This window comes from Sus scrofa, chromosome 1, assembly GCF_054392235.1.
Source record: "Sus scrofa isolate SSC_HxYL_T2T_F1_AM1 chromosome 1, Sscrofa_HxYL_maternal_Yorkshire_Landrace_v2.0, whole genome shotgun sequence".
NCBI lineage: Eukaryota > Metazoa > Chordata > Mammalia > Artiodactyla > Suidae > Sus > Sus scrofa.
In genome coordinates, this window is record NC_139383.1 from 286,298,352 (window position 1) to 286,535,581 (window position 237,230).

Sequence of the window (237,230 nt, forward strand, 5' to 3'; positions counted from 1 at the left end):
GATCGAACCCATATCCTCAGGGATACTAGCTGGGATTGTTACCGTTGAGCCAGGATTATCTTAAACAGATGTCTTTCTAATACATTTAAAATGACAGACATTTATGGCTCAGGGGGCTAAGTCTCTGGCATTGTCACCGAAGTGGCTTGGGTCACTGCTGTCCGCTGGTTTGATTACTGGCCTGGGGGACTTCTACATGCCATGGGAGCGGGAAAAAAAAAGGGAAAAATAAAAGAAAAAAAACTATAGTCATTTTGGCCTTGCTGTTATTACCCTCCCACCTTGACCCTGCTATTACGGCTCAGCTGATTTACCACTCAAAATGTTTTGATTTATGCCTAATAAAATACTGAAATCAGAATTATATTATTACTGCTTTTTTTTTTTTTTAAGGGCTGCATCTATGACATACGGAAGTTCCTGGGCTAGGAATTGAATCAGAGCAGCAGCTACTGGCCTACACCACAGCTTGGGGCAATGCCAAATCCCTAACCCACTGAGCAAGGCCAGGGAGCGAACCTACATCCGCATGGAGACTATGTTGGGTTCTTAACCTGCTGAGCCGCAGTGGGAACTCCGGTACAGCAAACTTTTTATGGCAAAAATTTTTTAGAGCAAACTTCAATAAGATGGTTTAATTTTTTTTTTTTTGTCTTTTTGGGGTCTTTTTCCAGTGCTGCACCTGCGGCATATGGAGGTTCCCAGGATAGGAGTCTAACTGGAGCTGTAGCCACTGGTCTATACCAGAGCCACAGCAAGGCGGGATCTGAGCTGCATCTGTGACCTACACCACAGCTCATGGCAACACCAGATCCTTAACCCACTGAGCAAGGCCAGGGATCGAACCTGCCACCTCATAGTTCCTAGTCGGATTCGTTAACCACTGAGCCACGACAGGAACTCCAAGACAGATTAATTTTTTTTTTTTGTCTTTTGTCTTTTTGTTGTTGTTGCTATTTCTTGGGCTGCTCCCGTGGCATATGGAGGTTCCCAGGCTAGGGGTCGAATCGGAGCTGTAGCCACCGGCCTACACCAGAGCCACAGCAACACGGGATCCGAGCTGCATCTGCAACCTACACCACAGCTCACGGCAACGCCGGATCTTTAACCCACTGAGCAAGGGCAGGGACCGAACCCGCAACCTCATGGTTCCTAGTCGGATTCGTTAACCACTGCGCCACAACAGGAACTCCCAGGTTAATTTTTGATCTACCCATAGTTCCCTCTCCTCTTCTAGAGTTTCCTTTAGGGAAAGAGCAGGGGTCATGGCCACACAGGTTTCATTCTTCCCTTTTTAAAAGAATAGAGTCTCCATTCTATTCAGGGAAGCAATTCACTGAACTGAAAGGCTGTATTTCCTGACCTCTCTCGCAGGGAAGCTCAGGACAATTATATGTGTCATGTGGGCCTTCAGGAGGCTGCTCACCGTGAGCTGAAACAACATGAAGACCTTTTTGCCTTTTTTTTTCTTTCCTCCTTCCTGTCCTCTGAAATGCATATGGTCAAAGGTCCTTGCTGGCGCTCCTGCAGCCATTCTGGGCCACGAGACATCTCTGAGGATGGACACACCCACCAAGACGTTGGGCATAAAGACAGATAATGGCCAACTGCCCTGATGGGATCTCTCGTTAGGTTGGGTTTTCTGCTATAAGTAGGAATTTATCCTAATCAGGGTACTAGCTTTACCACGAATCACTGTGTGAGGGGGACAAGATCCGCCCCCCCCCCTTTTCTGGGACTTGGCCCCATCTGCACAGTGTTGGGAAAAGGGGGGATTAGTAGGAGTCTGAAGACCACTGCTTTTCCTGACCACATCCATGTCCCGTTCTACGGCTAACGGTGCCTCCAGGTCGCTTTGAGGGACCCCCCCCCCATGCTCAGTCCTTATGGAGCAGCGGGATGGACACCACTTCCTGGCTGCAGCAGGCAGGGGACACGTGGCGCTGGCCTCACCTGGACCCCTTGATGTTTTGTGAGGGTGTCTGGTCAGGGTCAGTGGACATGCCATGGGAATGCTGGCTCAGAATGGCCACCGTTGATTTTAAAGGGATCGTAATCCAGGAATTTCTGGGGCAGCTCCAAAGTTTGAACGCACCGTGTGAGCTGAAATAAATAACTTCAGCAATTTGGCCCGTGGTCTCCAGTTTACCGCCTTTGACATCCAGCTTCCCGGGTTGGGGACCTACCATCCCTGTGAGGATGTCAAGTCTGAAGGCTTGTTACCTGCTCAGGTGGGAGAGAGGTCCAGACCCCTCATCTGCGTGGACTGGGGGGTGGGGAGGGATCCCCCCCAAGAGACATGGAGGCACTGTTAGCAGTGGACTAGGATCTGGATCTATTTTGTCCCCACACCCGGTCCTCTCTGGGTATAGACCTCAGCGGCTACATCTTTTTTTTTTTTTTTTGTATTTTTAGGGCCACACCCGCGGCATATGGAGGTTCCCAGGCTTGGGGTCTAATCAGAGATGTAGCCGCTGGCCTACACCACAGCCACAGCAACGTGGGATCCAAGCCACATCTGTGACCTACACCACAGCTCCTGGCAATGCCAGATCCTTAACCTACTAAGCGAGGACAGGGATCGAACCTGTGTCCTCGTGGATGCTAGTCGGGTTCATTAACCACTGAGCTATGACGTGACCTCATCAGTGGTTACATTCCTTTTTGGCCGTGACTGCAGTATGCAGAAATTACCAGGGATTGAACGCATGCCACAGCAGTCACAACACCAGATCCTTAACCCACTGAGCCACTAGGGAACTCCAACAATGGCTACTTGACAAGAGACTCTCTCTGGGCCGTCCAGGCAGCTTGCCCAGCCGTGGGAGGAGGCGAACGACAGCCATGGCCCCTACCATACTCAGCTGGAAACTGAGGCAGCCTCCCCACCCCTGGCTGGACCCTAAGAAAATGTGTTTGGGTGCCATGTGCACTCTGACCATTCTTGGGTCTACCTGCTGTGGCTCCAGGACAGCTCCTCCGTGTCCTCAACAACCTGCAGGGAACCAACCCCCAACTCTTTGCCCCACACTCCTTGCCCTGTGCTCTGTGGTCCAGACGCCCTCCCCAGTGGGCACCCCTGGCCCCCGCCTCCTGCCTCCCTAGAGCCTGCCTCCCCCAGGGACCCCACCAAGCCCTTCTCCCCTCAGAGCCGCCCCTCCTCCCGCCACCTGCAGTGGGCCCCCACAGCCCCCCAGCCACAAGGGGTCATCTCCAAAGCTGGACTCAGAGGCCCCCTGCTTGGGCTCCTGGGCAAGCACAGCCTTTGGGGTCAGAATAACCTGGATTCAAACCCACAGCAGGACCATGTCACAGCCCTGTGACGGGCAAGTTCGTGTGGTGACTCAGAGCCTCAGTTGCCTCCACTGGAAATGGGATCAGAGATTAATGCAGGGAGAGGAAGGAGCCCAACGTGCTGGACTCAGGGGGTCACCTGGCATTGATGTAAGAACAATGACTCTGAGCGCCCCGTTCACGGCCGGACTTGGTTACTTAGAACTCAGTGACCTTGAACTCTGCGGCCATTGCTCGTCCATAAAGTGAGATTAAAACACGGAGCTCCCAGGCAGCTCCCTAAGAGTAAGGACTACCGGCCGCCAGCGGCTCCACCGTGCGGGGCGGGGTTAGTGCTGCGCCTGCGCGCTGTGGGGCAAGGCCCCGTGCAGGTGTTGTCTGGGGTTCTGCGTGGGCGCCACATCCTGGGCCCTAGGCTGGACTGCGCTGAAGGAAGGAGGCCAGTGTGGCCCTACTACACCCGTCAGTGGGGAGAGCCGGTCCGTGCAGAGTTGGGCGATGCAGTTCTGTGCCCAGCTTCTGGGGCCCGAGGAGGCAGGGTCTGCCGGGGCCTAGGAGGTGCGCAGAGTCCAGAGCCGCAGGAAGGGTTCCGCCTCCCCGACCAGCCTTAGTGTCCGTCCCATGGGGTTTGCTCTCACGCGGATGGGAGCCCCTCAGATCCTGGAGGACGTCTGCCCACCCCCTCCCACGTGGGCCCCATTCCTCTGGGCATCTCCACAGTGCACAGGTGCGGGTGCACAAACACACACACACACACGCACACACACTCTCTCTCTGATTCTCTGACTCCTCTGCTGGGGGTCAGAGAGGAGAGCATGAGGCAGCACAGGGAGTGAGAAGGAGGAGGTTGGGGGCAGCTCTGCCATGTGGCAGAGGCATCCCGTATCCTAGCAACGTGTCTTTGCCCAGGGCATGGGGAGGGGGAAATGCCAGGCTGATGACCGGGTCCCCAGGCCAGGGCCACCCCTAGAGCGGGGCTGGAGAAGGCAGGGTCTGGGCTCCTGTGTCCACCACTCAGGCTCCCGGAACTGGGATGAGACCCCATAGTGCGGAGGGGCTACAGGAGCGGAGGCCTCAACTTACTCCTCTGTAAACTGGGGGCCTAGACAGGGGGACCCCAGGATCCCACAGGCTTGCCGAGGGTCTGTTGGCCTTGGTTCTCCATCCATGACCCGCTCTGCTCTCAGTCCTTGGAAAAGGCTTTCTATGCTCTGAGATCCCTCTAAGCAAGGAGCAGCCTGGGGACTTGGTGGCAGAGACTGGACCGTTTGTCCCGGAGAAGGAACCAGACCCTCCTTGTTGATGCCTGGGGGTCCTCATTCGGAAGTGGGTGGAGTCATTGCCCTGGTTGGTGCGAGGAGGGCTCCCGCGCGGACACCAGGACAGTGGGAGGGAAGAGGGGAGAGAGGCCCCGAGGTTCCTCTCATCCCCTAGGAGGGAACAGGTCCTCCTCCTTTGTCCCCTGGGCCTCTGTGGAACGAACCACTGCCTTGAAGACCTCAAACAAAGGTACCTGAAGAGTTTTCCAGTTTCTTGCGGGAGGCTGCAGTTCTGTGTTGTACCACCAGGGGGCAGACTGAGCCCGCTCTGCTCAATTGAGCTGCTGGGCAAAGGGACCCAGGGGTCCTGTGGGGCGTCCCTCAGTCTCTGATTGAATATGTACCTCTTATTAGCCTCCAGGCTCACAACGGGAGCTTCTCGGAGCCGGGGGGGGGGCGGGCTCTGAGACCCTCTATTGGTCATTCAGCTGCTGTGTCCTGGGCATCTACCTTGAGCCAGGGTGGGGTTGATTGCGGGACCCCCACTGCTGGGGACCTCAGTCCAGAAACACTTTCACAGAACGCGTGTGGAGAAGGGCTAGTCTTTGGAAACGTTCTTTACCCCAAATAGTTATTCTCTGTCCCCTGGAGCCTCCCCCACTGCATATATAGACTGGTTTCCAGTGAGACCCTCTGCTGCTCTTCTTTGCACAGCTTCCTCTTCTCTGGTTCCACACTCAACTCACTCTCATCATTACAGATGTACCAGAGTCCAGGCTTGTCTCCCACACTTGGCGTGACTGCCCTGCTCTGCCTGGGTTCCCTGCTCTGTCCCGCGGGGCTGGATGTAGATGATTCACAGATGCAGGGATCGCATTGCCTGCGTCCCTCCCAGGGACAGCCTTGCGCTCTCTCTTGGCCAATGTCTCAAAACTGTAGTTTCACATATTTTGACCCGTTTTCTATTTGTTTGTGGTGGGTATGTAAGTCCACACTGAAGCCTACCGCATCACTCCCTGAGGGCTGAGGAGACCTCACTGCCCTGTCCCCAACCTGGATTGTAGCAGGATCTTTCTGACGGATTTCTCTGCCTTTCCTCCAGCCTGTCCTCAATGCAGCAACTGAGCGACCCTTTAAATCCATAAGTGGTTCACTGGCTTTGTAAAAATCTCTCCAGGGGTCTCCATTTCTTGGAGTAGAAGGTAAAATCCTCACGGCAGCCTGCACGCCTGACAGCAGAGGTCCTTTCGGAAGCACCTGTGGCCAGTGTTCCCTCTGTCATTTGTTCCAGTCCTGCTGCCTCCTTTGTGTCCCTGGAACACACCCCACCCTCTCCCACCTGAAGACTTACACCGAATGTTCTTTCCACCTGGAAGCCTCTTTCACCTCATGATTTCATGGCCCATTTCCTCCAGTATCTTTCTTCTGTGTTCACAGGTCACCTTGATGAGGCTGTCGCAGACCAGCCACTTAGAACATAAACTACCCCTTGTCCTGACACTTCCTTCTCCCCTTCTTCCCCTTTGACTTAGCACCTTTTATAATAATATATAATTATATGAACCCTTCTTCCATCAGGAAACAGAAGCCATACAGCAGATCGAAGAGAGAGAGTCTGTAGAATGAAAAATTAAGTACAAAAAAAAAAAAATGAAGAAGAGCTCAGGCTCACCGTAGAATAGCTAAGGAAGAATCAAATCTGGGAGGAGACCCCTCGCCAAGGCTGGTTTCAGACCTTGTTGGAGAAGGTGAGCCTGCAGCCAAAGTGAGTTGCCCTGGTCCAAAGCTGGTCTGTGGTCAGAGCAAAGGCCAGCAGGTGGCAAATGCAGGCTGAGACTGGCACACAGGAAACTCCCCTCCCAAGGGCAGGTGGGCTGAGGCTTGGACGCCTACAGGACTCACTGGGAATCCACTTGTGGGGGGTGCCATGGTATCTCCAGAGAACCCATCTGTGGGGATGCTCTGTGCTCAGTGTGGTGAGTGGCTGGGGACATCCTCTATTGGTGCCACCATGAGTCATATAGCCACAGAAAGGAAGAGAATAAATGGAAGGACCCGGGTACCAGGAAGGAGGACCCTTCATTCTATGCCTTCTGCCAACAAAAAGCTCACGCTGGATGCAAAAGAGGATCCCCTGTTGGGACCAGCTCCGTTAGAACAGGCAAGGAAGGACCGACATATATTGATGCTAAATTACAGAGGCAATCTATTGATAGCTGGCTCCACCAGCACTTATTTATCTTATTTATTTTTTGATGTTTTTACTTCCAACATGTCTCTTTTGTTACATTTGAAGTAAGTTTTATGAAGACGGTGTGTAGTCCCATCATGGTTTTCGTCACTCTGTCAATCCCTGTTTTCTACTTTATATATTTAGTCCATTTACATTTGATGTAATCATTAATATCTTAGGACTTGTGTTAGTTTCGTAACACAAAGTACCACAAACCGTGTGCCGTAAAACACAGAAATTCATTCTCTCCCAGGTCTAGAAGCCAGAAGTCTGAGGCCAAGTGAGATGGGGAGATAGGAAGTCTAATTCCGGGTGTTTTAACGAGATGGCCCCCCTTGTGGGCTCCTGGGACTCAGGCCTCCTGAGTGATGGTGCGGCCACGTCGGATTGTCCCACTGGGGAGTGAGGAGCCCAGGATGTGAAGCCCCTGAGTTCCCATCTGTTTGGACCGGGTGTGTTAGTTCACCTGCTCGTCTGCTTTCACCCATGGGGTCAGGGCAGGCACAGAAGAAAGGATGCAGGCAGTCGAGGCAGGAAGCTGGGGTCCTGTCTGAGTGTAGGATCCATGCACTGCTGCTGCAGGAGGGGCGGGGGCAAAAGCACTGTCCCCCAGTCCACCCCTCACCGTGCTCTGAGGCGCGCATGCTCCATAGTGAATCCATGCTGGCCAGTCCTGGAGCTGAGGCTGCAGGGTGGGGCTGGCCATGATTGCTAAGATAACGTGAAGAGACAGTTTTGGGACAAGCTGCAGTCCCCCCTGGCCAGGTGTTTGGGACCTTAGAGGCATCCCTCGTCGTCCCCCCCACTTCTACACGCCCCTCAGGCTCAGCCGGTGAGCCCTCTGGTCTTAGGGTTTGCTGGTGGTGTCATCCAAACCTCTGACACCCAAATGCTAAGGAAAGCAAGAACCTGTCCATGCCAGAGAGACCCTTGGAGGTGGCAGCACCCAGGAGCTGTAAGCACCCTGAGATTCCACGGCGGGACCTTGAGAGACTCACCAGAAGTGGGGCCAGGGCTATGGACCGGGAAGCCCTGCAGGATCCACCCTCCTAAAGGGAGCAGTAGCCAGAGGAAGCCTCACGTCCCGGGGCACTGGGCACAGGGGTGGTTCTCCCCTCCTGCCCACTACCTCCCCGTGGTGTCCACACCCAGCTGAGCATGTCCAGGATCCAGAAAACACACAGCTGGACAACTGGGCAGGGGGCAGCCCGCTGGGGCCCAGGGCATGGGGGTGGAGTGGGGGAGGCATGGGGAGCTCGATCACACCAAGCAGAGGGTTTTGCGGGGGGCCACCCCTGTTCTGTCAGTAAGACCTGCATGCTGTTCCACTGCTTTCTCCAGGATGGAGTTAAATTTGTCCCTTTCATAGACGCTTAGATCAGCGACGCCCATGGAATAACTTACACCTGTGTTCTCTGGGTACAGCCCAGGGGAACAGGGAACAGGAAAAGCCCTCCACGGACATGGAGGTGCCAGCCTGCTTACTAACCCGGTCCTAACGGGCACGGCCCCGCCCCTGCCCACTCCCAGGGAAGGGGCTTTCTGTTCCCGGCACCTTCCAAGCTGCAGTAATTACTGGGTGGTGCCAGCACCTTTTGTACCTCCCCCAGGGGTTAAAGAGAGGGCTAATTATTATTATTTAGCCGGTACTTGGGGTGGGCAGCTGACAGCAGTGTCCAATCTGGGGCCAACGAAGCACAAAGGCTCCACTGTATGACCCCAGCCTGAGCCCTCAGGCCCTGGGTCAGCTGTGGTCTCGGGGAGGACGAGTGAGGCCCAGGAATACGGGGGCCTGAAGAAAGACGCCCAGCCCCTCGCGCATCCTCCAGCCTCACGGGGACCCAGAGCCACAGAGCTGCGTGTCCCCCATCAGCTCTGAGGCCCCAGAGATCACGTCACTGGTTTACTCCTTTAGCAACAAATACCCAGGGACCACCTACCCCCTGGCCGGAGCTCCCCCAAAGCCCCACCCAACAGTGACCCCCGGGAATCAAGCCCCTGCTTAGGGAACTTCAGCTGCAACAGGAGATTCGGGCAGTGAACACGCATGTGCGGAAAAGAGCAGGGCCGGGAGTTCCATGGTGGTCCAGCGGGTGGGACTCAGCACTTTCACTGCTGCAGCCCAGGTTCAATCCCTGGTCCGGGAACTGAGATCCCACATCCAGCCGCTGCTCACTGCAGCCAAAAGCAACAACACCAGAAATGAGCAGGCGCCTCCGGAGGGTAATAACTGTGCTCCTGGAAACAGCCTGCCCTCGGGGTCTGGAATGAGGGGCTGGGGAGTCCGATCCCTCTGCCCGGGGCCTGGGGAGACCCCTCTGAACAGGCGGTATGGAGGCTGATCCCAGGTCGTAATCCGGGGCCCCACCCTCAGGAGGACCCCGGGGTTGGCATCCCAGGCCAGGACCAGCAAGTGCCAGGCAGCTTGGCAGGTGAGACATGGGCTCCAGGGACCCTGGGGACTTGGCCAATCCTACATCTGTGACCCTGCAGTTCTAAAGCTCCGTCCCTTTTGCCTCAGCAGGTGAGCCTGCTGGTCCCCAGAGAACTGGCAGAAGCCCCCAGCCCTGGGCTCTGGGAGGGCGGGGGCGGGGGTGGGGCGAGCAGCCTTGGCCTTGGCTCTGGGGCTCAGAGGGCAGGCTCCCCACCGCCCCCAGGCTGATGCCGCCTCCTCCAGGTGGCTTACCTATGAGCAAGCATCCTGGGGTGGCAAACATGGCCCAGCATTACGTTCTTTATTCCGGGTGGCCTTTGATTGTCACTCATCAGATTTCACATGAACCACATCCCCCTCCCCCTCCAGGCGGAACTGGCCGAGATGCCGGGGGTGGGGTGTGATCTGTGCCAGGTGCTCAGGGGCCAGGAGCCCAGGTGGGTATAAACAGCAGCTGGGAGTTGCAGGCACAGCCACATCGAGACCCCAGGTGACCCGCCGGCAGCTGTGAGCTGAGCCCCGAGATGAAGGTCCTGTTTCTGACCATCGCGCTCGGCCTGGTCTCCGCCCTGCGGGCCCAGGACCCCCTTTTCTTCCCCGTGGAGACCCCAGATGTGAGCCTGGGAGGGCGGGAAGGGCAGGTGGGGTAGGTGGTGACAGTCTGGAGGGGGCGGGGCCAGGGGGCTGTCTTAGGGCTGTGCTCTAAGGTGGGTTCGACCCTGCGCTCCCCCAGGAAGGGGTCCGAGGCGGCCGAGGGCTGTGCTCTGCCCTCAGTCAGGGCCCCTCCTCGGGCCCAGGGGCTGGAGGGGGCGCAGGGCCTGGTGACCTGACTCCCCGGGCCCCAAGGCACCGCTGCGTCATCTCGAGAGAAGATTCGTCCGGTGCTGGGCCTGGTCCGTGCAGGGGACAGACTCCTGGGGTCACAGATACCCCTGCCTCCGGGGCTGGGAGCCCTGAATGCTGGGTTTGGTTTGACCAAGCTTGAGGGTGTGCGGGTGTGGGGATCCCAGCCTGCCTTTTAGGGGCTGCAGCCTGTGTGCAGGGGGAGGTGGCGGTGGGTGAGGAGGAGAGTCAGCCCCCCACCCCCGGTGGTGGGCTCACGGCCCTGCCCTGCTCAGATCACAGGGACTTTGTATGTGAAAGCCACGGTGACAGACAAGGACCTGCCTAAGGAGTGGAGGCCCAGCAAGGTGTCCCCCGTAACAGTGACTGCCCTGGACGGTGGGGACCTGGAGGTCACATTCACCTTCGTGTGGGTATCGCCCCCCTGGGCCCCAGGGGGTCACCTGGGAGCAGCCCCTCCTGACGCACCCTCATATCGCAGCTCGGGGTGTTGTTAAAATGCACATGCCCTTGGCCATGACAGGAAAAGTCCCGGGCCGTGGGAGTGACAATGCAATCCGGGGGACCCAGGTGGGCACAGGTGTGTTGCTGAGAGTGGCTCCCCTGCTCCCCCCATGTCCAGGAAGAAAGGTCAGTGCCATGAGAAGGGGACTGTGATACAGCCAACGGAGGAGCCTGGCAAATACAGTGCCTGTGAGTCCCGGCCCAGCCCTGCCAGAGCCCAGGCCTCCCCCTGCCTAGGGCGGCCGTGAAGCCTGGGGTCCCACCGTGTCCCCTCTCAGAGATGCTCAGCTCCCCGCTCCCAGGGTCTTGCCCTGACCACAGACACCAGAAGGGACAGGTTTGTCCACAGCAGGAGGAGGGGCCCAACCCTCCCTCTGGGGGGTCCTGGCTGGTGCCAGCCCCAGCCTCCAAGCATCCAGCCTCTCTTGACTCCATAGCTCCTCCCCAGGGTCAAGGTCATGGTTGGGCAGCAGCAGGTCCTGGACACAGGTCCGTGGGGCCCCTGGAAGATGGGGAGCTCCGTTCAGCTCGGGGGGGGTGGGGGAAGCTGGACGCTCCAGAATGTTCCTTAATGTGTCTTGTGTATCTTCTCTAGGGATTGAGACGGTCAAGATTCATTTTTCTGTCTGTCTGCAGATGGGGGCAAGCGTCACGTGTACATCCTGGAGCTGCCAGTGAAGGACCACTACGTCTTTTACTGCGAGGGCCACGTCCACGGGAAACAGCTCCACGTGGGAAAGCTCATGGGTAAAGGGGCGGCCATCCTGCACCCTCGGAGACCCCACCTCCTGACCCAGCCCCGCAGTCACTGCTTCCAGAAGCCCGTGGAGCCCGCGTCAGCCACACCCTGGTTCCAGAATAGGAACCGCGTGGTGGCCCTGGTGTGCCCGGCAGTGTACAGCCTGGGGAGGGGCAGCCACACCTCCCCCCGTGACCTGACCACTCCCAGGGGGGATTCTGGCCACTGCAGCAGCAAAGTCCTGCTTCCTGAGGTCAGCGTGGGGGAGGGAGGGGTCGCTGATGGAGGCCTTGTCCAGGCAAGGTCCCTCTCGGGAAGGGTGAAGTCCAAGAATTCGCTGGTCAGAGGGCAGCACAGGGCCTCAGGGCCAGGCCTTCCTTCCAGCTCAGGGCTGTGACCCTGCAGGTAGCTTTGGGAGCCAGCCCGGGTCCCCAGGAGCCCTCAGTGACTCATGTCCCCATGGCTACCCCCTTCTCGGGAGCCTGTCACCTGGGTGGGAGCCTGTCTCCTCTGGACCTGTCACGTCCACTCCCCCTGCCCTTGGCCTCTCTCCACATGCTGGAGCCCCCCCACCCCCACCCCAGCCCTGCCCCCTGAGACCTGGGCTCACCTGGGGCCTCACCTGCAGGTAGGAATCCGGAGGTGAACCCGGAGGCCCTGGAAGCTTTTAAGAGATTTGCGCAGCGCAAGGGGTTGTCGGAGGATGACATCTCCATACCTACGCAGACAGGTGAGGGGCCGGCCCTCTGTGTCCCCAGGTCCAGTCCGCGTCCCTCCCTGTGTCCACTCCTCCTCCACGTCACCCCCCCAGGCCCTCCTGTCCCTCCCCAGACCCCCCATGGGGAGATGTCAGCGCTGTGTTGGGTCACAGGGCCACCAGGGTCCCTGCCCCGGGTCACAGGGATGTGTCCGAGCTGCGGGCAGTGAGGGGTCTGGCCTGGTCCGGGGCACCTGCTCATCCCTGGGTTTGTTTCGGTCTCTACAGAAGGCTGCCGTCCGGAGAACAATTAGGGTGAGTGGCCCTGGAAGCCAACAATGTCCTGGGTTCAGTGGGACATCAGGAGCCACTGAAGGCCCCCAAGCTGCAGGCAGGAGGGACCCCCCCCAACCCCGTGGGCCAGGAGAGCCTTCTCTGCTCTGGGACAGGCCCCTCCCTTCAGTGTCTGTCCCACATTGAGGCTTCCCTCTGTTCTCTAAATGTCCCCTGGGGTCACCATTGCGCCCTCGGGGCCATGGAGCCTGGGTCTGGCCCACCCACCCAGGGAACCGGTGGAAGGTGGATTCTGCCCCTCCAGCTGCGGCCCTGAGACCCCGCATCTGCCCCTCCCCTGCCCCCTCCTGGTCCCGCTGACCCTCCCTTTCCTTTCCAGGGCGGGGCACCAAGGCTCCACGCAGCCCCAGGTTGGCACCACCAGGACCCACCATCCTGCAGGACATGGAAGGAGCCCCAGCCCCTGGGGCCTGGTCGCCCCCTTTTGTCCCCCCCAGCGCCCCCCCCTCCTGGTTCCACATAAAGAGCTTCAGCATCCCCGGTGACTCTGCCTGTCTGTGGGGTCCCGCGGGTGGGCTGGGACAGGACAGGGTGTAGAAGCTGGGATGGGACGGCGGGAGGAGCCTCTGAGGTCCTGAGTGTCCGTGGTGTCTCGGGCCAAGGGGCGTGAGAGTGGAGGAGGGCTGGGTGCCACAGCCCTACCCTGTGTCCCCGGGGGTTTCTGCAGGTCTGAGGCATGGGATTGGGGGACGGCAGTGTGAGGATGGCAAGGTCAGCTCCAGCCTACAGGACCTGCAGGGGATTGGTCACAGAGTAGTTGTCAGGAGTTGGGACACAGGGGACCTGCCACGTGGGGAGCCATTGGTGTTGCGCATGCGCGCTTCGGGGCATGGTCACCTGCACGTGGTCTCTGCTGTCCGGTGCGCGCCTGGCTTGAACTCAAGGCCGGGCAGCCTCATGTGAGGAAGACTAGTATGACCCTGAACTCGCCGCGTCCTTGTGGAGCTGAGCTGATGCAGGGCCACTTCCAATCCGCCTTGAGGCCGGACGAGGCAGGGTCTCCCCGGGCCCAGGAGGTGGGCGGAGTCCAGAGGGGCCGAGAGGGTTCCCGCCTCCCCCGCCAGCCCCAGCCTCCCATGAGGTTTGCTCTCGTGGGAACTGGAGCCCCTCAGATCCAGGAAGACCCCCCCCCCACATGGGACCCATTCCTCTGGGCACCTCCACAGCGCACATGCGGATCCTAGCAACGTGTCCTTGCCCGGGGCATAGGGAAGGGGGCAGGCCAGGATCCAAGCCTCGTCTGCAACCTACACGACAGCTCACAGCAATGCTGGCTCCTTAACCCACTGAGCGAGGCCCCCATGATGTTAGTTACATTTGTTTCTGCTGAGCCACGATGGCAACTCCTCCTCAGCATCATTTTAAATTGAACAATTGATGAGCGCATAGTACATTCACGATGCCGCGCAGCCTTCCCCGTGTCCCGTGTCCCATGTCCCGTGCAGACTATGTCACTCTCCAGGAGGAAACGCTGCTGGAAGCGCTCACTCGCCACCGCCCCCCCAGCCCCCGGCAGCCCCTCTTCTGCTGTCTGTCTCTGTGTCTTCACCTGTTCTGGATATTTCCCATAAATGGAATCCCACAGTAAGTGGCTTTCTGTGTAGCCTGCATATTTTAACTGGGGACAGGTTCTTTTGGGGGGTTCGTTTTTATTTGAAATGACATTTTTATTACTTGAAATGCAAACCCCAGACAGATGAAAGAGGAGATGTACAAAATGAAGCCCTTTGAGTCACTGTGTGCGTCTGGGCAGTGTCCCCTGTTCTGAGTGTGACATCAGAGCCAGAAGACATACGGGAAACTCCGGGCTCTTCCTGTGGCCAAAACAGGAACAATAAACATGTAGAAAGTGAGAAAGACAACCCACAAACTGGAAGAGCCTCCTCCCAGCCCAGGGCCAGGGCAACGTGTGACATCCTGTGGTCCCCCTAATCTTGAAAGTCAATTTTTTAAAAAGGGACAGGAGTTCCCATTCTGGCACAGGGGGTTAAGAATCCAATTGCAGCAACTCAGGTTGCTGCAGAGGTATGGGTTCAATCCCTGGCCCAGGGCACTGGGTTAAAGATCCAGCGTAGCCAGTTGCCATCAGATTCAATCCCTGGCCCAGGAACTTCTATGTGCCATGAGTGTAGGCATTAAAAAAAAAAAAAAAAAAAAAAAAAGAGGAATATGAAAAATTTTTGTAAATTTAAAAGATAGAGAGGGACAGGAGTTCCCATCATGGCACAGCGGAAATGAATCTGACTAGTATCCATGAGGACGTTGGTTCGATCCCTGGCCTCGCTCAGTGGGTCAGGGATCCGGTGTTGCCATGAGCTGTGGTGTAGGTCCCAGATGCATCTCAGATCCCGAGTTGCTGTGGCTGTGGTGTAGGCCGGCCACTGTAGCTCTGATTCGACCCCTAGCCTGGGAACCTCCCTATGCTGCTGGTGTGGCTCTAAAGAAGCAAAAAAAAAAAAAAAAAAAAAAGAGAGAGAGAGAGAGAGAAAGGGACAAAGAACAACCATCCAATTCCAGAGAAAGGCAACACAACACACAGTCAGTATAGGTCAGCAATGCTTGACAAGGACACACACGTGTGAACACTGTGGCGGCAGCATGGTCACCGCCCCACGGGAAGGTCTCTCGTCTGGTGACCAGTAGCTCTGGGGACAACGTGAGGAAGCAGAGACTCAGCAGATGCCCTCGGGGGATGTGAGGAAGGATGCTGCTCTCTGGGAGAAGCGTGTGCAGGACCAGAAGTGCACAGGTGGGGCCCCTCCCCTGCAGAGCCCATCCCGGGACCCCGGCCACAGGGATCCCTGCGCAGTGTCTCCAAGATGTATTTTCAAGAGGGTCCGGCATGGCACAGGCTGGAATATCAGGGACTGGAAATGCCAGTGTCCGTGGAGAGGGGATGGGACGCATTGGTCCTGGTTCACGTGGACCAGTGAGCGCTGGGCAGCTGCTAATGTGGGTGTGGGGTCCCTATGTGCCGAAAAGTCTCTGCTGTGTGCTGAGCAGAGTGGCTTCCTCAGTGAGTGGGACCCATGTGGCTCCTGCCCTAGTGGAGCTTGTGTCCATGGATGCTGTGATGGGGGACAGTCCATGGGATGATCAGGGGTGGCGAGCTCCAGAAATCTGCTCCTGAAAATAGGCGCCAGAGCTGGAAAGAAATAACAGAGAAGGGGTTCTTGTTCTAGCTTAGTGGGTGTAGAACCCAGCTAGTATCCATGAGGATGGAGGTCCATCCCTGCCTCGCTCAGTGGGTTAAAGATCCTGTGTTGCCATGAGCTGTGGTGTAAGCCAGCAGCCATCGCTCTAATTCAACCCCTAGCCTGGGAACTTCGATATGCCATGGGTGCAGCCCTAAAAAGACAAACAAATAAAATGGAAATTAAATAAAAGATAAAATTAAATATGGTACAAATGTACCTACATGCAAGACAGAAACAGACTCACAGTCATAGAGAACAGACTTGTGGTTGCCGAGGGTGGGGTGGGGGGGCGGGAGAATTGGGATGGACTAGGAGTTTGGGGTTGATAGATGCAAACTATTGCATTTAGAATGGATGAGCAATGAGGTCCTATTGTACAGCGCAAAAAACTATATCCAGGCCTTGGGATAGACCGTGATGGAAGACAACATGAGAAGAAGAATGGATGTATACGTGTATGACTGAGTAACTATCCTGTAGAGCAGAAATTAGCTCAACAGTGTAAATCAACTCTACCCTAATCAAAATAAATTGAATAATAATAACAAATCATGATGGGGAAGGGGTGGCTGGACACACAGAGAGTGGAGCGAGGAATGGAGTAAATCCTCTTGCCAGACAATGATGATAACACCGGACAAACCATCTTAAAACAAGGTGTTCAGGACTCTGGGAAGAGCCCAGAGGCTTGTGGCCAATAGAGGGGCGTTGAACCCTCAGATAAGAGCAGTGAGAGTCTGTGGTGTGTCCCTGGGCAGCTCTCATCCCCCAGACCCTCAGGATGAGACTCTGCTGGAGGTGGGTGTGCACCCCTGAGAGGTGGGCAGCATCACTGTTAGGGATTTCCAACTTGGTCTTTGCACAGGTGGGACAACCCCAGCCCCTAAGGATGAATGGCAGCTGATGTGGAAAGTCAACTCTAGCAGACTGACTTTGCATTGAGCAATAGGCTGGCACACCAGCCAGAAATGTAAGAGGGAGTATCAGGTGCTGAGGCAGAAATTGTTGGCCTTGACACTCTCCCACACATCCCTGGGGGGTCTAGAAGGTCATGTGTGTGTGCAGACCTGTGCCCCCTTGGGAGAGACTAGAGAGCACACTGCCATCTACTCACTCCTGCTCAGGGTGAGGCCTTGCACATGTGCAGAGGAGATAGAGGGCTCAACAGTCTATCTGAAATGGTAGAAGAAGGCATCAGAAGACTTTGAAGATAAATCAATAGAAATAATCCAATACAAAAAACTGGAGAACAAGGAGCACAGGACACAATCAATATTGACATGGGAGTCTGAACAGAGGGGAGGAGGAGAGGCAGCAAAAAATACTTGAGCAAGTATCTGCTCAACACAAAAGAAGGAGTCAAAGGAAGAACAGTGGAAAGAAAGACATGAGACCTATAGAAAATAAATGACAAAAGGGCAGATGTAAACCCAAGCAGATCAGTAATTCCATTAAACGTAAATGGGTTAAAACACTTCAATCAAAAGACAGATGCCACCAAACAGAATAGAAAACTCCACTGCCTCTATGTCACCTGCAAGAAAAATGCTTCAGGTTCAAGGCAAGGGAGGTTGAAATAAAATAATGGAAAAAGCGATACCATGCAAACATTAACCATGAGAGCTAGAGGAGTTCTATTAACATCAGACAAAATAGGCTTTATGACAAAAGAAATACTATTAGAGAGAAAGAGGGGCTTTTCATAATAGATGAAGGCTCAATTCTTTTTTTTTTTTTTGTCTTTTTGCCATTTCTTTGGCTGATCTCATGGCATATGGAGGTTCCCAGGCTAGGGGTCAAATCAGAGCTGTAGCCACCGGCCTATGCCAGAGCCACAGCAACGCAGGATCCAAGCCGCATCTGCAACCTACACCACAGCTCACGGCAACGCCGGATCGTTAACCCACTGAGCAAGGCCAGGGACCGAACCCGCAACCTCATGGTTCCTAGTCAGATTCGTTAACCACTGCGCCACGACGGGAACTCCTCAATTCTTCAGGAAGATAATTATAAATGTTGAAGCATTTAACAATCGAGTTCCCCACATATGTGAGGGTCTAGCTTGTACCCTCAAGCTAGAGGCATATGGCATAAAAAAGCATCAAATCCAGAAACGAGCAGAGAAAGCATCAAATCCAGACATGAGCAAAGAACAAGATTAAAGCTCCCAGTTGGAAAGGAAGATGGGAAAGGTCGTTATTCACACACAGCATCATTTTCTGTGTAGAAACTCTTAGGGAATCGACGAGAAGACACTACGAAAACTACCAAAGAAGTCTGTGCAATCTTAGGATACAAGATCAATACACACAAGCCAATCCTATTTCTATCTACCAGCAATTAACTGTCTGTAAATGAAAGCAAGAAAACAATTCCAATCACAATATCCTCCAACGGAATGACATATTTAGGAATAAATTTAACAACATTAATATTTAGCAAGACCTGCACTGACCTGTAAAGTGAGCTGAGAGCTCAAGGGGCTGTAATAAATGCAGAGAGAGACCACACGCGGGGCTCGGAAGACTCAGCACCTTCAAGGTGGCAGCTCTCCCCAAATCAACGCATGGATTCAATTCAGTCACTGACAAAATCCTGGTGGCGTTTTGTGGGGTTTCTTTAAACACTTATAAGGCGATCTTAAAATTCATATGAAATTGCAAGGGACTCAAAGACCCAAAACAATCTTGAAAAAGAACAAAGTTGGAGAACTTGCACTTTTCATTTCAACACTTACTATAAAGCTCCAGCAAGCGAGACACTGTGATATTGCCATTTAGGGATAGACATATGGCTCAGTGAAATAAAATCAGAGAATCAGGGAATAAACCCTTACATTTATGGTTAATTGATTTGGGGGAGGCGGGCCCACAATCTCAGCATGCAGAAGTTCCAAGGTCAGGGATTGAACTGCAACCTGAGCCACAGTAGTGACAATGCCGGATCCTTAACCCACTGAGCCAGCATGGAATTCCAATGGTTAATTGATTTTGACAAGGTGCCAAGGCAATTCAATAGTAAAAGAGAAATGCTTTCAACTAATTCTGCTGGGATAATTGTATATCCACTTGGGAAAAGATTTAATTAGGCCTGCACCTCACAGCATACTAAAAACTTAATTCAAGAGAGTTCACTCGGGCGTTCCCGTCGTGGCGCAGTGGTTAACGAATCTGACTTAGGAACCATGAGGTTGAGGGTTTGATCCCTGGCCTTGCTCAGTGGGTTAGGGATCCAGTGTTGCAGGCTCAGATCTGATGTTGCCGTGGCTGTGGTGTCGGCCGGCAGCTACAGCTCTGATTGTACCCCTAGCCTGGGAATCTCCATATGCTGCGGGTATGGCCCTAAAAGGCAAAAACAAAACAAAACAAACAAACAAAAGACTGTTCACAGACCTAAACATATCAGTTAAAACTACAAAACTTCTGAGAGTTCCCTAGTGGTCTTATGGTTAGGAATCAGTGCTGTCACTGCTGAGGCCCAGGTTCAATACATGGTCTGGGAACTGAGATTCCCACCTCAAGCCTCAGCATGCTGTGGGGAAAAAAGTCTACTAAAACTTCTAGAAGAAAATATAGGAGAAAATCGTCATGATCTTGGGTTAGCTGGATTTCTTAGACACATCACCAAAAGAATGATCCAACAACAACAAAAAAATAAAAAGATAAATTCAACCTTGTCAAAATTAAAAACGTTTGTGATTCAAAAAACGCCGTCATAAAAGTGAAAGGAGAAGCCACAGACTGGGAGAGAATATGCATAAATCACATGTCTGATGAGGAACTTGTATTCCTAGTATATAAATTACTCTTAAGCCATAATAACAATAATAGTAAGTCATTAAAATGAGCAACTCAACTAAAAAGCAGGTAAAAGGTTTGACTTTGCATTTCACCCGGAAGATCTACGAATGGCCGGTAGCGAAGCGATTCACCGTCATTAGTCACTAGGGAGACGGAAACCAAAGTGACGAAGACCTGCCACTCACACCCTCGGGAGTGGCATCAGCTAGGAAAGTGGACAACAGGTGTTGTCAAGGACGCGGAGCAACTGAGACCCTCCTACGGTGCTGAAGGGAGCACGACCATCAGGGGAAACAGGTTGGCAGTTTTCCAAATGGTTCAACAGAGGGACCACATGACCAAGCAATTCCATGCCCAGGTGTCTGCCCAAGAGAACTGAAACCGCACATCCACACAAGACTGTGGACCTGAGTGCTCGCGGCAGCCTCATTCATGATAGCCAAAAAGGGTGAGCAAGCCACATGGCCACCCACTGAAGAATGGGGTACAGAATGGGTCCACCCACACCAAGGAAGGGTATTCGGCCAGAAGGAGGGAAGCACTGGCACACGCTGCCATGCGGATGGACCTCAAACTTGTGATCCCGAGCAAGGGAGGCCAGACACGCTGACCATGGGCTGCGTGAGGCACTTCATTTTTATTTTTATTTATTTATTTTTTGTCTTTTCAGGGCCACACCCATGGCACGTGGAAGTTCCCAGGCTAGGGGGTGAGTCAGAGCTGCAGCTGCCAGCCTACACCACAGCCACAGCAACACTGGATCTAAGCCGCATCTGCGCCCCAAACCACAGCTCATGGCAACGCCAGATCCTTAACCCACTGAGCGAGGCCGGGGGTAGAACCTGCGTCCTCATGGATACCTGTAGGGTTTGTTAGCACTGAGCCACACCAGGAACTCCTGTGTGCGTCCCTTTATATGCAGGGTCCAGAAGAGAGAAATCTATGGTGCTGGAAAGCAGATTCGTGGTTTCCAGGGACAGGGGTGGGACTGAGGATTGGTGTTTGGTGGGCATGAGGGAGCTTTTTGGGGTAAGAGGACTGTTCCAAAACTTGATTTTGCTGCAGGCTGCAGGGCATTGCACCTGTGCCAAAAATCATTGGATGGCACACTTGCCATGGATGAATATTGTGGGAAGTGAAGCATGTGCCAACCAAGTCGTTAAAAGAAAGCTAAAATCAGGAGTTCCCGTCGTGGCGCAGTGGTTAACGAATCCGACTGGGAACCATGAGGTTGCGGGTTCAGTCCCTGGCCTTGCTCAGTGGGTTAACGATCCGGCGTTGCCGTGAGCTGTGGTGTAGGTTGCAGACGCGGCTCGGATCCCGCGTTGCTGCGGCTCGGATCCCGCGTTGCTGTGGCTCTGGCGTAGGCTGGTGGTACAGCTCCGATTCAACCCCTAGCCTGGAAACCTCCATGTGCCGCAGGAGTGGCCCAAGAAATAGCAACAACAACAACAAAAGACAAAAGACAAAAAAAAAAAAGCTAAAATCAGAGATGATTTTAAAATCACCTCTGTTAAAATCGGAGATGATCTAGACGCAGTTCCACCCCCTGAGGCAAAAGAAAGAGAGAATTTAGGAACATTCCCAGAGCTGAACCGGCAGGATTGACAAGACCGATCCGAGGGCTGGCTGCCGGAGCAGAGTTCAAGGTGGGGTGTGTTACCTGACCTCGCCCATCTGGCTCTGGGACGTTTGATACCACAACCTAGGCTTCTCCCTTCCCCAAGACAAAGCAAGCAGGTGGAACCCTGAGAATCGAGGGTGAAAGGAAAGCTCTTGTTCTCTTAGGCTTACAGCAAGGCAATGGTTGGCGAACGGACACTTGGAAATTACTGGTCTGCCTGGCGCTGCTGTCAGGTGGTCAATGCCCGGGGCTCCAAGCCAGAGATCTGCTTCCCTTCCCAAGAAAGGGCCCAGCCAGCTGAAGCCGGCTTGCACACGGACGTGGGCGCTGCCTCTGCGTGGGTGTGGAGAACTGCATAATCGTTGGCGTGAGTGGCGATGGGCATGGTCCACCTTTGGCGCTTTAAAGGTCACTCCACATCCTGTTGCTTTGTCCTGGTGCCTCCTCCTTGTGGCTGGAAATCAGCAGTGGGTTCTTTGACGGCAGCCTATGCAGAGCCCTGCCCCCGACCCCCCGAGCCCTTGGTACCTCCCCCTTGCTGCTCACACTGTCACCTGCCACACCGCCCTTCCCGCCCCCATCCCAGCACAGCTTCCCCAAACCCTCCCGGCGTCCAGGCCACGCATCGTGCTCCTCTCGCCCTGCACCTGGCCGGGCACTGGCTCGCAGGGCTGGAGCTGAAGCTTTGGGCAGCCCCCTGTGATGCCACCGAGGACCTGGGTGCTTTTCCCGCCGCTATTCGTGGGAATAATCACCCATCACAGGGATGGGTGAACATTAGATGGGTCAGAGTTACCCTGGAGCAGGGACGGTGGTCAGCCTCCCCGGGGCGCCACTCTGGGAGTGGGGGAGGGGGAAGGGTACCAAGTCTGCCACCAACAGGGCCACCATCGGCCTCCCTGCCCTAACATCACTACCCCATCCCATGCACAGCAGCCCAGCACATTGTCAGGCCATGTCACTTACTGGTCACTAAAGTGCCCTGGAAACTCCCCCTAACATGCTTGACGCCTACAAAGAAATGACCGCCTACGCCGAGGATTTGCTCGTCCCCAGATCAATCATGTACTTGAAGGCAGCCTCAGCAAACTCTCGGGGATGGGGGCTGAGATGATAGGCAATTACCATTTTTTTCTTAAAAATAGATAACTATGGTGCAAATAACCTTTTTTGACTCAGATTGTATGAAAATCAGAAAATGCTGGGCATGCAAAAGCTGGAGGCGAAGTTCCTCCTTTGTTCAGCCCCCCAGCCCTCCGCCCCAGAGGGCAGCCTCTCTGTTGGCCCTTGGTCTACGGTGGAATCATTACTCCTCAGGCCATGACAACCAAGGCCTCGCAAGACCGAAAAAGGAAAGAAATGAGAGTGAGAGAGAGAATCCCTGGTCACCCCAGGGGGACCCCCTTGGGGGGAACCTGGGACAGAGGGAGCCCCCATCATTCTCACCTGCTAAAAGTGCCACCATGGCCACACTGGCGGCAGTGTGGGGTGGGGGTGGGGGGAACCCAGGGTGGAAGGGGAGCAGCGGCTTACCCACCTCCCAGCCCCGCCTCTGCCTCCCTCGGCTGTGAGAGGGGACAGGGGGACAGGTCCTTGTAGGGGCAAGGCCAACTGGCCCCTCGCTGGCAGCAGCAGAGGGCCTGGGGCAGGGCTTCCTTAGAACTCTTTCAACATTTAACTCACCCGCCGTCGGGTCCAGAAATTCCAACTGGGGCAATTTAACGAGGTTCACTCTGTTGTGTCAAACCTTGTGGTCAAAGGAGTTCCCCGTCTGTGAGTTAGGGCTGGTGTGTTTTCAAGCAGAACAGGTCCCACTCGCGGTAGAACAGAGGGCTTTTAGAGCATGGAGCCCGGGGGAGACAGAAAGTTCTGGAGGGCGTCAGCAGTGGTTAGAGGGTCACGTGCGGAGGGTGATGGTTCTGGGAACTTTGCTGCCTCCTCCATGTGCTTCTGAACGTGTGTCTGTGGGCAAAGGAGAGCAGAGCACGTACAATCAAAATGGTACATCTGGAGCTCCCGTCGCGGCTCATCGGTAACGAACCTGACAAGTATCCATGAAGATGAGGGTTGGATCCCTGGCCTCGCTCAGTGGGTTGAGGATCCAGTGTTGCTGTGAGCTGTGGTGTCTGTCACAGACGCGGCTCGGATCCTGCGTTGCTGTGGCTCTGGTGTAGGCTGGGAGCTGCAGCTTCAATTGGGCCCCTAGCCTGGGAACCTCCACATGCCGCAAGTGTGGCCCTAAAAAGACCAAACAACAACAACAAAAAAAGTGCATCTATCCTCACATGTCTTCAATATTGAAAATGATTTTTTTTCAAAATTGATAAACCACAGCAAAAGATCGCCCAAGAATGCCTTCAAATCTGGTCCCTAAGGATACCTTGTGATTTTTTTTTATCCATTTCCCCATCTCAGGCATTAGATCTTTTTTTAATTTCTGCAATTATATATACGGCTGGCCTACAAAGCTTCCCTCCTGTGTCTTTATCTACATCTCTGAGCCTTTCCCCAAAAAGAACTTCCTGAATCACAAATGTTTGCATCAAGCCAGGCCCCAGAGAGAGGCTTCCTGAGGCAGGGGCTCAGCTAGCAGGACAGGGGATGGAGCCTCCCTCACAGGGCCTGGTCTCGGGGCCTCACCTGGGCATCTCCAGCCTCCACTGGGCACCTGGGCGGGGGCACTGAGCTGCTTGCTGGGGGCCGGGAGGCCTGGCTCTGCCTGGCTGGACCAGGGCTTCCAGGAGCTGCATCTGGGTGGTTTCAGGCTGCTCCCTTCTCAGGGGCTCCTGGCTTCTCTTAGTCAACTCCTGGGGTCCTCAGAGAAAGGTCACGGATGTCATCGTACAGGACAGTTTGGGGACGGTTCTTGGGCTGGCCCTCCCGTCCCTGGCTCAGGCCCGTCCCACCGCAGAGGGGACCAGGCCCCTAGGAACAAGTCTCGCCAGGAGCTTGTGGCGTTTCCAGTGAGGCCCCTCCACCCCCGCTGATGGCCAAGGTCGTCCAGCCGGGACCCCTGTGCTGACCGCATCAGGGAGCCCCATGTGGCTCCGAGGCACCAACGCCTGGGAGAGGCCTGCCTTCGGGAGCCCCGTCCCCGGGAATCCACTGTGGGATGGGGTGTGAGGAGCCTGTGGGGAGCATGAGGGAAAGCCACCTGCACTGGCGCTGACCTGGCAGCGGAGACTGGAGGACACCAATCTAGGTGGCCTCCAGGCACATTCTTGCCTATGTATGACATTGACCATGACCTGCGGGGAGCCGAGAAAATACAAGAAGCCGAGGAAGGGAGCTTGCCTGAACGGTGCAATTCCAAGGGCAAGCTCATAGTCAGGAAAGGGGGCCTGTCTGAACGGTGCAATTCTGAGGGCAGCTTCCTAAACAAGAGGATGCCTGCCTGGACGGCACAATTCCGAGGACAGGCCCCAGAAGACAATAAGGCTCGCCTGCCGACATAGGTGGAAAACTAAACTTCCCAGAAAATAATTTCCATTTTGTGTTGCTGAGTGGGGATTGTTCCATGGATGACTCAGTCTTTTCTGTTTTTCACTTGCTACTCAGTTTTCCTCAGTCTTTCCTGATTATTTGCTTATTATTTCTATTTCCCACTCTTATTTTCCTGCGGTGATTTGTGATTTCACAAAATCGCAACAATCACATAATAAGCATTTCATCCTGAAGGACTTTCCCCTATTCAAATCCAACTGAGTTAAAACAGTGTTTATCTACAAACTAGTTATACAGTAAACTTTAGAGTTAGGATTTTACTGAGGTCTATGGAGGTTAGACATATATTATTCTTGATCAAAAGAAACTCAGCTGTGAGTCTTGTCCTTGATTTTAGAAACTTGTAGTGGTAGCTGGCTAAGTTGATTTGTATTTTCTCACACTGTCTCCCTGCCAAGGACGCTTTAAAGATAGACACTAGTCTAAAGACAGGATTTTGGAGTTCCCGTCGTGGCGCAGTGGTTAACGAATCCGACTAGGAACCATGAGGTTGCGGGTTCGGTCCCTGCCCTTGCTCAGTGGGTTAACGATCCGGCGTTGCCGTGACCTGTGGTGTAGGTTGCAGACGCGGCTCGGATCCTGCGTTGCTGTGGCTCTGGCATAGGCTGGCGGCCACAGCTCCTATTAGACCCCTAGCCTGGGAACCTCCATGTGCCGCGGGAGCGGCCCAAGAAATAGCAAAAAAAAAAAAAAAAAAAAAAAAAAGACAGGATTTTTTGTGTTTGTGCCTTCTTCAGCTTGTGGGAATTGGCTGCCCATGAGATGGTTTGTGCTGGGCCTCCTCTTTCCCACATGATATGCTGCACCTGTTTGTCCTTGAATTGTACTCATTGAATTTAGTGAAGCTGAAGATTTTAGAATGTCATGTATTGCTACTGTACCATGTGATCAAAAAACAAAGCCTAACAGTTAACCAAAGTACTTTTAACACCATGATGTAATCTGTAGTGAAAAACTGGCTATATAATCAACCACTTATGCTAATAAAGTTGGAGCAGTCCAGCGCCCTGAAAGAAGGGACGAAGAGGCTGTCTCCATAATTGTACATTCGCCGACGCCGCATCTCTCTCCTATCGGGAGAAAGCGGACGCTCCCTGGCCGCCAGAGCGGGCCTCCCGAAACAACCGTGACTCAGAGCACGGTAGCACACAAAGCCAGCCTGTGTTCAGATAAGCCCGGGGCCTTGCAGGAACTCCAGGAGGAGAAAGAGCCGGAACACAAACATGACGTGACCTTTTCCGGACGCCGCCCTGGGCACACGGCTCTTGGCTTCGCTGCTGCCCCCGGGGCCCCAAAGCCCAGTGCAGATCAGCCCGGACGTGGTTCAGCTGGGTGTCATTGAGGGGCCTTGTGAGCCCAGGTCGGGGAGGCCGGGACTCGAACCCGGGGTGACAGAGACATCACACATCAGCTGCACAGCGGGTTCCCGCAGGAGGGGGAGGGGGTGTGAGAACGAGCCCAAACTTCAATGGGGGGGGGTCAACTCCTGGGGCCCTCTGGGGAGGCCCAACAGGGACGGATGGATGCACTGGGCAGAGAGCCAAAAATAATAAAAATTGCTAATCTAGATTAGACTTTGGAAATAAATACTCATTGGAAGTGAGGAGGAAAAACCCCACAAAATCACCCCATTCAAAAAGCTGATAAGTGCCACCCTTCAGCCGAGAAAAGCCGCAGAATGTGGTTAGTTCCCACCCACACATCTAAAACTTCCTTTTCCTGTCCCAACCGATGCTCTGGGTAAGGGCTTCCCATGAAAGAGACTCGTTGCTTATTATGGTTCTGCTGTGGGTTTGGGATGCAAAGAGGCTTAAAACAACTTTTGTTGTTGTTGTTGTTATAGTTGATTTAAAGTTCTGTCCATTTCTGTTGTGCAGTAAAGTGACCCAGTTAGACGCATACATACCTTCTGTTTCTGACATGACTCTCCATCATGTTCCATCACAAGCGACTGGATACAGCTGCCTGTGTTTTAGTTCCCGTTGTGGCTCAGTGGTATCGAACCCAACCAGTGTCCATGCAAAGAGGAGTTCTGATCTGCTCTACTCGGTGAGGGCCCCCTCAAAACAGCATAAAAATGTACAGTGCGTGTACATGTCCCACCATGAAGAGATTTTGTACAGAGAGGGCCGGCGTTTAGATGGGGCTTCAGTGGGGACCGTCTACACTGAGAGCGTGGACCATTTGACCCCAGGCTCACTCCGGCTTCACGCAGAACAAAACTCACTTCTCCTTCCCTCACTGCCTGCTCACCTTCACGCGTTGTGCCCCTGGCCAGCATCCCGGGCCGGGACGCAGGTGCTCTGGCTGGGGGCGGGGCCAGCAGAGCTCCGCTTGGGACTGAGGGGGTCTTGATCCTTAACACATCCACTGAGCCCACACCCTCCACGTGTCCCCTCCACCCCCAGCACGAGGAGAGAGACAGCTTTGGTAAATACACGCACTCCTATGACCCTAGCGCCCTGCTTGTGTGTGAAAGGGCCACGTGGAGTGTTCAGGGGCTGTCAAGGCCTGGGATGTGTAGGGTGGCGCTGGCATGTGGTCACGGTCATGGGGGGGGATCTCTGGGCACCTGTCCTGGCAAGGGAAAGGCTTCCTGTCTCAGGCTGAGACCCTGTCTCCTTTCTTTTTTTTTTTTTTTTTTTTTTTTTTTTTTTTTTTTTTTAGGACCACACCTGCAGCATAGAGAGGTTGCCAGTCCTGGGGTACAACCAGAGCTGCAGCTGCCGGCCTACACCACAACCACAGCAATGCCAGATCCGAGCTATGTTGCGACCTACACCACAGCTCACGGCAACGCTGGATCCTTAACCCACTGAGCGAGGACAGGGATCGAACCCGCAACCTCACAGATCCTAGTCGGGTTCGTTTCCACTGCGCCATGAAGGGAACTCCCCAGTCTCCTTTCTGTTTCAGACTTTTCACCCCCTTTCTACCATCCCGTTTCCTCTTCCGTTGGCCGCATTTCAGACTCTTTGCCATGTTCTGTCCAGTTGATTGTCTTTTTCTAGCTTGTTTGTAGGACTCCGCAGAATCTGTGGGTGGCTACTTTGCAGTAAACACGTGGCAAGCCTTCTCTCCAGGAGACTGAGCCCCCTCTGTCCTCATCTTTCCTCCTGGGGGAGCTTCCTCTACAGCACAGAGGCATTGCCCTCAGTTTCTTTCAAGGGTTTTTGCATTTTTGCTTTTCCTATTTAAGCCTTCTAATCCACCAGGAAGTAACTGTGTGTGGTGTGAGGTAGGGAGCTAAATTTGTGTATCTTCTCTGTAAGGATACCAAGTTTCACTTATTCAACATTTTCCCCACAAATCCTGTTGCCACCTGGGCTTGACCAACCTCTGTTTGCCAATTCTACCAGTTCTGTCCGAGCTGTCTCTTCTGTTCTCTTGATCTATTGGCTCAGCACGATGACAACACTTCATCTCTCTCACTCTCTTCTTATCCTATAGCTTATTTATTTTATACATAATAGTTTGTACCTCTTAATCCCCTTCCCTTCTTTCCCTCTCCTCCTCCTCTCTCCCCACTGGTAACTGCTAGTTCGTGCTCTGTCTCTGTGACTGTCTCTGTTTTGTTAGATTCACTAGATGGTTTTCTTTTTTAGATTCCACATATAAGAGATATACAGTATTTGTCTTTCTCTATCTGACTTATTTCACTAAGCATAATACCCTCCAAGTCCATCCATGTGGTTGCAAAATGGAGAATTTCATCCTTTTTATGGCTGAGTAGTATTCCAGCATGTATATATCACATCTTTGTCCTTTCATCTATTGATGGACACTTGGGTTGCTTCCACATCTTGGCAATTGTAAATAATGCTGCTAGGATCACTGGGGCACACGCACCTTTTTGAGTTAGGTATTATTTTTCTCAAATCGATGCCCTGTAGTCATCTCCTCACCTCTTTTTTTTTTTTTTTTTTTTTTTGTCTTTTGTCTTTTTTTTGTTGTTGTTGTTGTTGTTGTTGCTATTTCTTGGGCCGCTCCCGCGGCATATGGAGGTTCCCAGGCTAGGGGTCTAATCGGAGCTGTAGCCACCAGCCTACGCCAGAGCCACAGCAACGCGGGATCCGAGCCGCGTCTGCAACCTACACCACAGCTCACGGCAACGCCGGATCGTTAACCCACTGAGCAAGGCCAGGGACCGAACCTGCAACCTCATGGTTCCTAGTCGGATTCGTTAACCACTGCGCCACGACGGGAACTCCTCTCCTCACCTCTTAAAGGCCCTGGCACTTCTGAGAATGCTGGGATCTGCCAAGGCATGCCCTCCACCGCTCACCTTCAAAACACCTTGAGCTTTCCTTTTATCTCTATCTGTAGTTTACATCTTCTCATCATCCCTAATACCAATTAATGATTTTCTAATTTTTTTCATAAGTCTTGGTAGAAGTTTATCTATTTTAATGCATTTTCCGCCCAAAGCCAGCTTCGCTTTGGTTGGTTCTCTCCATTTTTCTCTCTATTTTAGTTCAATGGTTCCCAGTCCTTATTTTTTTTTTATCTTCAAATTTCTTTAGGGGATTTTTCATTGTTTCTTTTTTCTTTTTTTTATTTTTTTGGTCTATTTTTCATTGTTTCTTGATTTGAATACTTAATTCATTTATTTTCATTTTTCTTGTTTAATAAATGCATATCCTCAGGTGATGTATGCTTTTTTCTCTGCATTTCTTGAGCTGTATTGTCGTAGTCCATTGGGTCGACCATAGGAGGATATCACAGACTGTCCAGTTTAGCAACAACTCTCATTTCTCCCAGTTCTGGGGGCTGGCCATCCGCCGTCATGGTGCAGGTGGATTCAGTGTCTGGGGAGGACCTGCTCCCTCACTGATGGTCATCTCTCCCTGTGTCCTCACTTGAGGGAACTCTTTGGGGCCCTTTCATAAGAGCACAAGTCCCATTTGTGGGGGCTCCACACTCTGGACCTCATCACTGCGCAAGTCCCCACCTCTGAACATCACCACATTAAGGAGGAGGATCTGGGGAGAACACAAACATTCTGACCGCAGTGTGTACCTTTCCTTTTTTTTTTTTTCTTCCTTTTTTTGGTCTTTTTAGGGCTGCACCCATGGCATATGGAAGTTCCCAGGCTAGGGGTTGAATCGGAGCTGCAGCTGGCGTCCTACACCACAGCCACAGCAACACAGGATCTGAGCTGCCTCTGCAACCCATGCTGCAGCCTATGACAACCCCAGATCCTTAACCCACCAAGCGAGGCCAAGATCACATCCGCATCTTCATAGGTACACCATCGGGTTCTTAATCCACTAAGCCACTGCAGGAATGGCTGTATCTTTACTTTTATTATCTAACATGTTTACAGTTTTTTGTTCTAAATATTCTGTACTTCTCATTGTGCTTCCCTCTTTCACCCACGCATTGTTTAGGAACATCTTTTCAGTTTAGATTTATCTTTATGTACCACTCTATTCATGGTGGATGCTAATTTCATTGCTTTGCAGCCAAACAGAGCAGGCTCTCTTGCATTTGTCCAGTGAAATGTCCCATGTTATCTGGTATGGGGAAAATTTTTATAACTATTGCATGTGCATTTTATTTATTATTTATGTATTATTTATTTATTTATTTTTAGGGCTGCACTGGCCGCATATGGAAGTTGCTAGGCTAGGGGTCAAATCGGAGCTGTAGCTGCCAGCCTACACCACAGCCACAGCAACTCAGGATCCAAGCTGCATCTGTAACCTACACCACAGCTCACAGCAACACCAGATCCTTAACCCGCTGAGCGAGGCCAAGGATGGAACCCTCATTCTCATGGATACTAGTAGGGTGTGTTAACTGCTGATCCATGATGGGAACTCCTGAGTGTGCATTTTAAAAGAATATATTTCTTTCCGTGTTGAGGGCAGGGTCTTTGTAGATATAAATTTTGTTGTTTTGGGTCTAGAAGATTCCACGTTGGTATGACTTTTAACTCTGCAGACCTCCACTTCTAGTGGAGAAGTACTAACATCTCCTGCTCTGACTGTGGGTTTGTCAAGAGCCCTTTCTTCTTCTGTCTGTTTTGGGGTTTTTTTGTATTTTGGTGTACTGTGTCTTCAAGTTCACAATATCCTATATGTTCTAGGTAGGTTACTTCTTTAATTGTTCTTATGTTGGTTCCCTTCTCATCCCAATTGATGTGTTTTGCCTCAAATTGTGTTTTGTTCCATTGGTATATTATTTTAACTAATTAATTTATTTTTCTTTTTAGGGCCACACCTGAGGCACATGGAAGTTCCCAGGCTAGTGGTCGAATTGGAGCTGCAGCCTACACCACAGCCACAGCAACATGGGGTCTGAGCCGTGTCTGTGACCTATAACACAGCTAAGGATACTCCTCCGCTGTCTTTGGAGTTGGGTTGAGTTGTCCACTGGATCTGGTAGTTTTCACTTTTTCCTGTTTACCCTTGCTGTTCTGCAGTTCTCCCTAATATTCTTGGAGGAGATTTCTCTATTTTGCTCATGACCTCGTGTGTCATTTCAATCTGGGATCTCATGTCATTTCAGTTCTGGGGAATTCTGAGCTGCTGTGTTGCCTTTTGCCATTTTTTCGATGCTTTTCTTTCTAACTCCTTTTTCATATGTATTCTCATGTTTACTACCTTCTCTTCATGTGTGTGTGTGTGTGTTCATGTGTGCTAATGTATGTATGTGTTTCTTCTTGTTTTTTGTGTGTACAGGTTACATGTGCACACTTATATGTATGTGTGGTTCTTATTTTTAAGAGCTGCTGCCCTCTAGGTGGTCTCCTCAATACCATTTGTCACCAGGTGTGTTCTGAAGACATAGCCTACTCTAATATCTCACCTTCTCTTTCGCAGTTTTCTGTTTCCATTGATTTCATTGGTACTGTCTTCCAATGTACAAATTCTCTTTTCTACTATGTCAAGTTCTTTTTTTAATTGAAATACAGTTGATTTACAATGGTGTGCCAGTTTCTGCTGTACAGCAAAGTGATCTAGTCATACTTATATATACATTCTTTTTCTCACATTATCTTCCACCACAGTCTATCCCAAGAGACTGGATTGAGTTCCCTGTGCTGTACAGCAGGACCTCATGGCTCATCCATTCTAAATGTCATAGTTTGCCTCTACTAACCCCGAACTCCCCGTCCATCCCTCTCCCTCCTCCTTCCCTGTGGCAACCACAAGTCTGTTCTCTATGTCGTGAGTCTGTGTCTGTCCTGTAGATGGGTTCCTTTGTGCCATATTTTAGATTCCTCATGTAAGTGATAGCATATGGTATTTGTCTTTCTCTTTCTGTACTGTGTCAGGTTCTGGGTTTATCTACTGAGTTTTGTGTTTACAGCATTATTCACCTTCAATATTTATAATGATTTCTACTTCCTATCTCCATGTTGTTTCTTTTCTGGCCAGTTCTAATTTTATAATTTCTAGTGCATTTTCATATTTAGGCATCTTTATCACACTACCATGCTTTTAAAGCATTTTTCATGCTAACAATGAAATATTAGAAAAGGAATACAAAGATACAATACCTTTTAAAATCACACCCCAAAAAATTAAATTCCAGGGAATAAACCTGACCAAGGAGGTGTAAGAGTTATATGCTGAGAACTATAAAACATAAATCAAGGAAATTAAAGAAGATTCAGAGAAACAGAAAGATATTCCATGTTCCTCAGTAGGAAAAATTAATATAATAAAAATGGCCATACTACCCAAAGCAATCTACAAATCAATGCAATCCCTATCAAATTACCCATGACATTTTCAACAGAACTATCACAAACAATCCAAAAATTTATATGGAATCACAAAAGACCCAGAATTGCCAAAGCAATTTGTCCTGAGGGACAAAAACCAAGCAGGAGGCATAACTCTCCCAGACTTCAGACAATATTACAAAGCCACAGTAATCAAGACAGTGTGGTACTGGTACCAAAACAGACATACAGACCAATGGAACAGAATAGAGAACACAGAAATAAACCCAGACACCTATGGTCAATTAATCTTTGACTAAGGAAGCAAGAACATAAAATGGGAAAAAGACAATCTTTTCAGCAGGTGGTGCTGGGAAACCTGGACAGCTGCCTGTAAATCAATGAAAGTGGAACACCCCCTCACACCATGCACAAAAATAAACTCAAAATGGCTTAAAGACTTAAACATGATAAGACACCATCAAACTCCGAGAAGAGAACAGAGGCAAAACATTCTCTGACATCAACCTTACAAATGTTTTCTTAGGTCAGTCTCCCAAGGCAATGGAAATAAAAGCAAAACTAAACAAATAGGACCTAATCAACTGACAACTGACAAGCTTTTGCATAGCAAAGGAAACCATAAACACACACACACACACACACACACACACACACACACACACACACACACAAAGACAACTTACAGAATGGGAGAAAATAGTTTCAAACGATGTAACTGACAAGGGCTTAATCTCTAAAATATGTAAGCAACTTATACAACTCAACAGCAAAAAAGCCAACAACCCAATGGAAAAATGGGCAAAGACCTGAATAAATAGACATTTAAGATATACAGATGGCCAACAGCACATGAAAAAATGCTCAACATCCCTGATTATTAGAGAAATGCAAATCAAAACTACTATGAGATACCACCTCGCACCAGTCAGAATGGCCATCATTAATAAGTCCATAAATAACAAATGCTGGAGAGAGTGTGGAGAAAAGGGAAGCTTTCTACATTTTTGGTGGGAATGTAAGTTGGTACAACCACTATGGAAAACAGTATGGAGGTACCTCAGAAAACTAAATATAGAACTACCATATGACCCAGCAATCCCACTCTTGGGCATATATCCAGACAAAACTTTCCTTGAAAAAGACACATGCACCTGCATGTTCACTGCAGCACTATTCACAATAGCCAAGACGTGGAAACAACCTAAATGTCCGTTGACAGATGAATGGATTAAGAAGATGTGGTACATATACACAATGGAATACTACTCAGTCATCAAAAGGAAAAAAATAGGAGTTCCTGTCGTGGTGCAGTGGTTAACAAATCTGACTAGGAACCATGAGGTTGCAGGTTCGATCCCTGGCCTCGCTCAGTGGGTTAAGGATCCAGCATTGCCATGAGCTGTGATGTAGGTCGCAGACGCGGCTCAGATCCTACATTGCTGTGGCTCTGGTGTAGGCCGGCGGCTACAGCTCTGTTTAGACCCCTAGCCTGGGAACCTCCATATGCCATGGGAGTGGCCTTAGAAAAGACACACACACACACAAAAAAGGAACAAAATAATGCCATTTGCAGCAACATGGATGGAACTAGGGATTTTCACACTAAGTGAAATAAGTCAGAAAGAGAAAGACAAATACCACATGATATCACTTCTATGTGAAATCTAATATACGGCACAAAAGAACCTTTCCACAGAAAAGGAAACTCATGGACAAGAATAGACTTGTGGCTGCCAAGGGGGAGGGGGCGGGAGTGGGATGGACTGGAAAATTGGGGTTAATAGATGCAGACTATTGCCTTTGGAATGGATAAGCAGTGAGATCCTGCTGTATAGCACTGGGAACTGTATCTAGTCACGTATGATGGAGCATGATGGAGGATAATGTGAGAAAAAGCGTGTGTATATGTATGTGTGACTGGGTCACCTTGCTGTACAGTAGAAAATTGACACAACACTGTAAACTGGCTATAATGGAAAAAATAAACATTTAAAATTAAAAAAAGCAAATGACGTTGCTGTGGCTGTGGCGTAGGCTGGCAGCTATGGCTCCGATTCAACCCCTAGCCTGGGAACTTTCATATGCCGCGGGAACGGCCCAAGAAATGTCAAAAAAGACCAAAAAAAAAAAAAAAAAGCAAATGATATGCATCATAAAACATCCTTCAAAAAATTAAAAAATAAAGTGTTTGTCACACTCTTCGTTATTTGGAATATGTTCCTGGGCTGATTGTTCTCTTTTTTTTTTGCTTTTTAGGACGGCACCTGTAGCATATGGAAATTTCCAGGCTAGGGGTCAAATTGGAGCTGGGGTCAAATTGGAGCTGTAGTTGCTGGTCTACACCACAGCCACAGCAACGCCAGATCCCCGGCCCACTGAGCGAGGCCAGGGATCGAACCCACATCCTCATGGATACTAGTGGGATTCGTCTCCGCTGCGCCGCGGCGGGAACTCCTGATTGTTCACTTAAATCTGCTTTTGTTTACCTGATATTCTGAGGGCCATTTGTCTCATCTCAAGGTGAAGATGATGAATCGGTCCTCCTTCTCTGTCACCTGTTGTCACCACCCTCTGCCAAGCAGTCTTGTCGTAGCCCCTGCCCCCCACCCCGGCCCACGCTTCTGCTCTGCTGGTGCAGAGGGAGGCACGGTTACCCCTCCAGCTCAGAGGCGAGCTTGGGGCTGCGTGTCTGTCCACTCACCTTCCTGGGCCCAGGCTTCAGCTCCAATCGCCTGTCTGTGCTTCTCTTCCATCCTGATTTCGTGCATGTGTGTGCATGTGTGTGTGTGTCTGAACACGTGTGTGTGTGTGTCTGAACACGTGTGTGTGTGTGTCTGAGTGTGCGTGGGTCTGTATATGTGTATAAGTGTGTGTATGTTCTGAGTGTGTGTCTGAGCCTGAATGAGCGTGTATCTGAGGGTGTATGTGTCTGTGTCTGGATGTGTGCCTGAGCGTATCTGGGTAGGTGTGTGTGTCTGGTGTGTCTGAGTGTGTGTGTGTCTGAGCGTTCCTATCTGAGTAACGTGTGTTTGTGTGTCTGAGCGAGTGTGTGTGTGTGCGTGTGCGCGAGGTGCATGTTGGGCACACACGTGTGTACATATACGTATATTCTGTACCCGCTGTCTCGTTCTTCCCCTACATCCGTGTGTGGAGCAGGGTGTATGTTGCGGTGCCTACTTGCTGCACACTTGGGAGGAGTATAGGCCTCCCCTTACATACATGGTCACGTGCACACGGTAGGTCTCTTTTCCAGTCCTGAAGCTGAGGCTAAGCAGCCGCCCAGGGAACCCTCTCTGATCCAAGCCTCGTCCTGCCTGGCAGCGAGCACCTCGGCCCGGCCCCGGCACCGTGTGGCTCCCTCCCAGACCCTCTTCGAGGAAAGGTGCCGCCTGCGAAGATGCCGCCTGCGAACCCCTCCCTCTAGACGGGCAGCGCCGGGATGTGGCCCTCAGGGCTGAATGAGTGTCGTTTAGCCGCATCTGACAACGCTGACCTTTAAGCAGAATTAGCCAGTCTGTGACCAGGAAGGGATTGGCCGATGCCCTGTGCCAAGTTCCGTGGGGACCCAGGGCCCAGGGCTATAAAGGGCGGCCGTGGGAGGGCCAGCCCAGCGATCCGGAGCCCGGGAGCGGCCTGTCCTGTGGTTGTGAGCCCAGACCCCGGATGATGAGGGCCCTGCTCCTGGCCATTGGCCTCGGCCTCGTTGCTGCCCTGCAGGCCCAGGAGTTCCCGGCCGTGGGGCAGCCGCTGCAGGATGTGAGGCTCAGAGGGGGCGATGGGGCAGGGGGGCGGCAGGGAGAGGCACGAAGCCCACCCCGGAGGCAGTGGTCAAATGGAGCCACAGGGGCCTGAGCCAGACCGGGCCAGGGTGCCACTCTGGGTGGGTCTGGCCAGGGTGCTGGGCGTTGGCGGGGGGAATGGTGGCTGGGAAACACAGCCCGAGCTCCAGCCCCCACGGGGTGGGGCAGAGTCTGGGGCTGCAGAGTCGGGGTAGGGGATCAGCCGGAGCCTGATGGGAGGGCCTTTCTCCAGCTGTTGGGGAGATGGTATCTGAAGGCCATGACCTCGGACCCGGAGATTCCCGGGAAGAAGCCCGAGTCGGTGACCCCCCTGATTCTCAAGGCCCTGGAGGGGGGCGACCTGGAAGCCCAGATAACCTTTCTGTGAGTGTCGCCTCCCGCCTTCCCCTCCCCGCACCAGGAGGGCGGGGGTCTCTGGGGTGTCCTTCTCAGCCCCTTGTGTGACACTTAGCCCTGGACAGCTCTGGGGGGAACCGTCCTAGAGGGGACAGACCCCGGATGAGACCCTGTGGGTGGGAGGGCCAGTGCTGGGAGACCCAGGCAACTGCCACATGCCAGCTGATGCCTGGCCTGGAGGTGGCTGACACGCCATCGTCCCTCCCCCCTCCCCCCCGGGCTACCACGGACCCCAGGCTGCCTGTGGCTGCTGGGCCAGGGGGACCGGAGCCGGGGCTGGGCCGGGTCTCCAAGGTGGGTGACCCCCAGGCAGCATCACACGTGGCTTCTGTGTTCCAGGATTGACGGTCAGTGCCAGGACGTGACACTGGTCCTAAAGAAAACCAACCAGCCCTTCACGTTCACGGCCTGTGAGTCTCGGGGCCCTGGCCGGGGGCAGGGGTGGGGGCGGCCAGCGAGTTTCTGGGACGGTCTTGCAGCCTGAGGAGCCCTACTGCTTTCTGACCCTATTAAATGCCACCCTCTCCTCCCACTGGTCCATTTGCCTTGATGATATGAACCCCCGACGCCAGGCGTGACGGATTTGCCCTCGGGGGGACTGGTTTGTCCCGAGCTCCAGCTGGGGGTCATAGCTGTGCCAGGTCAGGCCCAGGAGCAGAGCCTCTTTGAGCCCCCCTCCCCCGCTGTCACCGCCGGTTGGGGTGTGACCACCTCTCCAGTGTGGGCTCTCCCGGGACGTGGGGGCCCCACAGCCTGGGGGGTCGGCTGGGGTGGAAGCCCGGGGCACGTGCCCCGGGAGGGTCCTGGGCTTGACCGGGACCGTGGCCCGTCCTCCGCAGATGACGGCAAGCGCGTGGTGTACATCTTACCGTCCAAGGTGAAGGACCACTACATTCTCTACTGCGAGGGTGAGCTGGACGGGCAGGAGGTCCGCATGGCGAAGCTCGTGGGTGAGCATCCTGCATCCCCGCCCCCGCAAACCCCTGCCTCCTCCCCGTGCTTCCTGCTCTCAGGAGAAGCCCCTGGAGGAAGCCCTCATCCCCACCCCCCACCCCCCAGGCTCAGTCTCAGCACGGAACACCGGAAGTGCTGTGAGCACGGGGACCCCACGTCACAGTGTCACGGGCGGCCCACATGCTCACAGGGCAACTCGCAGCGTCACCCACAGCCCTGTTCCTTTTGGGGGTCTCCCTGGGGGAGCCTGCCCTGGGAGGAAATCCCAGCTCCTGGGGCTTAATTCCAGGGAGGAGCCTCAAGGAGGCATCAGAGAGACAGGACTGTCCCTGATGGCAGACTAGAGGCGCCGAGCAGGTCACCTGAGCGCCTGTGGTGGCCAAGAGCCATGTCAACGTCGGTCCAAGGGGGACTGCATGGACCTGGGGGGCCTGGAGGGAGATGCGCCCCCTCTGAGGCTGGGCAGGTCCTTACACCCAGGGAGAAGTCCAGGTGTGTCCACTCCTGGCTCAGCGGCCCTGAGGTCCAGAGGCTCCTGGGCCTACCTCTCCAGCCAGCTCTCCTCCCAACCAAGGGCCCTCGGGGTCCAGCCCCACCCTGGCACCATCACTCCCCAGGCTGGATGGAGACGCCTGAGCCTCCCCCTTCCCCCCTCCCCCTCCATCTCTTGGTTTCATCAACAGGAAGAGACCCAGAGAACAACCCAGAGGCTTTGGAGGAGTTCAAGGAGGTGGCAAGAGCCAAAGGGCTAAACCTGGACATCGTCAGGCCCCAGCAAAGCGGTAGGAAGGACACCTGTGCCTGGTTTTGCCTGGTCCCCCTCAGTGGACCCATCAGGGCCACTTGGCTGGGCCATGTGCCTTTGATGGGGCTTTGTCCTTCCTGGGGTCGTGGGAAATGTTGGCTGATGGGGGCGGGGGGCCGGACCGAAGGATTCCCTGAACCACGTTTCCCTTTTCTACAGAAACCTGCTCTCCAGGAGGGAACTAGGGTAAGTGAACAGCTATAGAGGACGCTCGAGGAAATCAAAGCCTTGGGGACCATGGGACCTGCAGAGGCCACATGGTTGATCCCCCTCCCTGCTCCCACCTGGGCAGGAGACCCCACCTGGGCCAGGCAGGTGGCGTGTTTGCTCCTGGGCTCATCCTTGCACCTGGGCATCACTGTCAGACTCCGTCTCACAGTGTAAGTCCTGGGTGGTTGGAAAATGCTTCCTTTTTCTTTCTTTCTTTTTTTTTTTTGGTCTCTTTGGGGGCCATACCCACAGCGTATGGAAGTTCCCAGGCAGGGTAGGGGTCCAATTGGAGCTGCAGCTGCCGGCCTATGCCACAGCCACAGCAATGCCAGATCCGAGCCACATCTGCAACCTACACCACAGCTCACGGCAATGCCAGATCCTTAACCCATTGAGCGAGGCCAGGGATCGAACCCACGTCCTCCTGGATACTGGTTGAGTTTATTGCCACTGAGCCTCAATGGGAACTCCTGGAAATGCTTTTTGAGTGAGCTGTCCATGGGTTGGGTGCAGGTGGGAAGACATCTGCCTCCCAGAACGTCCCCCAGGTGCTTGCCGGCAGGTGTGAAACCCCTCCTCAGCCCTAAAGAGTCACCATGACTCTGTTTACCCGATGAGCTGCTTAAAAGATCCCGAGCTAAGGCTCCTCGCATGCGATACTTCTGACTTCCGGGTCCCTTACCGGCTGCACATCCTGTTGGGATCTGGAGCTTCAGCAACTTGCCCAAGGTTACCTGCCCAGGTGTGGGCAGAGCCTGAGTCCAGAGCCGGGTCGTGTTCTTCCTTTGCCCTGTCAGCCTGGAGCCCCATCACAGGTGGCCTTGGGGCGTCGGGGCTGCCTGCAGGAAGGTCCCCTTTTGCTCAGAGCCAAAGGACAGAGCCTGAGAGAGCCCTGCCCTGCCCCTGCTCCCTCCCGGCCCCACTGACCCTCCCTCCTTTCCAGGGCGGGGCACCAAGGCTCCACGCAGCCCTGGGGGCACCACCAGGACCCTCCATCCTGCAGGACGTGGAAGGAGTTCCAGCCTCAGGCCTGGCCGCCCCCTCCTGCCCCCCCCAGCCTCCTTCCCCCCTCCTGGTTCCACATAAAGAGCTTCAGCACCCCCAGTGACTCTGCCTGTCTGTGGGGTCCTGCAGGTGGGCTGGGACAGGGAGGGGTGTGGAAGCCAGGGTGGGACCGCGGGAGGAGCCACTGATGTCTTCAGGCTCCTGAGGTGAGCGTGGGGCAGGCGCAGGGCTGCGGCTCTGCCCGCTGTCCCTGGGGGTCTCCGCAGGCCTGCGGCTGGAGGAGCTCACGGCCTGGTGGCTGTGTGGGCAGGGCGCGGAGCTGCAAAAGCAAGACCTGTCCCTCTCAGAACAAGGTGAGCCCTGGTCCATGTCTGCACAGGCTGGACAGGTGACAGGGAGGGGGACATCAGCTCCGAGCAGGGGTGCGGCTGGGTTGAGCCGGGGCATTGAAACTCCTGCCTCTGGGTGCCTCCTCCCCAGGTCCGCGCCTGGGCAGGTGTGGGAGGGTGAGTTACCGCCCTGGGGGCCCATCCCTGCAAGCGAATTTCTTTGGACACCTTCCTGGGGATTCTCCGTGTTTTACACGATTGAAAGGGTCCCTGCTGGGGCGACATGGCCCAGCGACTCTCAGAGATGAGATGCCGAGCTGCACCGTTCACAACGCTGAGCACAGGGGCCTGCCAGGCAGGGCCACACAGGGGCTATGTGACACAGGGGCAGGGTGACCAGGGGCAGGGTGACACACGGGGACGGCTCATGTTTGCCCCACCGGCTCCCTGTGGACTAGCCACGGCGAGGACTCCAGGAGCTCTGGGGCACAGAGGCTGCCCTGCCCACTGCAAAGTCTCTGCAGGAGCAGGTTCGGCACAGCATCCGGGGAATACCTAGTGCGCAGGGAGGTGGCGGCACAGACCCGGAGCACAGAAACCTCTCCCTGCGGCCTGGACCTGCCTCCTGTCTCCTGAAAGGGTGCTGGGCCTGCCCCTTTCCTGCCCCGGGGAGGGCAGCTCAGAGCATCTTCTTGATAATCACGGGATCAAGCTGACACCGCCCGGTCGGTCCCCAGTGGGTGGGAGAGTGCATGGGGGAGGCACACCCTGGCCCAGACAGGCACAAAGACGCCTCTGTGAGGCCCCAGTGTCCACCCGTGGCTCTGGCCTCTGGCTGGGGTCAGCCCTGGGCCCCAGAAAGGCGCACCAAGCTTAGGTCCTGCTCTGTGGCCGGAAAGAGAAGGGGGCTCCTTGTTCAGAGAGAGCAGAGCTGTGGCCCCAGGAAAGTCCGCAGTGAGCGCCTCTTCTGATGTGACAGCTGTTGGGTTAGGTCTCACCCCAGACTCCTCTGGCCATTTGCCTGGAGGCACCCAAAGGTGACGGAGGAGATCCAGGCCAGGTCAGGCCCCTCTGGGATCCCACCCAGCAGCCCTGGGTCCCCTCCCCCTGGGTGTGGGAGGATTGATGTCAGGAGGGCCTGCAGTGACATCAGGTGAGCAGGCCAGTGAGAGGCCAGAAGCCTGGTGGGCTGACCATGTTCACCCCCAGGTCAAGGTGGCTGGACGGGGCGTGGAGAGCGGGGGCAGTGCCCATCTGCCCGAGGTTTATCCCAGGTCCTGGAGATGGGTCTCACTGCAGCCCTGGGCCTGATCTGGGAGTGGAAGGGTCAGTGGGCAGCAAAGCATCCCCTGACTCCACAGGAGACCAGCAAAGAGCTGGTTGACGGGGACACACACCATTTTTTGGAGAGAAGGCCTGAGAGGCCAGCACAGGCTGCGTGTGGGGGCCTGGAAGTGGCCTGGGAAGGCCACTCGCCCCAGCTCCTGCAGGACACCCCGAGGCAGCTCAGAACCCACCAGCCCTGAGAAGAGACTCATCACCTGGACGGACTCCTCCGGGAGACCTAGAGGCAAGTCAGGACCCCCCAGCCCTGCAGCAAGAGCCATCACCTGCACTTGCACCTGCACCAGCTCCTCCGGGAGGCCCAGGGCAGCTCAGGCCCCGCCAGCCCTGCAGGGGGAGCCCGCGGGCACCACGCTCAGGGCCGGCTCCCCAGCCACACTGTCAACCCCCAGTCCCCCACCAGAACTTTCTGTCCCCTTCCCTGTTATTGTTTGGGGTCTTCCCCCCCTAATTTCTGTTTTTCATTATACAATTTATATAGTGTCTTTTTTTGAGGTTTTAGATTGAAAAGAAGAAAATGAAGGCTTCTACTGAAACTATGGGCGTCGGGTGTACCCACCGCGCTGCGTAACCTCCGCGCCGTCAAGATGCAGAGCATTTGACTCCGAAAGGAAACCCGGCCAAGAGCACTCACTCCCTGCTCCTCCCTTCCTCGGATCCTGGCTGGCTTCTCTCTGTTCCTTTCCCTGTTCTGGATGTTTCCTATACACAGAACCATGCAATAGCTAGCTTTTTGCGAAGCCCACACATTTTAAGAGGGATTATTCATTTTCTTCTTTTTTTTCCCCTTTTCTTGGTTTTTTCAGGGCCGCACCTGCGGCATATGGAGGTGCCCGGGCTAGGGGTTGAATTGGAGCTGTAGCTGCTGGCCTACACCGCAGCCCACATGGGATCCAAGCCGCATCTGTGACCTACACCACAGCTCAGGGCAATGCTAGATCCTTAACCCACTGAGCAAGGCCAGGGATCGAACCTGTGTCCTCATGGATGCTAGTCAGATTCATTTCTGCTGAGCCACAATGGGAACCCCTGTGCTTTTTTTAAAAGAGCATCTTTCTTACTTGAAAGGAAATGTCAGATGAATTGGAGATGTACAAAATGAAGCCATTTCAGTAAATATGATCTCAGGGGAGAGACGCTGTTCTAAATGTGTCACCAAGATGACTTTTTTTTTTTGTCTTTTTGTCATTTCTTGGGCCACTCCCACTACATATGGAGGTTCCCAGGCTAGGGGTCGAATCGGAGCTGTAGCTGCCAGCCTTCAGAGCCACAGCAACGCAGGATCCAAGCTGCATCTGCAACCTACACCACAGCTCACGGCAATGCCGGATCCTTAACCCACTGAGCAAGGCCAGGGATCGAACCCGCAACTTCATGGTTTCTAGTTGGATTCGTTAACTACTGCGCCACGACGGGAACTCCTTAAAGGTATCTCTTGATAAAAAGTTTTCAATTTTAATCATCTCCAATTTGTCATGATTTTTAATTTATTTTTTGTTTGTTTGTTTTTGTCTTGTTAGGGCCATACCTATGGCATATGGAGGTTCCCGGGCCAGGAGGTGAATCAGAGCTACAGCTGCTGGCCTACACCACAGCTCATGGCAACGCCAGATCCTTAACCCACTGAGGGAGGCCAGGGATCAAACCTGTAACCTCACAGATCCTAATCGGATTTGTTTCCACTGCACCACTATGGGAACTCCTCTCATGATTTTTTAAAATAGTCAGTATATGTTGTTTAAGAAAAGGTTGCCTGTCCAAGATCCTGGGAATATTTTCCTAAGGTATATATTACTATTGTTTGAAATTTTCACACTTATATCTCAAATCCACCTGGTAGTGGTTTCTATTTGGGGTGTGATATAAGAACAAAGATGAATTTTTCCCTATGGATGCAGGTGGATAAGAAGGGGACCCTGGGAAATTTACTCAGAGGTACAATCCCCCAGTGCTCTGAAAACCTCTGACACAAAATGCCCACATGAGTGAGTCTGTGCTGGACTTTAAGTGGAATCAAATATCATGTACTCTTTTTTATTGTGACAAAAATCATAACACTTAATTTACCATTTTAACGATTTTAATTGTACAGTTCAATATGCCACAGCCACAGCAACGCCAGATCCCAGCCACATCTGGGACCTACACCATAGCTCACGGCAACGCCAGATCCTTAACCCACTGAGTGAGGCCAGGGATTGAACCTGCGTCCTCATGGATGCCAGTCAGATTCGTTTCCGCTGCACCACGATGGGAACTGACAGTTCCATAGTTTTATGTGTATTTACATTGTTGTAAAACAAATCTCCAGAGTACTGAATCTTGCAAACCTGAAGCTCGGTACCCTAAGCATCAGGCCACCTTTACTCCTGCCCCCAGCCTGCCAGGAACCACCGCTCTAGCGCCCATTTCCAAAAGCAAGACTACTTTCCACGCAACCTGGAACTGAAGTCACACCCTGTCTTCAAGGCATGGGCTTATTTCATTTAGCAAAATGCCCCCATGGGTGCATCTGTCAGGATTTCCTTCCTTTTTATGGGTCAATAATACCACGTTTTGTCTACCCACTCAACATGGTGGACATTGCGTTGCTTCCACCAGCTCCGGCGTTAAAGCGAGCTCCAGCTTGAACCCCACAGCTAAGACCATTTCTGCCACCAGCTCTGGCATCATTCCCAGAGTTAGAGCCAGCCCCAGTATTAGAGCCAATTCTACAAGCAGCTCCGGCACGACTGCGAAAGGCTGTGCTCTTTTCCTGTTTCAGGCAAGTCACATGGAAGGGCAGGTTGGCGAGATTTCCCGCTCCTGTTGAGTCAGTACCACGTCAAGATCTAGCGCTCATCCGGCTCCAGCACTAGGCTAGTACAATTCTGCAGACACAGCTACGGAACTGAAAGCAGCCCTGGGGCTAGAGCATGTCTAACATTGGCTGTAGTGCCACCTTCAGCTGCAGCCCCAGAGCTGGCGCCTACTACACAAGCAGTTAGAGCAGCAACCTGGAGACATAGCCAGCTTCTGTACCTGGTCCAGGAGGAGAGCTAGAACCATCACAGGATTCCCTGCCATCTATGTAACTAGAGCAAAGCTAGAGTTACTCTGACCTACAAAGCCAGAGCCACCAAAAGCACCACAGTTTGCACCAACTGTGGATGAAAGTCAGGTCTGGCATCAACTACAGAACTAAAGCCCCCCGCCACCAGACACCTGGACCAGCTCCACCGTGAAAGCCTTTACAGTTGCTGGTTCTTGCACCAAATCTGGAAACAATGCCAGAGAATTAGAGTCAGCCTGAGAACGAGAGCCAATTCGAGGACCAGCTCTAGCACTACTCCCTGCGACAGAGCTAGTGGCAGCCCTAGCTCAGGCACAGCTCCTGGGCCAGTGCCAAGGCCAGAACCGACAGCATCTCCAGCCCCAGCCAGGGCATCAGCACCCTTGCTGGCACCACCTCCTGCATTGCCCTCAGCACCAGCGACCGAGCTCCAGCCAACACCAGCTCCAGGACCAGAGCTGCCTTTCACTTCACCCTTACTTTTCTCTCTTATATGACCTTTCGGTTGTCATATTTTGTGTTAAACTTCAGAGTCAATAAATCAGAGCCTTGTAATTATTTTAAATGGTACAATTCGGTGGCATTACCGACCTTCTCTACGCTGTGCACCTCACCCCCCAGTTCCAGACCTTTCCGCCACTCCAGGGGAAACCCGTCTCCATTAAGCGGTCGTGCCCCACTCCCACCCCCTCAAGGCCTGACAACCTCTAATCTGTTTCCTGTCTATGCATTCCCCTGTCCTTGCCCCGGGGCCCCCTCACGATTTCAGCTGACTCTCGCCTGTCCCTCCCTACAGAGGGAAGACCCGTGAAAATGCCAACATGTTCTAAGCTATGACCTCTGTCACTGACTGCGACTGTGTCCTGACAAAGATGACCTTCAGCGAAGGGGTGAAGGTCGGGCATGGAGCCAACTCTGCTCCCACCCCCCGCCCCGAAGCAGAAGGGACTCAAGATTGCCAAGGGCATCTTAGCACTGGCCAGTCGCATGGCTGCCCTCCCCAGCATCTCTCAGGCTAGGTCATTAAGCATTCATACACCGGAGTGACCAAGGTCAGGTGGGCACCTTCCCCCCAACCTGCCAGCCCAGGTCACCACCAGGCCCAGTTTCACTCTGAACCTCTCCTGCTGCTGGCTTGACGCCCGCCAGTCAACAGGCTGACCTGACCTCCCAGTGCCTTCTGACCTCTGGGATCCAAAGGACTAGCTGACTTTGCCAAGGAGAAGTGCCCATGGGCACGATGCCTTGTGCTCCTCCCAGGCACTGCCCTCTGTGCACTTTCCTCACAAGTTCCGAGGGCCACTCAGACACCCACTCACCCTGTGCATTCAACCACCGCAAAAGCAGCCCTTCCCCCAGTCACCAGGGCCCCAGCACACAGGTCAGGACCAGGGACAGCTCCCGCCCCAACCTCTGGGACCAGCTCAGGTGAGGCCAGACCTCTGCCCACGTGCGCTCACTGTGCGCTCCGCCGGCTCCTCAGCTTCAAAGAGGAGGAAACGGTATGAGCTTTGGCGCAGAGTCTCCTGATGTCCAGCAAAGCAAGGTGACTGCACCACCCCTTCTCCTTGGCAGCCCTGCCCAGACCCTCTGCTCCTGGTACCAGACACACCCACAAAAGGAGGCAGGACGCCCCAGGGCCTGAACAGAGCTTCTAGAAGCCCATGAGCTGGGCACCAGCCTGGGGGGGCCTGCAGGGTCCAGAGATTCTGCAGACTGGGCTGCTCCCCACAGTTACAGAAACTGACCTCCTCTTTGTGTGGTCCTCAAAGATCCGGCATCGGCTCGGCCCCGAGCATCACCTCCCCTCTTCTGCCTCAGCCACGCATCCACAAACTCTCTGTCTCAGGGGTCTGCCAGTCCAGCTCCTCGCTGCAGCTCTGCACCCAGCACGTGGGCAACACTGCTCCCTCGCATCAGCCGGGACACGCACAATAGCAACATGTGCTACAGCGTCCTCGTGACCTCGGCAGGCCGGGTGTCCTCTTGGTCCCCTCTCTCAGACCTCTCTGGACACAGACCTCTTTTGAACGGCTGCTTTGACAATGAGCTCAGCAGGGCCTTCCTAGCAGCATGCCCATCTCTGAGAGGGGCTGCCATAGGCCCCCACTGTACACAGGAGGAAACCAAGACAGGTCTCACCTAGAACCAGGACCAGCGCCAACAGCAACTGTAGAGTTCGAGGCAATGCCAGGTTCAGAGGACAGCCTGGCTGCCCCACTGGCTCTAGCATGAATTCCTATGTTAGGCCCCCTGACAGCACCTGCTCTGGCACCAGCTCCAGGGGTAGAAACAGCTCCACCATCAGCTCCAGCACCAAAACTAGAAGTAGGAACATCTCTAGTACCAGTCCGAACATGAACTATAGAGACAGAGGCAGATTTACTGCCAACTTCTGTGAAAACTCCAGTGATAGTTCTAGCACCAGACCTAGAATTAAAACCAGCTCTAACACTAGCTCCGCAACAGAGCCTGTGCAAGCCCAGAACCAACGTCAGCTGCCACAAGAGCTCTACCTCCAACACCAACGGTAGAAGCAGCTCAAGCACCACCACCGCCAGCATCCAGAGACAGGGACGGCTCTATAACCAACTCTGCTGTCAGCGCCTATCGCCAGCTCTAGAGCCAGGAGCTGCTCCAACACCAACTCCAGAGAAAGAACCAGAGTAAGTCTCAGAACCAGAATCAACTCCAGCTAGAATCTAGGCTCACCCCACCTCTTGCCCTGGAGCCAGCTCTGGAACCCGCTGCGGAGCTAGCTGATGCAGGCTACAGAGCAGGCATCAACACGAGCACCAGCTCTCGAGCTTCAGCCTGTTAGTTACCATCAGCACTGACAAGAAGCTCTGAACCCACCTCCAGCAGCTGCTCGTGAAACACCGCTATAGCAGCTCCAGAACCAGTCTTCCCATCCTCACCTGTGAAGGCATCCTTTTCCTGTTTTTCTGGGGTTTTTTTTTTTTTCATATATTTTATGGTTGCCTCTATTTTATGGGTTAACTTTGATGCAAAATAAAGTTTATCTCTTTAAACATATTTAACTATACAATCAGTGGCATAAACTACCTTTATTGTGCTGTGCACCACCACCACCATCTAGTTCCAGGGCATCTTCATCACTCCCAAAAGAAACCCCACACCCATTAAGCATTCACTTTCCATTCTCCACTCCCCCTACCCCCAATCTGGCACCTATCACTCTTCATGTCCCTATTGCTATAACCCTACGGTATGGGGCACCTTTTGTGTCTGGCTTCTTCCACTTAGGATAATGTTTTAGAGATCCAGGGGGTTGAACTTGTGCCACCTAGAAGACAACGCCATATCATCAACGCATTGTGCCACAGCAGGAACTTCTGCAGACAAAATCTATAAATATTTTATACCATTCTCTGGGTCTTCTTCATACACTCTTGAGATTGTTCCTTCATTCACAAACGTGTTTCAATTTGATGACGTCCAACTTATCTTTTTGTCTCGTGTACAATTGTGTCATATTAAATATACTCTTGCCAAATATGAGCGTATGAGGCTTAGCCCTGTATTTTCTTCCAGGATATGCTAAATTTGGGGTCTTAAGTTTAGCTCACTGCTCCATCTGGAGCTAATTTTATGTGGTGGGAGGTAAGGTTCCATCCTCACCCTGTCGCATGTGGGCATCCACTTCTCAGCATCATTTGTTGAAGAGACCGTTCTCTTATTAAATGACCTTGACATCCAAGTTCAAAAATCAATCGCTTGCTTTTACTTCTTGATTCTCAATTCTTTTTTTTTTTTTTTTTTTTTTTTTGGTCTTTTCTAGGGCCACACCCATGGCATATGGAGGTTCCCAGGCTAGGGGTCTAATCGGAGCTGTAGCCACTGGCCTATGTCACAGCCACAGCAATGCCAGATCCAAGCCACATCTTTGGCCTACACCACAGCTCAGAGCAATGCTGGCTCCTTAACTCACTGAGCGAGGCCAGGGATTGAACCCGAAACCTCATGGTTCCTAGTCGGATTCATTTCCACTGCACCACGACGGGAACTCCTTGATTCTTAATTCTGCTGATCTGTCATATCTAACTGCTCTTGCCAAACTTCTTTATGACATTGAAACCAAGAGGCAAAAGTGGGCATCACTGACTTGTTCCTGTTCTTCGGGAGAAAACTGCAGTCTTTCTCCACTGTGATGTACCTATGAGTTCTTCTTACAAACACCCATTGTTACGTGGAGGAAATGCTCTTCCATTTTATGGAGAACACGTACTATGAACAGGCTTGGTTTCTTCAAGTGCTTAAATGCATTCTTTGCATCAGTTGAGACGACCGTGTGTTTGTTATCATGCAGTGTATGACAATGATTAATTACATTCAACAGCCGTTTATTCCTGGGATAAATCATACGTGGTCCTGATGTAGACTCCTTTCAATGTGAGGCTAGATTTTGCCTGTCAGTGTTTTACAAAGGATTCCTGCATCTCCATTCCTAATGGATTTTGGCTCATAGACGTCTTTTCTTGTGAGGTCCCTGGAGTCAGGTTAATGTCAACATCACAAAATGAGTTAAAAAGTGTTCCCTCCTCTGGTACTTTTTGAAGAGTCTGGGAAGGATCAATCTTATGTCTTAAATGCTTGAGACAAGACACCAGTGAGGGCATCAGGTTCTGGGTTTTTCTTTGTTGGGAAGTTCTTATTACTGCTTCGGTTTATTTACTTATTACAGGTCTACTTAGGTTTTCCATTTCTTCTTCAGTCAGTTTCAGGAGTTTGTGTTTCTAGGAATTTATCCATTTCATCTATGTTAAGCAACTTATCGGCATCAAGCGGCCCCACATTTGTCAATTTTTTGTAAATTTTTTAAAAGAAAGAACTGTTGGTTTCATTGATCTTCTCCAGTGCTCCCCTGTTCCATTTATCTCTGCTCTAATTTTCATTATTTCCTTTGTTCTGCTAACTCTTTGGTTTACTTTGTTCTTCTTGGTCTAGCTAATCAAGGGTATCTTCTCACAGCCCCAAACAATAGTCAGCCACAGGGCCAGTCTCCCCATGACCAGGTTGTTGGACAGATAAGCAACTACAGACTGGCGTGGACCTGCTACCAGGGCACCCCCAGAATACAGCTTCACCTGAACCTCTCCTGCCCCCAGGCTTTGATGCCTGCCCATCAACAGGCTGACCTGGCCTCTCACAGACCCTTGCTGAATTCTGCAAGGGAGCACTGCCCATGGGCATGGAGCCCTACCCACCACCACCAGGCACTGCCTCTGTGTACTTCCCTCACACCTGTCCAAGTTTGGGTCACTGGTCCCTATGTCCACGGGCACCCAAGAGCATCCACCACCCAGCAGATCTGACAACAGCAAAGCCTGCCCTTCCGTCCAGCCACCAGTCCCGCATCTTGGAGCCCAAGACCATCGGAAGCTCCATTTCCAAGTTCGGAGACAGCAGTGAAGGGGAAACCCTGAACTCGGCAGTTGGGAAACTGCCCACACGCTCAGTGTGCACTCCAGCCCCAAGGTGGAAAGGATGGACTTGAGCTTGTCCACGAGTCCCCTGATGGCCAGAGAAGGATGACGACTGCCCCACCCCTTCTCCCTGACAGCCCTTCCCAGTTCCAGGGCATCTCACTCCATACCCAAAGGGCACCAAGGAGCCCCAGTTTCTAGATGCCCTGGAAGTCGGATGCCAGCACCCGGTGCCCTGCAGGGTTTGGGCTCTGCTGCTCTTCCACTCCTCAGGTCCCGGGAGGCGACATCCTCATCATCTCCAGAGACGCCAGGCATCAGCTGGACCTCAGCTCGGCCTCCAGCAGCACCTCCTCCTCTTCAGCCTCCACCATGTCCATGGAGCATCGGGCACACGAGGGATGTGTCTCGGGGTCTGCCTCACAGCCCCTCACCATCACTCTCCACCCAGCAGGTGGACGGCGTTGCATCATCTGTGCAGCCTGGACATGAGAACAGCAACGTGTACAGGGGCTTCCTGCTGACCTGGGCGGGCGGGTGTCCCCTTGGTCCCCTCACTCACATCTCTCTGGGTACAGACCTCACCCCGACAGCTACTTTGACAAGGAACCCTGTCTGGACCCTCCAGGCAGCATGCCATGCCTGAAAGGAGGCAGATGCCACCACAGCCCCCGTTATGCACGGGTGGAAACCAAACCATCATCCGGTTTGGTTTTGGGGAACCCTTACGTGGTGGTGACCCTTATGCTCCCTCCAAATCCAGGAGGCTATGGATCTGATAAGAAAACCCATGTCCTGTCCCCGATCCCCTTCTAACCAACAGTGACCCTGACTCTGCCTGGCACTCAGAGCCCTGTGCTGGGTGGTCCAGAGTCCTCCCCCCGGTGCACCCTTCACCCCCCCCCCCACCAGCCTCCCTAGGACTTTTATTCCTCAGAGAGCCTGCCAAGCCCTTGCTCCCTCAGAGCCCCCTGCCTGCAGTGCCCCCACAGCCCCCCACCAGGACAGACTCACCTCCAAGCCTGGGCTCAGAGGCCACCTTCTCTGGCTCCTGTGCAGGCCCAGCCTTTGGGGTCAGATTGATCTGAGGTAAAAACCACAGGGGCCAGGTCACAGCCCTGTGACAGGCAAGCCCATGTGGTGACTCTCAGAGCCTCAGTTTCCTCCCTTGAGAATGGGGTCGTCGACTCTGACCCCAGAGGGCTTTGGGGGGACTAAGGTTGGGAGAGGAACGCACCCAAAGTGATGGATTCAGGGGGTTGCCTGGCTGGGGGCGCCCAACACAGAAAAGGCCCCTGGAAGTCAGCGCGGGGCCCAGTGAAGGTGAACAGCGATGACTCTGAGTCCCCCGTTCCCAGCCAGATTCAGTCACTTAGGGCTGAGCAACCCTGGGGGCTGGGGCCACTGTTCATGCACAAAGTGGGGTGAAATCACTGGAGGCCAGAGGGCTGGCCAGTAACAGTAACCGCCCCCAACCCTCGCCCTCAGGGCTGGGGGGGCCCCTCCTCCTGTGGCTGCCTCCGAGGCTCTTATGCTGCCCGGGGGCTGCAGGGACAGGCCCATCCCCCAGTCCCCCCAGGAAGACAAGGAAAAGGGACGCAGAGGAGAAGGGGACAGAGCAGTCTGTCCTTTCGTCTGGAGTAGATTCCAGCCATGCACCGAGCCGGACCCAGGGCCGAGTCTGGGGTCCAGGACAGCAGGGCGGGGGTATATTCGATGACTTTCCTGTCTTCAGATGGCAACCCACCTGGCCAGCACCCTGCAGCCTGCCTGCATGGGTGGCGGGTGATCTGGGCCTCAGGGGATGTGGGGGGGGGGTCGCGGAACAGTTGGACGGGGCCGCTCCACAGGACCAGCCGCGCGGAGAGCCGTTGGGTGTGCCGCGCGTGCGCTGCAAGACCGGGTCACGTGCACGCGCCAGCGCAGGACCCGCGTGATCCGCAGCCTTGGACTCAGGCCGGGATCCTCCGAGCGAAGGCCCGAGGGCTTGCGGGAGGCAGGAAAGTGCACCCCGGAGCGGATATCTGCACTGCCCAACCAGGATGGAGCCCCTGGACCACGTCCATGCTGAGCTAGAATGAAGCAGCTCCCTGCCAACCGCTCACGGCACAGTTGGGAAACTCATGAGAACTCGGGTTTGATCGCTGGCCTCACTCAGTGGGTTAAGGATCCAGCCTTGCCGGTGAGCTGCGGGGTAGGTTGCAGTCGCGGTTGGGATCCTGCATTGCCGTGGCTGTGCTGTAGGCCTGCAGCTGCAGCTCCGATTTGACCCCTAGCCTGGGGCCTTCCATAGGCCTTGGGTTCAGTCCTAAAAGGACAAAAAAGGAAAAAAAAAAAAGAAAAAGAAAAAAAGAAAGAAAAGAAAATCCCTGCTCTTGAGCTGCGATTATGTACCTGACACTATGCTAGATTTTTGGCACAACTTCTCATCTATGAGAAAGATACTGTTGTCACCCCCACCTTACAAATGAGGAAACTGAGGCCCCCAAAGGAAAGCAGCATGCCCAGGGCCCAGATCTGGCTGACTCCCCTTGTCCCTTCCCTACCCAGGTCCCAGGGCTGTTTTCCCACGAATGCAAACAGCAAGGCAATAGGGAACAGAGAATTTGAAGACAGCTACGGTTCAGTGCACTACCAGAGGGTTTTATGTCAATTCTTTTAAAGTCATAATTTTTTTTTCACCAGGGATTGTGGATGGACCGTGAATTATGAATCCAGGACCATGAGATTTCTGACTGTGTGTGGCGGGGAGTGGCCAGACATCAAACCTCCGAAGTCATCACCTAGGCAAGACTCTTCCAGAAAACACCATGCATCACCACCAGCAACACCACCTTGTGGCTGATGGTGCAGGTGGAAGATGGATGCTGTCTGTTGGATGAGAGGACAGAAGGGGTGGGGCCGGGGTGACAAGGCATCTCCTTTGTCACCTTGGGCTGGAGGGAGCCCTATCATTGGGCGCCCCAACATTCGTTCACCACTAATGTCAATGTGATCAGTGACCTAGAAATTTCAAGAGACTCAATTCGAAAAAAAGCCCGCGCAGACGTACAAAAGAGTTTAATAATATAACCAGACGCATGATACGTAGCAGGGAACAGCACACCGCGGCCCGCGGGCCAAACCCATCCCACTGCCTGCTTTTAGAAATGAATTTTAATGTGAACGCAGCTGCACCCAATTGTAGAGGTACGGCTGATGGCTGCCTTTGCTCTCTAGCGGCAGAGGCAACTAGTTAGGACAACTAGTTAAGGTTGGGAGAGGAACGCACCCAGAGTGCGTTCTGACCCATAGTCCCCAAACAGTCACTCTTTGGCCCTTTGCAGGAAAAAAAAAAAAATTTGCTGACCCCGGCAATAGGAATAAAACAGACATTCGCAATAGCCGTAAAAACCATTACATGCCTAGAGATGAACTCACTAACCACAGGCAGTGCGGCTAAAAGAAAATCAGGGAGTTCCCGTCGTGGCGCAGTGGTTAACGAATCTGACTAGGAACCATGAGGTTGCGGGTTCAGTCCCTGCCCTTGCTCAGTGGGTCAAGGTTCCGGCGTTGCCATGAGCTGTGGTGTAGGTCACAGACGCGGCTCGGATCCTGTGTTGCTGTGGCTCTGGCGTAGGCTGGCAGCTACAGCTCCGATTCGACCCCTAGCCCGGGAACCTCCATATGCCGCAGGAGCGGCCCAAGAAATGGCAAAAAGACAAAAATAAATAAATAAATAAATAAATAAATAAATAAATAAATAAAAGAAAAGAAAATCAGGAGTTTCTGCTTTTAGTACTTTGAGTTCGGAGCTGACCCAGCCTCCTCCGTGATAACTGTACACTTTGGTCCAAATGTACCTTTACTCCCAAATCACCTGCAGGCTCAAGAAAGTGACCAGAGGTGAAGATTTGGAAGGAAACCTTCACCAGGAAAACAAGATGAGCACTAGGAGAGATTCCTTTTCTTTTCAGCTGTTAGCCTGAGGCCCGGCAACCGCAGGCAGCTGAAACTCAGTTAAAAAAAAAAAATTCACAGAGTTCCCTGGTGGCTCTGTGGGTTAAAGATCCGGCATTGTCACTGCTGTGGCTCTGGTTACAGCTGGGGCACGGCCTTGATCCCTGGCCTGGAAACTTCTACATGCCATGGGCATGCACAAAAAAAATATTCACAGTTTAGTGATTTGAAGAACAAGGAGGAGACAAGTTTGGGGTAATCACGGTGGCTGGAGACTGCAGGGGGAACTAGCAGAAGTGAAGCAGCAGAGAGAAGCAGCGCTGGATTCTGTGTACATCTTCAGCCCGTGTCTTTGGCCGGCTAGTGACCCACTCAGTGTGTGGGGCAGACTTCAAGCCACCAAGCTGATGCCAAGGGGATAACAGAATTTAGCTGCAGCCCACCACAGAGGAGACAGAGCTTGAAATGCGAAGCCAGCCAAGTTACGGCCTCCTAAAACAAGAGAATTAAGCTTTTCCTAAAGAATATAACAGAATCTGTCTCCACAGTGAAGCATCACAATGTCTAGAAGACAGTGCAGAATGAGCAGACAGAGGAGGAACAGGAAGTATGCCTTCCTGAGTCGGATGTGGGGAGGCAGGAGTAGGAGATGAATGACTTATCGGCATACGAGGCACATTGCAAAGGGTTCGCGGTGGAATCTCTGTGATAGGTATGTGACTATGCCCTGTACCGTTCCTGAGACGTTTTGCATGTTTCAAAGTTTTCAAAATAAAATGTTGAGGAAAAACAGATTGTAAAAATCTTTAAGTCCTGAAGGATTTGTAAATCTTTAAAAAAGATACGCAGAGTTCCCATCATGGCTCAGTGGTTAACGAATCTGACTAGCATCCATGAGGATGCAGGTTCCATCCCTGACTCAGTGGATTAAGGATCTGGTGTTGCCGTGAGCTGTGGTGTAGGTCACAGGTGTGACTTGGGTCCTGTGTGGCTGTGACTGTGGCGTAGGCCAGCACTACAGCGCCGATTTGACTCCGAGCCTGGGAACCTCCACAGGGGTGGCCCTAAAAAGCAAAAAAAAAAAAAAAACTGCAAGACTTTTATGGGGAAAAATGGTAAAGTTCTATTGAAAGACATTGAAGAAGGCCTAAATAAGTTTGTTATTGTTTGGGATATCCAGTATTGGACAGATATCACATAACGTAACACAAGATTCTTTTTTTTTTTTTTTTTTTTTTTTACCATTTCTAGGGCCACTCCCGTGGCATATGGAGGTTCCCAGGCTAGGGGTCTAATTGGAGCTGCAGCCACCGGCCTACGCCAGAGCCACAGCAACACAGGATCCAAGCTGTGTCTGCAACCTACACCACAGCTCACCGCAAGGCCGGATGCTTAACCCACTGAGCGAGGCCAGGGATCGAACCTGCAACCTCATGGTTCCTAGTCGGATTCATAAACCACTGAGCCACAACGGGAACTCCCACAAAATTCTGATTTAAAAGAAAAATCCAAAAAACCAGGCTCTTTTGTGCAATTTGACTAAAGAGTTTAAAAGTTAGATGGAAATGTAACAGGCCAAGAGCAGTCAAGATACTCTTGATAAACCAGGGAGAGGACTTGCCCAATCAGATACCATGATTTCTTTATAAATCCAGAGTAATAAAGATGAAGTGTTATTGCCACAAGGATAGACAAATAGACCATTGGCACACAGACTAGAGAGCCCAAAATCTGCCCAGGCACACGGGGACACTTGATACTAAGCAGCAGGTGATACTGCAAATCAGGAGGGGAAAGACTTTTCTTTTTTTCTTTTTATGGCCACACCTGTGGCATGTGGAAGTTCCCAGACTAGGGGTTGAATCGAAGTTGCAGCTGCCAGCTGATGCCTACGCTGGATCTGAGCTGCTTCTGTGACCTACTCCACCACTTGCGGCAACACCGGATCCTTAGCCCACTGAATGAGGCCAGGGACCGAACCCACATCCTCGTGGACACTGTGTCAGGTTTGTTTTTGTTTTTGTTTTTGTTTGTCTTTTTGCTATTTCTTGGGCTGCTCCCGTGGCATATGGAGGTTCCCAGGCTAGGGGACTAATCGGAGCTGTAGTCTCCGGCCTACACCAGAGCCACAGCAATGCGGGATCCAAGCCAACCTACACCACAGCTCACGGCAACGCCGGATCATTAACCCACTGAGCAAGGGCAGGGACCGAACCCGCAACCTCATGGTTCCTAGTCGGATTCGTTAACCACTGCGCCACGACGGGAACTCCAGTGTGTCAGGTTCTTAACCCACTGAGCCACAACGAGAACTCCGGGAAAGACTTTTCAATAAGCTTTCAAACACATTTTCAATAAGTGGTGCTCAGATAGCAGTTATTCCAGAGGAAGAAAAGTCAAACTGGGCCCTGTCATTAAAACTACACACAAGTCAATTCAAGTTGATTGAAGACTCAAGTGTGAGACAAAAACATAAAGCTTTGGAGGATAGCAGAGGAGGCTGTCTTCATGATTTCAAAGCAGGGGATGGTTTCCTGAATTTACGCACATTAAAAAAGTTAAGATCTGGCATTGCCGCATATGCAACGTAGGTCACAGCTGCAGCTCAGCTCTGATCCCTGGCCTAGGAACTCCATGTGGGGTGGCCGAAAAGGAAAAAAAAAAAGTTAAAATCCAACATAAAATCTGGAAGAAGGAGTTCCCCTTGTGGCTCAGTGGAAAAGAATCTGACTAGTATCCATGATGATATGGGTTCGATCCCTGGCCTTGCTCAGTGGGCTGAGGATCTGGCGTTGCCAAGAGCTGTGGTGTAGGTTGCAGATGCAGATCAGATCCTGTGTTGCTGTGGCTGTGGCATAGGCCGGCCTCATAGCTCTGATTTGACACCTAGCCTGGGAACTTCCATATGCCGCAGGTGTGGCCATAAAAATGACGATAACTAACTAATTAATAAAATTGAAAGGAAGCCTCTGCCTCCAGGAGAGAGAGGGAGAGTGGTAACAGAAACGAACAGCAGCACAGGGGTAGACTTAGGCAAAAGCAGTGTATAAAGCCTTAGCCAAAAATAAAAACAAAGAAAACCTTAGTTATGCCTTGAGGATATTATGCTGGCTGAAATAAGCTGACCACAGAAAGTCAAGTGCCATGTGATTCTACTTATCTGAGGTCCCCAGAATAGGCAAACTCATAGGGACAGAAAGTGGAAGGAGGGGGGTGCCAGAGACGTGAGTGGGCATGGGGAGTTAGTGTTTTGTGGGCACGGAGCTTCGGTTTTGCAAGATGAGCGCGGTTCTGGAGAGGGTTAGTGGTGATGGTCACCAACAACGTAAATACATAACACGACTGACCCGTACCCTTAAAAATCGTGGTGACCATGAAGTTTATGCTATGTGCATTTTACCGTAATTAAAATCAAAACTAAAAACTAAAAACCAAAGCCACACTCCTAGCTAAAGACGATGGACTCTGACTGGATAGAAGGAAGGATTCAGATTGCTTGGTGTTGAGCAGCTATCCTCTACCATAAGGTATTTTAATAATCCACGAGGCCAACAAAAACTCAAAGGATAGACAGTATCCAAATGATGCAGATCCCCCAGCTCAGGACCCTCCAATGGCTTCTCATCGTGTCTTTAATTGAGGGATAGTCGACGTACAATGCGATGCTACTTTCTGGTGCTCAATACGGTCATGCAAAATGTTTACAGAGTACGCACCACCGAAAGTTACTGTAAAAGACTGGCTATATTCCCTGCGGTGTATAACATAAATAAAACCAATGAGGAGTTCACTCATGGCGTGGTGGGTTAGGGGTCTGGCAGTGTTCCTGCAGAGGCTTGGGTTGCTGCTGTGGTGCCAGTTCGATCCCTGGCCTCGTAACTTCCACATGCCATGGGTGCAGCAAGAAAAGAAAGAAAGAAAGAAAGAAAGAAAGAAAGAAAGAAAGAAAGAAAGAAAGAAAGAAAGAAAGAAAGAAAGAAAGAAAGGAGGGAGGGAGGGAGGGAGGGAGGGAGGAAGGAAACAGAAACAAACTTAGAGAGCACAAACTAGTGGTTTCCAGTGGGGAGACTGGTGGAGGGAGGGGCAGGATCGGGTTAGGGGCTACAAGGTACAAACAGCTATGTTCAAAACAAAAGGCTTCTGGGAGTTCCCACTGTGGCTCAGTGGAAACAAACCCAACTAGTATCCATGAGGATGCAGGTTCGACCCCCCAGCCTCCCTCAGTGGGTGAAGGATCCAACATTGCTGTGAGCTGTGGTGTAGGCTGGCAGCTGTGGCTCTGATTCAACCCCTAGCCTGGGAAGGGCCATATGTTGCAGATGCAGCCCTAAAGGGCAAAAAAAAAAAAAAAAGTTGAACTTGAAAAGGGCTACACCAAGACACACTATAATTAAATTATCAAACGTCAAAGACAAAGAGAGGATTTTGAAGGCAGCCAGAGAAAAGTGAGTCATCACATACCAGGGAACCTCCATGAGACTATGGACAGATTTCTTAAAAGAAGTTTGCAGGCCAGGAGAGAATGGGATAATATATTCAAAAGTTGAAAGAAAAGACTGTCAGCCAAGAACACCACACCCAGAAAAATTCTCCTTTAGGAAAAGAGAGATCAAGACCCTCCCAAACAAACAAAAGTGAAGAGAGTTAATCACCATGAGACCTGCCTTACAAGGAATGGTAAAGGGCATTCCATTCTTCAAGCAGAAAGAAAAGGATATTAATTGATGCCATAAAAACATACTAATACAGGTATAAAATTCACAGATAATAGTAAACATATAATGTCAGATTCTCTAATAGTGTAGTAGAGGTGTGTAAGTCACTTACAATCCTAGTTTAAAAGTTGAAAACCAGGAGTTCCCACTGTGGCTGAGGTTTAGGACCAACTAGTATCCATGAGGATAAGGGTTCAATCCCAGGCCTCGCTCAGTGGGTTAAAGGATCCAGAAGTTCCCTCAGCTGCAGTGTAAACTGCAGACTTGGCTCGGATCTGGCATTGCTGTGGCCGTTACCATGGTTGTTGTGCAGGCCAGCAGCTGCAGCTTCACTTCGACCCCTAGCCCAGGAACTTCCATTCGCTACAGGTGTGGCCCTAAAAAGAAAGAAACAAGTTGAAAAACAAACATATTAGAAATAACCATAACTACCATAATTCTAAATGTATATATAAAAATGTGTAAATTGTAACATCAGTAACTTAAAATGTGAGAGGGAGAGAATTAAAAATATGTAAAGTGTATGTATGCTACCAAATTTGAGTTGTTATCAGCTTAAAATATGTTGTTATAAATATAAAATATTTTATGTGAGCCTCATAGTAATGACAAAGGAAAAATCTATAGTAGATATACAAAATATGATAAAGCAGTCAAACACAACTACAAAAAATGTATTGTCACAAAAGAAGAGAGCAAGATAAAAGGCAAGGGACAAAGGATCTGCAAAACAATTAACAAAATGACAAAAGGAAGTCCTTACCTATCAATAATTACTTTAAATTATTTTTAAAATAAAAAGATTAAACTGTCCAGTCAAAAGACATAGAATAGCCAAATGGCTTAAAATTAAAAAAAAAAAAAAGGATCCAACAATATGCTGCCTATAAGAGATTCATTTTGGCTTTAAAGACACACATAGACCAAGAGTGAAGAGATGGAAAAAGATATTTCAAGCAAATGGTAAAAGAACAGGTAGTATAATTATGTCAGACAAAACAGATTTTGAGCTAAAAATGATCAAATGAGACATGGAAGGTCACCATATAATGATAAACGTGTCAATCCATCAAGAAGCTATAACAATTATGAGTATTCACTCACACAACATTGGAGTACCTAAACATATAAAACAAAGCTAACAGAGCTAAAAAGAGAAATAAGCAACAATATAGTATTAGTTGACTTCAACATCTCACTTTCAAAACTGGATAGATTATATATAGAAACATACAGACTATCCCATCCAACAGCAGCAGAATATATTCTTCTCAGTGCATTTGGAACATTTTCTAGGATAGATCATATGTTAGGCCACAAAACAAGTCTGAGCAAACTTAAAAATATCAAAATCATGCTCAACATCTTTTCTGATCACATGATATCAAATTAGAAGTCAATAATGGAGAAAACTGAAAATTTCACAAATACATGAAAATTAAACAACACACTCCTGAACAACAGATCAAAGGAGATATCAAAAGGGAAATGAAAAAATACCTTGAGACAAGTGGAAAATGAAATGACAACATACCAAATCTTATATGATGCAGCCAAAGCATTTTAGTGACAAATAAACATTTGAAGTTAAGTGAAATTTATAGTGACAAATGAATATTTTTTAAAAGGAAAGGTCTCAAATACAAACCAAAGTTTACACCTCAAGGAACAAGAAAAAGAAGAACCAACTAAGCCTAAAGTAGCAGAAGGAAAGCTAATAAAGGTTAAGGCGGAAACAAATAAAATTGAGAACAGGAAGACAATAAAAAGAAACTAAGAACTGGTTCTCTGAAACAAACAAACAAAAATGGAAAAATTTTAGCTAGACTAACCAGGAAAAAATAAGAGGACTCAAATAAATAAAATTATAAAGAAGAAATATTACCACTGAAACCACAGAAATACAAAGGATTATAAGGGACAACTATGAAAAATGACATGCCAACAAATTTGACAACCTAGAAGAAGTGGGTCAATTCCTAGAAATATACAACCTACCAAGACTGAAGCATGAGAGTTCCCGTCGTGGCACAGTGGTTAACGAATCCGACTAGGAACCATGAGGTTGCAGGTTCGATCCCTGCCCTTGCTCAGTGGGTTAACAATCCGGCGTTGCCGTGAGCTGTGGTGTAGGTCGCAGATGCGGCTCGGGTCCCACGTTGCTGTGACTGTGACATAGGCCAGTGGCTACAGCTACGATTCGACCCCTAGCCTGGGAACCTCCATATGCCACGGGAGTGGCCCAAGAAATGGCAAAAAGACAAAAAAAAAAAAAAAAAAAAAAAAAAAGACTGAAGCATGAAGACACAGAAAATCTGAACAGACCAATAACATAAAGGAGACTGACCCAGTAATCATGAATCTCCCATAAAAGAAAACTCTAGGACCAGATGGTTTCACTGGTGAAGTTTTACCAAATATTTAGAGAATTAATGCCAATATTTCTCAAACTCTTCCAAAAAACTGAAGAGAAGGGGACCCTTCTGAACTCATTTTACCAGGCCAGCATAAGGACATTAAAGCCAGATAAGGACACCACAAGAAAAGAAAACTACAGGCCAATATATTTGGTAAATACAGATGCAAAAATTCTCAACAAAATACTAGCAAATCAAATTCAAAGGGACATTATGAGGATGATATATCATGAGCAGGTAGGATTATCCATGGGATACAAAGATGGCTCAACATACATAAACCAATAAACTCGCATGTGGGCTCTGGTGGGAGTAAGCTCCCGGCACAGGGCCGTGGTGGGCATTAGCAGCCATCTCTGGAAGGTCAACACAGTGACCACGGGAGCAGGTGACACTCAGGCGTGGGGCTGCTGCTTGGAGCAGGGGTCTGCCCAGCGATCCTCCTGCAGGACCCACCCATTCACCTACACCCAAAGTCAGTGATGCCTCCGCACCCCCCACCCGCCCTGTGAGCTGAGCACCTTGTCCTGCAAGAGACAGGACTGCCCATTGCAGCTCAGGTTTCCTGGTTTGCCCTGGGTGAGCATCCCTCGCTTACTTTTTGATGGCAAACACGGTCAGGCCAATGGTGGTGTTTCTGAACTGTGCATCCAGGACAGCAGAATCAAAGGTCCCATCCCAGATGATGGGAGCAAACCAGGGAGTCATGACCAGCACGTCCACTCTCCTGGGGAGACGAGTCACAGCGTGTTAGAGCCGGGCACAGTGTTGTGGGCCACAGAGGGCAAGCGTTTGTCCAAAGTTGCACAGCCCGTGAGCAGCAGAGCTAGAAAGAGACAGGACTCCAGACTCCCAGCCCAGAGCTCTTTGCACCCTAAGCTCAGCACCCAAGACTCAACACTCCCATCCCCTCACTGCCCTAAGTTGGAGTGTCCCTGAGTACCAGCCCGGTGCTGGCCCCACGAGACACTTCCGTGAGGCCTCGCAACCCTGTTTCCAGGAGGAGGAGTCTCGGCGAGGGAGGACAAGCACCACGCCCTCTCTCAGCACACGGGGACTTTGCCATGATAAGAAATACATTTGGGGGAGTTCCCTTGTGGCGCAGCAGGTTAAGGATCTGGCTGGCTTTGTCACTCCAGAGGCTCGGGTGGCTGCTGTGGCATGGGTAACTTACCCTAGCTGGGTAACTTCCACACGCTACAGGCACAACCAAAACACAAAACGAAACAAAACAACACAAAACTTTATGTGGTCTCTGCCACTCCTCTCCCCTTACCTGACACAGGCCCTTGGAATTGCTAGGGCCCTTGGAATTTCCTGGGTCGCGGGAGCATCTCGGTTCTAATGAGGTGACTCTGGGTGGGCTCCTGGGTAGCTCGGGATGGGGCTGGTCACCAGGAAGACCAAGCCAGGATTAGAAACTCGGACCTTTCAGCCCCATATCCCAGCCTCCCGAGAGGAGAGGGGGCTGGAGATTGAGTTAATAACCAATCATGCCAAAGAGATGAAGCCTCCATAAAAATCCCCAGACTACAGGGTATTGAGGGCTTCTGGGTGGGCGGACATGTGGAGGTGCGGGGGGGAGGCGTCCCTGGGGGAGAGCGTGGAAGCTCCGCCCCCTCCCCATTCCCTTCTCGGTACACCTGTCCCCCCCAACTGTCCCTGAGCTGCAGCCTTTATAAGGAGACAAGAATCCAGTAAGTAAACTGCTTTCTTGAGTTCTGTGAGCATTCCAGCAAATGATCAAACCCAAGGAAGGAGCGGTGGGAAATGATTTACAGCGAGTCGGTCAGGAGCACAGGTGACAGCCAGGAACTCGGGACTGGTGTCTGAAGTGGGGGCAGGGCTGCGGGGCTGAGCCCTCCACCTGCAGAGTCTGTGCGAATTGCGGGCAGTGTCAGAATCGCTTGGTGTGGAAAACCCACACATGTGCTCTGGGTAGAGGAAACAAGAGCTTCCTTTTAGGGACAAAGCTTCGAGAGGGGAGGGGGCTCCTCCTGTCCCGCGTTCTTTGCCACTGCTGCATTCTCCAGCGGGCACAGACACCTCTCACATCTCCCTCCACTCACTCTCATTCATCAGGACAAAAGAATCCACCAAAAAACTCATGCCAACGTGTCCCTCCAGATCTGCGCTGTCCCACAGAAACAGAGGTAACTAAAAATCCTCAAGCGCCACAGAAAAGTCAAAGGAAGCAGGAGAAACTGCCATTAATTTGGTATTTTTTTGTTTTACCCCATATATCCAAAACATCATCATTTCGATTGGTAACCAATCGTTTCTCTTGGAGGACAGTTAATTTACAATCTTGTGTCAGTTTCAAGTGTACAGGAAAGCGTCCTTTCTTTTATAGGTTACTATGCGATACGGAGCGTAGTTCCCTGTGTGTACAGTGGGTCCTTGTTGTGTGACTATTTTATATACAGTAGGGTGTGTGTGTGAATCCCACACCCCCGGCACATTTTTCGTGTATGTTTAAGTGCATCTCTTGGGTACCAAGTGTTTGAAACCCAGTTTGCGTTTCACCATCAATGGCACATCCCATTCCAGAGCAGTCCCGTTTCGGGAGCTCGTGGCCACGTGTGGCTGGCCTGGCAGCTCTAGAAATTCAAGGAGGCGTGGGCATGGGTTTCAGAGTGACAGCGAGCATTTCCAGCTCTCCTGGAAGGGAGGTGGCACAACATCACAGAAGCTACAGGGCTTGCATACCGTCCTGCCCCTCACCAGCTGTAGGGCCTCAGGCAGCTGCTTTTACTTCTCCAAGCCTCCGTTTCCCTGCTCATGACTGGGGGCTGATCTAAGTGACTCTGGGTGACCTTCCTGCCCCAAAGCTCCCGCGTCTAGTGCTTCAGTGATGGGCTGCCAGCGCTCTCTCAGATAGACATGGCAGGAGGTGTGGGCAACAGGCTAAGGAAGCCCAGATTTGGGGACAGGCATTTACATGGAACCATTGTCCCTCTGACATTTGCACCTGGGGAAAGCCCTCGGGGATAACCCAGCCCTGACCCCCGTCATCCTTCCCCAAGAAGAAGCAAGAGAAGGTTCCGTGCCTGGTGTGGCTCTCCAGCAGCACCTAATGCCCAGGAATTAGAGGCCTCTTCCACTGTGCCCTCAATCTGTACCAATCCACTGAAAATTAACCCTGCCGCCTATAGTGCGGAAAGAAAAGGAAAAAAGCAAAAGCAAGACTGGCACCAGGAGAGTTCCCATCGTGGCTCAGTGGTTAACGAATCTGACTAGGAACCATGAGGTTGCAGTTCGATCCCTGGCCTTGCGCAGTCGGTTAAGGATCTGGCGTTGCTGAGAGCTGTGGTGTAGGTCGCAGATGCGGCTCGGATCCCGTGTTGCTGTGCCTCTGGCGTAGGCCGGCGCCTACAGCTCCGATTCGACCCCTAGCCTGGGAAACTCCATATGCCGTGGGAGCTGTCCTAGAAAAAAAACAAGACCAAAAAAAAAAAAAAAAAAAAAAAAAAGAAGACTGGCGCCAGGGAGAGGAGTGAGAGAAAGGAAAACTGTAAGGACACAGTAACAGGACCCACCGGCCTTGCTGGGAGCTCGCCTACTTACGTGGGTTTGAGGACCTGGGCCTTGGGGTAAATCAACCTGTGGACAGACACGTGTTGGTGACAAAGCACTCGCATCACATCTGCCACCACCACCCCCACCCCGTTCAGTCTGCCAGCTTGCCAGGAGGTGGCACTCAACTGCGGGGACTTCCCTCCGTCATTCATTCCGCCTGGGGCCACCACGCCCCCCACCCCACTCCCTCAGTGCTGCCTCCTTTGTCCTCCAGGCCCTCCCTGGCCACAGGGCCATTTTTCAACAGAGCTGAGGGCTGAGAAGCTGGGGCTGAGTCTACCCCAGGTAAGACTGCTGGGCTGGGGCAGCCTGGAAGCCCAAGGTCAACTGGATTCCACCTGTGACCTCCATCATCTGATGCCTCCTCCTCACTACCCTCCTCCTGGTCCTCCTCTCTTGTTTCTTTGATTGACGAGGGTGGGATGGGTGGGGGGAGAGACGGGAAAACAGGCAGCAAAATAGCCCAAAGATGCGGTTTCCAATACCTGGGTACTTCGGGTATCCTGCAGGTGTCCAGGTGGCAGTCACATTCACTGAGGAGAGAAAACAAGAGTTTATAGCAAGGGGGGTGGGGTGGTCCTGGGAGAAGCATTGCAGTGCCAGATCCGCCAGGACCCCCCAAGAGCCATCACACCACAGGCCCTACTGAGGAAAGCTCCCCAGGGCTGCCAAGCTTGGGCCATGTGGCCTGGTGAGGGGACCAGGGGCGGGAAGCAGGGCAAAGAAAACCCCAACATGCTCCCATATCTGGGAGCTTGGCCCCAGCTCTGCCCAGAGGGATTCCACAAACCAGCCTGGGGAGAGTCCTGCTCTGGGGGAGCTGGGGGATGGAGGACGGGGGCTGAGGGTGGGAGCAGGAGCCATGGCCACCCAGTTTGGCCCTGGTGTAGGTCGCTGACGCAGCTGGGACCCCAGCTTGCTGCGGCTATGGCGTAGGCCTGCAGCTACAGTTCCAATTCAACCCCTAGCTTGGGAACCTCCAAGTGCAGTGGGTGCGGCCCCCCAAAAACAAACAAACAACAACCAAGAAAGGAAATGTAGGGAGTTCCCTTCGTGGCTCAGCGGTTAACGAACCCGACTAGGATTCATGAAGATGCGGGTTTGAAAACCGGTCTCACTCAGTGGGTTAAGGATCCCGGTTTGCCATGAGCTGTGGTTAGGCCGGCAGCTGTAGCTCTGATTTGACCCCTAGCCTGGGAGCTTCCATATGCCGCAGGTACGGCCCTAAAAAAGAAAAAAAGTTTTTTAAAAAAGGAAATAAAATAGCTTCTTGCCAACCAAGTGCCCTCTCAAGGGGGAGGGGGCTCGTCAGGCAAAGGCCCCCAGCCCCCTCCTCTGCCCCCGCAGGCCCCGCCCTCTGCCCCCGCCAGCCCCGCCCTCCCCACCAGCCTTGTCCCCTTCGCCAGCTCTGCTTGCAGCTTAGTGGGACTGCCCGATTTCTGAAGACCAAGCAAAAGCTCCGGCTGAAGAGGCTCAGGAATGCCGACTTTGGTGGGTGAAAAGGAGGTGAAAGTCATTACCTCAAGGGCAGGCTCTCTGGTTGGAGAGAGCTCTCCTGCAGCTGCTGGGCCTCGGGGCTGCAGAGAGAGACGTCGGTCAGCTTAGCCCGTTCATCCACCCTTCTGTCCAGAAGCATTTACTGGGCCCCCGAGGGCTGAGCAGAGGAGGGAGCCGGACGGGATTTGCCCCCGAGGCCCGGTCCTGCAGGCTCCTGACCAGCACAGCTTCAGAGCTCGCAGCTTATCTGTGCTGGGCCCGCCAGCGTGAGGGTCCCCGAAGGAATTAGCTCTGAGAGGAAAAATGAGCCCCTCCTGTCTGGGTGCTAAGGGGGTCAGAGGGCGCCGCATCGCAGGTCGGCCCAGAGGGAGTGACTTTACAGGCAGTCAACACCCGTTACTCTTTTGTCCCTGCAGGCGTCCTCTCCACCAGCAACCGGAATTCTGTTTTTGTTCTTTTTTAGGGCTTGCGAAAGCATGGTGGAGAGAGGAACGTGGAATCAGCTGGGGACCGAGTGCCTCTGACTGTAATGACCTCCAGTCTCCTACCTACTCGTGTTTGTATTTCTGGTCTAGATCTTTCCAGAAGGAACCACCTTGACGCCAGAGACCCGCCCATTACCTTTGAGACTCTTTGCTCTGCCACCTGGGAGTCAGGCTGAAAACATTGCTGCGGGAGGAAGAAAGAGTGTGGGGGTGAGTCCTCACTCCCTGGCGGCGGACCGGCTCTGCTTCTGAGGCTGCGGCTTCAGACACCCGTGCTGACCCTTGTGGTCTCTGGCTCCCGAGAACACGACGTGGGGGCGGAGCAGAGCAGAGCCCGTGGGAGGGGGAATGGGGAGGACAAGCAGACCGCCCCCCTCCCCAGCCAATGGCACCCTGCTGCCCCCCCACTCCCCTATTTTAACCATACATTACCATATCATTACCATAACTAATAGCTTATAAGTATTTGTGACCTTCCTCTGTAGATCAGGGGCCCTGCAGCAGGATCATCCGAGGAGATGTTTTTATTTTTTATATTTTTATTTTGGCTTTTTAGGGCCGCACCCACGGCATACGGAGGTTCCCAGGCTCGAGGTCCAATCGGAGCTGCAGCTGCCAGTCCATATACCACAGCTACAGCAATGCAGGATCTGAGCCACGTCTGCAACCTACACCACAGCTCATGGCAACGGTGGATCCTTAACTCACTGATGGAGGCCAGGGATCGAACCCGCAACCTGATGGTTCCTAGTCAGATTTGTTTCTGCTGTGTCACGACGGGAATTCCCAAGAAGCTGTTTTTAGATGCAATTCCAGACTCCCTGAATCCAGCTCTGAGCAGTTGGGTGCTTGGGGAGGGTGGCCTGTGTAGAAATCTCTATTTTTATCAGGTTCTGTTTTGCAACAACCCTGCCACACAGAGCACTAGAAGCCAAATGCAGGGGGCCCAGAGGGCCCTTGAGGCTCATGGGATCAGTGGCTCCCCAGTTAAGCCAGAGCAGGGAGGGAACCTCAGCCTCTCCTGTGCTCCCCCTGCCGCTGAGGCAGGAAATAAGCGGGTCTCAGGCTAAGCAACTAGCTTTATCCCCTGTGGACAGATACTTCAAGATAACGAATCTGCTAGGAAACAGGAGGAGCTGCATCCTGCTTGGATGAAAGACAGAGTCTACATATTACTCCTTCTTGAGGTCAAGGAGACTTTCCCAAACTGCACAGGCGCAGAAAGCTTCCTGGGGATCAGAGGAGGGAGGGCGCCAGCCCTATAACACATCCTCTCGACTTTCCAGAGACCCTTACGCTGTCATCCATCTTGGCAAAAGATGCTCCTGCACCTGCAGGGGAGGCCCTGAGCCAGATAAAGCAAGATGATGGGCGGGAGGAGGCCCGGAAGGGCGGTCCCATCCAAGGGATATAAACCACCCCCGAAGCCCTCTTTGTCTGTCGTCTCCACACACACACACACACACCCTCACCCCAGGCTTTCTCTGCACGTATCTTCTCCCTTAATAAACACTTTCTTTGCCTCACTACCCTCAGTCTCTTTGCCAAGTTTTTTCTCCAAAGGAACCAGGATTGGGGACCTCCATTGAGTAAGTGGTTGTAGGGTTCAGTGCTCTCACCGCACAGCCACTCAGGAACATGCCACTGAGCTGGGCTGAGAAAAGAGCTCTGGGACACCCACACCCCATCCGTGGGACACAGTGGGGTCATGGGATGTCAGGCTGGACTCCCACCCTCCGCCTGGCTGCCTCTCCTGCCCTCCCCTCTCTGCGCCGAGTCTCTCATCCAAAGGCTGCTGGTCCCAGAAGGTGCAGCCTCTCCTCCAGGAAGCTGCTCTGTGTCGACTAGAAAAAAAAACCAAAAACCTGAAAGGTGAGAGTTATGGTTTATTTGGTGGACAAAACCGAGGACTTAAGCCCGGGATGTGACCCCCTCAGATAACTCAGAGAGATAGCTCCAAAGAGGCAAAGAGTGGGAGCCAGGACACCTAGGAGGGTTGGGTTTGGTTTTTGTTTTTGTTTTTGTCTTTTTAGGGCCACACCCGTGGCATGTGGAGGGTCCCAGGCAAGGGGTCCAATTGAAGCTGCAGCTCCCAGCCTACACCACAGCCACAGCAACACCAGATCCGAGCACGTCTGTAACCTACACCACAGCTCACGGCAACGCCAGATCCTTAACCCACTGAGTGAGGCCAGGGATCAAACCCGCGTCCTTATGGATACTAGTCAGATTCATTTCCACTGAGCCACGATGGGAACTCCCCCATCTAGGAGTTTTTGCAAAAAAAGACCAGGTAGTCAGAACATCACCTTGGTTTTGTTGTTGTTGTTGTTATTTTTGGTCATTTTGCTATTTCTTTGGCCGCTCCCCCGGCATATGGAGGCTCCCAGGCTAGGGGTCGAATCGGAGCTGTAGCCACCGGCCTACGCCAGAGCCACAGCAACGCGGGATCCGAGCCAAATCTGCAACCAACACCACAGCTCACGGCAACGCCGGATCGTTAACCCACTGAGCAAGGCCAGGGACCGAACGTGAAACCTCATGGTTCCTGGTCAGATTCGTTAACCACTGAGCCACGAAGAGAACTCCAAGAATTTTTTTTTAAAGCATCAAAATATCTTTAAATCGCTCTTCAAACATTGAGATCATCTTTACATTTTTTAAATGTTCATTTGAAGAAAGAACTCTTATCAGGAGCTTTTGAAACTTGCTGGAAGGGGTTCCTGTATGCATATTCAAATCAGGATTGGGTTTTTAAATTATGTACAAGAAAAAAGGGGAAAAAATCTAGGAGTTCCTGCTGTGGGCTAAAGGAGCTCGCATCGCTGCAGCTGCAGATGTAGGTCGAAGCTGTGGCTCACATTCAATCCCTGGCCCAGGAACTTCCGCAGACAACAGGTGTAGCCATTAAAAAAAATGATAAAAGGTCTAAAAAAGTCTACATCCGTTAAAAAAAGAGAAAGATACGAAGTGAAGCCCATTTTTTAAAAAAAATCTGCTCTAAATGAAAACTTACTTCAGAAAACAGATGAGTCTTTTGGATACCAAAGATTTATCTTTTTTTTTTTTTTTTGTCTTTTTGCCATTTCTTGGGCCGCTCCCGTGGCATATGGAGTTTCCCAGGCTAGGGGTTGAATCAGAGCTGTAGCCACTGGCCTACACCAGAGCCACAGCAACACGGGATCCGAGCCGCATCTGCAACCTATACCACAGCTCATGGCAACGCCGGATCCTTAACCCACTGAGCAAGGCCAGGGACCGAACCCGAAACCTCCTGGTTCCTAGTCGGATTCGTTAACCACTGCACCACGAGTGGAACTCCAATCATTTTTTTTTCTTTTTAAAGACAAGCCAAGGAGTGTCAAAGAACGAGAGAGATGGCGTTTTCTTATGGCGCAGTGGGTTAAGAATCCCAGTGTCGTCAGCGCAGTGGCTTGGGTTGCTGCTGCAGTGCAGGTTCGAGCCCTAGCGCTGAAACTTCCACACGACACAGGCATGGCCAAACAACAACAACAACAAAAAAAAAATAAAGGGGGGAGGAACGAAGATAAAGCCGGATCTAAACAATCTAAACAAAAGAATATACAGAAGAGGAGGGTGCTAGATGAAAAAAAAAAAAAATCCCAAAGCAGGAGTTCCTGCTGTGGCTCAGCCGGTTAAGAATCTGACTAGGATCCATGAGGATGAGGGTTCCATCCCTGGCCTCAGTCACTGGGTTAAGGATCCAGCACTGCAGCAAGCTGTGGTGTAGGTCACAGATGAGGCTCAGATCCCAAGTTGCTATGGCTCTGGCCAAGGCTGGCAGCTCCAATAGGACCCCTAGCCTGGGAAATACCACAGGCTGAGGCCCTAAAAAGAAAAGAAAGAAGAATCCAAGAGTACTATAGCATCTAGACCAAGAAGAGAGGTCAAAGCCCAGACGCAAAGGGCTGCCAGGACCAGGCACCTCAGCGGGGTCCAGAGGGGGTGCAGGGTTTCAGAACTGAGCAGGAAGTGGCAGGGCACTGCCACAGGTGTCCCCGATCTCTTGAAGGCACAGCTCCTGAAGGCACCACATGCTCTCAGGGCTCCCTTGGGGTCCTTATGTTACAAAGAAGAGTGTTTGTGAAATTTGAGCACGTGTCTAAGAATCAGATATGAGGACAGCCTGCTTTCACAGAGCCGAGCATTGCTGCTCTGCAAAGTTCAGCTGCGGACTTGACCACCTGCCAGACCTGCTGTGGAACCAGCGCAGCCCTGAGACCTCAGTCCAACAGAGGCGGCTCTGAGATGGAGACGGGCCCCTGGGAGGGCGCTGCACAATTCCAGAGGTGCCCTCTGCAAGTCAACAGCCCCAGCACAATGAGTGTCACACCCTCCTTGTCCCTGGACCAGATGCGCTTCCACTTACTGCTTAGTCCAGATCTGCTCCAGGAAGCGCAGGCAAGTCCAACTGGCAGACCCCGGGGTGGGGGGTGGAGGGTGGAGGGGTGGGGGGGTGGAAGGCGGGGGTCTTCCCCCCAGGAGCACCAGGAAACCCTGTACCCACTCACGTGACACCCTATCCTAACCCTAACCCTAACTGCCTGTCACCTGTAACTGCCTGTCACCTGTCTCCTCCCACGAACAGACCCAACATCCTTCAGGACAGGGAGCTGTCCCATCCACAGGGACATCCCCACCAGGCTCAAAGCCAGGCCTTGGTAAACCCTCACCGAGGGCAGGGTGCAGACGTGTCCCACCGCGCATGCGCTCCGCTTTCCAACAGCGGCATTGGCGGGACCAGCAGTCCTGAGACCACGGATGCCTAAGCCAAAGCGGACGTGGGTCAGAGAGGACGTTTCCCTAGGGACCTGGGAACCTGGGCTGGGAGTTAGATGGAGGGGCTTACATCCTGGCCTTGCCACTTCCGACCTTGTAACCTTGGTCTCCTTCCTTAACCACTGGCGCCTCAGTTTCCTGGGGTATAACATGGGGATAAAAAGGCATATTTTACAGGTTGTGGAGACAGGGTCCAGGAACGCCCATCGGGCATTCCCTTCGGCGTCTAGCACCGAATGAATGGAAAGCTCTTTCTACCAAGTTTCTTTGCAAAGGTCATCCGTGAAAATGCGCATGTGGCTCTAAAAGCTAAAAACTGAAGAAATATGCCTTGTGTGCCCTGAAGTGTGAACACTCGGCTCCCATTGCAAGGTTGACCTTAGGAGCAATTTCACCCTCCCGAGGAATAGGAACTAGGGTACTGAAAAGCTATCCACTAGATTCTATTTTTAAGGGGATGAAATTTATAGCTACCACGTTTGTTTTATTTATTTATTTTATTTATTTATTACCTTTTTTCAGGCCACACTGGCAGCATATGGCAGTTCCCAGGCTAGGGATGGAGTTGGAGCTGTATCTGCTGGCCTACATCACAGCCACAGCAACGCCAGATCTGAGCCACGTCTGCGACCTATGCCGCAGCTCACAGCAACACTGGATCCTTAACCCACTGAGCGAGGCCAGGGACCGAAGCCACGTCCTCATGGATGCTAGTCAGGTGGTTACCACGAAGCCATGGCGGGCGCTTCCCAAGTTTGTTTTATTTATTATTTTTTAAATTTTTTTATTTTTTGTCTTTTGTCCTTTTTTGTTGTTGTTGTTGTTGCTATTTCTTGGGCCGCTCCCGCGGCATATGGAGGTTCCCAGGCCAGGGGTTGAATCGGAGCTGTAGCCACAGGCCTATGCCAGAGCCACAGCAACGCAGGATCCGAGCCGCGTCTGCAACCTACACCACAGCTCACGGCAACGCCGGATCTTTAACCCACTGAGCAAGGGGCAGGGACCGAACCCGCAACCTCATGGTTCCTAGTCGGATTCGTTAACCACTGCGCCACGACGGGAACTCCCCAAGTTTGTTTTAAAACATAAACTAATAATAAAATGCAATCAAACGGTGCTGTCTGTTCTCCATAAGCATATTTAAAGTATGATGTGAACTCCATATTTTGAGGTAATTGATGTTTCTACAGGCTCTTGAACAGCCTTCTAAAGCCCCCCGACCTGCAGTCTGGTGGATGATCACCCCCAGGTGAACCTGTCACCTGTAAGGGCCTGTCAATCACCTAGGAGCAGAGCTAAGTGCTGGCTGGGACCAGCATCTCGGGTCCGCCGTGTCAAACACTGTGATCTGAGGCTGGTGGTATCCTTACCTGCAACGTGGGAAAATCACAGCTTCTCTGCGATCACGGGTGTGGACCAAAACACCTAGGGTCTTCTTCATTAAAGTCAAGTAAGTCATAAATTCCACCTGCCACGGGGCGCTCAGGGCTGTTCCCATCCTCCTTACCTGTAGAAGCCAAGACAGGCAACAAAGAGCAGAATGGGGCACAGCCAGAGCTTGGCACTCTTTCCCCAGAAATCTGTGGAGAAGAAGCTGGGGTTACTCAGGGTTGGGTACCTGGTCCCTGAATCACCTTGTTGAGTGAGGCCCCGTCGACTAAAAAATATATGCACGGAGTTCCCATGGTGGGCCAGCAGGTTAAGAACCCAACAGTGTCTATGAGGATGTGGTTTCCACCCCTGGCCTCCTTCAGTGGGTTAAGGATCCTGCATTGGCTCGAGCTGTGGTTTAGGTGGCAGATACGGCTCTGATCTGGTGCTGCTGTGGTTGTGTAGGCCAGCAGCTGCGGCTCCAATCCGACCCCTAGCCTGGGAACTTCCATCTGTCGTAGGTGCAGCCATTAAAAATACACACACACTGGCACACCCTTAAAAACACAGAAAAAAGCCTTAAAGTTGAGAGTTATGTTTTATTCGGTGGACAAAGCTGACTTAAGCCCATAGTGTCTCAAGTGACCCGGAGAAGACCACTCCGAGAGACGAGGGGAGCTAGGATATGCAGGAGTTTTGCAATGAAGGCCACAGCTAACAGGGAGCAAGAGCAAAGCCCAGGCATCTCAAGTCAAGGGATGTAGCGCTTTTCTGGGTTCGGGATGATGCAAGGTTGGGCTCCCTGAAATCCTCGGGGATGGGCACCTCAGCTGTCTGGGGCCAGTAGTCTGTGTTTTCACATCCTGAGCTCCCTCAGGGTCACCGGCTCACCTTTGGAGGTGGCTGCAGTCACTGATGGCTGGGGCATCCCTTGTTTACTTGTCTATGGCAGGTACTATTTTATTTCTCAGACCCAAACTGGGCACCGGCCAGGGATGGTCGCCTCCAGCTCAAAGCCCACAGAGAAGGTAGCTGTACCTTTTCTAGAGGCACGAGCCCATGGGGCCTCAGCCTGCAGCCCTGGTCACCTGCCTGGGTGCCCCTGCCTGTTGACAGGTCCCTGGGGGCTGGAACGACTCAGACTCCAAAGGAACAGGGCGGGTGGACCATGGCCGTGAGCACAGCAGTATAACGTGGGTGATGAGGGGCAGAAGGACTGTGAGAGACAAAGGGGCATAAAGCCAGGTCAGCAAGGGGAATGATTCCAAGCCCCCTGAACACCCGAAGCCCTCGTGCCTTAGGAACTCACACCAGACTTAACACACAACCAAACCCGAGATCCAAGAGCGCCACACTTCCAGGGAGTGTGCGTGTTGGAAGGAAGTTGTGATGTACGCACTGGTAAAAGCTTCGCTGAAGACTGTGGGTTTAGCAAGCCCCACCCCTGATAATGAACCTCCCAGGAGTGCCCTGGTGGCCTGCAAGTTAAGGATTCGGCATTGTCACTGCTGTGGTGCAGGTTTGATCCCTGGCCCCAGAACTTCCACGTGCCCCGGGCATGGCCAGAAAAAAAAAAAAAAAAAAACAACCCTCCCATCCCACAGCAACTGCACAGCTGGGTCTCAGAGGTCCAAGTCTGATGTCCCAGCAGCCAGAACCTTGTTGATCACAAATTTGTGGACATCCTGAATGTTGGACTAAGAAAACTACGTATGGGAGTTCCTGTCCGGGCTCAGTGGAAACGAATCTGACTAGCATCCATGAGGACGCAGGTTCAATCCCTGGCCTCGCTCAGTGAGCCGAGGATCTGGTGTTGCCGTGAGCTGTGGTGTAGGTTGCAGACGCTGGTCAGATCTGGTGTTGCTGTGGCTGTGACATAGGCCAGGGGCTATAGCTCCGATTCGACCCCTAGCCTGGGAAATTCCATATGCTGCAGGTGCATCCCTAAAAAGAAAAAGCAAACTATGCATGGGGGAGGGGAACGGAGTGGGCTGGACTGGGAGTTTGAGGTCAGCAACTGCAAACTATTAACAATTAGAATGAATAAGAAATGAAGTCCTGTTGTGTGGCACAGGGAACTCTACCCAGACTCACAGAATAGACCATGATGAAAGACCATACGCTACCTTGCAATATATATAAATGTCTGGGTCACTGCCGTACAGTAGGAATTGGCACAACATTGCAAATCAACTATACTTTAATAAAGAAAAGAAGAAAAACTCTGTATATCTGGGTGTGGCCCAGAACCATTTGCCAAAGAATTTCATTTGCTCTAGCATGGATGCTTCTGTTTTCCTTGCCTGGGTATGAAAATGTAAAAATCCAGGGATGTGATTATTAGAGACATGCAAATCAAAACTACTATGAGATACCACCTCACACCAGTCAGAATGGCCATCACTCATAAGTCCACACGTAACAAATGCTGGAGAGGGTGTGGAGAAAAGGGAACCCTCCTGCACTGTTGGTGGGAATGGAAGCTGGCACAACCCCTATGGGGAACAGTATGGAGGTACCTTAGGAAAAATATATAGAACTACCTTATGACCCTGCAACCCCACTCTTGGGCATATATCCAGACAAAACTTTCCTTAAAAAAAGACACATGCACCCACATGTTCACTGCAGCACTATTCACAATAGCCAAGATATGGAAACAACCCAAATGTCCATCGATAGATGATTGGATTAGGAAGATGTGGTATATATACACAATGGAATACTACTCAGCAATAAAAAAGAACGACATAATGCCATTTGCAGCAACATGGATGGAACTAGAGACTCTCATACTGAGTGAAGCATGTCAGAAAGAGAAAGACAAATACCATATGACATCACTTATGTTTGGAATCTAATATAGGGCACAAATGAACCTTTCCAAAACCTTCATTCTTTATATTAAAAAAGAAAATCATGGACTTGGAGAAGAGACTTGTGGTTGCCAAGGGGGAGGGGGAGGGAGTGGAGGTGGATTGGGGAGCTCGGGGTTAATAGATGCTAACTGTTGCCTTTGGAATGGATTAGCAATGAGATCCTACTGTGTAGCCCTGGGAACTATGTCTAGTCACTTATGATGGAGCATGATAATGGGAGAAAAAAGAATGTGTACATGTATGTGTAACTGGGTCACCCTGCTGTACAGGAGAAAAAAAAATTGTATTGGGGAAATAACAATTTAAAAAACATTTAAAAATAAAAGCAAAGGAGTTCCCTTCGTGGCTCAGTGGTTAACGAATCCGACTAGGAACCATGAGGTTGCAGGTTCGGTCCCTGCCCTTGCTCAGTGGGTTAACGATCCAGTGTTGCCGTGAGCTGTGGTGTAGGTTACAGACGCGGCTCGGATCCTGCGTTGCTGTGGCTCTGGTGTAGGCCGGCGGCTACAGCTCCGATTTGACCCCTAGCCTGGGAGCCTCCATATGCCGCGGGAGCGGCCCAAGAAATGGCAAAAAGACAAAAAAAAAAAAAAAAAAAAAAAAGAATGGGGTCGTTGTTAGGACACATGGGTCATGTTTCAAGCCAAATATGGAACAGGAACTGCGCAAGTAATATCCTACTTGTCGTGAGAAAAGGATATAAAACAGCATTCAGTAATATTTACATTTTTTAAAAATCTAAAAACCAAAAAATGGGGAGGCGCATTCCCCTTGTGGCTCAGCAGTAACCAACCTGACTAGTATCTGTGAGGACGTGGGTTTGATCCCTGACCTCAGTGGGTTAAGGAGCCAGCGTTGCTGTGAGCTGTGACACAGGTCACAGACGTGGCTCGGATCTAGCGTTGCTGTGGCTGTGGTGTAGGCTGGTGGCTACGGCTCTGATTGGACCCCTAGCCTGGGAACCTCCATATGCTGCGGGTGTGGCCATAAAAAGCAAAAAGAGAAAAAAAAAAAAAAAACCTGAAAGGTGGCACAAGAAATGAATTAAAATGGTTATCTCTAAAGAGCAGGGAGCTGGGAGAGGTGGTGGCAGAGCCCAGGTGGAAGTGACACTTCTCAGTGCATATCGTTTCTTTTGGCTACCCCGGTGGCATGCGGAAGTCCCCCAGCCAGGGATCAAACCCTCGCCACAGCAGCAACTGGAGCCAGTGCAGTGACAATGCCAAATCTTAACCCACCGAGCCACCGGGAACTCCTCTCAGTGTATATATATATATTTTTTTCTTTTTGTGGACACACCTGTGACATATAAAAGTTCCCAGGCTAGGTATCGAATTGGAGCTATAGCTGCAGGCCTATGCCTCAGCCATGGTAACACCGGATCTGAGCTGCATCTGCGACCTACACCACAGCTTGCAGCAACGCCGGATCCTTAACCCACTGAGCAAGTCAAGGGGTCGAACCTGCATCCTCATGAACACTGTGTTGGGTTCTTAACCCACTGAGCCGCAATAGGAACTCCTCAGTGTCTATCTGTTAATGTTGTCGATTTATAATGTCCTGTCAACTTCTGCTGTACAGCAAAGCAACCCAGTCATATATATATATACACACACATTCTTTTCCCTATATTATCTTCCGTCATGTCCTGTCATAAATGATTGGATATAGTTCCCTGTGCTACACAACAGTCAGTTTTATTTTTGAACCATGTAAATGTACTACCTTTACGAGATAATAAAATTAAGTAAAAATATAGATACCAGAATAACATATAACAATATTACTTTTTAAATCTTGGCGGGGGGGGGAACCTTTTGAATTGTGACCAAAGATTTTTTTTTCTTTTTTTGGAGAGGGCAAGCCCACAGCATGTGTAAGTTCCTGGCCCAGGGATCAAACCCGTCCCACAGCAGCAGTCCAAGCTGCAACAGTGACAAAGCCAGATCCATAACCCACTGCTCCACAAGAGAACTCCCAAAAGATTGTTTTTTAATAGCCCCAAACAAAGACAAATAAATATGACCCAATGAAAATGAAAGTCTTATTATGCATTGGTTTTTTAAAACAGCCACAATGGAAATCAAAAGAAACAAATTCAGGGGGAAAAAAATGTTTGCAACTCATATCACAAAAGCCCTAATTCCCTTAATAATAAAAATACCTTCTATGATTTAATAAATAAGAGGAAGAGTTGAATTTTTTAAAAGGCAAAGGATACGAGGTAAAGACTGAAATTCAAAGGCATTCAACCTCACTGCAGGTCGAGCACAGCAAATAAAGATTATACCAAGACTCTAGTTTTCACCCCTGGGTGAACAATGGGATGCTGGCCACAGCCTAACCAGGTAAGGTGCCTGCTGGACCAGGGAAGCGAGAAGAAATGGCCACGACCAGAGAAGCACCAATGTGATACGGCGGAACGTGACGTCTGGACATCACTCATATTTTCCTGTGACGTTTCCGCCTTTCCAGTTCTCAGGAGCTTCCCTTTAGAGAAGAACTTGGAAAAGGACCCTCCACCCCTTCTCCTTCATCCTCAGTAACCAGCCTCTTACCCCAGTCGCCCCGCTGAGCAAGGAATCCAGTGTCTCTCCTCCATCCGCCTCTGAAAGCCACAGCTGAACACCGCCCAGCTCCCCGACTCTCTCCCTCCTGCACCACAATTGTTGGAGGCTCCAGGTATGGCCCCAGGCTCCCTTCTGTACCCATGCTTACCCAGCAGGGGTTCCTCCTTGTACCGGATGAAACATCACATCCACACTGCGGAACCCCTAGTCCTGTCTGCAGCCTTCACTTCTCTGTGCGCCTCTGGACTAGGAAACCTGACTTCCCACTCATGGCCATCCCTGCTGAAGACTGAGACCTTATCACGGCCAAATAGGGCTCTGGGTCCCCATCACCCCACCCCCGGGGGGCGCCCTTCCTGTCTCATCACAGGACATCGCCGGGCACCCAAAGCCCAGAGGCATGTTCACTATTTCCTGTCCCTCCCGCCTCGGATCCAGTTGCCATGTCAGCTCCACCTTCCAAATGTACGCCCGGGGCAGGTGATGAGGGGAAAAAAAAGGATGGCAGTTCCTGACACATTTAAACAGAATTCCCATCCGATCCAGCCATTCCATTTATGGGTCTAGATGCAGAAGAGATAAAAGCAGAGACTCCAACAAATATTTGGCCACAATTCAGGTCAAAAGCAGCAAATTCGAGGAAAGAATGTTTGCAGCTCATATCATGAAGAGCCTGATTCCTTTGATAATAAAACGCGTCCTACAATTTAATCCATAAGAGCACGTTCATGGCAGCGTCATTCACAAGAGCCAAAGGAGGAGGACATCCATGTCCATGGACGGTGGCAGATAAAGAGAATGTGGCGTGTCCCATCATGGCACGTGATTCAGCCTGAAGGAGACTTGTCATGAGCTACAACCAGGATGGACTGCAAGGACATTATGCCAAGGGAGGCAAGCCCACCACAAAGAGATAAATCCTGGAGGACTCGGCTCATCTGAGGGCCCCAGAGGAGTCAAATCCATAAAGATGGAAAGTGGATGGTGGGGCCAGGGGCTAGTCCGGGTGGGGGCGGATGGCAGTTAGGGTCTGAAAGGACAGTTTCCATTTGGGAGCACGGATGAGTTCTGGAGAGGACGGTGGGGAAGGCTGCACCCTGAACTTGTCTTTTGTCTTTTTAGGGCCACCCCCGCAGCAGATGGAGGTTCCCAGGCTAGGGGTCCAATCGGAGCGACAGCTGCCGGCCTGCGCCACCGCCACAGCAACATGGGGTCCGAGCTGCGTCTGCGACCTACACCACAGCTCATGACAATGCCAGATCCTTAACCCACTGAGTGAGGCCAGGGATCGAACCCACAACCTCATGGTTCCTAGTCGGCCCATTTCCGCTGGGCCACAAAGGGAGCTCCCACAATGTACTTAACGCCACTCAAACGTTCCTTGAGAATGGTTGAAGCGGCTTTCTTGTTTTGTATATTTACCAGAATAATCAGTAAAATAAATGTGGGCAGATAAATGGGTTTTCCTGCCCTGAGGGAGCTGATGGGAGACTGGGCTGAAGACAGGCCCTGCCCCACAGAGCCGCTTCCCAGCCTCAGGGGTGGCGGTAGGGGGTGTGTTCCCATGTCCCCAAGCTGGGTGGCGGGTGTCCACCTTCCCCCAAGCTACCCTGCAGGATGCTGAGAGTTGGGCGGTCCTTTGCCAACTCTTCCTCTGCTTGAAAGTTTCCCCCAATATCCTGTGTGGTGTTCGCCCTGCCCAGGGGGCCCTGGGGACTGTGTTCTGACACCTCTCTGGTCCCCTCTCTGGACGGGGACTGGCACACAGTAGGAACTCAATAGGGCTCTGGATGGACTCCTCTCAGCTCCTGCTCTGTACAGCACAGCCCCTTCCGTAGTTCAGGGCTGGGGGTTGGCCAGGCTTCTAGCACCTTCCAGCTGACTTTCTGAGCCCCCGACTCCTCATCTGCTTCTGAAAGAGAGGGGGCTGGCCCGGGAGAACTAGATGGCCCATCAGCTCAGTGTGGGTTGGCAACATGCAAGGGGCTCTCTCCTGTGCTCCAGGACAAAGGCGTGGGGCGTGCGACTCTGGGCAGGGACATGAGCCCAGGAAGGGCGGGCGTGGCCAGGCTGGACCAGGCACAGAGAGGAGGGAGAGGCATGAGGGGGGAGGGCCATGGAGAATTACAGTAGTGGGAAAGCATCAGTGTCCAAGGATCCAGAGACCCTGGGAGCTCGACCCAGGGGTCTGGAGGGCACCTGGGCTGGATGGAGACAATGGTGCCATGACCACGGGGTTTGGCCTGAGACGTGGGCACGGGAGGGATAGGGTGCGCCCCGGGCTGGGTGAGGAAGTGGGTCTCTAAGGCTGCACCTCCCTGCCAAGTTCCGAAAGGTGACATGCCCAGACACGGCCAAACCACACCCAAAGGTGCTCCTGCTGCTGCTGACAGATTAAGTCAAATGAACACAGAACGGGTTATTAACAATTAACCAAGGAAGCGATTTTAACCAATGATTTTTTTTTTTTAATTTCAAACATGCAAAGGCCACCCTGAACTTCTTCCTGGAAAAATACATGCTCAGTGCTCAGGGGAAGGGTGGGGGGGAATAAAGGGCTTTGCCAGGCAGAGCCCAGCATAACCCACAGTTACAGAAGGAACAGATTTTCTCAAGGTCATGGGCAACTCACGGCAATGTCCGGGCTCCGATCCAGGCCCAGGGTGACCTCCTGCCTGGATTGGGTGGGGCCATCGGCATCCCCGGTTAGGTCATGGGATTTAAATGCTAAAACCATGGCAGACCTGAGCAAACTGCATTGAACCAGTCACCCTGCCAGGTCCCTGACCTTCAGACCAGGGTTGTTGCTGCCTGTGAGACTAAGCAGAGCGGCTTCCAGCCTCGTCTCCTGTACGATGCTTGGCGTCAGAACCAACACACACCCCCGTGGATCCCACCAGATCCTGAGCATCCTCGGAGCCATGGTAACCACCTTGCAGGGGAGCAGGAAACCCTGAACCTCAGGCGGACTTTCGGGGAGCTGAGCCCTCACGGGAGCACCTTGGACCTGGCTCCCGGTTTCTCGTGCTCTCAGGGCGTGGGATTGGGCTTGAGCAGCGCTGCTAGCCCTTCCCACCACCCACCACCCACCACCCTCACGAGCACCTCTCTGCTTTGGCAATGAGCAGGACACGCAGCTTTCAGGAACCAGCTCAAAATTTTTTGAGTGTGTGTCTTCTTAGGGCCACACCTGCAGCATATGGAGGTTCCCAGGCTAGGGGTTGAATTGGAGCTGAAGCAGCCAGCCTGCACCACAGCCACAACAATGTAGGTTCCAAGCCGCATCTGTGACCTACACCACAGCTCACAGCAATGCCGGCTCCTTAACCTACTGAGCAAGGCCAGGGATCGAACCTGAGTCCCTATGAATACTAGTTGGGTTTGTTAACCACTGAGCCATGACGGGAACTCCACCAGCGCAAATTTGAACCAGGAACACCAGCACATTCTTCCCAGCCTGCTTGGGAACAGGATTTCATCAGGGAGCCCTGCCCCAGCCCAGCCAGAGCCCAGTCAGGCTGCTTTCCATCCATAAAAGGAACTTTTTTATTTTTTACAGCCACACTCACAGCATGTGGAGGTTCCCAGGCTAGGGGTCTTATCAGAGCTACAGTTATTGGCCTACACCACAGCCACAAAAACACAGGATCCAAGCCACGTCTGCAACCTACACCACAGCTCAGGGCAATGCCGGATCCTTGACCCGTTGAGTGAGGCCAGGGATCGAACCTGCAATTTCATGGTTCCTAGTCAGATTCATTTCCACTGTGCCACGACGGGAATTCCAAAAGGAACTTTTTAATATTTTTCTTTGGCTGCACCTGCCACTTGCAGGAAGTTTCTTCGGTGCCACAGCGATCAAGCCTATGCCAGAGCTGTAACCAGAGTCACGGCAGTGACAGCACCGGATCCTTAACCCACTTTGCCACCAGGGAACTTCAGATGCAAGAGAATGTTTATACTAAACATCAGAAAGAGAGGCACCCCTGGCCTCTGGGCTTCTCTGCCAGGGTGAAGTTCACGCCTCTGCACGGCCAGCGTGTACTGAGAGCTGGCAGACACCTGGGTCCTGCCCAGGCCTAGCCCTGACTGCCTGAAGGACCACGGCAGTCTGTCCCCTCCCCCCGACTCCCCCCCAAGTGCTGGAGCCACTCCCCCCACCCCCGCCAGCTCAGTCTCTGTCTCAGACCCGGAGGAAACAGAGAGGAATGTTGATGTGAGCTTTGCCTCAAGAGACCCTCTCAGCTTCTCCCCAGAGCCACCTCCTCCTGCTCTGGGCGGGGGGGGGGGGGGGGGGGGGGGGGGGGGAGTGGGCTGAGCAGAGGTGCGGGAGCCTTCCGAAGTGTCAGGTGTCTGGAAAGCCCAGGGCCCCCCACTCCCCCACTCCCCACTTCCCCGGGTAGCTCTCCTGCTTTCTCTGCTGGTCAAGTAAAGGCAGACTCCCAGGCGTGGACGGTACCCGGGAGATCCGGGCCCACAGAGCCCCGTTTCCCATTCATTGCGCCTTGGACCGGCCACTCTGGAAGGCTCACTGCAGATGGCCCCAGAGGAGGTGACCTAACCACGCCGGGACCTGCCCACAGGACAGTGTTGGACAATACACACCCGCGAGGGTCGTCCCGTGTCCTGGTCACTCTGAGGAGGCGCAGGTGGATGCAGGGTGGACCGGGGCAGGAGCTCTGAGCAAGTGGTCCAGCCGCTCCAACTTTCTGCCCGCCCTGCAGGCGGTGACAGCGTGGGGCCCTCTGAAGGGGGCACACAACTGCCCCTGTCGATGGTCCTGAGGCGTTCAAATGCCCGGCACTCCTCTTGCCACAGAGCCCAGGCTTCCCCATCCGCAGGCACGGGCGCTGGGGGGTGGGGCTGACCAGTGGGCCCCAGCCGCGAGTGGTTGCCGGGCAGCGGCAAGGAGGGAGGGAGGCAGCAGGAACCTCCACGCTCAGCCCCCCTCTGGGGAGTCTAGCCCCGCTCTGCCCCCTCCTCCCCCCACCCCCTCCCTCCTCCCCCTCCCCTCCTCCCCTCTGCCCTCCACGCCAGCCTCACAGAGTGACATCCGGCCAGATGAGGGCATCCAGCCCGTGTCTTCTCCCCTTTGCATCTCCATCTCCCTCCCTGCCTCCCCCAACCCTCCACGAGGTGCCCTGGATCCTGAAACAGGAGCACAGCCCCATGGGGCTCCTGGGTGCAATAGCCTTTCTGTGTCCCCACTTCCTGTTCTTAGGAAATGGGCCTCGTTCAGCCCCCGTGGCATTGCCTGAGTTTCTAGGGGGCAGGTTCAGTCACTGATCAGGGAGGGGGAACAGTCCGGCAGCAGTAGTACAGCCCTGGGGCAGGATCCTGGCTCCCTCTCACCCCACACACGATAATATAGGCATCCTACCCACCGGAGAGAAAAGTGAGATTCCTCATGCTTCTTTTAGGAAGGAAGACTTTAAAACCGAACAGCTTAGAGGCCTTCGTGTCCTTCTCCCTGGCTTAACTGCACCCGAAATGCAACCGCCCATAAACTAAAGATCAGGCACCCTGAGCGCAGTTGCCTGTGGGTTAAGGATGATTAGCATGTGATGTTTTTCAGGGACTTTCCTCGTTTGTTCTAATCTCTGATCATTCCAGGCAATAACCCAGACAACCACCAGCAGGACCGGGCGAGATCTCCTGACTCCAGCGCTGACGGCTAAGATGCCCCCAAAGAAAGAAGCACGCGTCTTTGTCCGCATCCTGACTCCTCTCCGAAAACCTGTTTTGCTCCTTTTTACTATAAAACTCCCCCAAATTCTTCCCGGCAGGGGGCACCGTCTTTAGGGCATTAGCCTGCTGTGGCCCTCCTTTGCCTGGCAAAGCAATAAAGCTATTTTTTTTTTCTCCTTTATCCCAAACTCTGTCTCTGTATTTCAATTTGGCAGAGACAGAGGCTGAGTTCCCAAATTCCGGCAACAATCCCCCCCACCCCTACTCCCACCCCCACCTCCCCTCGCCCCAACCTTGGCACTGGCTGTGCCCTAGCTCCTGGGAGGGACTTTGACCTGCTCTATCACAAGTAGTCTTGACAATAGGAGGAATTTCCTCCTTGGACACCGACTCTGTCATCTGGGGGGAGAAGAGACAAATAGAGGCATGGGCCCAGGAGAGGAACAGGTGCACGCGCTCCCACCCGTGGGAGACCTGGGCAGTTTGCATGTCAAATCAGGAAGGCTCCCCAAGGGCCTACCCTCCACCACCCTGGCCCCACCCAAGCCCACCCACAACACACACAAATGCAGCTCCCCAGGCCGCCTCTGCTCCCACTCCCCCTCCGCCCAGCTGTCCTCGCCAGGACTGACTCTGGACTGTGGACCTAATGCAGCCGGCAAGCCTCAGCCACAAGGTCAGATGGCTGCAGAGGGACCCACAGCCCCATCCCTGGAGTCCTTGTCCCTCCCCACTCACCTCGGGGGTCCATGGCTCCTGCGAGGACCCGCAAGCCAGGTGCCTGGAGGCAGAGGCCAGGGATGGGGGTGGAGGTCAGCCTGGCAGAAGTTAAGCACAGCTCAGACCTGAGGCTCAGAGCCAGACCAACCTGGGGAGTAAAGACCAGCCCTTTCCCTGAGGCCAACCCCACCTGTCCCTGGAAGGAGGAGCCTCAGCCAGTTTCCCATTTGTCCAGGTCTGGCAGAGGCTGCCAGCCAGGTCAGTCCCCGGACAGAAACCAGACTTTTCAGCTGGGTGCCCAAACCCAGCTGGCCCCTCCAGCTCCAGAGCCATGACTTGTCCACACCTCAGATCCAAGGAGGGGACTGGTCTGCTCCCAAGCCCAGGCCCCGCCCCTCGCCCTGGCCCCCACGTCCTGGGGCTTTGGCCCCTGCGCACAGCTCCAGCTAAGCTCGTCCCCACTACACCACCCCCTTTCCTCCTCCGTCTCTCCACCAAGGGGGCAGACACTTGGCATGTCACTTTTCTCCCAACACGGCATGTCACCTGCCCAACTGCCAAACAGCCCAGAGGCTGTGGACACTTTCTGGGTCTCACTTTCTCTGGAGTAAAGTTCCTGGTTCTGGAGACTTCTGACACATGAGGATAAAGACGTGCTTAGAGGAAGATCTGAGCAGAGGTGACTTCTGAAAGGCGGTCTCCTGTGTCTTTGGGGGCGGCCCATCTGCGGCACAAGGAACATCAGGTCTGTGGTGCCCATCCAAGAATTCAACATGGCACTGCTCAAGAGGGAGGGAGAGGCAGAGGACAGCCCCCTCTCTGCCCCACTCCTCCAACACACACTTACCTGGCCGAGGGGAGCAGGCTGGACAGGGAGGAGCCAGGGGCCCTGAGCGGCGGCCCATTCCATCATCATCCTGCAACCCGGAGACCCTCTGCCCCCTCCAACCTCCACCCCTGGGTGCCAGCCATTGGGGATGGAAGAGAGGGTCCTTCCCCACAGCATCCCGAAGGCACAACCTAGCCTGTGCCAAGCTGGGGGCGTGGGAGCAGAGCTGGGTCGTCAGCGTCATATGGCTACTGGGTTTTTCTTGCTAGGGAAGTGTGGGCTTTGGTGGGTCTGGGGATGAGGCAGAGGGCGGGTCTCCAGTGCATGCCAAGCCTGGGAGGGGGAACCTGCCGAGGACCTGTGGGGCTGGCCTCTGAGACGAGTAGGGACCCCGGAAGCCCAACGTGAGTTTAGAGCCAAGGGTCACCCCCTGGCACAGTGTGGCTAAAGGAACAGCAGTGCCCATGTGGCCAGGAGAGGAAGGAATGAGAGCCCACAGATGGTAATGACGCAGATGGGGCCAAGGTTCCAGGTGCCAGGCACACGGGAGGGGCGGAGCCAGGCCCAGTGTGCAAAGGAAAACAGGGGGCACAGTCCAAGCCCTGCTGCCTAAGCCCATCCAGGTGGGTCACAACCGCCTTACAGCTCAGGTTCTTCCTCAGACTTACTCCAGCCTCTGTCTTACCAAAGGGGAAAGGGGGGCCCTTCCAGGCCCCTCTGCCCACCTCTCTCCCCCTGCCTGCTGGCCCCCCTGCCCAAGTGGCTCTGTGACAGGTGCTCCCCGCTGCCCGGCCACGCCCTTGCCCTGCGCTGGTCTGTTCAACCCAACCTCCGTAAGTGTTCCTGCAACTCTTGATCCCGACTTGTGACACTTGCCAGTGTCAGCGGAGGACTTTGGCCCCCGGCTCATGCTCAGATTCCTGCCGTTCAGAGCCATTTCTGCCTCCGCGAAATAAACAGCCTTCCTCCCCGCACCCCTGGGCCACCCGGCCCCTGAGCTGCCAGATCAGCTTATGAGTGAAAGCCCTCTGAACACACACGGCCCTGAGACCGAGTCCACCTCCCAGGGCCCCCTCAGCCCTGGCCACCGTCCCCACCTGCTGCTGTGAGCCCCACCTCCGCAAACTCCTTGTGACCCCAAGAACGGCTTCGTCTCTCCCCCAACCCCACATAGGCCTCCTCCTCCACACCCCTCAGCTCCAGTTGGTTTTCCCATTCACTCCTGCCCGGGGGTCGGGGGTCGGGGGTCGGGGGTCGGGGGTCGGGGGTTCTGCGTGCACCTGGCCGGGCCCAGCACATAAGCCCGAACCACACCCTGACCGGTGCCTTGAGTCCCCTGTGGAAGGCAAGGTCCCCAGTGAGACCTGATGCATAAAGGACCATTTACTCAATGACTGCTTTGGGGGCCTGCTACGAGGCTGGCCGTGTCAGAGGCACTGGGGACCCGGTGGAGAAAAGGGGCCAGGTCCCGCCTCTCCCGCCCTCTCTCCCCAGGACAGCGGCCCCCCTCTCCTCCCCGCACCATCCGCTGGGTACACACCCTAGACCACCACATTCTCTGTGCCCACCCTGGGGGGCGCTGGGGAGAGACACCCAGCTGGGCCACGTGGCTCCAGCTCAATGCAGGCGTCCACCCCCAAGGAAGCCTCAAGGCTTGGTCACAACCCTGTCCATTGTCCCTGCTCTCCCCCAACCCCCGCACCCCGTTCCCTTCTTCTTTATGCTCAGGAGATGATTCCCTCTCCTGGCGAGGCCCCCCCCACCCTCCCCAGTGTCTAGGACTTCCCGCCTTGTCTCCTCCACAAGCCCCCGCGACACTCCAACCCAGCCAGTGACTTCCGGCCCTCTGCTCCCTCCCTGAGCCTCAGCCCTCAGCCTTGCTGCCCCTCCTCCCCGGGCACCGGGCACCGCCAAGTTCTTGCCCAGCCTGCACGTCTGCAGTACCCACTCCCCGCCCCCCGCACCCCGCACCCAGTTATGTGTTCGATTTTTTAGGTATTTGTTTGTTTGTTTTTGTCTTTTGGGGGCCGCACCCGCAGCATGTAGAGGTTCCCAGGCTAGGGGTCCAATCGGAGCTGTAGCCACCGGCCCCCACCACAACCACAGCAATGCTGGATCCCAGCCGTGTCTGCGACCTACACCACAGCTCACGGCAACGCTGCATCCTTACCCCGCGAAGCGAGGACAGGGATCGAATCAGGGATGCTAGTGAGGTTCGTTACCCGCTCCACCACGAAGGGAACTCCCGCCTTCTTCTAAATAAAGGAACTACTTGTAACAGGGCCACAAAGTTTATAATGAATAGTCAGATTCTACCCGGAAACTTCTCCATCCCCAAGTCCCACCCCTAGAGACCCCTTCAACGTCCTGCTTAATTTTTCTAGAATTTGCGCCCATATTTTAATAAGTTGCATCTGTACATTTCTGTGTATATTTGGGGCTTTTTTCTTCCCCTTTTACTGAGACGCATCCGACCCACAGCCCTGTATAAATTTAAGATCTGTACACATCATGAAATCATCGTCACAAGTTTAGTGAACATCCATCATCTCCTGTCGACACAAAGTTAAAGAAACAGGAAAAACGAGTTCTCTCGTGGCACAGTGGGTTAAGGATCTGGTGCTGTCCCTTCCACAACGCAGGCCACGGCTGTGGTGTGGGTTCGATCCCTGGCGCAGGAACTTCCTCAGGCTTGGGTGTGGCCAAAAAAATAATTGCTGTGACAAGAACTTAGGATTTACCCTCTTAGCAACTTTCATGTATAACATAAAACAGTGTTAATTATATTCTCATCTTGTACATTTACATCCTTAGGACGTATTTATCACTGGAAATTTGTACATTTTAACCATTTTTATCCAGTTCCCCTCCTTCCACCCCCTGGTAACCACAAAGATGATCTTTCCTCGCTTTCCCTTTTTTTTTCTTTGTCTTTTTGTCTTTTGGGGGCCACACCCGGGGCCTATGGAAGTTCCCAGGCTAGGGGTCCAATCAGGGCAGAAGCCACGGGCCTACACCACAGCCACAGCCATGGAGGATCCAAGCCACATCTGCAACCTGCACCACAGCTCGCAGCAATGCCAGATCCTTAACCCACTGAGCAAGGCCAGGGATCGAACCCACAACCTCATAGATGCTAGTTCGGTTCTCTAACCGCCGAGCCATGCTGGGAACTCAGATCTTTTCTTTGGTGCATTTGTTTTTTGTTTTTTATTTTGTTTTGTTTTGTCTTTTTGCCATTTCTTGGGCCGCTCCTGCGGCATATGGAGGTTCCCAGGCTAGGGGTTGAATCGGAGCTGTAGCTGCTGGTCTACGCCAGAGCCACAGCAATGCAGGATCCGAGCCGCGTCTGCAACCTACACCACAGCTCACAGCAACGCCGGATCCTTAACCCACTGAGCAAGGGCAGGGATCGAACCTGCAACCTCATGGTTCCTAGTCGGATTCGTTAACCACTGCGCCACGATGGGAACTCCAATGCATTTGTTTTTGAAGTGTAACCTACCTACAGGACGATACCAGTTTTAGGCAACAGAGTGACTTGGTATTCCTACACATTTCCAAATGACCATCATGATGTCTGGTTACAATAAAGATATTACATAGCTATCAACTGCTTCACCCACACTCTGTGTGTGTGTGTGTGTGTGTGTGTGTGTGTGTGTGTGTGCGTGCGCATGTGTGTAATTAAGTCGCTGATCTCCTAAGTCAAACACATTTTAACAACCATGCATTTTTACTACCCCCTTTCCCAGCATTTTTGGGTTTTCATATCACATTTTATATATTTTTTTGTCTTGTGTTTCCCCTTAACTACATATTGCCAATATAGATGATTTTACTACTTTTTCTTTTAACCTCCCTACAAGTTTTGCACATGGTTGATTTATTACCTTTACAGTATGGCTGCCTTTGCTGATGAGCTTTTTCCTTTTGTAATTGTCTTGTTTCTAGTCGCAGCCTTTTCTTTTTTGCATAGAGACTTTTCCATATTTCTTGTAAAGCTGGTTTAGGGATGGTGAATTCTTTTAGCTTGTGCTTGTTTGTGAAGTTTTTGATCTCTCCATGAAATCTGAATGAAAGGCCTTGCTGGGCAGAGTATTCTTGGCTGTAGGTTTTTCCCTTTCATCACGTTAACTCTATCATGCCACTCCCTTGTGGCCTGCAGTTCCTGCTGGAAATTCTGCTGGTGGCCTTATGGGAGTCGCCCTGTATGTAACTTGTTGCTTTTAATATTCTCTCCTTATCTTTAATTTTTGCCATGTTAATTACAGTGGGGCTTGGGGTGAGCCTCTTTGGCTTGATCCCATTTGGGACTCTGCTTTCTGGATCTAGATGTCTGTTTCCTTCCACAGGTTAGGGAATTTTTCAGCTACCATGACCTCAAATACGTTCTCAGCCCCTTTCTCTCTCCCTTCTCCTTTTGGACCCCCTATGGTCATGTCGTTTTCTATGTCCCTTCATGTGTTTTTAGGAGTGTTTATTCTTTCATATGCAGCTTCTAATTTTAATTTCTTTGATGATTTCTTTTTCTTCCCCTCTTTCTATGAGTTTGTCTAACTTACATTTTCCTTTTTTTTTTCTTTTTTTTGGCCACACCAGGGACTGAACCCGAGCTGCACTTTCAGCAATGTTGTATCCTTAGCTCACTTCCCCACAAGGGAACTTCCCTGATTTATGTTTTTCAATCCTTCTGTTAACTCACTAGTTCCTCCATAAGCTCATGTTTTTCTGCTTTGGGTTTTGTTTTATGGAGGGGACTGCTTCATTAAAAAAAATTTTTATCACAGTTGATTTACAATGTTGTGCCAATTTCTGCTGTACAGCAAAGTCTCTCAGTTATATATACATGCACATTCTTTTCTATATTCTTTTCCATCATGGTCTATCCCAGGATCATTTTTTTTTAATTCATGGAGAAATATGTGAAAAAAAGTTCCATCTGTTCCATGGCATAAAATTTGGGGCACAGCTTCTTCACTTGCCATGAGTTTCACCTGTTCTTTTCTCCTTTTGATCTTGTAATATTTTTCCATAGATCCTATGCCAATTCCCATTTTGAAACTTATCCATAAATAAGGTATTTTCTGGCATGGGCATTTGCACAAGTGTCACTGTGGGAGGGAACAAGATCATAATTAAGGGCCACAAGGATGTTCCTTATGTGTCAGTTCCTTATGTGTCAGTTCCTTATGTGTCAGATCCTTTAGCCTTTAAATCCCTGACTCAGAGAGAACAGGAAGCTGTAGGAATGCTGCCAGCACAATATCTCTCTCACCCCAGCCCCCAACAGGAAGACAGTTCTGCAAATACATTGTATTTCTATGAGTCTTCACCCAGCACCACACCCTCTGCTTCTCAGAAGCAAACTTCCATGATGGCTCTGGTTGCCGTGTCATCCACCCCACCCTCCCAGCTAGAACAGGATTTTGTGTTTGCACCTTGGGGAAAGGGGCTCACCAATGCTTCCAGAGACCTGTAATCAAGGACATCTCCTCCTCACTTCATTCTGCTCCCCTGATCCCTCTCTGCTATCTTCCACATCCAGTCCAACCTACTGCATGGTCCACGATACTACATCCCTCCTTAGTCACCTCTAAGAGTTTGTTTCCTGGTTTTTGTTTTCCGTAGTTGGCTTTTGGTGCTTTCCGAAAGGAGAATAGAGGAACTGCCAGCTTTAGACTGACATCTTCAAGTTGGATGAACCAGTGCCATTTTAATAAATCCCCTTTCTATTAAAATCAACAGAGTTGATTGCGCATAAGAGCTCTGCTTGATACAGAAATCTGTGCCAAGAGTGGTGGCAGGCAACTTTTGCTCAGGAGGCGTTAGGGCTCTTGTGAACATCCTGACCCTCTCCTTGCAGGCACTTTCCAGGGTAGAACTGCATTTCTGCTGGAAGTTTGGGGCAACCGTGGGACTGGTTCTGGGGAGGAAATGTGACCAGAAGCCACACATGACACTTCCAGAGAAAAGCATTCCGTTTTAATGAGCAGTCTGTATTTTCAATCAATAAACTTTAAAAATTTTATTTATTTATTTTTGCTTTTTAGGGCCGCACCTGCAGCATATGGAGGTTCTCAGGCTAGGGGTCGAATCAGAGTTATAGCCATTGTCCTATGCCTAAGCCGCAGCAACACAGGATCCGAACCACATCTGTGACTTACAACACAGCTCATGGCCACGCCGGAGCTTAACCCATGGAGTGAAGCCAGAGATCAAATCCACATCCTCATGGATGTCAGGTTTGTTAACCTCTGAACCACAGAGAGAATTCCCATGAACTTAATTTTTTTAGAGCAGTTTCTAGGTTCACAGCAAAGTACAAAGAGTTCCCACAAAACCTCACGTCTGCATACACACAGCCACCCCCACAACTGACATCCTGCAGCACAGGCTACAGTCAGTGACCCCACATTGATACGTCACCATCACCCAACATCCATAGTTTACATTGAGGTTCGCTCTTGCTGCCGTTCAATCTGTGGGTTTTAACAAATGCATGCCGTGTATCCAGCATTGCATCATCAGGCAGACTTGTTTTACTGCTCTTAATGTCCTCTGTGCTCTGCGTGTCTATCCCCCCATCTCCCCTCAATCCCTGGCAACTACTGATCTTTTCTGACTGGCTCTATGGTTTTGACTTTTCTAGACTATCATAGATAGCTGGAATCATTCTGCTTATAGCCTTTTCAGGTTGGCTTCTTTCACTCAGTATTATGTACTCGTGGTTCCTCCATGTCTTTCTATAACTTGATAGCTCAGTTTTTTCTAGGGCAGAATACTATACCGTTGCCTGGATGTACCAGTTTGTTTAGCTGTTCACTTCTAGAAGGACATCTTGGTTGCTACTAAGTCTCTGCAAAATTAAAAATAAGGCTGTTATAACGTCCATGTGCGGGATTTTATGTGGACCTATGTGTAGCCTACACCACAGCCGCAGCAACTTGGATTCCAAGCCACATCCATGACTTATGCTGCAGCTTGTGGCAATGCCAGATACTTTTTTTTTTTTTTAATTTTGTCTTTTGTCTTTTTAGGGCTGTACCCGTGGCATACGGAAGTTCCCAGCTAGGGGTCAATCAGACCTGCAGCTGCTGGCCTACACCACAGCCGCAGCAACAGGGGATCCTAGCCACCTCTGCAAACTACACCACAGCTCACGGCAATGCCAGATCCTTAACCCACTGAGCGAGGCCAGGGATTGACCCTGCATCCTCAGGGATACTGTGTCGGGTTCTTAACCTGCTGAGCCACAGTGGGAACTCCAAGAGGAAACTCTCTTCTATAGCAGAAGGCAAAGTTGGAAAGGGCTATTAGCAACAAAAAGTTCATTGGAGGAAGCTGAGTTTGAGGTATAGTGGCTTTTCATTGGCTGAGTTGTGGCAGTCAGCCATCGAGCTGAGGCCGGGCAAGGTGAAAGTCTTCCACCCCCTGCTGGTGGAGACGCAGAGCTCATCTTTCTGCAGGCATCCGTCTGCACATAGGGTAGTGCGTGCACAAGAGCTCCCCCTTCTGGCCTCCCAGCTCCATCTGTGTGAGACTTCCCTTTAGCGGCTGACCTCCTTTTACTGTCCTTTGCTTCATTCAACTTTGGGGATGCCTTTTTTAAAATTTATTTTTTTTAATTTTTTTATTTATTTAAAAATTTTTTTAATTTATTTAAAAAAAATTTTAATTGAGAATTTGTGGCAATCCTGCATCAAACGAGTCTATTGGTACCATTTTTCCAACAGAATTTGCTTGTATGTCTGTGTCACATTTTTGCTAATTCTCACAATATTTCAATTTTTTTTGCTATTGTTATATTTGTTATGGTGATCTGTGGTCAGTTTCGATGTTACAACTCACTGAAAGCTCAGGTGGTAGTTTATCATTTTGGGGCAGTAAAGTATTCTTCAATTAAGGTATGTACTTTTTGGGGGCATAATGATATTGCACACTTAATAATTGACTACAGTATAGTGTAAATGTAACTTTTGCGGGGGGCATGCCTATGGCATGCACAGGTTCCCAGACCATGGATCAAACACGCCATAGCAGTGACCCACGCTACAGCAGTGACAATGCCATATTAATTTCATCAGCCACCCGTGAACTCCTACATATAACTTTTATATGCACTAAAAAAAAATTTGTGTGACTTGCTTTATTGCAATATTCGCTTTACTGTGGGCTTCTGGAAGCAAACCCGCAATATCCCTGAAGTATGTCTGTTAATTTTCAGTGTAAATGGTAACATATTTTTAATTTCAAAGTCCACTTGTTCATTGCTGGTGTGCTGGAAAGCAACAGATTTTGCACGTTTACCTTGTACCCTGCAACCTTGATAAAATCATTAATTTCAGCTTTTTGTCAGTTCTTTTGCTTACGTGAATGATAGTGTCATTTCCAGACTGTTTGATTTCTTCCTTCCCAAACTGCATGTTTTTCTCTTGTCTCATTGCATGTACTAGGGCTTTTAGTATGATACTGAAAAGCAGGGAAGAGGGAACATTCTTGGGGTTTCCATTGTGGATAAGTGGGTTAAGAAGCTGACGTATCTGTGAGGATGCGGGTTCAATCCCTGGCCTCGCTCGGTGGGTTAAGGATCCCACATTGCCGCAAGCTGCAGCGTAGGTCCCAGATGCGGCTCAGATCTGGTGTTGCTGTGGCTGTGGCATAGGCCTCAGCTGCACCTCCGTTTCAACCCCTAGCCTGGGACCCTCTGTATGCCTTGGGTGTGGCCATAAAAAGAAGGGAGAAAAGAGAGAGAGAGAGAGAGAGAAGGAATAGTCTTGCCTTGGTTTTTCAGTATTAATTACAGCGGCATTGTACACTTCTGGTAAATATTCTCTGTCCAGTTAAGGAAATTGCCCTCTTCTAGTTGCTAATCATACATCTATTGATCAGTCCTAGTTTTATTTATTTTTTCCTGCATTTTTTAGGGCCCTCTGGGCGAGGCTGAGAGGACTCCTGGGCCAGGGATCGAACCTGCATCCTCATGGATCCTAGTCAGGTTCATTGCCACTGAGCCACAACGGGAACTCCCAAATATCCCCACTTCAGTTCTGAGGACTGATCATGAGAGATCTGGCAAGGCCGTGAATTCACCTCCCGCTATGATTTGCTGATGGGCTGGCAAAAACTTTTCTTTGCAGTTAACTCAGGCTTGTAGCCACAGACCATCCGAGAGAATTTCTACAGAGTGATAGAAAGTCCCTGATTCTCAGTCCATGTCTTGAGCTAAAAACTCAGGACTCTGAGCCTGTCAGTGTCTTTCCCTCAACACCGCCCCCCCCCCACACACACACTGTTGTAGGAGCCACGGCCCCGCCAGCCTTGAGTTTCTCACGCCTTCCCCTTGTTTTCAGGTCGTGTTCAGCGTGTCTCTCAAAGTCTTGCCTTCGAAGACATGTGTCTCATTGTAAGTCAACTATACTGCAACAAAAATTGTTTTAAAAGATGAGAAAATTGAAAATAAAATGAGAGGGAAAAAAAGACATTTGTCTCAGGGGACCCATCTCCAAGAGAAGTGGTTCAGCAGCTGTGTGACAGGTGAATCCAGGGTCCTATCCTTTCAAGCTATTAGCTAGATTTCTACTATTCTCAGCTAAAGTCCAGCCAGATAACAAATCCTAGATTTTCCTTAAATCAGTCACAACAGGTCATGTTATGTTGCATTAACAAAAGTACTGTTTAATAACTAAAACCAGTAGTTTAAAACCAGGATGGGAGTTCCCGTCGTGGCTGAAACAAATCTGACTAGAAACCATGAGGTTGTGGGGTCGATCCCTGGCCTCGCTCAGTGGGTTAAGGATCCGGCGTTGCCCTGAGCTGTGGTGTAGGTCACAGATGTGGCTTGGATCCTGCGTTGCTGTGACTGTGGTGTAGGCCGGCAGCTGCAGCTCCAATTCAACCCCTAGCCCGGGAACTTCCATATGCCACAGGTGTGGCCCTAGAAAGAAAAAAGGAAAACAAAGAATTAGGGTATTTGGGAACCTTGGCTGGCCCAGGTACCCCAAATACCCCAACTGGCCAAGGCCCACCAAAGCCCAGCACTGCCTGTCTGCCAACCACCTGACCGACGAGGCCTGTGGCTCTGGCTCGAAGACCCTCATCTAAGGAAGTTTCTTCCAAGGAGAAGCCAGTCTCAACCTCACCCCCGTCCCATCTCTAGGTCCCCAAGTACTCAGCTCTCCGCAGGTCCCAAGTGGCCAAGGACAAGATCGAAGTCAGGCAAAGCTGCGACTGAAGGAACGAGAAGGTGGTGTTTCACATTCGGGGAGATGATGTGGGGAATACGGGGGACCTGATTCTGGACGCGCGCGGCCAAGGAAGGAGGAGCGCGGTTTCCGACGGCGCATCCCTCCGTCTAGAAGCACAGCGCCTGGGCGGGCTCGCCAGGGAACCGGGGGCGAGGATGGCCTTTGCGGCTCGACCAAAACCCGGCCCACACGAGGGGAGGTGACGCTTCCAGAAATCCCTTAGAATGCCGTACAGGGAAGACCCCTCCGGAAAGAAGGAGGCTCCCCGGCGGGGGTGGGGGGGTCTTCACCACTGGGCCTGCTCCTCCACCCCGCACGTCGTCTGGGGTGGGTACCGGGGGCTCGCCCGGTGCCAAGGATGAGCACCGAGGTGGTCCTGCTCCGGGGGCTGGATGGAGGCCATGGGAGACGCGGCAGCAGAGCTGAGCCCCGGAGCCAGTGCAGATGCCAGCACCCAGGGTGGCAGGGACACACCCTGACAACTTCCACAGCCGTCTCTGCGAGCTTCCCGCCACTGTCTGTCAGGTTGGTGCTGGGACCCGGCTCTTTCTGCCCTCGGCGCCGCCTGCCGGGCCCGGGAACAGGCTTCCGTGGAGCTTCTCGGTTGCTCACAGCCCCTCACTGAATTCCCAACCATGAGAGCTCAGGTCCTGAGCCTCGAAGCAAGAGAAGCTCGGTGGGAGCCTTTTTCGCAGCCTCGCCCGAAGGGCCGGCGGCAAAGGAGGCTCCACGGCCTTGCAGGACTGTTGGATCTGAGTTACTGGTGACTGCCAGGGCCTGGGCACGCGTCCTGGGGAGGGCTATTTCCATCCACTTCCCTGGACACCAGGAGGGGGACCTTCCGACTTGATCTGGTTCTGACAGATTCCGACCTTGGGCCCTTGGAAGGGTCCCCCCCGCCGCCCCCCGCTGCATCGCGCCTGCTGCAGCTGAGACACATAACACCCAGGTGTGCCTGGGGCGGCCTAGACTCATTCTCCCAGGTTCTTAACCTTTCCTTCCCTGCAGCTCACAACCCATTGTCCACTTCTGCCTCTGGACCGAGATGCTCCCGTTGCCACAGAAATACACCGCATCGCATGCTGTCCTTCCTTTGGCACATCAGCTCCAGGGCTGAGGCGCCGGGGCCTTGGGGCGGGTGGCTGGATAGTGGCCAAGCCCAGGGAGGCTGATGGACAGTTTCAGCAATTAAACTTGGAGTTGGGCTCTCCCACCACGTGTCAGCACGTGAAGAATTCTATTTCCTCATTCTTTCTTCCTTCAGTCTCCCATTGTCCACGGCTGCTTCTAGAAACGGGGCGTTCCTGATACCACCTGCCACCAAATGCACCACCAGCGCTCCCTGTACCTCAGCTGCATGAAGCTGGGGACCTGGCAGCAGACCCTGGGCTTCCCAGCCTTACCATCTGCAGGGTACACACCCCCCAGGCTTTCTGCTCTCCCACTCTCCTGACCGCAACATATGGAAAATAACTCGGGAGTGACCGCTGGCGCAGAGGGAGTGGGACAACAGGATCCCGGAACAAGGTTCTAGGTCAGGCCCGGCGGCAGGAAGCTGCCGCACTTGCATTGCAAACACCGTCTCTTTCTAAGGTACACAGCCAAGAATACACGTAAGCACACTAATAAGGCTCTAAGCGCTTCTGCACTGGGTCCCACAGAGTTTAATGCACCGCGTTTTCATTACCTTTCAGCCCTAAATATTCCCTAACATCCTTTAGATTCTGACTCAGACAACTTAGCAGTGTTTTTACACTTCCAAATGTGCAACTTTAACAATGACCTCCAAGGTTTATAATTGTTCTATGGCCAGATAATACTTTTTTTTTGGGGGGGGGGGCTGCACCTGCTGCATGCAGATGTTTCCTGGCCCGGGATCAAACCTGCAACACGGCAATGGCCCAAGCGAGTGAAGTGACACCAGAGCCTTAACCGGCTGCACCTCGGGAGAACGCCTAGATGAATCATTGGTGTGACGGTGACGCTTGGAAACACGAGCTGCCTCACAGACTGGGCGACGGTCATCACCACTGCCCCTCATGGGCTCAACGTGCAGTTTCAGAGACGCTGCTCTGTGGCCCTCACACGAAGCTTGGAAACACCGTCATCCCAGTCAGCCACGTCCATCTGATTCTCGTCTGCTTGGCCTCTCAGCTCCTAACAGAGATATTTAAAAACCTCCCACTTGTGGAGTTCCTGTCGTAGCGCAGTGGTTAACAAATCTGACGAGCATCCATGAGGTTGCAGGTTCCATCCCTGGGCCCACTCAGTGGGTTAAGGATCCGGCATTGCCGTGAGCTGTGGTGTAGGTCGCAGACACAGCTAGGATCCCATGTGGCTGTGGCTGTGGTGTAGGCGGGTGGCTACAGTTCTGATTGGCCCCCTAGCCTGGGACACTCCATATGGCGCAGGTGCAGCCCTAAAAAGACAAAAATAAATTAATTAAAAACAAATAAATAAAAACCTCCCACTTGTGTTTGTGAATCCATTTCTCCGTGTGGTTGCGTCAGTTTCTGCCGACAGATTTGAAGCTGTGCCGGGTGCAGGTGATCTGAACCCCTCGGCATCACATGGTGCTATGCTCGCTCTCCGGCAGTGGCTTTTATCTTCAGGTCCGCTTCATCTAACGCAGCCGTACCAGCCTCCTTCCTCCACCCTGCCATGTGTTTCTTAACTGGAATTTAGTCTGAATTTTTTTTTTTTTTTTTTTTTTTTTTGGTCTTTTGCCTTTTCTAGGGCTGCTTCCCATGGCATATGGAGGTTCCCAGCCTAGGGGTCCAATCAGAGCTGTAGCCACCGGCCTACACCAGAGCCACAGCAACGCGGGATCCGAGCCACATCTGTGACCTACACCACAGCTCACGGCAACGCCGGATCCTTAACCCACTGAGCAAGAGCAGGGATCGAACCCGCAACCTCACGGTTCCTGGTCGGATTCATTAACCACTGAGCCATGATGGGAACTCCTAGTCCGAAGAATTTTATCAACACTTTTATTGAAATACAACCCACATATCAAATTCATCTGAGTTTTGATAAAGCGTGTTCGTTCTGGCTGCCCGGGGGCTTGGCCTCACTGTCTCTGACTCTGCAGCCTCTGTTCACCCCGCTTAGTGCTAGGTTTTGCTCTTTCTCTCGAAATCTTGATGTCGGGGACCCCATCTATTTTTCTTCCTGCTGGTTTAGTAAGTTTCTATCTTTTAGGGTCATCTTGGGATTTGCCTGCTCATCTTAAACTCTAGTCTTGACCCATCTTACAAACAAATGTGGAATCCAATTCCAGGCAGCCTGAGGACGGCCCACCTTCTCCCAGCAACGGAGCCCGGCAATTATCACCTTCAGCTCTGGCCTCAGGAGCTGACTTTTGTCCTTCCCCACCGAGTCTGGGACCCACAGGGCAGTCACCAAGGCCATCCCGCTCCTGCTGCCATGAACAGGGGAGGAGAGGGGGCCAGTGAAGCGCCGGCCAGAGGCCACTCCCTGGTCCCCCAGCCCACGACCGTTCAGAGCACCCCGGGCTCACAAGAGGTGGCCGGAGCCGGGATCGGAAGGCCCTTGTGCGCGGGCGGCCTGAGCTCCCCCAACAAGTGGGGAAGAGGGAGGGTGGCCGCGGGGCCGGCGCGGGGGCCCTCAGGCCAGGCCGGCGCGCTCCAGGTCCTGGGGCAGGATGCGGCCCTTCCTGCGGGCCTTCTCCAGGCGCCGCTCGGCCTTGGCCGCCTTCTTCCTGCGCAGGTTCTGCCGCCGCCGGTCCTGCCGCTGCTGCATCTTCTCCACCACGTGCGCCGTGCGCTTCTCCCACTTGCGCTGCCGCTGCGCCCGCCGCTGCTCCTTGCGCTTCAGGGCCTCCTGCAGCAGGCGCTCGTCGTCGCGGATCTTCACGCCCTCGGCCTTGTACAGCAGGTTTGTCCACTGCATCTTGGCCTCGAGCTCCCGGGCGGCGCCCGCGTCCTGCTCCCGCAGCTCCTCCAGCCGCGCCTGCCGCGCCCGCAGGCGCTCCAGCAGCTGCCGGTAGTTCCTGCCCGTCAGCGGCGTCAGGTTCCCCTTCAGCTTCTGCCTCTTCTCCCTCCTGCGCTGGGCCTTGCTGGCCGGCGGCTCCTCGGTCACCTCCACCTCGGGGGACAGGGCCGCATCAGCTGCCGGCCGCCGCCCGCCCGCCCGCCCCGCGGCCCGGCCCCGGGCACCCTCACCTTGTTGAAGAGCAGCGCCCCCGGGCCTTGCGCCTCCGGCCCGGGCTCCTCCGGGGGCGGCGCGGGGGCCGCCACCTCCTGGGCCGCCTGGGCCGCCTTCTCCTTGGCTCGCAGCTCCTGGCGCTTCCTCTTCTTGCGGTCCCGCTCCTGCTTCCTCCGGCGTCTTTTCTCCAAAGCGGCGGGGGACAGCTCCTTGGCGCCACCCTGGGGGGAGAGCCGGGCTCGGCCAGAGGGTCTCCCACCCGCGGGGTCGAGGGCCCGCAGATGGCGGTCTCTGGGGCTGGCCCAGTGGCCCAGGGAAGGACCAGGGGACCCGGGAGAGCCAGGGCACTTCACAGACACCGTGCCACAAAACCCCCCCGGTGACCCAATTAGGGACCTGTCCTCCTCCCTCCCTTCAGAGAAGAGCAGGGGCTCAGCCGAGGCCACCACCCAGATCTGGACGCTGGGTCACAACAGCCCCGCGCCTGTGTGCACCACGGCCGGGTCCTGAGCTCACCCAGGCACTGGGCGCTCCGGCCTGTCCCAGCACAGGGCACAGAAGCTGGGGGGGCTGCCCCCACGCACCAAGAGGCCTGGGGAAGTAACGTGGGGGAGGCGGGAGCCATTTAGCACAGAGCGCTGAGGCCGCTTCAGGTCTGGCGGCCGTCACCTCGCCTCGGGCCCTCTCCGACCTCGCAGGCCGTCGTGACACGGAATGGACTAACGCGCAGGAAGAGCCACCCAGCGAGGGTATCTTGGTGACGGCAGCTTCCCTGAGGGAAGAGGCTGCGGAATTGCGGGGCCGGCAGCAGAAGGCAGGTGACCCCGGGACAGAGCGCCCCCAGACGACAGGAACTACACCTGACCTCTGCCTGTCCAGAGAGGCCCTCCTGTATCAGCCCTGCCCTCACTTCCCTGGCACGCCCACCGGGCCCTAGGGGACAGCACCCGCCTCCTCCAGCAGCACCGGGAGGCCTCCCCGACCCACCTGCCCCCGGGCCTCCTGTATCTTCTCGTGCAGGCGCTGCCGCAGAACGTCCAAGGCAAAGAGAGAGTCAGGCCCTCTGGCCAGGCCTCCTGCAGGGAAGGCATCAGAAGGCTGAAGGGAGGCCTGTGCCCACTCTGCTGGGCCCTCCCCAGGGCCACCTCCCGCCAGAGCCCCTGCTCACAGCTCCCCTTCCAGTGCCGCTCCTGGATGGGCAGGGCAGTCCCGGTGAATTCTCTGCCTCCCGGCCTGGCCCCCAGGACATTCTCCAGGACAGGACATGCTCAGGGGTCACAATGAAACACTCCCCACAGAGCAGGCCGAACCCAGCTTCCACCTCTGCCAACCTCTGCAGCCGCCCCTCGGGGGCCCGACCTCTGGAAACGGCTCTCTGGGAAGTCTCACTACCCCAGGGGGCCTGGCGGTGTTGCTCTGACCAGAGAGGACCACACAGACCCGGATCCCAGCGCCCAGGCAGTCCTGCCCCTGCCCCTCACCCGAAGGGGCCCCACTGGAACCGGAGGCCTCCCCCGCCTCCTTGGCCACCGCTGGCTTCCTGGCTCGCGACTGCTCCACAGGGGCCTGGGCCTTCGGTTCTGCAGCCTTGGCCTTTCGTTCCTGAGACTTCTTCTGTGCTTTCTTCTTCCTCTTTTTTGGGGGTCCTTCTGAGACTCGAGTTTTGCCAGCTGAAACACAAAACGAGGAAAGGCGGCTGTCTCAACTTCTGTGACCCAGTCAACAGGCAGGAAGGCCCCACAGAGGCTTTGGTCCCCGAAGGATGCCAAAAGCCAGTCAGGGGAGTCCCCGTTGTGGCTCAGCAGTAACAAACCCAGCTAGTATCCATGAGGTTGAGGGTTCGATCCCTGGCCTCGCTCAGTGGGTTAAGGATCTGGCATTGCCCTGAGCTGTGGTATAGGTCGCAGATGCGGCTCGGATCCCACAGGGTTACTGTGGCTGTGGTGTAGACCAGCAGCTGCAGCTCCGATTAGACCCCTAGCCTGGGAACATTCATATGCCGTGGGTGCGGCCCTAAAAAGACAAAAGACAAAAAAACAAAACAAAACCAAAAAATAATGGCACAGAATTTCATTTTAACTGGTGGAGAAATGTTTACATCTTAACAAAAAAAAAAAAAATTGAGTATACCAGGTAGGAACCAAATTGTTTCAGTAAGAAACCCTCAGGAAAAGCACTAGGAAGACATTGGACTAATTTATAACTGACTGTTAAGAGAATTCACTTATTTCTGGAGTTCCCATCATGGGTCAGTGGTTAACGAATCCAACTAGGAACCACAAAGTTGGGGGTTCGATCCCTGGTCTCGCTCAGTGGGTCAAGGATCCCGGCGTTGCTGTGAGCTGTGGTGTAGGCCGGCAGCTGCAACTTCGACTCAACCCCTAGCCTGGGAACCTCCATATGCCGCAGGTGCGGCCCTAGAAGAAACAAAAAAAAAGAAAGAAATTCACTTAATTTCTATAATTTTCTATAAAGAATACCTTTTCTTGTATAAGAAAAAGCCAGCAAAAATTCTACAAACAATAAATGTTGAGAAGGTGCACAGAAAAAGGAACCCTCTTACACTGTTGATGGGATTATAAATTGGTGCAACCACTGTGGAAAACAGTATGGAGGTTCCTTACAAAACTAAAAATAGGAGCTCCCGTCATGGTGCAGTGGTTAACGAATCCGACTAGGAACCATGAGATTGCGGGTTCAATCCCTGGCCTTGCTCAGTAGGTTAAGGATCCGGCGTTGCCGTGAGCTGTGGTTGTAGGTCACAGATGCGGCTCAGATCCTGCGTTGCTGTGGCTCTGGTGTAGGCCGGTGGCTACAGCTCTGATTGGACCCCTAGGCTGGGAACCTCCATATGCCGTGGGAAGCAGCCCTAGAAAAGGCAAAAAGACAAAAAAAAAAAACTAAACTAAAAATAGAACTACCATATGATCCAGCAATCCCACTCCTGGGCATCTATCCAAAGACAACCCCAATGCTAACTGCAGCACACCTTACCGAGAGCCAAGACATGGAAGCATCCTAAATGTCCCATCAGCAGAGGAATGGATTAAGAGAATGTGGTGTATGCGGAGTTGCCACTGTGGCTCAGCGGTAACAAACCCAACTAGCATCCATGAGGATGTGAGTTCGGTCCCTGGCCTCACTCAGTGGGTTAAGGATCTGGTGTTGCTGTGAACTGTGGTGTGGGACACAGACTTGGCTCGGATCTGGCGTTGCTGTGGCTGTGGTGAAGACCAGCAGGTGAGGCTCCAATTTGACCCCTAGCCTGGGAACTTCCACATGCCAGGATGCAGCCCTAAAAAAACAAAGAGACAAATAAATGAATAAATAAAAATTTATTTTGGGTGCGGCCCTAAAAAAGACAAAAAGATAAACAAATAAATAAAAATTTTTTAAAAATTTAAAAAGGACACAGACGAACTTATCTGCAGAACAGAAACAGACTCACAGACTTTGAAAAACTTATGGTTACCAAAAGGGACAGGTTGGGGAAGGACGGTAGGGGTTTGGAATTGGCAAATGCACTGCACGCAGAGATACCTGGAAGGACTGGCCAACGGGGACCTGCTGTAAAGCAGGGATCGCCACCGATAACCTGTGATGAGCTCGGAGGGAAAAGAATCCCAAAGAGAACGGATGTGCGTCCATCTACAACTGCATCACTTTGTTGTACAGAAGAAATTATTGCGACCTTTTAAGTCAACTATACTTCAATAAAATTTTTTTAGAAAGTTGAAAGTTCCTATGGGGCACAGCAGGTTAAGGATCTGGCGTTGCTACAACTGCAGGTGCGGGTTCTGTCCCTGGCCAGGAAACTTCCACATGCAGGGTGGGGGTGGGTATGAGGGCCGCGGAAAAAAGCTAAGATCTTTTGCCCTCTGGTCGGGCTGCTTTCTCCCTCTTCTGGGCGGGGGCAGGAAGTACTTACAAAGCCCAGCACCCTGCCGGCCAGTTTTTCTCTGTTTTGCTTACGCCTGTATCTGCCTCCTGAGGGTGGCCCTGTCACCCCTGCCATGTAAACCCCCACTAGCAGGAGCCATCTTCTTCCTTCCTTCTCCCCACAACTGCATCAGGCCCATCGTAATGGGCTGAAAAATGAATTTTTTCATCATTGCTCAGACTTGTCTTCCCACCAGGTGTGAAGATCTGGCCAAGCCTGTTCATGATGCCCACCGGAAGAGCACCCATTCCACTGGGCTACCTCCTCCAAAGCCCGGCGGAGCTTCCTGCCCGCTGGGCGCACAGCTGAATGCGTCGGACCGTTTGACCGGTGCCCCCAACGAGCAGGAGCAACGCGCTGCCTTTAAGCATCCCTTGCAATATTTCCTCCTGATGTTTCACAGGCTTGTTGCACGCATCCACCTGTCCATTCCACCTGAAGTAGGTGCGGTGTAGGATAGACACCGACCATCGCTGCGGCGGGGAATAGAGACGCGAGTGCTGGCGGCGGAGGGGCGCCCCTCTCGAAGCCCTCCCAGTCCCGGCCCGGGGCTGCTCTTTACCCGACGTGCGCTTCTGCGGCTCGGGGCTGGGCTGCGCGCAGATCTTCCGGGCTAGGCTCTGCAGGTAGGTGTCCTTCGCGAGCAGAGAGGCCATAGCTAGAGGCTCGGGTTCACTCGGGGTCCTAGTCCGGGCAGGAGGTAGGGGCGAGGGCGGAGAAGTAGGGCGTCCCGGGCCGGCACCAGCGGCCACCAGACACACACAAACACACACCACTCGGCCCGGGATACCCTCACCTACCGCGCCTCACTCGCCGGAAACCACCACATGGGCAGGCGTGGCCGGCCGAGCGCCGAGCCGCCAGCACGCGATGCTCGATTAGCCAGGCCTGCCTCCGCCGGAAGCGACGCAAGGGGCGGTGGCGCAAAGCATTGTGGGCTTTGGGCGGGGGCGTGGCTCGCAGGCTGCAGTAGGTGCGAGGTCGGCGCTCAGTACCTGTCGGGGCGAAGGGAGTAGACGCGCAGCGACTCAGTCTTTTGCGGGCTCACCTCCCAAGGTGAAGCTGGTGAGACCGCATTCGTTCAGAAAGGACTGCGCGCCTACCAGGTGCAGTGCGGGTTCCAAACGGCGAAGAAAACACACACAACCGTATCGAGTGTGTATCTCAGTGGCGACTGCTAATAAACCAGGCGAATGTATGATGTGGCGGGTCGTGGGCTGGCACATCCGTACACCTCGAGGCAAGGTGATGAAGGGCGCAGGGTTGAAATCCAGACTGTTCTGCAAGGGACCCCCCCCCCCCGCCCCTTCCCCAGGTGAGCTTAACACCAGGCACTGGGCCTGGCGTCCCATCTGGGTTGGGTCCTGATTCCTTCCACTTCACTTTCCAGCCCCGTTCGGGCACACCACTTCATCCCCTTCCGAGCCCGTGACCGCGCAGGATGCCAATAACGTCACTGGCTTGAGGGACAGGTGCCTGGTCCACGTGACGTGCAATGGCAGCAGTTTTCGACGCATTCACCAAATATTAAGGCCTTTGTTGATCCTAGACAGCTCTTTCTAGGCAGTGGAAATGCAGCCATGACCTCACACTGACAGCGCTCCTCTTGCCCAGAGCCTTGGTGGGTAGAAGCTGAACTGGAGCCCAAGACTGTCCAGGCAGAGCCCAGGGGCTGTTTTCCAACAGACACTAGGAGACCAAGAGTGGTCCAAAGCTGATCCCGGCTGAGCAAGGAAAGGAAACAATCAATGCAAAAGGGCAGAGCTGGTTTTATTCAACAGTTTCATTAGAAAAATAACCAACATTTGTGCAGCAGCGGAATTAGGAAGGACCCTGCCTGACCTCTGGGTGAATGGGCGGCCCCCTGTCCCCCCACAGCCCAGCAGCGAACCTCAGGCTGAGGCAGCAGGCAGACCTCTGCAGGGAGCACGCCCCCCTCCCCCACATTGTAAACAGCATGCTCATGGCAGGATTCCCAACACTGGCCATCCTCCTTGTCCTGTTAGGGCCTCAACAGGACAAGCTATCCCAGAAGACTCCTTCCGGCCAGGAAGCTAGTGAACAAGAGGTGACAAATTGAAGGACGGGCCACCCCGGAATGGATGGGGGCACTACTTTTCCCCAACGCTGAGAGATGGGCCACAGACGCTCCCCAAGTGAGAACCCAGGCTGAAGGGAGCTGAGGCCATGATGGGCCCAGAGTGGAGCCTTGGAATTCATTCTAAGATCCTAGAGGCCCAAGGAGGGGAGCCCTGGGAGGCTCAGGAGTGCTCTGTGGGGCCGGGGCCGCCAGTGTGGGTGTGGGCAGGGGCTGCCGCCTGCAGGGGCCCAGCACTGGGCTCCGGGGACATCAGCGGAGGGGCTGAGAGGCCATCAGCAGAGTCTGTGTCGAGGTCCAGCCTCCAGTAAGCTTCGCATAGAGGCAGATCGTTAGCTTCGCAAAGACTTGAGCTTTTCCACCACCAGAAACCCAGGGAGAGACAGGAGCAGGCAGAGGTGGAAGCCAGGGAGGGAAAGCGAGATAGAAGCAGAGTTAAGAAAACAGACCACAGACAGACCTGCCTTCCCCTCCTCTCCTCTGTGCTGGTCCCTCCGGCAAGCAGGCCTGGACCAGGGCGGGGCGGGGGAGGGGGGGTGCCCCAGCTTCAGGGCCCTCCAGAGTCCGAAAGGGAGCCTACTGGGACCAGGCACCAGCAGGCTGTGGGACCTCAGCAGGTCCCTTCCCCTGACTGACCCGCGTCCTTCCTAGCCCCGCTGCCACCTCCTGTCCTGCCTCCAGCTGCCTTCCTCCTCCTCTTGCAGGGAGCTGCCAGCCTGGCTCCACGCTCCACTCACCAGCGGCAGGAACCAGTGTCCAGAGCTCGCTATGGTCTGTCCTGGTCCCCACACTATGCAAGGCCTCTGAGGGCAGGGACCCTGGCCTCCGGTCCTGCGGCACTGCGCCAGCTGTGCGCCTCCAGCAGGCCCCTTGTCCCCTTAATCTCAGTGTCCCATCTCATACGGGACAGCAAGGCCAGCCTCTCAGTGAGGAGGCGGGCGAAGAGCAGGGCTCATGAAGGTTGTCAGGGGGGCGACTGGAGCGGGTGCAGCCCCACACTCGTCGGGCCGGCTTTCTCCCGAACCCGGCCCTGCCCTCAGCCTTCAGTCTCTGAAGCCATCATGGACACAGACACAGAGCAGAGTCCCAAGGAGAGCGGAGGGCGAGAGGCAAAGAGCGAGCAGGTCGTGAGCGGAAAGCGGGGAAGCGAGCGTGAAGGGGGGTGGGCGGCGGGGACATACAGGGACAAGCTGAGTGCTGGTGGCCAGGGGGTGGGCAGACGCACCCTGTGTCGAGCGACCAGCTGGGAGGGTTAGAGCCTGCCAGCCACCGGCACTCCGCTGAGCCCGGGCCGCTAACAGGCATTCACAGATGAGGGAGAAGCCCAGCCTCTGGAGCCACCAGAAACCCCACTGGGTGAACCAGAGGCTGACAGGCCAGGAGCCAGGCTTCCCACTCAGACCCCTGGTGCCCCCGGGCCCTCAACCTTAAGAGGCAGGGCTGAACTATCCTGCAACTGCTCAGCCCAGGCGCCTGGCCCTGGGGGCAGCAGGGAGGACAAACACAGGGACATAAGGCACTCTACAAAACCAAGGAGGGCCGGGAGCAGCATCCCCAGCAGGGTCTGAAACCCCCCAGGGACCCACTCAGGACCCTCTCTGAAGGCCGAGGGTAGAGGCACTCGCCTCATCTCTGCTGAGCCCGTGGGTGTCAGGAACCTTCTGGAAGAGTCTAAACCACTCCAGCTGGGCAGTGACCCTCTGTCCCTTCCCACAACGGCCCCAGGTGGACAGAGACCACAAGGAGTGGCACTGAGTCCAGAGCAGGGAAACCAAGCCCCAGACCACAGACTTGCTGGCCAGCACGGCCACCGCAGGACAGAAAGGAGTGTTGAAAATCCATGACAGGAAGAACACATTTGTCCGGGGAGGGGAGGCAGGTGTGACCTGGTTTTCCCAGCTAAGGGGACGGAGGGGCGGGGCCTCTGCAGCCTGTTTCCCGGTGCGAGAATCACACGTGGACTCGGGCTCCTGGGGGTTTGGGCTGACTCCTCCAGCTCAGGCCGCCTCTGGTTTTAGGATTCCACGTGGCCACATGAGGGCTGGGGCGACAGGCCTTGCCAGCTGCTGTACCCCTGGGGCCCGGCCTGGGCCTGGCACATAGGAGGGCTCCCGACTGTGAATGAGGCTGAGCTGAATGGGAACTCGGGGGTCCAGGGATCCCAGGCCTGGCTCTCCAGGCCACCCTCCTCCCTGGGACCCGCCCCTCACCCTCTCTTACACACACACACACACACACACACACACACACACAGAGGGTTTCAGTTGTGCCCACGTGGAACTGCACCCCTGGGCAGGCACTGGTGTCCTGGACACGGGCCTGGGCGGCCAAGAGAGCTAGGCCGACCTGGGCTGGAAAGCTTCGATGCCGATCAGACAGCTAAGAGGAACAGACAGGCCCCCAGGCGGAAATGCTGGTGTGGCGCCCCCAACCTTGCGGTTCTGTGACTTTCATCTCGATGCCTGCGATGCCCCGGCCCGGTGACGGTGCACACTGTCTGTTGATCAAAAGCTCTGCCCGAGAGGCCTGCTCTGACACCTGGGCGAGGGCTCTGCTGCCAAGACGGGGAAGGTGTGGGAAGACCGGGCCTCTGGGCTGCGCGGCGGGCCCGGGTCCGCAGGTGCGCTCTGCGCGGGGTCCGGCCCTATCGGTACCTGGACGAGTAGTACTCCTCCTCCAGCTCGTAGAGGTCGATGGACACCTCATCCCGCAGGGCGATGAGCTTCCGGTCACACTCCTCCTGCAGAGCCCGCAGCTGCTGGTTGCGCTGGTCGACGGCCTCGTTCACCGACGGGAAGTCGTTGAGGATGAGGAACTGCTTGAGGTCGGACACCAGCTTCATCAGAGACTCGCCAGCTCGGACCTGCAGCCGTCGGAACCGGGAGACCTGGTGAGGGGGCAGCGGCAGCGGCAGCGGCCCGCCTCGGCGCACCCGACTCTGGGTAAGCGGCGGCCTCGGTTTTCCCATCTCCCAAGTGGGACCACGGCACGGACCGCCACAGGGGCGCTGCGAGACGTGAGGCATCTAGAAGGTAAGCTACGGGGGGCAGGGTCGCAGGCACCCACGGCTGCTGCGTGAAATGCTTCCAAGGCAGGGGCCATCGGCTTCCCAGTGCCTCCCCTCTCCGGGCCTCTGGCTTCTGCCTGTGCTGCTGTGATCTCCAGTGGCATGTGTTATTCGAGCATACCTTCTGCTTCTCAAAACCTTAAACCCCACGTAAAGCCACCGTCCTGTCCCTGCTCTTCCTCAGGGGCAGTCCCCCTGCCAGGCTTCCTTTGGGACCCTGTCCTGGGTATTTCCAGTCATGGGCTCATGCCTTTGGAAAGATTTGGTTGCTGTGCTTGTTCTGTGACATCCAAACGCACATCCTGTTTCTTTGGTAATTTGCTTCCCCCATTTACAGAGAAGCTCCCACAAGACTCAACCCCTTTCTATCCAACCCCAACCCCAACCCCCGCCCCCCACAGCACCCTACAGGGTGCGTGTGGCCAGCTGCCTGCCAGCTCCTTACACGGCTGCCCTGGACAGCCCTCCTCTGGAGGGGAGTCTCCTGAGAAGTGGTTCCCCCACACACACCCAGGAGAGCCCAGTAGGGACCAGAGGCTCCTGCAACTCCGGCTGTCCCCTCCGCCTGGTGACTCACGATGTTGGCGGCTCGCACGTGCATCTCGTAATTGTCCTGTTCGCCTTGAGTGGCCCTCGACACCTGGGTCTCGTCCTCAATCTGGAAGGCCAACAAGCAAGCCGAGAGCTAGCAGGTGCCCCCGCCCACAGGTACCTGGCAGCAGCCTGTCTTGCCCTCTGCACGGGGTCCTGCTAACCAGACCTCAGGCAGCGTTCGCCCTCACCCCGTCTCGTCCTGTTCGAAAGAGATAACAGGTACCCTCATCAGGGGTAATGGACCCCTAAGTATGCCAGCTGCTGGGCCAGGTGCGCGGAGAAGGAAGCAATGCTGGATGCTGGATCCTGGCACTTCGACTGGAGTCCCCACAACTGCCACCCCAGAGCCTGTGAGAAGCTGGTTGGTTTATTTATCTGTTGACTTGTTGGTTATTGTCAATCGCGTCCCAAGTGTTCTCCCCGTGGGACAAGGGTTTTGCCTGTGGAGTCACTGCTGTGTCCCCACTGCCTGGCATGGAGCACCCATGTTCAGCGGGTGGGTTGAAAGCAGGGGCCCGAGCCCTCTCCACCCACAGCCGTCCGCGATCTCTGCACCCCCGCTCCTTCTCGTGGTCTCAGCAGCGGCAGGAGACAGCAGCGCACCCACCTTGGCGGTCTTGATGATCTCGGTGAAGTTGTCCATGATGGACTTGACGTCGTCCTTGAGCCGCTTGTTGTAAGACTGCAATAGCGTCTCCTTGCTCTGGGGCAGGGCTCTCTGCTGGGCCATGGCGGAGCCTCAGGCAGGGCAGGTCACCTGGAACCCAGAGTCTGTGTGAGCGGGCCAGACCCCAGCCACCCACCCTCCAGCCCCCGACTTCAGCAGCCCTCCGGAGAGTCCCTGTCTGCCAAACACACCCGTTCAGGCGTCCGGATACAGGTGCACCCTCCCCGGATCCGGGGCGGCCTTCTCGGGGGCCAGGCCCCCCGCGTCCCCACCGGCTCCTGCCAACGGCTCCCCCGCCACCACCCCGGCAGGAGGAGCCGTCGGGACCCTACCTCAACCCCTCCAAACGCCCTTGGCCTTCACTCCACTCCGCTGCCCCCCGGCTCCACGCAGGACCCCCGAGCGAGGGCCACCTCTGGGCGGCTCGCTCCGGGGTCCCTGCCAGAACCACCCTCCCGCCCCCAGCCATGCGCCTCCAGGCTGCACGCTCCAGGCAGGGTGGTCCCCGGCCCGGGCCCTGGTGCTCGGCCCACCGACTGCACTCGCGGCTTTTAAGCCATTTTGGGGTAAATCACCTGAGAAGGACGCCGACCCGGCCGCGCCGCCCCAAGCCCACACCTGGTCCGCAAAGCCGGGACCCGGAGGGCCTGGCCGGGGCCGAGTGGAGGACAAGTGCTAGCCCCTCACGGGAAGTCCTGGCTTCCCCGCGCCTTTACGCGCCCCTTCCCGGCAGCTCCCACCAGGAGGCACTAATCTTCGGCTACTGGACGGGAGAAAGGAGTCCTGTCACTTTAAATCCGAAATCCCGCGCAGTCGTCAGCTCTCGCGATCTCCGAGGTTGCCTACATATTACCCACAATTCCCTTTCCTTTCTCTCTCCTCCCGTTGTCCAAGATGGTGAGTGAGCTCGCGCTCCGCGCTGCCAGTTTCGGGTTTGGGTTCTATCCGCTGCCATCCTTCTCGGGGCGGGGGCGCGCGGGGGTACCTACACCGCCCGGCGCGAGAAGAGGCCTGGGGGGCCTGGTCTAGAGTCACTGGGGCCGGTTAGAGCCCCCGGCGGCTGAGCCGGCAGAGGGGGATCCGGGGAGCGCAGCGCCGCATTGCGGGGCCGGGGGCGGGCCCGGCCGAGGCGCTCCGGCGCCCTGGGAGCCGCCCTAGGGGCCTTGGGCTGAGTCGGCTGATTCTGTGTGGGGCCCGCCGAACGCCGGCCTCGGAGGAGGGCCCCTGTCCCCGTGGCGGAGAGGGAGGGACGGGGCGTCGGGGCTCGTGCAGATGATGTGAAGGAATAGTTGCTGTCCGAGTGGCGGTGAGGACGACCCAAACCACCAAGATCGCTGATGCACGGGCGGGGCGCGGGCTGGCTGCGGAGACGGCCGGGTCTGCGGGGAGCCCCGCGCCCTGAGAGCAGCGTGCGGGGGGGCGGGGTAACCGTGTCTCCTTGTGCCCAGCCCAAGGGGAAGAAGGCCAAGGGCAAGAAGGTGGCCCCGGCCCCTGCCGTCGTGAAGAAGCAGGAGGCCAAGAAGGTGGTAAACCCCCTGTTTGAGAAAAGGCCGAAGAATTTTGGCATCGGTGAGTGGAAGACGGGTGGCGTCGATCGGCTTTTTAAACGGCGCTCCCCGCGAAAAGCAGCTTGTTGAGCAGGTTACGTTACGTCGGTCGACGAAGGAGATGCAGCCTGAAAGTTGGGGGTTGAGTTTTATTCGGGGTGAAAGGAGGACTTGAGCCTGAGGGACAACATCTCGGGAAGCCCCGGAAACCGCCCGGAGCAGGGGAGGCGGGGGTGCGGGATGCGTGAGTTTCACACTGAAGGGAAGGTGGTGGGAACGAGGCCTTTACGGGAGAGCGGTTTGTCAGGGAAGGGGTGAGGGTCTGGGCTTCCTGGAACCACTGCTTTGGTTTGCACCTCAGCTGCGGCCCGTCTGCGTTTCTTCCCCGAGTCCCCTCGGGGCTCGCTGGCTGTGGGCCCTCGGGAGATGCGACCGTGACGTCTTTTGTCCACTACCTGCCGGTGGGGAAGCAGGATTTCAGAGAGCTCTGAAAGCGTAAGGTCTTGGTCCGGGGCGGGGGCGGGGGGCAGCGCTGCAGTCAGGGGGCGTTTCTACAGGATGTGCTGCTGGTCTCGTGGAGGTCGCTGCTGGTCACAGACGTCAGGCAGGGTTGAAGGACTTTAGTGTTTTTCTGGGCAGGAGGAGACGGAAAAATGGGACTCAATCTCCTAAAAACATCTATCTGGAGGCCCGTCCTACCAGTTTTCCCAGAGCTCTGAGTGCCTCCCTCCTGGTCTCCACCCTGAGCTCTGCTGGAGGGGCTGCGGGTCAGCAGCTGCAGCGGCTCGTGTCTCACTTCACGTGTGGAGGCTGGTGGCAAAGGCCAGGCCTCCGTTCACACGTCCTTCCTGGATTTCAGTGGGCTTGGAGTCGTGGCTCCTTGGACTGGGTTTCTCACGTTCTGCCGGGTTTTACCCATGAACGGGGATCGGTTCTTGAATTTCTACCTCTGAACTTTGAGATGGGGCAGTGGTACTGCATCCTTCGCGGCCTCCCTGGAAGCCCCTGCGTCTGCGTCAGCTTCGGGCCTAGATCCTGGCCTTTGGGATTCAGCTTGATGGTCGGGCTCTCCCGGAGCAGAGGCAGTCGGAGGGCAGGGCTGACGTTTGCCTGGCTGTGGCCGGACGAGGAGGCCTCCCCTGTGGTCCCGGGTGTTGGTGTGCAGATGATGTGAGAGAATATTTGCTATCTGAGAGACGGTGACGACATCTTAAACCACCAAGATCGCTGATGCACCTACACCTCTGTGAGTGGCCCTAAATGGGGACTTGACGAGGACGCTGAGCCTCACGGCGCTGCCCTTTACTTCTCAGGACAGGACATCCAGCCCAAGAGGGACCTCACCCGTTTTGTCAAATGGCCCCGCTACATCCGGCTGCAGCGGCAAAGGGCCATTCTCTATAAGCGGCTGAAGGTGCCTCCCGCAATTAACCAGTTTACCCAGGCCTTGGACCGCCAAACAGGTGAGGTTTTGTGGCAGAAAACCAGCATTGGGAAACGATTTCCCAGGCACAGGCCTGGTTGCCATCTTCACTTGGACCATGCTGGGCTTGAGATCTTTGAAGGGGCGGTGGGTCTGTAAAAACTTAGGATCCGGGAGTTCCCACACAACATAAGGGGATCAGAGGCGTCTCTGTGACACCAGGACACAGGTTTGACCCCTGGTCCTTGCACGGTGGGTTAAAGGATCTTGTGTTCCAGCGGCTCAGGTTGTAGCTAAGGCTTGGATCTGATCCCTGACCCAGGAACTCTGAAAAAGGAAAAAAAATCCTAGGATTCAGAACATGATGTGCTGAGGAGATTTAAGATTGCAGGCGAGGTCTGAGATCTCTTGAGCTGTAACGGTATTCAGGCAGCAGTCCTGACCTGACGATCTTTCCGCAGCTACTCAGCTGCTTAAGCTGGCCCACAAGTACAGACCAGAGACAAAGCAAGAGAAGAAGCAGAGGTTGCTGGCCCGAGCTGAGAAGAAGGCTGCAGGCAAAGGCGATGTCCCCACCAAGAGGCCGCCTGTCCTTCGAGCAGGTGAGTGGGTCCCTCCTTGAGAGTGAGTGGTGGGACAGGCTGCTGGCAGTGATGCATGAATTTCTTCACCTGGAATCACTGTGAAGAGTAAAAACCCGAGCTTTTTAACCCTGAGTCGCAGCTGGGTCCACGTAGAGCTGCTTTTGGCACGGCAGCCCCAGCACTGACGCGTGCTCTCGTGTGTTGTAGGGGTGAATACTGTCACCACCTTGGTGGAGAACAAGAAGGCTCAGCTGGTGGTGATCGCACACGACGTGGATCCCATTGAGGTACGCCCGGGCGTCCCTCACTGCCGGGGAGACGGCTTAAAGCCGACCACCCTGTCCCAGGGCAGGGCGGGCGGAAGTGCTGACAAGGGCCCCCATGGCGCTTGCGATGATGTGAATTCCTCACTGAATCACACCTTGAAGTGCAAATACATGAGCTTTTTAACCCTGAGCAAATGCTACCACCTTAGCTTTTGAAAGCACTGCTTGTGCTCCAGAGACAAAGACACTCCCGAGCTAACGTTGTCTTGCAGCTGGTGGTCTTCCTGCCGGCCCTGTGTCGGAAGATGGGGGTCCCCTACTGCATCATCAAGGGCAAGGCCAGGCTGGGGCGGCTGGTCCACAGGAAGACCTGCACCACCGTGGCCTTCACGCAAGTCAACTCGTAAGTGCGCCCTGTGGCCCCATCTCCCCAGGACACGGCGCCTCCCTTTACTTAACTCCTTGGGATCTTGTTTCAAAAGAAGGCATTTTTCTGAACTTTTGCCAATGATGGTTATGAATTTCTTCACCTGAATATACTATGTGGTCATGGTGTATCTGAGGCAAAAAGCCTGTGCTGGGAGCTACAGATGAATTTTTCGGCTCGCTGGAGGGATAGGTGAGGCCAGTGACCCGTTTTTCCCTCTGCCTTGGCAGGGAAGACAAGGGCGCTCTGGCTAAGCTGGTGGAAGCCATCCGGACCAATTACAACGACAGATACGACGAGGTAAGCAGCCAGCACGGGGGCTCCCCGCTCCGTCTCAGCTCCTTAGAGCAGCTGAGAGTGACACGCCACACCCTTCACAGATCCGGCGTCACTGGGGAGGCAACGTCCTGGGTCCCAAGTCGGTGGCTCGCATCGCCAAGCTGGAGAAGGCGAAGGCCAAAGAGCTGGCCACCAAGCTGGGCTAAGTGTACACCGCGGAGGCTTCTGTACATAAAAGTTATTAATAAAACTTTCAGCCAATTACCAGGCATTTTTGAGTTAAGTGATTTTATTGCCAATGAACTACCCATAAGTAAGTAGATTGGGATGGTGGCAAAAACCCAGGGTCCTCGTCCCTTTCCCTCATAGGGCAGCTTCTGTGTCAGACTTGGGGTGCAGTTGTGTGCTGCTCCAATTCTGAAAAGGCTGTCCCTAAACACGTCGCGTATCCACCTTACACTCTGGGCTCAGGACGCCAGTTTACCTGGCTCGTTTGGGGAGAGAGGTACAGAGGGTGATAAAACACCTGCAGCACGCGACCAGCACAGAATCGGATCTCTCCTGAAACCGCTTGGCTTGTCCAGCCGGTCCTCACACCGCAGGAGGCCGCCTCAGGAATTTCTTACACCACAGATACGACGTGGCTGCGCACAGTCCATACCTCGGGTTGGAAGGTGGGCCGTCGTCAGGGTCTGGGGGTGGGGAGGGGAGGGGGAGGAGCGGGGTGTGGCCAGGCCCCCTCACCAGGTAATGATGTACTGCAGGTGCTCGTTCCTCAGAGTGACTCTGGTCTGTCCTCCAACGGGGCCTCCAGGGACCGTGCTCTCTGCAGAGACGGGGCGCTGGGTGTCCACAGGGGCAGCCTCTCCCAGAGCTGTCCTGGCATCAGCCAGCCCCCTGGTGCTCTCTCTTCTCAGCATCTGCTGAGCAAGGTCAGGCCTAACTCCCTCCCACGCCAGCACAGCACAGGGTAGAGTGTGAATGGCGAGTCACTGGGAGGCGCCCAGGGTTAGGAGAGAGAGAGAAGCGGGCATTTACACCAGCTCCTGGGTCTTAGGGGGCAGGCTGGGCACCACGTACTGAAGTCGGCATCTATGAAAATGGGCTCTGCCCCCGTGAGCCTGGCCATGGCCTCCAGGTCCCGATAATGCCAGTGATTCCTCTCTGGATTATTCTCCGGGACAAAGGGCTTCCGGGTCTCTGTCAGCCTCACCATCCCCACGAGGTCCACCTCTCCCTCAATCTACGAAAAGAAAGCAGGAGATGCTGTCTCCGGCCGGCAAGGGCTGGCTGGCGGCTGAAGGGGGCGCTGTTGCCCGTCCCTTACCTGGCCTTTAAGACGCGTCTCAGGATTCACTTTCTTCCTGGGCACAAACCCTCTATTTACCAGGATGGTGATTCTAGAGTAATAAGAGCAGGTGCGGAGGGCTCTGAATAAAGGTGTGTATCACCAGTGGTCATTCGGGTACCTCCAGGGACAACAGTGCAAGAAAAGGGTTTTTGGTTGGGTGGGGGGGTTCAATGCTCTTCCAAGCCACAGCTGGCTGACTGCACGGCGGTGGCAACGCCAGAGCCTTTGACCCAGTGCTCTGGGCCACCACAGCACCCTCGGTTTTTTGTCTCCCAGTGGCACCAGGAATCAGATCCCAGCTGCACTTGTGACCTGTGCCGCAGCTGGGACAATGCCGCATCCTTAATCCACGGTGCTGGGCTGGGGATTGAACCTGCAACCTGGCACATTGGAGATGCTACCCGTGCTGTTTTGCCACCGCGGGAACCCCTGCAGTCAGAATCCTAAACCTCTGTGGCACAGTGGGAACGCCACAGAAAGGACTCAAAAGCTAAGAGCTGGCTGTGGGGTGAGTTGGCACAGTGGGAACGCCACAGAAAGGGCTCAAAAGCTAAGAGCTGGCTGTGGGGTGAGTGCCCTGGCTCAACACCCCCACCCCCTGCCACATGAACAGTGACCCAGCCGTCCCCCTGCCTCCCATCTCCCACCAACACCAGCACAGGAGCCCTTCCCAGATCTCAAAGCAGAAGGCTGCGGGCTGACCAGGGCTCTGGGGTTGACCTGTCAACATTTGGAAGTTGCTCTAGTTACCAACCTTGTGTCCACATCCTGTTCGTGTCCCTTCCCGAAACCCTCCTCCCATCTCTTCACTCTGGCCTAACTCGCCCCGGAAGCCTCCCCTGACCACCCCCGAGGCAGAGCTGGGGGCTCCCCTCTCAGTCCCTCTGGCGGGCCCCACCTCTCCTTTCCTCCCCTTCAGAGCCCAACATGCAGGATCTGTTCAGCAGTAAATTAATGGCTTTAATGCTAAAATTACACATTTCAAACTCAAAAAGCAACTGAACTTGTCTGAGTATCCTGGGTGCCCTGGGGTTGGGGGCTGAGAAGCAAAGCCAAGGAAATGAACGCCTCACAGGCCAGTCGGCCCCTGAGCCCCACTCACCCCAGGTCAGTGCAGTGGAAGGGAGTGACAACGTGGGCGCCACTCTCGGCGGTTGACGACAGCCGGCCGGCGTCCCGGGCCTCCCGGGCCGGGTCCACCATGGTCCTTGGCATCAGGTACAGCTCCTTGGAGTGGTCAAAGTGCCCCCTGACCTTCACCGGCCTGTACTCCAGGTTTCGCAGTTCCAGTGGGCTACAGGGGAGAGGAGAAACGGAGCTGGGGCCGCGCAAGGTTTGGCAGGAAGACGAACCCTCTTGGATCTGCCATGAAGCCCACGGTGACTGAGGTGCCCTCTGAAGGAGGAAGCCGGGGCCTTTGATGCCACATGGGAATGTGGGTCTGGGCTGCCCAACGGAGCAAGTGTTCAGGAAAAGCTTAGAGATGGACTCCCGCATGAACGGGATAAAACACATGAGCCAAAGCCACATCCGCAAGCCAAGTGGGACCCACTGTTTGCTGTCTTGAGCGGAAAGCATTCTGATTACAGCTGTTCCTCTAGGATGGGGCTTTTATTTTTTGTTTTTTAGGGCCGCACCCGTGGCACATATAAGTTCCCAGGCTAGGGGTCATATCAGAGCCACAGCCACGTGGGATCCAAGCCTCTCCTGTGACCTAAATTACACCTCGCGGCAATGCCGGATCCTTAACCCACCAAGCAAGGCCAGGGATGGAACCCACATCCTCATGGTTACTAGTGGGACTCGCTGCTGCGGCACAACAGGAACTCTGGATGGTGCTTTTAAATGAGGGGACAGGGGAGTTCCTGTTGTGGCTCAGTGGTTAACGAATCTAAGAACCATGAGGTTGTGGGTTTGATCCCTGGCCTTGCTCAGTGGGTTAAGGATCTGGCATTGCCGTGAGCTGTGGTGTAGCTTGCAGACGCGGCTCAGATCCCGTGTTGCTGAGGCTCTGGTGTAGGCCAGCAGCTACAGATCCGCTTAGATCCCTAGCCTGGGAACCTCCATGTGCCGCGGGAGTGGCCCTAGAAATGGCAGAAAGACAAAAAATAAAAATTAAAAAAATTAAAATGAGGGGACAGGGCTGTAGACTCACTGGGCACTTTTTCAAAGTACTTCTCCTGTCAAGAGATACGTGTACCCTAGCGCCGGCTAAGAATGACTGCTATAGGGGCCATCCTCGAGGGACCCTTGGCTGCACAGGGCATGGAAAAAAAGGTGAATCCCAGGTTCAAAAATTTTCCTGTGTATGTCAGGCAGTGTCACAAGGGCAGTCGAGTGACAACAGGAAGCCTAGCAGGCCCACTGATGTGAGAGCTCCCATCAGGGTCAGGAAGGCATGTGACCTCCGGCCAGCGCAGCCCTGGTGGGCAGCCACATACACTCACTCTGCGGGCAGCGGGATGGGCTCAGCCATAATCCTGGACTCCAGTTCGGCGATCAGCTTTAGCTTCCACTTCCGACGCTGGACCTACACAGACACAGAGCATTAGCTCGAGCGGGTGGCAGCAGGGTCAAGGGCTCAGGGCCAGGAGAGCCAGAGGTCAGGCTTTACCTGCCATGTCCCCAGGCCAAAGGCAGTCCCAGGAATGAGGAGTAGAAACCACTGGAGAAAGGCATCATCGTGCGCTTTTGCGGCAGTCGCTTCAGCTGAAGAGCTGCCACTCCTGCTGGGCCTCCAGGCCCGCCCTAGGAGATGTCACAACATGGGCATGGGGCTAGAGGCCTGGGACAAAGAAGTGGAGGCTCCGAGTTCTCAAAACTGCCACTATTGCCAAAGAGAACATGGGCCGGGAGGAGGGCACAGGCCACCGTGTGCAGTCAGGAGCCAACCAGCAGCCCAGCCCTGCCCCTACCCAGTACCCGGGCCTTGACCCCCACTCAGCGGACGTTCACTGACGAGGAGATCTAGCATTCAGTCCTGGCTCTGCCACCAACCATGACCCTGACCGATTCACGTAACCAACCCGTGCCTTTCGCACAAGAACCCGCTAAGATGCATCCTATCACGCCGACCACACAGGTCCACCAGCCACAGTGCTCTGAAGAGAGCGTGAAACACTCAGGACAGTGGTTTACAGAGCTCTCAGCATTTAAACCTCGAAAAAGGTACACAGAAAGTGCCTTTAGACACTCAGCGGGCGAGTGCCGTCAACGGAAAGCATCATGGGTCTTGGGGCCGCTAAACAAGCTGGTCTGGAGCAGGCTTGCGACCTTTAAATGTGCACCGCACTCCACACACACACACACACGATTGCCCTTTGCTGTACCCGGGAGGCAACGTGCAAACCGTCGCGACTGGTTATGCTTTTCTTCAGGATCCCGGACGGTTTCAGCCTTGGGCTGGCCCCGCATTAGTCCGAGGAGGTGTCTGGGCAACTACCGCACGTCTTCCGCCGAGGGCGTCGGACTGCCGCATGGGACGGGCCGGCGCGTGGCCAGGGCCTGTCCCCGAGGCGCAGGAGGCAGTTCCAGGGTTCATCGTGACCCCATGACCCCTGGCAAAGTGCAGGGCAGCTTTCCCAGGTGCCAAACGACTCCTCACCTGGGCGCGAGATGACCCCAAGGACGCTCCTCCCGACGGCGCGGGCCGGGGCCTGCGGAGACGCGAGGGGCCGGCTGAGCTCGTCCAGTCCGGGCGCGCCCCCCAGCCGGGCCGCCCCCCGCCCGGGCTCCCCGCCCCGCTCACCCGCCCCGCGCCCGCGGCGCGGAGCACCTGCGCCAGCCCCGCCGCACGCAGCCCCAGCCACCGCGCCGCCATCGCCCCGCGCGCGCGCGCTTCCGGCGCCCGGAGGCGTCTGCTTCCGGGGCCCCGCCCGGCCCCGCCCCCGGCCCACGTGGTCCAGCGGCGCTCAGCTGCGGGTCCGCGCGCGTGGGACCATGAGCGAGCCGCCGGCCGAAGTGGTCGCCTTCCTGCGCGAGCACCCGAGTCTGCGGCTGGAGCCCGGCGCCCTCAAGGTGGGCGGCGGGATCGGGACCCCCAGACCGCCCCCCGGGACCCCGGCTGCCCGGCCTCCCTGACCGCCCCGCTCTCCCGCCGGCAGGTGAGGTGCGCTCTGACGGGTCATGAGCTGCCTTGCCGCCTGCCCGAGCTCCAAGTCTACACCCGCGGCAAGAAGTACCGGCGGCTGGTGCGTGCCTCCCCGGCCTTCGACTACGCCGAGTTCGAGCCGCACATCGTGCCCAGCACCAAGAACCCGTACGAGCCGGAGGCGGGGCGGGCCCTGCCCGGGAGGCCCGGGGTGGGACAGTTCCTAGTGCTGAGTCTGGCTAGGGCCGGGTAGACTCCGCAGCCCCGACCCCTCCCCGCTAGGTGGGCGCTCCTCTAAGACGCCACCAGTTCCGCGGCGCCCACCCTCCCTTGAGTTAGGGCCCCCGAGATCCAGGTGGGAATCCTGGAGCTGGGCGTCACCTGGGACCTCAGGCGAGGCCCGGTCCCCGTGCATGTTTGCTTTTTTGTAAAGATGAGGTTTGTCTCCTGGGCCTCTTTGCTTCATAGAGGGTTGGAGCGCTTGTGCTTTGTCACCTGAGGTTCGAACGCTGGCATTTTATCTTTAGTTGAAAAGAACTTTGATTTAGCTGAGAGCACCCGGTGGACAATACTAGTCTTAATGAAGAGGGCGCTGGCAGATGCTCCCACTGTCGCACACCTTCCCAGGCTGTCACCAGCGCACCTCTCTCATGCTGGAGCAGTCTGGAGAGGCTGGCTCCGCCTATTGAGAGGCCACTGTCTGGGGGAGGGGTTTCCCCCCCAGTTCAGAGTACAAGTGCTTGGAAGCTCTATAAGAGTCCCAAAGTTCCCTGGTGGCCTCACGGTTAAGGCTCTGGCATTGTCACTGCTGTGGCATGGCTGCAATCCCTAGGTCAGGAATTTCGCCATGCCGTGGGTGCAGCCAAAAAAAAAAGACTCCCAGTGCCCAAGCCACATGGTAGACCTCCCCCGCTCAGACTCTCCGGGGTGATTCTAAGAGCAGCCACAGTAGACAGCCACTGGTCTGGAACCTCGCTTGTGAAATGTCCCCTCAGGCACCAGCTGTTCTGCAAACTCACCCTGCGGCACATCAACAAGGCCCCAGAGCATGTGCTGAGGCACACCCGGGGCCGACGGTACCAGAGGGCGCTGCAGAAATGTAAGTAGCCGAAGGGGGGACACAGCCCGCCAGCCTCCCCCCCGGACCAGCTCCCTAGAAGGCGGCAGCAGCAGCGTGGTCATCCTTCAGTGGTAGTTGGTAGATGCACCGGGCTGGGTTGCAGCACCGGGAAGAGGTGGGCAACAGTAGAGACGGGGTCGAGCCAGAAGCCGACTCCAGAGGAACGCGGGTCATGCAAAGCCCTGTGAAGAGAATGGCGCAGAGCAACGTGGGGTGGGCCTGCCTCACACAGGCGGTCTGCTAAAGGCTCTGAGCGTTTCTCTTTGGACTGAGATGAAGGGACGTGCCACGGGCGTGGAGAGGGCTCCAGGTACAGGAGAGTCTGTGCAAAGTCTAGAAAATCGCTTGGCTGTGGGAGGTTCTGCAGGACGGCCATTGCGCCACCAGGCAAGGGGGCGTGTTAGAGGGGCAGGCGGGGACCAGCCCTGGAGTGGGATGCCCTGAGGGCGTTAAAGGAGGCCCCAGCCTGCAGTTTGTGTCTCAGGATCACCCGTGGCTCTGAGAGGAGAGCAGACTCCCAGCAGCAGGGCAGTCGTTCAGGCGAAGATGCTCTTGGCTGGGTCCCCAGGTGCTGGTGGGGAAGGTGGAGAGGCATGAACAGCTTTTTACGGTTTTGTGGGTAATCAGCAGATGCGGGAAGGCAGGGAGAGGAAGGAATCAGCCGTGATCCCCTAATTCCTGGCTTGGGACCCAGCAGGTGACAGCATCAGGAAGTTGGGAGGCTGGAGTCTCACGGCTTTCCCAGGAAAATTGAAAGTTCCCGTGGGGAGCTCCCTGGTGGTCCAGTGGTTAGGACGCGGTGCTTTCACTACTATGGCTCAGGTCCAACCCCTGGCCTGGGAGCTGAGAGCCCACGTCAAGCCGCTGCAGGCCGTGGCCAGAAGAAACGTTCCTTTCAGCTTTACAAGTTGAGGTGTATCCGGGAGGGCGGCCATGAGATCATGGGCAGGTCACTGCCACAGAGGTGGCGTTTGTGTCCGTGGTGAGCTGAGAAAGGAGCAGGGGCCCGGGAAGGGGCAGAGGAGCCCGGTGGAGCCGTGTCGGGGGCAGACAGGAGTTTCAGGACGAAAGCGGTGGACTCAGCAACGCCACCGAAGGGACGATGAGGATGGGAAAGTGACCTGAGATTTGATGGAGGTGGCATGGTGGGGACAGAGCCAGGCGGGAGCAGGGTGGCAGACTGTAGGCCCGTGAGGTGGGGGGCAGCGGTCCGGGTGGGGCAGGGTCAGTGGGTCTGACAGCCCAGGTGAGGAAGGTAGGGGCGCTGGGCCAGCAGGACGGGGCCGTTTCCTCTCCAGGAAGAGTAGTTATGATGCAGGATGAGGAGGCCGCAGGGACACCTGGTCACGTGTGGGTTCCGGTGGTGACAAGGCCAGGGGGCAGGTGGCAGCGATGAAGCAGGGGGTGGGACCCTGGAGGTGGGCAGAAGTGGGCAGTGACACGAGGCCAGGGCCTGGCAGGGCTTGTCTGCGCCATGAGTGACGGTGGCAGGAGTGGGGGGGGGGGGCAGGGAGAGCCCCTCCCCCAAGGGAGCTGCACTGGCCTGGCCTCTGCTGACTTTGGAGGGTGCGCTGCAGAAACCCACCTCTTAGTTCTCCGTGCAGGAGGGGACAGTGGCTGCAGCGAGGCCTTCCCAGAGCAGCCTCATCCCCGCTCTCTGCTCTGAGCCAAGGGTCAGCAAGAGCCAAGCACCAACTTCCACTGAGCCCCACCATCCGGGGTGGGGGCGGTGGTCCCGGCCACTGGGCCTGCTCAGTGCCCTCCAGCCGCTACCTCCCGGAGCCTGACTGGAGCCAGAGGAGCAGGTGCTCCAGGCCCACAGCCCTCTGCCGTCGTCCTGACCCCTGGCCCGCGCCCCACACTGCCCTCTTGTCCCGGTAGGAACTGGGCCAACAGGCACTGCCAGCTTCCACTGTTTTACCCATATTGCTGGGGGGGGGGTGTCCTGCCTCCCCCACCCCCCAGCTCAGCTCTGAGCCCCAGGGTGATGTGGAGAGAAAGCAGACGGCGAGCTGGTGTGTCTCCCAGATGAGGCGTGTCAGGAGCAGGGTGTGGCGTTCGTGCCCGCCTGCCTCCTGCACAAGAGGAAGAGGAGGGAGGACCGGCCAGAAAGCGACGGGCCAGCTCGCCCCGGACAAGCCTTCTGGGAACCTGTGTCCAGCGACGACGGCACAGCCCCAAGTGACAGTGACGACAGCATGACAGACCTGTACCCACGTAAGTTGGAAGGCGCCCCCTCCCCGTGTCAGCAGCTGGGGGCCTCCCGGCCTGGGCTCGGCTCGGTCCCCACGCAACCTGCAACAGCCCAGCATCCTGCCCCTTCCAGCCGAGCTGTTCACTAGAAAGGACCTGGGAGGGACCGAGCATGGGGACGGCAACGACGACCTCCTGACCGACGAGGAGGATGAGAAGCCACGGCGCCCCAGAGCGACGGGCCCCGGACACGGCGAGCACACGGCCGTGGGCCAGGGGCGGGTCCTCAAGCGCGGGCAGGTGGGTGCTCCCCAGGCCGCCCGCACGGCCACGGCGCCGGCTCCCTGAAGCGCTGGTTTTCAACTCGAGAAAAGCTAAAACCCTTCCTCCCAAGTGAAACGCCATGCCAACCCCACACACAAGGCAGGCCAGCGCCGGGGCTGTCTGCACGCGCTGGGAAGCAGGTGCCCAGGCGGGTCCAAGACCGCTGATCCAGGGCACAGGTGCCCGAGTGCGGCACTGGCACCTCGATCGAGGGAGGGGCCTTCACCCCGAGGCTGGGGTAGGAATAGGGGCTCTGGGCCCTTCAGTAGTGAGGCAGCACCCGGGGTGCAGGGGTCGCGGAGGCCGCGGGCAGGGAGCCGCTCAGCAGTGTCCACGGCAGCCCCTCCCTCTCTGCGGGCTGGGCCCCCCCTCCCCAACCCTCCGGCAGGCTGGGACACCTCCACTGACGGGAATTCTGTTCGTGCCACAGAAGCAGCCCAGCTCGGTGAAAAAGAAGTTCAAGAGTCATCACTGCAAACCAAAGACCTTCAGCTCTTTTAAGCAGTCGGGTTAATAAAGGTGGCTGGAGAAGACCCCGAGAGCCTTTCGAGAACCCCCTGGCGTCCCCCCCGTGTCCCAGCCACCCGCCAGCATCTCTGAACTGGTGGGATGGCCAAGGCCTGCTCCATCCACTCCGCCTCTGCAGGTCTCACACCCACACCCAGGAGGCAGCAGGGGCCCCGAGGGAAGAATTCTGCCTGGATGTGGCCTTCGGTGAAGCCGGCGGGGCACCAGAGCAGCGCCCTGGACAGGCTCCCCCTGGCTGGACAACACCAGAGGCTCACACTGCATACAACAAATGCCATTATTTATTATTTTGTCGTGTCTCCAAAAATCAAAATGTTTTCAAACACAACTAAGATATAAAATACAGCATAAAATGAGATTCATATCTATTTCCCACATAAAGCCAAAACTTTTTCAGAAATTGGTTTGCCAAAACCAATTGGTGGATCCTGGCTCTCCCGCCTCCCAGCAGAGGCGTGTACTCCCCCACTATGCACTAGCCCCCTGAGCTCGGTGGGGGTGGGGGGCAGGAACAACCCCCCCACGTGAGGGTGGCCTGGGGGGAGGGAGCTACACCAAAAACAGAGCCACGCAGTAGCTGCGACCTGGCTGAGGGGGCGCTCACTGGGGCTGTGGTGCTGTGGGAAGGAGGAAGAGACCCCCACCCACCCAGGTTGAGACCACCCCTTGTGTGGGAGCACCCCAGTGACTGGGGGGAAGTCAACACGCAGGCCTGGGGGGGTAGGAGCATCCTGGGGCAGGCCTCCACAGGGGCTAGGGCACCGGTGGGTGCTGGCCAGGTGGCCATCACTCCCCTGACCTCATTTGGGTCCCGGCTGCAGAGCCAGGGAGGCTCTAAGAGCACTAGGGGGCAAGAGCTGGCCTCCCCCGCCCCGTGAGCCGCCCTGGGCAGGGGTGGCGGCGCTCCCCACCGCACCGCTGGTCTGCAAGGCAGACGTGGGGCCTGGCTCAGGCCCAGCCCATTAGCCCCAGGGTGGGGGCCCTCGGGCTTGCGCCCCAGCTGACAGACCAGAGAGGGTACGGGCGCTCCAAGGCGGGCCTCATTCCGAGTGGGGCCGGCCTCGCCAGGTCGGCCTGACCCCCAGAGGGACCCGGGAGAGGACAGTGGGAGGCACGTGTTCCCCCTGCTCGTGGCACCCGCTACGAGGCAGAGGAGCGGACAGCAGCGCCCACCCCCCCCAAGAAGAGAAACACAGTGTAAGGCAATGTTAGAAAACTTTAAATACAGGATCGAGATCCAATCGGTAAGGCATCACAAATCGTAAAAAGTAATTTGGGCTGCATTCAGCATAGCAAATATGCAATCTGAGCAAGCAGGAGCCTGGCGAAAATGGGGAGAGGTGGCTGCGCGGCCTCGGGGAGCCCCGCGGGGGAGACGGCCGGGCAGCACCGGCCCAGCTGCAGCCGTGGCTCTGGGACAAGGTCAGCGTGAGGTAACTGGTCTGAGGGCCCGCCCGGCCCCTCGGTGACAGCTGCTCCCAGGCTGGTCCCACGGGAGTCGAGGCCCACGTGCAGACATGCTGCCGGGCCAGGGCGGCGGGTCCCCGTGGGCTCCAGGCGGCTTCCCCAGGGTCACCGTCCCCCCTTGAGCCACTACTGCTCCCAGAGTATCACCCATAAAGACCACCAATCGGAGCCAATTTTCTGATCAATACCGGTTACCGTTAAGAGCAGCCTCGGTCACCCTCTAATACTGCCTCATTCTTTGGGTTTGGGGGTTTCCTAAATGTCCTCACTGTCCCTATAAAGTATCAGAATGCAGGGCAGAAACAACGTGGAAGCCACCGGTGTGATTCTGAACCAGTGTGTTGTTTGGCTGGGCCATCCCAAATCATTGAGTAGTTTTAGCTAAAAACGTAAACTTTTAAAAAATAATAAGAGGGAGACTGCTTTGAATGATACACAAGTGTATCTGCTCACAGTACAGCTTGAAGGTCCTCCACCCCGAGAAAGAAACAAAAACAGGACTGAGAGGCCCCAGCCAAGCAGCCACTCGCTCCTGGAGGCTGCAGCTCTGCCCTGGGGAGGGAGGCGCTGACCGAGGACCAGCAGCTCCGAGTGGTCAGATGCCAGGTCGTGGGTCCAGAGCAGATTTAGCCATCGCTTATCAGGTGTCTGCAAATAAAGTTCTCACAACATCTGTGCCTTTACCCAGGGGAGGGGGAGGAGGGGACGAACACCGGCAGGTACGCCGAATCCACCCTGGACCAGTCCGACGGCCACGGGTCCCAGCCAGGCAGGGAGGGGGTCTGTTACCACTCCTTCTTCTTCTCGTCCATGGACACGCCCCCGGGGCCCAGGGCCACCACCAGGAGCAAGCCGCCGATCACCGACATGGTCTGGAAGAAGTCGTACTTCAGGAAGTCGTGCATGGGCTTGTAGACAGGAATGGTCCAGAAGGCGTTGAAGTACACGTTGATCGCGAACAGCCAGACCACAAGAGTCAAAGCAGCCAGCTTGGTTTTAAAACCAATGGCCACTAAAATCATCAGAGCTGTGCCCACGATGTTCTGGAGAATCTGCACAGACAGGCGGGAGGGGAGACGTCAACACAGACGCGGGGAAGGCGCCGCATCCCGTTTTATACACGGGCCCGGTCCGCCCGCCGGCCCGCCCGCGTCGGAGCCTCCGCAGCGGCGAGGAACAGGCCGGGCTGAGCGCCGGCGTCCCGAGCAGGGAAGAAAGACGACAGCTGCCGCGCTGGGGCAGCCGACAAGCAAGGCTGCGACGCAGAGGGCTTTGCAGAGAGTCAAAGTCTCCAACGAACGGGCCGTGAGTTCCCAAGACCCACTCAAGTCTGAGCCTGGGGGACCTCTGAGCCGAAACCGTGTTCCCGGCGCTTCTCAGAACCAACCGCTGCCCTCCCCCAGCGCCAGGAGCCCTCCCGGGCACCTCGCCGGGCCAGGAGCTGTGAAGACCTGCTCCGTACGCTCCTGGGGGACAAGGACAGGGCCTTCGGCGCTGCAGCCCCAACACCTGGCATGCAAACAGTCCACGCCAAAGGCACGAGGGGAGAGGAAGCAAGAAAACCCGAGTCGGCGTAATGAACCGGCAGCGGCAGGCTGGCTCACCACGACCCCTCGGCGAGGTCGGGGAGAGCTGGGGCTCGCTCTGTCCGAAAGCCAGCCTCCTGGCACGCAACAGCCTGACGGCGAGGCTTCCTCTAACAGGGTCATTCCAGGGCCCCCCGGCTGTTGTGCCTGGAGACAAGCAGGGAGGGCAGCGCCCCTTGGGGAAGGCCAGGGCCCGGCTAGGCAGGAAGGCTCACCGAGAAGAAGCTGGCGTCAAAGTGAAGCAGCGTCATGAACATCAGGACCAGCAAGACCCTGCCCCCCAGCTGCATGTACTGCTTGGGGGAGCTCTCGCGCATGGTGGGCACGCCCGCGAACATGCTCTTCCCTTCGGAACGCGACTCCGCCAGGAGCAGCAGCAAGCCGCCTCCCAGGGCCAGGTTCCTGCGGAACAGAAAGGCCGCGCTGGTCGCGAAGGCTCCTGGGGCCCTGTGAGTGCCCCTCAGGCCGGGTCGGGAGGCCCTGGCGGCAGCACAGACTTGCTTACACGGGTGGCCAGGAAAGCCGCACGCTAGACACGGATACGTCCGTGCCCCTCTCTGGGGACCCGGGCCTGGCCTGGGCTCTCCTGCTGACCAGCTGGGTCCCTGGGAGCAAGTGTGTCCCTCAAGCCCCCTCATGACGTCCAGGGTCAGGAGGGGACCTTGTTGTCCCCTGGGGCCCCCGGTGGGGGAGGAAAAGCCTTCAGCAAAGTCCACCACAGGTTCTAAGAAGCACCGTCTGGACCCAAAGACACGTGCTCCACGCAGTGGTTTCTGAGCTCAGGAGGGGGAGGAACGCGCACCAAGCTGACGAGCAGGACGCACCTACCTCATCAGAAACTTCAAGTCCCACAAAATGCTGTAGGCAATCGTCTGCGGACACAGAGAAGAGACAGACACAGGAGTCACAACAAAGCAGCGTTTCTAGAGCCTGACCACCACCAGGCAGGTCTTCCAACGTCGGAGAACGGAAACCCAGAGGACACGCAGCCCGCGGGACGCCAGCGGCTCCAAGCTCAGCGTTGCTGGGGCGTGCGGGTGGCCCCGGACCTGTTTCACAAGCACCTGCTTCCTGAGAGCTGTGCCCAAGGGGTGGGTGTGTGTTCACACTCTGGCTGAGGACCTAGATGCTCCTCTTCTTCCTCTTCTTTTTGATTTTTAGGGCAGCACCCGTGACAGCACATGGAGGCTCCCAGGCTAGGGGTCTAATCAGAGCTGTAGCTGCCGGCCTGCACCAGAGCCACAGCAACACGGGATCCAAGCCGCGTCTGCAACCCACACCACAGCTCACGGCAACGCCAGATCCTTAACCCACTGAGCGAGGCCAGGGATCGAACCTGCATCCTCGTGGATGCTCGTCAGAGTACCACTATGCCACAAAGGGAACTCCTAAGCTCCTCCTGCTGAAGTAAAACAATAACGAGACAGTGTTCTGGCTGCAGCAGCCTCGCGCTTTGTCCCCTTGTCACAGGAAACTCAGGAAAGTGGCAAAAGGTGGCACCCAGCTGTCCGCCCTTCCTGAGCTTCCTGGGGACCGTCTAGCAACTTCTCGGGAAGGTGTTCTGGGCAGACACAGGGCTGGAAAGGGAGTGATACTGAATCCTCAAACGGGCCTTTTCACCAGCAGCTCTGCCAGCCAGAGCAAGGCCACGTGGGAGCCCGGCCCCGCACCGCTTACCTGCAGCGCTATGATCCCGAAGAGGCCAAAGCAGGCGTACTGCACGAAGTTCCTGCTCAGCACCAGGATGCAGCCAGCTGCGGAGGGGGAGGCCGGGGTCAGGCTGCGGCCCCCCACCTGGCCCTCTGGTGCGGCAGCGCCCCCACCACCTGCCCTGGGCAGAAAGCGACTTCTGGGAGAATCGTGATCGGCAGAGCTACGGGCCTCTACTTATCAAAACCTCTGGTCCCGAAAGTGGGTCCCTTGCCGCAGAGAGCGGCCGTTTCCCAGAGTCGGCCGTCCCCCAGAGGAAGCTCTACTGTGGGACTTCAGGAGGGACCAGAAGGAACAGGTCCCTTTCCGGCCCCCCCACCCGGGGGCGGAGGTCAGGGACGGGGTGAGACCTGAGGCCAAGGGAGCAGCGCGCGTCTCCATCTACCTGTTTCTCCTGCGCAGACCGCCTGGGCTCCAGGGGCCTCGGCTCCTTGCGGGCCCACCCAGGTCCCTGACTCCAGCAGCTCCTGCTCTGGGCCCCCAAACCCAGAGCGCACGGCAACCCTCAGAGCCCCCCCCCCCGCCGGTGCACCCTGGCGCGGGGGGCACTCACTCAGCTGTCCCAGCAGGTTGAGGAACACGAAGGAGGAGGCCAGCAGGTAGCCGCAGTTCCAGGTGGTGTCGATGTAGTCGCGCTGCTCGCTCCACTGGAACCACATGCGGATGCCGTCCTCCAGGAAAGTGCTGATCAGGCACAGGCGAGCCACGTGCGGCAGGTACTGCTTGGTGACGCGCAGGAACTGCGGGCCGGGGAGCAGCGTGAGGCGTCGCCGCAGGCTCCGGAGCCCTGCCTGGCCTCTGCCCCCCACCCTGCCCCGGGTGGGGGCCCGATGACCCTCTGTCACCTACATTCATCACACACGCAGCTGCCACGGGCCAAGGCTCCTACCCCCTGCCAAGGGCATGGGCAAATCAGAACCAATGAACGAGAGACGGAGCCGGCCCTTGGAGACCACCCGGCCCAGAACAGCTCCCCCGCGGCCCTACTGCTTTTGCACCAGCTCGGTCTTTGCTGGGGGGCGTCCTGCGTGAAGGCTGGGAGCAGCCTCACTTAAGCGTGACCACCAAAACCGCCTCCAGACCTGGCCACATGTCCCCTGGGAAAGAGCGCCCACACCCTCGAGCGCAGCCTCTCCTTCGACAGACAGACGGAGCTGCACTGACCAACCCCCACCCCTCTTCAAGGCGGGGCCTGGCCTAGCGGTCACACTGGGCTGAGCCCTGGCCTCCGGGCCACTGTAGAGTTGTCCTGAGCCCCTCCGACATGAGCTGAGCGTGCTCCTGGGACAAGGGTCCGCTCAGGTGACAGCCAGGCTCCCAGGACCAGAGGGCCTCATGGTGCCCAGGCGACAAGCTCACACGTTTGCACATCCAAAATCTCTGGGCCGTGAGCAGAGATGCCAGCTTCTAGCCCCATACATGCGTGAAGCCGGGAAGAGCCGCTCCCAGCCCCGAGGTCGGGGGAGGAAGCGCAAGACCGGCCTGGGCTGCATGTGTGGCACTGTGATAAAGGGCTAGTCGGGGCCGCCGAGGCTACAAAGCTCTGGGTTCTTTTAAGAGCCCGTGGAGGAGTTCCCGTCGTGGCGCAGTGGTTAACGAATCCGACTAGGAACCATGAGGTTGCGGGTTCGGTCCCTGCCCTTGCTCAGTGGGTTAAGGATCTGGCGTTGCCGTGAGCTGTGGTGTAGGTCATAGATGTGGCTCGTATCCCGCGTTGCTGTGGCTCTGGCATAGGCCGGCGGCTGCAGCTCCAATTCGACCCCTAGCCGGGGAACCTCCATATGCCGCAGGAGCGGCCCAAGAAATGGCAAAAAAAAAAAAGAGCCCGTGGAGGCCAGAGCAAATCAAATGAAGATCACGATAGATCACGTTGAGGTTCAGCAGGTTAAGAACCCATCGTGGTGTCCGTGAGGACATGGACGCGATCCCTGGCCTCGCTCGGTGGGTTAAGGATCCGGCGTTGCCCTGAGCTGTGGTGTAGGTCACAGACATGGCTCAGATCCCACGTTGCTGCTGCTGTGGCTGTGGCGTAGGCCGGCAGCTGTAGCTCCGATGTGACCCTCGCCTGGGAACCTCCTGTGCCGTGGGTGCGGCCCTAAAAAGAAGGAAAAAAAAAATCACACTAACAACTGCTTCAACAGCCATGACATTTAGGCGTGTAAAGTCACTGCAAATGTCAAAGAGAAGGCACGTCACTTCCTCCTGCTCCATGCGAGTGACGCCATTTATGATGGGTGATTAGGGCACATCTGAGATACAGACGTCAGCCCGGTGAGCCGCATGCACTCGATCTGACCAAGCATTCCAAGCTGAGGTACAAAGGGAACGAAACCCTCTGCCACACGATAACACAGCAGGACTCGGGAGAAAGATCGGGACCCACCCACATGACCAATGTGTCAGGAGCCAGAGTCTAAAGGGCACCTGGGAGCCTGACCCCTCAAGGGACAGGCGAATGAATGCCGCAACCCCTCGGAGGTAGGTTAAACCCGTTGTTGGAATAAATGTATATAAAAGAGCACTTTTTGTTAAGCTGCACCCACGGCATGGAAAGCGCCAGGGCCAGGGACTCAACTCCAGCCACGGCGCTGACAATGCTGGATCCTTCACCTGCTGCAACTCCGAAAGCATTGCTTAATTTCTGGCATTTGACAAGCTACTTAAAAGTCCTAGCAAGTACTCGAGCTGTGGACACAGTAAAGGAGCCTCTGGCTGTCCAGACCAAGCAGGCGCTGGTCCGCTCTGGCTCGGTCAGCACAGCCCGGCCCGGCTGCCTGCAGGAGGCACAGAGGGAGCGGCTACCAGCCGGGTGTCCACTCTCCTCACAGCCTGGAGCCTGAGTCTGCTCAGCCCTTGACCCCCACGGAAGCAGTGCCACAGTCACAATGTGAGACAGACACCTGGCCGATCAAGCACGCGGGTAGCAGGGGCGGCAGCACAGGCTCCGACCCCAGGGAGGGCGGACGGGCCGAGTGACTTCTGGCGGGGCAAGGGGGTCACTACGTTCCTTCCACAAAGCAAGGACAGCGGGGCTAACGGTTGAGAAGAGTCTGTCCAACTTCAACAAGCAGGCGAGAGAAGGACAAGAGAGACCTTGTTTCGCCTTTACAAAAAAAAAAAAAAAAAGGAGTTCCCATCGTGGCGCGGCGGAAATGGATTTGACTAGTATCCATGAGGACGCAGGTTCAATCTCTGGCTTCGCTCAGTGGGTTAACGATCTGGCATTGCTATGGGCTATGGTGTAGGTCACAGACACGGCTTGGATCTGGTGTGGCTGTGGCGGTGGCCGGCAGCTGTAGCTCCATTTCAACCCCTATCCTGGGAACCTCCATGTGCCTGCCCCAGGCGCGGCCCTAAAAAGACAAAAAAGGCCATCCCAGAGCCTCCTGCAGAGAAGGACGCAGGCGCACAGGTGGACTACGGGTGTAGACACAGCAGATCAGGAGGCCCAGGGACAGCTGAGTCCACACGCTCCCCCTTTACTGCCTCACGGCCTGAATGATTTCCAAAGGCCCAGCCACGGTGTCACCACCCAGTCTGCCAGGAGACAAAGACTGCCCCCTCGGCTCTCCTGTGCCACCCTCGGGTCCAGGCCCAGCCAAGAAGCCCTGGCGGTGACACAGGCCTCACCTTGACGCCGGAACTGGGAGAAGCCACGGCGAGGCCCCCAAGAGAGGGCGCGCCGCCCGGGCGGGGTCCCGACTTGCCTCCGCAGGCACTCGCGGTGTTTAAAGCCCCCGTGATGCGTCTGCACTCTTAATTCGAGTGTCTGGGTCAAGAGGATTAAAGAGCGGCGGCGAACGTTCCCTTCGGACAGGTAATTCCCGCCGCCCTTCAAGGCCCTTCAAGTGCAGACGTGCCGAGGAGACAGACGCCTCCCTGCTCTGGAGGAAAACTGCAAAAATTCAGGTATCTGTGCCCTGAATTAGCACGTATCTGATTTTCGAAGTCCCATGTGGTCCAGGTTTAGGGCTAGTTCCTAAGTCAAGCCGACCCAGAGCCTCTCTCATTTGGCGACATGAGACCAGACCCAATTTAACCTTCTTCCCTGCATGCATCTTGGTCTCGGCTGTGCAGACCTGGTGCCCAAACCCATGTCGCGCTGCTTTAGACAGTGTCCCCTCGGCACAGCGGAAGAGCCGAAGCAGGCCCCTGCCCCGGGCCGAGCCGGCACCCAGCAGGCACGCCAGGCCCCAAATTCACCACGGCCGTGCGCCCAGGGGGGCTGGAGGAGGAGCAGACAGTCTGTCATCCCAGGGACAGGCAGGCCTTTCCCAGGAACCACAGGGACCTCACCGCCAAGCCCGGGGGCCTGACATGAGCAGCACCAGCCTGAGTGACGTCCCCACAGAAAGCTGGGGTTCTTCACCAGCACCGGCTGTTTCTGAGGACTGAAGGGGACTGGCGAGCCCTGGCTCTGCCCCACCCGAGACAACCCTGGGGCACAGAGACCATGGCACACAGCCCCTGCAGCTCCCAGAAAACACTGGAAAGCCTCAGAACATCTCAGTGTTCAGGACAGAGGACCTGAGGAGAGCAGCCTGCAATTCTTGGTTCATGAGAACGTGGAGCCAAAGGAGAAAGCCGGGTCAGGCTTCCTGGGTCACCGAGGGCTGGGGCCGCCCTCCTCCAGGGCCGGCCCAGCCGCCCGTCCTGGAAGATTAGGACCCTGGGCCTGGCGGCGGGCTTCCCGCACATCAGGCTGAGTCAGGGCTGGTACCAGAGCGCGGTGACGCACACCTGTGTGTCCGTGAGCCCAGAGCCCCGGCGAGTGTCCCAGGGCTGCTCTGGAGGTCTGCACTGCACCTCAAGGCCCACAAAGGGGTGACAGCTGGCCTGAAGCTGCAGAGGTGGCCTGGCTTTCTTTACTAAAAGCCCACATGGGGCAAAGCACCCATCCACAGGAGAGCAGCGCCAGGCTGCACCTGACCTTGCAGAAGCCTCACAAACCGCAGCCCTGCCCACCGCTCCACCTCCTGGGGCTACGGGAGCCCAGGTCGGGGTCCCGTAGGGGCCATCCTATCAGGGCCATCCTAGCAACCGACACTTGACCAGAGGCCAAGGGGGGGGTTCCTGGCAAGGGCTCCTGGGACTGGCTTTGTCCTGCCAAAGGACAGGTACAGATACCAAAGGCCACACTGGAAAGCAGTGCCCCACGTAGCTTATCTGTCACCTTGGTGACAAGCCACCGGGCAGAAGCCATTAAGTGCTAATAGTCCTATTTACTGGTGCAAATGTGCCTGGAAGTCATATCCTGCAGACTGGCAGCGAGGACCAGCTGCAGGGCACAGACACGATCTTGGGCTGCTGACTTCATTAGTCCCCACCCCACCCGTCTCAGGTGGCTTCCGAATGCCCAGCTCCCGCTCCCGTAGAGAGCACTCAGCAGATTCTCCAGCAGCAGGACACTGTCCCTGGCTGCCCAGAACAAGGAGCTTGATGCCAAAGACGTGACCGGGCAGAGCCAGCAGCAGGAAGTAAGCAGACCACCCTCCCGGGCCCACGCCTCTGCAGGCCCACAGGGGAGACACTGCGGCCCGGCAGCTCGGGGCCGAAAACTTCAGCCCACTGCGTGCCCTCCCCGCTTCTGAAAATGGAACCACCACAGCCCAGTGCGTGGGGATCCGGGGGACACAAGCGGTTTGTGCGGGGAACCTGCCCCATGCTGGTGCATCGGAGGTTTGGCCTTAACGCTGAGGACATGCGGCCCTCCTGAGGTCCCACTCACCCGGCCTAGACGTTTCAGGCCAAATCCTGTTCCTTCGTTTTTGCTTTTATTTTCTGAGGACAAGGTTGGAAGGGATCGGTCATATTATGCAATCCGTGACTTCAATGACATTTTCCCAGCCCCTTCAAATTACGTCATTTTCATCTTAAAGGCCTGGACTCCCAGCCCTTTTTTTTTCTTTGGTCTAAAAAGGGCCATACCTGTGGCATATGGAAGTTCCCAGGCTAGGGGTCTTGGAGCTGCAGCTGCCAGCTACAGCCACAGCACCACTGGATCCAAGCCGCATCTGCAGCCTACACCACAGCTCACGGCCACGCTGGCTCCTTAACCCACTGAGCAGGGCCAGGGATCGAACGCATATCCTCACGGATACTAGTCGGGTTCGTTACCAGCGGGAACCTCCCGGCACCTGTGCTCTCAGCAGCTTTGTCTTAATACCATGTTGAAACACAAAGCGCCACCCCAGGCTGGCCAGAGTTCTTCCACAGCCACAGCCATTGCTTTGTTTGGCAGAAGAGGCTCCCGATTTTAGGTGTAGAGGGAACGGGGCCCTGCCTTCCTGAGTCTCCAGAGAGGTGTCTGCCGACATCCGCTACCACCAAGGTGGCTCTGGGGCTGAAAACCTCGCAGCAGGAGCCAGCACTGCCCGCAGACAGAGCCTGGGTCCCCTGTGCTTTCCCGGTTTTTGACAGTGAGCCCTCTTGCAGTGCTAGTGCTTTTCTCTCTCTCTGGACCAGGGGAAGGCCAGGCCTTCCGAGCAAGCTGTGCGTGGCCCTAGCCTCAGGAGGGAGGCTGGCTTCCCTGGGGGCCAGTCCAAGAGCCCCTGCGAGCCTGGCCCCCCTGCCCACAGTAAACCTGGGACCGGCCCACCCTGTGCCCCCAGGGCCTTTCCGGTTCCAAGATTCTGCTCCTCTCATTTAAAGCAAACAAAAACATATGGAGGGAAAGAAGAAGAAAGGATTATGTAAAGAGCCTTTTTTTTTTTTTTTGCAGTGGGAGCGGTTATCACTTGATAGTTGGCAACAACTTGACTGGAGACATTTTATCTAGATTTGGTTATGAAATTCACTTGCAAAACCACGGTTTTTCCGGGCTGGAGAGTGAGTGTACAGCGCTCTCACGGCTCCCGTGGCTAAAAGGAGCCATCTTCTTAGGTAGTTGCTACTTGGGGAAATAAAACTGGGTCACCAAAATTATGTCAATGAAAACTGACGAACAAAGCAAGCCTCTTTGGTTTTCGAGAGCTCTGGATGTGAACTGTTTTTTCGAAGGATACAATTTTCGGACTCCGCCTGGTGACCTGAGGAAGAGCTACTTCTTCATGTTGACAGACGGGTTTTCACTCCCAAACTGGCTCTACAGTATCAGCTCGCAGCAAAGCGGTGCCCAGAAAACCCAACAAGCAGGCCACACTAAAGAGACATCCCCCCTTAATCTCCTTCACCAATAGCTGATCGGAAAACCCACTTACTTTTTTTTTGGGGGGGGGGGGCATGCTGACAGCATGCGGAAGTTCCCAGGCCAGGAATCGAACCCAAGCCACAGCAGTGACAAGGCTGACTCCTTAACCCACTGCGGCACAAGGGAACTTCACTCACTTTTTTTTTTTTCTGTCTTTTCTAGGGCCGCACCCGCAGCATATAGAGGTTCCCAGACTAGGGGTCTAATCGGAGCTGTAGCTGCCAGCCTACACCACGCCAGATCCTGAACTCACTGAGTGAGGACAGGGATCGAACCCACAACCTCATGGTTCCTAGTCGGATTCGTTAACCACTGTGCCACCAAGGGAACTCCATTCACTCACTTTTTAAAAATCTCACACACAGACATACACACCTACCTTCCAATAAGCCCGGCCTCAGAGTATGATTAATCAGTAGCACCCTCCAAAAAATCAGACATGTAACCTCACTACTTTTAACTCTGGCAAAGCCACAAACACATTAAAGGAGCCATTTAGAGCTCGGCAGTCGGGTCAGACCCGGACCTTCCTGGGAAAAGGGTGTAGAAGGTCTGTAGACATAGCGGACGCTGAGAAGTAAAAGGCACGGGACTTAATCACACCACCGTGCTCTTTGGGCTCAACTTAATCCAAAAAGAGAACGGAAGCTCCGTCCTTCCTCCCGCCTTGCAAGACCTGGTTCTGCGCACCCATGTTTTGAACACCTTTTCCACTGACTCAACCGCCTGCTTCGCGGGCTTCCCTGTTGCTCGGAATGCCACCTGTACACTCTGGGAAGGGGGCAAGCAGGAAGACAGGCCTCCCCTCCTCCCCGGCTGGTGTACATCTAGATACCCATTCATTTCAGCCCCAGGGCAGAGTCCAAGCCGGGAAGGAAACGCAGGCAGTGGTCAAAGGGACCCCGCCACTCCGACACATCTGGGAAAGAGGAAAGAAAAAGCCCCGGGGCTCTCGGGAGGGGGCATGCCCAACAGGGAGCCCCCTTCCTCGGGGAGGACGCCCAGGCCTCCGGTCTGACCACCCTCTACTGGGGATCGGCTCCCCGCCCGGCCCCCTAAGACTGCCCAGAAAAAGGGAAAAGCGCGCAGAGACCACTCAACGGTGCAGAATGGAGAGGGCGCTCCGCAAGCACCCCCACCCCGGCCCGCGGGCCCCTTCTCAGGAGGCAGCCACTCGCACCCCTCACTTTCTAGCAGGGGCCGGCCCGGGCACCGAGCCGGGCGCCCAGGCAGGAGCCCGGGAACACACCCAGAGCCCCGGTGGGGAGGCGGCGCAAGGGCAGGCCGGGCCCGGAGGCCGGGCTTGAGGGTGTCCCAGGCCGGGACGGGCGGCGAGCCCAGGAGGGAGGGCCCCGGTTGGGGGAGGGGGCGCGATCCCTCCGGTGGGGTCGGGAGCGGGGAGGGCCCGGCCCAGGCCTCGGGGCGGCCCTGCGGGCTGGGGGCCGGCTCTGCGGGCGGCCGGGGGCCCCGGGGCCGGGCCCGGGGGCGGCGGGCGGCCCGGGCGGGGGCCCCGGAGGTGATTCAGGAGAGGGGGCCGAGGGACTCGGGGGAGGGGGCTCGGGCGGGCGGGCGGCCGGGGGAGGGGCGGCCGAGCCCGCAGGCCGCACCTGGTCGGCGAAGTCCTCGGCCGTGCCCATCAGGTCGTTCTGGCCCATGGCGGCGGCGGGAGGCTCGGCTCGCTCGCTCGCTCGCTCCCTCGGCGCTCGGCCCGTCGGCGCCCGCGCCCGCTGCGGCCTCCACAGGAAGTGCCCGGCGGCCGGCCTCGCTCCCCGTCCGCTGCTCCAGCGGCTGCCACGTAGGCCAAGCCTTAAAGGGGCCGCGCCGCAGGGCCCGCCCCGGCCGCGCCTTAAAGGGGCCGCGCGCCGCCCGCCGCGCTCTGGCCCCGCCCGCCGCGCTTCGGCCCCGCCCGCCGCGCTCCAGGCCCCGCCCGCCGCGCTCTGGCCCGGGCGGCCCCTTTAAGGGCAGCCGGGCCGCGAGGGCCCCCTTGCTGGAGGGACGCGCGGGCGCCCCAGCGGACACCGTTTGGGCAGAGAGGGTCCCCGGGCGGGGGATGGGCGCTCCCGGGAGGCGGTCCCGACTGAGCATGCTCAGTCGAGGGTCCGACTGCGGCGCGGACTGAAGGTGCACGCCAGCGCCCAGCGGAGGGAGAGAGAAGCCAGGAGTCTCCCCCCCCAAGACACCATGGAAAAGTACCAGGTGCCGAGCTGTCCCCTAGCGGGGAAGCAGGGGCAACGAGGGGTCGATGGTCAGGGGCGAGCCCAGGACCTGGATCCCCTGCCACCACTCCCGGTCCCTGGCCGGTTTAACGGTCACAGTCCCTGGGAGGCAGCCAGGGACCAGGTCCGAACCCAGGGAGGCAAGGGACCCTTGTTATGGCCAGTGTCTGCCTCTAGCGCATAGGGGGACCTCGGGTTCCTCCAGAGGTGACCTCGTGTGTGCCCTTTGCCCCTCTGGGCCTGATGGATGAAGTTAAGACCTCTTCAATCTGAATATTTGAGGACGGCAGACATCATCCTTTTCCCCCTTGGGTCCATGTGCTTTGGCCCAGGGACACTGAACTCCCTAGAACGTTCAGAATTCATAACTGGAAGCCCCCAAACTCCTAAAACACGTGGTCAGTAGTCCCTAGTGAGGGGACTTGGGTCTTTCGTGGACCTGTAAAAATGTTTAGGACCTAAAAAAAGTCACAAAACAAAAGGAAAGCTGCAAAATACAAGTGACTGTTTAACTAAAGGCATGACATGTCAACTGTGTTAAATGTTAGATTCAGTCTGTAGAAAAGTTCATTAGGAGTTCCCTTCGCAGCTCAGCAGTTAACGAACCCATCTAGGATCCATGAGGATGCGGGTTCGATTCCTGGCCTCACTCAGTGGGTTAAGGATCCAGCGTGGCTGTGGCTGTGATGTAGGCCAGCAGCTACAGCTCCGATTAGACCCCTAGCCTGGGAACCTCCAAATACCATGGGTGTGGCCTTAAAAAAAAAAAGTTCATTAACTTGATGGAGTTCCCTGGTGGCTCATCAGGTTAAGGACCTGGCATTGTCACTGCTGTGGCTCAGATCACTGCTATGGTGCAGGTTCGGTCCCTGGTCCGGGAACCTCCACGTGTTGCAGGTTTGGCCAAAAAAAAAAAAAAAAAAAAAAAAAAAAATTCATTAATTTGAAAATAATCTGTATGTTAGATATTTCTCACTTTGTGAAGGTTCCTTTTGTTGTAGAGGGAGTCAGCCAGTGGTAAAACAAATGAGTTTCTGATGGCCAGAGATTTTGAAAAGCAAAGTTACTTTTTCAGGGAGAAATAAAGACTTGGTCTAAGCCCTGGGAGCATTTTACTGTTTAATTTGTCCCTAAGAGTGCCCAGGTGTGTGCATTCTGCATAGGACGTTGTCCTGAGCTGGAGTTAGGCCACCACGGGGGCTGGATTACAGAATCCTGCAACTTCCCTGGACTTTGATGCCTTCCTCTGTATCCCGCCCCCTTTCCTCCATCCTCCCATCACCACCCTCACCTATCCCTTGGCCTCCCTGCAAAGAATTCTGGCACAGCAGCTGTCTCTCTGCAGGTGTGGCTCAATGCACGGGCTCTGCAGTCAGACCCCAGAGTTCCGGTCCAATCCAGGCCCTCTCAGTTATTAGCGCTGTAGCCTCAGGCAAGGACCTACCTCCCGGCGCCTCAGTTGCCTCCAGCATAAACAAGGAATTAGCAGTAGCTGTAGAGTGCACTGCTGGGACTAGGACTGCAGCATTTGTGGACCAGTAACTTTCATGGTTGCATGCCCGGTGTGGAGGTGGATGCTGGGAGCTGGGGTCGAGGGGGCTGGAGAAAGTGAAGGAACCCTCTGCCCTGGGGGAGGTGCTGGCTCTTGGACGCCTGCTGGTCCTTACCACAGATGGGAGAAGGGGCCTTGGGGTGGTGAGCAGAGCTTGAGAATCAGCCCCAAAGACATGGGTCCCTCCGCCCCTGGGCCGTTTCCTTCGTTGCCAGCCGCCAGGGGAAATTAGGAGCCTGAGCAAAGACATTTGAGGTGGGCCCAGTTAGGAAAGTGAAAAGGTGGGGACATGTCCTGAAAGCTTCCCTTTCGCTGGTAGATTTTGGACCGGCTGACTCCGGGGGCCTTGGGGACGAACCTGGTGGTGGTGGAGACGCAAACCAAAGAAAAGCATGTGATAAAGCAGGTGAGTGGCCGTGCCCGTGGCAGACACCCCCGGCCCCAAATATGCACTCGTCATCTGTCCCCATGCTGGAGAAAGGCTTCCTGACGTGACAGCCGGATTCCTCTCCACCGGAGGTCACAGAGGCGAATCCAGCCGGGGGCAGATGTGTGTGGGGGGGTGACAGGGGTCGCAACCACCTCTCTCGGCGCGATGGTGAAGAAATGCTCATTTTCACTCCCAACTACCGCCGCAACCATCCCACTGGTTTTTGTTTATTTGTTTTTGCGGGGGTTGCTTTTTTTTAGGACCACACCTGCAGCATATGGGCGTTCCCAGGCTAGGGGTCGAATTGGAGCTGCAGCTGCCAGCCAGCCCTGGATCCCAGACCCACTGAGCAAGGCCAGGGATCAAGCCCGCATCCTCATAGATTCTAGTCGGATTCATCTCCCCTGTGCCACAGCAGGAACTCCATCCGCCCCACTGTTTACTAAGCACATACCCCGTGCCAGGCTTCACCGTCAACCCTTCATCTCCCACAAATCAGCAAGGTGGGACCCGTGACCCCGATTTATAGCCACAGGTAGGGAGCCCGGGGGCGGGGCCAGCCGGAGACTTGCTCCAGTCACACTGGTTTAAGGGCAGGACACAGACCCTGGGCCCTTCTTCCACCTCCTCACCGGGGCTGGCATAGCAGGGTGGGGTGTATCCCTGCAGGAGGACCAGCCAAGATGAACAGACAAGCTAAGGAGGAGCCTTGCTGGTGGCTGCTGCAGGAGCCCTTCTGCTCTGCCAGGCCTTCTGTTTGTGCAGCAGCTCAGCAGCTTCATCCAGGGGACAGCCGGGCCCCGAGTCCTTGCTGGCCTCCTGCTCCATTGCTGGCTGGCTATGGGGTCGTGCTTTAGTCTCTTGGGCCAGTGGGGCGGGACAGCTAATTGCCCTTGCAATCAAGGAAACTTTTATTTATTTTTTAATTTTTGTGTTTTGTTTTGGGCTGTGCTTGCAGCATGTGGAAGTTCCCAGGCCAGGGATTAAACCTGCACCACAGCAGTGACAACTGCCTGATCCTTAACCCACTGAGCCATCAGGGAACTCCATCAAGAAGCTTTTTGTAAAGTCAGCCAATCTTTCTAAACACAATGGGGGTGGGATGCAGGAAGGCGGTTGTGTATCCTTTTCGGGGCTTTTTGGTAAAAGCATTTATAAGTGTTTTTACAAGAATGGTGTTCACGGAGTTCCCGTCGTGGCTCAGTGGTTAACCAATCCAACTAGGAACCCTGAGGTTTCGGGTTCAATCCCTGGCCTTGCTCAGTGGGTTAAGGATCCGGCATTGCTGCGAGCTGTGGTGTAGGCGGGCAGCTACAGCTCCGATTCGACCCCTAGCCTGGGAACCTCCATATGCCGCAGGAGCAGCCCAAGAAATGGCAAAAACAACAACAAAAAAAAAAGAATGGTGTTCAATTTTTTCTTTCTTTCTTTTCAGGGCCACACCTGCAGCATATAGAAGTTCCCGGGCTAGGGGTGGAATTGAAGCTACAGTGGCTGACCTACACCACAGCCACAGCAGTGCCGGATCCGAGCCACATCTGCAGCCTACACCACAGCTCACGGCAATGCCGGATCCGTAATCCGTAATTCAGGCCAGGGCTTGAACCCGGATCCTCATGGATACTGGTCTGGTTCATTACCTCTGAGCCATGACAGGAACTCAGAGAATGTGGCTGAATTTGATAACGTGCTTCTTCCCACTCATTGTACTGCCAATGTCGTTCATGCTGCTGCCGCCCCCTCCTCTCCTGGCTCTGCTGGCACAGCCCCCTCCTCTCCTGGCTCTGCTGGCTGTGTGGACCCCTGCGTGATGTGCTCTGACTGACCCCCCCCCCCCGCCCCCAAGTCAGGGTGACGAGCACTTAGCTTGCTCTCAATTTTTCACTCTGTGTGTGCAACTCTGATAAACCACCTTATAGTTCATTTCTTTGAGGCCCCCTGATGTCCTTGGGATAAATTCCTAGGGGTGGGTTTTCCAACTTAAGAGAGGTGATCATTGTAAGGCTTTTCAGTGTGTTTTGGCCAAAATGACTTACACATGAGCCCCGGCACAGAAGGAAGGGCTGCACTGTTCACAGCGCCTGGGGCCCTTGCATGGATCTGGGGATCGCCCACTAACAGCACTTTCACCTACGATCACTCCCAATTACAAGAGGTCTTCATTTGTAGGAGTTCCCTGGTGGCTCAGCAGGGTAAGGATCCGGGGTTGTCACTGCTGTGGCATGGCTTTGAGCCCTGGCCCAGGAACTTCCACCTGCCATGGTCATTAAAAAAAACCAGAGTTCTCTTGTGGCACAGCCGAAACGAATCCAACTAGTATCCATGAGGATGCGGGTTCGATCCCTGGCCTCACTGTGGCTGTGGTATAGGCCGGTGGCTACAGCTCTGATTGGACCCCTAGCCTAGGAACCTCCATATGCCACCGACATGGCCCTAAAAGACAAAAGGACAACAAAAAAAAAGATGCCAGAAGTAATTTAAAAGAGAGAGAGAGAGAGGGAGTTCCCTTTGTGACTCAGTGGTTAATGAACCCCACTAGGATCCACAAGGATGCGGGTTCGATCCCCGGCCTCACTCAGTGGGTTGGGGATCGGGTGTTGCCTTGAGCTACGGTGTAGGTTGCAGACATGGCCTGGATCCCTCGTTGCTGTGGCTGTGCTATAGGCTGGCGTCTACAGCTCTGATTTGACCCCTAGCCTGGGAAATTCCATAAGCCTCAGCAGCAGCCCCAAGAAGCAAAAAAAAAAAAGAGAGAGAGAGAGAGAGAGTTCTTTATTTATAAATAAGTCTTGTGAGCAAGAGCCCTGGGTAAGGATTTGGTAAGATGCAGTGATACCAGGTATGTGCCCAGTCTTTGCCACCTGGTATGCTGCAAACTCAAAGCTTGGTGCAGCCCTGGAGCTCCCACTGTGGCTCCGCAGAAACGAACTCAACTAATACCCACAAGGACATGCGTTCCATCCCTGGCCTCGCTCAGTGGGTTCAGGATCCGGTGTTGCCATGAGCTGTAGTGTCGGTCGAAGACTCAGCTCGGATCTGGCGTCTCTGCAGCTGTGGTGTAGGCCGGCGGCTGCAACGTCGACTCGACCCCTAGCCTGGGAACCTCCATGTGCCCATGGATGCGACCCTAAAAAGACAAACCAAACCAAACCAAACCAAACAAAAAGCTGGGAGCTGCCCTGGCCACCACCCTCTCTCTGTCCCTCTGCACTGGTTCCCCGCCGCCCACATGCGGCGTCGGGCACGCTCCTCCCCGGTGGGATAAGGGGTATGGTGCTGATGCTCTGCCAGCCGGAGCAGAGCTGTTTGGCTCTGGAGGGGGGGGGGGCATGTTACTCTCTTCCCCACTCTCAAGATGGTCTGAAAACGGATCCTCTCAAGAGTCCTCGGAGTTGATGCTGGACTATCCTAAACTTACCCTTGCAGCAGGAGCAAAGACATTCTCACTGCTCAAAGTATTTTGGGATCCCTCCCTAAGGAGCCCCTCCAGGCCCATCTGGTGCCATGCGATGGGGCACAAATGACAGGAGTCCGGCACCGCTGCTGGATATGATGGTGGGGGGGGGGCGGGGGGTGGTGGTGCTGATGCTGGCGGGGCAGTTTCCTGCGCGGTGACTGAGCTCGTGCTCCTGGGCCCCTGCAGGTGGAGTGCATCGATGAGCATCAGGCCACCAAAGCCCTGGAGGAGGTAACGTTCTGGGCGGTTCCCTCTCTAGAGGGCGTGCTGCAGGACCCACCGACTGTTCTGCCCCCTCCTGTGGAGTGATGGGGGGAAGGGAGCCTGGCAGAGGCGGGGAGCTCAGAACCAGCTCTTTCCCGGTCCCGTGCAGCCAGAAGCCCCCCGGTCATGAGGGGAGTCTGTGCCCCAAACACGCACTTCTAAATCCAGGTACTGACCCCTTAGAAGACGTGTTCTCAGAGGAGATAAGCTTGAAATGACGGCCAGGTTCCTGGGCTCATCTACCATAACCACCTTTAGAGCTGCACCCGAGGCACACGGACATTCCCGGGCTAGGGGTCGAATCAGAGCTACGGCTGCCGGCCTACACCACAGCCACAGCAACGCAGAATCCGAGCCACATCTGTGACCTACGCCACAGCTCATGGCAACGCTGGATCCCCGACCCACTAAGCAAGACCAAGGACTGAACTCACATCTTCCCAGCTTCTAGTCAGATTCATTTTTGCTGCACCACAACAAGAACTCCTACCATAACCTTCTTCTAAAAGATCTTTTTCTTGGAGTTCCCGTCGTGGCACAGTGGTTAACGAACCCGACTAGGAACCATGAGGTGGCGGGTTCAGTCCCTGCCCTTGCTCAGTGGGTTAAGGATCCGGTGTTGCCGTGAGCTGTGGTGTAGGTTGCAGATGCGGCTTGGATCCCGAGTTGCTGTGGCTCTGGCGTAGTCTTGGCGGCTACAGCTCCGATTGGACCCCTAGCCTGGGAACCTCCATATGCCGCAGGAGCGGCCCAAGAAATAGCAAAAAGACAAAAAAAAAAAAGATCTTTTTCTTCAATTATAAAAGTACCAGTTACAATCGAAAAATTGGGAAGTAGTGAATTATTTAACAAAGAAAATGTAAACTCTTTCACATTCCTTAAATCTGCCAGTCGGGACTGACAGTAACAACCTGGTTTATAGTAACAACAAGAACAGCTGGGAGCTCCCATCGTGGCTCTCTAGTTAATGAACCCGATTAGGATCCATGAGGATGTGGGTTCGATCCCTGGCCTCGCTCAGTGGGTTAAGGATTCAGCGTTGCTGTGAGCTGTGGTGTAGGTTGCAGACGCAGCTCGGATCTGGCGTGGCTGTGGCTGTGGCGTAGGCTGGCAGCTACAGCTCTGATTCGACCCCTGGCCTGGGAACCTCCATGTGCCACGGGTGTGGCCCTAAAAGACAAAAGACCAAAAAAAAAAAAAAAAAAAGAAAGAAAAAGAACAACTGCATGCACTTCAATTTGCTGGGCAAAGGCTCTGGGTCATTTTTCTCGGTGTTTCTTGACTATCAGGAGGTTAAATGTCTATCTAACAGTCCCTCCATTTGCTTTCTGGAATCACCAGCTTTTGAGCTTTGCCAGCGAAGGGCTATTTGGTCCACACTATGTCTGATGTGCAGCCGTGGCTCCAGGCCACACTCATGCAAGAAAGAACGTGGGAGGCCATCCTGCGGCCCCCACACTGTCACAGCCCCGCTCCCCTCCAGCCCCGCTGGCGACCCTCTTTCACACCCCACCTGCCATCGTGAGCAGTTGTCCGCCTGCTCTTAGTCACTGAGGGAGCCACTCCTGCCGCCTAATTGTATTGGTTCTCCTTCTCTTGCGGGGGGGCAGGCACTGGAGGGAGGGTGGCTGGGTTCGGCAGTGGCCCTGCACCCCTTGGCCACAGCACCTTCTCCAGCCAACCCCCACTGTGCTTGGTTCCACTGGGCCAGGCAGTCTGCCTGCATTGGCTCCCCTAGTCCTCACGACACCCCCCTGTGAGGCAGAGGCCACTGCTACGGCCGTTTCCGGGTGAGGCTCGGAGGCTCAGAGAGGTTGAGGAGCCTCTCCTCCGTCACACAGCACAGCCAGCACCTGCCAGAGACAGGACCAGCCTGGGCCATCTGGCTCCTAACCTCCAGGATAGCTGCCCTCCCTGGGCCAGCACCCCTGCCCTGCTGGGAGCTGGCGGCTGGCGTTTGTGCTGGGCTGTGGGACAGAGGAGCACTAGCTGCGAAGTGGCGGGTCCCTCATGCCGCCATGTCCCCTGCTCTGTCTGGCAGCTGATGCCGCTGTTGAAGCTCCAGCACGTCCACATCTCCGTCTACCGGGAGCTGTTCATCCTGTGGAACAGTGAGGTGGGTCCAAGCAGCACCTGCGGGCTCAGCGGGCACTGGGGGGCTACGCCCCCCCCAACCCCTCGCGTGTCAATGCCTGTCCCCCTAAGCGTGGCCACCCTGACTCAGCACTCACGGGGCCACGCGGGGGCTCCCTGGGCATCATCTCCCACGGCCTCTGCGTGGAAGGGTTCCTTTCCCGCTTTACAGAGAAGGCAGAGAGGCCGTGCCAACCAGCTGGTGACAGCGGAGTGGGGCTCAGGTCTCGGTCTGGCAGCCCCCGAGCCCTGTGCTTCACCCGGTCGGCCCCGTGACTCTTCATGTTTACAGAGCTTTGGGGGGATGGGGGGTGAGGTCATGCAAGGGGGGTGGGGGGCGGCGGCTGAAAGGTGAGGCCACAGTCAGGCCCCACGTAGGTGTCCCCCTCCCCCTCTGCCCACCAGCCGGGCCCTGAGGAGGGCCTTGGGAAGGGACCCTTGCCTCAGGGTCCCCAGGTGTTTTCTGGGCACCCCGTCATACTCTCAGAGAAGCCAAGAGGACTTGCTTCTGCAGGAGGGAAGGCAGGAGTCGCTGGGGCCGGGGGTGGGGGCGGGGGGGGGCAGGTCCCAGGCACGGCGGTCTGTGTGTGCAGCGGCCCAGAGACCCAAGCACCTTTGGAGAAGTTCAGGGGGCTTGGTGTAGAGGGGGGCGCCGGGGAGCTGCTGGGGGGCGGGGAGCAGCACTTCCATAGCCACTGTGGGAGGTGGCCCAGCGCAGGAGAGTCCGGGGCAATTGATGGCACAGAAGCGCAGGCCTGGGGCGGGGGCCAGACCTCGGCACCCAACTAAGGGCCGCGTCCCGCAGGTCTCCTCTCTCTTCCTGTGCCTGGTGATGGAGCACAGCAAGGACACCCTCCAGAACGTCATTGAGAAGAAGAGGGCGGCCAGGGCAGCCCTGGAATCCCAGGTGAGACGGGCCTTAACCCACTGAGCAAAGCCAGGGATCCAGCCCAAGTCCTCATGGATGCTAGTTGGCTTTGTTATCACGTGAGCCACAGTGGGAACTCCCTAAAATGTAATTTCTAGTTAACGTTAAAAAGACTGGGAATTCCCGTTGTGGCTCACTATAACAAACCCGACTGGTAACCATGAGGACACAAGTTTGATCCCTGGCCCCTCCCAGTGGGTCAAGGATCTGGCGTTGCCACGAGCTGTGGTGTAGATCACAGATGTGGCTCAGATCCCGAGTTGCTGTGTGGCTGTTGATGTAGGCTAGCAGCTACAGCTCTGATTCAACACCTAGCCTGGGAACTTCCATATGCCATGGGTGTGGCCCTAAAGAGACCTATATATATATATATATATATATATATATATATATATATTGTTTTTATTTAAAAGAAAAAGAAATTACATTTTAGGAGTTATGGCTTAGTAGGTTAAGAATCCGATGTTATCTCTGTGGCAGCACAGATTCGATCCCTGGCCTAGGAAATTCCATGTGCCATGGGTGTGGCCAAAAAAAAAAAAGAAGGAAATTCTATTTTAGTTTTGGTAATTTTGAGTAGTTATAGTGAGCACTTTGGGGCTGTTTGGATTAGCCTCTTTCGTGTGTGTTCAGGTCCCTGGCCCATGTAAGCAAAGGGGTTGTCTATCTCTTCCTATTGATTCATGGGAGCTCTTTATATATTGTGGGCCTGGGGTGCACACGTCTTCCCCTGGCCTGTCACTTGCAGGTCACTTTCTTGACTGTGATAGAGTCGGTCCCTCAGTGTTTCCTCTGTGCTTGGTACCCTCCGAGCCGTTAGAGAAGCCTGTCCTGCCCCAAGGTCATGACCGTATTTTTCCTCTTGCCATTTCGCTTTCTCATTCAGGTCTCCCGCCCACACCCAATGACTTTTGCCTGCTTTTGCCATGAATAACGCCTCTGTGCACTGTCCTCCCACTGGTGATGGGGTTGGGGGTGGGAACGCATCTCCCTGCCCAACATGGGCCCCTGAGACAGGATCTGAGTGGGTTTCAGACTTTCTGTTTGTAGTTGAATCCTTGTATTCATTTAATTTTAAAATTTTTATTTATTTATGTTTTTTGCTTTTCAGGTCCGCATCCGCAGCACGTGGAGGTTCCCAGACTAGGGGTCGAATCAGAGCTACAGCTGCCAGCCACAGCCACAGCAACACGAGATCCGAGCTGTGTCTGCGACCTACACCACAGCTCACAGCAACGCCAGATCCTTAACCCACTGAGCGAGGCCAGGGATCGAACCCTCATGGATCCTAGTCAGGTTCATTAACCACTGAGCCAGGAAGGGACCTCCCTGTAGTTGAATCCTTTCAAGCCCAACATATTGTCAGAAACCCGGTAAGGAAAGAAGATCTGATCTGGGATCAGGGAGTGTGTAGACGGTGGAGGAAGCCCAGGGTCCTGCCTTCCAGCCCCTCTCTGACACCCCGGGGGAATGCAGGGCTCCTAGGAACATGGTTTGAAAATCCCTGCCCTGGAAACAAGATGGATCTTGTTTCTGGTACAAAATGCTTCCAGGGTTCCCCCTGTGGCTCTGCGGTAATGGACCTGACTGGCATCCATGAGGACACAGGTTTGATCCCTGGCCTTGCTCAGTGGGTTAAGGAGCCAGCGTTGCCATGAGCTGGGGTGTAGGTCACAGACATGGCTCGGATTTGGCGTTGCTGTGGCTGTGGCGTAGGTCGGCAGCTGTAGCTCTAAGATGACCCCTAGCCTGGGAACCTCCATATGCTGTAGATGAGGCGCTAAAAAAATAAAAGCAAAAAACGTTTCCAGAATGCTCTCTGTCTGGACTCTTTTCGTTCTAGTGACATCGAGAGGCAAGCCCCAAGGAGACTTCCAGCATCTTTGATACCCAGGAGGGGTAGGGTCTGGGCGGGGCTGGGGCCCCAGGGCAGGAAAGCTGGGTCTGGAAACCTGGGCGTTGCTGGATGACGGGGTGTTTCTGTCTGGAGGATCTCCGGAAGAAGCCTGCAGCGGAAGCCCCGGCCCTGGCTCTGAGCTGTTGGGCGAGAACAGATTGTGGCTCGGTGGCTGCTCTGTTTTTTGTTTGTTTGTTTGTTTTTAAATTTAGGGCCTTGCCTGCAACCTACGGCGGTTCCCAGGCGAGGGGTCGAATCAGAGCTACCGCTGCCTGTCTACACTACAGCCACAGCCACAGGGATCCGAGCTGCATCTGTGGCCTACACCACAGCTCACAGTAACTCTGGATCCTTAACTTCCTGAGTGGGGCCAGGGATGGAAGCCGCAACCTGACGGATACTAGTCAGGCTCATTACCGCTGAGCCACAACGGGAACTCCCCACTGGCTGCTGAGTGGCCACCAACCTGCCTAAGAGCAGCAGGAGGGAGCCCCAGCCGGGAGCCTTTGGAGCCCTAAATCCTGGCGTCTCTTGCTTTTTCCCCAGTGGGTGCAGAACATTCTGGGCCAGGTGCTGGACGCGCTGGAATACCTACACCAGCAGGACATCATCCACAGGTGAAAACTGAGGTGTGGGGCAGGCTGCTCCAGTGTCCCCTCCAGTGGCAGCACGGGGTGGGGGGGCCACAGGCCCAAGGGAGAGACGGGGTGGGCTCAGCCCAGCTGCGAGAAGGGCAGGCCCCTTTCCAGAGCACCTCCCAGGCTTAAGGAAGAGTGTCACCTCCTCCGAGACCCTCCCCAAGCACAGCCGGGCAGGGCGGTTCTAAAGTGCAGAGTGAGACCCAGATAAGGCCCAGGAAGAGATTAGGCTGCCCGCCACCGACCTCGGGGCGCTCCCAGGCTGAGCGCCTGCCAGCAGGACAGAACCACGACCTGAAGTATCAGTGCCCTGTTTCAAGGAAGAGAGAAAGCCGTGGGAACCCAACGTGGGAGGAAATGCGCGAGGATCCGTGTGGATGTCCTCGGCCCTTAGGAAAGGGTGCTGAGCCAGCCCCCGAGCAAACTCGGCTGAGGGCTGGACGGACGTCGGCGCAGGGGCTGTGGACGGACGGGGTGTCTCTCTCCTTGTGGGTGGCGGGTTTTTCCCATTGGCAATAACTGAGTGTGTTTATATTTATAGGAGACGATCTTTAAAATGCGGGCTCGGGAGTTCTTTTGCGGAGCAGTGGGTTAAGGATCTGACATTGTCACTGCTCTGGCCTGGGTTTGATCCCTGGCCCTGGAACTTCCACGTGCCACAGGCGCGTCCAGAGGACAAAAAATAAATAAATAAAAGCTCAGGCATCAACTCAGGAGAGAGGAGGGGTGTGGGCTGCTGCTGCTGCAGCCGTACCGGGTGTGGCGGGACTGGAGGGTTCACAGACGTGGCCCCCGCCGGCCACGGGCGGAAAGGTTGCCTCTTGGTTTCAGGAACCTCAAGCCCTCCAACATCTCCCTGGTCAGCCACGACCACTGCAAACTGCAGGACCTGAGCTCCGACGCGCTAATGACCGACAAGGCCAAGTGGAACATCCGTGCGGAGGAAGGTGGCCGGTGTCCTCCCGGCCAGGGGACGGCTGTGGCTGCAACAGTGGGGGAGGGGCCATTCAGTCGAGGGGGTCACGCCTGGAGTCCAAGGGCAGTGGCCGCTCTAGGTGCTGGAACACGGCAACATCAAACCTCACCTCCCCATCAAACCTAACCCCCCCACCCCACGGTTTATGTGGACTCCAAAGAGACCCCCTTGCCTGGGTTGTAACTGAGCAGGGGTACCACCTTCGGGGGCATGCAGGGTCCAAAGGACCCTCAGAAAATAGTGACCGTCACGGAAGGGGGAGAAAGGCTTCAGAAGGAAGGAAGGGCTGTTGCACAGACGGAGGGCTGCTGGGCCCACTGGCGAGGGCTGGATCCTCTACTGAGTCTCGAAATGACCCAGAGATGGTGGAGCGGTGAGGAGTCAGGGGAGAGAGGTTCTCCTTCCTTTGCAGAGACAGCATGGCAGGAGTTCCCATCATGGCTCAGTGGAAACGAATCTGACTACTCTCCATCAGGATGCGGGTTTGATCCCTGGCCTCGCTCAGTGGGTCGGGGACGCTGCATTGCCGTGAGCTGTGGTGTAGGTCGCAGATGTGGCTTGGACCCAGTGTTGCTGTGGTGTAGGCTGGTGGCCACAGCTCTGATTCGCCCCCTATCCTGGGAACCTCCCTAAAAGAAGAAGAAAGACAAGACAACAGGGCAAAGGGAGCCGGGCTTCAAGCCTGTAGCCGCCATCGGGGATGGAGAGAGCATCTCTCCCCAGGAGAACATGAGCCCTGGGCTGGCCAGTGCTGGCGGTGTGCTGTCCTTGGTAGATGGGTGGGTGGGTGGGTGGGTGGACGGACGGATGGACGGGTGGGTGGATGGCCAGGCAGATAGATGGGTGGGTGGACAGTGGGAAGGTAGGTGAGTGGATGGGTGGATCTGCCGGCTGGAGAGCAAGTCCAGGGTCTTACTGACCAGGGCCTTCCTCCTCCACTCCCCCCTCAGCGTGCCACCTCCCCCCCAAGAAGGGGTGATGAAGGGTTCATTTTTCAAGCTGCCTGCTTCCCCAGGGAGCACCGGACTCATGCACCCCCGCTTTGCTCCTGTCAACAGACCCCCTTCAGAAGTCCTGGATGGCCCCCGAGACCCTCAACTTCTCCTTCAGCCAGAAGTCGGACGTCTGGTCCCTGGGCTGCATCATTGTCGACATGGCCAGCTGCTCCTTCATGGACGTGAGCAGCCTCCCATCCGCCTCTCCCTGCCACAGCCCAGCCCTTCCCCACAGCCCCGGGGAGCCTGCCCTGGTGCATGCCCAGCTGCAGGAGGAGCCCCTCTGTCCCCCCATCCTGCCCCCACCCTCCGCACTCAGCCCTTGCTCCGTGGTGAGAATGACAATTACATTCAGACGCGCCCCCACACAGGGTGATGTCATGGCCCCTGGGGTGAGAACAGGTGGGATTCCAGCCATGCATTTAGCCGATGCATTTAGCTGCAAGCAATGGGACCCGGAACCCACGTGGGCCTTGATGCCTCTGTTCCTGCACTCCCCAGTGTGGGGCGCTGCTGAAGGCCCCCGCACCGTGGCCACCACCTGTGGGCAGAAGGAGGAGGGACGAGTGGGGAGCCTCTTGGGAGTCCTGGTCCCCTGGCAGCAGGGAGGCCAGACTTGGGGGCAGGGAGGCTGCAGACCCTCTTGATACAGAAGAGAGAGCAGAGGAGACGGCCAGGGCTCAGCGCCTGCCTGCCGTTCCCAAGAGCAATTTCCCCTGCCTCCGGGGGCCCTGCGCAAGCCCTGGGGCGCCAGAAAGTGCAGCCCTCGGTGGGCCCCACGACTCCCCTCTTCCCCCAGGCCTCCAGACTCGGGGTGCCCATCAGAGACAGCTGAGGGCCAGGAGCTTCTGTCTGCAGAGGGAGGGTTGATCTCCCCCACCCCCGCCAGCGCAGAGACAGCCGTTTGCTTCTCTCTCTGCTTCCACTTCTTTGTAGAGGAAGCCTGGGCGCAGGTGGCCTCTGGGTGTTCCTGATGGTGACAGCCACGTCGTCTGCCCTCTGGCCCCCGTGCCGCCGCTGCCCGAGGTCAGGCCGTCTTGGTTTAGCTGAGGAAAGGCACAAGCGGGACTCCCCGTCTCCTCCTAGACGAGGGAAGCCATGCGTCTGCGAAAGTCCATCCGGAGTTTCCCCGACGGCCTGAGGGGTGTCCTGAAGACCATAGGGGAGAGGAAGATCCCTGATGCAAAAATCTTCAGTTCCCTTTTGCCTCTGATGCTCCAGACAGACCCCTCGGAGCGAATAACCGTCAGGTGAGCTCAGGTTCTGGGGTCGCATCTCACTCTGTCAGTCTTTCAGTATCTTTCCATTTCAATCTCTCCATGGCCGCTGGGGGTTTTAATGCCCCAGTCGCTCCCCCACCTGCACCCTGTCCCTCCCAGTCAGTGGCTCCTCCAAGTTGGGCCGTTCCAAACTGTGGCCACGTCTCTCAGTCCTGGCCTAACAGGGCTGGTTCCCCATCAGGTGAAAGAGGCACAGGCCTGGGGACCAGGAAAAAAATTGAGGGGGGGGGTGTCCGCCACCCACAGCATGTAGAAGTTCCCCGGGCCAGGGATTGAACCTGAGACACAGCAGTGACAATGCCAGGTCCTTAACCCACTGAGCCACCAGGGAACTCTGAAAGGTTTTACTTCCAATGTATTTTTTTCAGTATTTTAAAAAAATTACTCAGTGAATTATATTACAATTATAATTAATACACTGGATTAATTCCAATGTATTTTATTTGGTTTCTGTTTGTTGTTTTTGGCTGTGCCCATGGCATGCGGAAGTTCCTGGGCCAGGGATCAAACCCATGCCACAGAAGTGATGATGCTGGATCCTTAATCCGCTGAGCCATGGAGAACTACAATTCTAATATAAAGTCAGAAGAACAAAATGAACCCATCCTGGGTTATGTTCACCTTTATAGCAACACAGCCATAGATTCAGATTTTGTGGTCTATGGGGAGTTCCCGTCATGGCTCAGTGGTTAATGAATTTGACTAGGAATGACGAGGTTGCGGGTTCGATCCTTGGCCTCGCTCCGTGGGTTAAGGATCCAGTGTTGCCGTGAGCTGTGGTTTAGGTCACAGACGTGGCTTGGATCCCGCATTGCTACAGCCACAGCTCTGCTTGAACCCCTAGCCTAGGAACCTCCACATGCCGCACGTGTGGCCCTAGAAAAGATAGAAAGACAAAAAACAAAAACAAAAACCCAAACCAAAACAACAACAGATTTTTCCATCTATGTTATAGAGGAAGGGCCCAGGCAGGTGCAAATGCCAGGCTCAGCACCACCCTGCCCCCGCCCCTCCTACGGGGGACTTGCTGGGGCGCCCGCTGGACACACTGACGCTATGGGAGGTGCTCCAAGTGGGTTCCCAGAGAAGTGGCGGCCCAGCGGCTGCGGGCCGAGGAGGGCCCAGCGCCGGGTGCAGCTCTCTGCTTCTCCCCAGGGACGTGATTCACATCACCTTCGTCAGCAACAACTTCAGGTCCTCCAGCGTGGCCATGACGCTGTACCAGCAGGCAGTACCCACCTCCATCATCGACATGCTGCTCGAAAGCAGTGTCGCCAGCATCCTGGGTGACGACGGGGACCCGGAGTGGGCAGGCGCCAGAGGCTGCTGTGGCCCTGGCACCCTGTTGTCCTTAGCTCAGCGGCCAGTGACCCTTTACCATCCCACAGTAGCCAGTGGGTAGACCGGAGGGCTCGCCCCTCACCCATCCCCAGCACCCCCAGCTTGCCCAGGGGACGGCCCCACTCGGGTACCGGTGAGAGTTCATCTCCTTGGCTGAGCCCCACCTGTCTCTGTTCCTACTACGCAGACCCCTGTAGAGCTGAACCCCCCCACGCCGCACCCCCACCAACTCCCCTCTTTGGGCTTGTTGGCCCTGGCACACGGTGGCGCAGGGCCTGGAGTGTCGTTCCCACTCAGCGGCACTTCCTGGGTGGTTGCTGTGTGCCCAGGGAAGTGCTGCTGAATGGAGCGGGCCCAGCAGTGACCTCATTCTGCAGGCTTGTCCCTGCAGGAAGGGGATGTGGCCCCGGATGCCGTGTGCAACCCAACGCGCAGTGCCAAGCTACCCCCAGGGTCTTGGGTCAACAGCGGAGCTGGAGGGCAAATTCAAGTTCAGGGCTGTCTCCACCCTCCCAGACCTCTGTGTCCCTGGTATGGGTGGGCAGCTCACTCCTCTCCCAACCCCAGTGGCTCTCTGTGACCAGGGGCTCCGTCCCACCACCCCCATCTGCCACCTCTGCCCCCTTTCAGGGTAAGGGGCAGCTGTGGGGCCCTAGCTGCTCAGTGTCCCCGTCCCATGGTCATGGGGCAGACACTGGGCCCAGCTGAAGTCCATCACCTGCTGGCTGAGTGGCCTGGAGGGAGCACCCTGAGTCACCCGCATGAGGCAGGAGGGGCGGTACACCCCCTGGGCGGGCTCGGAGGCAGACTCGGTTGACTTTGGACAGGCGGCTCAGCCGGAGGTGGAGAGGACTTATCGCCCGGTCAAGCGGATCAGCATCAGAGTCACAGTGCCCGGGGGCAGCCAGGCCCATGGGGTGCCCACAGATGGGCCCCAGGTGCCCCTGCTCTCCGAAGGGTCCCTGGGCCAGCCATGGCACGTCCTCACAGCCCCCCTCTCCCGCAGAGGTCATGCAGAACTTCTCCAGCCGACCCGAAGTGCAGCACAGGGCCATGAAGAGGCTGCTGAGGTTGCCGGAAGACCAGCTAGGTAGAGACGCCCGGCCCCAGCTCTGGCCTCCAGGGCACACCCTCCACCAGGAGAGCCCTGGCCCTCACTGCTGCGCTCCTGGTTGGTGCTTTCTTACTCCTGAGGCCCGTGCCTCTTCCTGTAAGGCTCCCCGGCGCTCCCACCCACTCAGAGTCCTTCCTGTGCCGCCAGTTTTCCGGGGCAGAGAAGTGGGCGAGAGGGTGGCCTCCTTCACGTGACCGTCAAAGATGCGACTGAGACCCACCCCCTTCCGCCTTCCCTCTCGATGGGTATTGGAGCTGTTGCTGGCTTCCTGGTATCATAAACAATATCACACCGCCCCCCACCCCTGGAGCACGTGCGCATGCGCCCGGGAGTGCGTGTCTCTGTAGGTCAGGCGCCTGGATGTGTGGGGTGTGCTTCCCGCTTTGATGCACACTGCAGACTGTCCTCCACAGACGCGCCAACCACCAGGGCACTTCTTCCCGCAACATTCTCCATCAAGGAGTGTCAATAATGGTTTGGTCTTTTGGCAGTGCCCTTGGCATGCGCAAGTTCCTTGGTCAGGGATCGAACCTGCGCCACAGAAGTGACCTGGACTGCTGCAGTGACAGTGCCTGATCCTTAACCCATGGAGCCACAGAACAACTCCAATAATGCTTTTAATTTTGCCAAAACATTGCTTCCTAAAACTGTGCACTCAGCCCATCTCGCCAGCCTGAATATTACACCCATCCACCCGCCCACCCATCCATCCATCCACCCACCCACCCATCCACCCATCCATCCATCCACCTATCCATCCATCCACCTATCCATTCATCCATCTACCCATCCACCCACCCATCCATCCATCATCTGTCCATTTGTCTACCACCCATCCTTCCCCAAAGGTGGTCCCAGCGGCGGGGCAGCAGGGACTGCTGAGGCCCGGGGCCGGCTGTCTTAACGGGGCACCGGAGACCTCAGGCTGGCCACTTGCCTTTGTCCTCCCCTCCTTCTTCCCAGTGGCCCCTTCTGGAGCGAGGCTGTGGCTGGGATAGAGTCCGTGGAAAGAGAGGTTCTGCCTCCCAGGAGGAAGGGAGGGGCTGCTGGGCCCCTTTATGGGTGGCCTTGACTGCCATCCCAGAGCCGCACCTGCCTCAGCCAGCCTCGTTTGGAGCTGGGCTAGCTGTGGCTTGGCTCCTCTGTGCCAGCACTTTTGTCCTTGTCATGCTCACAAGGAGACAGAGAGAGGTGAGGCAGCAGCGGGGAAGGGGCTTGGCTGGCCTGGACCCTCGGCGGCCCGCCACTGCCCCCACCCTCCCAGTGTGCAGCGCAGGCCCTGGCCCCGGGGGAGAGTTGACGGGGCCCACAGATGTCCCCTGCAGGACAGGAACAGCCCAGGGCTCTGGAGTCGGACAGGCCGGGTTCAAAGCAAGTGACTTCATCTCGCTGACCCTCAGTTTCCTCATCTGTGAAACGAGGGTGGCAACAGGCGTCGACCTCGTAGAGCTGTTGGAGTAAGACAATCCCTGCGGCCCTCGGATGCTGACAGACCCTCTGGTCACCTGTCTGCTTGTCCGTCCGGAGCCAAGCAGACTCCCGGCAGGGTCCGGTCCATACACCCCTCCCGCTACCTGCTCCTGTGCCCCGTGTCACCCTGTCACTTGCCCTGCCAGGTCTGCCGTGGCCAGCGGAGCTGGTAGAGGTGCTGGTTGCCATCATGAAGCGACACGAGAGCGTCCTGGAAATCCAGCTGCACGCCTGCTCCCTGCTGCTGCGCACCCTGGGCCAAGGTGGGCTCGCCGGCCAGGGAGACACGCCTCCCCCCATCTCACACCCACTGTGGCCTCAGGGTCTCACTCTCTGGAGGCGGTGCCCTGTCCCGCCCAGCCCACCCCTTCCCGGGATGACAGGCTGGGCACCGCCCAAGGCCGGCCTTTGACCTGCTTTGTGGCTCTGGATAAGCCCTCCCCCATCCGCTGGTTTGCCAGCATGACACGAGGAGCTGGATATGCGGGGTCCCATGACCCGCCAGCAGGCTGGGTGGCGTCCCAGGGGTGAGTTTACAGGCGGGCAGCTGAGGAGGCCATCTAGGCAGCGCTGAGCTTGTAGCTACAGAGGGAGGGCCTGGAGCTGAGAGCCCAGGCCCAGGCTTCTCCCAGTCTTTGGGTCATTAACAAAAGTTTAACTATTTCTGATTTTTAAACTGGACGTATTTCACTACCTTCCTAACTTTATTTTTGCTTTTTTCTTGGGGGAGGAGGCTGCAGGTGCGCCTTATGGAGATTCCCAGGCTAGGGGTTGAACAGGAGCTGCAGCTTCCAGTCTACGCCACAGCCACAGCCACGCAGGATCTGAGCCATGTCTGTGACCTACACCACAGCTCACGATAACCCCAGATCCTTAACCCACTGGGAGACGCCAAGGATCGAACCCACATCCTCACGGATGCTAGTCATGTTTGTTACTGCTGAGGCGCAATGGGAACTCCGCTACCGTCCTGCCTTTACTATTTCGGCTGAATTTCCACACTTTGCTCTGCACGTGATAAATGTCTGCTCTGGAACAAGGTCGCCGGCCAGGCAGAGTCTTGGAAACTGGGCCCTGGCCACCACGCGCTCCTGGCCTGGCAGGCTCCCTGGTCCTGGTCCTTCACTGGGTCACACGATGAGCACTTAGGGGGACCTGCGGTGTGCCCTGACCTCGGCCTCCACGCCAAGTCCAACCAGGGAGGGAGCATACCCGCCAGTGGCCCCTGCTCTGAGTTGACCTGGGCCTCTCCTGTTGGCCCGTGCAGCACTGGCACAGGACCCGGCGGCCACAGTGCCCAGCGACAGCGCCGTCACCCCCGTGCTGCTGGGCGTCCTGCGCAGCCACCCCGAGGAGCAGCAGCTCCTGGTCATGGTGTACAGTCTGCTCTGCATTGTCGCCAGCCAGGGTGGGTGCTGGACCCCCTTGGGCGTGGAGGCAGGGGTGGGTGGGCCCCAGCTTCCCCCCTCACAGCCCGCTGTCCCTCCGCAAACGAGCGCAGGCTTCCCGCCCACGTGATCCAGGTTCCAACCCTTGTTGCCCACCTCCTGCCCCGCTCGGCTCCGCTTCACAGGGCACCCTGCTCCCGAGGCCACCAGCAGGCGGCCAGACGAGGGGCGCTGTGGAGGAGGGCCACCCGGAGGGCTCTGCTCACACTGTTCCAGCCACCAACTGGGTGGGCGTTGTTCTCCCCAAAGGGAAGCTGGGGCCCAAGGGAGCCCAGGACCCCCGCCCAGAGCCCCGCGGCCCAGGCTCGCCCGCCCGGACCGGACACAGTTCACCACACTTGGTCGACCCCACACTGGGGCGTGAGAAGGGCCACCGTGCAGAGCCGTGCTGGGAGCACGGGTGTCAGTCAGGGTCACCTTGCAAACTGGATGTCAGGTCCTCACACCCAGAGAGCCCAGGGTGGGCCCATCCGGGAAGGCTCAGGCCTGCCGTGTGGCCACAGCCTGGGACGGAGATGCCGGAGGGGCGGCCAAGGAGGTGGACTATGGGAGATGCTGGAGTGGCGGCCCGGGGGGGTGGGCCACACCCTTCGGTTGCCAGCTCCCACGCTGGGGTGAGACTGCCCCAGAGCAGGCACTCAGGGCTGTGGGATGCACGGGACTGCAGTGGCCCCCAGGAGGGCTTCCTGGAGGGGGTCTCTGGGTCCTAATTCCGGGGCCCTCCACAGACCTGGCCACAGACGAGCTGCACAAGGCCGGGCTGTTGGAGCAGATCCTGGAGCACCTGGACACCTTCCCCAGGAACAGGGACCTTTGCATCAACGGCCTGATCCTGCTCTGGGCCCTGCTGGTGGACGGTGAGGGGCCGGGGGCTGGTGTCCCTCTCTCCACGCCCCCCCCCCACCACCCCAGAGCCTCCACATCCTGGCCCTCGGACACTTCAGGCCACACCTTGACCTGGGAAGGGCACTTCTGAGCTGGGAAGCAGAGGGAGTGGGGAGCTGACAGGGGAGCTGGACCTACAGAGGCAGGACGTGCTGTCCTGGGTGTAGGGCGGGGCTCGTGTTCTGGCCCCTGGTGCCCAGCCTAGGGGACCCTCCAGCTCCCACACGCAGCCCCTGGTTTCAGAAGTTGGCCTCGGCAGCGGGCAAACCAGCCTGCTGCTCCCTCCAGGTCCCACTTGCCTTCTGGCGTCCTGGCAGCCACTCCCAACCATTGAGAGCCCTGCCCACACCAGGCCTCCGGGAACAGAGGGTCCCATCCCCCACCCCAGAGACTGGTGGCCAGTGGGGGTCGTGCCACACACCAAGGGGCAGGTGACCTGCTACCACCCTGTCCTGTGCCAGCTGTTGCCGTGGACAAGGGCCCCTTGGAGAAGGCCCCGGCTCTCATCGCTGAGGTGCTGGCCATACACCCCACGGACGCAGAGATGGCTGAGGCTGGCTGTGCGGCCCTGTGGTTGCTGTCCCTGCTGGGTGAGTCGCCTGGGGCTCTCAGGCTGGAGGGGGGACCTGGACCCTGGAGACGAAGCCTGAGCCACAACCCCCCCCGCCCCCACAGGCTGCGTAAAGGAGCAGCAGCTGGAGAAGGTGGTGGTGCTGTTCCTGCAGAGCATCCGGCTGTGCCAGGACCGAGTGCTGCTGGTGACCAGTGCCTACAGGGGGCTGGCCAGCCTCGCAAAGGCGTCCGGTGAGCCTGGGGGGCGGGGGGTGGGCGCCAGGAAGCGGGGGCAAACCACCAGTCATGTTTGCCAGCTGCCCACAAACCAAACAAAAGTCAAAACAGGGAAAAGCACCTGTTGTCCCATCATCCAGATGTTGCCATGGAGACTATTCAGGCTGTATCTGTATCACTGTCTCCTGTCTTCCTCGCCATCAACACACCTTGTCTGTGCAGGTTCTCGGGGGTGGGGTGGGGGGGTGGGCGGGGGGGTTCTGAAGCCCCGAGGGCAAAAGGGACCCAGTGCGCAGGACCCCAGAGACAGTCTGGGCAAGAACCTTGGTTTTGCCACCTGCTGGTTCTGCTGGGTGACTCCCTGGAGTCGGCTTCCCCTAGACCCCAGGAGGATAAACCATGTGGCTGCTGGGTCGCTGGTCACACAGGTCCCCAGTGCCCCCACCAGCCGACGGGGTGGAGGAAGTGGGTCTGCAATCTCGCTGGACGACCCACGCGGATGCAACAGCAAAACCCCGACCTCGGTGGGCCCCAGGGCATCTCCCAAGGCATTTGCCGCCAGAGCATTCTGGGCTCTCAACAAGCCCGGGACCCAGTCCCTGGATGACCCTGAGCGAAGCCCACCCCCACGCCCCCAGAGCTGGCGGCGCTGCAGGTGGTGACACCCGAGGAGAGCAGCAACGGCCTCGCCCTCATCCAGGAGACCTACCAGCTCCACAGGGACGACCCGGAGGTGGTGGAGAGCCTGTGCATGCTGCTGGCCCAGCTGGCCTCCCACAGTGAGGACCCCTCCCGGAGGCGCCCGCCTGGCCTGCTGCCCTCCTGGGAAGTGCCCTGGCCTCAGGTCCCTCTGCTCTGCCCACAGAGGAGGTCCTGTCGGAGCTGGCGGCCAGCGGCGTCCAGCCCCTGGTGGAGGAGATCCACGGGCGCTTCACCTCCAGCCTGGTGAGCATCGGGCTGCCTGGTCTCAAGTGGCTTTTCCCGCGGGTCACCCCACCTCCCGCCTGGACCCAAGGGAACCTGAGGGGCAGGGGCAGGAAGACGTAGAACAAGATTAAAGGACAGATGAGGAGTTCCCGTCGTGGCGCAGTGGCTAACGAATCCGACTAGGAACCATGAGGTTGCGGGTTCGATCCCTGCCCTTGCTCAATGGGTTAAGGATCCGGTGTTGCCGTGAGCTGTGGTGTAGGTCGCAGATGCGGCTCGGATCCTGCGTTACTGTGGCTCTGGCATACACCAGGGGCTGCAGCTCCGATTCGCCCCCTAGCCTGGGAACCTCCACATGCCCCGGGAACGGCCCAAAGCAATAGCAAAAAGACAAAAAGACAGACGAGATGACTGTGGCGCCCGAGAAGGCCTGTGAAAAAGCCGGCCCACTCTTGTCCTTCCAGGAGCTGGTTTCTTATGCAGAGAGTGTGCTCCAGAGGCTGGCGGCGGCCCCACAGCCCTGCCCCGAGGGAGACCCGCAGGCTTTGTCCCGGCCCAGGCCTCCCTCTCCTTCCTCCCGCAGCCTGGCCGGGCTGGGACACGTGGCAGCAGTGGGACACGGGGGTCCTCTCAGCCACTGAGCCTCCACGCGCTCCAGCTCAAGTAAAGCCTGTGTTCATGTCACGGAACGTCCTCCGGGGGTGCAGACTGTTGTCCCGCTCTCAGGTGGCCCAGGACAGCCCAGGGCGTCACGCGCTCCACCTGGTGCCACTGGCTGCTCCTGTTCTCGGACCCTCAGCCGTGGGCCAGGCAGGAAAAGCTACAGGCCGCCCACGGTCTGCGTGTCCTCCGGGGATAACTGCTGTCACCGTGCTGGGCCAGCCGTGTGCTCTGACCCGGGGTCTGAACTCGGCAGGGGTGTGTGGGGGTGGGGGGTGAGGTTTTTGCCCTCAGAAACCAAGTCCATGGGCTGCCCCAGGCCGGAGAGTTCTTCCCATCGCCCACGGCAACAAGGGACAGGGGCCTCAGCAGGAAGGCGCCCAAAGCCCCGATGAGAACTGGGTGCTTCCGGCTCGGGGACCAGGCAACCCCTGGGAACAGGCTCCCCCTCCGCCGGCGGGGGGAAGGTCTCAGGTCACAAAACCAGAGGGCAGATGTCCGCTCAGCAGCACGCGTGTCTCAGCCACCATGATTCCGAGATTTCTGACAGCGTCCCTGTCCTGGGGCGACTCGATCTGTCCCGTCACAGCTGCCGGGGGTGTAGGGCGGCCCAGGGCAGGGCTCCTGCTAGGTGCGGTGGCTGCGGGCATCCAGGGCGGGGGCCGAGGGGTGCCTGTCCCGGGCAAGGCTCTCCCACTCCCGCTTCACCGAGATGTAGAGTCGCATGGCCGCCTGCGCATCCTGAACCTAGAGAACACGGAGGTCGCTGTGACGGCCCCACTGGCGACAAACACGGCCAGGTGCCCGTCAAAATCCCAGCTACTGCGTCCTGGCACCGGACATGGGGCGAATGGAGCGGAGAACCCACGAGGGCAGCGGTCCAGTGAGGCGGCCCTCGCCCTAGGCGGAGGGACGGGGTGGGGGGGGGGGCTCGGAGCTTGAGGCTGGAGCCCACGCCTTCGATCCAGAGCAGGGGCCCTGGCTCCAAGTCGAATGTGCCAGCAGGTCTCGTCTGCTCCGTGTTAGTTAAAGGCGGCCGTTTAGCATCTAGGGCTGTGCAGGCCCGCTGAGCCGTGTCATTTTGCAGGGACCCGCGCAGCAGCTTCTCCCACAGCAGAAGTCGCCCCAGGCCCAGTGTTCGCCATCAGGTGACACCGCGCCCACCCGAGGACTGTCACCAGGACACACTTACAGAACAGTGCTCCGCCTGCTGCACCGGGAGCCCCAGGATCTTCTCGGCGAGCAGCTTCAGAGACGGCCGTCCACTCTGCAGGGGGCGAGAGAGCAGACACAGCCCCGCTGTGGTGTGGCCTCTGCAGCTGGAGCTCGGGGCAGGGGGGCACCCGCAGAGCCCCAACCCCAGGGACCTTCAGTGCGCCTTCCATGGATAAGTGCCCACAGCCCTGAAGGCAGCGGTTACCCGGTCAGCCCGCAGAGGAGCAGGGACGGACACCGCCCCTCTGCTGTCCAGCCTCGGGCTCCGGTGCTCATTCCAAAGGGGGACTCTGCCTCTGGAACAGAGACGACAGCGGCTTCTTACCCGCCGCCGGGGGCCCAATCAGCTATCAGAGAGCGGAACTCACCTGCCCTCGGAGACGCTAACCTGAAAGACGGCGTTTAGCCGGATGCTGTCTGTCTTTCTATCTGTCTGTCCTTTTTTAGGGCCGCACCCATGGCATATGGAGGTTCTCAGACTAGGGATTGCATTGGAGCCGCACCTGACGGCCTACCCCACAGCCACAGCAATGCCAGATCCTTAACCCACTGAGCGAGGCCAGGGATCGAACCCACGTCCTCATGGACACTAGTTGGGTTCATTATCACTGAGCCACAACGGGAACTCTAGCCAAACTCTCTCTTTTAAGGTTTCTTTCAGTTTTAAAGGTTAAAAGGAAAGACCAAGCCAAAACACCTGTAGCCGCCGAGCTGGCCTCCAGGACCAGACCGGCAGGTCAGGCCTGCGGCCACTCCTGGCAGAGCGGCTGATTCCAGTACCTTCACTTGGCTCCTGAAGGGCCTGTACTTCTGCGTGTCCCGGACCTTCTTCTTCGGGTGACCCAGAAACAGCACCTGGAGGCCGAAAACGTGACGGGCGTTTCACCGTTTGTCTACAGTGATCCCCCCCAACTCCAACACACACACACCCACCCAAACCCACACACACACACACCTAAAACCAAGTGCTGATTCCGGCCTGAGCTTCTGAGGGAAAATCCCTGGGAAGAACCAAGGGGATACAACCACAGCCTTGACACGGGGGAAGCCGGTGACTAAGCCGCCAAGGAGCCAGCAGCCAACTGGTTCCGCGTGGTTGGAGTTGTTGCACGTTCAGGAAGTCAGACATGAAAGGTCACCTGGTGACCTCAGGACAGGCCCCAGGAGAGGCTATTTATACAGGACGTGCTGGAGTCACCAGGGGCGGAGGGGGCGCGAGGAGGGAGCCTGAGCCACGGGGGCCTCCGAGGTGAGGCTGTCCTTGATGAATCGCATCTCAGCGGGCAGAGGACCGGCTAGGTTTTATCAGTTCGAAGTTTACTTTTAAAAGGCACTAAGACCAGTTTGCTGAGTCCCTGAAACATCGGTTTCCACAGACCACTGAGAAACCCTGGGCCCAGGGAGGCGTCTCCACTGCCCACAGCCGGGACCCTACAGAGCAAAGGCTGAGGCCACATTGTCTGGGGCACAGGAGGGGGACCCTCCCAGCTGGCCCATGGGCAGCAGATGCAGTGCCTGGCTGCCCTCATGGGTGGGCAGGGACTCAGATCCCAGCTCTGCCAGGCTGACACAGCAGGCAGGGCCACCCCGGTCACTGAGTTACGAGAAAGGCCGGCAGCGCCAAGAGCCTGTACCTTGAGGTCATTGTGCAGCGCGTGTCCCACCAGGATGCGGCCCTTCAGCAAGGCTGCCACCTCCTTCTGCACGATTTCAAATTCCTCTCCTGAAAAACAGACAAGTCGACCACTTCTGAGAGGGCGGCCCCTGCCCCTGGTTGGACCCAAGAGGCCAGCAGGGGGGTGATGCCAAGGCCGGGGGGCTGTCCCAGCCCCCCAAAGGTGGGGAGAAGTGGAGGGAGCATGCTCACTGCCCCCAGACAGACCAATGCTGAATCTACAATAATAAACCAGGGCTCAGAGTTCCCCTTGGGGCTCAGTGACTAATGAACCTGACCAGTATCCATGAGGATGGGGGCTCGATCCCTGGCCCCACTCAGTGGGTTAAGGATCTGGCGTTGCTATGTGCTGTGGTGTAGGTCGCAGGCACAGCTCAGATCTGGAGCGGCTGTGGTGGGGGCCGGCGGCTGAAGCTCCAGCTTGACCCCTAGCCTGACAACTTCCATATTTCCATATGCTGCCGGTGCGGCCATTAAAAAAAAGGAGGGAGGGAGGAACCCAGACTCATGCTTGGTGTCTTTTCAACTGGAAATGCAAACAAGGAGTGGGAGTCCCCTGCCGCAGATGTTGAGAAGCCTGGCTCCAGACCCTGGGCTCCGGGTGGCCCTGCCTGCTCTCTCGGAGCGGACCCCTCGGGGCCCCCAAAGGCAAGGGCTGCAGCACAGCACTCATGCCCAGTGGCTGCCCGCCCCTGATCAAGCAGGCCCGGCAGAGCCTGGATGGAGACATGGTCAGGGCTGGGCTGCCTGTGGGCCCAGTGCGGGGAGCAGAGCCAAGGACAGGGGGCCTTTAGCCTTGGCCTCCAGGGTCTCCTGGCCCCAAATCTCATGGCCTCCCAGGTGCTTCTTGGTCCCTGGGCCCAGCCTGTCCCCTGGCAAAGCCTGCGGACTTGGCCCCGTCCAGAGCCGGGCCATGCTCCTCGCCTTTTAGGGTCACCTCCGGCTCACACCTGCTCCCCTCTCCCAACCCCTACAACCTACTCCCGAGACCACCACCAGAAGGAACCTGCTAGAAGCCGGGCCAGACCGGCCTCATGGCTCACCACCTCCCAAGTCTTCGCACAGGCCCGAGGCCCTCCAGCCTGTTCCGCCTCCCCAGCCCCCTCCCCACCCCACCCCACCTCCTTCCTCTGTCCCCACGGCCAGGGGACTCAGAGCAGCTCGGGAACCCTGTCCTAAGGTCGAGGGGCCAAGAGACAGCGAGGCAGACGGGTGGGACGGGCACAGAGCCAGCAGAACCCGTGCGCCCGCGGGGGAGGCCCCATGGCCGGAGGGGGAGGGAAGCAGGCGGGGGCCCCCCCGCCTCGGAGACGGGCTGGGAACCCACCCTGCGCCAGGTTCTCGGGCCGGATCCCACTGACCGCCGTCCTGTAGTCGGTCACCGGCTGGGTCGGCTTCACGTACTTGTCATAAACACACTTCCCGAACTGGTTCACCAGAGACACGCGGGCCAGCATGCTCTCGTCCCCCTGGGGGCCCACGCCCACCATCTCACAGTCCAGGGCCAGGGCTCTCGTCAGGCTGCAGGGGAACCAAGGGTCCGGCTGAATCCAGGCCAAGGGACCCGGGTCTCAGCAGGGTGCCGAGAGGGGCTGCCCGGCCCAGCGGGGGAAGGGGAAGCAGCTCCTTCCTGAAGACCCCCGGCCCCACGTACCCGTCGAAGGCCCGCTCCTTGACCAGCGTGACACCGCTCTCGCTCTGGCCCAGCTGCTTCCGGGCCACCTGGGCCGCCTCGGGGCCGAGGGCCGCTTCGATGTCCGCAGGGTCCACGTCATCAAACCAGATGTCCGCTCTGGGGGGCGGGGAGAGCAGCCGGAACGAGAACTGTCAGGCCCCGGCCTGCGCTTCCTTTTCTTTGGTGGCCGCACCCGTGGCAGACGGAAGGTCCCGGGCCGGACCGAATCTGAGCAACGCCAGATCCTTTAACCCGCTGGGCCCCGGGGACCGAACTCGCACCACCACAGCGACAGCTGGCGAGCCCCCTGTGCCAGCAGGAACGCCACTGCGTCCTTTTTAAGTGACCAGGTACGGTCAAAACTCAGGACCGCAGGGCGACCCAAGGAACAGGACACAGGTGTAACGGCTGCGGACGTTTCTCTTATTTACAACGCGGGTAAACAGGGTGACTGGAGAAGGTCAACAGACCCCTCCCTGCCCGCCCCCGTCCGAGGACACTGCTTCCTGGGGGAGGTGTCTTTCTGGCTGAGCTTCAGCGGCACTTCCTGAGAGCCCCCCCCCGGGCATCCGCTCCCAGGTCTCCCTCGCTGGGTTTGTGCAGACCACACGCAGGGAGGTACAGACACGACCCAGGGCACCGCCTGACCCCTCGAGAGGGAGGGACTGGCACACTGACGTGTACACAGCAGGCAGCCAACCATTCTTTCCCGGAACCTAGAGCCGCACAGCCGGGCGGACTGACAGACACGCCATGCCCAGCCGAGCCCTCCCAGGGCCGCACTGCCCTCTGGCCCTGCCCCGAGTGCCCAGCCCAGGGCAGCACCTCACAGACCAGCAGCAATGACCACACAGCCTCAGGGAAGGTCAGGAGCCTGCCCGCCCCAAACCGCCCAGCTAGCAAGACGGGGGATCCGGTCCAAAGTGGGGGTCTCCCTGACTCCGGCGTTCCTACATCCCACAGTGGCTGCCGGGGGCCTGCGATGCTCCAAGCCCTGTTCTGGCCGTGGAGACACAGCAGGTCTGAAGCGGGCTTGGGCTTCTTTATGCCGACATCCCAGGGGAAAGGAACGACAGAGAACAGACAGTGCCAGGGCGAGGGGACGGAGGCGCCACCCGCCTCGGCCTCCTTAAGGAGAGGCCTGCAAATGGCAGAGTGGAAGGGCTGGGGCTCGCCTTGTCTCATGGAGACAACGAAACTACAACCAAGTGCTGAACAAGCCTCAACCAAAAAGACTGAGAACTGCTAAAAAAGATACCCTACTCCAGAAGACGAGGGGGGCCACATGGAGATGGTCGGAGGGGTGCCTACGCGACATGAGCAACCCTATACCTCCAGGGCGTGCAGCCCACAGACTGGGAAGTGACTGTATCGCAGAGGCTCCCCCGTGGCAGGGAGAGTTCTGAGCCCCACATCAGGTTCCCAGGCCTGGAGATCCGGCACTGGGAGAAGGAGCCCAGGGGCATTCGGCCTTGGGGGCCGGTGGGGCTTGTGCTCAGGAGCTCCGTGGGAGTGGGGGAAACGGAGCCCCCGCTCCTGAAAGGCGCACACAGGCTCTCATGGGCACCGGGTCCCAGGGCAAAGCAGAGGCTCCACAGGAATCTGGGTGAGATTGGCCTGCGTTTCTTGGGCGATCTCCTGGGGAAGCAGGAAAGCAGGGGTGACAGTGGCTCATTGTGGGGGAAGGACACTGGAGGCAAAGTTCTCTGGAATATTCGTTGCTGGCACGCGTTCCTCTGGAGGTGGCCATTTTGGGAAAGTCTGGCCCCACCCATCAGGGCTGAGAAGCCCCAGGCCAAACAACAATCCAGGTGGGATCACAGTCCCACCATCAGCAAACAGACTTCCTAAAGACCCCCAGGCACAGTCTCCTCCAATCTCACCCAGAGACAAAGCCCCACTCGCCAGAGGGCTAAGAATCAGCTCCACCCACCAGTGGGCAGGCACCGGTCCCTCCCATCAGGAAGCCTACAGCAAGCCCCCCCCTTCAGCCACAAGGGGGGCAGACGCCAGAAGTGAGAGAGGCTATAACTCTATGGTCTGCAGAAAGGAAACCACACCAAAAATCTATACAAAATGAAAAGGTAGAGAATAATGACTCAGATAAAAGAATAAGAAAGAACCCCAGAAAAACAGCTATGTGATCTAGAGGTTACCAACCTCCATGACAAAGACTTTAAACGAGTGATATTAAAGACGATTCAAGGTCTTGGGGATAAACTGGAGGCGGAGGCTGATAAGTTACAAGAAATATTGATGAGATGGAAGATGTACCCACTAAGCAAGCAGAGATGCGGAATACAGTAACTAAGATAAAATACTCGCTAGAAAGAACCAACGCAGAACACAGGAGGCAGAAGAACGAATAAGCGAGGTGGAGGACAGGCTGGGGGAAATCACTGACCCAGAGCAGAAAAGAGAAAGAAGACTGAAGAGAACTGAAGACGGTCTGGGAGACTCTGGGACAGCGTTAAGTGCACCAACATCCGTGTTACGGGGGTGCCAGAAAGAGCAGAGGGGGAAAGGGACAGAAAGAAGATTCGAAAAGAAACTAGCCGAAAACTTCCCTAACATGGGAAAGGAACCACTCCCTCAAGTCCAGGAAGCTATACAGGAAGTACCCTATAAAACAAACCCAAGGAGGAACACCCCGAGGCACATGTTAATCAAACTGACCAAAACGAAAGACAAAGAGAAAATGTTGAAAGCAGCCAGGGAAAAGAAACAGATGACACACAAAGGAACCCCGATAAGGTTATCAGCCCATCTTTCGGCAGAAACCCCGCAGGCCAGAAGGGAGTGGCACAGCATACTTAAAGTGATGAAAAAACCTCCAACCAAGATCACTCTGCCCAGCAAGGCTCTCGTTTCAGATGTGAAGGAAAAATCGCAAGCTTTACAGATAAGCCAAAGCTAAGAGAATTCAGCAGCACTAGACCAGTTGCATGACAAACGCGAAAGGAACCTCTCTAGGACAAAAGGCCACAACGAAAATCAAGAAAATGAGAAAATGAGAAATGAGGAGAAAGGCCTCGGCGGCTGCGACCGTGCTCAGGATGAGAGGCTGAGGCAGTCCCCACAGCCACACTGGCCCACGGGCACTTACTCGGTGGGCGCGGCTGGCGGTAAGGGGGCAGTCACCTCCTTAGCTTTCCGCTTCTTATGCTTGACGTCTCCTCGCTTTGGAGAAATGTCGCCACTGGTCCTTGTCTTGGCTTCCTTCTCCCTGTGCTGAGCCCGCCCGCCGGCCTGTGTGCGAGGGGCGGGCCTCTTCCTCTGCGTCGGAAGTCGCGGTGAGGGCGCAGCGCCTCCGCTGGCCTCGGGAGCTGTGTTTTCTGTCCCCACCTCGCTCCTCTCTGCTCTGTCTGGCACCGCTTTTCTGCTGGGCTGGGCCCTTTGGGGCTGCTTTCTGGAATTCAGCCGAGAGGGAACGAGAGACTCCTCCAGGGCCTGTGACTTTGGTTTCAGCAGCTGATGGAACCCAAAGAAAACACGGGACACATTTTAATTCAAATGTCACACACAAGAGATTGAAAAACTCGTATGTATGTGTGTAAAACCGACCTGTTTTCACATTCACAGTTACTTTAGAGTCAATTCCCTCACAGATCAGCCGACAAGCTGGGCCACTGAAGCCGCTTTCTTGATCAGACTTCCTGGTTTGCTACTGCTGTGAGGGTCTTGGGAAGGCAGGGTGTGCCCACAAGACACGGCTGTGCCCTCAGCATGGCCATTCTCAATACGGTTAAGGTCCTGCCACACAGCAACCAGCTGAGATGAGGGATGAGGCTGCTTTCTACTCACCCGTTTCTCTAATGTTTAAAGAAGAGAAATGTGGAGTTCCCATTGTAGCACAGGGGGAACGAATCCAACTAGTAACCATGAGGACGCAGGTTCAATCCCTGGCCTTGCTCAGTAGGTTAAGGATCTGGCACTGCCATGAGCTATGGTGTAGGTGGCAGACGTGGTTCAGATCTGGTGTTGCTGTGGCTCTGCTGTAGGCCGGCAGCTACAGCTCTGATTCAACCCCTAGACTGGGAACCTCCATATGCTGCAGGTGTGGCCCTAAAAAGCAAAAAACAAAAAAATTAAAAAGAAGAGAAATTTACTTTCTTGTAATAAACGGAGAAAACGCAAGGTTTTTCCCACAAGAAACATCCTTCTGCCTGCTTAACTTTGCTTTACTTTCTTGAGAGAAAGACCTAAGACTACAGTTCAAGAAATCAGGGAAGCCAGGGGTTGCCAGATGGAATTTCATCATCCTGTGTGTCAAGACAGGAGAATTATTATCTGGACAGCTCTTCTCTGTTCTGACTCTGGGACTTTGAGGGTCAGTAGCAGCAAAGGGCAGAAACGCACATCTGACCCAGTGACTGCATCCCTCAGTCTGCCGTCCACTAGCTGTGACACTGGGCCAAGTTCTTAAACGCTGCCTCCACCCCCTTTCCTAGAAAACAGAGGTGATAACAGCAGCTACCTCCGAGGGAGGTGGAGAGAGTGCAGGAGGGAGGCACAGGGAGCAGCACTTAGCAGACAGAAACCTGGCCCTAACTTTGGGCCACTGATGCGGAGAAAGGCAGCAAGTACCACGTGACATTCAGAACAGGGACTTGGGCATCTGACTCCTGGCTCCACTGGCCCAGCTGCAGTCCTGGACAATTTACTTAACGTTTCTGGCTCTCTCATCTGTAAGATGGAGAGGAACGACCAAGGCCTCTACCTCACCGTGTCCCTGCGCCTGGTGAAATAAGAACACACGTGGATCACCCAGCAGCGACTGCACGTTTAAGAGCTCAGCACCTGGAGGCAGCTGTCATCTATTAAAGACCCGGAGTGTAGCTAGAATCCTCCGGCTCAGGTTCCCGCTCCGCTCTCGCCCCGAGCTCGCCACCGCCTGTGAAAGACTCCGAGCACCGACACAGCGCTCCCTCCGGCCTGCCTCCGCAGCTCCCGGGGCCCCGCAAGCCCTTCTCCTTCTCTCCACTCGGGGAGGCCCTGCCCTTACCTCCCGCAGAACCTTCCAGTTTTGGGAAAAGTCCTCTGGTGCCTTTGGAGGCCGCACCGCGACCCCTCTGGGGTCGTTCCCCGGCTTCGTGCTCGCTTCTCGGGCTTTGTTCTTCCAGAACCTTTTCTTTCTGTTTTTCTTCCGACTCGGCTTCTTGACGAGCCCGGGCTCAGGCGCCGGGTCGCCCGGGGCGCGCTCGGGGGCCAGCATCCTCGCCTTCGCCATCGCGGCACCGACCCGGCCCCCGCGCCCATCCACGGCGGCGCCGCCGCGGCCCCGGAGCCGGGCTCTGCCCGCCGAGCACGGGCCCCGCCGCCCCTAACTCGCCGGCCCGGGGGAAAAACACCAGCGCTCCAGACCCCGGAAGCCGCCCCGCGCGCGTCTCCGCACGTGCGTCCCGGTCCCCGGAAGCGCTCGTCTCTCCGAGGCCGGCTGGAAACCCGGCCCTCGCCGCTGGTTCCGCGCGGCCGGGAGCGGGGCGGAGCTCTCGGTCCCCCAGAGGAAAACGGCCGCCAGCCCGGTCGGCGGCCCGGGATCAGGTTGGGGTAAGCGCGGGAACGCACCGAGAGCCCACGCGGGGCAGAGAAACGCGAGCGCCGGAAGGGACCGAGGGGGCCGCCGTCGTTGTAGCGCCGCTGCTGGGCCGGCGCAGCACTGGCGCAGGCGGCCGCCAGGGGGCGCTGGGCGGCCGGGCCTGGAGCGCCGGAGGCGGAGCCCAGACTCCCCCGGCTTTGCGACGGGAGACGGAGGCTCAGGGATGAAAGGGGGTCCCCAGGTCGCCCAGCCTGCTTTACCAAAGCCATAGGGCTGCCATTTCCCATAACAAAAACGAAGCATTGCATTTAGCGTTCTCTGTTATTTTAACTCACGAGCACACCTGCCTGGCCCTGACTGTACCTCGTAAATAACCTACATTAGAACTCTGCACCCCGAAGCTTCGGTTCCGGTCTCTGTATGTGCCTGGGAGCCTCTGGGGAAATACAGGTACTAAGTCAACAATCTTGGAGAGCAGTAACTACAATCAAGATGATAAAATGAGGTGCTGGGTTATGAGGCCCCCAAACAAGATGCAAGATGCCCAGAAAAACAGGAATTTCAGATAAAGTCTACTTTTTATAAATATGTTTCATATAATAGCTGCAGTATTGGGGGCATACTTAACACACACACACACACACACACAAAATCCGGAGAGTTCCTGTTGTGGCACAGAGGAAACGAATCCGCTAGTGTACATGAGGATATGGGTTTGATCCCTGGCCTTGCTCTGTGGGATAAGGATCCAGCGCTGCCGTGAGCTGTGGTGTAGGTCACAGATGCAGCTCGAATCTCCTGTTGCTGTGGCTGTGGTGGAGGCTGGCAGCTGTAGCTCCAATTGGACCCATAGCCTGGGAACTTCCACATGCTGCAGGTGCGGCTCTAAAAAGGAAAAAAAAAAAAAATCCATTGTTTATCTGAAATTCAAATTTCACTACTGTCCTGATTTTTGTCTTCTAAATGTGGTACCTTCTCTCCCTGGAATGGGTGGGGCACTTAGATGGTGCCTAGAAGGAGGTGCCATTTGAGCTGAAACTCGATTGAGCAGACCAGCGGCCAGAGGGAACAGCAAAGCATTGGATGTATTTGAGGCATGAAAGGCAGGCTGGTGGGGCTACAGGTCTTTGGGCACAGGGGGGAGGGATGGGGAGGCAGGCAGAGGGCCGGACAGGGGCCAAACCTTGGATTATAGGGCCTCTGAGGCTCAGGATGGAGTTTGGACCTTTTCTTCTAAGGAGAAAGGGGAGCTATGGATTGTTTTGAAGAGGGGGAGTGATGAAATGGGATGGGGGGGTGGGAGAGAGGGAGAGCAGGCAGCCCTGTTGGGAGCCCATTCCAGTTGCCCAGGCCAGCGAGGAGCAGCCTGGATTGGGGCCACGTGTCGGTTTGGGTCTGTGGGAAGCGGTTCCAGGGATGGAGTTGGGAAGGCACGCCTTTAGTTGGGGTGGAATGCCTGCGGGAGGTAAAGGGCGGGGCAGGGAGTGCCTCACACCTACTGACCCTGAGGCTGCAAAGTGGGCCGGCCCAGGTGGATGGGCAGGTGCGTCTTCCCTGGTACCCAGCCTGAGGAGGGGGCTGAGGCAGGCAGGGACCAAGGCCGATTCTCACCCCCACCCCCACCCCCACCCCATTAGCCATCCACTAAGATGGGAGAGGCACCCCGAAGGTGGGAGAGAGTTGTATGAATCTTACAAGTGGAGCGGACCTCGGGTGGCCTGTGATGCTGAGCGCAGTGGATGCCCCCAGCCGGGTTCTGTGACTGGCACAGACCAGGCAATCGCGGAGCGGGAGGGAGTGAGGACAGGAGACTGGAGACACAGATCCTGGGGAGCAGGGTTCCCAGAGAGCAGGCGGGGCGGTGCCTCAGACTGAGCCAGGGTACTCCCACATGGGTGATGAATCCCCTCCCCCGCTCCGGGCTCCCAGGCGCAGGACTGCAGCTCTGAGCCAAGGCCAGGTTGCGGCAGGAGGAGCCTGCAGGCCGCCCAGCCCCGTGGCCCCTGCCCTGGGAGGAAGTGCCGCGAATAAACACTGCCTAATCGTCCAGCGCAGCGGGTCTGTCACACTCCCGCCGCTGACCAGATCTCAGCCGCCAGGCTCTCCCGCCCCCCGCCGGGCCAGCAGGCTTTCTGAGGATGAGGGTGAGAGACCTTCGCCTCCGGGGGCGATGCGTGCGAGGAATCCTCACGTCTCTCTTCCTCCTGGGCTGCTGGGGGCTCTCCCGTTTCCCGCAGGTGGGTGGATCCACGGATGCGGTGCCAGGCCCCTGGGAGAGGAGGGGGCTGCCCAACAACCCTTGGGTGGAAGGGGAGCAAAGCTGAACTTGGACTTCAGGGGACTGAGTGGGCTCACTGGACAGGGGGTTGGCCTAGCGCCGTCCCCTGGGCCGGCAAAGAGCAGACACCGTCTGTGGTCTACGCGGACAAAGACGCGAGTGGCCAGCCTGCCTTCGCATCCTGGGGCGCATCTCTCCCCACTCCCCTCTGCCCCCTCCTGGCCTTGTCCCTCTCCCACCTCCCCCTCTCCCTCACCTCCCCTGCTCATCTGCTCTGGCTTCCAGCTATTTCTTCAGGCTTTGGAGCCGGAGGAAGTGACTGCTTACCTTGGCCCTGCTGCCGCCTTGGAAGGTACCTGTCCTGGCATCGTCGTTGCAAAGGGAGTGTCTCAGCGCCTGGGGCATCTCACCACTGGGTCAGGGGGCTTGGCTCCTGGGTGGCTCTGTTGGGAGGAGGTCAGAGCCGTCGCTGGCGTCGTCGTTGCCCCGCTAATGAATTCCATTACTTCCTGCCAAGTCGATAAGACTTGGTCTGGGTGTTCTGGGCTGAGCTGGGGCTCTGACCCCGGGGTTCTGCTCAGTATCTCCAAGGAACAGTCACTAATTAGCTGGGCCTCCTTTGGGCTGACTGATTTTCAGGAACTCTTGCGGTTTCTGGCCGGGGCTGTAAATATTTATCTCTTCTGTGAGCGACGAGATGGGCGCTCGGGTCCAGCTCCAGCCAAAGCCTTTTCCTGTCACTCGTGGGCCATGTCTGTGGACTCTTCCGTGGCGCCAGCCCCCTTTCCCAGCAGGGCCATTGGTGAACTTGATCCAAAGGCTGGTGGGGATGGGAGCAGGGCGGGCTAGTGGTCAGGGTCGAGAAAATCGGGGATGTCCCACTGGTGGCTGGTTTCTTTGCGGTCCGCGTCAGATACACACTGACCGATGCCGGGGGCCGTAATGGGGCGGGCAGTGCTGGAGGCCGGTGGCTGATCGTGGGGTCTGGGGGCTGGGAACGTGTCTATCTCATCTTCCAGGTCCCCGAAGCGCTAGGAGACCACAGCCTGGGGTCCCCAAGTCTCTGGGGGCCACCTTGGGGTGAGGGGGAGGAGGGCGGGGTCGGCCCTGGGCTCCTGCTTTCCACTGAGGCTTGCACCTGCCTCACCTGTCGGGGTTCAAGCCGTTCCCCCGTGTAACAGGTGTTGCAAGGCGAGGCTGCTATGCCGAGCTCTGGTCGGGTTCCCCAGCATCGAGCTGGGAGGAGGTGGACTTAAACCCAGACTCCGGGCTCTAGGCCAGGCCTCCTCCCCACCGATTCTCCCCAAAGGAGAACGTGTCTGCTTTGGGGGCAGGTAGACCTCCCGCCTCTGAGCGGCCCTGCACAGTTTGCAAGCTCATTCACAGTCCCGTGGCTTGAGCCTTGGCCCTAGGTCGGGGGTCACTGATGGTTCCCACGCTCTGGGTGGGAACCTGGAGCCCCAAAGATGAGAACTGGCTGCCACGGGCCTGCAGGATGGCTCCGGGGCTGGGCTGGATGGGGCTTTGGTGCGACCAGAAGGACATAAAGCCACGCAATAGCTCCCTCCTGGGCCTTGTGCTGCTCTGAAGCACCTAGTCAGCACTGGGACCCGGGCCGAGGGGTAGGATGAAATGTCCCCCCACCCCCCGCCCCGCCCAAGGTGGCTGTCCGGGCCATCAGTCATATCAGTCGCCCCATGGGTGACATGCCAGAGCTGGGGACCGCTCACTCTCTGAGAGCCTGGTTGTCCAAGGAGTCGAGAAGGCCACCCTGCATCCGTTCGTGGGTGTCTGAGGATCTGCGGGCACCGAGAGCCCAGCTCCAAGTGGGCCAGGGCGGAAGTGCCCCACCCGGCTCCCCTGTGTGTGGGGTGCGGGGCAGGGCAGGCCCCCTCAGGCTCCCCACCTCCCCTGTGACAAAGCTGGGGCTTGGGCCACTGTGATTCCAGGCTCAGGAGCCAAGGGTGATGGAGGGGCCTGGCCCCACCTCTGGCCTGCTTTCCAGGACCCTCGCCGTCAGCCTCGCCACCCACCTCGCCAGGCCGCCCTCCTGCCCGGCGCCTCTGGAGACGGGCTGCTGGGAGCGTCCTGCACCTGGAGCTGCTGGTGGCTGTGGGTCCCGATGTCCAGCAGGCTCACCAGGAGGACACGGAGCGCTACGTGCTCACCAACCTCAACATGGTCAGTGCTGGCATGGGGCACAGGCTCTGTGGGCGACGCTGACTCAGGAGAGGGCTTGGGACCCTGGTGGCACTGTGGTCGCCCTCAGGAGCCTGTGGACGCAGTGCCCCATACCCAGGGCTCGTGCAAAAAGAGTCAGTGGGCTGGCTTCTCTGGTGGGTATGGACCTGAGCCTGGGGTCACACGTGGGGCTCAGGGCCTGGGGTGGGAGAGGTGTGGCCTGTTCTTATCTGCCCTCTACACACTGGGCAGTGCCCCCCACAGCCTCTTTCTGCTTTTGTCCCTTCACCTGGCCTCGCCCCCCCATCGATCTGTGGGCACCTCAGTTGGCCCTGCCCAGGTGCCCAGCAGGGCTGCACCCCGCTGGGCTTTCTCAGCGCCCGCATGTCTGCAGGCCTCCTCTGCACTTAGCTTTTAGGGGTAACAGTGGGGTAGGAAGCCCAGCTTCCATCATCTCAGAGACCAAGAGGCAGCCCAGAAACAGGTGACCGCAAGGCACCTGATGACCCCGTTTCCCTGATGGGCTGTGCCTGGCCACGCGCATGTTCACACATGAAACACACAGACACACGTCTTCCAGGCCACCAGGTCAGTGTCCGCAAACATCAGGAGATTAATACGACCACTGGCGGCAGGCAGGGCCAGAGTTGCTCCCCTGGTACGCTGGCCTTGGAGGGCTGGGCAGCTGTCCTAGAATATGGGGTCCTTGTCCCCAGCCTCACGAATGCCCACCTCTTTGGGGTTTTTTGTTTTTGTTTTCGTCTCTTTAGGGCTGCACCCGAGGCATATGGAGTTTCCCAGGCTAGGGGTCTAATCAGAGCTGTAGCTGCCCGCCTAGGCCACAGCCACAGCAACACCAGATCTGAGCCACGTCTGCGACCTACACCACAGCCACAGCAACGCAGGATCCTTAACCCACTGAGCGAGGCCGGGGATCGAACCTGCATCCTCATGGATCCTAGCCAGGTCTGTTACCCCTGAGTCAGGATGGGAACTCCCTGCCCACCCCTCTCGGATAAAAGGAAAATATCCCCCAAACACAGAGCCCCGGGCACTCTGACCCCTCTCCTTTCCCAGGTGTTCTCTGGGTCTCCCACCCCAAAGGGAGGCTGTGTCCCAGATGCTACACCCACGGGCTCCCAAACCCTGGGAAAGCTGGTTCAAGGCCCGGGTCAGCCTGCTTGGGTCTCCACCTGCACGCCCAGAAATGGCACATATTCAAAGTCATTTGAAAGCTGTGGTTTTCAAGCTTTGGGAGGCCCTCCCCCACCTCGAATGTGCTGGAATTTGGTAATCAAACCACACTTCCTCTGGTCATTCGACATGTTTTATGAGGACCAAGGGTGGCCAGGTGGTAGACTGTAGACGGGCGCCTGCCTACATGGTGCCAGGCATGGTCACGGCCAGTGTCACGACGGGGCACCCACCCTGTGCCCGCTGCATTGTTCTTAAGTCTGCTGACAGGCTGGTGCAAACAACCGCGGTATAAGTCGAACAGAGCTGGCACCTTGGCAGACGGACCACGAGAGCCTGGCTGGGGGCGAGTGGGGGGTGTTCTCATCGAGGTGCCTGGGAAGGGGCCCACGGAGCGGGAGGCGGCCCTCGGGTGAAGGGGGCAGAAGTGAGAGAGGTGTTTTGGGGAGATGGGCGGAGATGAGAGAGGACAGGGTGCGTCCAGTTGAAGAGAAGCCGTGTTGGAGTCAAAGCGCCTTCTAGACTCATGACAATTATACGCAGTCCGTTGTTTCGAGGTTCTGGGTGTTGGCTGGCCTTCTCGAGCTGTGAGCAAAGGGGGGCCCCCAGCAGATGCGGCTGTCTCTGTGGTGGCTCCCAGTCCCAGTAGTGGCATTTTGGGTACCCCTCCCCTCAGCTGATAGAGTCTCCAGGCTTCCCCCGCCCCGCCCACGGTGGACCCCGGCCCACCTCTCTGCCTGCCTTTGCACAGGGGTCAGAGCTGCTGAGGGACCCGTCCCTGGGGGCTCAGTTCCGCGTGCACCTGGTGAAGATGGTTATTCTGACACAGCCTCAGGTAGGCGCTGGGCTGGGCACCCAGCCCCCTGGGGAACCTGCTTCCGCCCACTTGAACCTGTGCCTGTGGGTGCCCACAGAGCAGCAGGGGTGAGGGCAGGGCTCCCCTCTTCCAGCTCTGCCCTGGCACTCAGCCTCTGTCTCCTCATCTGTAACGTGGGACAGGAATCGGGCTGTTACGGGGCTGACCGAGATGCTGGCAGCGGGAGCACCCTGCTCGGCGTGGGTCCCCTGAGGGTGCGCTCTGTGGCTGGTCCTCCAGGATGCTCCGAATATCACAGCCAACATCACCGCATCCCTGCGGAGCGTCTGTGAGTGGAGCAGGACGGTCAATCCCGAGGATGACGCAGATCCCAGCCACGCTGACCTCGTCCTTTACATCACCAGGTACCCAGGCTCCCCGCCGGTGCCCCAGCCGCCCTGGGAGCCGCTCCCACTCTCTGCAAAGGTGGCCCGGCGGCGGGCAGGCACCTCAGCACTGCCCAGGTGTCTGTTCTTTCTTTCTGAGGTTTGACCTGGAATTGCCCGATGGTAACCGGCAGGTTCGGGGGGTCACCCAGCTGGGGGGCGCCTGCTCCTCCTCTTGGAGCTGCCTTATCACAGAGGATACTGGCTTCGACCTGGGGGTCACCATCGCCCACGAAATTGGGCACAGGTACGAGGCCCCGCCCCCGTCCCCAGGTTCTGGGCAAGGACCTGACCTGGGCCCCGGGAGGGGAGGGTGTGGTTGGCAGTGGTCCCTGGAAGAACCTGCTAGGAGGCCACACCCTCAACCCCAAGGGACTAGGGACTGACACTTCCTCATTCCTGAATGATTAAATGAAAAAAATTTTTTTTTCCAAAAAATAAGCAAAGCACACTTAGGAGTTAAAAAGTAGTTCTCAGGGAGTTCCCGTCGTGGCGCAGTGGTTAACGAACCCGATTAGGAACCATGAGGTTGTGAGTTCGCTCCCTGCCCTTGCTCAGTGGGTTGACGATCCGGCGTTGCCGTGAGCTGTGGTGTAGCCATGAGCTGTGGTGTAGGTTGCAGACGCAGCTGGGATCCCGCGTTGCTGTGGCTCTGGTGTAGGCCAGTGGCTTCAGCTCCAATTCGACCCCTAGCCTGGGAACCTCCATATGCCGCAGGAGCGGCCCAAGAAATGGCAAAAAGACCAAAAAAAAAAAAAAAAGAAAAGTAGTTTTTGTAGGAAATCCAGGTGAAGAAAAGACAGGCCTAAAAATTATCCCAAATCCCAGCACTTAGACATATACCGTCTATCTCTTCTTTACACGCACATACGTAATTTTTTATTTGCAAACTTGGGATTATGCTGTACAGTAGTTAACGGCCCTTTTTTTTTTTCTTTCCTTTTTGGCTGCCCCGAAGCAATGGAATTCCCCGGCCAGGGATCAGATCTGAGCCGCACGATGGCCGATTTCTCGCCACAGTGGGAACTCGTGGTTCCTGCCTTTTAATGTAATATTATATCCCAAACATCTCCTCCAGGTCTTTTACAGAGTATTTTTTTTTCTTCTTCTCTCTCTCTTTTTAAAAACTTTTGGCCACCTTATGGCATATGGAGTTCCTGGGCCAAAGCTGCCGTTGCACCCTATGCCGCGGCGGCAGCAAGCCACTGTGCTGAGCATCGAACCTGCGTCCTGGTGCTGCAGTGACACCGATCCCATTGTGCCACAGTGGGAACTCCTATAGTAGGTTTTGCTACACATGGCAGTTTGTTTAATAAATATATAGTTTGTTTCCAGCCTTTTCCTGGTATGTAAATGCTCTACTTCAGTGGGCAAACCTGTGCTCCCTTTATTTACCTAGTGGTGGGTTTCTTTCCGTTTTGATTTTTAGTCTTTGAATTATGAAAGTAACACCTGCTTGCTGGAAAAATTCAAATAGCACAGAGACTGGTAAAGTGAAAACTTAGTGTCTGACTTCCCTGTGTGCCAGCCCTCTCTCCCACCCACCCCACCCCCACGGGCCACGCTGGGGCTTCCACCCCCACAGTGGTCCAGGCACCACAACTCCTCCATCTTTCTTGTTTGGAGAGAAAAACAAAGGGGAATTGAAAACAACTGCCTTCCATTGCGGAGCAGAGATATTCTTCTGAGGTCCCACCCTTTCACTGTAGCACATTCAGTATTTTCACAGTGAGCCCCCCCAGGACAAGAAAGTCCCAAGGCGCTCCCTTGAGCGCTGTCTTCCCAGATTCCCAGACCTCAAACATCGTGGATGACTTTGGCTTGCACATTTTTAATGCCTTTTTTTTTTTTTTTTGGTTTTTATTTTAAGACTGCATCGGCAGCATATGGAGGTTCCCAAGCTAGGGGTTGAATCTGAGCTGTAGCCGCTGGTCTACGCCGCAGCAACAGGGATCTGAGCCTAGACTGTGACATACACCACAGCTCACCGGCAACACCGGATCCTTAGCCCACTGCATGAGGCCAGGGATCGAACCTGCGTCCTCACGGATGCCAGTCAGATTCCAGATTCGTTTCTCCCCAAAAGCCTTTTTGATATGTATTAGCTGAAAGAGTCAGGAGCCACCTGGCCGGCCCAGAGCTCTTTCGGGCGGGAAACAGGCTGGGTGGCCGCGCGACGCGCCCCATGCCTGGGTTAGGTGGTGGCGGGCCCTAGGCGACCCGGCCTGGCGACCGGGCCCAGAGGGAGGGGACCGTGGCCAGCCTGCCACCCTTAGCGCCCCGCCTCCGCAGCTTCGGCCTGGAGCACGACGGCGCGCCCGGCAGCGACTGCGAGGCCAGCGGCCACGTGATGGCGTCCGACGGCGCCGCGCCCGCCCGAGGGGGCCCCACGTGGTCCCCCTGCAGCCGCCGGCAGCTGCAGCGCATGCTCAGGTAGCTGCACCCCTGACCCCGGCCCTCCCTACGTCCCCACCTCCCCTTTGCGCGCCCCCCTACTTCCCGTCCCTGGACCCACCCCTCCATTTACCCCGCACCCCCCGCCCGGTCCATTCCTTGTCCGCTCCCATCGCATCCCTGCGCCCACCTCTCCACGGAGCCCCACTGCGTCTCAGGAAGCACTCCTCCATGCCGCCCCCCACCTCCAGCCCCAACCGCCTCCGGCCTTGACCGCGCCATCCTTTCAGCATCCACTTCTCCATCTCGGCCCTCCCCCCAACCTGCCCACCCAGCCCACGGTCCACTTCCTTCCCGCCCCGGGGCCACCTCCCTCCTTTCCCTCCCATCCCATTCCTGCACCTGACGCTCAGTTGTCCCCGCTACACTCCCACCCCATCCCAGACTCACTTCTCCAACCTCCCGCACCCCTTCATCGCCCCCCCCCACCCCCGCCCCGGCGCCCAGGCTTGAGCCTTGTCCTAGCCCAGGGTCGCCTAGACGAGGCGGGTGGGGTGGGGGGTCACTGCCGGAGAATCCCCAACCCGCTCACCGACCCTGCTGCTCCAAACGCCCTCTCCTCCCGCCTCCGCTCTGCCACCCGGTGCCCACCCCGGGCCTGAGCCTTGGCCTCGTCTCAGCGCAGGACGCCCGCACTGCGTGTGGGACCCGCCGGGGCCGCAGTCCTGGGCCGCGGGCCGCCCTCCCGAAGCGCACCCTGGCCTCTACTACGGCGCCGACGAGCAGTGCCGCGTCGCCTTCGGCCCTACGGCGGTGGCCTGCACCTTCTCCAGGGAGCAGCTGGTGAGTCTAGGCGGGCATAGTGTTTACAGCGCCCCGCCATCCACACGGGGGACGCCCTCGGCCTGCCGGTCCCCCCGCCCCCGCCCTCCTGTGCCTTCGGAACACCTCCCCCTCCCCCCCCCGCCCTCCTGTGCCTTCACACCCCCCCCCCCCCCCCCGCCGCTCCCCCGCTGACTGGCCAGGCCACCGGTGCCTCTCTGCCTCTGACCTTCTTAGTTTTTGAGCGCATGTTTTCCTTTATACTAGCTCCACAAATTTTGTAGAGCTGGCCCTGGCAGGGCCCTTGAGCCTATGGACCTTGATCCTAAATAGGCAATTACGGAGGTCTTCCCGCCCAGGGGGAGCTGGAGGGCTTCCTGGAGGAAGTAACCTCCAAGCTGAACCCTACAGAAGGAGTGGAAACCTGGAAGATGCTGACGGGGGTAGGCACCCCAAAGACACACTTCCTCCAGGGCCGGACCCGACTTTCAGGCACTTTTGCCTTGCTGACCCCTTCCACCATACAAATTACTAAAATTACATCTTCGGGGTTTTTGTTTGTTTGTGTGTTTTCTTTTTAGGGCCACATCCGTGGCATATGGAGGTTCCCAGGCTAGGGGTGCAATCAGAGCTACAGCTGCCGGCTACACCACAGCCACAGCAACATCAGATCCGAGCTGCCTCTGAGACCTGCACCAGAGCTCATGGCAACGCCGGATCCTTAACCCACTGAGCGAGGCCAGGGATTGAACCAGCGACCTCATGTTTCCTGGTCGGATTCATTTCTGCTGCGCTACAATGGGAACTCCCATCTTAGCGTTTTTATGAAATGTCTGTTTTACGTGTGTTGTTAGGAATACAAGTATATTAACTTATGTATTAGAACATTTTCTTTGATTTAGAAGATCAAGTTTTTCTTCCAATTGTCAAAGAAATGAACACGTTTTTGTGGGTCCTGGTCACTGTCCCCATTCCTGATGCAGAAGTCGGCTGTGGCCGCTCTCTCCACCTACCAGTGCCCAGTGCGCTGGCTGTGTCACTGCGTCCTGGGGTCTGACAGGGGCAGTTACGACTGGGCAGTGGCCCTGAGCTGGCCCTTTGTCTCCCCTCTTAGGACATGTGCCAGGCTCTCTCCTGTCACACAGACCCCCTGGACCAGAGCAGCTGTAGCCGCCTCCTCATTCCTCTCCTGGATGGGACAGAGTGTGGCGTGGGGAAGGTCAGAGCTGGAGTGAAGGAGCGCGTGTGCGTGTGCGTGTGTGGGCGTGTTCACATGTGCTCTGGCAGACCTGCAGCCTGGGAGCCCTCGTCCTGGGACAGGGGACAGGAGGGCCTCAGGAGCTGGAGGTCTCGGACCACCTGGCCAGGAGCCGAGGGCAGCAAGATACAGAGGGCACCCAATACTTTCCCTGCCCCCTACAGGTGGTTTTTCTAGATTCCTGCAGCGGACAGTAACATTGAAAGGCTTGCTCAGGACTCTGTGAGGGCGGGCGACGGGGGGATCCAGGGCCCCCCTCTTGACCAGGTGTTTCGAGCACCCACCCCAGGCACCGTGTGGAGTCTCGTTTCCTCCTCCCTGGAGACTGGAATGGTGGGGTCACCCTCCCACCTCCCAGAGCAGGTGGAGGTATCACGTGACCACATGGCTCTGCTCCCTTATAGCCTGCGCTGTTCACCTGGCTTCCTGCTACCGTGCACCCTCTGGGCCTCTGCCCTTCCCCTCTGCTTTGCGTGGCCAGACCCTTCCTCTGTCCGACGGGCTGGTGGCCTGCCCTCCTCTGTTTAGCATTGGCTCCCGAGCAGGATGGGGTGCGTGCCTGCGTGTGTGTGTGTTGGGGGTACTTTGGGTACTGGGGTGTCTGCGGGTGCGGGGTGCCCTGGGAGCAGGACATGGCGCTGTCCTTCTCTTGCAGTGGTGCTCCAAGGGTCACTGCCGCTCCCTGGCGGAGCTGGCCCCCGTGGGGGCAGTGCACGGGGGCTGGTCTAGCTGGGGGCCCGCCAGTCCTTGCTCCCGCTCCTGCGGAGGAGGCGTGGTCACCAGGAGGCGCCAGTGCAACAACCCCAGGTACTCAGCAGCGGGCACTGGAGGCAGCCAGCTTCACATTCCGTGGTCGAGTTGGTGGCCGCCTCTCATCCCTCTGCCTTGCGGGCATTTTCAGACCTGCCTTTGGGGGGCGCTCGTGCGTAGGTGCTGACCTCCAGGCTGAGATGTGCAACACCCAGGTAGGCCTGCTCTCTCGGGCTGGGGAGGGGGTGAGGTCACAGCAACGGCCTGGAGGAGCCCAAGGACAAGGGCACTTGTGATTTGCGGTTCACACAATTTTTTTAAAAGGCACGGACATAGTCAATGTTTATAATCAGCCTTGTTTTCTGAAGTTGGGGCCTCCCACCAGCAGCCTGGCTTTGCTTCTTGTTGCTGGGGTAGGCCCTGCCCTGTGCCCTTTACATACTCTCGTGGAGTTCTCCCATCAGCAGAGGAAGGCACCCCACTGTACAAGCAGGAACGTCAGGTGCAGCCTGGAGCTGGGCCCAAACCGTCTTCTTTGGGAATTCCCGTGGTGGCTCAGCAGTAACAAACCTGACATAGTCTCTGAGAGGATGTAGGTTCGATCCCTGGCCCTGCTCAGTGGGTTAAGGATCTGGTGTTGCCATGAGCTGTGGTGTAAGTCACAGACGCGGCCTGGATCCCGAGTTGCTGTGGCTGTGGTGTAGGCTGGCAGCTGCAGCTCTGATTCGATCACTGGCCTGGGAACTTCCAAATGCCACGGTGTAGCCCTAAAAAGACAAAAGAAACAAAAAACCCACTTTTTTTTATTACTCAATTAATTTGTTACATTTATAGTTGTACAATGATCATCACAATCCAATTTTATAGGATTTCCATCCCACATCCCCAGTGCATCCCCCCACCCCCCGAAATGTCTCCTTTGGAAACCAAACAGTTTTTCAAAGTCTGTGAGTCAGTATCTATTCTGCAAAGAAGTTCAGTCTCCTTTTTTTCAGATTCCACATGTCAGTGAAAGCATTTGATGTTGGGGTTTCACTGTCTGGCTGACTTCACTTAGCATGATAATTTTTAGGTCCATCCATGTTGCTAAAAATGCCAGTATTTCATTCCTTTTAATGGCTGAGTAATGTTCCATGGTGTATATGCACCACATCTTCTGGATCCACTTCTCCGTCAATGGACATTTAGGTTGTTTCCATGTCTTGGCTTCTGCAAATAGTGCTGCAATGAACATTGGAGTACATATGTCTCTGCGAGTCGTGGTTTTCTCTGGATAGATGCCCAGGAGTGGGGTTGCTGGATCCAATGGCAGTTCTATGTTTAGTTTTCTGAGGACTCTCCATACTGTTTTCCACAGTGGTTGCACCAATTTACAATCCCACCAACAGCGTCGTAGGGTTCTTTTTTCTCCACACCCTCTCCAGCTCTTCTTGTTTGTAGACTTTTTGATGATGGCCATTCTGGCTGGTGCAGGGTGGTACCTCATAGCGGATTTGGTTTGCATTTCTCTAATGATGAGTGATGTTGAACATCTTTTCATGTGTTTTTTGGCCATCCGTATGTCCTCTTTGGAGAATTCTCTGTTTAGATATTGTGCCCATTTTTTGAAGGGGTTGTTTTTTTGGTATGGAGCTGCAAGAAGTGCTTATAAATTTTGGAGATTAATTCCTTGTCAGTTGCTTCATTTGCAAATATGTCCCCCCATTCTGTGGAAATCCCACTTTTTTTTTATGGCCACACCTGGGCATATGGAGTTCCTGGGCTAGAGACTGAATCTGAGCCATAGCTGCCACCTACACTACAGCTGCAGCAACGCCACATCCTTTAATCATCAGCACGGGGCCAGGATAACACCTTGCCTCCTCAGTGACCTGACCTACTCACTGCAGTCAGAGTTTTTTTTTTTTTTTTTTTTTTTGTCTTTTTGCCATTTCTTGGGCCGTTCCGTGGCATGTGGAGGTTCCCAGGCTAGGGGTCGAATCGGAGCTGTAGCCACCGGCCTACGCCAGAGCCACAGCAATGCGGGATCCGAGCTGCGTCTGCAACCTACACCACAGCTCACAGTAACACCAGATCCTTAACCCACTGAGCAAGGCCAGGGATGGAACTGGCAACCTCATGGTTCCTAGTCGGATTCATTAGCCACTGAGCCAAGGCGGGAACTCCCTGCAGTCAGATTCTTAACCCAACCAGGGGAGCTCCCAATCCCCGCCCCCGTCTCCCCCCTCGAGCTGTAGGGGGCCTTGCTGTCTCCCAGGGGCAAGGACCCTCTACCCTAGCTAGACCCGCCCCCCATGCCCCCTGCCCCTGCCCCTCCTGTGCCTGTCCTCTGCCTCCTCCTGCCAGGCCTGCGAGAAGACCCAGCTGGAGTTCATGTCCCAGCAGTGCGCACAGACCGACGGGGAGCCTCTGCGCCTCTCCCCGGGCAGCACCTCCTTCTATCACTGGGGCGCCGCCGCGCAGTACAGCCAAGGTGGGGCGGGGGGTGGGGCCTGGGGAGCCAGGCATGAGACCCTCGGGCTGGGAGCAGTCACTGGGGGCCGGCCACCATCACTCTGAAGCTGTTGAGAGCGGGCTCAGACTTGTGTCATACCCGCCATGCCTCCCACGCCAGCTGGACCCCTTGCTAGCCGGTCTGGGTCTCCGTCTCTGCATCTGTAAATGGAGCTAAGAGGGCTAGTTCCAGCTTGGGTGGTCGGAAGGAGCGATGGTGCAGGGAAGCACTGCGCATGCTCAGAGTTCCGTAACTGTTATCACGTCGTGATGTGATTACTGCCTCTGGAGCGGGACAGGTGGAGAATAAAACCCTTGGCTCAGATGCAAAGGGTGAAGCGAGATGGGGGGGCGAGTGGGGAGGGCCCACTCGATCACGCTTCACGGCGACTGGCCTCCCCGCCCCCTCCCATCCCGAGTCCTCGTCCTTCTGCTTTCCCAGGGGACACTCTGTGCAGACACATGTGCTGGGCGGTTGGCGAGAGCTTCATTGTGCGGCGTGGGGACAGGTTCCTGGACGGGACTCGGTGTGTGCCCGGCGGCCCCCGACAGGACGGGACCCTGAGCCTGTGCGTGTCAGGCAGCTGCAGGGTAGGTGATGCTGGGGGATACAGGGTGGACCTGGGAGTCAGCCAAGGGTCAAGTGCCTCGCTGTGACCTTGGACAAGTCACTTAAGCTTACCTCCTGAGTGGCGTCAGAAGCTGCACAAACGCCCCATTTGGCTGTGACATCCCCAGGATCTCACCTGCCACTCTCCTTGGCACAGACGTTCGGCTGTGACGGCAGGATGGATTCCGGGCAGGTGCCAGACATGTGCCAGGTGTGCGGCGGGGACAACAGCACGTGCAGGCCACAGAACGGCTCTTTCACGGCTGGAAGGGCCAGAGGTAGGGGCCTCCCTGGGGGTGAAGGGCCGGGCTCCAGCCTCCAGGGAACCCTGCAGCCCAGAGCCAGAGTGCCAGCTGCCGCCGTGGCGGGACCCACATCCTCACCTTGAACCCTGTTAGCCAGCCTCCCATGAGGCTCGGATTTGGGTGGTGAGGCTGCTGCCCATCACTCCCGGATGCCCCCTGCAGCTGCGAATCAGAAAAACTATGGACCTTGGGAAATCTGCGGTGGGCTGGCCTCTCCTCTCCTGCTCGAGGAATCTGAGCTGGAGAGATGCGATACTGGAAAATCTTTGACTTTGATCTATTTGTAAAAGAGGTCAGGGAATTCCCGCCATGGTGCAGTGGGGTGGGTGGCATCTCTGGAGTGCTGGGACGCAGGTTCAATCCCTGGCACAGTGGATTAAGGATCTGGCATTACCGCAGCTGCGGCTCGGGTCTGATCCCTGACCCGGGAACTCCATATGCTACAGGGTGGCCAAAAAAACCCAAAAAACCAAAAAAAAAAAAGAAAAAAGAGGTCAGGTCCTTTGCAGAGTCAGTCGAGGAGCTGTCCCCACACTGTACCCAGAACCTGGCATCTAGTCCCTCCTGGCTGGGGCAGTGTCCCCACTGATGGCCTCCAGCCTGGCTTTGATTGCCTCCTGTGACAGGGGGCTCACTGCTGCCTGAGGCAGTCCCATTGCGTTGGTAGCATTCGGTGCTGAGGCCCTTTTATCTGTCCGGCTGGCATCTGCCCCCTCGGACTGTGATGTAAGCCACCTGAGTGCCCCCCTTCTGCTTCCTCCTAGAGTATGTCACCTTCCTGACTGTCACCCCCAACCTGACCAACATCCATGTCATCAACCACAGGCCTCTCTTCACGCACCTGGGTGAGCTGGCTGGAGGATGCCCACCAGGCTAAGCCAGGCTGTGAAGGCAGAGGGCACAGCCCCAAGATGCCTTCGCTTCTGATGCCAGCTGCAAGTTGGGGGAGGGGTCCCCAAACCACCCTCAGTTGCGTGATTCACCAGGAGGATCCCAGAACCTAGAGCTGTTACACTCCCAGTTATGGCTTAGCACAAGGGGAGATGACCAAACCAGACACAGGAAGAGACGCCTGGGGCAGAGTCGGGCACCCGGTCGTGCCACCACGCGCAGGGCACTGCCCACCCAGCGAGCTCCCCTGAGTCCCGAGTCCCGGTCTTAGTGGGGCTCCATTACAGTAGATTGATTGAGGGCCTGGTCCATTTCCCCCCTCCCCCCAATCTCAGTCTCCAGCTTGGCTGCTGCTCTGTGACTTGAAGGCCCCCCTCCATCCCTCCCCCCCACCCCATTTCCCCCCGCCCTCAGTCACGTGGGTGGCCTTTCTGGTGCAGCCAGTCCCTACCCTAAGCGCAGAGGCTCAGGTGTGACACAGGGTGAAGGTCAGATCTGTCCCTGGGCAAGGCCAATCTCTTGACTGCTCAAGCCCCCCTTCCCTGCCCATGGGTCTTTATTTCTAGGGGGTTCTCTCACCTGACCTTTGGATCTGGGGTGGGAGCGTTTACCCTGGGTCCTTGAACCAACCTCTTCCCCACCCCCCACGCCCGCCCCCATGGAGGGAGGTGTGAGTGCGCTTGGTGGCGGAGCAGGGCGTGCCCACTTCAGAGACCACCCAAATGCGGGAGGGCTGGGGACTCTGGTATGGGAGTGGCAGGTTCGGCCACTGAGAAGTTGGCCTCCCGTTGGCCCTGATGTCACCTCCACCTTGCTCCTTAAACAGCACCTCGTCTGTGAAGGGGGCGGTACCATCTCCCGCGGTGGGAGGAGGGCCCACCCTGGGTGCTGACTCTCCCTCCCCCCACAGCTGTGCGGATCCGCGGGCGCTACGTCGTGGCTGGAAATGCCAGCATCTCTCCCAGCATCACCTACCCCTCCCTCCTGGAGGACAGCCGTGTCGAGTACAGAGTGGCCCTGACTGAGGACCGGCTGCCCCACCGGGAGGAGCTCCGCATCCGGGGACCCACCCAGGAGGACCTGGAGATCCAGGTGGGGCCTCCGGGGGCTCCCTCCCCGATGCCGCGGACACACACCACTCATTGTCTCAGCGGCCACTGGGGGGCGTGAGGCCCCTGTGCTCGGAGCCCACGGGAGTCCCCAGCTCTGAGCCGGACAGAGGGAGAGCCCTGCGCGGAGGTCTGGGGGCTTCCGAGGCCTGAGATGGGCTACCGCTGCCAGGCCGAGCAGGGGTAGGGGGTGGGGGTGGCATCTTGAGGGAACAGTGCGTGCACAGGAATGGGGACTAGGTCGGGGGAAGGAAAGGGTTCCCTCCAGATGGCTGGAATCCTTGCTGGTCATGGGAGGAGCTCCCGCTTTCTCTCGGGGGTCTGGGGAGCTGCGGTGGGGGGTGGGGCGTGGAGAGCGAGACAGCCGGGAGACTGGTTGGTCCCAGGCTCAGGTTAGGGAGCCAGGGTGGGGGCAGCCCTCCAGCAGGCGAAGTGGCCCAGGAGCTGGAAGCAGGGTGACTCAGAGCTCAAGGACCCAGGCTAGGGACTCAGCCCAGAGGTCAAATCCCAGCTCGGAAGGGACAAAAGACAGCATTTCTGAGCCTCTGTTTCCCTATCTGCAAAATGAGACTAAGCATGCCTATGAAAAGCTATTGTGAAGGTGCATTTTTTTTTTTTTTCAAAATAACACACGGTAAAGGTTCCGGCAGAGTGTCTGCCCCCCACCCCATGAGCATTGGAAGGTAGCCACGCTGCGTGCTACACGCTGCGAGCTGCATGCTACGTGCCGCAGGCTGCACGCTGACTCAGATCTCAAAGGGCCCAGAGGCCTGGCCTGCCCCATCCCGACGGTGGGATGAGACGTCGGAAGTTCTGGGTCAAAGGGGCAGGTGGTGTGAGGGCAGAACTGGAACCTGATGTCCCCCTCCCGCTTTGCTCTCCTCCTGTGAGGATGCTGGGTGGCCCAGGTCCTCCCTGCCCAGTGGGGACGAGATGGCCGTCCCACGGCCTGGGGTTATGGGCCGGCCTGAGGATTGATGTGTGGGCTGGGCAGTGCTGGCCGCAGGCCCCGGGCCCAGAGGCAGCTCTGCATAGATGTTGGTTCCAGGCTGGGTCCAGATGTGTCCTCTGCACTGTGAGCCTGTCTGCACGTGGCCCCCTGTGTGGACAGAAGGCAGTGTGGCCTGAAATAGTCCTGGAGCACCTTGGGGGGGTGGGGAGGGCCCGAGTCTTGATGGCCCCCGACATTGGTCTAGCAGCCCCACCCTCTGCTCCCACCGCTGGGGGGGACGGCAGGGGCTCCCCAGAAGGCCAGGCCAGGTGAGCCCCAAGGGGAGCGGTTAACCCCTTCCCTGCCTCCCCCTGTGGCCCAGTTCATTGGGAATGTTCCCGACGCCAACTGCCAAGCAGTTCTGTCGGCCTCCTTGCAGTGAGGGTGAAAACACAGATTCCTGAGCCCCTCTCGGAGCCACTAAGCCAGGAGCTGCTGGGAGTGGGGGAGGACGGCTGGGCTGTGCTGGGCGGCCAGATGAGGTGTCCAGGGTGGGGGCAGGTGCTGGGATCTCGGGGGCCCCTCCTGCCCTCCAGGCTGGCCCCTCACAGGACCCGGTGACCCTTTTCAAGTACAGACAGGCCGGCCCCCTGTGGTCACTCTTCCTTATAGCTCCCGTGTCCTCGGGGACGAGCCCAGACCCCTGTCCAACCCCCTTCCTGCCCCCGTGCTGTGCTGGTCTCACCCCAGGCCGGGCCCAGACTCTTGGCTGCTGGAACGTCCCCTTCACTGGCCTCCTCGCCTCCCCCAGGAGGCCCTCCTGACCTGCCCCCCAACCCTAGGGGCCCTTCTCTGTGCTCCCCGATCCCCGAAACATCCATATACTTTGTCACCATCTGTCACCACCAACCCACCTGACCCCACCCCACTGTGAGCTCCTGGAGCCTGGGACAGTGTCCTGGTTGCTGTGCTGTCCCCAGAGTGTGGCACGGGGGCAGGTGATTGCTTGCTGAGGGAAAGGAGCCAGGGCATGGAGGGCAGAACAGCTGAAGGCCTCCCGGGGAGGTGGCTGTGACAGTGGCCCTCTCCGTGTGTCTCGTGCAGGTTTACAGGCGCTACGGCCAGGAGTACGGCCGCCTCGCCCGCCCAGACATCACCTTCACCTACTTCCAGCCTGAGCAGCAGCAGGCCTGGGCGTGGGCTCCTGTGCGGGGGGCCTGCTCGGTGAGCTGTGGGGCAGGTGAGGCCCGGGGCAGGGCTGGCCTGGAGCCCGGTTTGCCCCCTGCCTGGAGGTGGCCTAGCCTCCCTCTTCTCTCCCAGGGCTGCGTCAGGTGACCTACAGCTGTTGGGACCAGGCCAGGAATGCATGGGTGGAGGCTGCCCTGTGTGCAGGGAGCCGGCGGCCGGCGGCGTGGTCCGAGTCCTGCACCCCTGCTCCCTGCCCCCCATTGTGAGTGTCGTAGCGGGCTCACCAGGGCCGCTGGGCTCTCTCCTGGCTCGTGGGCCCTCTAGCATGGCCTGGGCCAACAGTGTTCTCCTCCAGTTCTGCAGATTTCCCTGTGGGGTGGGTTCTGTCATTGTCCCCGTGTAGGAGGTGAGGACAGTGAGACAGGCAGACACGAGTGACAGTGTCAGCCTGGTGTGACCTGCACCCACTGTACCTGGTCTGCGGGCAGCTCCCTGCACCATGGACATGATTGCCCTGCGGGGGAGGGTGGGGGAGATCAAGGAGCTGGCCACGCCCTGGCGGGTGCTGCTGGCAAGAACGGAACACGAGGGACAAGGCTGTCCTATTGGGTGCAGGGCTGGGGCAGTTTTTATTTTTTTGGCCGTGCCCGCAGCAAGCAGAGGTTTCTGGGCCAGGGATTGAACTTGTGTCATGGCTGCCACCCGAGCCATAGCAGTGATAATGCCAGGTCCTTAACCTGCTGAGCCACCAGGGAACTCCTGGGACACTTTTATACAGATGTCCTCAGGCTCTGGTGCAGCTTGGGGTCTGGAGAGCTGAAGGGTGGGGCGCTGCAGCCCAGAGCAGGGGTCCAGCCCAGAGCAGGGACATGAGTCACCTTGCAGATCAGCTGGCCTCCTGCCCTGCGCCCGAGTCCTGGGCCAGCCTGGGCTGCATCCTGGGCTGCGTCCTGGCCAGGCCCCATGCTCTGCTCCTCTCCTCAGCTGGGCAGTTGGAGACTTCGGCCCGTGCAGCGCTTCCTGCGGGGGAGGCCTGCAGGAGCGGGCGGTGCGCTGTGTGGAGGCCCAGGGTGGCCTCCTAAGGACGTTGCCCCGCTTGCGGTGCAGAGCGCTGGCCCAGCAACCTGCGGCCGTGGAGACCTGCAACGCACAGCCCTGCCCCACGAGGTGAGCCTCAGGGTGGGGCCGGGTCCCCCGCAAGGCCAGATCCAGGCAGGGTCTCCCCAGCAGGGCTTGGCCCTGTGCTGAGCCCCTTCTGAGTGTCCCCGCTTCCCAAGGCCTCTGGCTGCACCTCCCCACCCCTCCCACCCCCGCCCCCGCGGCAGGGGAGTGTCAGCTTCCAAATTACCAGCTACCCAGGAGGCCCTGGGTTGGCTATTTCCCTTGGAACTTCCTCGTGGAGGGTCTGTGAGGACACGAAGGTAAAGCCATAAATGTCACGTTGTCATTGCTATTGTCATGTCACCATATTGTCCCCCCACTGTGCTCTAGCTGGCAGAAACTTGCCATTCCAATTGGCCACTGACTTGGGTGGCCTGAGCAAGTCCCCTCCCTCTCTGGGCCCGTTTTGTTACCTGTCCGGTGGGGGTGGGGGTGGGCCTAGGTCACCGGCGGTCCATACACGGCTCTGGGCACCTTCCACCACCTTGCATCCGTGGCACATGTCACAGCCAGTCACCACTCTTTTCTGCTGAGGGCTGATCCTGCCGCAGACTCCTTAACACAGCACTCTAAGCAGCCACCACCTCTCAGCGGTGGCACAGGGGACGCATTGACTGTCCCCAACCTGGTGATCTGATTGTGCCTGGCACTTGTTCCTTGGCACCCTCTAGGTTGTGTGGAGCGATGCCCTTGGCTGGTCGGGGGCCCCGCCTCTGCTTCTGGGAGGCTGGTGGGTCGGGGCTTGTGTGCCTGCACCCTGGGTGTCAAGTCAGGGACCAGTGGCAGCTCCCCAGTCTTCAGGGAAGGGCCCCTGGTCTTGGCCTCTTTGTGGGGACTCCTCTTTGGGCTCTTGGATATTGGGGAGTAGGCTCACTGCCTCCCTGCCCCAGGAGCCGGGCTGCTCCGGCAGCTCAATGGCGCGGGCAAGGCCTGATGGCGATCCCGTGCCATCCTCAGAGAGACATCGGACACCTGCCCGTCAGCCTGTGGAGCAGAACTGGCCGTGCAGAATGTGACGTGTGTGCAGGGGGCAGAGGGCATGGGGGCGCTGGCCACTGCTGGGCCCTGCCCCACAGACCAGAAGCCATCTGCCCTAGAGCCATGTATCGAGGTGACGTGTCCTCCAGGCTGGGGCCATGTGAGTGTCCTGGGCACCAGAGGGCTGGGGCTTGTGGGTCCTTTTCTGGCCAGGAGAACGGGGAGCCCTGGTTCCCACTGGCCTCCTCGCCGGAGCCGGAAGGCTGCCCATCTGCAGGGCTGCGGTCCTTGGGGTTCCTTCGGTCAGAGGATGAACTTAGAGTCAGGGCTTCTAGGAAGGCTCCTTCCCGCTGGCTCGCAGGCCCAGGACTCCAGACCCTGGTAGCTGCTGTCAGTTCTCTGCTACGTGGAGAAACGCGGCCACGCTCCTGCCGGCGTCCATGGGCTCAGGCTGGGTGGGCTTGCTTCAGACAAGGGTGCTGGCCAACCGGGGCCCTCGGGAGCTGGTGGGGCTTTCAGGGCCAAGCATGCCTGCAAACCTGGCTCCTGAACCCCCCGCTCAGTCACCCCTGCCACACGGTGACTGCTCACACAGATGCAGAGGCCGAGGCAGGGTGTGCGGCGAGGGCATCCACTGGGGGCCAGAAAGCAAGGCTCCCGGGAAAGGGGCAGCGGGGCCGGGCAGCCTCTGGAGAGCTGGTGACACTGATATTCTCTTTTGCACAGACTGGGGTGGGAGGGGGTGGAGAGCCAGGTGCCCAGGGGGCTGGAGGCAGGAAGCCCAGACCCACCAGCTTGTTTGTGGCCCCGCAGCTGGAGGCCCAGTCTCCAGGCGAAGAGGCTGTGTCCCCAGCGGGCAGTGCCAGGCTGGAGGTTCAGGCCGCACACGTGTGGACTCCCCTGACGGGGCCGTGCTCCGTCTCCTGTGGTCAAGGTGAGGCCCCCCCGCTCTCCTAAGCACCCACTAACTCTAAAAACCATATGAGGCGGCTTCCGGAATATCCAGCTGCATCAGAACATGCCTTTAAATGCAAGGAGCTTGGGGCCAAGTATGGACAAGCCAAATGAATGTACTCATTGATTGGCTGGAAGATAGGAAATTGTCATCAAAGTGGCCAAATTGGCACCTAAGAGCACGTTCTTAAGGTCTAAGATGGGCCCCAAACTTAGCTCTGAGCTTCCTGGCGGCCAGACCAGAGAAACAAAGTTAGTGTTAAGATACACAGTGTTCTTGGGAGTTCCCATTGTGTCTCAGCGGTGACAAACCTGAGTAGTATCTGTGAAGGATGCAGGTTCAATCCCGGGCCTCGCTCAGTGGGTTAAGGAGCTGGTGTTGCCATGAGCTGCGGTGTAGGTTGCAGATGCGGCTTGGATCTGGCGTTGCTGTGGCTGTGGCTGTGGCCAGCAGCTGGAGCTCCAATTTGACCCCTAGCCTGGGATCTTCTGTATGTTACAGGTGTGGCCCTAAAAAGACAAAAAAAAAAAAAAAAAAAATCCCACACAAAAAAAACAACCTTATAAAATCCCTCCAAGGGTGGCACCATTAGAGGAAAAACCTGAGGCTCAGAGAAGTTAAGTCACTTGTGCAAGGTCACTCAGCTGTGAGTGGCAGAACCAAGACTCATACCCACGCAGGCCTCCTCTGCTAGGGCTCTCCAGAGAGCCGGGCACCCGTGGTCCTGGCTGAGCCCTCTTCTTGGGGCACGCGGTCCCTCCTTCCCCCCGGCAGGCCTGATGGAGCTGTATTTCGTGTGCGTGGACTCTGCCCTCGGGACCCCGGTCCAGGAAGAGATGTGTGACCTGGCAGCCAGGCCTGGGAGGCGGCAGGAGGTCTGCCAGGCTGCCCCGTGCCCGGCATGGTGAGTCGCGGAGGGAGGCTGTGCAGAGGGGCAGCAATCTGGGCCCCCAGGGAGGAAGGAGTCGGACCCTGGGTGTGGCTCCCTCGGGTGCACTGGCCTTTCCCTCCCGCAGGTGGGAGACCCGAGCCCTGGCCCCGTGCCCGGTGACCTGCGGAGGTGGGCAGGTGCCGCTGGCTGTTCGCTGTGTGCGGATGGACCGCGGCCGCCTTGTCCCCCTGCCTCATGCCAAGTGCTGGCCGCTGCCCCGGCCCAGGCCCTTTGAGGACTGCAGCCCCGAGCCCTGCCCTGCCAGGTGGGCCTCTTCCCAAGGAGACAGGGGGTCCCAGGCGGGCGTCCTTGGAGGTGGCACCATCACCTCCAGCTCCTGACCCCTGGCATCCTTACCCTCTGGAGTGGGTCCCGCTGGTGCCCCGAAGGCTGTGGGGGGTGTTAACGGCTGTGACGTGCCTCACGCAGGATCAGAGATGCTGTGGCCTCATGCCGTGGATGGTCCGTTTCTTCCTCACCTGCTCTTCACTGGGCACCCACTGGCCTGGCACCAGGGGACCCAGCAGAGAACGAGAGGGACAAGCTCCCCTGCCCTCCTGGAGCAGACGCTGGGGGCTGGGGGCTGCGGATGATAAATATGATCAAGGGGGGGTCACGTCTCGTTTAATGGCCAACAGCAGCAGGGAGCCTCGGAGTCCCGGCGGGGCAGGTCCAGGTGGCGGGCGGCTGGGACTCCCACTGGAGACAGACGCCTTTGCAGGTTCCCTCCAGTGCCCTGCCCCTGCCCCCAGGGCCTTGTGGACACATCAGGCCTCAGCTTCCCCTTCTGTAGAATGGGGTCTTCTGCACAGTCTGTGTCCGCCGCCCTGAGGCCCTCAGTGGAGATGTAACAGCGACCCCCCGCCACCCCCGAGAGACCCTTTCCAGACCCTTCCTTCTCAGGCTGGGGGAGTAAGGGGAAGCCCCGCTGCTGGGGACCCCCTGACTCCAGTTTGCCTCAGGTGGCGGTACAAGCTGGCGGCCTGCAGCGTGAGCTGTGGCGGGGGGGTGGTGCAGAGGATCCTGTATTGTGCCCGGGCCCACGGAGAGGACAAGGACGAGGAGATCCTGCCGGATACCCAGTGCGAGGGGCTGCCTCGCCCAGAGCAGCAGGAGGCCTGCAGCCCGGAGCCCTGCCCGCCCAGGTCAGCAGCCCCGGGGTGCACAGTGGTCAGCCTGAGCTCCTCGTGTGTGTCCACGCCGGGCTAGGGCTGTGGGGGGTAAAGGGCCGGGCAGTGGCACGGGTAACAGGACTACCCAGCAGGTGGTGCCCAGTGACATCCCAGCAAAACCCAGGCAGTGCTGTGGGTTTTAATGGAGGTGTGGGTGTGGGGGGGGGCTGGGGGTCTTCCCGGTAGAGGGGGCAGCTTCTGAGTGGAGGCTGAGGGCAGCCCAGCTGGGGCATGGCCCTGCCAAAGCCACAAGGGACAGAGCGGCTCAAACCAATGGGGTCCGGAGAGAGATCTTGGCTCGATGGGGAAGGGCAAGCAGTTGTCAGCTGCCTTGTTCATGGTTCTCCGAGCTTTCTTTGTAATTCTGCATTTTCAATAGGGGAGAATGCTTTTCTGTATCACCCAGAAACGTCCAGAAAAAAACATAACAACCACACATGTCCCGGAGTTCCCGCTGTGGGGCAGCGGGTTAAGATCCCGTGTTGTCTCTGTGGGGGTGTGGGTTTGATCCCTGGCCCCTGCAGCAGGTCAAGGACCCAGTGTTGTGGTGTGAGTTGCAGCTGTGACCCAGATCCCATCCCTGGCCTGGGAACTTCCTCGGGTTTGGCCTCGCGTGCAGCCAAAACAAAAAACAAACAACCCCCAAAACCAATCACCCCCGTCCCACCTGGAGATTTAACAGATTTAACCACCATATTGCCACGTGTCCTGCCTACGTTACCTGGGTTTTAAAGAAATACACCTTACGGATAAGACGTCATTTACATGAGAACCTTTCATTGCCTGTGCTTTCTGGGGGGTCTGCTGCAAAGTAGGGGAGCAAACTAGATTTTCCCCATCATTAGCAGCCATAGGCTGCAGCTCCCCAGGCACCCCTTCATCACACCCAAAATTCTCCTGGGTGTTGGGTCTGTGTCAAGGCTTTTTACCAGGTCTGCTGGTTTTTTGTTTTTTTTTTTTGTCCCCCCTCCCATTCAAATCATTCCCTCCCCATCAAATCACTTTTTTTTCATTCTGGTAGATTTTATTTTATTTTTATATAGCATTTTTTATTACTCAATTACATTTATAGTCATACAGCAATCATCACAACCAAATTCTATAGCATCTCCGACCCAAACCCCCGGCACATTCCCCCACTGCCCAACCTGTTTCCTTTGGAAACCATACATTTTTCAAAGTCTGTGAGTCAGTATCTATTCTGCAAAGAAGTTCAGTCTGTCCTTCTTTTAGATTCCATATGTTAGTGAAAGCATTTGATGTTGGTATCTCACTGTCTGACTGACTTCACTTAGCATGATAATTTCTAGGTCCATCCGTGTTGCTAAAAATGCTAGTATTTCATTCCTTTTAATGGGTGAGTAATATTCCATGGTGTATATGCACCACATCTTCTTGATCCACTTCTCCGTCAATGGACATTTAGGTTGTTTCCATGTCTTGGCTATTGCAAATAGTGCTGCAATGAACATCGGAGTACATGTGTCTTTGTGAGTCGTGGTTTTCTCTGGATAGATGCCCAGGAGTGGGATTGCTGGATCCAGTGGTAGTTCTATGTTTAGTTTTCTGAGGAATCTCCATACTGCTTTCCACAGTGGTTGCACCAATTTACAATCCCACTAACAGTGTACTAGGGTTCCTTTTTCTCCACACCCTCTCCAGCACTTCTTGTTTGTAGACTTTTGGATGATGGCCATTCTGGCTGGTGCAGGGTGGTACCTCATAGCGGATTTGGTTTGCATCTCTCTAATGATGAGTGATGTTGAACATCTTTTCATGTGTTTTTTGGCATCTGTATGTCTTCTTTGGAGAATTCTCTGTTTAGATCTTGTGCCCATTTTTTGATGGGGCTGTTTTTTTGGTATGGAGCTGCAAGAAGTGCTTATAAATTTTGGAGATTAATTCCTTGTCAGTTGCTTCATTGGCAAATATTTTCTCCCATTCTGTGGGGTCCTCTTTTTGTTTAGTTTAGGGTTTCCTTTGCCGTGCAGAAACTTTTAAGTTTAACTAAGTCCCATTTGTTTATTTTTGTTTTTATTGTCATTTCTCTAGGAGGTGGATCTGAGAAGATGTTGCTGTGGTTTATGTCAGAGAGTGTTTGGCCTAAGTTTTCCTCTAAGAGTTTTATAGTATCTGGTCTTATATTTAGATCTTTAATCCATTTTGAGTTTATTTTTGTGTATGGTATCAGGAAGTGTTCTAATTTCATTCTTTTCCATGTGGTTGTGCAGTTTTCCCAGCACCACTTACTGAACAGGCTGTCTTTTTTCCATTGTATATTCTTGCCTCCTTTGTCATAGATTAGTTGGCTGTAGGTGCATGGGTTTAAGTCTGGACTTTCTATCCTGTTCCACTGATCTATATTTCTGTCTTTGTGCCAGTACCATACAGTTTTGATGACTGTAGCTTTGTAGTATAGTCTGAAGCCAGACAGCCTGATTCCTCCAGCTCCATTTTGCTTTCTCAGGACGGCTTTGGCTATTCTGGGTCTTTTGTACTTGCAAGTAAACTTTAAAATATTTTGTTCTAGCTCTGTGAAAAATGTCCTTGGTAATTTGATAGGGATTGCATTGCATCTGTAGATGGCCTTTGGCAGTATAGTCATTTTGACGATATTGATTCTTCCAATCTACGAGCATGGTATGTCTTTCCACCTGTTTGCGTCATCTTTGATTTCTTTCATCAGTCTTATGGTTTTCAGAGTACAGATCTTCTGTCTCACTAGGTAGGTTTATTCCTAAGTATTTCATTCTTTTTGATGCCATGGTAAATGGGATTGTTTCCCTGATTTCCCTTTCTGACACATCAAATCATTTTGGACACTGTAGCTCTGTGGTCCCTTTGCCATCCCTACCCGTATCTCTTGATTTCTTTGCTTATGCTCAAATGTACCCCATTTATTTTCCTTGAGATAACCTGGGATTTTTATGGGAATTTTGCACACCCAGGAGCTCTGGTTACCCTCCCATTGTCTCTGGAGCCACCCTGGTCTCTGATGTTCTAGAAGATTCCAGGGGGTGCACCTACCTTCCCACTGCCTGAATGTGTCTCCTCTGGATGTTCCTTCCCAGGCTCTGCTTGAAGCTCTGGGATGGAGAGGCGGGGTCCCCCCTGAGCTCCAGTTCAGGGTGGCACACATGTCCCACCCCATGGCTCTCGGCTCTGCTTTCTGTTTTATAGCCACTGCCTAGCATTTATTTCTCTGCTCATTGCCTCTCTCTTCCTTCTAGGGCAGTGCTTTCTGACACAGGCAATTCTGTCCTGGGGACAGGTGGCAATGTCTGGAGATGTTTCAGTTGTCACAGTTGGGGGTGGCGGGCAGCTAGCAGGTCGAGGCCAGGGGCGCACCTGGACTTTTCACCCTGCAGAGATACCCACCCGCCCCCACAGGTCACAGGTGCTGAGGTGGAGGAGCACAGATGCTCCAGGGAGCGGGCAGGGGAGACTTGGTCTGGCTCATGGCCATATCCCAGCCTCTGCGATGGCACCAGGCCCGTAGAAGGCACACGTTTGAGAGGGGGCATCTCAGGGCCATGAGGGCTGCATCATGTAGTGGTTGGGACTCCAGGCCTGTTGCAGCCTGCCCGGGTCCGGGCCTGGCTCTGAAACACGTGGGCCATTATTAGTCTATTGTGATGATTATTGCTAGTTGACTGACTAACCGATGCAGAGCTCTGTTACCCCTCATCCCGGGGCATCGCTCCCACGTCCCTTCCCTGTTGTGTGGACCAGCAAGCAGCCAGGTGTCCACGGTGTTCTGTGACAGAGGGGACGAAAGGGGGAGCCTCTCCCTCACCAGTGAGCCCTGTGACCAGATGGGAGGGGTTCAGGGGCCGTCCTGCTGGGTCTCAGTGGCCCTGGAACCCGTCCTGGCTGGCCGTCCGAGGAGCCTGAGGGAGCAGTGCCATCTTGCGGGATACCCAGCCTCTCTCTGGGGTCTTCTCCTCCCGCAGGTGGAAAGTCACATCCCTTGGCCTGTGTTCGGCCAGCTGTGGTCTTGGCACTGCCACACGCTCGGTAGCCTGTGTGCAGCTGGACCAAGGCCGGGACACGGAGGTGGATGGGGCAGCTTGTGCGGGTCTGGTGCGGCCACAGGCCAGCATCCCCTGCGTTGTTGCCGACTGCGCCTTCCGGTGGCATGTCGGCGCCTGGATGCAGGTAAGCGCGGCCGCTGGGCCTGGCAAGAGCCTCCGTGGGGCATCCTCCCACATGGGGACCATGGGAGGCTTTGGGTCATTGTGATCCCCAGAAAGGAGGGGGAGAGTTGGGTCTGTTGAGGGGGCAGTCAGGGCATCTTGGGGTAAAAGACAGAACTGGGGGGCAGCTAAGCCTTAAGAGGTCCTGGGGCCTGAAGCCCCCAGAGATGGAGCACAGGTAACCCCACCCAGACCGGCCAATGCCACCCCACACCCAGCACCTCCCAAGGCACTGGGGAGACACAGGTAAATAGAGCTGGGTCCCCCCAGAGGGGGTTCGCTCACAGTGTGAAGGGGAGAAGAGGCAGAGCAGACAGCCGCTGTCGCCTGGGCATCTGGGTTGGGGGAGAGGATGCTCAGACAGGGCAGTGATGGGCAGGAGGGCAGGAGGGCAGGACGGCGGACACCGGGCTGCAGTGAGTGCCAGAGGGCAGGAGGAGGAAGCCACGTTGCCTGGTCCCCGCTCCAGGTCTGGAGGGCAGAGAGGCTTGAGGGCAACAGTCAGACCCGGGCTGGAACCCCTGCTCCTCTTCCCTCTGTGACCCTTGCAAGGTGACATCTCTGAACCTCAGTCTCCTCGCCTGTAGAATGGACACACTGCCTGCCTCCCATGTTGTGCAAAGATTATATCAGATCCTGCCTGGCCTGTGGTCACCGCTGTCCTTGTCACCCTGTGGCAGGGCCAGCCCCATCTCCCTCCCCTCTTCCCTGGCAGTGCTCTGTCTCCTGTGGGGATGGCATCCAGCGCCGGCACGACGCCTGCCTCGGACCCCAGGCCCAGGTGCCTGTGCCAGCCGTCTTCTGCCAGCACTTGCCCAAGCCAGTGACCGTGCAGGGCTGCTGGGCCGGGCCCTGTGCAGGCCAAAGGACGCCCAGCCCCGCATCTCTCGAGGAAGCCACTGCTCCCAGCCAGACCACAGCTGCCACTGCTGGTGCTTCCCCGGCGTGGCCCCAGCGTGGGGACCGCCTCCTCTCCCTGCATCCCCAGGAGGGCCCAGCGGAGTCCAGTTATGCTTCTCCCTCCTTTCTGTCCGGGCGGGTGACTGGCTTTGAGGGGGGGTGGGCCGAGGCACCGATCCCTGGGATATCTGGGATGTGCTCCTCCCGGGGGTCTGCTGAGAGTGGCTGCGGCTCTCGGGATGCTGGGATGCGTGGGGCTGGGCTCGGGGCAGGCCCTCTTCCCCATGGGGAAACTGCCTGCTCACTTTGATTTCATCATGGGAAGGTAGCTTGAAGGTTTCACAGAGTCGGAATCCTGGCCTCTGTGACCCACTGTCCACACCGCCTCCCTCTTGCTGGAGCATCAGGGGCGGCTCTGTGCCTTAGGTGATGATGCTGGGACCCACGCAGCCTTCTCCTTGCCTGAGGCTTCCGGCAGGGTCTGGGGGGGCTATAGGAGGACCCTAGCCACCCCAGCCTTGAATTCTTCTTGCCCAGCTTGGAAAGCCCCCCACACTGCCTTGCTGGGGGGACACTCTTGCTCACCTGCCCTCCCGCACCCTTTCCAGGTGCCTGTGGCCAGCAGTACCTTGAACCGACAGGAACCATTGACATGCGAGGCCCAGAACAGGCTGACTGTGCAGTAGTCATTGGGCGGCCCCTGGGGGAGGTGGTGACTCTGCGAGTCCTTGAGAGCTCCCTCAACTGCAGCGCTGGTACGTCCAGGGCCATGTGAGCAGCTGTTGCCAGTGAGCATGACTCCAGGGCACCCCATGGGGGGGGCCTCTAAGTGCGTCCCCACTTGTAACCATCACAGCCATCTCATGACGGGTGTGACTGCCCATTTCACAGATGAGGACACTGAGGCTAGGAGAGCCGTTACTTAGCATCACTTAGCCAGTAAGTGGGAGGGTCAGGACCTGAACTCAGCTCAGTTGACCCCAGACCCCTGAGCTGCTGACCTGTAGGGGCGGCGGGGGCGGATCCTCACTGCACCCCCATTTCCCAGGGGAGATGCTGCTGCTTTGGGGCAGGCTCACATGGAGGAAGAAGTGCGAGAGACTGTCTGGCATGACTTTCAGCACCAAAGCCAACACGCTGATGGTGAGGCAGCGTCTCGTGCAGCTGGGAGGCGGGGTGCTGCTGCGATATTCAAGCCAGCCTGCCCCTGGAACCTTCCACCGAGGTACAGCGAGCCTGCCCCGCGTCCCCAGAGGCTGGCTGGGGGGAGCTGCTGCCAACGGGGCCAGTCCGGAAGGGTCTGTGGCCAGGCGAGGCAGACAGGGAGCTGAGCAGACTGACCATGAAAAGCAGTGCCTTCCTGGAAACCGCCCCCCACCCCCGCCGCCCCCTATTGCCTACGCCTCCTTCGCCCCTGCACCTGCGCTCAGGATAAGGGGCGGGGGCGGGACATGCTCTGTCCCTTCCTCTCCGGGGCCCTGTGGCGAGATGGGTGGGCACGGGACTCCGGCCACATCCTCACTCCCTCCCTCAGGCCACCAAGGCCCCACCCTCTGGCTCCCGTCCTTCGAGAGCCTTTATGGTCCTCCCGTGAACCGCCTTCCCCAGCCCCGCCCAGGGCACCGGCCTCTTGCCCCCTCCCCCACAGAGTGGGGCGTGTGCGTACTCGCACACCGCGCATGCGGAGGAGAGTGACCCAAGACCCCCACTCGCCCACGGCCCCATCGGGATCCACGGGTAGCCTTCTAGGTTGCTTCAGGGGGCTTGCCCTCCTCTGACAGTCCAACCTGGCTGAAGGGGGCTGCCCCAGTAGTTCGAGAGGTTTCTTACCCCAACCCTCGCCAGGTCTCAGGTGAGAAGTGAGGCCTTGGGGGGCTTCTTCCTCTGCAGAGAGTTGACGCCGCCACTCCCCGCCCCTCTGCGTGGAGCACAGGCACCAGCTGCCTGCCTGTCGCCCTCACCTTTCAGCCTCTCCACGCTCAGGAGTGGGCGTCGAGGAAGGCCCAGCAGACGTGGGCAGGAGGGGCTATCGTGGCTGCACCAGGTTCAGGGCGAAGCACTTCTGCACTAGTGACTCTGTTGAGTCCTCTTAAAAACCGACCCGCCCAGTGTGCGCTGCTGTTCCCTCACTTTCCAGAAGAGGGGGCTGGAGGTCAGAGCGGTTACAGCCTTCACCCAGGGCCACCACCCAGCCGAGAGGTGGAACAGTGGGGTTCAGAGGGGACTTGTGCCTGGTGTGAGCGCCCAGGAGAGAAGACATGACAGTCCACTGGAGCAGTGGGGTCCCAGGCAGGTTTTATGGACCAGAGAGCTGGCCCGGAGCACTGAGAAAGGAGAACGCAGCCCCCCCCATCATTTAGGGAGAGTTAAGTTTTATAGGGCACGGCTCGTGGGTTGAGTCGCATAGTCATGGGATGGTGGTGGGGTCTGGTCCAGGCGGTAGGTTTAATCCTTAGCTGGCCTACGATTAAACAGGCAGAAAAGTCTGACGGTGTTCTGAGGTGGCGACGAATCCAGGCTGGAGCAGACCTGTAGCTCGTGGGTGTACTTTGATGGCTGCTTTGCTGTTCAGAGGTTCCACCTGCGACCTGGGAGCCGGGATCTTGGTCACAGGGACGGCGCACTCCCCCCACTGCTCCCAGGCTATGAGCTGTCCTGGCCTCTGCCCGGCCCCCATGTCCCTGAAGGAGCCTACACCCAGTCTGTCCTGCTCTCCCCTGCAGAGTGTGACATGCAGCTCTTTGGACCCAGGGGTGAAATCGTGAGCCCATCAACGAGCCCAGATGGAAGGCATGTGGGGGGCTGCCGCATCTTCATTAGCGTGGCTCCCCGGGCCCGCATCGCCATCCACGCCCTGGTCACAGACGCGGCCACCGGAACCGATGGCACCGATGCCAGCTACGTCTTGGTGAGGCTTACCTGGGTGGGGACAGGAATGGGCTGACTTTTGCTATGAGTCTGGACAGGCATCCCTGGGGACAAGGACTGAGGGGGCTGGGCTAGAGGACCCCCTGACTTTACTTCAGATGAGAACCTTCAAAATCACTAGTGAGAGAATGAGAGATTCTTCCACTTATTCACCAGCAAATGTTTATTGAGCGCCCTACTGGAGTGAAATAGAAAGTACCTTTTCTGATGTAGACTGCCAGTTCACCCAGGACTGAAGCATCTTTCAAGACCCCGTTATGATTTTACTAGAACAGTGGGCCCAGCCCTCCCCCTGGCCTCGCCCCTGACCCCACCCCTGGTTTCCTATGTTCTGGGAGAACTGGCCTCTGGAAGGTATCAGCTCCCTGCAGGAGGCAGCCTGGTCTCTGTAACCAGATAAATCTGGGCTCAGACTCCAAGGCTGGCATCCTGGCTGTGTGTCTTTGGGGGAAGAAGACACCTTCTCTGAGCCTCAGTTTCCTAGGTAGAATGATAGTGTCTTCCTGGTAGGGCTGTTGTGTGAGGATTAAATGTGACCCTGGATGTATGATACCTGGTTCATCAAGGGCTCCTGATTGCTCTAGCTAATTATCGTGTGTGTTCCTCCCAGATCCGGGACATCCACAGCCTGAGGACAACGGCATTTCATGGGCAGCAGACGCTCTACTGGGAGTCAGAGGGCAGCCAGGCAGAGATGGAGTTTAGTCAGGGCTTCCTGGACGCCCACACCAGCCTGCGGGGCCAGTACTGGACCCTCCAGAAAGGAGTTCATTAGCCCAGCAGTGCCCTGCCTTAGCGCCCTCCAAAAGCCCATCCCACAGTTGACCAGTGGGCACAGTCCTGGAAGGAAGGGGAGGAACCCGACATCTGTGATCATCCCCTGTTAGGTGCCTGGCCAGCCCTGGAGGGGTAACTCTGGTGTCTGAGCCCTTTCCAATTCGAATTCCCTCCAATCTTAAGTATTTCCTTTATGGCCTCCTCCAACGCGCAAAATGCTGCGGGGTGGGAGGGGGGACTCCAGAAAGGCAGCCCCCAGGCCCTCGGTACCAATAAACAGAAGGTGCGGTCTGAGTGGCGTTTTCCTTACTTAACCTGTCCAAATGTGGCTAGAAAACCCACCCCACGGCAGGCCGGGGATTCCCTGGCCACGGCTGGGCTCCAGACCTAGCCCACATCTGAGCAAACCCCTGGCCGCCCCTAGCGATCGCCTTCCTACCCAGCGAGGGGAGGCGAGGTTGTCGGAGTCACAACCGGGCCCTGAGGCTGGCGCACCTGTTAATTCTCGGCGGGGTCCCGCCCCTACGCTAGTCGGGGTGGGAGTATTTGACGGCCCCGGAGTCTCGCGGCGCCAGGACCCGCCCCCTATGCTAATAAGCACGAGCCCCTCGGGCGCACGCTGTCCGAGGCCCTGTGGGCCCCGCCCCCAAGCTGAGAACTGGGGCTCCTTCGGGCACACCTAGCCGCGGCCCCACCTCTATGCTAATGAGCCCGAGCCTCGGGGCGAACTTCGCCCGACCCCCGAGAGCCCCGCCCCCTATGCTAATAAGAGGCCGCCTCTCCCACAAGGCAGCGCGCCGGGACGACGCGGCCGGCTCCGGAGCCCTTTGTGAGGGCGGCGGGCATCGCCGGACGGCGGCACCATGAGCGGCTCAAGCGGAGCGGCGGTAGCGTCCGTGAACTCGGCGCCGCCCGCACAGGAGGAGGGCATGACATGGTGGTACCGCTGGCTGTGTCGCCTGTCGGGGGTGTTAGGGGCTGTCTGTGAGTATCCGGCCCGGGGGAGGGGCCGAGGGGGCAGGCTCCACCGCAAGCTGCGCATGCGCGCCGGCTCCCCCCCCCCGCCCCGCCCCGCCCTGCCCGGAAAGTGGTCCTGGTTGGGGTCAGGCACTGCTGCCACGCGCTGGGCAGGGGAGAGGCTGGGGCGGCGGAAAGCGCACGCTTCTACGGTTGCCATAGTTACCGGCCCGCAGCCTGGGCTCCCGGGTCCGGGGCTGCCTGGTAGCGCTAGAGTCGTTCTCCGGGGGCGGGGGATGGGGGGAATGGGGCGGTGACCGCCCCCCCGGCGGGGAGCGGTGGACTCCACGCGGCCAAGTCACTGCCTCTCTACGGCTTCTCCGAGCGTGAGGGCAGGGTGGCACCTCCTCCGGAGGCCTTCTGAGATTTCCCAGATGCTCGTTATAAAGCTCCGGCTCAGCCCGGCCTGGAGGCCACCCCACCTGTTGACGCTGATGTGGGCCGCGGCCGCCTTAACTTTTGGGCGAAGGTTGTTTGTAAGTGGGGCGGGTGCAGCTTCCCTGAGGGCAAGTCCCCGAGGGAGGGTCGGGCTGTGAGCTAAAGGAGGTGGCCTTTCCTCTGAGCCCTCACCGTCTCCTTGGAGGCCAGTGCCCTGCTTCTGCTGGCCACGCTCTGCCTCAGCCACCTCTCATCTCGCGGCCTTCTTCTCCCCAGCCCCATCCTGGACACACACCCCGACCTCAAGCTTCCTGGGAAGCCAGGCGCTTTAGCACAAGCCCCCAAAGAACTTACGTAGGAAGGCAGATCTGCAGAAGTAAATAAGTCATTGGACAGGGGGTCCACAGGCAGATGCAGATCTCTTTGAATGGGGCCGCTGCCCTCACCCTGTGAGTTACTGGAGGTGGATGGGCACATCGCGAGGTCTGGGAAAGGAAGTGTCTGTCCTGGGTTCCTCAGGACTTGAGCAGTGCCTGCCTGGCACCGAGGGCAGGGGCCAGGGCCGGGCAGATCCCGATCAGCTACGCCAGAAGGAACACCTTTCCCAGTGGCACAGTCCTCCGGGGTGGTAGAGGCTGGAAGGAGGCTCAGGAGTTCAGTTAGGAGGGTGCTGCCCCCACCCCCACCCTCCCTGTGTGCCCTTATCAGAGGCCATGAGGGGACAGGCCAGCCCCCAAATTACTAAAAGTCCACCCCCCCTGTCCCTGTCACTGCTGTTCAGAGGAAGTCTATTTTGACTTGGAAGGAGAGACCCTCTCGGGTTTGGGTAGCTGTTTCCCTGCCACGTCAGAGTGGGAGTGACAGTGTTGGGGGGGGTTGGGGGGAGCGCCCCACAGTGGCCTGTGGGTCATCACCCTCCTCCCTCCATCTTGGAGGCAGCGACAACCCTGCTGACTCCCTCGTTAACCCTGGCACCCCCCCTCCCCAGTCCTGTGCTTCCCAAGGTGAGAAACCTGGGCCTCCCCAGGAGTTCATGGTGTTGGGGCCACAGATGAAGCTTCAGGAGAGGCCTGTGGCATCACCTGAAATGTCCGTTTCTCCCTGCAGATTCAGGGGAAGCGATTGTCACGTGCACGCCGCGTAGAGTATGATGCAGGGCAGAGTCCAGAGCCCGCAGGAGTTTTAGAGATGCTGGGAGTTCAAATAAGCCTTGTGCTTCCGGCCGGTCACTTTGGGCTGGTGTCACCTTCCTCTACAGTGGGGGCCTTGGAGAGGCCTTTGCTCAGGTCCTGCTCCTCCTCTGGAGGCAAAAGCTTGGGAAGAGATAGGCTGGCACTGGACACCTCCCTTACTTGGCAAGAGCATCGGAGGCCCCCAGGGGACGTCGTCCAGCCCTTGGTTGTTAAAGGGCGCCTGGCTGGAGCCTGTTGGTCTGAGTTGAAACCTGGTCCTCCCCCAAGGTTGGCATTGGTAGGACGGTGGGGGTAGGGTCGGAGCTGGAGGTGAAGGGCTAACGGCGGCAGGTAGAGTAGCTGCTGGCGGGTGAGACCAGGCGTGGCTGGCTGTCAGGCAGAGGCAGCATCCTGTCATGCTTCTCGAATCTGCACCCACATCTGGGGAACCCTGCCGCCTGCATGCGTGCGACATGTCCAGGACAGCAGCTCCCCTTCTAGAAGGCCGGAAGTAGGTCTGTGGGAGACCTTGTGGGGGCCCAGGAGGGCAGCTTGGGTTCACGTCGTCTGGTTTTCTGTTCCATCGCCTGCTGTCTGCATAGGGTTACGTGGGAAGACGGCAGGAGAATTCCAGGCCCTTGTCAGGGATCAGGTGCAGAAGGAGCTGCTGCAAGTTTAATGAACTGGTTGCTCATTGCCGCCTCAGAGCGCCCAGCTCCCTGTCCCGTCCCAGCTACCGCCTGGGCTGGCTTCCTGCCCTGCCGGCTTCCTGGCACTGTCTGGCGGGCTCCTGGAACCCTTGGTGAAGCCAGACTGTGGGGAGAGGGGGGCGAGTGTGCAGACCCTGCCGTGGGGTGCAGCTGGAGGGTGAGCAAGGCTCCACATTCGGGGTGTCAGAGAAGCAGCTTTCAGGGGTAGAAGAGGATGTACCCCGGCCCCTCCCGGACCTGTGGTATTTCAGGCGGGCGGGCCGGGCTGTGGGGCTCTCCTGCGCTGGCCTGAGCCCTGGAAGGGTGGTCTCAGTCATCCTAAGCACGTTTTAAGGTGGCTCTTGGAACAGCTGGGGTTTGGAGCGCAGGCTCCTCTGAGCAGAACTGGGAGAGGATGGGGTGCAGCCTCGCCGAGCCCCGCGAGCGAGCCAGCCCTGAGGTCCAGGCTGACTCTGTCCTCGCCGGGGATGTGGAGCCGCTGTGTCGGCCTCGCTTGTCTCCGATAGCAGCGCAGAGACGTCCAGGCGCTGGGATGGGCACAGGTTCTCGGGATTTCTCCCCAGGCCGCCGCCCCCCCCGCCGAAGGCTCTGCCCCTCTTCCCTGCTCACTCGTGCCCCGTGTCTCTTGCTTCCAAGCTTGTGCCATCTCCGGCCTCTTCAACTGCATCACCATCCACCCTCTGAACATCGCGGCCGGTGTGTGGATGATGTGAGTAGCCACGTGGCTGTCCTGCCCCGGCGTCGGGGCGGGAGGGGGGCATGCGGATTTCTGGGCGCCCTGCCGCGGCTCACCTCGCCGTGTTCTGCTTCCTTAATGCTCGTCAGGGCCGGGGCCACCACCATTTCCCAAGCATCCACTCGGTCAGACTGTCCCGGCACCAAGGTCACTGCCATGGGCCTGGCCTCCTGGGGCCATAAGGGGTGGCTGAGGGCTGGGTTGGAGGGACAGCTTCCGATGGAGTTGGGATCAGAAGAGCCAGCTCAGTGGGCAAGCAGTGCCGGCCCCACAGGGCAGATCAGAGTTGGTGCAGGATTAGGGGCTAGGGTGCCCTAGCTGGGTTCTCTGCCCACCTCCTGCCAGGGTCTCTGGGTCCCGTTGGAGGGAAGGGCGGGGTGAGGACTGGCCGTGCAGCTCTGGCTGCCCGTGCTCCGCCTGAGGCGCAGGAGAGGTGGCACTGGGCTCCACACCTTGTCGGTGCCCCATGAGACTGCCGCTGGGAGGGGCGCAGAGGTGAGCAAGACGCATCCCTGCCCTCAGAGACCTCAGGCTGGTGGCGAGGCTGAGGTCTTGCTGTGGGGAGGGCACGGGGCCTCTGGCCAGAGGCAGTAGGGACGGCAGGTTGGCGGGGAGAGGTGCTGGACCCAGGCTTCAGGGGGCAGGGCAGGGCCCGGCTGGGATGTGGAGGGGGTGATGTGGAGAAGCGAGGGCTCTGTTCCTCTGTCCCTCTGTCCCTCCAGGCTTGGGGGCAGGCGGAGGGGCCTGGCACGCCGTGTCTGGTCACCCAGCTTTCTCCCTCCCTCCGGGAGCCCAGCTCAGGGAGGGAGACCATGCGTGGGGAGTAGCAGGAGTGGCTCTGGGAGGGGGAGGGGGCCCCAGGAGGAGGCGAGGGGCCCCAGCGGGTGTCGGCCTTCTCTCCCTTACCTCCAGCATGAACGCGTTCATCCTGCTGCTCTGCGAGGCGCCCTTCTGCTGCCAGTTCGTTGAGTTCGCAAACACGGTGGCGGAGAAGGTGGACCGGCTGCGCTCCTGGCAGAAGGCCGTCTTCTACTGCGGGTGAGGGGCCACAGGCCGCGGCTCCCCAAGCCCTGCTTCCGCAGGTGACGGTGTCGGCGGGGCTCTCAGCTGCCCCCGCCCCCCCGCCCCGCTCCAGCTACGCGGGACCCCGGCGTGAGACACGCCCGCCTTGGCGCGTTGCGGGTAGTAGACAAAGGGAGAATGCCTGGGGTTGGGCCCGTCGGTGCAGAGCCGTGGAGCAGATTCTGGTAGATAGATGCACACGTCCCTCTGCAGCCTCTCTGCTGTTTTTTGTGTTTTGTTTTTTTGCTTTTTAGGGCCACTCCCGCGGCATATGGAGGTTCCCAGGCTAGCGGTCGAATCGGAGCTGTAGCTGCCAGCCTACACCACAGCCACAGCAGTGCGGGATCCAAGTGCGTCTGCGACCCACACCACAGCTCATGGCAACGCCGGATCCTTAACCCACTGAGTGAGGCCAGGGATCCAACCCGCAACCTCATGGTTCCTAGTCAGATTTGTTTCTGTTGCGCCACGACGGGAACTCCATGTGCAGCCTTTCAAGAGGGTGGTTGACCTGTGGGAGTTCCCTGGTGGTCCAGTGGTTAGGATTCGGTGCTTTCACTGTTGTGACCTGGGTTCAGTCCCTGATCTGGGAACTGAGTTTCCACATCAAGCTGCTATGTGCTGTGGCCATAAAAAAAAAAAAAAAAAAAAAATAGACGAGAAGATTGTGGTCTAGCTGTCTCATCATGAAAGGGGAAAGAATCAAGCTGCAGAACAGAAACTTCCAAATAAGCTTCTGTCTCCTCCTACTTTTAACCATAGGTTCAGCTGTAGTATTTTACAACTGGGTCATGAGATGGACCTATTTCAGGATGGGTTTCGCGCAGCTGCCAGAACAGTGCCTGGTGCCTAGGAGGCTCGCAGCAGCATCTGGCAGCAGCAGTGCTGATTGTTATCTGGATTGTCCTTAGAAAGAAAGTGGAGGTTTTTATTTGGAAAGTTTCTTCCTTCCTGGAGGCCCAGTAATTTTGACAGAGCCCAAGGTGCATGCTCAGTTCTAGAGCCATCGCCCTCTGTCTGAATCACAGCAGAACACCAAACGCCGTGCCTCAGCATGTCCCTTGCCTTGATCTTTATTCTTCTGAATGTATTTTAAGGTGTTCACAGTAGGAGTTCCCTGGTGGCTCAGTGGATTAAGGATCTGGCATCGTCACCGCTATGGCTCCTATCGCTGCTGTGACGTGGGGTTGATCCCTGGCCCTGGAACTCCGCATGCCGAGTAACATACAGTAACATGTAACTGTGTGACAGCAGTACACACCCATCAAAGGTAACGTGGAAAAGAGGAAGCTGTGACCCGAAGCTCCACCACCTGTGAGCACTTTGATGTGGGTACTTTCAGTCCTCAGGCATCTTTTAAAACCTGCTGCTTACACAGTTTTAACAACCATAAGCAAATTTTTTCCTGCTTTGTTTTTCACTTACTATCATTATCTATCACGAAATGGTAGAAACGTTTTTAGTATTACCACAAATACTTCATAAGATGACTTTATTTTTTTAATTTATTTATTTTTTTGCTCTCTAGGGCCACCCCCGAGGCATATGGAAGTTCCCAGGCTAGGGGTCCCATTGGAGCTACGGCTGCCGGCCTACATACAGCCACAACAATGTGGGATCCAAGCTGCGTCTGCGACCTACACCACAGTTCACGGCCACACTGGATCCTTAACCCACTGAGCAAGACCAGGGATCAAACCCGCAACCTCATGGTTCCTCGTTGGATTCGTTTCCGATGCGTCACGACGGGAACTCCAGATGACTTTATTTTTGGCTGCGTCCCCAGCATGTAGAAGTTCCCAGGCCAGGGATTGAACTTGTGCCATGGCAGCGACCCAAGCTGCCGCAGCGATAACACCCGATCCTTAACTCACTGAGCCACCAGGAAACTCCCATAAGATGACTTTTAATGCTGGGAGGATGTATTCAGTGGGATGCATCCTGCTTTCTTAAATGCGTAACCTGTAGTGCCCATGAGGCTGCGATGAACATTTGAGTGCTGGAAACTTCTGTTCATGGTGGTTTTCGTAGGAGATATTTCCAGGGGTGGAATTATTAGGTCAGAGATTTCAGTCATCTAACGGATCCCAACATGGGGCCAAACTGCTTTGCAAAGAGGTTGCCTGAGTTTCTCCTCCTCTCGCCTGGACGGCGGCCGTGTGCTGTTTTCATGTTGGTGTTTGTTATCCAAGAGGCGAAGTCTTTTCCCGTATGCGTTTCACTCACTGCATTTCCTAAAATCTAGTTTATTTTTACCTATTGACATCAAAATGTTGTACTCAGTAAGTGAGATGTGTTCTGTATTAAAGCTTTTTCTTACTCCTTTGTGGTATTTCCTGCAAATGTATTTCCAGCCTGGTGTTCACTTTTAACTCTGTTTTGACAGACTTTCCCCCACTGTGGTCCTTTTTTTCTCCTTTGCAATTTTTTTTTTTTTTTTCTTTTTTGGTCTTTTTAGGGCCGCACCGGTGGCATATGGAGGTTTCCAGGCTAGAGGTCCGGTCGGAGCTACAGTGCCCACCCACACCACAGCCACAGCAACGCGGGACCTGAGCTACATCTGCGACCTGTGTCGCAGCCCACGGCCACACGGGATCCTTTAACTCCCAGGAATCAAACCCGTGTCCTCATGGGTGCTGGTCGGGTTCGTTACCACCGTTAGCACTGAGCCACGACGGGGACTCCACCCTCTGCAATTTCCATTTTTCTTTTATTACTTCGAAATGTTATAACTGCAGTAAAACCTCATGATCACCTGTCCTGCCAGAATGGAAGTTCAGGTAGAATTCAGTCGGGCGAATCCGAGTGTCTGCGAGTCTGAAAAGAGGCTCCAGCCTTGTCTTCTTGTACACAGTGTGTGTGCGTTAACTCGAACCGCTGCCGCTGGTCTAGAAATCCCAGCCAGGACCAGGGGTCAGCCCCGCGGACGCTTCAGCCGGAGGGGACACCAGACAGAGCCGGGGCTGCCTCCTCAGCCAGTTGGCGGCTCCTGGCGGGAGCCTTGCAATGCGGAAGCTCCGAGTCTCACGCCTTTTAACCTTTGGGATCTTCTCGCTGAGATGTGGCCGGTTTTACTGCGCCCATAGGAGCCAAGACTTCGCTCGTGCTAATGCTGCTTCGCCTCGTGTGGGGTAGTAACACGCCTTACCTCGTTCAGTCTCGAAACCTCAGGGGAGAGACTGAGCTTCAGATAAGTAACTTGCCCACAGTTGCAAAACCAGTCAGGACGGAGCTGACACTGGGTTTCCAGTCTGCCTGGGACTTGGACCAGCTCCTCGCTGGTAACCCTTTTGGGACCACAGGCCCTTTGAAAAATCCGATGGGGCGTTCCTGTCGTGGCGCAGCAGGAATGAACCTGACAGGTATCCATGAGGATGCAGGTTTGATCCTTGGCCTTGCTCAGTGGGTTAAGGATCCGGCATTGCCGTGAGCTGTGGTGTAGCTCACAGATGCAGCTCCGATCTGGCGTGGCTGTGGCTGTGGTGTAGGCCGGTGGCTACGGCTCCAATTCGACCCCTGGCCTGGGAACCTCCATATGCCGTGAGTGTGACCCTAAAAAGACCAAAACAAAACAATCTTATGAAAGCTTTGGGTTCTCTCCCCAGAAAATGCAGAGACTTTTGCAGATGAGGTCACGGACGTTGAGGACTTCACGAGGCCCGGCCCTGAGCCCCTGTCTCATCTGAGTTCTGGGGCCCTGCCTGCGCCCGGCTGGCTGTGAGGGGGCCTGTGCAGACGTGGGGAGCTGAGGGCTGCTGCGTGCATGCGCGCGTGCCTGTGGAGAGACAGCGCCCCTTGACCCCTGCCTCTCCCCCAGGATGGCCGTGGTTCCCGTCGTCATCAGCCTCACCCTGACCACGCTGCTGGGCAACGCCATCGCCTTCGCCACCGGAGTGCTCTACGGACTCTCTGCTCTGGGCAAAAAGTGCGTCTGCCGGTCCCGGCCCTGGGGGCTCTTCTGCCTCCCGAGGCATCTTGGGGAGGAAGGGCTGGGGTGGCCCCTGATACCCAGTGTGGAAGCTGAGGCACCGAGGCTGGCAGAGGCTCTCGTAGTGTCTCCAGGGCATCCCGGCTGTCGGGAATGAGAGGTCAGGGGACTTTCTGGGGGCCAGCCCGCCTCGCCATGGCCCACAGCAGGGATGGCAGATGCTCAGCTCCCAAGAGCCGCATCCCGGCAGGGCCCACACCTGGCTCCGCGGCAGTCAGCTGCCGCCTGCAGAGCCCAGGCTGAGAGTCCGAATCCTTGTCAACTCATCATCCCAGGCAGCCTGTGCCGCTCTTAGAGGTGACAAGACGTGTCTCTGCCAGCCTAGCAACAGGCTCTCTGGGGAAACCAGCAGGCCCACTGGGCTCTGTGTGCAGGTCCCACCTGGGGCACAGGTCAAGGGTGGGGTGGAGGCGGGAGGGCCGTGTGTCTGGGGTCTGGGCCCTGTGTGACATGGACTCACTCTCCCCAGGGGCGACGCAATCTCCTACGCCAGGATCCAGCAGCAGAAGCAGCAGGCTGACGAGGAGAAGCTCACGGCCACGCTGGAGGGGGAGCTGTGATGTGGGTAGGGGGCACGACCCTGAGGGACAGCCCGGAAGAGGAGCCTGTGCCTGGCTCGCAGTCCCCCTCACCTGTCCCCACCCCGGAGTCCTCTTCTGTCTGCTTCGCCCCCAGGGTGAGGGCTCTGGGGCGGTGGGGCCGGCAGCCGGGGCCTCGGGTGACCCAGAGCAGAGCCTGCGCGGCCCTGCAGACAGCTCACCTGACCCTGTCTTCCCAGCCGCCTGGGTGGATGTCAGACGTACATGCTGGCAGGACCACTGGAGTCCTGCTGAGGGCCAGGAAGGAGCTGCTTCTGGTCCTGTCTCGAGGTGGGAGGCCCAGCAGCCCAGGCCTGGGCATCGGCCACAGGGGCCTCCACTCAGCTCTCAGGCCCGTGGGCATCCTGGAAGCTGGGCCGCCTCTGTCCTCCCGTCCTCAGGGCCCCCCTGCTGCCCAGGGCCCCTGCCACTGTCCTCCGTGCGAGCCACGGTGCTCCCCACAGGCCCCTCAAGTGCCCACGATGGCAGCCTTGGCAGTGACGCAACTGCTGGTGGGGGCATCCCCCCACTTCCCTGGGGCCTTGGACCAGCGCAGAACCAGAGCACTTCCTGTGGGCCCACTGGTCCCCAGCGTCTCCCCGCCCCAGACCTGGTGCTGAGGAAGTGGGCAGGGCAGGGCTGCCCGCAGGGACCTGCCTGTCTTTCAGGAGCCGGGCAGAGCCTGGAGCTGCCCTGCCATCCCTTCCTCCCGCCTCTGCCCACCAGCCACTCTGGCCAGACTGGACTTCAGAGGGGCCCGGGCAGCCCAGGGCAGAGGTGAGCCCACGTGGAGATGCTTGGTCTGGGTCTTAGCCGCTGCTCCTCCCAGGACCGCAGGCTGGGCCTGCTCACTTGGCTTCTGGATGGACTTCGCATCTCTGGCGTGTGTCAGTGTTGGGGCTGGGAAGGCAGGCGCTGGCCAGGGGACAGCAGCGTCCCCCAGCGGCTCTCCAGGGAGCCCGAGCAGGCTGAGCCCTGGGTGGTGGGGGTGGGGCACGTGCCTTCAGGGGTCCTCCGGGCCCACCTTCCTCAGGCCAGTGCTGTGATGAAAGGGCTGTGGGCCACAGGCCTCTCCAGGCCGGCGGGGCGTGTGCGTGCGTGTGCGTCTTCTCCTGCGTGTGCTGTGAATAAGACCTGTCTACCTCGCCGGAGGAGCGAGGGCCCTGCCCGCCCCTCTTGGCTCATTCTTCCCCAGGAAGTGGCCCTCTGGGGTCGCTCCTGCCCCTGCCTTCGGGGCCTTGCTGGCAGGGGTCTCCTTGCTGCAGAAGGGCTGGCTGTGTTTCTGGGAAGCTGGGCGGGCAGTGGGTGGGCTCTCTACCCCCTTGGTCACTGGCCTGGGTGGGCAGGTCGCTTGCGGAGGTTCCCGGAGCTGTGATCCTGTCTCCCAGAGGGGGTGGGGGGCCACCATGCAGGGTGGCGGAGGGTGGGGGGGTACGCCCACCTTTGGGTCTAGGCTCTGTCCTCTTGTGGTCTGTGTTCACTCTCAGCATCAGCTCGCATTTTCAGCAATAAAGCCTGGTGGTGGCTTGCATGCCCGCTCGTGCGCTCCCTCTGGTGTCCTAAGTGGTGGGGACACCCCACCCCCACACGGGTCGAGCAGGGGCCCTGGGAGGGACTGCTGGGCATCTAGGCCCCGCTGGGCTGCAGGCCCTGTCCCTGCCAGCTCGCAGCGCCTCAGGGGAAGGTGGCTCTCTGGAGCCCACCAGCCAGGAGGAGCTGGAGCCCCTCGGCCCGGCCCTCCCTCCTGGGCTGCCTGGCCCCTTTTCTCTGCCTCACTGTGGTCAGAGAGGTGGCCTGAGGGCAGCAGCAGGCCCTGCTGACCTTGGCTGAGGATTTGGTCTAGCCTGGCTGCTGGAGGGCTCCCCCACCTGAGTAAACCCCACTCCTTCCTCTCCCAGGCCGTGGCCTGATTTATTTCTATAAATAGGGTGAGCACAGCTTGCACTTGAGCGCCCCCTGTTGCCAGCAGTGGGGCGGGTGCAGGAGGAAGTGGCCATGCTGGGTCTTGTGCCCTGGCCTGTGGGAGTCCAGAACATTCCCTGGGGTGGCCACAGGCTCTCACAGGTACAGTTCCCTTCCCAAAGCCAAGAGGCCCGATGGCCGCTAAGTGATGAGAACAGGATGTCCCTGTGTGGCACTGCTCTGCCACCTCCAGCCCTGTCCCTGTCCTCAGCAAGGCCAGCCCTCCGTTGAAGTGGAAGCTAGGCCTGAGGTCGCCTGGCAGACCCTCGGGCCGAGTGGCTGCCCCCTCCGCCGGTGGGCCTCGGCTGAAGAGCGTGGCTCGCAGGCTACCTGAGCTGGGGCCGAGGCTGGACAACGGTGCTGCCCGGAGCTGGCGCGTGTGCTGCGGGCCGTCAGGCCTCTGGCGGGTCCTCCTGCGCCTCGGCTGATGACACGCTGCGCTGCCTCCTGGACTCGGAGTGCGGATGTGGGGCCAGCGCACAGCTCCGCTGCCCAGTGGTTGGGCCCTCTGGGCGGCAGCCCTGCCCTAGTGCAGGACGGACCTCCCCGAGTGGAAGAAGGACTCGATCTGCTCCAGCGACCGGCCCTTGGTCTCGGGCACACAGCAGCCGGTGAACGCCAGGTTCACCAAGCAGACGGCAGCGAAGAAGAAGAAAGGGGCCTGCAGGCCGAAGGCGTTCTGGGGGTGGAGAGGGCCGGGTCACGAGGGAGCCCGGCGTCCTCCCCCGCCCCAACACAAGCCAGCATCAGGGCCCCGCCCGGAGACCCTTGCCCGGAGCGCCCACTGCCCCCAGCATGAAAGCCGAACGCTTTAGCCAGGCACTCGAGGTCCTCGAAGCCTGCACACAGTCTTGCTCCAGTGCTGGGGGCTGTGATAGCCTTCTTCCTCCTCGGCTGGCACCCACCCTGGCCGGGCAACCACCTCTGCCTTGTCCCCGTGGCCACCTTTAATCTTCAGCTGTTCTGTGCCCCCTTGCAGGAGGCCTGCCCGTAGCCTGGCTGGGAGCACCCACACGCTGGGCCCCATCCTCCCTCCCCGCCCACACCGCACGCTGTGCCTTCCAGCTGGCCTACCCACTCTGGGTGCCCCCAGCCCTGTTGTGGCCCCACTGGCTGCAGTGGCGGTGGCGGGGGGGGGGGGGGGACCCTGCCTGAGCTGTCCCGTCAGAGAACCGGGACTTGGAGATTCTGGTGGGCGTCAGGGCCGAGGGAGTTTGAGCCAAAGGCTGGTGAGGCCAGGCAGGGGCTGTGTCTGTGCGTTGGGGCAGGGACGCGCACATGCCGCTCGTGGGATGCTCAGCAAAGGCCCAAACCGGACAGAAGGCCCAGCTTCCTCCGGGGGGGTGTGTGTGACAGGAGGGCTCTCTGGGCTTGGGCCCCACACTGGCCTGGGAGGTCAGCCACCCGACTGCTCCTGACCGCTTCCTGAGCCGTGTCTGTCATAAGGAGTCTTTGCTACATTGTGCCTTGAAGGCCCCTGGCCTCACTGTGAAGGGGGTGTGTGCCAAGGCTGAAAGGATGCAGAGAGTCCTGGGCACAGCCCCTGGCACTAGCCAGAGAGGGTCCCAGGTCCCCAGGGTCCCAGCGCTGTTCTCTTACCACCACCGGCAGGAAGGACTTGGTGAGGGCAAAGGCGGTGAGCCAGCTGACCAGCACGCAGAGCCCCGAGGCCACGCCGCGGGCTCGCAGGGGCAGAATCTCCGCCATCAGGAGCCAGGTGATGGGCCCCCAGCCCATGGCATAGCCTGCGGAAGGGAGCGAGGGGCGGGCTCAGGCCCTGCCCAGTGGCCCTGCCCAGTGGCTGGGGGAGGTCTCTTGTCTCCTTTGAGCTGCTAAGGGACCCCTCCCCAACCACCAGGATGGCGTGGGCCCAGCGCATGAGACACGGCGCGTCCCCACACCTCCCGCGCCCGCCCTCGGCCCCCAGGGGCCCTGGCACACCTACCCATGATGAAGAGCATGGTGGCCAGCAGGGGGACCAGGGTGAGGTAGCTGGTGGGCGTGACCAGGGGCTGCTCTGTGCCCGCCACAGGCACACTCTCCATGCCCATGGTGCTATTAGGGGTCAGAGCCTTCGGGCCAAAGTGGACGTACAGCCCCAGTGTCAGGTTGGCAGCAAACATGGTGGCTCCTGTGCACAGACAGACAGCCCTCAAAGGATGGGAAGGACCCTCTGAGGGGGAGCCCCTTGGCACCCCGCGGGCCCCAGGCCCCATCAGGCTGCCATCCTGGTCGCCTGTGACTGGAGGCCGCCAGCAGGCAGCAAGCTTCTGCCCAGCCCAGGTGTGGGCTCCCGTCACACCCAGCCTCTGTCTTGGCTCATTTGCTCCCACGAGTCCCGGCAGAACTTTGACAGATTTTTTTTTTTTTTTTTTTTGCTATTTCTTGGGCCGCTCCCGCGGCATATGGAGATTCCCAGGCTAGGGGTCCAATCGGAGCTGTAGCCACCGGCATAATCCCAGAGCCACAGCAATGCAGGATCCGAGCCGCGCCTGCAACCTACACCACAGCTCACAGCAACGCCGGATCCTTAACCCACTGAGCAAGGGCAAGGACCGAACCCGCAACCTCATGGTTCCTAGTCGGATTCGTTAACCACTGCGCCACGACGGGAACTCCCCGGCAGAACTTTGGATGCTGGGCCCTGCGCCAGGTCTGGGGAGATTGAGGGCCCCAGGCGCTCTCACCATGAGGGCTGGCATGTCGCTGCAGCTGCTGAAGCCGAGAATGAGCGTGTGCAGGTGACTGCCAGTGCTCACCTGAGACGAAGAGCAGGGCCTTGCGGCCGGCCAGGTCCATGGTGACCGCGGCAATCAGCACAGACAGGAGCCTCACAGCCCCCACGATGGCTGCATCATACTTGGGGAGCTGCAGGGAGGAAGCCACGGAACTGAGGGACCCCAGCCTGCCCTCTTCTCCACCCCCCTCCCCGGGGGGGCTGCAGGCTCACACCCCGGGCTCGGCTGCTCTGTGCCAGGTCCTTCCGCTGGTCACCGAGCCCAGCCCAGGGGCCTCTTGGGCAAGGGGCACAACTGCTGTGTGCTCGCTGCTAAGCCTGGGGCTGGCACAGAATCCAGGCATAACGATGATGGCTGCGGTGTTGTGCTGTCACTAATCTTCAAATCTCATCTCCCTCTGAGCCCCGGGACAGGCCGATGAGCCGTGCTCCCCACTATATCTCCAGCTCACAGAGGAGGAAGCTGAGGTCTGGGGGGGAAGTGGCTTTTCTCAGCGAGCGGCAGATGTTCTGAATCTGGGATCTGTGCCTCCCGGGGCCTAGGCTTCTACAAAACTGGCTTCCCTTGTCATTCTGCAAGCTTTGTTTTGTGTGTTTTTACTTTCGTTTTTTTTTTTTCTTTCTTTTTCTCTTTTTTGGCCTCCTGTGGCATATGGAATTCCCCGGCCAGGGATCAGATCTGAGCCACAGCTGTGACCTACGCAATGCAGCTGTGGCAATGCCAGACCCTTTAACCCACTGTGCCTGGCTGGGGATGGAACCTGCGTCCTGGCGCTGCAGAGACGGTGTCAGTCCTGTTTTGCCGCAGTGGGAACTCCTGCATGTTTCATTTCTAAAACATGCAAGCTTTACTTACAAACGTCATTCTGAGAACAGGTGTGTGGCACAGAAACACCTGGATGAGAGGTGCCGGTGTCCTCACACGGGCACCACCCTGACCCTGACCCGCAGGAGCAGGTGCTCAGGGAGGGGCGGCCTCCCTGGATGCTGGGGGCGGAGTCGGGCGGCGCGGGGGCGGGGCTCTCACCAGCAGGACGGCGGTGCTGTCGAAGATGGACTGCAGGTAGACCAGGATGGGCGTGATGCCTGTCAGCTGCTGCAGGAAGCGCATCACCAAGGCGATGGTGATGGGTCGGTACATGTGGGGGTCCCGGGCCTCGGCCCACGACATGCGGCTGCTCTGGAGACATGAGGCTGCCGCTGAGGGGCTGTGCCGCCCTCCAGCCCAGCTGCCCCACCCTGGGCTGCATGGGTCCCACGGGGGACGCCCTTCTCCCCTCCTCCAAGAAGGAGCCTGTGCACGGAGGCGACCCTGGCTCTGGGACAGGCCCGGGGACACCCCGCCTGGACCAGGCTCTTGGATCAGCAGGTCAGCCCAAGGCAGATCCTGCTTGGCAATACCCGGTCCCCAGGCAGCCACTGGGCGGTGTGTGTGCCCTGGGGTAGGTGCTGCAACGTCCCCCACCCCGGACCCCCGTTCCTGGAGGTGGGCACTGCAGTTATCCCCGTTATCCAGGAAAGGCAACTGAGGCTCGTACTGGCCGTCACCCCATGGAGCTATGGGCACCCACCCCTCCTGACCTGTTTCCGGACGTTGTCCTGGATCTGCTCGAATTCCCAGCGGATGTCGGCATCAGCCCCTCGCAGCCAGGTCAGCGCCTGCAGTGCCTCCGAGTCCCTGCCCCTCGAGAGCAGGAAGCGAGGCGAGTTGGGCATGAAGCTGAGCAGCAGGATCATGACGAGCACGGGTCCCTCCCCTGCCACAGCCAGCCAGCGCCAGGGCAGCAGCAGGCCTGGGGGTGAGGAGGGGATGAGGCGCTGGGGCTGGGCTGACATGGAGCCTCTGAGCAACCTCACCCGCCCTCCAGGGTTGGTTCTGGGGCCACCTCCTACAGGAAGCCCACCCTGACTGCTCCAGGCCTCTGTGATCTAGATCAAGAGGGGCCACAGGGATTGCCCTGGCCCGTGGGTCTCGGGGGCCATGGCAGGGTGATGGAGGAGCAGTCTGAGTAGCAAGGCCTTGGGACCTCTACCACCAACCTTTCCCCACCCCACCCCACCCCTCACCACAACCAGCTACACTCTGATCATTTTATCAGTTCATTTTAGGGGGGTGGAGCCGGGCCTCCAGCATGCACAAATTCCAAGGCCAAGGACTGAACCCGAGTCATAGGTATAACCAGAGCCACAGCAGTGACACCAGATCCTTAACCCCCCGAGCCACCAGGGAACTCCCTCTGATCACTTTTCTCTACGGACTTCCACCAAAGACTGACAGAAAATACTCTGCCGTTAGAAGACAGTTTAAAGACTGCCAGCCAAAGAGAAGCCCTCACTGCCCAGTTAGGGATGGGGCCTCATGACCAGAGAGGTGCGGGAAATTGCCTGGAGGCACACAGCACCAGGGAAGCCATATCGCTTGCCTCTGAGCGTGGAGGTCATTGAGGGGCATATTCTTCCCTTTCTACCCACATCTGCTCAGCGGCACCGCGGCACCCCTGAGCCTGCCCACAGGAGATGCCTGGTGTGCACCTGGGTGCTACTTGCCAAGGGCGTAGAGGGACAGTGATCCGAACACCGCCATGAGCTGGGGTGTGGCACCCAGGGCCCCACGAACACCAGGGGGAGCGATCTCAGACACGTACACCTGCAAGATATCCCGGCCACACCTGTGCTGAGAACACAGGTAACACAGGTGCCTGGGCCTGGCCGTGATGGCACAGGTGGCTCTGGGGGGGCTTGGGAAGCAGGAAGTGGGGACTCCTGGTGAGCTCTCGTCTCAATCGTGACTCTGCATGACCTCCCTTGGGCCTTAGTTGCCCTGTCTGTCCAGTGGGTAGAAGCCTTTAGCTCCGAAACGGGGATGCAAAGCTGGAATCAGGGGGGCCCAGGGGCTAAACCACACACTCTGGCCTCTGCTTCTCCCAGGGGTCTTCGTGCCCTGCTGGGCTCCCCGGCCCCTGAGTGGGTGTGAGGAGTGGTGGCTGAGACGAGGGGTCCCACGGAAGGTGCAGGGCAGGGACTTCCTTTTGGGGCCTGTTGTGTTGCCCAATGTGAAATTTCTCCGATTGAGCAATCTGTCTGTTAGGACTCAGGGCAGGAAGTTTGGGGAGTCCAGAGTGGGGACAGCTGGGGCTACGGGGACAGATTTCCCCCAAATGAGCTGCCTGGGTCGGGGTGAACTGAGACTTCCTGGCAAACATAGGCCCATTGACCAGGGGGCTTCAGCTGAGTACTGCGGCAGCGAGGGCCCTGGGAGGGTGTCCTGGCCTTACCGGGATGCAGGCAGCCGTGAGACCCCCAGCGAAGCCCGTCAGCATCCGCCCGAGGAGCAACATCCAGAGGCCGTGGGCACCAGCCATGAACGCGTAGCCGGCTACCGAGGGTAGGGCCGAGAACATGATGCTGAGCTTCCGGCCCAGGAGGTCATTGAGGACCATGGCACTGAGGCCTCCGGCCGCCGCACCCAAGGTGAACACGGACTGCAGAGAAAGGGTGCAGGGCAGATACGTCTGGGCACCCAGCACCCCCTCCCCTTGCATCCCATCGGAGCCTAGAGCTGCTTTTCCAGGCTGTCCCGAGAGCCTGCGCTGCAGGACTCAGGACCGAATGGTGGTGAGCCTCCTGTCCCCAGAGGTATACAAGCAGTGTGTGGACAATTCTTCGTTAGGGTTGCCCCAGTAGGAATCCACATGAGTGTGCACAGTGGGTCTGTCCAGGCTGATGTTTAAACGTTGAACACTGTAATGCAGCAGGTGGGAGATGCGTATGACTTGAGGCCCCTGGGATTTTGTGATCTGGGGGGCCTCAAATTCCCTGTCGAGGGTAGTGAGTAGGATCCGCTTGGGCATGTTGCTTAGCCTGCCCCAGCCTCAGTTTCTTCGGCTGCATAATGGGGAGAGCAGTAGCACCCATCACATAGGGCTGGCCCTGCAGTGAACTGGCTCGCATGGAAAGTGCCCAGCACAGGCCTGGCACATACTGAATGCACAGTTCACGTTGGGTGTTAGATCTCAGCTAATTGGTCGTAGTTGTAAATCTGAGGCTGCTAAGATTGCAATTCCAGAATCCTGGGACTCTGGGGACCTCTGCTCCTCCTAACCAGGTGTCCTGGGACCCCCCCCCTCTTGGCCCAGCTGCGCTCTTTCCATTGGTACCTGATGGCCCTGCCTCTCCTCATCCAGGGAGGCTCCCGGTGTGCGTGGGGGGGGGTCTCCACTCAACCTGACCCAGCCGAGGCCTTGAGGACGTCTCCCCACCTGCTCCTTCCCACCCCTTCTCCTCCGTCATCTTCTACTTCCTCTTTTTATTTCAGGGCCATTCTCTGGCCCTGCCCCCCAGCCTGGGATGGGTGGGGGAGGGGCACATCGGGGCCCCAGAGGGGGTCCCAAGGCTGAGCTTTCAGGGGGTTCCCAGCTGGGGACAGAGCTCAGTGGGCCCCCTGCCCTCCCCCTCCCCAGCTCGCAGCATGGCTCTTACCCCAAACCAGGATGCCTGGGTTTTGGTCAGACTCAGGTTTGGATCCAAGGAGTGCTCCAGGGCGGGGATGACAGGGGACGCATAGACCAGGGAGTACCCGAAACTGAAGTTGCCCAGCACAGCGGCGAAGGCTGCCAGCAACACCCTCTTGCTCTGCAGGACCCTGGGGAGGGGGGTGTAGAGGGATGAGGATTTTGGAGTCCCTCCTCAGCTAACAGAGCACAACGGCTACCCACTCCAAGGGCAGTGCTGGGGAGGGCTGAGCCCAGACGGTCAGACGGCCACCTCTCAAGCCTGAGCACCGGCTTCCTTGGGAAGTCGCCAGAGCGGGAGGACAGTCCCCATCGCCGTGGCCGAGACCCCGGTGCTGGAGTGCTGTTTCTCAGAAGAGGAGGCTTGGTTTCTCCTCCCAGCTTTGCCATCCATGGCTTGCTGTGTGACCTTAGGCAAGCCCCTCGCCCTCTCTGGGCCTCATTCGCCCTGTTTCTGCCAACTAGGGGCCAGGCCCAGTACTCGGGAGACCAGCTCCTTAAACAGGACTAGAGTGTCTGGGACAGGAAGGGACCAGATGGCCCAGCCACTCACTGAAGGTCAGTGAAGGCCCAAGGTGGGCGCCAGCCGCCGACTGGAGGGTACCAGGGCCATCCCCAGCCTCCACCCGCAGCCCCCATGCCGAGCGACTCTCACCCGACTCGCGTCCTCTCCCCTGGTGACGGGGGCGGCTTCTCGGGGAAGGTGTCATAGTCCGGGCCCTCGGCTCCCAGCAGCGGCTCCTGCATGGCCCGCCTCTCCCGTCAAGGTGCGCCGCCGCCGAGGGGCCGGGCTGTTCTGGCCGGAGGCGCCTCGGGCTGCAGCGGCTCGGAGCTCACGGCCAGGCCCACAGCTCCGCCCCCCGAAGGCGATTGGCTGCGGGGCGGCCCTGCAGAGCGGGCGCGGGCCAATGGGGTGGCCGCGAGCCGTGCGGATGCTGAGGATGCAGGCGCGGAGCTGGGGTGGGGCCGCCGGGCTTTCCCCGGGCAGGCTCCGGTGCTGAGCATGGCGCCGGGGCGGGGTGGTCGGACTTTGCCGGGGCGCGGCCTCCCGCGCCGGGCGGAGTAACCCAGGCGGGGCGGCAGGGTTTTCCCTGGAAGTCGCAGGCCCTTCCTGCGCCCTTGGAGGCCCCGGGGCTCGCCGAGAAGATGGGAACCCATCAGGGAGGAAGCCGTTTGAAGGTCGTGCGGGGCCTGGAGGCAGAGCCCTTCCCTGTTCGTCTGTGTCCACGTGGGGGTCCGAGCTGGGTACCAGCACTGTGGTGCAGACAGCCTCCCACCGGGTCCCGGCTGCTACTGGGCAGGAAGGAAGCTGAGGCTCAGAGAAGCGCTGTGACTCGCAAAGGCCACACAGGGAACACTCGTCTCCTTCCAAAAGTAGGCTGTGGCCTCCGCCTTGCGCTCGACTCCCTCTCTGCCTGCCGACTCGCGTCGCCCTTGATGTGATGAAATCAGGCTCCAGAGTATCCAGGACAGCCACAGACGAGGGTGTGGCGTAAAGGAGGGGGAGCCAGGGGTGACCGTGCCAGTGGCCGAGACTTGGGTTTTTCACGTTTATGACCACAGAAATAACTTGGGCTTATAGCAAATCATTCAAGTAATAAGATAACGTTTAAAAATAGGAAAAGCGGGGCGTTTCCATTGTGGCTTAGTAGAAACGAATCTGTCTAGCATCCATGAGGATGCAGGTTTGATCCCTGGCCTCGCTCTGTGGGTTAAGGATCTGGCATTGCCATGAGCCATGGTGTAGGTTGAAGATGTGACTTGGACCCTATGTTGCTGCACGTGTGTGGCACAGACCGGCAGCTACAGCTCTGATTCCACGCCTAGATTGGGAACTTCCATAAGCCTCGGGTGTGGCCCTAAAAAGACAAAAAAAGAAAAGAAAGAAAAACAGAAAGTGAAAATTCCCTGGAAGCCCAGCCTCAAAAAATAACTGAATCGCTATTTCCCACTCTCTCCTTGGACGTTTTCAGAGAAGAGCCTCACCCTGCGGCAGTGCAGTGTCTGGTCCTTCTCATCCCATGTTATTCTGCACATTTGCCCATTGAGTGTGTGTCCAATCGTGTGACCACCTCACACTGCTTTTTGTTTTTATTTTTTTATTTATTTTTTTCATGGCTGCACCCGTGGCATATGGAAGTTCCTGGGCCAGGGATTGAATCCCAGCTGTGTCAACAGCTGATCCTTTAACCCACTGCGCTGGGCCCGGGATCGAACGCTTGCCTCTGCAGGGGTCTGAGCCACTGCAGTCAGGTTCTTAACCCACTGGGCCACAGCGGGAGCTCCTTGACACTGTATTTTGTGCGTTTTCTTGCCGTCAGGGACTTTGGATACAGGCATGCCCCCTAACCGGTGACTCTTGCTATAATGTAGCCCTCATGACTTTTGAAAATTGAGCCATAACCCATTAAAACTGGGAAGAAACCTATGGGGTTTCCCGGGGACAGACCCCACCCCCACCCCACCCCCGCCACCTCCTCCACTTGCCTTTCGCCTGTAGAAAAACTTCAGCCAAAGAATACATTTAATCAGATAAATGAAAAAAAAAAAAATGCAGAAGCAGAGAGAAGCAAGCAGGACAAAACAGTAAAGTACAGTCATTAAATAAAGTCGAGGAACTTTAGTTCCTCCTCCAAGGCTATAGATAACATTCTGAGTCATACCCTTTGAACGGTTTTATGGATACTGACACCCCCCACCAGGTGAAAGGAGTTAACGACATGATGGCCGGACTGTGGCCAAGACACAAGCTGCTCCACCGCACAGGATTCCAAGAATGGCCTCAAAGAAATGGGAACAAACCAGCCCCGGATCTGAAGATGAATTCGCCTTAAAACAATCCGGTGATGCTGATGAGACCGCCGCGGGACCAGTCTCAAGGTGACCGTCAGAGCTTATCACGCTGTTCCGCATGTGGCCCCTCCTCCAGCCTGTGCAGCCCTGAAATTCCCCTTTAAAAATGCTCGCCCCAATTGGCACGAGGGAGCTGCCTTTTGATCACCAGGCTGCCTTCTCCCTAAGCTGCCGGCCTCCTGAATAAAGCAACCCTTTTTTTTCCTTCCTTCCCTTTTCCCCTCCTCCCTCCCTCTTTCTCTCTCTCTCTCTCTGGCCGCACCTGAGGCATATAAAAATCCCCAGGCTAGGGGTCCAGTCGGAGCTGCAGCTGCCAGCCACAGCCACAGCAACGCGGGGTCCAAGCCGCATCCGCAACCTACACCACAGCTCACGGCAAGCCCAGATCCTTAACCCACTGAGCGAGGCCAGGGATCGAACCAGCATCCTCCTGGATACGAGTTGGGTTCGTTACTCCGAGCCACAAAGGGAACTCCAGGCAATCTTTTCTTTCCACCAACATTTGTCTCTGCAATAACGGCAAGCAGTCCGACCTGTTGCTAGCATCGTCTTAAAGGTACAGCTCAAGAAATAAACCTGTGTGCACCCCAGGAAATAGCTCAGATCCAGAAGGAAACTTCTGATTATCTCAGCAATTCCTGAGGACCCTCTCCCAGTTACCCCACCCTCCTGAGGGCCCACCACTCTGATTTCTGTCACTTTGGTCTTTTTGTCTTTTTAGGGCCGCACCAGAGGCATATGGAGATTTCCAGGCTAGGGGTCTAATCGGAGAAACAGTGGTTGCACAAAAGACACTCTGGGAGTTCCCGATGTGGCTCAGCAGTAATGGAACTGACTAATATCCATGACGCAGATTCGATCCCTGGCCTCACGCAGTGGGTTAAGGATCCAGCGTTGCCATGAACAGTGGTTTAGGTCACAGATGCTTCGAAAATCAGCAATACAAATGGACAGCTTTGCCCTGAAAGGCCTGTTTCCTTCAGCGAAGATCATGCCTCTGAAGGCTCTCACCTGGGGCCACCCAGACAGGCTGCTCGGGAACCTGGCCTCCGGGTGTGTGATGGGATTTTCCACCTCTTCCGCCCAGCCCATGCCCGGCACAGCTTGGGCACACAGACAATGCCCCAAGGTCCCTTACCCTCTATCTTAGCCTCCCTACCTGGCCTCTGGGTGTGCGATGGGATTTTCCACCTCTTCCGCCCAGCCCATGCCCAGCACAGCTTGGGCACACAGCCAATGCCCCAAGGTCCCTTACCCTCTATCTTAGCCTCCCTTGGCCCCCCAGGCAGTAGGTCTCAGCTTAGGGGCAGCAGAAAGCACTGGTCCACTGGGCCTGGGGCAGAGTGCTTCCTTTCTCAGCCTGGACACACCCACTGGGGGCTGGGGCCCTCACGTCCCCGCCCCTGCCGCCCAGTGCCAGCCCCTCCCTGGAGGAAGCCGCAGACGGGGTGGTTTCTTTAGAGGAAAGGACCCTTAGTGGGTCCACTCAGCCTGCCACTCACGGGGGCCTGTCCCCCCGGGAACGTGGCAGCTCCCAGGACCGCCTCTCCCAGGACGTGGGTGACCCAATGGCTGGAAGGTAAATGTTATGCAGAAGTGCCAGGGCTTGGGGGGTTCTGAGCAGAGACCACCCGAATCCTGGACACCCTGGCTGATCTAGGGCACTGGGGCTTAATAAGCGATCTGGTCTCAACTCCGTCCCTGAAGAGAAGCGGATCTCACTGCCATGAGCCCCTCCGCCCAACTCTGGGGCTTAGGGAGCCTTTCTCCAAGGAGGCGCTTCCTTTTCTGAGTCTCATTTTTCTTTTCTTTTGCCATATGGAGGTTCCCAGATGAGGGGTTGAATTGGAGCTGCAGCCGCCGGCCTACACCACAGCCACAGCAACACCGGATCTGAGCTGAGTCTGCGATCTATACCACAGCTCACGGCAACGCCAGATCCTTAACCCACGGAGCGAGGCCAGGGATCGAACCCGCATCCTCATGGATACTAGTGGGGTTTACTAACTGTTGAGCCACAGCGGGAACTCCGAGCCTCACCTTTCTCATCTCTAAGAAGGATGTTACTGTAGCCCCTGGGGGTTGAGAGCAGCTGGCAGCCTTGAGAAGCCTCTCCTGCAGTTTGACAGAGGTCCCCCAGAAGAGTCTGCTGGCTTCCAACTGGCCAGAAAACTGGCCCAGCTGCATTCCAGACTCCCTGGCATGGGGGGAAGAGGTCTCCGAGGGGGCTGAACCTGACTCATCTCTAGGGAGAAGGTGAGGAGGCTGGAGGGAACACCAGGAGCCCAGGGGCTGTTTCGTCCGGTCCTGAGCCTCCTGCCGCCGTGGTTTTCAGCATCCCCACTTCCCGAGGGAAAAGCCGAGGCTCAGGGAGTCACTGCCCCGCATCCCTCTGGGGGCGCCTCTTGGCTCCTCACTCCTGCTGTGCCTGGGAGGTTTGGGGAGATGGGTGCAACAGGCAGGGGGCGGGTGGTGGGTCCTTCCCAGGGGAAATCCCGTCCCTTACCTCTTTCTTGTAGATGGGCCGGCCAGGGCCCCCCAGGGAGAAGGTCTCTGCCACCCAGCTCTCCGGCGCCCCTGCTGCCCCCCACCGCGCCCCTGCCGATGCCATCTTTGGCCCTGAGGACTCGGACCTGGTGCCCTCCCTGACCTTGGCCGCAGCCCTGGTCCTGTTGTTCCTCCTGCTCTCCGCCTGGCTGGTGTGGGACAGGTCCCTCCAACCCTCCTGCTAACGTGGGTCCCAAGCAGGGGCTCGAGGGGGCATGGCCCAGGGCCAGGAGTGGCAGGAGCGGAACCAGGGATGGGGCTGGCTGGGCATTGCAGCCAAACCCTGTGACCAGCTAGCCCTTGCCCATGTGACCCCAGGGGACCCTGGGAGACCCTCGAGTCCCCCCCACTGGAGGGCAGGAACCTGGATGAGCCCCGGACTGCGCTTCAGAAGGCCGCCGCTGCTGGAGCCTCACAGGAGCCACAGGAGGTGGGCTGAGAACCCGGGGCAGTGAAAGAGCATGGCAGAGCTGCTTGAAATCATTTCTCCCCGTTTGCTGCCCGGTCCCCATCCTAACTGCTTGCAAATAAAGCCTGGTGACCCAGGGTATTTGTGAACTGAGTCAAAAATGAGAGTTCCAGCCCAGGCTCCACCCAGGCTGGGCCGTGTGACAGCAGACAAGGCCCCTCTCTCTTCTAAACCTCGGTTTTCCTGGTCATTTTTTTTTTTTCTTTGTAGGGCCACACTCGCTGCATGTAGAGGTTTCCAGGCTAGGGGTCTAATTGGAGCTGCAGCTGCCGGCCTACGCCACAGCCACAGCCATGCCAGATCCAAGCTGCGTCTGCGACCTACACCACAGCTCATGGCAATGCTGGAGCCTTAACCCTCTAAGCGAGGCCAGGGATTGAACCCGCAACCTTATGGTTCCTTGTCAGAGTCATCTCTGCTGCACACAGGAACTCCTCCCCAGTCATTGAAGGAGGGTGGCAATACCTCGTCCTGGGCATTGTTGGGAGGGTCCACCCGTGGCTAGGCATTCTGTGGTCACCTCTGCAGCAGTCTCCTTTTGCGTCTGCCCCTCTCCCTCTTTCCAGACCCAGAAAACCCTTCGGGGAAGCCCAGGACTCGGTGCCCCAACGCCCGTCCCGGTCCCCGCTGGCAGCCAGGGCTGAGGCCCATCAGAGGTGGGATGCCATGGTCTTGACCGCCACCTGCTGGCTGAATTTAGAATCACAATCTGCTGCGAGAGCCTTTTGGGGTTCCATGGAGGTGAAAGGTGTTTTCTCTTTTTAAGGTGGGACTTTTGAGCCTGTGAATATGCACAAACCTCATTACCCAGAGAGAACCTCTTTCATCATTTGCTATTTATCTTCTTTCCCTCCACTTCTTTTTTCTTCTTTTGAAGTTATTATTGACGTAGAGTTGATTCGCAAGGTTGTGATAACTTCTGCTGTATAACAAAGTGATTCGGTGATACATGGACACGCATCCACTCTTTCTCAGGTTCTTTCCCCACATAGGTTATCACAGAATCTCGGGTGGAGGTCCCTGCTGCGCGGCAGGTGCCCATCCACCGTCCGTTCTGTGCACGATGGTGTGTGGGGTATGCTGATCTCAGGTCCCCAGTCCCTCCCTCCACTGCCGTGGTAACAACAGTTTGTTTTCAAAGTCTGAGGCTGTTTGTGTTTCGTAAATAAGTTCATTTGTATCTTTTTTTTTTTAGATTCAACATATAAGTGACATGATGTTTGTCTCTGCCGAGTTTACTTCACTTAGTATGATAATCTCTGGGGGCATTAAAGCTGCTGCAAATGGCCTGCCTGCCTTCCTTCTTCCCTTCTTTCCTTCTTTCTTTCCCTTTCCCTTCCCTCCCTCCTTCCCCCACAGCAGGCAGGGGCTTGATGTGGGATTTCAGTTTTCCCGACCAGGGATTGAACCTGGGCCGCGACAGTGCAAGGGCTGAATCCTAACCACTAGACCACCAGGGAACTCTCTTTTGTTCTTTTTATGGCTGAGTAATATTCCACGGGATATACATATCACATGATCTTTATCCACTCCTCTGTAGGGGGACACTGAGGTTGCTTCCCTGTCCTGGCTATTGGGAACAGGGCTGCAATGAACATCAGGGCGCATGTATCTTTTCAGGGTATGATTTTTTCTTTCCCTCTATTTCTGCATCTATAACCTCCTTATGGAAAAGTTGTCAGAGCAGAGGCAGAGGAGGTGGGGAGAGCTGTGTGCAGGGCGGCGGGGGCCGGGGAGGGGTGGTCCGCCCAAGGTCATCGGTGACCTCCTGTCCCACCTCAGCCCCTTCCTGGATCTTGACAAAGGAAGACACACATTTCTGGGGGTGGGGGGGCCATGGGGACCTTCAGGTCGCGACTGGAGGCCCCAGGATCCCTCTGTCCCTCAATGAGCAACACCGGTGGAGACCCTTCCTGCACCTCAGGCACTGGGAGGAAGTGGGGTGAATGGGCCCCAGGGAGCTGGGGGGCTTTCTGCTCTGTCCTCCTCCTCCTCCCTCCTTCCTGCTCCCCTCCCTGTCTCCTCCCTGGGCCGAGGCCTCTGGGGGTCACAAGCCCCCAGAGGCACAAGCCCCGGGCTTTCTCACACCCTGGGAGGTAGGTCCATTAGCCCCTTGGCCCCACCCTCCCGCTGTGAGACCACGCCCCCAGGCGGCTTCTGGTCTGGGGGGTGCAGGGAGGGGGCACCCTGGTGAGCGGAAGGGGCATCCCCCGGCCTCCTGGGGAGCAGTGTAGGAAGGAGAAGCCCCATCGGGGGGCCTGAGGCCTCAGCCTTGCCTGCAGCCCTCGCGGGATGCGGGCGGAGCTTGTGCACCCGTGTTTGCACCTCTGCCCAGCGCCCAAGAAAATGCCCTGTGGCTTTCAACGCAGTTCGTCGTGGTTCCGCAGGCGCCGAGCCCCCTCTGCAGGGCCTGAGGCTGGCGCGGGGATCTGTGCAAAGCTTGTCAGGGAAGGGATTACATGGCCAGGGAATAGCCTTCTGTGTAATTCGGTGCCCGCCTGGTAAATGCCGAGCTTCGCTTTCCTGCCCCGTCTGTCCCCCTCTTCCACGGCTGCCTGAAGTTAGGAAGGTCTGTGCTTTGGGGGCGGGGAGGGGGGCTGGATGTCACCCGAGGGTGAGTGGGTGGGCTGGGCCTGGGGTGGGCGAGCCCTAGCCGGGAGTTGCAGGGAGCTGGCCACTTGCAGGTGTGTGCGTGTGTGCGTGCGTGCATGCATACGCACGTGCCGGGGTGTATGTGTACATGCATGTCTGCACACACATGTGTGCCCATGTGCTGCAAACACATGTACCACATAGGCACGTTACACACGCATGTGGGGGCAGAAGTCTGTGTACATGTGCTTGTGTGTGTGTGCGTGTCTATATGTAGGGGTGTGTGTGTACATGCAGGCATGCGTGTGTGCACGCGCACATGTGTTTAATCCACGTGGCCTCCCTCCAGGAGCCTGGGGACAAGTGGCGCTGGCCTCTTTCCTACCAGCCTGGGCCCGGGCTTGCGGGGTCTGCAAGTCCGCATTCCAGTGGCCCCCGGGGGGCATCTCCTTGGGAAGAGGCTTGCGTCCTTTCCTCTCTGTCCACCTCTTTCTGGCTGAGGCCTTGGGAAAACTCCGCAGCCTGAGTCCGCTTTGTCATCAGTGCACTGCGCGGTGGGGCCACACTGCTACCCACCTCTTCCTAAAATGCCCCCGGTTGTGTTTGTCTGGGGTGGTGGCGTGCCTGCCTGAAAACACAGGTTCCCCCGCCTCCCTGCACTGGGTGGCACGTGAGTCCGTTCTGGCTGGAGGAGTAGGCAGGAGTGTCCAGCGAGGGCTCCCTTCTTGATCAGAGAGGTTTGGGGTTCTTCCCCCTCCTTCCTGCCTGGAATCCAACGGTGCTGCCTGGGGGCACAGCAGCCCTCTTGCCACCAGGAGGTAGGAGCCCCCACCCGGATGGTGGGTGGGGACGAAGCAGGAGCTGGTTCTTCTGTGAGGGGAGCCCGGGCACCTTGTGCGAGCTGGTTTTCCGTGTGTTGTGGCCTCTCGCCTTCCTAACTGGTGCAGGCCAGCAACCCCCTTGTCACCTGAAGGGATGAGGACAGCCCGGCCTGGCCTCCCCCTGGGAGGTGGGCACCTCCAGGGCCCTCACTGGAGACCAAGCACAGCCTGGGGCTCCGGGGCTTGCTCCATTCTCTGTCCTCCACAAGGCGAAGGTAAGAGGGACAGGAATGGAGTGACAGGTGGAAGCCCCCTGCTCCACCCACAGAGAGCGGACCGAGGGGCTCGCACAGACAGCAGGTGGACAGGTGGCCGACGGGGCAGCCATCTTTCTTCATGACGTGGGGCAGCCGGTCCTGAGAGCCTGGCCTTGCCTGGACCCTTCTGTCTTCTTCTCACCAAAGACCTGGCCAGTCACCCCTTCATAGACACTTCTGGAGCCTTCTCAGGGTTTCAGCCCTGCACGCCTTGTGTAACAGGTGCGTCCTGCTTGGGGCCTGAAGAGGGACCAGGAAAAGGCCAGGATGAGACTGCCTGCTCCCTGTGCTGCTGTCAGCCCCTCCGTGGGTCCCGGCAGGGGGGCCAGGCCACTGGGGCTTAAGTCCTTGCTGTGTGAGCTCGGCAACACCCCCCGCCCTGCCCCAGCAAGCCTGTCTCTTCATCTGCATCATGGGGCTGCCCAGCCTTCATTCAGAGGCCCAGCCTGAGCCAGACGCCTGTGGCCTGGACCTCCTGCTTTCAGCCCTGGTTTGGCAGATAGACACCCAGGGCCTGGGGAGAAAGTGAGTTCCCTCCCGCTCTGGCCTTTGTGCCGGGAAAGGTCAGACCCAGTCCTCCGCCCCAGCCAGCTGAGCCGGTGACCCCGGTTCGAACCCCCTGGGGTTCAGAGCCCCGCTTCTGCTGTCGGGCCGGCCAGGCCTGCGGAGACTGCAGGGGAGGGTGGGGGGGCCGGGTGAGCGCGGCCAGGCTGGCGTGTCTGCTTTGAACAGCCTCGGCCAACACCCTCTCCCAGGTCTCGGCCAAGTGTTTGTGGCCGGCTAAGTAGCAGACCAGCTGCTTTTCTTGCTCAAATGTGACATTACATTTTTTCGGATGGCTGGACCCTTCCTGGTTGGCCGTGCGTAAGCGACAGCCTCTCTCTGTCCGGCCGCTCCCTCCGGCCTCACCCCGTCCCCGTCTCCCCCGACGTCCTGGCCCAGACGGCGGCAGGGTCAGGCCGGGACCACTCGGGCCCCGGGCTTAGACGGAGCCCACACAGAGCCCTGGGGGCCGCAGGTGGCCCAGGAACCCTGCCTTCAGTTATTTTTGGCCCCTGCGCGGCCTGTGGACTCCCTGCCAAAAGCAATTACTGAATTTTAATCTTGTTTTGCTGACGGCTTAGAATATGTCAAAAATGTTCCACTGGGAGACCTGGGGGGTGGGGGTGGGGAGCGGGGGCTTGGGCGCCCAGACATGGCCAGTCCCCTGGGACTAGACCTTTGGGGTTCCTGGCGGGCTGGAGGAGGAGGGCGCCCTTGGGGGCTCTTTCTTGCAGCTGTTCTTTGTTGACGCTTCTGGAGCAGGAGTCCGTCCGTGTGCCGACCCGGAGAAGCACCCCCTCCTTGTAACATGGGGGTATCTCTCTCCCCCAAGCCTCACGGCGGGCAGCGGAGGGGGGACTGTGCCCATGCTCCGGGTCCCTGATGTGGGCAGCCACCCTTCCAGCCATGAAGGTGGGCCAGGCTGGGGGTGGGGGGCTAGAGGAACAGGCAGAACCTGCTCCAGGGGCCTCCACGTCACCCCAGGGGTCTGTGCTCAGAGCTATAAGAACCAGACCAGCTCTGGCCATCTCCTTCTAGTGGTCTCTGTGGTGGTGGCCCTGGCATCTGCATGGGCCCTTTGACTCCAGTGTCTCAGGCAGGAACCACCACGCCTTCCGCCCAGAATTATGGCTCAAGGTTGCCTGAGGAGGCAGGCTGGGGTCTGCCTGGTGGGCTTCGTCCAGGGCCCAGGCCACCCCTCCCTCCCAGCCTGGGGGGACACCCGCTGACCTCAAGCTCAGAGCAGCCGGAGCCCCAGCCTCAGGCCCCAGCCCTCGCTGCCCGGGGGGTGGGGGGGGGTTCCTAATCCTGCTCGGGGAAGAGGCAGGTGGGGGGCGGCAGATCACTGCCTGGGGGGCGAGAGGAGCTTCAGGCCTGCCCCTCTGCCGGCCCCAAGGCCCATCACAGGGAGCTTCCAGGAGGGAGCGTGGGAATGGGGGTCTCCGGGCTGGGGGCTGGCCGAGTCTGGGGCCCCCCCCAGCGTCCGGGAGCCTGGTTGTCTGCACACCTTGGACAGCAGCCTCCAGGGCAGGGCTCCCCGTCCTGCAGGAAACGGGGCGCACTGTTTTCCCACCAGCCCTTCTCCTCGGGGTGCAGAAGGCTCTCTGCTTCACTATCGCTGCCTGGCCCACGGCTGTGCCAGCAGGGGGTCGAGCCCACTCCACGTGCACAGGGGAGCAGACACACGTGTGCGTGTATATATGTGCACACGGGCATGTGTGTGTGCACACGCACGCGTTAACGGAGGGACCCACTCCCTGTTGGACAGCCTGGTTTGGTCCCCTGAGCTTCGTTGCAGCGTCTACACTGTCCTCGAATGCTGCCTGGTGGTGGGATCGGGATGGCCCTGCCCCGAGGGAGCCCGGGGTCTGGTCGGGGAGACAAAAGCGGGGCAGGAGGGCACAGGGAGAGGGCCCCGGACGCAGCCTGGAGTGGGGGCGGCACGCGGCAGGTGGAGGGCACCTGAGCTGAGTAGAAGCGGGCGGTCGTGTGCAGTTGGCCAGGGGCTGGGGGTGGGAGGGGGAGGGGCGAGGGGGTCCCAGAGGCCCAGGGTGGGGGGAGGCTGGGGACGGGGTGGTGGGGGCTGCATCCAGCAGATGTGTCTGGAGCATCGGGCTCTGGGAGGGGGCAGCAGGCTGGCCTGGGTGTGGGGCGCCCCTCGCAGAGGCCACGTGTGTGCCACGTGTGTGTCTTACGTCCCTGGGTCTCCACGGCCTGGGCCTGGCTTCCAGCTGCTCTGTGTTTGGAATTATGGCTGCAGTTCCGGGGGAAAAGGTTAGACGTTGAAGGCTTCATCTCGGAATATGCAGAATCTCTGTCTGGGGCGCTTGGCCCACAGCAATACCAAGGCCCGGCAGCCAGTAAAGGCCGCGGGGTCTCAGGGGCTCCGCGCTCTGCAAAGGCCTCGCGGTCTGGGAGCTGACAGATTAGCTGGCCAAGGAAATGGCCCTGCGGACAAAGCCCGGCTCCTTGAGCAGAGGAGGAGAAGGATTTGCTTTCTTGGGCCCGAAGGATGGAGACTAGGTCCCCGCAGTTCTCAGAGGGACTGGCGGGCAGGCTTGGGTGGACGGAGCTGGGGGGGATGCGCTGGAAGTGGTGTGGGGGGAGGGACTGCTGGGGTCAGACCTCCCTTTGTCTGGAACGTTCCTGGGAGCCGGCCTGGCTGTGGGCGGGGCTGAGAGTGGGCTGGACGGCCTCTGGGATCCTGACCCCTGGCTGGACACAGCTCTAACCAGCTTGACATCACGGGCCCTGGGCCCCCCGAGGACTCCCCTTCGTCCACTCAGCTCCTCTGCTGTTGCTTAGAAACAAGCCCCCCAGACGGCCCCTCCAGCCTGTCTTTTTCCCTCTGTTTTTTTTCAAAGTCCAGACACGTGCTTGAGTTGGGGACTCCACGCACGGGGCCTGGGCCCGGAAAGGCCGCCGATCGTCTGCAGTTCAGATGCTCCCAGACACTCCTGGCACGAGGCCCCCCAGATCTGGGCGGCGCCAGCCCCACCCCTCTCTATGGGCAGTTCCGGGGTGATGGCCGGGGGCCCCCTCGGTGGCAGGAGGGCACCCGCATCCCGGGAGGCCCTTTAGAAGCAAGGGAAGCCGTCCAGATCTGAGAATCCCAGGACCCAGCGCTTCCTCCCATCAGTCCCGAGGGCCTCGCGCTCCTGGGGACGGCGGGGGGGGGGAGGGGGAGGAGGTTTCTCATGATCAGAACCC

At 56.9% G+C, this 237,230-nt stretch overlaps 14 protein-coding genes, 2 long non-coding RNA genes and 5 other non-coding genes across 60 annotated transcripts; 14 read left to right on the top strand and 7 right to left on the bottom strand.

Annotated features, from left to right (window-relative positions):
- Window positions 1-9,744: 9,744 nt before the first annotated feature.
- On the top strand, window positions 9,745-13,260 carry LOC146407317 (odorant-binding protein 2b-like). The gene is made up of 7 exons (XM_085014941.1): window positions 9,745-9,834; window positions 10,339-10,472; window positions 10,686-10,756; window positions 11,204-11,314; window positions 11,935-12,036; window positions 12,677-12,838; window positions 13,025-13,260. Exons 1-7 carry the CDS (start codon window positions 9,745-9,747, stop codon window positions 13,258-13,260), a joined length of 906 nt encoding a protein of 301 aa, XP_084871067.1.
- A 22,562-nt stretch (window positions 13,261-35,822) lies between these two features.
- Window positions 35,823-39,454, top strand: OBP2B (odorant binding protein 2B). Its single transcript, NM_213856.2, is given in 7 exon segments — window positions 35,823-35,937; window positions 36,214-36,344; window positions 36,717-36,787; window positions 37,217-37,327; window positions 38,015-38,113; window positions 38,296-38,322; window positions 39,290-39,454. Coding segments are annotated over 6 exon segments (531 nt in total). The 5' UTR covers window positions 35,823-35,844; the 3' UTR covers window position 38,322; window positions 39,290-39,454.
- Window positions 39,455-61,187: 21,733 nt separating this feature from the next.
- Window positions 61,188-84,286, bottom strand: ABO (ABO, alpha 1-3-N-acetylgalactosaminyltransferase and alpha 1-3-galactosyltransferase; the record flags this gene model as incomplete). The annotated part of the gene is given in 7 exon segments (NM_213799.1): window positions 61,188-61,321; window positions 64,162-64,197; window positions 64,659-64,706; window positions 65,694-65,750; window positions 66,292-66,339; window positions 72,463-72,535; window positions 84,202-84,286. Coding segments are annotated over 7 exon segments (409 nt in total), but the record flags the coding sequence as incomplete, so codon positions are not given.
- A 13,952-nt stretch (window positions 84,287-98,238) lies between these two features.
- Window positions 98,239-104,202, bottom strand: SURF6 (surfeit 6). The gene is made up of 6 exons (XM_085000754.1): window positions 104,170-104,202; window positions 103,932-104,053; window positions 100,911-101,099; window positions 100,417-100,505; window positions 99,447-99,650; window positions 98,239-99,369 (listed from the first exon to the last, which is right to left on the bottom strand). The coding sequence occupies exons 1-6, from the start codon at window positions 104,196-104,198 to the stop codon at window positions 98,890-98,892; spliced, it is 1,113 nt and encodes a 370-aa protein (XP_084856880.1). The 5' UTR covers window positions 104,199-104,202; the 3' UTR covers window positions 98,239-98,889.
- On the top strand, window positions 103,638-109,489 carry LOC110256518 (uncharacterized). Of its 2 annotated transcripts, none has more exons than XR_014830400.1 (4): window positions 103,638-103,995; window positions 108,214-108,499; window positions 109,049-109,242; window positions 109,339-109,489. It is a non-coding gene; the product is annotated as an uncharacterized LOC110256518 (long non-coding RNA). The 2 variants fall into 2 exon arrangements; XR_014830401.1 differs by lacking the exon at window positions 103,638-103,995 and adding an exon at window positions 104,305-104,475 and having other exon boundaries at window positions 109,339-109,478.
- MED22 (mediator complex subunit 22) lies at window positions 105,119-110,523 on the bottom strand. 12 transcript variants are annotated; one of them, XR_014830392.1, is made up of 5 exons: window positions 110,371-110,523; window positions 109,736-109,885; window positions 109,045-109,192; window positions 108,122-108,330; window positions 105,119-105,820 (listed from the first exon to the last, which is right to left on the bottom strand). XR_014830392.1 is itself a non-coding variant. In XM_085000815.1 (5 exons), exons 2-5 carry the CDS (start codon window positions 109,856-109,858, stop codon window positions 105,631-105,633), a joined length of 603 nt encoding a protein of 200 aa, XP_084856941.1. In that variant the 5' UTR covers window positions 109,859-109,885; window positions 110,414-110,523; the 3' UTR covers window positions 105,119-105,630. The 12 variants fall into 12 exon arrangements, 10 of the variants coding, with proteins under 10 accessions (XP_084856941.1, XP_084856965.1, XP_084856953.1 ...); XR_014830390.1 differs by having other exon boundaries at window positions 105,119-108,018; XM_085000815.1 differs by having other exon boundaries at window positions 109,112-109,192; window positions 110,414-110,523.
- Window positions 110,524-110,646: 123 nt separating this feature from the next.
- RPL7A (ribosomal protein L7a) lies at window positions 110,647-114,592 on the top strand. The gene is made up of 8 exons (NM_001444657.1): window positions 110,647-110,692; window positions 111,244-111,364; window positions 112,656-112,805; window positions 113,227-113,367; window positions 113,557-113,636; window positions 113,888-114,018; window positions 114,273-114,342; window positions 114,423-114,592. The coding sequence occupies exons 1-8, from the start codon at window positions 110,690-110,692 to the stop codon at window positions 114,525-114,527; spliced, it is 801 nt and encodes a 266-aa protein (NP_001431586.1). The 5' UTR covers window positions 110,647-110,689; the 3' UTR covers window positions 114,528-114,592.
- LOC146407318 (small nucleolar RNA SNORD24) lies at window positions 111,063-111,137 on the top strand. The gene has a single exon (XR_014832758.1). It is a non-coding gene; the product is annotated as a small nucleolar RNA SNORD24 (small nucleolar RNA).
- On the top strand, window positions 112,503-112,577 carry LOC146407319 (small nucleolar RNA SNORD24). Its single transcript, XR_014832757.1, has one exon. It is a non-coding gene; the product is annotated as a small nucleolar RNA SNORD24 (small nucleolar RNA).
- LOC146407320 (small nucleolar RNA SNORD36) lies at window positions 113,411-113,486 on the top strand. Its single transcript, XR_014832263.1, has one exon. It is a non-coding gene; the product is annotated as a small nucleolar RNA SNORD36 (small nucleolar RNA).
- On the top strand, window positions 113,738-113,810 carry LOC146407321 (small nucleolar RNA SNORD36). Its single transcript, XR_014832826.1, has one exon. It is a non-coding gene; the product is annotated as a small nucleolar RNA SNORD36 (small nucleolar RNA).
- On the top strand, window positions 114,117-114,183 carry LOC146407322 (small nucleolar RNA SNORD36). The gene has a single exon (XR_014833343.1). It is a non-coding gene; the product is annotated as a small nucleolar RNA SNORD36 (small nucleolar RNA).
- On the bottom strand, window positions 114,593-119,513 carry SURF1 (SURF1 cytochrome c oxidase assembly factor). 4 transcript variants are annotated; one of them, XM_021071119.2, is made up of 9 exons: window positions 119,448-119,513; window positions 119,277-119,328; window positions 118,287-118,420; window positions 118,120-118,202; window positions 116,775-116,966; window positions 115,649-115,721; window positions 115,402-115,564; window positions 115,066-115,147; window positions 114,593-114,982 (listed from the first exon to the last, which is right to left on the bottom strand). In XM_021071119.2, the coding sequence occupies exons 1-9, from the start codon at window positions 119,490-119,492 to the stop codon at window positions 114,913-114,915; spliced, it is 894 nt and encodes a 297-aa protein (XP_020926778.2). In that variant the 5' UTR covers window positions 119,493-119,513; the 3' UTR covers window positions 114,593-114,912. The 4 variants fall into 4 exon arrangements, with proteins under 4 accessions (XP_020926778.2, XP_020926783.2, XP_020926771.2 ...); XM_021071124.2 differs by having other exon boundaries at window positions 119,002-119,328; XM_021071112.2 differs by having other exon boundaries at window positions 119,421-119,513.
- A 44-nt stretch (window positions 119,514-119,557) lies between these two features.
- Window positions 119,558-124,289, top strand: SURF2 (surfeit 2). Its single transcript, XM_021071137.2, has 6 exons — window positions 119,558-119,689; window positions 119,776-119,930; window positions 120,758-120,861; window positions 122,911-123,099; window positions 123,209-123,375; window positions 123,830-124,289. Exons 1-6 carry the CDS (start codon window positions 119,612-119,614, stop codon window positions 123,911-123,913), a joined length of 777 nt encoding a protein of 258 aa, XP_020926796.2. The 5' UTR covers window positions 119,558-119,611; the 3' UTR covers window positions 123,914-124,289.
- Window positions 124,191-137,662, bottom strand: SURF4 (surfeit 4). Of its 2 annotated transcripts, XR_014830327.1 has the most exons (7): window positions 137,487-137,662; window positions 129,244-129,430; window positions 128,658-128,734; window positions 127,809-127,852; window positions 127,196-127,382; window positions 124,830-126,446; window positions 124,191-124,789 (listed from the first exon to the last, which is right to left on the bottom strand). XR_014830327.1 is itself a non-coding variant. In XM_021071128.2 (6 exons), exons 1-6 carry the CDS (start codon window positions 137,532-137,534, stop codon window positions 126,180-126,182), a joined length of 810 nt encoding a protein of 269 aa, XP_020926787.1. In that variant the 5' UTR covers window positions 137,535-137,662; the 3' UTR covers window positions 124,191-126,179. The 2 variants fall into 2 exon arrangements, 1 of the variants encoding a protein (XP_020926787.1); XM_021071128.2 differs by having other exon boundaries at window positions 124,191-126,446.
- A 306-nt stretch (window positions 137,663-137,968) lies between these two features.
- On the top strand, window positions 137,969-161,558 carry STKLD1 (serine/threonine kinase like domain containing 1). 9 transcript variants are annotated; one of them, XM_085000686.1, is made up of 19 exons: window positions 137,969-138,075; window positions 139,967-140,053; window positions 143,721-143,765; window positions 145,840-145,914; window positions 146,737-146,838; window positions 149,303-149,373; window positions 150,226-150,449; window positions 151,429-151,547; window positions 152,452-152,615; window positions 153,801-153,931; window positions 154,993-155,196; window positions 156,717-156,833; window positions 157,838-157,978; window positions 158,747-158,875; window positions 159,365-159,493; window positions 159,579-159,707; window positions 160,331-160,471; window positions 160,558-160,637; window positions 161,084-161,303. In XM_085000686.1, exons 1-19 carry the CDS (start codon window positions 138,061-138,063, stop codon window positions 161,258-161,260), a joined length of 2,280 nt encoding a protein of 759 aa, XP_084856812.1. In that variant the 5' UTR covers window positions 137,969-138,060; the 3' UTR covers window positions 161,261-161,303. The 9 variants fall into 9 exon arrangements, with proteins under 9 accessions (XP_084856812.1, XP_084856818.1, XP_084856828.1 ...); XM_085000692.1 differs by having other exon boundaries at window positions 154,993-155,157; XM_085000702.1 differs by having other exon boundaries at window positions 154,993-155,076.
- REXO4 (REX4 homolog, 3'-5' exonuclease) lies at window positions 161,028-171,234 on the bottom strand. The gene is made up of 8 exons (XM_003353698.5): window positions 170,850-171,234; window positions 168,951-169,315; window positions 165,824-165,961; window positions 165,497-165,690; window positions 164,129-164,217; window positions 163,275-163,349; window positions 162,472-162,546; window positions 161,028-162,026 (listed from the first exon to the last, which is right to left on the bottom strand). The coding sequence occupies exons 1-8, from the start codon at window positions 171,072-171,074 to the stop codon at window positions 161,907-161,909; spliced, it is 1,281 nt and encodes a 426-aa protein (XP_003353746.1). The 5' UTR covers window positions 171,075-171,234; the 3' UTR covers window positions 161,028-161,906.
- Window positions 171,235-171,284: 50 nt separating this feature from the next.
- Window positions 171,285-205,321, top strand: ADAMTS13 (ADAM metallopeptidase with thrombospondin type 1 motif 13). 15 transcript variants are annotated; one of them, XR_002338120.2, is made up of 30 exons: window positions 173,420-173,620; window positions 173,947-174,013; window positions 175,667-175,842; window positions 177,788-177,871; window positions 178,133-178,257; window positions 178,379-178,525; window positions 180,571-180,711; window positions 181,353-181,515; window positions 182,609-182,713; window positions 183,408-183,559; window positions 183,654-183,717; window positions 185,849-185,975; window positions 186,438-186,586; window positions 186,763-186,883; window positions 187,675-187,755; window positions 188,712-188,893; window positions 190,946-191,081; window positions 191,162-191,291; window positions 192,014-192,196; window positions 193,148-193,328; window positions 193,982-194,102; window positions 194,898-195,027; window positions 195,140-195,319; window positions 196,017-196,199; window positions 200,180-200,384; window positions 201,138-201,748; window positions 201,931-202,077; window positions 202,371-202,465; window positions 204,046-204,230; window positions 204,861-205,321. XR_002338120.2 is itself a non-coding variant. In XM_013987089.3 (30 exons), the coding sequence occupies exons 1-30, from the start codon at window positions 173,522-173,524 to the stop codon at window positions 205,023-205,025; spliced, it is 4,398 nt and encodes a 1,465-aa protein (XP_013842543.2). In that variant the 5' UTR covers window positions 173,420-173,521; the 3' UTR covers window positions 205,026-205,321. The 15 variants fall into 15 exon arrangements, 10 of the variants coding, with proteins under 10 accessions (XP_084856807.1, XP_084856803.1, XP_013842543.2 ...); XR_002338114.2 differs by having other exon boundaries at window positions 201,138-201,429; XR_014830244.1 differs by having other exon boundaries at window positions 190,946-191,065; window positions 202,371-202,547.
- Window positions 205,322-205,836: 515 nt separating this feature from the next.
- On the top strand, window positions 205,837-216,199 carry CACFD1 (calcium channel flower domain containing 1). Of its 2 annotated transcripts, none has more exons than XM_085000866.1 (5): window positions 205,837-206,520; window positions 208,941-209,013; window positions 209,953-210,078; window positions 213,920-214,027; window positions 214,560-216,199. In XM_085000866.1, the coding sequence occupies exons 2-5, from the start codon at window positions 209,009-209,011 to the stop codon at window positions 214,648-214,650; spliced, it is 330 nt and encodes a 109-aa protein (XP_084856992.1). In that variant the 5' UTR covers window positions 205,837-206,520; window positions 208,941-209,008; the 3' UTR covers window positions 214,651-216,199. The 2 variants fall into 2 exon arrangements, with proteins under 2 accessions (XP_084856992.1, XP_084856989.1); XM_085000863.1 differs by having other exon boundaries at window positions 205,837-206,011.
- A 355-nt stretch (window positions 216,200-216,554) lies between these two features.
- On the bottom strand, window positions 216,555-224,675 carry SLC2A6 (solute carrier family 2 member 6). Its single transcript, XM_003353701.5, has 10 exons — window positions 224,534-224,675; window positions 223,847-224,009; window positions 222,643-222,849; window positions 221,915-222,014; window positions 220,949-221,160; window positions 220,395-220,547; window positions 219,390-219,498; window positions 218,576-218,761; window positions 218,230-218,375; window positions 216,555-217,309 (listed from the first exon to the last, which is right to left on the bottom strand). The coding sequence occupies exons 1-10, from the start codon at window positions 224,623-224,625 to the stop codon at window positions 217,157-217,159; spliced, it is 1,521 nt and encodes a 506-aa protein (XP_003353749.1). The 5' UTR covers window positions 224,626-224,675; the 3' UTR covers window positions 216,555-217,156.
- A 3,497-nt stretch (window positions 224,676-228,172) lies between these two features.
- Window positions 228,173-229,828, top strand: LOC110257125 (uncharacterized). Its single transcript, XR_002339372.2, has 3 exons — window positions 228,173-228,310; window positions 228,556-228,987; window positions 229,251-229,828. It is a non-coding gene; the product is annotated as an uncharacterized LOC110257125 (long non-coding RNA).
- Window positions 229,829-237,230: the final 7,402 nt, after the last annotated feature.

Bases quoted from the DNA above. Each gene is read 5' to 3' on its own strand.
- LOC146407317 (XM_085014941.1), top strand. From the start codon at position 9,745: ATGAAGGTCCTGTTTCTGACCATCGCGCTCGGCCTGGTCTCCGCCCTG. The intron at 9,835-10,338 runs GTGAGCCTGGGA...TGCCCTGCTCAG, and splicing joins TCCCCGTGGAGACCCCAGAT to ATCACAGGGACTTTGTATGT. The intron at 12,037-12,676 runs GTGAGGGGCCGG...TTTCCTTTCCAG, and splicing joins CTCCATACCTACGCAGACAG to GGCGGGGCACCAAGGCTCCA.
- SURF6 (XM_085000754.1), bottom strand. From the start codon at position 104,198: ATGTGGTGGTTTCCGGCGAGTGAGGCGCG. The intron at 104,054-104,169 runs GTAGGTGAGGGT...TGCCCGGACTAG, and splicing joins TTTCCGGCGAGTGAGGCGCG to GACCCCGAGTGAACCCGAGC. The intron at 99,370-99,446 runs GTGAGGGTGCCC...CTGTCCCCCGAG, and splicing joins GGGCGCTGCTCTTCAACAAG to GTGGAGGTGACCGAGGAGCC.
- MED22 (XM_085000815.1), bottom strand. From the start codon at position 109,858: ATGGCCCAGCAGAGAGCCCTGCCCCAGAGCAAGGAGACGCTATTGCAG. The intron at 109,193-109,735 runs GTGGGTGCGCTG...TTGGCCTTCCAG, and splicing joins AGATCATCAAGACCGCCAAG to ATTGAGGACGAGACCCAGGT. The intron at 108,331-109,111 runs GTGAGTCACCAG...CGACGGCTGCAG, and splicing joins ACGTGCGAGCCGCCAACATC to GTCCGAGCTGGCGAGTCTCT.
- RPL7A (NM_001444657.1), top strand. The intron at 114,019-114,272 runs GTAAGTGCGCCC...CTGCCTTGGCAG, and splicing joins GCCTTCACGCAAGTCAACTC to GGAAGACAAGGGCGCTCTGG. The intron at 114,343-114,422 runs GTAAGCAGCCAG...CACCCTTCACAG, and splicing joins ACAACGACAGATACGACGAG to ATCCGGCGTCACTGGGGAGG.
- SURF1 (XM_021071112.2), bottom strand. From the start codon at position 119,492: ATGGCGGCGCGGTGGCTGGGGCTGCGTGCGGCGGGGCTGGCGCAGGTG. The intron at 119,329-119,420 runs GTGAGCGGGGCG...GCGTCTCCGCAG, and splicing joins GCGCCGCGGGCGCGGGGCGG to GCCCCGGCCCGCGCCGTCGG. The intron at 115,148-115,401 runs GTACGTGGTGCC...CCGTCTCTGCAG, and splicing joins TTTCATAGATGCCGACTTCA to AGAGCACGGTCCCTGGAGGC.
- SURF2 (XM_021071137.2), top strand. From the start codon at position 119,612: ATGAGCGAGCCGCCGGCCGAAGTGGTCGCCTTCCTGCGCGAGCACCCG. The intron at 120,862-122,910 runs GTAAGTAGCCGA...TGTGTCTCCCAG, and splicing joins CCAGAGGGCGCTGCAGAAAT to ATGAGGCGTGTCAGGAGCAG. The intron at 123,100-123,208 runs GTAAGTTGGAAG...TGCCCCTTCCAG, and splicing joins CATGACAGACCTGTACCCAC to CCGAGCTGTTCACTAGAAAG.
- SURF4 (XM_021071128.2), bottom strand. From the start codon at position 137,534: ATGGGCCAGAACGACCTGATGGGCACGGCCGAGGACTTCGCCGACCAG. The intron at 129,431-137,486 runs GTGCGGCCTGCG...CCCGGCCCGCAG, and splicing joins CCGAGGACTTCGCCGACCAG to TTCCTGCGCGTCACCAAGCA. The intron at 128,735-129,243 runs GTGAGTGCCCCC...CCCCCTCCGCAG, and splicing joins CAACCTGCTGGGACAGCTGA to CTGGCTGCATCCTGGTGCTG.
- STKLD1 (XM_085000686.1), top strand. The intron at 146,839-149,302 runs GTGAGACGGGCC...CTTTTTCCCCAG, and splicing joins GGGCAGCCCTGGAATCCCAG to TGGGTGCAGAACATTCTGGG. The intron at 156,834-157,837 runs GTGGGCTCGCCG...TGGCCCGTGCAG, and splicing joins GCTGCGCACCCTGGGCCAAG to CACTGGCACAGGACCCGGCG.
- REXO4 (XM_003353698.5), bottom strand. From the start codon at position 171,074: ATGGCGAAGGCGAGGATGCTGGCCCCCGAGCGCGCCCCGGGCGACCCG. The intron at 165,691-165,823 runs GTACGTGGGGCC...GTTCCCCTGCAG, and splicing joins AAGGAGCGGGCCTTCGACGG to CCTGACGAGAGCCCTGGCCC. The intron at 162,027-162,471 runs GTAAGTGTGTCC...CGTGTTCTCTAG, and splicing joins AGCAGGCGGAGCACTGTTCT to GTTCAGGATGCGCAGGCGGC.
- ADAMTS13 (XM_013987089.3), top strand. From the start codon at position 173,522: ATGAGGGTGAGAGACCTTCGCCTCCGGGGGCGATGCGTGCGAGGAATC. The intron at 185,976-186,437 runs GTGGGGCGGGGG...CTGCTTTCCCAG, and splicing joins CGCCGCGCAGTACAGCCAAG to GGGACACTCTGTGCAGACAC. The intron at 202,078-202,370 runs GTACGTCCAGGG...CCCATTTCCCAG, and splicing joins CTCCCTCAACTGCAGCGCTG to GGGAGATGCTGCTGCTTTGG.
- CACFD1 (XM_085000863.1), top strand. From the start codon at position 205,891: ATGAGCGGCTCAAGCGGAGCGGCGGTAGCGTCCGTGAACTCGGCGCCG. The intron at 206,012-208,940 runs GTGAGTATCCGG...CTTGCTTCCAAG, and splicing joins GGGGGTGTTAGGGGCTGTCT to CTTGTGCCATCTCCGGCCTC. The intron at 209,014-209,952 runs GTGAGTAGCCAC...CCTTACCTCCAG, and splicing joins GCGGCCGGTGTGTGGATGAT to CATGAACGCGTTCATCCTGC.
- SLC2A6 (XM_003353701.5), bottom strand. From the start codon at position 224,625: ATGCAGGAGCCGCTGCTGGGAGCCGAGGGCCCGGACTATGACACCTTC. The intron at 224,010-224,533 runs GTGAGAGTCGCT...CCCCCTCCCCAG, and splicing joins GGGGAGAGGACGCGAGTCGG to GGTCCTGCAGAGCAAGAGGG. The intron at 219,499-220,394 runs GTGAGAGCCCCG...TCCTCCCTGCAG, and splicing joins ACAGCACCGCCGTCCTGCTG to CTCCCCAAGTATGATGCAGC.